The sequence below is a fragment of the Scardinius erythrophthalmus genome (genome assembly GCF_964197995.2).
Source record: "Scardinius erythrophthalmus genome assembly, chromosome: 14".
Lineage (NCBI taxonomy): Eukaryota > Metazoa > Chordata > Actinopteri > Cypriniformes > Leuciscidae > Scardinius > Scardinius erythrophthalmus.
In genome coordinates this window covers 37,058,210-37,346,567 of record NC_138234.1, presented here as the reverse complement: position 1 = coordinate 37,346,567, position 288,358 = coordinate 37,058,210, and the positions used below count along the sequence as shown (strand labels likewise).

Here is a 288,358-nt window from a genome sequence, read left to right as displayed (position 1 = left end):
AGGTGTTGTTATGCAGAAATAATTTAATGCTGAAGTCAGCTGGGCAGCCATATAGTACCATCTAAAATTCGGAAGTTGAAGCCCTCCCCTTTCATAGGGCAAGTGTAATAGTTTAAGGCGAAGTCTAGCTTTTCTATCATTCCAAATAAAAAGAGCAATTAGCTTGTTAAGTTTATTAAAAAACATGTTTGGTAATGGCAATGGGAGTGTTTGAAAAAAGTATAAGAATTTAGGTAAAATAGACATTTAAATTATGTTAATTCGTCCGATCATGGATATTGGTAAATTTGACCATTTTTTCAATGCTTCAGTGGTTCTTTCCACTAGGGGATCGTAATTTATTGAGAGGATTTCACTAAGGTCAGGAGTAATTTTGACACCTAAATACGTAAAGCCTTCTGTAGTTGTCATAAAGGGGGTATTTATTATGGGTCTATGTCTTTCTTCCTTATTAAGAAATAATAATACTGATTTAGAGTTGTTAATTTTATATCCAGAAAACGCTCCAAAGTTTTCGATTAATCTCATCAAACTGGAAATACTACTTTTCACATTAGTGAGAAAAAATATAATATCATCAGCAAATAAAGAGATACGATGATCCTTCTGCCCAATTATAATGCCTGATATTCCTGTATGTGCTCTCACTGCCATAGCTAGGGGTTCGATTGCCAACACGAACAACAGCGGGGACAAAGGGCACCCCTGACGTGTGGATCGCTGTAGATTGAAAGATCTTGAGATAGTGTTATTGGTTAATATCTCAACAGTTGGGTCCGTATATAACAGTCGAATCCACTTCAGAAAAGTTTCACCTAATCCAAATCTTGGAAGAACATCAAAGAGATAGTCCCATTCTATTCTGTCGAATGCTTGGCATGCATCTATTGATAACATTGCGGTGTCTTTTTCATTGTGTCTCTCATGTAGGACATTCAAGACTCTTCTGATATTATGATAACCTTGTCTTTTTTTTACAAAGCCTTGTTGATCGTCACTAATTAATTGGGGAAGGTGTTTGTCTAATTTTCTAGCAAGTGCTTTACAAAGTATTTTTGTATCACATCCCATTAAACTAATCGGTCTGTATGATGAGCATTCAGTTGGGGGTTTATTTGGTTTTAGTATTATAGTTATTATAGCCAGTCTTAATGAATCTGGGAGCCTTCCACTAATAAATGATTCCTCAAACATGTCAAGTAATGGTCTTAAAAGCTGTCTTTTAAATATTTTATAGAATTCTATTGGAATCCCATCTGGCCCTGGTGCTTTACCACTGTTAATATCTCCTATAGCTTCACTAAGATCTTCTATTGTTAATGGGCTGTCTAATGCTGTTTTCTCATCTTCCGATATAGTCTCAAATTGCAGCTGATCTAAAAACAATGTCTGAACTGTTTTATTGTTTGCTTTATATTCTGATTTGTATAACTGCTGATAAAAGTCTCTAAAATGATTATTTATCTCTATTGGGTCCATAGTTAGATTACCGGATTTCAGCTTTATAGAGTTAATTGCTCTTTCAGATTGCATTTTCTTTATCTTCCAGGCCAACAGCTTACCTGCTTTTTCCCCCTGATCATAGTATGTTTGCCTAGTCCACATTAAGCTTTTAGCCACTTTGTCAGTTGTCAATTTATCATAATTAGCTCTCATAACAGACAGGTCATGTAATTTTTCAGGATTATTATCAATACTTATTTCAATTTCAACTTTTTTTATTTGATCCTCTAGTTTTTGTAATTCCTGATTATTTCGTTTAGCTTTAGCACTTGTATAACTGATAATTTCTCCTCTTATTTAAGCCTTAAACGCTTCCCATCTAATACTTGCCGTAGTTTCATTCGTATTTAGTTGAAAATATTTATCAATACTATTCTCCACAAATGTAATAAACGCTGGGTCTTGTAACAAATAAGTTTGTAACCTCCATCTAGAACAATGCTGAAATCTACCCAAATGTATATCCATAGATACCGCAGCATGATCACTAATTACTATACTATTATACCAGCATTTTTTCACATTAGACAATAATTCCCTTGAGATTATAAAATAGTCTATGCGCGAGTGAGTTTTATAGGAACTTGAGTAACAGGAATATTCTCTTCTATTTGAGTTTAGCATTCTCCAAACTTCGATTAATTTTAGATCCTTCATATAATCAATGATCATTTTTCTAGTTTGTGTATGAGTTGTATCAATTTGGGTGGATCTGTCCAAAACAGGGTCGAGGGTACAGTTAAAATCTCCACCGATTATATGAAATCCCTCCAAAGCAGATAAAGTTAAAAATAATTTCTCAAAAAATAATGCGTTGTCATCGTTTGGACCGTAAATATTAATAAGATTTAGCTTTTGTGTCAAAATACTCCCCTGAACAATAACATATCTTCCTGAATGATCCTGTATAGTTTTTGTAACTTGAAATGGCAATGATCTATGTATGAGGATAACTACGCCCCTTGCATGACTATTAAAAGTTGCATGAAATACTTGGCCAGGCCACCTTTTATTTAAGTTGTGTATATCTGTTGCAACCAAGTGTGATTCTTGTAGAAAGACTATTTTAGATTTGAGATATTTTACCCTGTTCAATATTTGCTTCAGTTTGGCCAATTTTCTCATTCCACGGACATTCCAACTTGTAATTTTAATGTCCAGACTGTTTTTTAGTTTTGTTTTCTCCATTAATTATCAAGGCATATTTTGAAATATAAATGGAAGTAGATGAAAGAGAGGGAGAAAAAAAAAAAAAAAAAAAAAAAGGATGCAAGTGTACAAGAACCTCCCCCACCCTACAGGCACACACCCACACTCAGAACATCGAACTGTTCGAGTTTTAACCCCGGTACTTCCAACTGAAGTGCCAACCCCCCCTCCCCTTAAATAAGAATCTGAGGGACGCTGATCCGCAATATTTGAGGAGCAACTAGTCAGCGTAACTCAGCCCAAGATCCCAACAAAACAGTCAGTGCCCGATTGTCAACCATGCACATTCAATTCAGAATAATCTCCCCCTTTTAACTATAAGAATAGCCCATGTAACTTGACCATTTCAAAACAATACTCCTTTATCTAATACACATAACATACGAACTATAGAACAAAGTTAACATAGTTGTACCCAACGCGTCGCGCTGAAAGTGATTGCAATATGCATACTTAAAACTTCGCACACTACAACTGAAGCATACTTTGAGTTATTTAAACTCACTACCGCTATACATCTCGATTGTCCGTCTTATCAACAGCTGCTTAAACATTTTACCTCTTGGTTTAATACCATAGATCACCTAACTGTAGATTCTACGTTGACTGTGAGATGCTTTTATAGAATTTTTCAGCTTCTTGCGGCGTTGAGAAGAGATGGATCTTGCCATTGTGTAACACTCGAAGCTTGCAAGGGTTATGCTGAAATCCACGGAAGGCGTTGATGTCCACAAACAATTTCGTGACAGGATTAAATCCCCGTCGAATCCGTACCGTCTCCGCTGAGAGATCCTGTGCAAAGGATATTTTGACTCCGTCATACGTGATGTCTCGTCGCCTTGATTCGCGGTAGACAAACTCTTTCTCCTGAAACTTTAAGAAGCGGATGAGTATTGCTCTGTTTTGGTTGGGCTTCCCAGATGCGAGTGTACGATGAACTCGCTCTAGGGTGAATGATTTGTCTGGTCCCAGCCATTGTGTCAACCTCTCGCTTATAAATTCGAGGAGAGTTTTCTGACCCTCGGCGCCCTCTCGAATACCATAGAGCCGGAGGTTCTTCCTTCTGCCCCGGTTCTCCAAGTCATCAGTCTTTGATTCGAGGTAAACAACTCGTTTGATGACTGAGTCGAGTGCCGCTTCTGTTTTCTCAAGTGTCTTTTCTGCATCGTGTATGCGGCCTTCGGCCTCCTCAATGCGGGTTGCGTTAGAAGAAACATCTCGTTTTACTTCGGACACTTTGCTTTCCAGCGAGGTCATTGAGTTCGCCATATCAGTCAGACGGGTATCTATGTTATCCAACTTCGTTCCGATCTCTGATCGAAGTAATTTCAGTTCGTTTAAAACTTCGGCTACGCTATCCATGTTAGCTTCCACTTTACCTGGTGGGCTCGACGAAGTTGTTTTAACGCTGCCCTTGCGTGCTCGAGTAAAAATTTCACACTGTTTAGTTACTAAAGGCTTTGACATATCAACGCTGATACTTTACTCGAATGTTTGCCGTGTTTATAAGGGGTTTTATTTTAAATTGTGCACAGTTTCTCGGAGCCTCTCCGCTAGGCTGCCATCCAGGTCCTGGTCACGTGACCCCCCCCCCCATCAGCAACTTTTATTTAAAAAAAAGTTTTGTTAGCTTTGCGATTCTCTTTGTACACATATACACCCTTTAATAGACGTTTAAACACAACTTAAACAACGCATTATTCAGTGCTACTTATATATAGATTTATATAGGCTTTTAAGTTGCTCAAGCAAGTGGCAAAATATTTAACCATGTAGCCTACTCATATTAAAATCACAAACATTTTAAATTAAAACTTAAAATTGACAAAAACAGCCGACTAGTGCCTTTTCTTTTGCTTTTAAATTTTAATACAATAAATCTTCACAAAGAACTTGTTTTTCCACCTCCATGAATGAGACGAGTGTTGTTCATTATGTCGCCTTGTTGAGGTAAATTGTAGTTCCCTTTCGTGGTCACTCCGAGTTACGTCGGATGACGACGATTGGGGTTTCGCTTAGAAAGCCTCTCACCTTCGAGTATATAAAACGAGCCAATGGCAATGAAATGCCATGGGTCTGCGGAATTTGCATAGCGTATCTCCGCCCACCGCAGGGGGTATATAAGGAAGTACGCTGCAATATGCAGATATGTTTTCGCTTCGGAGCCAAGTTCAGTACTTCACTCCACAAGCCTTTTGAGTGTCATCTCAAATCTCTTCGAGACGAGCGGCTCTTCAGTGTGTTTGTGTGACGGCGCTTTCCAGCGAGATCGCATTTCCTGCTGCTGATTTGTGCAGTAATCTGCCGACAGTGAGTGTGTTTCTCCCTGGGCGCTTCAGCACTCTGCTGAGCTTTTCCACTCTCTAAAAGAGCTGCACGCGGCACGTCTTTTTCAAGACGGTTCGCCCGTGTATTTTCTGGATGTGTGTGCGCACTGTGCGGTCATCTGCCTAACGGTCGCGAGCGCTGTTTTGCGTGTTGGGCTTAATCACGCTTGGCAGCGCTCGTTGATGAGTCATGTTTTCATTACAAAAAAAAGAAACTAAAAAAAAAAAAAAGAAAAAGAAGGGAACATGACCATCGCGATGTTTATAGATCAAGACTCAATGATCTCCATGTGAGTAGAGTCCCCTCTGCCACACCCCAATTTATCTCTTCCTCGAGAAGAGATACTTTGGCTGGTGGCCAGGGTGATCTGAGGGTTTGGTGTGGCACAACAACCGACGAGTCAATTCCTCGGGCCACACCCCCCTCCACATCGCAGACCATGCACTCACAGCATCACAAGGTGGGCTTGATTCCTCTGGAAATGAAGTTTCGACTGCGTTGCCTCCCACGGGAGTGCCATCGTTGCCGGGACCGATCCAGAGCTGTCAGCCATGCTTTCCCGGGCAGCTGAAAGCATCGGCTGGAGTGGCCCCGCCCTCCCCCCGAGCGCTGTAAGCTTCTCCCGGACGTGCATCAGGACGCCTGCGTTGCGCGAGACTCCACGTGACTTTCGCGGCTCGCGGGTGTCCTCCGCCTTCGCTGCTTTCGATCGCATGGTGATCATGGTCTGTATGTTCCCCGTCACTATCGTGGCACGGTCATGCAGTACTGTGTGTCGCCTGCACCTTCGATGCAGTGCTGTCCCGGGAGTTCTGTCGAACCGGCCGCAGTGGAACCCTAGTCCTTCCCTGGCCAACCCTGGCAGAACGCGGAAAATTTTAACCACGCCCCTATGCTGGGACGCTATGCCTCCCATGCCCGGCCTGGTTGTTCCGCCACGCACACTACTGACCTCGCTCTCGGGCGACATAGGTACCTGCGTGATCCCGGGTCAGGTGATGTCCACTATGTGGTCCAGACATGGGCTTAGCCAGGTTGATGTGGTAGGGTCTGAGAAATTAATTTTCTCAGCTCCCCCATGTCCCAGGCTGAGCTCTTTGGCGGTGTGGCTTCGGCCACCTGAAGCAGACTCAGGTTCTGTACCGATGGTCATCCATCCGTGCGGTCTCCTTAGTCTTCTTCCCGCCAAGGCCCCCTCCATGCGGCTGCTCCCCTCGGGCCTTCACCAGCTCTGAGTAGGAGGAAGTCGCAGGAGGGTGGCGCTGCCCGTCTCCGCCCCTTAGACTGCCACGTCAGTCTAAGCAGCACCCTTGAGGCGGGCAGCCTGGTCGGCGGTGTGGTTGAGGACTGCGCCCAACAGTCTTCGATCACTCCAGAAGCGGACTGAGGCTATGCACTGACGGTCATCCGTTGGTGTGGTCTGCTTAGTCCGCTTCCCGCCGACGCCACCTCCATGCGGCTCCTTCCCTCGAGCCTTCACCGGTCCGAGCACGAGGAGGTCGCTGGAGGCTGGCACCGCCTGTCTCTGCCCCTTAGCCGGCTAACACCTGGCTAAGCAGCACTCCTGAGATGGGCAGCTTTGGAGTTAGGGCTCAGTTCTTCGGGGAGTTGGGAGCAGGACCACTCCTTCCCCCAGTGGAGGGCTGGGGGAGAATCTTGTTCTAAAGAACTGATGCTCTTTCTCTGAGCTTTAAGAGGCAGTGGATGACAGCACGCGCCGCCCACGGGCCACGCTCCTCTCATCCCCCCTCTGTCGCCAGACCCCTGCCAGAGCACGCCCCCGTGGGACGCGCGCCCTCCCCTGGCCTCCTCTGGCAGGATGCGGTTTATGACCGTGCCCCCGCACAGGGCCGCTATGCCACCCTCGCCGGTGCCGGTCATTCCGCCTCGCTCCCCCACCGACGGTACGTCTGTGGTTCGTATGACCCCGCTGGTGCACTTTCTGGAGGCCTGGTTATAGCTTCCCAGACTGTCCCGCTGGGTCGCGAGAACCATTAGATTCGGCTACGCGATTCAGTTCGCGATATCTCCTCCCCGCTTCAGGGGAGTCCGCTTCACTATGGTCGGGGGCAATGCCCCTGTCATGAGAGCGGAGGTCGCCACCCTACTGGCGAAGGGTGCGATCGAGATTGTCCCTCCAGCCGAGATGAAGTCCGGCTTCTACAGCCCCTACTTCATTGTACCCAAGAAGTCCGGTGGGTTACGGCCAATCCTCGACCTGCGCGTCTTGAACCGCTCCCTTCACAGGCTGCCGTTCAAGATGTTAACGGCCAAACACATCCTCCAGTGTGTACGGCCGCAGGATTGGTTTGCAGCGATCGACCTGAAGGACGCCTACTTCCATGTCTCCATTTTACCTCGACACAGACCGTTTCTACGGTTTGCTTTCGAGGGGCAGGCATACCAGTACGCGGTTCTCCCTTTCGGGCTAGCCCTGTCTCCTCGCGTCTTTACGAAGGTCGTCGAGGCAGCCCTTGTTCCCCTCCGGGAACACGGGGTTCGCATCCTGAACTATCTCGACGACTGGCTAATCCTAGCTCACTCTCGAGGCCAGGTTTGCGAACACAGGGACCTAGTGCTCCGGCACTTAGCTCGTCTGGGCCTTTGGGTCAACTGGGAGAAGAGCAAACTCTGCCCCGTGCAGAGGATCTCTTTTCTCGGTATGGAGATCGACTCGGTCGCCATGTGCGCGCAGCTTACGAGCGAGCGCGCGCAGTCACTGCTGACTTGTCTTCGCCAATTCGAGGGCAAGAGTGCGGTTCCACTGAAACTATTTCAGAGGCTCCTGGGGCATATGGCATCCGCAGCCGCAGTAACGCCGCTGGGATTGCTTCATATGAGACCGCTTCAGCTTTGGCTTCGCGATCGAGTCCTGAGGTGGGCATGGCAACACGGCACGCTCCAAGTCCCAGTGACTCCAGCCTGCCGTCAGACCTTCACCCCGTGGACGAACCTCAATTTTCTACGGGCCGGAGTGCCCTTAGAGCGAGTTTCCCGGCATGTTGTTGTATCAACAGATGCGTCCACCACGGGCTGGGGCGCCATGTGCAATGGTCATGCTGCCGCGGGCTCCTGGACAGGACCCCAGCGCCTTTGGCATGTCAATTGTCTCGAGTTGCTGGCTGTACGTCTCGCCCTGCACCGCTTCCATGCGCTGCTCAGGGGTCAGCACGTACTAGTCCGATCAGACAATACCGCAACAGTAGCGTACATCAACCAACAAGGTGGTCTACGCTCCCGCCGTATGTCGCAACTCGCTCGCCACCTCCTCATATGGAGTCAGAAGCATCTGAGGTCGTTTCGAGCCATTTATATCCCGGGACACCTGAACCAGGCGGCCGACGAGCTGTCTCGAGTTCGGCCTCTCGCTGGAGAATGGCGGCTCCATCCCCAGACGGTCCAGCTGATTTGGGATCAGTTCGGCGACGCACAGGTAGACCTGTTTGCCTCCCACGACTCGTCCCATTGCGACCTGTTTTATTCCCTGACCGAGGGCACGCTCGGCACGGATGCACTGGCGCACAGCTGACCGCGGGGCCTACGCAAGTATGCGTTTCCCCCAGTGAGCCTCCTTGCGCAGACCTTGCGCAAGATCAGGGAGGACGAGGAGCAGGTCATTTTGGTTGCCCCGTATTGGCACAACCGGACCTGGTTCTCCGAACTAGTACTCCTCGCGACAGCACCTCCCTGGCCAATTCCTCTGAGGAAGGACCTCCTTTCTCAGGGACGGGGCACCTTATGGCACCCTCGTCCCGATCTTTGGAACCTCCACGTGTGGCTCCTGGACGGGACGAGGCAGGTTTGAGTACCCTACCACCTGCGGTGGTGGCTACCATCACTTCCGCTAGAGCATCGTCCACGAGACATGCCTATGCGTTGAAGTGGAACCTCTTCGTCAACTGGTGTTCTTCTAAACATCAAGAACCCACGAAATGCCCGATCAGTGTCGTGCTTTCCTTCCTGCAAGAAGGGTTGGAGCGAAGGCTGTCTCCCTCCACCCTGAAAGTGTATGTTGCCGCCATTGCCGCACATCACGAAGCAGTCGATGGTAAGTCTTTGGGGAAGCACGATCTGATCGTCAGGTTCCTGAGGGGAGCGAGGAGACTAAATCCTCCTCGTCCTCCCCTCGTACCCTCTTGGGACCTCTCAGTGGTTCTAACTGCCCTGCAGAGTGCTCCATTTGAGCCTTTGCAATCAGTGGAGCTTAAGTCCCTGTCTATGTAGACAGCGCTCCTGGTTGCATTGGCCTCCAGCAAGAGGGTAGGGGACCTGCAGGCATTTTCGGTTGACGAAGCGTGCCTGGAATTCGGGCCGGCTAACTCTCACGTGATCCTGAGACCCCGGCTTGGATACGTGCCCAAGGTTCCTACCACACCCTTTCGAGAACAGGTAGTGAACCTGCAAGCGCTGCCCTTGGAGGAGGCAGACCCAGCCTTGGCACTGCTCTGTCCAGTACGCGCCCTTCGTGCTTACGTAGACAGAACGCGGTGTTTCAGGACCTCAGACCAGCTCTTTGTCTGTTATGGTGGGAAGCTGAAGGGAAAGGCTCTCTCAAAGCAAAGGTTATCTCACTGGATAGTGGATACCATTGCTTTGGCATACCAGCAGCAAGGTCGTCAATGCCCCCTTGGTGTGAAAGCCCACTCCACTCGTAGTGTGGCTTCTTCTTGGGCTCTAGCGCATGGCACCTCGCTAACAGACATTTGTAGAGCTGCAGGCTGGGCGACACCCAACACATTCGAGAGATTCTATAATCTCCGAGTAGAGCCAGTTTCTTCTCATGTACTCGCTTCAACCAGCCGGTACTAGATTCTGCTCAGGTGTCTTCGCTTGCTCGCCATTCCTCTCCACGGACGGGATACGTGCGATCATCTTCTCAGGTGAGTCTAATAAGCTCTGAGTTCCTCCAGCACTGGTTACGTCAACGCCTGAGTTATGCCAATCTGCCATAACACAGCTCTTGCGCTTGACTAGGTGCCTCCATGTGCATGGTACCCCCTTTGGGCGACCCCCACATGTGTATTCCACTGTAAGTCTCTTTTGAGCGTGTGTCTTTCCCTTGGCAAGCCACCTTGCCACCCCTGGGGTTTAAATATTCCACCTGCGGCTGGACACCTCAGTGATACCCCATATGCATCCCTCTGGGTCATATGTGTCTCTCAAGTCCCCCCCCTTAATGGTTGGGCATAATTGCATATTTCTCCTGAGATATGCTTCCCAGTGTACCTTGGTATTCCTGTGTTAAGTAGGACTCTTTCGTTCGTGCTATTCTCACAACAGGGAGCTCAGACTTACGCAGGGCACTGGATGACAGCCGAGGTGGCGTGATTAGACTGGAACCCCAATCGTCGTCATCCGACGTAACTCGGAGTGACCACGAAAGGGAACGTCTCGGTTACGGATGTAACCCTCGTTCCCTGAGTAGGGAACGGAGACGTTACGTCTTCCTGCCACTTCCGCTGTATCGCTGAAAAACGCCTGAGTTCAGTCTCGGCTCCTCAGCGAAGACATATCTGCATATTGCAGCGTACTTCCTTATATACCCCCTGCGGTGGGCGGAGATACGCTATGCAAATTCCGCAGACCCATGGCATTTCATTGCCATTGGCTCGTTTTATATACTCGAAGGTGAGAGGCTTTCTAAGCGAAACCCCAATCGTCGTCATCCGACGTAACGTCTCCGTTCCCTACTCAGGGAACGAGGGTTACATCCGTAACCGAGACGTTTTCCTTGCTTTACCCTGGTCTTAAAGTAAAAAAGATGACTGTGAAAAAGTAGAATTAAATTAAATACATTTATGGTAAGATTACTACATTTTATTTAATTAAACGCATTTATGGTAAAATTACTACATTTTCAGGTCAATCTGTGTTCATTCTGACCACGAACCATGCGCTGTCACTTTAATTCAACGCGTGCTGCACAGCAAAAATAGACGTGGTGTGGAAACGATCACTGCACCGCTCCTGGAACGGATCGACGGACTGCAACCGCGTGCAGTGTGAAAGCTCTAACCTGTTAACATGGGTACGGAAAGAAATACGCACCGCATACGCACTGCAAATGGAGTATGTGTGAAACGGGCATTAGTTTTGGAGAAGTGCATGTCAGGCTACTGCTGAGCGTTACTTCAGTTACCATGGACACAATTATAATGCAGGAAGGCTCCGATGTATCGGAGATCGATAAAAGTGTAAAAAATAAATGGAGATGGGCTTGGCTTAGCGAAATGGGGGAGAATGGCAAGCCTTTTAGTTCGTGGGTCCCTCCTCCTTGTAAATGAATAAAAAACTATACTGTATAGAACTCAGTTAGACTGTTGGACGAACTGCAGCAACGCACAGAGAGTTTTCAATAAAAGAATAACTTCTGTTTGAACGCGATCCCAACGTCTCCTGGTCTCTGCTTTGACGAAGGAAAAGTTTCCAACAGTTACACCAGGGGATACACGTGCATTTGTTGTCAAGCCGATACCCCCGAACTCTGCAGGAGGAGTTCTCACGTCTTGGGCAGACTGCCTGCGTTGCGTGTGAAATGTCTTCATCTCAGGTACAGTGGCATATATTTCAGCATGTCATATGAATATAATTTCATGGGTTTTATTTTTTTTTCAAATGCCAAAAGATCGCGTAGCTCATGTTTACAAGCCAGCGTTATAGTAGCCTATTGGCTACTGTTTGAATGGATATGCTAATTCAATTCAATGTTTGTGTGGTAGGTAATAGTCATATATCGTCAATATTATAATATCAAGCTACCATAGATGAATCTGCAAAGTTGAAAAATAGATTTGCATTATAGCCTGAGGCAAGACACTTTCACCAGAAAAAATAAATAAACAAACATGACTATCAGCCTGCAGTCATTAGGCTAGTTAGCCTAAAAGATGATTTTGGGAGAGATACACTGCTGCGTTGTAGGAATACCACTTCCCTGCATACATGAGTATGTGATTTTGGAAGTTTTCCAGATCTGATCTAGTCCTGCATTGTGGGAGAACAAACAAACACTTCAGTGTTATTTTGCTTTGATAGTAACTAACATGCTACTAAACATACTGATCTGCAAAGAACAGTTTTTTTTTTAATCTAGTTATTGAAATAGGCTATAGTAGCACCACTCAGGATAACTTGTAAGACACTGGTATTAGTGTACACTAAAGGTAATGTACATACCTGAAGTTGATGAACTTCTTAACATTCTTCAAACAACACTTGTCCAGGATGATGGCTACTAATGCTTGGTGAGCTGCTGAACCTGTAATCACACATCCTCATATTGTGAGAAGGACAAAAGTCCATTCAAAGCAACACGCACTCCTCATGAAAATAAATTAGAATTACTTTGTTCTATCCACGTTTTTTCCTGGGTACCATCGCCCAGTGGTTCATGCTCACACGATCCAGTAGCCCAGGTGTGCTGGTTGCGAACGTGGTGTATAACAGCATGCCACTTCAGCTGCAGAAATAGAAACCAGAAATAGAAACGTGATCTCTCTCGCCTTCTGTACACACAGCAAAACAACGGTTTTGTTTACAGCATCGATTCACTTCCCAAAAACATACCTTAAATTCCTCTACCGAAGATGCTTGCTTGGCACAATACCAGAAATGGCTTACAATGTCCCTGATCCATGGCAAAATTTCAGATTGGTCCTTCATCACACCAGCCTGAAAACAGGATGTGCCAGTGTGAGACAGCCACCATAAATATGCTGCTGCTTTTCAGCAAGATATGTAAAAGGATGAAATCCAGATACTAACAACTCACTAATTCTCTCTGGGAGTTTTCCAAACTCCCTGAAAACTGCAGTTGTCAAGCCCCTCCTGAAAAAGAGCAATCTGGATAAGAACATATTAAGCAACTGTTATTAACAAAATTATCTTGTTATGGTTTTGAGCAGTCAGCAATCACATGGATGTACAGTTATCTGTCAAACAGAACACAGACAGTGTTTTTTAATGGCAGTCTTTCAGGTATCAGAAATATCACATGTGGAGTACCCCAAGGCAGTTGTCTGGGTCCATTATTATTTAATATTTTTACTAATGATTTACCATACATTTTACATAAGGCAAATATTGTCATGTACGCTGACGATTCAACTATATATACATCAGCAAGTACACAAATGGAACTAGAAACTGTTTTAAATATAGAATTACAATATGTAGTAGATTGGATCAAATTAAATAAACTGGCACTAAACACAGTAAAAACTAACTGCATGATTCTAGGTTCAAATTATAACATTAATCAAAATCCTGTAATTAATATTAAAATTAATAATGTAACTATTAAACAGGTGCACGAGACCAAGCTGCTGGGTGTAATAGTTGACTCTAGATTATCATGGAAAAAACATATTAATAATATTATTGCAAAAATGGGAAGAGGTATATCTATTATGAGAAGACATGCAAATTTTTTAACTTCAAATATTATGAATTATGCGATGAAAGCACTAATATTGACATACCTCGACTATTGCCCAGCAGTTTGGTCAAATGCCACTGATGAATATATGAATAAATTACAACTTATACAGAATAGAGCTGCTCGTGTAGCACTTAGATGCAGCTATAGGAGAAATATTATATTAATGCACAAAGATCTTAACTGGTTGTTGGTCGAAGATAGGCTGTTGTATTCACTGTTAATTCTCATAAGAAACATTTCCATCTCAAAATTGCCTTCTGTTTTGTTCAAGCATCTTTCTTTTAGTGTAGACAATCATCAGTACAGTACCAGACATGCAACTAAAGGCAACTTCACCTTACCCATAGCAAGAACAAATGCCATAAAAAACACTGTTATGTTCAGAGGTATGAAGGAATGGAATAAATTGCCAAAGCATATCATACTTACTAACAATGTTAATCAATTTAAATTATATGTAAAACTGCATCTATCAAAATAATACATCTGACTGTTTATATTTATTTATATATGTGTGTGAATATGTGTGTACATGCACATGTGTAGGTATATTTATAGGTGTATGTGTATGAATGTGTTTTTATATGTGTGTATATTTCATGCCCGTATGAGGGTACATATGTATGTTGATATGTGTATATACATGTGTATATGTATGTGTATATGTGTATGTGTATTTACTTTTTCCATTTATTTGTTGTATTTTTAATGACTTTTTTTCTTTTTGTTTATGTACATATTTTTCAGGACCCCAGGAAGAATAGCTGCAGCATGGCTGTAGCTAATGGGGATCCTTTCAATAAAAAAAAAAAAAAAAAAACTACAGACCGATCTCAAATCTTCCTTTCATAGGCAATATCATTAAAAAAGTTGTCTTCAATCAGCTGAACAAATTCTTGAGCTTGAATGGATCCTTTGACAGTTTTCAATCTGAAAAAAAAAAAATGCGGTTTCCGACACCATCACAGCACAGAGACAGCACTCATAAAGATAATAAACGATATTCGCTTAAATACTGATACAGGCAAATTATCGGTGCTGGTACTACTCGACCTCAGTGCTGCATTTGACACTGTCGATCATAACATACTTCTTGACAGGCTGGAAAACTGGGTGGGGCTTTCTGGGATAGTCCTAAAATGGTTCAGGTCATACTTAGATGGGAGAGGTTATTATGTGAGTATAGGAGACCATAAGTCTGAGTGGACATCCATGACATGCGGAGTACCTCAAGGCTCAATTCTTGTGCCACTCCTGTTCAACCTGTATATGCTCCCAATGAGCCAAATAATGAGAAAGAACCAAATTGCTTACCACAGCTATGCAGACGACACACAGATTTACTTAGCCCTATCGCCTAACGATTACAGCCCCATTGACTCCCTGTGCCAATGCATTGATGAAGTCAACAGTTGGATGTGCCCAGGGACGGACTGGGGCTAAAAAACAGCCCTTGACTTTCTCCCAAATAGGCCCATCATCCGGCCATTCGCCTCGCCGTGCGCGACAGACACTATAGTCAGGATGTCCTGATACTATGCCACATACTGTAGCCTATCAGACAAGCAAGTAACATCTCAAAACCAATGATGATAATTGGGGTTGTGTTTATTAATGAAGCCTCAGCCTTCAAATAAAAACAAAAAAATTGTACAATGCCATTACATCTGCATTGAAAATAAAATACAAACAATGAAATATCACTGGCCACAGAAACCCCAAATTACACAAACTTGTAATTATAAAACATATAGTTACTGCAGGGGTCTCCAACCTTTTGTACCTCAAGGGATAAAATAATCTAGAAGGGCTACTTTGTTATAGGCTACTCAAAAATATTTATTATACATATAACATGGTGGTGCTTTTTTACTTTACCTTTACTTTTAACTTTAACTTTTTTTACTTTTCACCATCATATGGGAAATAATAAAATATCTTGATATTCTGGTTCAGACTTTATTTTAAAAAAGTCAACAATTCCTGAAAAATTAAAAAAATAAATATTGATTGTTTTTTTTTTATTCTCTATAAACCTATTGTAAGTGTTATCAAAAACAGTAGCACAAATATTTAGTATTAATATAAATGCAAAATAAATAAACTTCTAAACAAAAACATTGTAGCCTATTACATTTAATAGCTTAATTTATGACTAGGCCTATATATAAAAGCATTTTAATATGAATATATACCAGCACATTTCTGCCAAAATAAAGTTTGTTTTACCACATTTAATTTATAAGTTGTGGAGTGAAATGTTTTCTAACTGGTTTGTTCTTGGAACAATGTTTCGCCTGTTTTTTGGTCAATATGTTATCAGCGCTGTTTTATCCTGCTTTTAACTAACTTAAATCGCATAGTCATCTGTGGGTTTATAATAGAGATAGAGAATTCTGCGCTGAATTGAAATGCTTCTCAGTGGATCGCGCATCTCTATGTAATAATGTTTGCGTGATCGAGATCAGCCCGCACAGCTGCTTGCTTTGGCCGCGCACAGATTATACAAGTTTCGTTCTGCTTTTTGAGCGTTTGCCATTTGATGTTTCTCATACGCAACGCAAATGACAGTATATAATCAAAGAGAGTTGGGTAATTAAGTGGCAACAGTGCAAATGTTTAGTTGCACCGGCACGAAGGTCGCAAAATGATACTAGTCGAAGTCTGGAGCCCCGATTTACAGTGGATCGCTATTGGCAAGTTGGGTCTATTTATAGAATGTGTTTCGCGGGCAACTCAAAGGCTCCACGCCGGATACCAGGTGCCCGTGGCCACCACGACACATTGGAGACCACTGCTATAGCCTACTATAACTTATAACTATTCAAATATAATGTAAGCAAATTTAAAAGTTCAGTAGGTAAGCCTTATAAAACTGACCTTAGTTTCAGTAGTCATGTCAAAGCAATAACTAAATCAGCATACTATCATGTGAAAAATATTGCAAGAATTAGATGCTTTGTTTCCAGACAAGACTTAGAGAAACTTGTGCATGCTTTCATCACCAGCAGGGTGGATTATTGTAATGGACTCCTCACTGGCCTTCCCAAAAAGACCATAAGACATGTAGCGTTTATACGCCCGTATAAATATAATTAATTATTATTCATAACGGATTATGATCAATAATCAATAATTTAATTATTTTCAGAATTTACTGTTGCAGAATCAATGGTATGATCATTTTATCAGTTCATCCAATGAACAGAAAGCATAAACAATTATTAACTCTAGGAAATATAATATCTTCCTGACCAAGAAAGAATAATCCCCAGCTAACAGTAAATTAAGAAATAAATCAAGAGTAAAAGCATAGGTAACTTAGATCGCAGTTCAAGACAATAAATTCGTAAGCACATAACACAAGTAATACTTCTCTTTTCAAATACAAACAATACTTTATTGATTATATGCTATAACACACGTATATAATGTATATAACACACATGAAAGTACCTAACACAAACACACGCACACGCACATTCATACAAGTTACAGAAAGAAATAAATAAAGAAAGAAAGAGTTTGGAAAGAATGAGTTTAAGGGTAAGAGGAAGAAATCCCGAATTTCTATATGCACTCAAGACATGACCTGAACGAACCATCAATCATTAATTTAACCCTGGTCGTTCCTTATGCAGGTTATAAAAAGTTATAATGCACCAGTTCAGTTAAGAGTCTAGAGTTTACTTGCGTTTCTGCGTTCCGTTTGAGGATTCCCTTTTGTCGGGTACAAGGGTGTTTTTCGGGGTCCATTGGTTGATCTCCTCGTGCTTGGATAGAGTTCAGGGAGAACCAGTCACGTGGTGTGCTGGCGGATGGTTGAAGCGTCTTTGAAGTTGAAAGCATGCGTTGCAGCCGTGAATCGTGGACCGAAACTTTGCAGCAAAACTTAACTTAAAACCGAGACTTTCAATCGGAAAAGATGAAAGAAAGAAAATGAGATACGGAAAGTAGTTAGATGACTGAAAATGAATCTAACCCATCTGATCTTAATTTGGGTTGGTCTGCTCGTCTGTTACATAGTTACTATAACCATCGTCTGCTGTCTCCACTCGACTCGTTGTTCTGCGCACTTTACTTACGCCTTACTGCTGCTTTGTTTGCCAAGTCGTAAATCATGTCTTCCCTGGGGGGGTGTCAGTTCTCTAGCTTTAAGCGGAGACCAGATGCAACAGTTTAGACATGATTTCTAATTATCAGAATACGAAACATTTTACACAGATTTAATTCCAGCCATCTTGCTAGTTGTGTTTGTAAGATAGCATTGATATGAAACAGTACACACTTTCATTCACACATCTAATATCTAACGATATCATGACTTGTATGGGATCTAAACAAGTAAAGACACATATATGTTGTAGACAACAAAGAATTATGTAGTTGAACGATGTTTGATTATAAGTCCATCGAAAATTGTTCTGGAATGATTTTATTTATTGTTATGGGTAAAATCTCAGTTCTCGTGGTTTGAAGAGATTTTACTCTGTGTCATTCAGATGTCCTTAGGAAAGATGGGGTCTGTTTTGTCGCAGGGGTCAGGTGACCTCTTGGTAGGGCCCTGAGCAGTACCATCTCTGAACCGATCCGTCTTGCAAAACTATCAAACGTTGAAACGTTCTTCCTTTAGTTAACCAATAAAAAGTCTTTGGTTAGCAGACTCTCTGGAGCCTGTGGGTGATTTATGGCTCTGGGTGTGGTGATTTGAGTCTGGAATGTGAAGACTCTGTGTGGGATTATGTTTGAACAAAATCATCTAGAAGCTTTAATTGTGTTTGATTATAGGTCAGTCAAGAATTGTTCTGGGATGAGTTTTATGGATTTTGATATGTAAAGTCTCTTGGTGAGTAAAGTTTATGGGGTTTAAGACACTCCAATCTGAGGTCCTGGATAGTTCCTGCTGAAATCTGTTTTGTTCATCTCTCGTGGGACCTTGGTCTCTGTTATTCTCTTAACCAATCAGTGTACGGCAACAAATCTAGCATTGACCAGTTATTTCGTTAGTGGGGCTCATCCCTTTGAAGTTTGCATAGTGCTGGGGGGCTCTTTTAAATAGCCAGACTGGTGGCGCCTGGACCCCATGACAAGATTAATGAGGATGCGAAGTCCTGACCAAATCTGCCCCCTTTGTTCGGCGAGAAGCGGAAAGTTTGAATTAATCTTCTGGAAGAAGATTAGTTTGTGTTCGGTTCATCCTCGCAGTCGCTATACAGACAGTTGCAGCTCATACAGAACGCTGCCGCCAGGATTCTGAGCAGAACCAGAAAATATGAACATATCACACCAGTCCTCAGGTCTTTACACTGGCTCCCAGTTAGATTTAGGATTGATTTTAAAGTATTATTACTGGTATATAAATCATTCAATGGCCTAGGACCTCAATATATTGCAAATATGCTCACTGAATATAAACCCAACGGATCACTCAGATCATTAGGATCATATCAGCTAGAAATACCAAGGGTTCACTCTAAGCATGGCGAGTCAGCTTTTAGCTATTATGCCAGCCGCAGCTGGAACCAGCCTCTAGAGGAGATCAGACGTGCTCCTACTGTAGTCACATTCAAATCCAGACTCAAAACACTTCTGTTTAGCTATGCATTACTGAATGAGCACTGTGCCACTGTTCGTCCAACTGTTTGTACTGTACTATATTTTATTTTATTTTTCTAAACTGTTTTAATTATTCTTATTTCTTTTTATTATTTTAATTTCTTCTATGTAAAGCACGTTGAATTGCCATTGTGTATGAAATGTGCTATATAAATAAACTTGCCTTGCCTAATCACTCATAAAAACATTGCTTACCCGTCGCAGCTTCTTCCCCAAATACTTTGCTGCGTGCCAAATATCTAGGGAATGGTGTAGACCCCATTGCTTGTATTTGCCATCTGGTTCTGTGGAAAAAGAAGCCTTTAGAAAAAAAAAATGATTTGATAATCCACTATTCAAACATTACGGCCATTTTCCTTACTCAGTAAAGCAGAAATTTGAGGGTGGCCATCGGTCACCACTTCCGATATATGGATCTCCGGTAAGAGTGCGTCCATTGTTCGGACGAAACACTCCTTCTCCATAATCATCGAGTTTCTGTTTGTTTCCCGCTTATCCAGAGAGACAATGTGCACGATGTCTCTAGATTCCTGCTCTATGGTTGTGTAGGTGCACAGTGGCCTACAGAATGTAGAGCATAGTGGTCAATATGTCAACTGTGTAAATCATAATCTTTCTCTCTCTCTTCCTCACACACACACACACACACACACACACACACACACACACACACCAGGGATGCAAACAGGCGAGGGGTGGAATAAGTGAGTACAGACATTCCTGCAAACCCCACAAAGTGAGGTCTCAGTTAAAAACCTCCAAACTGAGGACATGCCTTTCCCAGTGTTTCAAGAAGAAAACAATACACTTTTTAGACACTAGTTGGAGCTGCAGAGCTATACACTCCATTAAAATATCTTTAGAAGCAAGATTTAAGAAAAAGTTTTTAATCATCATACTGAGGACCCATCACACTATGAACTATAAATAGAATGTGTAGAACAGTGGTTCATGAAGAGCAGTCCAGGGCCTTCTGGGGGGCCTCAGAGGCACTGCATGGGTCCCCCAAAGATTGCCTACATGACAAGTACATAGAATTATATGGATGGAGTTGAGTGTAAGTGAGTTACAAATGCTTTGTTTGAATGAGTATTTATCTTAGAATAATTGTTTCATGATTTTAATGTAAATTTATGAAAAAGTTCATTCTTATCAATATTGTTCATTTGCATTTTTGGGAGGTCTGTGGTGGAATAGGCTCCTTGCACGTAACTACTTCCTTACCGGAAATGCGGCCTCGTCTTTTCCGGTCTAAACATGGAGCTATTCTACACTAGATGTTTAAAAGAGTTGCCGAAACTTACAATAACGGACGTACATCGCCTTTGTAAGTCCTCCTCCAAATCACCTACCAGCAAATTAGAGAAGGGCTATAAAATGTATGCTTCTTCATATATCCACGGATATGAAGGTAAGTCTATATATCTCAAACTTTATGGCTTACGTTAGCTTGCTAGCTTACATTAGGCTAGGCTAATAAACAATCCCGGTCTGACAGAATATGCGTGTTATAATGTTGTACTGTTTTCTAGTATTAGGCGGAAAATGTCTACGTTGTGTCTGTACGCCTTCATGCATGTTCCTAACTTCTTATTGTGTTAATATGTGATTGGCATTAGTGTCAAACAAAGACAGGGCCACAAGTGAAGTCGCTGTAAAGGCTTTCTGCTTCAGATCCATGAAGAAGCACGAAAAAACTCATTGTGTAAATGTAGGGCTGCACTTGTAATTTGTGTCAGAGTTCCGAGTTCTGTAGTTCCAAAAGGTTCGAGTTCAAGTTGTGTGTTGTGCTTAACATGGTCATGTTACATTTTGACCTTCGTTATCACTTTGTATGTGCTTCCAAAAACTGCTCAAGCTGTTCACTGTTGCTGCCTTGCATGTGCTTAACTTTTCCAAAAGCTACTCAAGTTGTTAAAGTCTCTGTTACTGCTTTCTGTGCGTTTTATTATGATGTGTTTGAATGGGATTGTGTTTACAGTGTGCAGCTTTGGATGCCAAAATATCATTATTTATGACATAATATAATGCCATATTGCTGCACACCACTTCTCATAATTCCATTTAAAGACATCTATTTCTGTGTTAAAGGTTGTATCAAAATCCCTTTTTTCTGGCCCAAAAGAAGAGATTTTCTAAAAAAAATATTATATTATATAAATATATAATATAATATTATATATTATTATTTTATATATATATATATATATATATATATATAAAACATAAATTATCACATTCATCTAATCTTTTCTAATGATCCGCTAGCAGCCTAGGCTCCGAGATCTGTACACAAAAACACTTGTTATCAACAAGTGTTCACCACCCACTCAAAAGCAAAACAAAGTGTTCCAACCAATAACCAACGAGATGCACATTTAGGAGAGTTTCAATTGCACGGAAGGGAGGGGGAGGGAGTAGCGAGCTAGCTCTCTGTTTTATTTGAACATCAACAGAGTGACGTAGCAATTGATGAATGTGATGATTTATTTTTGGGCCAGAAATCGGTGATACAACCTCTTAAGAAGGATACATTCATGCCAACAGTACACAAGTCCAACATGGCCATATAGAGTAATTACGACTGATCTATCGACAGATGGTCCTCAGGGACACAGATCCTGTAATTATGGTGCGGTGCAGATGCTCATGTGTGGCGGGGACAGCTCTATGCAACCACACAGTTGCCCTATTATTCCAGACAGCTCACTTCTCCCAGCTGGGTGTGCCAGTGGTTCCTCCTGTACACAGCTGTACAGAATCCGAGCAACAATGGCACAAAACCCGAACAGCAGTAAGTTTCATAGCAAAGCATGGTTCATATGGAATAGTTTGCATAGATGTATGTCATGCAATAGTATGTACCGGTAGCTGCAAAATAGAACCTCTGTTTAATAAATTCTCAAAATTATGAGTGTATTTTAACATGTATTTTATCACAATTTCACAGGGTGTAAAACCAGGTCCAGTTGGGAAGATGGTGGTTGTTAAAGGGTTACTTCAGGATTTAGCATTAAGCTTTGTATTAGTAGAAAACCTGTAGTATTTTCGAATTACCATGCTTTCCCCCCTCATATCCCCCTGAGAGGAGAGATTTATGTATTTTTTGTCTGGAAAAAATCCTCCGATGACGCAAAAATCGTCATTTTGCGTCATCGGAGGATTTTCTGTCCAGAGGCTAAAGACTACAGCCAGTAGATGGCGTAGTTCCGCATGTTTACAACCCGCCCATAGAGGGTGGGATCTCATCTCACTCACAGAATGTACACAGTATCAGCCGTCTTTCTTTGGAAGCTAAGCTAGCATGCTCTTGTTCTGTGGAGAAAGCTGAATAATAAAACGTGGGTTCGTGGAAAAAAGCCCATGTTAATAAGCTGCCATTGGACGCATAATGGGTCGGAGGGATCGTAGTGTGAATTGGGATGACAAATGCCCACAGGCTTGGTGGGAAGTGGGCCTTTTGTGCTAACCCCCCAATTCACGGATCACTACCTACTTGCCACGGGATAGTGGTTATTCGGACACATCTAGTGGGCGATAGAGAGCATATTGCCCCCAGGACCACCCCCCCAACCCCCCCCCCATCCCACGAACCTACTATTTGTCCAATAACCCACTATATTGGGCAAATGCCCCCCCCCCCCCCCAAACACCCCCACCACCCTCCCGTCCCACGAACCCACTATTTGTCCAATAACCCACTATTTGGCGCAAACGTCCCATTGATCCCCCCCCACTCCCAGGCCACGCCCCCGTCCCACGAACTCACTATTTGTCCAATAACCCACTATTTGGCGCAAACGTCCCGTTGACCCCCCCCCCACTCCCAGGCCACGCCCCCGTCCCACGGACCCACTATTTGTCCAATAACCCACTATTTTTTTTTTCACGAATTACCCACAATTCACACGTATGCGACCCTTTGACCTACCACGGCGCCCCCTGTGGCCAGTTTTTGACGTCCGACGGAAAAATCGCCAGATCACCCTGCGCCGTCGATATGTCGCTGAGGGCGGGCCCAGGGGTCACCGTGCCGAATTTGGGGCCCCTGGGACATTTCCATCAAAATCCCACTCGCCCATTAAATGAATGCATTCGCTGTAGTGGTTTTGCGGACGCCGCTTCGGAAGGGCCGATCGACTAGGGGGCGCCGTTTTCCGACTCGCCACGGCCCCCTGGTGCGGGCGGGAAAGCTTGGGGCCCCTGGGACCTCGTTCAGGGGTCGCGAGGTCGGAAAAGGGACGCTCGTCCGCGAAGCCGCTATGCCTTTTAAATGGGCCGTGGGACGGCCCCCGTACGCAGACGGAGGGTCGTGGTACCCCGATACTTCAGATTCCGACTCTCCAGGGGCCCCCGACGCGGGGCCCCGAAGTGTGGGGCCCTAGGGCCTTTGCAAAAAATCGCCCCTCCCCCACCATCATATGCTTTTGATATGTCGCTCGGGACGGGCCCTGGGGCCACCGTGCCGAATTTGGGGCCCCTGGGACCATTCTGTAAAAATCCCACTCGGACATTAAATGAATGGGTTTTCCACCGTGGTTTCGTGGACGCCGCTTCCGAAGGGCCGATCGACTAGGGGGCGCCGTTTTCCGACTCGCCACGGCCCCCTGGTGCGGGCGGGAAAGTTTGGGGCCCCTGGGACCTCGTTCAGGGGTCGCGAGGTCGAAAAAGGGCCCCACGTCCGCGAACCCGCTACGCCGTCAAATGGCCCGTGGGACGGCCCCCGTGCGGAAACGCAGGGTCGTATCACGTTGAGATTTGATATTTTGACTCTCCAGGGGCCCCCGACTCACGGCCCCGAAGCGTGGGGCCCTAGGACCTTCCTGAAAAAAGTGTGCCACTTATAACCAACTTTCACTCAAAAGGCTCTTAGGTTACATGAGTGGAGGAGGCACAAGGCCGAGATTAGGGTTAAAAGGGCGGGAAAGTGTTGCCTTCGCTCTAGAGCCTAGCGCCTTTGGTATGTCGCTCGGGACGGGCCCAGGGGCCACCGTGCCGAGTTTGGGGCCCCTGGGACATTTCTGTCAAAATCCCACTCGCCCATTAAATGAATGTATTCGCCGTAGTGGTTTCGCGGACGCCGCTTCGGAAGGGCCGATCGACTAGGGGGCGCCGTTTTCCGACTCGCCACGGCCCCTTGGTGCGGGCGGGAAAGTTTGGGGCCCCTGGGACCTCGTTCAGGGGTCGCGAGGTCGAAAAAGGGCCCCTCGTCCGCGAACCCGCTACGCCGTCAAATGGCCCGTGGGACGGCCCCCGTGCGGAAATGCAGGGTCGTATCACGTCGAGATTTGATATTTTGACTCTCCACGGGCCCCCGACTCACGGCCCCGAAGCGTGGGGCCCTAGGACCTTCCTGAAAAAAGTGTGCCACTTATAACCAACTTTCACTCAAAAGGCTCTTAGGTTACATGAGTGGAGGAGGCACAAGGCCGAGATTAGGGTTAAAAGGGCGGGAAAGTGTTGCCTTCGCTCTAGAGCCTAGCGCCTTTGGTATGTCGTTCGGGACGGGCCCAGGGGCCACCGTGCAGAGTTTGGGGCCCCTGGGACATTTCTGTCAAAATCCCACTCGCCCATTAAATGAATGTATTCGCCGTAGTGGTTTCGCGGACGCCGCTTCGGAAGCGCCGATCGACTAGGGGGCGCCGTTTTCCGACTCGCCACGGCCCCCTGGTGCGGGCGGGAAAGTTTGGGGCCCCTGGGACCTCGTTCAGGGGTCGCGAGGTCGGAAAAGGGACGCTCGTCCGCGAAACCGCTATGCCTTTTAAATGGGCCGTGGGACGGCCCCCGTAAGGAGACGGAGAGTCGTGGTACCCCGATACTTCAGATTCCGACTCTCCAGGGGCCCCTGACGCGGGGCCCCGAAGCTTGGGGCCCTGGGGCCTTTGCGAAAAATCGCCCCTCCCCTGCCACCAAATCATTCAAAGGCCGGAAAGCCTGTTTCAGTGTGAGAGTCAGGCCAGGGAGAGATTTTGCATAGAGGCTAAAAAATATTTGCCTCCGCTCTAGGGCCCGGTGCTTTCGGTACGTCACTCGGGGCGGGCCCTGGGGCCACCGTGCCGAATTTGGGGCCCCTGGGACATTTCCATCAAAATCCCACTCGCCCATTAAATGAATGGGTTTTCCACCGTGGTTTCGTGGACGCCGCTTCGGAAGGGCCGATCGACTAGGGGGCGCCGTTTCCCGACTCGCCACGGCCCCCTGGTGCGGGCGGGAAAGTTTGGGGCCCCTGGGACCTCGTTCTGGGGTCGCGAGGTCGGAAAAGGGACGCTCGTCCGCGAAAACGCTATGCCTTTTAAATGGGCCGTGGGACGGCCCCCGTAAGGAGACGGAAGGTCGCAGGAGCCCGAAACTCGGCGAGTTCCGTCGTCTAGTGCTCCTGAGTCGGGCCCCCGAGTTTGGGGCCCCTGGGACCTCGTTCAGGGGTCGCGAGGTCGGAAAAGGGACGCTCGTCCGCGAAACCGCTATGCCTTTTAAATGGCCCGTGGGACGGCCCCCGTAAGGAGACGGAAAGTCGCAGGAGCCCGAAACTCGGCGAGTTCCGTCGTCTCGTGCCCCTGAGTCGGGCCCCCGAGTTTGAGGACCCTAGCCCCTTCCTAAGCGTTTCCTAACCCCCGTTTGTGATGAGTCCAGTGATTGTGGATGGTGACTGAAAAATGAAAGATTATTTTTATTTTTCACGATGGCCCACTGGGTCCTATGGACACCTAACGTTTTATCGTGTTTAGAACGGGACGAGACCTTTACTTTGAGACCACCCACGGCCTCGTGGGCCCCTGGGGCCCCGAGATACAGACAAAAAGAACGCAATTATCAAGGCCAAAACTCGACGGATCCGGCGTGCACCGAGCTCTATGGAACCGTCTAATCGTGCTGAAAAGAATGGTAAAAATTTCGTGATTTTTGGTGGTGTTTTGGCCGAGATATTAGCCGAAAACCACGGCGCGCAAATCAAAATGGCGTCCGCCGGTGACCTCTTGACCCCTGGGACAAAACAGCTCATATCTTGGCAGCGCGAAGACGCAGAGAGCTCAAACTCGGGTGAGGATGTCCCGCGGGGACCCTCTCCTGAACGCAAGAGTCACGGGCCCCGGGGACGCCCCCCCCCCCGGTCTGTCCCCGACAGGGATACCCCTTATGGTTTTTTTGGGACAAAAAAAAAAGTTTCTCTGATCTTCTTGAAACTTGAAACTTGGTGAAACTGTCCACGAACCCATTATTTTTTTCCATTGAATAAATGCTACGTGGGATCTCCATATCTCGGCTCTGGAATGATCTAGAACCTCCATTTTTGCACTCATGCCTAAGTCTCAACACCCTCTAACAGAATCCAGAGTTTCAAGAAGATCAGAGAAACTTTTTTTCCAGACCCAAAAAAACCTTTACGGGACTTTTTCCCAAAATAGTGGGTTATTGGACAAATAGTGGGTTCGTGGGACGGGGGGGTGGGGGGGGGGTGTTGGGGGGGCAACGGGACGTTTCCGGCAAATAGTGGGTTATTGGACAAATAGTGGGTTCGTGGGACGGGGGCGTGGCCTGGGAGTGGGGGGGGTGGTCAACGGGACGTTTGCGCCAAATAGTGGGTTATTGGACAAATAGTGGGTTCGTGGGACGGGGGCGTGGCCTGGAAGTGGGGGGGGTCAACGGGACGTTTGCGCCAAATAGTGGGTTATTGGACAAATAGTGGGTTCGTGGGACGGGGGCGTGGCCTGGGAGTGGGGGGGGGGGTCAACGGGACGTTTGCGCCATATAGTGGGTTATTGGACAAATAGTGGTTTCGTGGGACGGGGGGGGGGTCCGCCCAGAACAGTGGTCAAACGGACAAATAGTGGGTTAGTGGGACCGGTCACGCGCGGCGCCCCACCCAGGACGAAGGCCGAACTGCTTCCGGGGGTCTGGGACAACGGGGGCCTCCCGTCGGGCCCCCGAGGGAGCCGGGGCCCCTCGCGCCCGCCCGCGTGGGTCGGGCGCCCGGGCGCGCTCGGGGTGCGGCGTCGGCCGGCCCCCCAAAAATTTCGGGGGGCCGGCGCGCTCGTCCGCGGACCACCGTCCGCGAACCCCCTCTCCAATGGTGGAATGGACGTTTTCTTCGGTCTTGGACTAGCTAGAGAAAGCTGAGTAAGTAGGGGTTACCATCTTCCTTTTCCCGGACTTGTCCGGCGGGCGAGACTGTTAAAAATGTCCGGGATTCGGCTTTTGCGTTCTGCGGTCGCCATTCATTGTTTACATGCACACCTTTCGTTTCAATCTAATTGAATTAATTCCGATCGGTGAATCTGAATGTAGTGTTTACATGAACGCTAAAAAAGTAATCGGTTGATGTGCGTTTTAACATTGCTAAGAAAATTCCCGCTCCTCCGTGAGAGATGCGAGACCCGGCGCGTCTCAGTAATGACGCCACCGGCCTCGCGCCGTTCTCCCGCGGCCGTCAGCCTCGTCCTGCTCGCCACAGTAAACATGATGAATGGCGACTGTAAAACGCAAAAGCCGAATCCCGGACATTTTGGGTCTCTAAATCCCTGGCAAACTCATCACTTACTTAGGCTAGCCTTGTTGTTTTCAACTGTGCTCTCTAACCGGTAGGCGTGGCCTCCTAAGGCAGCGAAGCAAGTGCATTCTGGGAGTTGTTGTCTTTCATCCACATAAGCCAAAAATACATTTTCTGGCTTTTCTCAGTCTAGAAAGCTCCAAATTCAAAAATGTCTCCACATTTCTTCTACTTAAATTACCTATTTTAAATACACATTCATCTTCCCAGAGGTGAAGTATCCCTTTAAGCCTGTGCAGGGTCGGGTGGGTAAAGGAGGATTACGGTAAATAAATATTAACTTAACAATTGTTTTCATGAGTTGTTTCCCCCATTGTTATGTCAAATTAAGTACCTCTTTATGATATTTTTTATTAAAAGGAGCACCCTCTACAGAGGAATGACTGGCCCTCTTCCTGACCTGTCGGTACTTCGTGTGGGCGAGGTGTACAGCAGCCTAGATCCACTGGATATGCCCCTGGTGACAACAATGGGGATGAGCATTGACAAGCCCCTTGTGGATTCTGAATTTGGACTGGTACAGAGGGGTAGTGTGATCTCCTATCAGCAGCCAAAACTTCTAACACAGTGCACAGAGCTGCATAAGAATGCCCCGGGTCCTCCATGTCTTCCCCTTATTACTCATCAGCTGTCACCAACAGAATGTGTGTGGGTATGCACAGAGGAAGAACATTTGCATATACAAAGTTTGCAGCTATCTATTGAGATGGCTCACAAAATTGAATTGTCGACACGGGGTCAGAGCAAAGATCCAGAGTGGCACGTGCTGCGGCGAATGAGGATAACCTCCTCAAGGTTTAGGGAAGTTTCCCATGTTAGAGGTTACAGTAGTGCTGAGCATCTTGCAGAGCGAATTATCAGGGGCACCAGACAAACTGCGGAAATGAGGAGAGGTTCAGAAATGGAGTTTCAGGCAGCAAAAGAATGTGCCCAGTACAACTATGTCAATTACTCCCCTTGTGGACTCGTGGTTCACCCACAGGCTCCATGGCTAGGGGCCTCACCAGATGGCCTTGTTTATGCTCCCAATGCAACACCCGCTTACGGTTTGGTTGAAATTAAATGTCCAAATGCTAAAAGTTACATTGACTGCAAGTACTTGCACATGTCAAATGGTGCTTTTAAACTAAAGAAAAGCCATGCCTATTTTTGGCAAATACAAGGCCAGCTTTTAATTACTGGACTTCAGTGGTGTGACCATTTTGTCTGGGCAGAGGAAGATGTCTTTGTGCAGCGACTGCACTCAGACAAAGAAGTTCAAGAAACAATCAGGCAGAAGTGTGATCATTTCTACTTTAGCATTTACATGCCAAAGTATCTCTCAATGAGATGATCACAACTGATTGGCAGGTAAAGAAATCATAATCTGATTCATTATGTATTTTATTAGGACTATGAATTTGACTTCTCATTTACGTTACATTTCCCACTCGTACCTACAGTGTATATATATTTCACCTGGATCTGATTGATAAATGATGTGATCTGGGATAAAATGTGTCTTCAAGCTTGTTGCTTTAAAAAAAAAAAAAAAACAGTTGAATAAGTAATGTCAGATTTATTCATGGACTTTATACAATATGGCATCATTTTACAATAAAAAACATTGTTAATATGATCTCACACAATAATGTTGTGATCTCACACAATAATGTTGTGTGAGATCACATCTGTTGTCACTGTATGAGAATTTATTCAGAGATAAATAATGATTAATACTTACATTTAAAAGTTGTAGGTTTCTGTAATGTAAACTTGTCAGCACTACTTGGCCCATGCTGTGACAAGATGTTTATTTTGATAATTGCTAAGCAGGCAAGCAACGGCAAAAAATTTCATTAATGCTTCCAGCAATTGACAAAAGAATAACAAGATCAAAAAGTTTATTCTCCTTTACCCTTCGGATGACTCGCTCAACGTGCACTCTTACACAAGCAATTTTCTGTGTTTGGAGGACACTGGGTGCTGGCATCTGGCTTTTTTTGTTGAGAAAAGGTGGACAGTACACTTTACATTTCACACAGTCAGTGATCAGGAAACCTTTATCAACCATCACGGCCATGTCATCAGTTAAAAGGTCAGCCAACCCTGATCGCCTAAAGAGTTCTTTATCACTTATTGACCCCTCATAGAGTGAAGAGATGAAGGTCACTGGACCATGAGGGGCGATACCGATAAGTCCTTTCATTGTACAGTGAGATTTGTACTTAGAAAACATCTCACTTTGGAGGAGAGGCGAGGATGGCGTCTGGCACTTGAGCTCTGTACAGTCAACTATTATCTGAGTATCGGAGAAGTCTTTGAAATCATCAGGAAGGCGAGCTTTAACGTCTTCAGGCTCAATCCAGATAGCCACCGAGCCCAAGAGTGTGTACAGGTAGTTAGTCCACGAACAGATAATGCGGCTTACAGTAGAGATGTGAATGTTGAAACGGTTTGCCAAGTCCTGCTCCTTTAAACCAACGGACAAGTACATTAGGAAAAGGACTAGCTCATCGATGGGTTGCAATGATTGTCTCTGGGGAGAAAACACACACACACAAACATCATTAAACCTAATGTAACCTCTCTAGTCTAATAGATAAAAGGATGTGCAATTATCATTACTGCTGTTGGTCTATAATTAAAAATACAACAGTAAACAAATCCCCCCAACTTAAATCTATAAATTAATATGGATCCAAGTTAGAAAATACTCAGTCTAATATCAGAATGTTGAGGTAAATGCAGTCAGATGTCATTTTCATCTCTCACATTAATTTGAAGGTTTGCTTTGAAAAACCACCATAATAAATCAAATAAACTAAAGAATATTTATTTATATTTGCAGAAAAATATTATTAATTATTATCATTAATGACAACTGCAACAACATTAATGACAACATTATTATTAATGACAACTGCAAAAACCAACCGTGTGTGTGGGACGGACAGATGTTACTGCTTCATTCAATTTTTCAGCAGCTTTGGCCCTCGACGCACGAACCATTTTATGCACCGATGGTTCAACCAATCTCCAAAACAGCATAAGGTTATGATAACTGGGAAATCTATGGGAACGGAACAGAAAGAGTACACAAAGTTACAATATGGTCACGTATGGTCGAAGTTTCTAAGGTCAGGGGTATCTTGTTCGCATCTTACCGTGTATAGAATCGAATGTCGTCGTTAGAGTGGGCGAATCTGTGTAATCCAAATTTACAGCTAATTTTCAGCTCCTGTATCTCTTTCTTTAATGAGTCATTTTCTTCTTTTAATTTCGTGTTTTCGTCGATTGCCGAGTCCATGAAAGCGGGTTCTGGGACAGATGAATAGTCATGATCAGCAGCAGGAGTGCAGTCCATGTTGCCCATCTCAGGCTGAAGTTTGCTTACTCTGTCCCAAACGCTCAGTCTTGGTGATGGGATGGAGTAATCATTCCACTGGAACAATACCGGGACAGCTCCTTTCTTTAGTTGCCTTTTCCCCTCCGGTGTTTTCGGCTGAATGATCTGCTCCGGTGTGAAATGCAAACTACAGACTTTGCTGTGTCCTGTGACAATGAACTCATCACGACGAATATTCACCAGCCACCGCTTTCTAAGTTCAACATCGCTGGGAAATCCGTGGTAACTTAAAACGCCGTTGAATTTAGATGATGACGTGCATATGGGAACACAACAATGTTCATGATATTTTCTCTGTTGCCTCTGGAAAAAAACTCTATATTTTTTAAGGCTCATTTTCCGCTGTTTACGCCGCCGCCATATTGCGCCGCGATATGACGTCAGGTTGCTATGTGCAAGGAGCCCATTAGGTGAATTAAACACCACAAACTAGACCAAAATGTTTTAAGCATATTTGCCTTTATATTTTTTGCAGAACAAACCCAAATTATTTGAGGGCTTACAATAAAACAGTTATAGCAGCTTTGATCATCAATAAAATAAAAAGATTAATATCTGGCAGTTTGCAAATAAAAAATAAATAAAATATTGGTCTTTAACCAAGACAACAGTACATTGTGTCTCATCTTATAAGAGCAACATGTTTGGCTCACAGAATGTAAATCTATTTTATCCACAACTGAAGATTGCTTAACAGGCATAAAACCTGACCAAGAAGGCTTTGTCCCAACACAGGGAAATTCAAGGAAAGTATATATGTCCTTTACAGTGCACAGTGTGCATGGGTGAATGAACAACTTCTAAATGCTACAACTAACTGGTGCTGAACACTGACAGAAGCACAGCAGAAAATCAAACTTCTCCTCCTCTCTGCAGCCGCGACAAACTTTAGCAGCATCCTTAAACATTTTGAAACAGCCTTCTCTTGACTTTAATTATCTCATTGTAAACATAATACTTGACATCCTTCCAGGTGCGGTTCTTCAGTGCTGGGGACTCATGTGTGATGCACAACATGCAGGCTTCTTTCCCAGGCACTCATCTCACAGCTATGAATTTGCCCATCCTTCTCTCCACTGCACTCTTTTCCTCCCCACTCCATGGTCTCTTGGTCTGTTTTTGAGCATCTGAAAAAGGAGTGTTTAATTGAAGTTAAACGTTATATTTGCACAAATCTCTTACATTTAAGTCTCTCAATGTCAAATATTGGACTAAACTTATTTGTATAGACCCCTGTAGAAACATTATGATGTCCAGGGTCTAAATTATTTGTTACTGAAATCAGGCTAACTTTGATGATAACAGTATCAAAGAAATCTGTCATGAGGTATTCTTTCATTGATTATACATGTTCCATATATAAAATACTAAGGCTAATATGAATAGGTATTTTTAGTTTACTAACCAAAATGTGTTAAATTGTGCGTAAACTGTGCTGTTATAGCTGACGCATCCAAAGCCCTAGCCATCATCTCTAATTAATAATAAGAAAATAGGCATATTTTGCAGTCTTAAATGTGCAATAGAAGAAAATAATACCAGTTACTCCACTTTACCTCCATATTTAACCTCTTAACCCCCGCCTTAACCGAGCGCATTTTCTCCAGTTCAATATTACCCAAATCTAAAAGCTTCTCGACTAGAGCTTACAGCCTATATGGGACAGGGTTAACGCCTCATTTGAAAGCTAAGGCCTACAAAACTAACCGCAACATTTTTGTTGCCACGTTTTTATCACATTTTTATGTCGTGTGTTTCGTAGTTTGTGAGTCATATCTTTGTCACCTTTTTGTCGCTCTTTTTTGGCTTTTTCATCACTCTTTAGTTGTGATTTTGTTGCTTTTTTATAGTGTTATTGTTGCTTTTGCGGCGTGTTTTTAACGCTACATTGCCACTTTTGTGTGTGTGTTTTCATCCTCTTTTTTGTTGCTTTTAGACTTGGGTAAAGCCAAACTGGTGAAAATGTGCTCGGTTCAGGTGGGGGTTAAGAGGTTAAGAAACAAACAGGGAAATGTTTAGCTGTTTCAATCCCTTGGAGCCAGAACTAAGCAAAGGTAAAGAAAAAAATAGACAACAGCAGCCCTAGTTTCTAGATCTTACCATCAGTGCCTTTGTTCATGGGTCTCTTTCTGTGTGGTTTAATCTTGGACGGCTGGTCTAGCGTGCTTTCCTCTCCGTCTCCATCAGCTCCATCAAACTCTGAAGACAAAGACACATAATAAACTTCATTAAAGGGGTCATATAATGGTAGATGCACTTTTACAAGTTGATTGTACTGAAATGTGTGTTGGCAGTGCCTGTACACAACCATCATAAAATGATAAAAATCCATCTAGTGTTTTTTTTTTATCTCCTTATATGTTTTCCCCCATCTCAAATCAAGCCGTTCAACCGTGTGACGTCACACGGTCGGACGCCCCTCCCACAATTGTTGATTGACAGCAACGTTTCAACACAGACCCGCCCTCGCTCGTGAGCGAGCTGTCAATCATAGTCCGCGCGGACCGATACGCTGATACGCTGGAGCACTGTCTATGAGCAGAATGGCATCTAAGCGATTGTGGTGTTCTTTTCTTGGGTGCAATAAGGAACACAGCAGTCATTTTGATGTTCCTAAATACGAACCGCTGAAGACGCAGTGGCTGAGTTTTGTTTTCGAAGGGAATATTCCCCACGATCAACGTCAATGCTTTCATGTTTGCGCAAATCATTTCACACACCAGACTGCTTTATAAATGAGGGTCAGTATAAAGCTGGTTTTGCTAAGAAGCTGCTCCTGAAAAAAGGATCGGTACCAACTATTCGTGTTCCTGCTGCACCTCCAGAAGAAGAAGTGAGTGTAACGTTTTATTAACCTTTATATTAACCTGTTAAGCTGCAACCCCACTTTTGAAAAATCCCCAGAAATGACATACCCAAACTGAAACCGATACAGTTCATGAACCCTTTGTACTAAAAGCACAAGTATGATCTCATTTGAAAGCTGACACCTGGCAGTTTATTGTAAATGTAGAATTAATTATTGTCATAATGACAAAAATTGTTATAAATAGCTTCAAAGTTTTGTAAAGTTATTAGAAATTATTTTTTTATGAAATATCTTCATGAAAATAAAATTGAAGTTGGCACTGGAGCAATCTAGAAATGCACTACAGCTAATGCCACATGTCTAAACATTTTATGTTTAAAATCTTAAGATAATAAGTCCAAAACTCTGTATTTAGTGAAATGTTTTTCAAGACCATGTCATGTGACTTTATTTTGATTTGACGCTAAGATGCTTCTGATGTTTATTGCCATCTTCTAACCATCTATCCAGTATATTGTCTTTATTGTTTTGTGGTGCAAACGAGCCCCATTCAGTCTCAGTCTCCCCCTGCACACATTCACACCTCTCCAGCCTGGCTATGGCTCTAAATATGCATTTCTTTTGTCTGCATTATAGTTACTAACGAGTAACGACTGGCTATTCACAGGCTATTCATATGGTTTCAGTCACTAATTTCTTTTCTAAAAGTTCACCCTTACATTTTAAACTGTATCTAATGCATTTCTTGAATAAAGAAACATTTCAGTAAGCATTCAAAAAATAATAAAAATATAACTTCTAGGTGGCAGGTGCACCTAGGGCTAGCTAGCATGTTAGCTTAGCACACCATCAATACACGACAATTTATGAGATTAAAACCATGTTTGTGCTTATAAACTTACTTTATAAAGCAAATCGAGTATTTTAAATAATCTTCTTTGATCTAATTTGGCGTCAGATAAAAAAATCAGACAGAAAATATACTATTGGATAGTGTTCTGCACAACGATTCTATATAGATTAGCATTACATTATAAATATAATCTATTATTATGGAAATACCTGGCATGGATTGAAAAACACAGGTAACTCAAATATCATAGCAAACATGTTTATTGTCTTCAAAATGTCTGTATCTGCATGTTACAGCCATAGTTACAGCTAGGGTGACCAGATGAGATTGGCTGAAATTCGGGACCGGGGGGGGGGTGGGGGGGAGAGCTGGGTGATGGGGGGGGGGCAGTGTTGTTTGGGGAGGTTTTGGGGTAGTCCTACTATGATATTAGACTACATAGCCTATAAAAAAAAGTATTTTTAAACCTGAACCAAACATATTTTTATTCAAAGATCAACAGTCTGTCATTAATATTTAGTCTGCCACAAAAAACAATATTAAAATCATGAACTCAAATGTCATTGTGACCAAAAAAAAAAAAAAAAAGACTGTTGTAACAGTGCGTAAATCAGACATTTCAGGCTATAGTAAAGTCTAACGCTAATAAGCCTTATGCCAAAATTATTATTATGACGAAATTGTCGGTCATTAAATAAGAAAACTAAATAACTGTGTAGATGATTTGCTTTGTGTAACCCAACATCAGACATTAGGCCGAAGTTTTTTTTTGAAAACAGTGCCGCGACCAATCAATCACTCCTTTACTGGCTGCCTGCTCATTCACTGTCCTCGCGGCTGCGACAACTCGTGCTCGCTTATCAATGCATTTTAATTCGCGCCTACGGTATCTTTGTTGAACTTCAAAAAAAGAAAAAGATGCTGCAGCCAATAAGCAGCCGGCGGGGGCTGGCTGCAGGACGACTCAACCTCCACGGACAGTTTTTAATGTTTTATCAGACAATAACTACTCAAGAATTTGCTTTAGTATAATTTTCGGGACAATTAGGGCCGGATTCGGGATTCGGGACAACAGCTTAGATTTCGGGACTGTCCCAAATTTTTCGGGACGTCTGGTCACCCTAGTTACAGCGCGATCTCTTGTTAGATGTGTGTGTGTTCGAGGCTTCCTGGATTGTCACATGATTATGGCACATCTTCATGTTCTAATACTGTGCACAGGGCGGCGAGGGCGCCCTCAGGCTATTGGTATGAATTGAAAACACATTAACAGAGTATGCAAACGCTCATAATGATTACATCGACGCATTTGGGTATAAATTCAATAAATATTATTCCTGTCTATAGGGCTTGGCACCCGATGTCACTGCGCAGTGCATTCTGGGACGTAAACAATAGGGCGCCGCCATTTTGTGAGGCCACATCGGGCGAGACGTTTATATACTGTCTATGCTTAAAACAACCCCTTACTACACGAAAACAATGTTAAAAAAAGTCGATTAAAAGAACGAAATGTACTATACAGAGACAAACTTCTACCTGACGCAAGAAAACGGTACATGGAAAAGATGCCATTGATCGGAAATATGGATCCGTATGAGGTGCCTGCAAGAGAATATAATGTTACTCGAGACCCCGACGATTTACCTCCTCTGACATTTCCAGATATTTTTGTATATTTAGTCTGGTGTGAGTGCATATTTTGAGGCTCAGTTTTGTAATTATAAATCTATGGAAGCCCATGTTGTTCACAAATGGCTGGGTTCATGACTTGGAAGCCTACAAACCGCTGAGTTGTGAAAACCCTCGTTCGTACAAAGGTGCGTATCCCTGTGTGATGAAAGCATAGATGCCAGTGACCTGTCTGCTGTCCTGCGACAAGCACATGAATGCTGTAAGTGTGTCTGACGAGCAGGCAGCAGCTGTAGAAGAGTACACCAGGCAACAACATCTGTCATCTGCGTGGTATGATTACAGAAGCGGAAGAATTACAGCGTCAAAATCCCAAAATGCATGCTGTATATAAAATTTGTTACATGAAATTCAATGTTTTAAAGTAGTTCAACACAAGATGCACAAGAAACTTGCATTTTTTTATTAAAAAAGTTTTTAATTATCAAATTGTCATCTATTTTCATTTGAAGTATTTAATATACAAATAGTATACCATGTTCATTCTAAGGAAGGTACCACATTTCACACACACCAAATAAAAACCAAAAATGTATTTTTACCATTCAACATGCACACTTTTGTTTCATCTGGCCTTACAACACTTGTATACGTGTTAACTAGAAAACAGCTAACACTGACTATCTTATCAAGAAGGGTAAATTCTTCATCTTTACAGGGAAGCAACAAACTAAATGGTATTGTGTTATGTAATAGTGTGTACTTATTGTGCAAGCTAGCTATTACCCTTTCAACATGTATCCTAAGGTGTGCTATAACGTGTCTTCCACATTTAACACTAAATCGCCAGGCAACAGTTTGTTAAAGGGGTCATATAATGCCATTTTTGTACAAGCTAATATGATTCTTTAGGGTCTAAATTAAAAGTTTGTAATATACTTTAATTAAAAATTCTCATTAGTATTGTAAGAAAACACAAATTTTACCTGGTCAAAAACAGCTCTGTTTTCAGCACGCCGTTTCAGTGCATGTGTCTTTAAATGATGATGAGCTTTGCTGACCCCGCCCCTCTGTTCTGTGCGTACACCGTTTGTAACACAATAACCACGCGTTGTTCATTATAAACGTGGGATTATGAATTATATTGAGAACGTCGTACATAGAAAACATGCTGTAATGTACCCTGAGTGTAAACCTTAGATGCATTCATCGTGAAGCCTGCAGCAAGGTTTGCAAATTTCGCAAACATTAATATAAATACTAATATAAAGGTTAATAAAACATTACACTCACATCTTCTGGAGGTTCAGCAGTAACACGTTGGTACCGATCCGTTTTTTCTCGTTTGTAAAGCTGTCTGGTGTGAAATGATTCGCGTAAACATGAAAGCATGGACGATCGTGGGGAATCCCCGTGAGGGAATCCCCGCGTCAATCCTTTGGGCATATCGCTTCAAAAACAAAACTCAGCCACTGCATCTATAACGGCTCAGATTTAGGAACATCCAAATGACTGCTGTGTTCCTTATTACATCTAAGAAGAGAACACCACAATCGCGTAGACGCCATTCTACTCCAGCATATCAACAATGGCGGACTACTATGACGGCTGTCACAGCTCACTCAGGGCGGGTCTTGTGTTGCAACACAGCTGTCAATCACAATCGCGGGAGGGGCGTACGATCTTATGACGTCACAATATCGAACGGCTTGATTTCAGAGATGGTCAAACATATAAGGAGATTAAAACAAAACCACTGGATGGATTTTAATCATGATAGGATGGTTGTGTACAGGCACTGCCAACAGACATTTCAGTGCAATCAACTTGTAAAAGTGCATGTACCATTATATGACCCCTTTAAGAAGCATAACAGTAGTAATCATTGACAACAAAATTGCAAAACATGGAAGTCCTGTTTAATATCGAATCTTCTCTGTATTTTCTTTGAAAAACTCTTCATCCATATTCAACTTGTTTAACTCAGACTTAAACTACATATTTTCCTGCAAAAGACGGGTTAGTTCTGCACTGCTTTGCTCACAGAACTGAGCAAAGAAACAGTTTGTCTGTTTCTGTCTGTTCTCTATATCCCTCTTCCACAGCTCCTGCATCTGCTTGATCCCCGTGCTCTTCTTCTTCTGCTTGGACTCCATCTCTCTCATCTTCGTTCATGTTGTCTTGTTCATTTTGGCCTCCTCCCTCAGATTCACTTAAATTATGTCTACATTGTCTGCGGCCATGCCGATCTGACACTGTGGCTGTTGACTTCAAAGTGACCGATGTGCAGGGTTGGAGCCCAGTCTGGATGAGACTCATCCATCTCATATGCTGGTTTACCTTTGGGGAGACAAAAGTATCCATATTAAAACAAATTATTGCAAGCAACAATGGGAATACTATACACTCATATACTATAATACTAGGGAACACTATACAATAACACGTACACACACACACACACACACACACACACACACACACACACAACACACACACACACACACACACACACACACACACATAAAAGAGGTCATTTTCATTGCCATTTAAGTGAAATTAGTGAACTTAAATATACAAGCTTGATAAAAAATTATCATTTTAGAAGAAAATTTCAGATGGCACTTAGAGGCTTTTGCATCTGAACTCTTCATATATATATATACATATACATATATATATATATATATATATATATATATATATATGTATGTATATATATGTATATGTGTGTGTTTGTTATTGTATAGTATTATAGTATATGAGTGTATAGTACACGTGTGTGTGCATATATATATATATATATATATATAGTATATGAGTGTATAATGCACGTGTGTGTGTGTGTGTGTGTGTGTGTGTGTGTGTGTGTATATATATATATATATATATATACACACACTTTACACTTCAGTTCCAGTTGAACTCATGTGGCAAACATACTTACAAGTGTTATAAAGAGAATTTCTCGTGCTTCAGTCACAGTGATAAAAAATAACTCTCTAGTTCAGGCTGGGTTACACCTCGGAATATCTGAGTGGCTCAGCGGAGTGCTTTGTTTTGATCACATTCATTCAGCGCACTTTATTAGCCTAAATTAGCTTGCTCACTGCCACAAAGTCGACAGAATAGTGCTAAGTTAGAAAATGCAGATGAACCTGTCTACTACTCTCGGGAAAAAAACAATCATTTGCTAAGTGAAATTTATACACTTACCCGAATGAAAATGCCTGGAACACACTTTCAATGATCTTGGGATGTTTGCGAATGTATGTCCGTGCGTCTTATGGCGGATATCCAGGCCATCCATCTCCGCTTGGTCACATCGGACACATGACTCATTCATTCTGTTTCCAGGCCGGGAAACAATAAAAATGTCCGCTGTCTAATTTTATGCCCCGTCGATCGTGTGACTGTGAACGAACATTACATCCAAAAACAACTAAAACTTCCTCGGCGCCTCGGCGTGCGAGTGGCCTCACAAAATGGCGATTTTTCCCATCAGCCACCGCGGCGCTAGAGCCGTGACGTCACGTCGCCAAGCCCTATAGAAATCTGATGTAAACCTATGAGAATATATCAATATTTCTCCAAATCTGCACATTTTTGAGCTAAAGCCTAGAAGGACGTTGTTTTGTGTATCGCTGTCATGACGACGGCACGGGAGTTTTTTTATGAATGACAGCGGCTGACGCGCATAATTCATATCAAAGGTATCGACTCATTTTTTCATTTCATAACTCCTGACACAAATTAAGAAATAACTGTCGCTATAAGTTTCTCAGAATATAATAGTGGTCAAATACTGAAACTTGAGTCTTATATCTTTTTAATGATGTATAGTTTGTCAAGGTATAACATTAAATCTGATAGTAACTTTGAACTATATATAAATAAAACCGCTTCAGTGCGCCCGCGCTCTGGCAACGGTTAACAGGTTAATATTTATATTAATCTTTGCAAATGCTTGCTGCACGCTTCACGATGAATGCGGCTGTTTACACTCAGGGTACATTACGGCATGTTTTCTATGTAGGCTACGACGTTCTCAATATAATTCATAATCCCACGTTTATAATGAACAACACGTTATTGTTATTGTGTAACAAACGGTGTATGCACAGAACAGAGGGGCGGGGTGAGCAAAGCTCATTATCATTTAAAGGCACATGCACTGAAACGGCGTGCTGAAAACAGAGCTGTTTTTGACCAGGTAAAATAAGTGTTTTCTTACAATACTAATGAGAATTTTTAATTAAATTATATTACAAACTTTAAATTTAGACCTTAAAGAGTCATATTAGCTTGTACAAAAATGGCATTATATGACCCCTTTAAAATGTTGAGTTCCAACTGAAAAGTCCGGACAGGGGCAGAGTAATAAAAAAAAAAAACATTTATAATAACATCTGAAATTTTTATTCACAAAGAGCAGTGAGCAGGACCAAGTCTAAACCTGGACTAAACCCAGTATTGTTTAAGTACTGGTACTAATTAAAATTAATAAAGTTAACTAAAGTAATCATACCATCAGTGCCTTTGTTCATGGGTCTCTTTCTGTGTGGTTTAAACTTGGACGGCTGGTCTAGCATGCTTTCCTCTTCGTGGTCCTCTCTGTCAGAGTGTTCAGACACTGAAGACAAATACATATTCATGTTACTTATGTGGAGTGCCCACTTTAAAGGACAAGTTCGGTGTTTTACACTTAAAGCCCTGTTTTCAGATCGTTTCTGATGAAATACAATGGTTAACCCTCTGGGGTCTAAGGTGTTTTTGGGGTCCTTGAGATGTTCTGACATGCCCTGACATTTTTGCTTTTTTCAGTTGCTTATAAACATGTTAATAGAAAAAAAAATTACACACTATTTAGCACAAACAGGGCTACCATGAAATGTGAGCAACAAGAATGTACATGTCTGCATTTTTGAGAGAATAATGTTTATGCATGGTTATTGAAAAAACTAAAAACTAAAGTTTCTGAAATAAGGCCATAAAACACATTCTAAATATGTGCCAATAAGACTTTTGTCTAAAAGATGTCATCGCCTAGTGTTTTTTCTTCAAAATAAAGTGAAAATCACCCTGCCTTATCATTCACATAACACAATACATTGATTTGAATTTTGCAAAGCACTTTCTGTTTGGAAAGGCCATATGCGGAGTGGGCGTCAACGATCATGCACATTTAGTGGTTCACACCCGAGGAGACAATGGGGCCGCATACTTAATTAGCCATTCATTCAGGTGAGTCACTGAGCCACAAGAATGCAAGAGCAACAGTTGGAAGCATCTCAATTCTTTTTTATTTTTCCACATATTGTGCTTGCAATTTGGCCTATAATATCCAAGGAAAACATGTCTAGTAATTGTGCAGTTAATTCTCATTCTGTATTTTCAGTTTTGGAATATTTATCCTCTCCCCAAATTTGTCAATAATAAAACACAATAAAAGTTATTTAAAGAAAAGGCTTATATTTACCTTTTAATAGTTTGTTTACATCTACCTAAAAAGGTTACAATTACAACAACAATTCAAGTGTAATCTTTCTTTGTAAAAACTAAAGTATACATTTTATCATACATATTTCAAAGTTAAGGATTTGATTGATTATTTGATAACTTTATTTTTGACAAAACATATTATATTTAACACAAGCAAATATTGGCAAACAAAAGCTTATTTGAGGTGGCAGATATTTTACAGTAAAAATGTATAATCTATCCAAAACTAATCAACGAAATGTTATCTTTCATATGTCTGTAACATAGGTCTTTCATTTTTATTATAAGAAATATAAATGTTAATTTGCAGTTTAATACGTTGCTTATACAAATACATTTTATTTCAACATATTTTAGTCGATATTTACTGAGTGTAGCAATACAGTTTGCTAAAACCGAAACATTCATACACAAACAGAAACGCCTGACTGTAACGTTGTTTTTATGAAATATTAGGGCATATAAATGTTAATTTTCAGTTTAAAAAGTTGCTTATACAAATAGCCTACATTTTATTTCAACATATTTCTGTCGATTTTTACTCAACTCAGTATAGCAATACAGTTTGCTAAAACATCATCATTCATTCACACAGAGACGCAATTTAAATTTAAACTGTCTTTTTGCGAGCTGTGATAAACAGAGCGCATCTCTGCGGCTGCCGTTCATTCATTCACAGAAACGCGATTAACTTGAGAAGGAAAAAAAACTTACTACATATTCGGATCCTCTCTCCTGCAATACCCGCACTCTGAGGTAGATTTTCCATTATTAATATTTCTCACAGCGCTGCCAGATGGTGTAAACACGTAGGCTACAATGATCTGAATAAACTTGTTTTCTCGAGCTGAGATGGGGGCGTTCACAGGTTTGCTTGGATTGCCTCAGTAGTTTGCGTTTGAATAGCACGCGCTCTCCGTGGGCGGAGTCACATTACCTTTGAATTAGCTCTAATGAGCTCGACTGGGATCGCTCTCTTTTAATACAGATTTCACAAGATGAGAATATTTGTTTTTTATATAAATTACCTCATTTAAAAGCATAGAATTCAAGCTTCATGTCTGTGTATCTGTATGTCTGTTTGACTGAGTATTCGCTGAGTTACAGTTAAGGTATGGAATGGACTACACTGACAGACAGAAGGCAGAACTCGCATCACGTTTATTTTTCTTTATTTGGCAAAAAGCACAACACTTTGTTTTTATTTTGAGTATACACAAAAATAATACACATTTAACAGAATCGATTGATGTATGAAACTTGTTTTGTAAAATCAAAGTCAAAAGAGTATTTTGGGTCTCAATTCAACTCATAAGGAAAAAAGCGAGCAGATCACGCCGGCGTGATCTCCGACCTCTGAGGGTTAAGATTGAAATTTGGACAAATGCTGCTGGCCCGAGAATTTTCGGTTTCTGTGGTAGCACCCCCCCCACCTACACAATGGTTGCATAGGTGCACTGGAAACCTTCCTAAAACGCATTAAACTTTCGTTTACAAAGACGTGAAACTCACCGAGTGGTCACTGATACAAAAATCGCTGCAAAAGATGCTTTCCAACAGGTGTTTTACCATTCGTTGTAAAACTGTGGACCTATTTTTCCAAACGCCTCACACCCATACATTCTTCCGTTGAGAGCTTGAATAATAGACACTCCAGTCCAGTTGAGCCCAACCGGTGGAGTAATAGCGTACCTCACAGCACATCCAATACAAGTCAATGGAGTTGGACAAAAACTACGATAAAACCTGTTGGAAAGCATCTTTTGCAGCGATTTCTGTGTGAGCATATCAGTGAACACCCCTGACCACTCGTTGAGTTTCACCTCCTGTAAACGAAAGTTTAATGCGTTTTAGGAAGGATTGTTCCAGTGCACCTATGCAACCATTGTGTAGGTGGGGGGGTGCTACCACAGAAACCGAAAATTCTCGGGCCAGCAGCATTTGTCCAAATTTCAATCTTAACCATCGTATTTCATCAGAAACGATCTGAAAACAGGGCTTTAAGTGTAAAATACCGAACTTGTCCTTTAAACATTATCTTACAGTTGTTGCACTTAATGGAAGAAGTATATTAATCCACTTATAGTTTATACAGTGCCTATGTTGTGTTATGTGTTACAGTTAACTAGTATTGCAGACAGTATTGTACAACATAGACGCTGTTACATACTGGAGTGGTGCTCCTCTTCGCTCCTTGATTGAATCTCTGTTTGGGCTGTAAAAAAAAAGAAAAAGAGGTAGTTAGAAGTCATATGATGCTTATAGAGACATGATTTTTTTTTTTTTTAACAGTGCAGACCATAGACTGCTGAATCCAGGGTCTGAAGATTGTTTCCTTTAAGTGCTTCGGCTCCACCTTCCATTGCAAATAGAAGCTTTCCAACTTTAGCTACTTGGAAGGTTTTATCAGTCTGCCTGTAGTAGTTACAGTGTACTCTGATGTCATGTCACATAAACTTCGTTACCTGCTCAAGCTCTTGGTTGGAGAGGTCCAGCAGCTGGCACAATGTTGCCACATGCTTTCGCAAGTTGGTGGATCTGAGCAGTTGTGGATTATCCACTTTACATTCAATTAAAAATTTTCTCAAACAGTCACAGCCACGAATATTTGTTTTGGTGCCAATGTTTGCAAACAAAAATGGATTGTCCTTAAGAACCCCAACTTTGTCCCTGAGCTCAATCATGAAATCGATGGAAGCTTTAGTGCGTTCAAGAAACAGAACAGGTACTTTCCGACCTCTTTTTCCTCTTGTCACCATCCTAGTTAGCCTGTGACTCAACATTTTCTCCACAGGAGACAGCGTTTCATAAATGTCCTTGTTGACTTGGCCAGAGTCAGCTTTCAGGAACATCTCTAGTGTTATCCTTGATGCTTCTCCCTCACGTTTCTTGTTGAACACTATGACTTGAGCCAGAAGACTTTCACTGAGTCTTTTGTATGCAGCCACTGTTACAGTCTGTTTAAGATCAGCCTTTGCTTTATCTTCTATAGCCCTCAGATGATTCTGCAGCGCAAGAATGTCTTTAGTTAAAGGAACACTTTCAATTTTGTTCCATTTGTTTTGTTCCATGGAACTGTGGGCATTTGTTGCAACATAGTTTGACCACATTTTGTCGAGAAGCTCCTTAAACTTCTTAGTCTTTTTTTCAGCAACAACATCTGACACCATCATACAATGACCAATCCAGGTCTCAGTTGCTGCTTTGAGTGAAAAGCCTATTTTCACTGCGGTTGAAGGTTTTCCATACTCTGTCTTGTCTGAGTTGAAGTGTGACACTTTTCTAGCTGCTGCTATTGCCAGGTTAAATTTGGTTGGATAACATAAGTCTTTGAGTCCTCCAATTTTTTGGTTAATTTTCTTAGCTGCCAAGACAAAGCGACCCAGTTCCCTCAATTTCTGTGCAATATAGCGATGTTGAGATTGTTCACGTCCTTTTCGGGCAAACAGTGAATCTCCATATTTACATATCATCTCATCCCCTCGAACGTGGGTAGTGATATTGTCTTGTAACATGTTATGGATTACATTTTGGACTCCCTCTGATGATGTCTGTATTGGAAGAAGTTTGGAAGAAACAGTTTGGATGCGCTTTCTTTTTGTTCCTACGTCGGAGTTTTCCTTTTTATCCCTACAAGTTTTGTCATGTCTCCATAGGTCTACTTTTTTAAACATAGCAAAGCAGTGCTGGCAGGGCAAATAGTCACTAACTGATGAATTTTTAGAGGGCTGTTTCCATGTAACGATCTCCCCTTTACCCACCTTTAGGACTTCCTGATGTAGCGACTGCAAGGATGAACCAAACACAAACTAATCTTCTTCCAGAAGATTAATTCAAACTTTCAGCTTCTCGCCGAACAAAGGGGGCAGATTTGGTCAGGACTTCGCATCCTCATCAATCTTGTCATGGGGTCCAGGCGCCACCAGTCTGGCTATTTAAAAGAGCCCCCCAGCACTATGCAAACTTCAAAGGGATGAGCCCCACTAACGAAATAACTGGTCAATGCTAGATTTGTTGCCGAACACTGATTGGTTAAGAGAATGACAGAGACCAAGGTCCCACGAGAGATGAACAAAACAGATTTCAGCAGGAACTATCCATGACCTCAGATTGGAGTGTCTCAAACCCCATAAACTTTACACACCAAGAGACTTTACATATCAAAATCCATAAAACTCATCCCAGAACAATTCTTGACTGACCTATAATCAAACACAATTGAAGCTTCTAGGTGATTTTGTTCAAACATAATCCCACACAGAGTCTTCACATTCCAGACTCAAATCACCAAACCCAGAGCCATAAATCACCCACAGGCTCCAGAGAGTCTGCTAACCAAAGACTTTTTATTGGTTAACTAAAGGAAGAACGTTGTCAACGTTTGATAGTTTTGCAAGACGGATCGGTTCAGAGATGGTACTGCTCAGGGCCCTACCAAGAGGTCACCTGACCCCTGCGACAAAACAGACCCCATCTTTCTTAAGGACCTCTGAATGACACAGAGTAAATTCTCTTCAAACCACAAGAACTGAGATTTTACCCATAACAATAAATAAAATCATTCCAGAACAATTTTCGATGGACTTATAATCAAACATCGTTCAACTACATAATTCTTTGTTGTCTACAACCTATATGTGTCTATACTTGTTTATGTCATGATATCGTCATGATATTGTTAGATATTAGATGTGTGAATGAAAGTCCCAGCAAACACAGAATGTTGGCGCAATGTACCCAACCTTCTAACAACGTTTTAACAACATGGCCAAAAGGTTGCTATAACTACATTGTGTAGTGAAGGTTGTTACAGCGTTGTCACAATGTTGACATTAAACCACCGTTCAGGGCCATTGCTTAAGGTTGTGCCTAGGGTGTCTGGACAACCACTGGACTACATATGTACTCGTCACTGCCCTGAAGCGGGAAAATCAGCCTTTTAAATTCCAACCACCTGTTGTTGGGCTCATTGTGTTCTCATTCATCATCGAGCAAGGATACGTGAGTATTGCGTTTAGCCTACCTCAGCTATCAAACACAACCTACAACTTTAATTTCTAATGTGATTAATGTAGCATCGCTCGCATTGTTTAGTTTTTCGTTAGATTTTTCCGCTATTTAGTCTCATTTCTTTCTTTGCTCCTCTGGATTTGTGGATGTTTCCCCGGTGACACCTGCTTTCGGTTACTGTCTGCCATACAGACCCGGTTTTGTTCATTAAATGTTCTGATCTGCCTTTGCTTTTTATTTTTTATTTATTATACTTAAAATAAATTTGTATATTCGTTTATTTCTTATTTTTCTTTTTTCATAAATGTATGACTTTTGGAAGTGCAATTTGATTATATGCAGTTTTAATAAAGTTGAATTAACGAAACCTGTCATTCTTACTCTTCAAAGTGTAGGCTACACTTGCAGGTGTTGATAGCCCCATTAATTAATAATATAGATAAACAATAAACGATAAAAAGTATATAATTATCTATCAAAATGCACCATATAAAAATATTGTCAGAACGTCGTCTCTCAGTTGCTGAATTTCGCGCAACAACGTTGCTACAGCCCTGTCACGTCTTACAATTCTACGTTGTTACAATGTTGCGAGCACGTAGACAGCGACGTTGCCATAACAGAAATGCAACGTGCCAGAGACGTTGCCACAACGTAAATGTGTTTGCTGGGGTGTGTACTGTTTCATATCAATGCTATTTCACGAACACAACTAGCAAGATGGCTGGAATTAAATCTGTGTAAAATGTTTCGTATTCTGATAATTAGAAATCATGTCTAAACTGTTGCATCTGGTCTCCGCTTAAAGCTAGAGAACTGACACCCCCCCCAGGGAAGACATGATTTACGACTTTGCAAACAAAGCAGCAGTCAGACCTCCAAATCCTTTTCAGATTAAAAAAAAACTTTAAAACCCAGCGCAGGGTGTCAGTAAAGTGCGCAGAACAACGAGTCGAGTGGAGACAGCAGACGATGGTTATAGTAACTATGTAACAGACGAGCAGACCAACCCAAATTAAGATCAGATGGGTTAGATTCATTTCCAGTCATCTAACTACTTTCCGTATCTCATTTTCTTTCTTTCTTGGTGTTATTCTTCTTTTCCGATTGAAAGTCTCGGTTTTAAGTTAAGTTTTGCTGCAAAGTTTCGGTCCACGATTCACGGCTGCAACGCATGCTTTCAACTTCAAAGACGCTTCAACCATCCGCCAGCACACCACGTGACTGGTTCTCCCTGAACTCTATCCAAGCACGAGGAGATCAACCAATGGACCCCGAAAAACACCCTTGTACCCGACAAAAGGGAATCCTCAAACGGAACGCAGAAACGCAAGTAAACTCTAGACTCTTAACTGAACTGGTGCATTATAACTTTTTATAACCTGCATAAGGAACGACCAGGGTTAAATTAATGATTGATGGTTCGTTCAGGTCATGTCTTGAGTGCATATAGAAATTCGGGATTTCTTCCTCTTACCCTTAAACTCATTCTTTCCAAACTCTTTCTTTCTTTATTTATTTCTTTCTGTAACTTGTATGAATGTGTGTGTATATGCGTGTGCGTGTGTTTGTGTTAGGTACTTTCATGTGTGTTAGCATATAATCAATAAAGTATTGTTTGTATTTGAAAAGAGAAGTATTACTTGTGTTATGTGCTTACGAATTTATTGTCTTGAACTGCGATCTAAGTTACCTATGCTTTTACTCTTGATTTATTTCTTAATTTACTGTTAGCTGGGGATTATTCTTTCTTGGTCAGGAAGATATTATATTTCCTAGAGTTAATAATTGTTTATGCTTTTTGTTCATTGGATGAACTGATAAAATGATCATACTATTGATTCTGCTACAGTAAATTCTGAAAATAATTAAATTATTAATTATTGATCATAATCCGTTATGAATAATAATTAATTATATTTATACGGGCGTATAAACGCTACACTGATTATGTCGCCAATCACCCTTATTTCTTAAAGACTCAAGACGTCTTCTTTCTCTCTTTGGAGCCAAGTGGAAAGCTGAAAGCGTGGGCAACATCAGCTTCATCCATGTGCATCAACTGTAAATGGCGGGCCATTTTTTTATTAATTTTTTCGCAGTAAACACAGTAATGTGCTTTGTCCCACACTCTTTTACCATTATTTTTTTTGGCAAGTTTTAACTCTCAGTTCAACGGTCTCTGTGTTGTTCTTGCGACGATCCTTTTTTGAATATGTTTTTGAATATGAATATGTTGTTCTCTCGAGGCTAAAATCTGGTGTAATTGGAACCCCCCTCAGAGGGTGCGAGCCTGACGCAGCGTCGAGGTGACACTGCGCCAGAGACCCGCTGGAGAACGCTGCGACGGCTCACTGTGCAGATCGGGAAAGAAAGGCAAGCTCCGTGATGGTGGTGAAATATTAGAAGGCAGGAAACGCTCGTCTAATTTACTTTTGGGACGAGCGCCCTGTTTCTCTGTTGGCCATGATATGTGTAACTTTTCAACAGCTCTAGATAAAACATCCACCAACTCCTCATGTGCTGGGGAAAGAGATGGCGATTCCTCTTCCCCCCTGATTGTGTCACCTTCAATACTGAGCACATCCACCTCCTCGGAGGAAGAGCACTGCAGCATTGGGCTCTCTCCCCGGGCGAAAGAAGCCGCAGGGCGGGCTTCCGGCACCTGGGATTGAGCGATGGATCTCCCAGTTAAGGAAGGAGAAAGGGTCCTCGAACTGTCTCCAACCCCGCTGAGAGATCCATTTGCGATCCCCAGGAATGCCTTCTCCATTCTGCCTCAGCAGAAGCGGGTCCAGCTCCCCGAGGATCGCAAGCCTCGCCACTTTCAGTGTCGAAAAGTGACAGGCGGGAGCGGAGCGTGCGAAGCGGCAGCTTCTCGCAATGCTGGCAATCAGCCCCCTCGAAGGCTGATACTGCATGCTCCACTCCCAAACAAATCACACAAAGCTTATGTGTATCCCCACCCGTTAAATAACGCGGGCATGGAGGAACACAGGACATGAAGACTTTTTTCGCCATAATATAAACTTTGTACGACAGACAACAGTAAATATGACAGACAGGTTTGACACAGATCGCTTGCTGAGGCAACAGAAGCTAATGCCGGTTGCACCGGATGTGCTTTTATCCTTTCCTGGTCATGACGTCACCCGCCTGTGACGCTCACTCCCGCCATTGAACTAGTTGACATAGATGCTTCAGACGCAATCACGCAGGAGGCGTTCCCAAAGCGTCATCGACGCATCGCGAGTTCCTCGAAGGGGAACTGAAGAAGGAGACGGATAATCAGGAGCTCTATAATTTTATTCTAAATAACAAACTTTTACAGCTAAAGGATGAAGGAAAAATAACAATAACTTCAATTGAGTAATTTTTTGACAATTGTTTTTTCAGATTTCAGATTGCGTGTGTGTATGTTATAATATTAAAACTATTAGTACTACTACTACTACTACATCTTATTAAGATTACTACTATTACTACAACTATATTATCAATTAAAGCTGCAAGCAGCGATGAAAGGGCCCTCGCACCCGTGCCATCAACACTCGGTGGCTTTAGGAAGACAGAGCATGGTTGGGAAATGTACATTTAAGGAGGTATATATAGTAAGAGTATGTCAAAGTCAGTTACAAAATGTTTTGTATAATGGTGATAATAGCATGCTTCATGACTCAGCTAAGTGTTGCTAGCATGTTTAGTCTGTTTCTAGCATGCTTAGTACACAATAATTATGTGGTTAGTACTGCATTACTGTGTTAACCATGTCAGTTTCTGTTGCCAGTAGGTGGCGTTATGACTATAACTGAATATGAGCATGGATGTGTGTTCAGGACAGAACTCTTATCAAACGTGTGAAGTTTGGTGCAAATTGGACATTGCCTTCTTGAGTAACAACAAAGTCATGTTTCATTGAATTAGCATTCTTTAGCACTTAGCTAAGCATTGTTAGTATGTTTTAACATGTTTCTAGCATGTTTAGAACTCAATGGCATTTTTAACATGTTGCTAGAACGGCATCAACGTGTTAAACATGTCACTTCCTGTTGCCAGTAGGTGGCGCTATTACTATAACTGAACATTCTCATGTAGATGTGTTCAGGCCATGACTCTTATCAAAAGTGTGAAGTTTGGGGTAGATTGGACATTCCATGCCTGAGTTACAGCAAATTCCTATTTAATTGCAATAATAGCATGCTTTAGCACTTAGCTAAGAGTTTGCTAGCATGTTTTAACATGTTTCTAGTATGTTGTTAGCATGTTTAGCACTTGCTGGCACTTTTTTATATGTTATTAGGAGTCCATAACAGTGTTAAACATGTCACTTCCTGTTGCCAGCAGGTGGCGCTATGACTGTAACTGAATATAAGCATGGTCATGTGTTCAGGACAGAACTCTTATCAAAAGTGTGAAGTTTGGGGCAGATTGGACATTCCATGCCTGAGTTACAGCAAATTCATATTTAATTACAGTAATATCATTCTTTAGCACTTAGCTAAGTGTTTGCTAGTATGTTTTAGCATGTCTCTAGTATGTTGGTAGGATGTTTAGCACCTACTGGCATTTTTTTATATGTTATTAGGAGTCAAGAGCAATGTTAAACGTCACTTCCTGTTGCCAGCAGGTGGCGCTATGACTATAACTAAATATGAGCATGGACATGTGTTCAAGAGATAACTCTTATCAAACGTGTGAAGTTTGGGGTAGATTGTACATTGCCTTCTTGAGTAACAACAAAGTCCTGTTTCATTGAATTAGCATGCTTTAGCACTTAGCTAAGTATTGCTAGCATGTTTAAACATGTTTCTAGCATGTTTAGAACTCAATGGCATTTTTAACATGTTGCTAGAACGGCATCAACGTGTTAAACATGTCACTTCCTGTTGCCAGTAGGTGGCGCTATAACTATAACTGAATTTGAGCATAGACATGTGTTCAGGCCATGATTCTTATCAAACGTGTGAAGTTTGGGGCAGATTGGACATTCCATGCCTGAGTTACAGCAAATTCCTATTTAATTGCAGTAATAGCATGCTTTAGCACTTAGCTAAGTGTTTGCTAGCATGTTTCTAGTATGTTGCTAACCTGTTTAGCACTTGCTGGCTCTTTTTTATATGTTATTAGGAGACCACAACAGTGTTAAACATGTCATTTCCTGTTGACAGCAGGTGGCGCTATTACTATAACTGAATATTCTCATGTAGATGTGTTCAGGCCATGACTCTTATCAAACGTGTGAAGTTTGGGGCAGATTGGACATTCCATGCCTGTGTTACAGCAAATTCCTATTTAATTGCAGCAATAGCCTGCTTTAGCACTTAGCTAAGAGTTTGCTAGCATGTTTTAGCATGTTTCTAGTATGTTGTTAGCATGTTTAGCACTTGCTGGCACTTTTTTTTATATGTTTTTATATGTCCACAACAGTGTTTAACATGTCACTTCCTGTTGCCAGCAGGTGGCACTATGACTGTAACTGAATATGAGCATGGTCATGTGTTCAGGACAGAACGTTTATTAAAAATGTGAAGTTTGGCGCAGATTGGACATTGCCTTCTTGAGTAACAACAACATCCTGTTTCATTGAATTAGCATGCTTTACCACTTAGCTAAGTATTGCTAGCATGTTTTAACATTAGCTAGCATGTTTTAACATGTTTCTAGCATGTTTAGACCTCAATGGCATTTTTAACATGTTGCTAGAATGGCATCAACGTGTTAAACATGACACTTCCTGTTGCCAGTAGGTGGCGCTATTACTATAACTGAATATTCTCATGTAGATGTGTTCAGGACAGAACGCTTATCAAAAGTGTGAAGTTTGGGGCAGATTGGATATTCCATGCCTGAGTTACAGCAAATTCCTATTTAATTGCAATAATATGCATGCTTTAGCACTTAGCTAAGAGTTTGCTAGCATGTTTTAGCATGCTTCTAGTATGTTGTTAGCATGTTTAGCACTTGCTGGCACTTTTTTATATGTTATTAGGAGTCCATAACAGTGTTAAACATGTCACTTCCTGTTGCCAGCAGGTGGCGCTATGACTATAACTGAATATGAGCATGGCCATGTGTTCAGGGCAGAACTCTTATCAAACGTGTGAAGTTTGGGGCAGATTGGACATTCCATGCCTGAGTTACAGCAACTTCCTGTTTCATGGCGAAACATCGAAATTTGTAAGGCCGCCGAGGACCCGCCCTTCGACGAAAACTCAAGATCTTCGCAATTTAACGTCGCAAAGGCCTTAAGATTACACTCACCAAATTTGAAGATGATCAGATTAAAACTGTAGGAGGAGTTCGTTAAAGTACGAGGCCTGAAAATGGCAAAAACTGCACAAAAATCTGAGAGGAAGTTCAAAATGGCTGACTTCCTGTTGTGTTTAGGGCTATGCTCCAAGAGACTTTTTTGTAGGTATTAGGTCATTACATGTATGTACCGAATTTCGTGCACGTACGTGGAATGTTGCGGGAGGCGCACTTCGTTGAACTTTTATAGGTGGCGCTATCGAGCCATTTTGCCCCGTCCAATTCTGAAACCTATGTCAGATGTAAATTTTCGCCAGTTCTGACGCGTGTGCAAAGTTTCGTGAGTTTTCGAGCATGTTTAGGCCCTCAAAAATGCAATTCAATGCGGAGAAGAATAATAATAATAATAATAATAATAATTAAAGCTGCAAGCAGCGATGAAAGGGCCCTCGCACCCGTGCCATCAACACTCGGTGGCTTTAGGAAGACAGAGCATGGTTGGGAAATGTACATTTAAGGAGGTATATATAGTAAGAGTATGTCAAAGTCAGTTACAAAATGTTTTGTATAATGGTGATAATAGCATGCTTCATGACTCAGCTAAGTGTTGCTAGCATGTTTAGTGTGTTTCTAGCATGCTTAGTACACAATAATTATGTGGTTAGTACTGCATTACTGTGTTAACCATGTCAGTTTCTGTTGCCAGTAGGTGGCGTTATGACTATAACTGAATATGAGCTTGGATGTGTGTTCAGGACAGAACTCTTATCAAACGTGTGAAGTTTGGTGCAAATTGGACATTGCCTTCTTGAGTAACAACAAAGTCATGTTTCATTGAATTAGCATGCTTTAGCACTTAGCTAAGCATTGTTAGCATGTTTTAACATGTTTCTAGCATGTTTAGAACTCAATGGCATTTTTAACATGTTGCTAGAACGGCATCAACGTGTTAAACATGTCACTTCCTGTTGCCAGTTGGTGGCGCTATTACTATAATTGAACATTCTCATGTAGATGTGTTCAGGCCATGACTCTTATCAAAAGTGTGAAGTTTGGGGCAGATTGGACATTCCATGCCTGAGTTACAGCAAATTCCTATTTAATTGCAATAATAGCATGCTTTAGCACTTGGCTAAGAGTTTGCTAGCATGTTTTAGCATGTTTCTAGTATGTTGTTAGCATGTTTAACACTTGCTGGCACTTTTTTATATGTTATTAGGAGTCCATAACAGTGTTAAACATGTCACTTCCTGTTGCCAGCAGGTGGCGCTATGACTGTAACTGAATATAAGCATGGTCATGTGTTCAGGACAGAACGCTTATCAAAAGTGTGAAGTTTGGGGCAGATTGGACATTCCATGCCTGAGTTACAGCAAATTCATATTTAATTGCAGTAATATCATTCTTTAGCACTTAGCTAAGTGTTTGCTAGTATGTTTTAGCATGTCTATAGTATGTTGGTAGGATGTTTAGCACCTACTGGCATTTTTTTATATGTTATTAGGAGTCAAGAACAGTGTTAAACGTCACTTCCTGTTGCCAGCAGGTGGCGCTATGACTATAACTAAATATGAGCATGGACATGTGTTCAAGAGATAACTCTTATCAAACGTGTGACGTTTGGGGTAGATTGTACATTGCCTTCTTGAGTAACAACAAAGTCCTGTTTCATTGAATTAGCATGCTTTAGCACTTAGCTAAGTATTGCTAGTATGTTTTAACATGTTTCTAGCATGTTTAGAAGTCAATGGCATTTTTAACATGTTGCTAGAATGGCATCAACGTGTTAAACATGACACTTCCTGTTACCAGTAGGTGGCGCTATTACTATAACTGAATATTCTCATGTAGATATGTTCAGGACAGAACGCTTATCAAAAGTGTGAAGTTTGGGGCAGATTGGACATTCCATGCCTGAGTTACAGCAAATTCCTATTTAATTGCAATAATAGCATGCTTTAGCACTTAGCTAAGAGTTTGCTAGCATGTTTTAGCATGCTTCTAGTATGTTGTTAGCATGTTTAGCACTTGCTGGCACTTTTTTATATGTTATTAGGAGTCCATAACAGTGTTAAACATGTCACTTCCTGTTGCCAGCAGGTGGCGCTATGACTATAACTGAATATGAGCATGGTCATGTGTTCAGGACAGAACGTTTATTAAAAGTGTGAAGTTTGGCGCAGATTGGACATTGCCTTCTTGAGTAACAACAACATCCTGTTTCATTGAATTAGCATGCTTTAGCACTTAGCTAAGTATTGCTAGTATGTTTTAACATGTTTCTAGCATGTTTAGAAGTCAATGGCATTTTTAACATGTTGCTAGAATGGCATCAACGTGTTAAACATGACACTTCCTGTTACCAGTAGGTGGCGCTATTACTATAACTGAATATTCTCATGTAGATATGTTCAGGACAGAACGCTTATCAAAAGTGTGAAGTTTGGGGCAGATTGGACATTCCATGCCTGAGTTACAGCAAATTCCTATTTAATTGCAATAATAGCATGCTTTAGAACTTAGCTAAGAGTTTGCTAGCATGTTTTAGCATGCTTCTAGTATGTTGTTAGCATGTTTAGCACTTGCTGGCACTTTTTTATATGTTATTAGGAGTCCATAACAGTGTTAAACATGTCACTTCCTGTTGCCAGCAGGTGGCGCTATGACTATAACTGAATATGAGCATGGTCATGTGTTCAGGACAGAACTCTTATCAAACGTGTGAAGTTTGGGGCAGATTGGACATTCCATGCCTGAGTTACAGCAACTTCCTGTTTCATGGCGAAACATCAAAATTTGTCAGGCCGCCGAGGACCCGCCCTTCGACGAAAACTCAAGATCTTCGCAATTTAACGTCGCAAAGGCCTTAAGATTACACTCACCAAATTTGAAGATGATCAGATTAAAACTGTAGGAGGAGTTCGTTAAAGTATGAGGCCTGAAAATGTCAAAAACTGCACAAAAATCTGGGAGGAAGTTCAAAATGGCTGACTTCCTGTTGGGTTTAGGGCTATGCTCCAAGAGACTTTTTTGTAGGTATTAGGTCATTACATGTATGTACCGAATTTCGTGCACGTACGTGGAACGTTGCGGGAGGCGCACTCCGTTGAACTTTTATAGGTGGCGCTATCGAGCCGTTTTGCCCCGTCCAATTCTGAAACCTATATCAGATGTAAATTTTCGCCAGTTCTGACGCGTGTGCAAAGTTTCGTGAGTTTTCGCGCATGTTTAGGCCCTCAAAAATGCAATTCAATGCGGAGAAGAATAATAATAATAATAATAATAATAATAATAATAAACAGAGCAATTCCAAGAGGGTCCTCACACCATCGGTGCTCGGGCCCTAATAATAATAAACAGAGCAATTCCAAGAGGGTCCTCACACCATCGGTGCTCGGGCCCTAATTAAAGCTGCAAGCAGCGATGAAAGGGCCCTCGCACCCGTGCCATCAACACTCGGTGGCTTTAGGAAGACAGAGCATGGTTGGGAAATGTACATTTAAGGAGGTATATATAGTAAGAGTATGTCAAAGTCAGTTACAAAATGTTTTGTATAATGGTGATAATAGCATGCTTCATGACTCAGCTAAGTGTTGCTAGCATGTTTAGTGTGTTTCTAGCATGCTTAGTACACAATAATTATGTGGTTAGTACTGCATTACTGTGTTAACCATGTCAGTTTCTGTTGCCAGTAGGTGGCGTTATGACTATAACTGAATATGAGCTTGGATGTGTGTTCAGGACAGAACTCTTATCAAACGTGTGAAGTTTGGTGCAAATTGGACATTGCCTTCTTGAGTAACAACAAAGTCATGTTTCATTGAATTAGCATGCTTTAGCACTTAGCTAAGCATTGTTAGCATGTTTTAACATGTTTCTAGCATGTTTAGAACTCAATGGCATTTTTAACATGTTGCTAGAACGGCATCAACGTGTTAAACATGACACTTCCTGTTGCCAGTTGGTGGCGCTTTTACTATAATTGAACATTCTCATGTAGATGTGTTCAGGCCATGACTCTTATCAAAAGTGTGAAGTTTGGGGCAGATTGGACATTCCATGCCTGAGTTACAGCAAATTCCTATTTAATTGCAATAATAGCATGCTTTAGCACTTGGCTAAGAGTTTGCTAGCATGTTTTAGCATGTTTCTAGTATGTTGTTAGCATGTTTAACACTTGCTGGCACTTTTTTATATGTTATTAGGAGTCCATAACAGTGTTAAACATGTCACTTCCTGTTGCCAGCAGGTGGCGCTATGACTGTAACTGAATATAAGCATGGTCATGTGTTCAGGACAGAACGCTTATCAAAAGTGTGAAGTTTGGGGCAGATTGGACATTCCATGCCTGAGTTACAGCAAATTCATATTTAATTGCAGTAATATCATTCTTTAGCACTTAGCTAAGTGTTTGCTAGTATGTTTTAGCATGTCTATAGTATGTTGGTAGGATGTTTAGCACCTACTGGCATTTTTTTATATGTTATTAGGAGTCAAGAACAGTGTTAAACGTCACTTCCTGTTGCCAGCAGGTGGCGCTATGACTATAACTAAATATGAGCATGGACATGTGTTCAAGAGATAACTCTTATCAAACGTGTGACGTTTGGGGTAGATTGTACATTGCCTTCTTGAGTAACAACAAAGTCCTGTTTCATTGAATTAGCATGCTTTAGCACTTAGCTAAGTATTGCTAGTATGTTTTAACATGTTTCTAGCATGTTTAGAAGTCAATGGCATTTTTAACATGTTGCTAGAATGGCATCAACGTGTTAAACATGACACTTCCTGTTACCAGTAGGTGGCGCTATTACTATAACTGAATATTCTCATGTAGATATGTTCAGGACAGAACGCTTATCAAAAGTGTGAAGTTTGGGGCAGATTGGACATTCCATGCCTGAGTTACAGCAAATTCCTATTTAATTGCAATAATAGCATGCTTTAGCACTTAGCTAAGAGTTTGCTAGCATGTTTTAGCATGCTTCTAGTATGTTGTTAGCATGTTTAGCACTTGCTGGCACTTTTTTATATGTTATTAGGAGTCCATAACAGTGTTAAACATGTCACTTCCTGTTGCCAGCAGGTGGCGCTATGACTATAACTGAATATGAGCATGGTCATGTGTTCAGGACAGAACTCTTATCAAACGTATGAAGTTTGGGGCAGATTGGACATTCCATGCCTGAGTTACAGCAACTTCCTGTTTCATGGCTAAACATCAAAATTTGTCAGGCCGCCGAGGACCCGCCCTTCGACGAAAACTCAAGATCTTCGCAATTTAACGTCGCAAAGGCCTTAAGATTACACTCACCAAATTTGAAGATGATCAGATTAAAACTGTAGGAGGAGTTCGTTAAAGTATGAGGCCTGAAAATGTCAAAAACTGCACAAAAATCTGGGAGGAAGTTCAAAATGGCTGACTTCCTGTTGGGTTTAGGGCTATGCTCCAAGAGACTTTTTTGTAGGTATTAGGTCATTACATGTATGTACCGAATTTCGTGCACGTACGTGGAACGTTGCGGGAGGCGCACTCCGTTGAACTTTTATAGGTGGCGCTATCGAGCCGTTTTGCCCCGTCCAATTCTGAAACCTATATCAGATGTAAATTTTCGCCAGTTCTGACGCGTGTGCAAAGTTTCGTGAGTTTTCGCGCATGTTTAGGCCCTCAAAAATGCAATTCAATGCGGAGAAGAATAATAATAATAATAATTAAAGCTGCAAGCAGCGATGAAAGGGCCCTCGCACCCGTGCCATCAACACTCGGTGGCTTTAGGAAGACAGAGCATGGTTGGGAAATGTACATTTAAGGAGGTATATATAGTAAGAGTATGACAAAGTTAGTAACAAAATGTTTTGTATAATGGTGATAATAGCATGCTTCATGACTCAGCTAAGTGTTGCTAGCATGTTTAGTCTGTTTCTAGCATGCTTAGTACACAATAATTATGTGGTTAGTACTGCATTACTGTGTTAACCATGTCAGTTTCTGTTGCCAATAGGTGGCGTTATGACTATTGCTGAATATGAGCATGGATGTGTGTTCAGGACAGAACTCTTATCAAACGTGTGAAGTTTGGTGCAAATTGGAAATTGCCTTCTTGAGTAACAAAAAAGTCATGTTTCATTGAATTAGCATTCTTTAGCACTTAGCTAAGCATTGTTAGCATGTTTTAACATGTTTCTAGCATGTTTAGAACTCAATGGCATTTTTAACATGTTGCCAGAACGGCATCAACGTGTTAAACATGTCACTTCCTGTTGCCAGTAGGTGGCGCTATTACTATAAATGAACATTCTCATGTAGATGTATTCAGGCCATGACTCTTATCAAAAGTGTGAAGTTTGGGGCAGATTGGACATTCCATGCCTGAGTTACAGCAAATGCCTATTTAATTGCAATAATAGCATGCTTTAGCACTTAGCTAAGAGTTTGCTAGCATGTTTTAGCATGTTTATAATATGTTGTTAGCATGTTTAAAACTTGCTGGCACTTTTTTATATGTTATTAGGAGTCCATAACAGTGTTAAACATGTCACTTCCTGTTGCCAGCAGGTGGCGCTATGTCTGTAACTGAATATAAGCATGGTCATGTGTTCAGGACAGAACGCTTATCAAAAGTGTGAAGTTTGGGGCAGATTGGACATTCCATGCCTGAGTTACAGCAAATTCATATTTAATTGCAGTAATATCATTCTTTAGCACTTAGCTAAGTGTTTGCTAGTATGTTTTATCATGTCTCTAGTATGTTGGTAGGATGTTTAGCACCTACTGGCATTTTTTTATATGTTATTAGGAGTCAAGAACAGTGTTAAACATCCCTTCCTTTTGCCAGCAGGTGGCGCTATGACTATAACTAAATATGAGCATGGACATGTGTTCAAAAGATAACTCTTATCAAACGTGTGAAGTTTGGGGTAGATTGTACATTGCCTTCTTGAGTAACAACAAAGTCCTGTTTCATTGAATTAGCATGCTTTAGCACTTAGCTAAGTATTGCTAGCATGTTTTAATATGTTTCTAACATGTTTAGAACTCAATGGCATTTTTAACATGTTGCTAGAATGGCATCAACGTGTTAAACATGACACTTCCTGTTACCAGTAGGTGGCGCTATTACTATAACTGAATTTGAGCATAGACATGTGTTCAGGCCATGATTCTTATCAAACGTGTGAAGTTTGGGGCAGATTGGACATTCCATGCCTGGGTTACAGCAAATTCCTATTTAATTGCAATAATAGCATGCTTTAGCACTTAGCTAAGAGTTTGCTAGCATGTTTTAGCATGCTTCTAGTATGTTGTTAGCATGTTTAGCACTTGCTGGCACTTTTTTATATGTTATTAGGAGTCCATAACAGTGTTAAACATGTCACTTCCTGTTGCCAGCAGGTGGCGCTATGACTGTAACTGAATATGAGCATGGTCATGTGTTCAGGACAGAATGCTTATCAAAAGTGTGAAGTTTGGGGCAGATTGGACATTCCATGCCTGAGTTACAGCAACTTCCTGTTTCATGGCGAAACATCGAAATTTGTCAGGCCGCCGAGGACCCGCCCTTTGACGAAAACTCAAGATCTTCGCAATTTAACGTCGCAAAGGCCTTAAGATTACACTCACCAAATTTGAAGATGATCAGATTAAAACTGTAGGAGGAGTTCGTTAAAGTACGAGGCCTGAAAATGGCAAAAACTGCACAAAAATCTGAGAGGAAGTTCAAAATGGCTGACTTCCTGTTGTGTTTAGGGCTATGCTTCAAGAGACTTTTTTGTAGGTATTAGGTCATTACACGTATGTACCGAATTTCGTGCACGTACGTGGAACGTTGCGGGAGGCGCACTCCGTTGAACTTTTATAGGTGGCGCTATCGAGCCATTTTGCCCCGTCCAATTCTTAAACCTATATCAGATGTAAATTTTCGCCAGTTCTGACGCGTGTGCAAAGTTTCGTGAGTTTTCGAGCATGTTTAGGCCCTCAAAAATGCAATTCAATGCGGAGAAGAAGAAGAAGAAGAATAATAATAATTAAAGCTGCAAGCAGCGATGAAAGGGCCCTCGCACCCGTGCCATCAACACTCGGTGGCTTTAGGAAGACAGAGCATGGTTGGGAAATGTACATTTAAGGAGGTATATATAGTAAGAGTATGACAAAGTTAGTAACAAAATGTTTTGTATAATGGTGATAATAGCATGCTTCATGACTCAGCTAAGTGTTGCTAGCATGTTTAGTCTGTTTCTAGCATGCTTAGTACACAATAATTATGTGGTTAGTACTGCATTACTGTGTTAACCATGTCAGTTTCTGTTGCCAATAGGTGGCGTTATGACTATTGCTGAATATGAGCATGGATGTGTGTTCAGAACAGAACTCTTATCAAACGTGTGAAGTTTGGTGCAAATTGGAAATTGCCTTCTTGAGTAACAAAAAAGTCATGTTTCATTGAATTAGCATTCTTTAGCACTTAGCTAAGCATTGTTAGCATGTTTTAACATGTTTCTAGCATGTTTAGAACTCAATGGCATTTTTAACATGTTGCTAGAACGGCATCAACGTGTTAAACATGTCACTTCCTGTTGCCAGTAGGTGGCGCTATTACTATAAATGAACATTCTCATGTAGATGTATTCAGGCCATGACTCTTATCAAAAGTGTGAAGTTTGGGGCAGATTGGACATTCCATGCCTGAGTTACAGCAAATGCCTATTTAATTGCAATAATAGCATGCTTTAGCACTTAGCTAAGAGTTTGCTAGCATGTTTTAGCATGTTTATAATATGTTGTTAGCATGTTTAAAACTTGCTGGCACTTTTTTATATGTTATTAGGAGTCCATAACAGTGTTAAACATGTCACTTCCTGTTGCCAGCAGGTGGCGCTATGTCTGTAACTGAATATAAGCATGGTCATGTGTTCAGGACAGAACGCTTATCAAAAGTGTGAAGTTTGGGGCAGATTGGACATTCCATGCCTGAGTTACAGCAAATTCATATTTAATTGCAGTAATATCATTCTTTAGCACTTAGCTAAGTGTTTGCTAGTATGTTTTATCATGTCTCTAGTATGTTGGTAGGATGTTTAGCACCTACTGGCATTTTTTTATATGTTATTAGGAGTCAAGAACAGTGTTAAACATCCCTTCCTTTTGCCAGCAGGTGGCGCTATGACTATAACTAAATATGAGCATGGACATGTGTTCAAAAGATAACTCTTATCAAACGTGTGAAGTTTGGGGTAGATTGTACATTGCCTTCTTGAGTAACAACAAAGTCCTGTTTCATTGAATTAGCATGCTTTAGCACTTAGCTAAGTATTGCTAGCATGTTTTAATATGTTTCTAACATGTTTAGAACTCAATGGCATTTTTAACATGTTGCTAGAATGGCATCAACGTGTTAAACATGACACTTCCTGTTACCAGTAGGTGGCGCTATTACTATAACTGAATTTGAGCATAGACATGTGTTCAGGCCATGATTCTTATCAAACGTGTGAAGTTTGGGGCAGATTGGACATTCCATGCCTGGGTTACAGCAAATTCCTATTTAATTGCAATAATAGCATGCTTTAGCACTTAGCTAAGAGTTTGCTAGCATGTTTTAGCATGCTTCTAGTATGTTGTTAGCATGTTTAGCACTTGCTGGCACTTTTTTATATGTTATTAGGAGTCCATAACAGTGTTAAACATGTCACTTCCTGTTGCCAGCAGGTGGCGCTATGACTGTAACTGAATATGAGCATGGTCATGTGTTCAGGACAGAATGCTTATCAAAAGTGTGAAGTTTGGGGCAGATTGGACATTCCATGCCTGAGTTACAGCAACTTCCTGTTTCATGGCGAAACATCGAAATTTGTCAGGCCGCCGAGGACCCGCCCTTTGACGAAAACTCAAGATCTTCGCAATTTAACGTCGCAAAGGCCTTAAGATTACACTCACCAAATTTGAAGATGATCAGATTAAAACTGTAGGAGGAGTTCGTTAAAGTACGAGGCCTGAAAATGGCAAAAACTGCACAAAAATCTGAGAGGAAGTTCAAAATGGCTGACTTCCTGTTGTGTTTAGGGCTATGCTTCAAGAGACTTTTTTGTAGGTATTAGGTCATTACACGTATGTACCGAATTTCGTGCACGTACGTGGAACGTTGCGGGAGGCGCACTCCGTTGAACTTTTATAGGTGGCGCTATCGAGCCATTTTGCCCCGTCCAATTCTTAAACCTATATCAGATGTAAATTTTCGCCAGTTCTGACGCGTGTGCAAAGTTTCGTGAGTTTTCGAGCATGTTTAGGCCCTCAAAAATGCAATTCAATGCGGAGAAGAAGAAGAAGAAGAATAATAATAATTAAAGCTGCAAGCAGCGATGAAAGGGCCCTCGCACCCGTGCCATCAACACTCGGTGGCTTTAGAAAGACAGAGCATGGTTGGGAAATGTACATTTAAGGAGGTATGTATAGTAAGAGTATGTCAAAGTCAGTTACAAAATGTTTTGTATAATGGTGATAATAGCATGCTTCATGACTCAGCTAAGTGTTGCTAGCATGTTTAGTCTGTTCCTAGCATGCTTAGTACACAATAATTATGTGGTTAGTACTGCATTACTGTGTTAACCATGTCAGTTTCTGTTGCCAGTAGTGGACTATAACTGAATACGAGCATGGATGTGTGTTCAGGACAGAACTCTTATCAAAAGTGTGAAGTTTGGTGCAAATTGGACATTGCCTTCTTGAGTAACAACAAAGTCATGTTTCATTGAATTAGCATTCTTTAGCACTTAGCTAAGCATTGTTAGCATGTTTTAACATGTTTCTAGCATGTTTAGAACTCAATGGCATTTTTAACATGTTGCTAGAACGGCATCAACCTGTTAAACATGTCACTTCCTGTTGCCAGTAGGTGGCGCTATTACTATAACTGAACATTCTCATGTAGATGTGTTCAGGCCATGACTCTTATCAAAAGTGTGAAGTTTGGGGCAGATTGGACATTCCATGCCTGAGTTACAGCAAATTCCTATTTAATTGCAATAATAACATGCTTTAGCACTTAGCTAAGAGTTTGCTAGCATGTTTTAGCATGTTTCTAGTATGTTGTTAGCATGTTTAACACTTGCTGGCACTTTTTTATATGTTATTAGGAGTCCATAACAGTGTTAAACATGTCACTTCCTGTTGCCAGCAGGTGGCGCTATGACTGTAACTGAATATAAGCATGGTCATGTGTTCAGGACAGAACGCTTATCAAAAGTGTGAAGTTTGGGGCAGATTGGACATTCCATGCCTGAGTTACAGCAAATTCATATTTAATTGCAGTAATATCATTCTTTAGCACTTAGCTAAGTGTATGCTAGTATGTTTTAGCATGTCTCTAGTATGTTGGTAGGATGTTTAGCACCTACTGGCATTTTTTTATATGTTATTAGGAGTCAAGAACAGTGTTAAACGTCACTTCCTGTTGCCAGCAGGTGGCGCTATGACTATAACTAAATATGAGCATGGGCATGTGTTCAAGAGATAACTCTTATCAAACGTGTGAAGATTGGGGTAGATTGTACATTGCCTTCTTGAGCAACAACAAAGTCCTGTTTCATTGAATTAGCATGCTTTAGCACTTAGCTAAGTATTGCTAGCATGTTTTAATATGTTTCTAGCATGTTTAGAACTCAATGGCATTTTTAACATGTTGCTAGAACGGCATCAACGTGTTAAACATGTCACTTCCTGTTGCCAGTAGGTGGCGCTATTACTATAACTGAATTTGAGCATAGACATGTGTTCAGGCCATGATTCTTATCAAACGTGTGAAGTTTGGGGCAGATTGGACATTCCATGCCTGAGTTACAGCAAATTCCTATTTAATTGCAGTAATAGCATGCTTTAGCACTTAGCTAAGTGTTTGCTAGCATGTTTCTAGTATGTTGCTAACCTGTTTAGCACTTGCTGGCTCTTTTTTATATGTTATTAGGAGACCACAACAGTGTTAAACATGTCACTTCCTGTTGACAGCAGGTGGCGCTATTACTATAACTGAATATTCTCATGTAGATGTGTTCAGGCCATGACTCTTATCAAACGTGTGAAGTTTGGGGCAGATTGGACATTCCATGCCTGTGTTACAGCAAATTCCTATTTAATTGCAACAATAGCATGCTTTAGCACTTAGCTAAGTGTTTGCTAGCATGTTTTAGCATGTTTCTAGTATGTTGTTAGCATGTTTAGCACTTGCTGGCACTTTTTTATATGTTTTTATATGTCCACAACAGTGTTTAACATGTCACTTCCTGTTGCCAGCAGGTGGCACTATGACTGTAACTGAATATGAGCATGGTCATGTGTTCAGGACAGAACGTTTATTAAAAGTGTGAAGTTTGGCGCAGATTGGACATTGCCTTCTTGAGTAACAACAACATCCTGTTTCATTGAATTAGCATGCTTTAGCACTTAGCTAAGTATTGCTAGCATGTTTTAACATGTTTCTAGCATGTTTAGAAGTCAATGGCATTTTTAACATGTTGCTAGAATGGCATCAACGTGTTAAACATGACACTTCCTGTTACCAGTAGGTGGCGCTATTACTATAACTGAATATTCTCATGTAGATGTGTTCAGGACAGAACGCTTATCAAAAGTGTGAAGTTTGGGGCAGATTGGACATTCCATGCCTGAGTTACAGCAAATTCCTATTTAATTGCAATAATAGCATGCTTTAGCACTTAGCTAAGAGTTTGCTAGCATGTTTTAGCATGCTTCTAGTATGTTGTTAGCATGTTTAGCTCTTGCTGGCACTTTTTTATATGTTATTAGGAGTCCATAACAGTGTTAAACATGTCACTTCCTGTTGCCAGCAGGTGGCGCTATGACTATAACTGAATATGAGCATGGTCATGTGTTCAGGACAGAACTCTTATCAAACGTATGAAGTTTGGGGCAGATTGGACATTCCATGCCTGAGTTACAGCAACTTCCTGTTTCATGGCGAAACATCGAAATTTGTCAGGCCGCCGATGACCCGCCCTTCGACGAAAACTCAAGATCTTCGCAATTTAACGTCGCAAAGGCCTTAAGATTACACTCACCAAATTTGAAGATGATCAGATTAAAACTGTAGGAGGAGTTCGTTAAAGTACGAGGCCTGAAAATGTCAAAAACTGCACAAAAATCTGGGAGGAAGTTCAAAATGGCTGACTTCCTGTTGGGTTTAGGGCTATGCTCCAAGAGACTTTTTTGTAGGTATTAGGTCATTACATGTATGTACCGAATTTCGTGCACGTACGTGGAACGTTGCGGGAGGCGCACTCCGTTGAACTTTTATAGGTGGCGCTATCGAGCCGTTTTGCCCCGTCCAATTCTGAAACCTATATCAGATGTAAATTTTCGCCAGTTCTGACGCGTGTGCAAAGTTTCGTGAGTTTTCGCGCATGTTTAGGCCCTCAAAAATGCAATTCAATGCGGAGAAGAAGAAGAAGAAGAATAATAATAATAATAATAATAATAAACAGAGCAATTCCAAGAGGGTCCTCACACCATCGGTGCTCGGGCCCTAATTAAAGCTGCAAGCAGCGATGAAAGGGCCCTCGCACCCGTGCCATCAACACTCGGTGGCTTTAGGAAGACAGAGCATGGTTGGGAAATGTACATTTAAGGAGGTATATATAGTAAGAGTATGTCAAAGTCAGTTACAAAATGTTTTGTATAATGTTGATAATAGCATGCTTCATGACTCAGCTAAGTGTTGCTAGCATGTTTAGTGTGTTTCTAGCATGCTTAGTACACAATAATTATGTGGTTAGTACTGCATTACTGTGTTAACCATGTCAGTTTCTGTTGCCAGTAGGTGGCGTTATGACTATAACTGAATATGAGCTTGGATGTGTGTTCAGGACAGAACTCTTATCAAACGTGTGAAGTTTGGTGCAAATTGGACATTGCCTTCTTGAGTAACAACAAAGTCATGTTTCATTGAATTAGCATGCTTTAGCACTTAGCTAAGCATTGTTAGCATGTTTTAACATGTTTCTAGCATGTTTAGAACTCAATGGCATTTTTAACATGTTGCTAGAACGGCATCAACGTGTTAAACATGTCACTTCCTGTTGCCAGTTGGTGGCGCTATTACTATAATTGAACATTCTCATGTAGATGTGTTCAGGCCATGACTCTTATCAAAAGTGTGAAGTTTGGGGCAGATTGGACATTCCATGCCTGAGTTACAGCAAATTCCTATTTAATTGCAATAATAGCATGCTTTAGCACTTGGCTAAGAGTTTGCTAGCATGTTTTAGCATGTTTCTAGTATGTTGTTAGCATGTTTAACACTTGCTGGCACTTTTTTATATGTTATTAGGAGTCCATAACAGTGTTAAACATGTCACTTCCTGTTGCCAGCAGGTGGCGCTATGACTGTAACTGAATATAAGCATGGTCATGTGTTCAGGACAGAACGCTTATCAAAAGTGTGAAGTTTGGGGCAGATTGGACATTCCATGCCTGAGTTACAGCAAATTCATATTTAATTGCAGTAATATCATTCTTTAGCACTTAGCTAAGTGTTTGCTAGTATGTTTTAGCATGTCTATAGTATGTTGGTAGGATGTTTAGCACCTACTGGCATTTTTTTATATGTTATTAGGAGTCAAGAACAGTGTTAAACGTCACTTCCTGTTGCCAGCAGGTGGCGCTATGACTATAACTAAATATGAGCATGGACATGTGTTCAAGAGATAACTCTTATCAAACGTGTGACGTTTGGGGTAGATTGTACATTGCCTTCTTGAGTAACAACAAAGTCCTGTTTCATTGAATTAGCATGCTTTAGCACTTAGCTAAGTATTGCTAGTATGTTTTAACATGTTTCTAGCATGTTTAGAAGTCAATGGCATTTTTAACATGTTGCTAGAATGGCATCAACGTGTTAAACATGACACTTCCTGTTACCAGTAGGTGGCGCTATTACTATAACTGAATATTCTCATGTAGATATGTTCAGGACAGAACGCTTATCAAAAGTGTGAAGTTTGGGGCAGATTGGACATTCCATGCCTGAGTTACAGCAAATTCCTATTTAATTGCAATAATAGCATGCTTTAGCACTTAGCTAAGAGTTTGCTAGCATGTTTTAGCATGCTTCTAGTATGTTGTTAGCATGTTTAGCACTTGCTGGCACTTTTTTATATGTTATTAGGAGTCAAGAACAGTGTTAAACATGTCACTTCCTGTTGCCAGCAGGTGGCGCTATGACTATAACTGAATATGAGCATGGTCATGTGTTCAGGACAGAACGTTTATTAAAAGTGTGAAGTTTGGCGCAGATTGGACATTGCCTTCTTGAGTAACAACAACATCCTGTTTCATTGAATTAGCATGCTTTAGCACTTAGCTAAGTATTGCTAGTATGTTTTAACATGTTTCTAGCATGTTTAGAAGTCAATGGCATTTTTAACATGTTGCTAGAATGGCATCAACGTGTTAAACATGACACTTCCTGTTACCAGTAGGTGGCGCTATTACTATAACTGAATATTCTCATGTAGATATGTTCAGGACAGAACGCTTATCAAAAGTGTGAAGTTTGGGGCAGATTGGACATTCCATGCCTGAGTTACAGCAAATTCCTATTTAATTGCAATAATAGCATGCTTTAGCACTTAGCTAAGAGTTTGCTAGCATGTTTTAGCATGCTTCTAGTATGTTGTTAGCATGTTTAGCACTTGCTGGCACTTTTTTATATGTTATTAGGAGTCCATAACAGTGTTAAACATGTCACTTCCTGTTGCCAGCAGGTGGCGCTATGACTATAACTGAATATGAGCATGGTCATGTGTTCAGGACAGAACTCTTATCAAACGTATGAAGTTTGGGGCAGATTGGACATTCCATGCCTGAGTTACAGCAACTTCCTGTTTCATGGCGAAACATCAAAATTTGTCAGGCCGCCGAGGACCCGCCCTTCGACGAAAACTCAAGATCTTCGCAATTTAACGTCGCAAAGGCCTTAAGATTACACTCACCAAATTTGAAGATGATCAGATTAAAACTGTAGGAGGAGTTCGTTAAAGTATGAGGCCTGAAAATGTCAAAAACTGCACAAAAATCTGGGAGGAAGTTCAAAATGGCTGACTTCCTGTTGGGTTTAGGGCTATGCTCCAAGAGACTTTTTTGTAGGTATTAGGTCATTACATGTATGTACCGAATTTCGTGCACGTACGTGGAACGTTGCGGGAGGCGCACTCCGTTGAACTTTTATAGGTGGCGCTATCGAGCCGTTTTGCCCCGTCCAATTCTGAAACCTATATCAGATGTAAATTTTCGCCAGTTCTGACGCGTGTGCAAAGTTTCGTGAGTTTTCGCGCATGTTTAGGCCCTCAAAAATGCAATTCAATGCGGAGAAGAATAATAATAATAATAATAATTAAAGCTGCAAGCAGCGATGAAAGGGCCCTCGCACCCGTGCCATCAACACTCGGTGGCTTTAGGAAGGCAGAGCATGGTTGGGAAATGTACATTTAAGGAGGTATATATAGTAAGAGTATGTCAAAGTCAGTTACAAAATGTTTTGTATAATGGTGATAATAGCATGCTTCATGACTCAGCTAAGTGTTGCTAGCATGTTCAGTCTGTTTCTAGCATGCTTAGTACACAATAATTATGTGGTTAGTACTGCACGGTGTTAACCATGTCAGTTTCTGTTGCCAGTAGGTGGCGTTATGACTATAACTGAATATGAGCATGGATGTGTGTTCAGGACAGAACTCTTATCAAACATGTGAAGTTTGGTGCAAATTGGACATTGCCTTCTTGAGTAACAACAAAGTCATGTTTCATTGAATTAGCATTCTTTAGAACTTAGCTAAGCATTGTTAGCATGTTTTAACATGTTGCTAGAACGGCATCAACGTGTTAAACATGTCACTTCCTGTTGCCAGTTGGTGGCGCTATTACTATAACTGAACATTCTCATGTAGATGTGTTCAGGCCATGACTCTTATCAAAAGTGTGAAATTTGGGGCAGATTGGACATTCCATGCCTGAGTTACAGCAAATTCCTATTTAATTGCAATAATAGCATGCTTTAGCACTTGGCTAAGAGTTTGCTAGCATGTTTTAGCATGTTTCTAGTATGTTGTTAGCATGTTTAACATTTGCTGGCACTTTTTTATATGTTATTAGGAGTCCACAACAGTGTTAAACATGTCACTTCCTGTTGCCAGCAGGTGGCGCTATGACTATAACTGAATATAAGCATGGTCATGTGTTCAGGACAGAACGCTTATCAAAAGTGTGAAGTTTGGGGCAGATTGGACATTCCATGCCTGAGTTACAGCAAATTCATATTTAATTGCAGTAATATCATTCTTTAGCACTTAGCTAAGTGTTTGCTATTATGTTTTAGCATGTCTCTAGTATGTTGGTAGGATGTTTAGCACCTACTGGCATTTTTTTATATGTTATTAGGAGTCAAGAACAGTGTTAAACGTCACTTCCTGTTGCCAGCAGGTGGCGCTATGACTATAACTAAATATGAGCATGGACATGTGTTCAAGAGATAACTCTTATCAAACGTGTGACGTTTGGGGTAGATTGTACATTGCCTTCTTGAGTAACAACAAAGTCCTGTTTCATTGAATTAGCATGCTTTAGCACTTAGCTAAGTATTGCTAGCATGTTTTAATATGTTTCTAGCATGTTTAGAACTCAATGGCATTTTTAACATGTTGCTAGAACGGCATCAACGTGTTAAACATGTCACTTCCTGTTGCCAGTAGGTGGCGCTATTACTATAACTGAATTTGAGCATAGGCATGCGTTCAGGCCATGATTCTTATCAAACATGTGAAGTTTGGGGCAGATTGGACGTTCCATGCCTGAGTTACAGCAAATTCCTATTTAATTGCAGTAATAGCATGCTTTATCACTTAGCTAAGTGTTTGCTAGCATGTTTCTAGTATGTTGCTAACCTGTTTAGCACTTGCTGGCTCTTTTATATATGTTATTAGGAGACCACAACAGTGTTAAACATGTCACTTCCTGTTGACAGCAGGTGGCGCTATTACTATAACTGAATATTCTCATGTAGATGTGTTCAGGCCATGACTCTTATCAAACGTGTGAAGTTTGAGGCAGATTGGACATTCCATGCCTGTGTTACAGCAAATTCCTATTTAATTGCAGCAATAGCATGCTTTAGCACTTAGCTAAGTGTTTGCTAGCATGTTTTAGCATGTTTCTACTATGTTGTTAGCATGTTTAGCACTTGCTGGCACTTTTTTATATGTTTTTATATGTCCACAACAGTGTTTAACATGTCACTTCCTGTTGCCAGCAGGTGGCACTATGACTGTAACTGAATATGAGCATGGTCATGTGTTCAGGACAGAACGTTTATTAAAAGTGTGAAGTTTGGCGCATATTGGACATTGCCTTCTTGCGTAACAACAACATCCTGTTTCATTGAATTAGCATGCTTTACCACTTAGCTAAGTATTGCTAGCATGTTTTAACATTAGCTAGCATGTTTTAACATGTTTCTAGCATGTTTAGACCTCAATGGCATTTTTAACATGTTGCTAGAATGGCATCAACGTGTTAAACATGACACTTCCTGTTGCCAGTAGGTGGCGCTATTACTATAACTGAATATTCTCATGTAGATGTGTTCAGGACAGAACGCTTATCAAAAGTGTGAAGTTTGGGGCAGATTGGACATTCCATGCCTGAGTTACAGCAAATTCCTATTTAATTGCAATAATAGCATGCTTTAGCACTTGGCTAAGAGTTTGCTAGCATGTTTTAGCATGTTTCTAGTATGTTGTTAGCATGTTTAACACTTGCTGGCACTTTTTCATATGTTATTAGGAGTCCATAACAGTGTTAAACATGTCACTTCCTGTTGCCAGCAGGTGGCGCTATGACTGTAACTGAATATAAGCATGGTCATGTGTTCAGGACAGAACGCTTATCAAAAGTGTGAAGTTTGGGGCAGATTGGACATTCCATGCCTGAGTTACAGCAAATTCATATTTAATTGCAGTAATATCATTCTTTAGCACTTAGCTAAGTGTTTGCTAGTATGTTTTAGCATGTCTATAGTATGTTGGTAGGATGTTTAGCACCTACTGGCATTTTTTTTATATGTTATTAGGAGTCAAGAACAGTGTTAAACGTCACTTCCTGTTGCCAGCAGGTGGCGCTATGACTATAACTAAATATGAGCATGGACATGTGTTCAAGAGATAACTCTTATCAAACGTGTGACGTTTGGGGTAGATTGTACATTGCCTTCTTGAGTAACAACAAAGTCCTGTTTCATTGAATTAGCATGCTTTAGCACTTAGCTAAGTATTGCTAGTATGTTTTAACATGTTTCTAGCATGTTTAGAAGTCAATGGCATTTTTAACATGTTGCTAGAATGGCATCAACGTGTTAAACATGACACTTCCTGTTACCAGTAGGTGGCACTATTACTATAACTGAATATTCTCATGTAGATATGTTCAGGACAGAACGCTTATCAAAAGTGTGAAGTTTGGGGCAGATTGGACATTCCATGCCTGAGTTACAGCAAATTCCTATTTAATTGCAATAATAGCATGCTTTAGCACTTAGCTAAGAGTTTGCTAGCATGTTTTAGCATGCTTCTAGTATGTTGTTAGCATGTTTAGCACTTGCTGGCACTTTTTTATATGTTATTAGGAGTCCATAACAGTGTTAAACATGTCACTTCCTGTTGCCAGCAGGTGGCGCTATGACTATAACTGAATATGAGCATGGTCATGTGTTCAGGACAGAACGTTTATTAAAAGTGTGAAGTTTGGCGCAGATTGGACATTGCCTTCTTGAGTAACAACAACATCCTGTTTCATTGAATTAGCATGCTTTAGCACTTAGCTAAGTATTGCTAGTATGTTTTAACATGTTTCTAGCATGTTTAGAAGTCAATGGCATTTTTAACATGTTGCTAGAATGGCATCAACGTGTTAAACATGACACTTCCTGTTACCAGTAGGTGGCGCTATTACTATAACTGAATATTCTCATGTAGATATGTTCAGGACAGAACGCTTATCAAAAGTGTGAAGTTTGGGGCAGATTGGACATTCCATGCCTGAGTTACAGCAAATTCCTATTTAATTGCAATAATAGCATGCTTTAGCACTTAGCTAAGAGTTTGCTAGCATGTTTTAGCATGCTTCTAGTATGTTGTTAGCATGTTTAGCACTTGCTGGCACTTTTTTATATGTTATTAGGAGTCCATAACAGTGTTAAACATGTCACTTCCTGTTGCCAGCAGGTGGCGCTATGACTATAACTGAATATGAGCATGGTCATGTGTTCAGGACAGAACTCTTATCAAACGTATGAAGTTTGGGGCAGATTGGACATTCCATGCCTGAGTTACAGCAACTTCCTGTTTCATGGCGAAACATCAAAATTTGTCAGGCCGCCGAGGACCCGCCCTTCGACGAAAACTCAAGATCTTCGCAATTTAACGTCGCAAAGGCCTTAAGATTACACTCACCAAATTTGAAGATGATCAGATTAAAACTGTAGGAGGAGTTCGTTAAAGTATGAGGCCTGAAAATGTCAAAAACTGCACAAAAATCTGGGAGGAAGTTCAAAATGGCTGACTTCCTGTTGGGTTTAGGGCTATGCTCCAAGAGACTTTTTTGTAGGTATTAGGTCATTACATGTATGTACCGAATTTCGTGCACGTACGTGGAACGTTGCGGGAGGCGCACTCCGTTGAACTTTTATAGGTGGCGCTATCGAGCCGTTTTGCCCCGTCCAATTCTGAAACCTATATCAGATGTAAATTTTCGCCAGTTCTGACGCGTGTGCAAAGTTTCGTGAGTTTTCGCGCATGTTTAGGCCCTCAAAAATGCAATTCAATGCGGAGAAGAAGAATAATAATAATAATTAAAGCTGCAAGCAGCGATGAAAGGGCCCTCGCACCCGTGCCATCAACACTCGGTGGCTTTAGGAAGACAGAGCATGGTTGGGAAATGTACATTTAAGGAGGTATATATAGTAAGAGTATGTCAAAGTCAGTTACAAAATGTTTTGTATAATGGTGATAATAGCATGCTTCATGACTCAGCTAAGTGTTGCTAGCATGTTTAGTGTGTTTCTAGCATGCTTAGTACACAATAATTATGTGGTTAGTACTGCATTACTGTGTTAACCATGTCAGTTTCTGTTGCCAGTAGGTGGCGTTATGACTATAACTGAATATGAGCTTGGATGTGTGTTCAGGACAGAACTCTTATCAAACGTGTGAAGTTTGGTGCAAATTGGACATTGCCTTCTTGAGTAACAACAAAGTCATGTTTCATTGAATTAGCATGCTTTAGCACCTAGCTAAGCATTGTTAGCATGTTTTAACATGTTTCTAGCATGTTTAGAACTCAATGGCATTTTTAACATGTTGCTAGAACGGCATCAACGTGTTAAACATGTCACTTCCTGTTGCCAGTTGGTGGCGCTATTACTATAATTGAACATTCTCATGTAGATGTGTTCAGGCCATGACTCTTATCAAAAGTGTGAAGTTTGGGGCAGATTGGACATTCCATGCCTGAGTTACAGCAAATTCCTATTTAATTGCAATAATAGCATGCTTTAGCACTTGGCTAAGAGTTTGCTAGCATGTTTTAGCATGTTTCTAGTATGTTGTTAGCATGTTTAACACTTGCTGGCACTTTTTTATATGTTATTAGGAGTCCATAACAGTGTTAAACATGTCACTTCCTGTTGCCAGCAGGTGGCACTATGACTGTAACTGAATATAAGCATGGTCATGTGTTCAGGACAGAACGCTTATCAAAAGTGTGAAGTTTGGGGCAGATTGGACATTCCATGCCTGAGTTACAGCAAATTCATATTTAATTGCAGTAATATCATTCTTTAGCACTTAGCTAAGTGTTTGCTAGTATGTTTTAGCATGTCTATAGTATGCTGGTAGGATGTTTAGCACCTACTGGCATTTTTTTATATGTTATTAGGAGTCAAGAACAGTGTTAAACGTCACTTCCTGTTGCCAGCAGGTGGCGCTATGACTATAACTAAATATGAGCATGGACATGTGTTCAAGAGATAACTCTTATCAAACGTGTGACGTTTGGGGTAGATTGTACATTGCCTTCTTGAGTAACAACAAAGTCCTGTTTCATTGAATTAGCATGCTTTAGCACTTAGCTAAGTATTGCTAGTATGTTTTAACATGTTTCTAGCATGTTTAGAAGTCAATGGCATTTTTAACATGTTGCTAGAATGGCATCAACGTGTTAAACATGACACTTCCTGTTACCAGTAGGTGGCGCTATTACTATAACTGAATATTCTCATGTAGATATGTTCAGGACAGAACGCTTATCAAAAGTGTGAAGTTTGGGGCAGATTGGACATTCCATGCCTGAGTTACAGCAAATTCCTATTTAATTGCAATAATAGCATGCTTTAGCACTTAGCTAAGAGTTTGCTAGCATGTTTTAGCATGCTTCTAGTATGTTGTTAGCATGTTTAGCACTTGCTGGCACTTTTTTATATGTTATTAGGAGTCCATAACAGTGTTAAACATGTCACTTCCTGTTGCCAGCAGGTGGCGCTATGACTATAACTGAATATGAGCATGGTCATGTGTTCAGGACAGAACGTTTATTAAAAGTGTGAAGTTTGGCGCAGATTGGACATTGCCTTCTTGAGTAACAACAACATCCTGTTTCATTGAATTAGCATGCTTTAGCACTTAGCTAAGTATTGCTAGTATGTTTTAACATGTTTCTAGCATGTTTAGAAGTCAATGGCATTTTTAACATGTTGCTAGAATGGCATCAACGTGTTAAACATGACACTTCCTGTTACCAGTAGGTGGCGCTATTACTATAACTGAATATTCTCATGTAGATATGTTCAGGACAGAACGCTTATCAAAAGTGTGAAGTTTGGGGCAGATTGGACATTCCATGCCTGAGTTACAGCAAATTCCTATTTAATTGCAATAATAGCATGCTTTAGCACTTAGCTAAGAGTTTGCTAGCATGTTTTAGCATGCTTCTAGTATGTTGTTAGCATGTTTAGCACTTGCTGGCACTTTTTTATATGTTATTAGGAGTCCATAACAGTGTTAAACATGTCACTTCCTGTTGCCAGCAGGTGGCGCTATGACTATAACTGAATATGAGCATGGTCATGTGTTCAGGACAGAACTCTTATCAAACGTATGAAGTTTGGGGCAGATTGGACATTCCATGCCTGAGTTACAGCAACTTCCTGTTTCATGGCGAAACATCAAAATTTGTCAGGCCGCCGAGGACCCGCCCTTCGACGAAAACTCAAGATCTTCGCAATTTAACGTCGCAAAGGCCTTAAGATTACACTCACCAAATTTGAAGATGATCAGATTAAAACTGTAGGAGGAGTTCGTTAAAGTATGAGGCCTGAAAATGTCAAAAACTGCACAAAAATCTGGGAGGAAGTTCAAAATGGCTGACTTCCTGTTGGGTTTAGGGCTATGCTCCAAGAGACTTTTTTGTAGGTATTAGGTCATTACATGTATGTACCGAATTTCGTGCACGTACGTGGAACGTTGCGGGAGGCGCACTCCGTTGAACTTTTATAGGTGGCGCTATCGAGCCGTTTTGCCCCGTCCAATTCTGAAACCTATATCAGATGTAAATTTTCGCCAGTTCTGACGCGTGTGCAAAGTTTCGTGAGTTTTCGCGCATGTTTAGGCCCTCAAAAATGCAATTCAATGCGGAGAAGAAGAAGAAGAAGAATAATAATAATAATAATAATTAAAGCTGCAAGCAGCGATGAAAGGGCCCTCGCACCCGTGCCATCAACACTCGGTGGCTTTAGGAAGACAGAGCATGGTTGGGAAATGTACATTTAAGGAGGTATGTATAGTAAGAGTATGTCAAAGTCAGTTACAAAATGTTTTGTATAATGGTGATAATAGCATGCTTCATGACTCAGCTAAGTGTTGCTAGCATGTTTAGTCTGTTTCTAGCATGCTTAGTACACAATAATTATGTGGTTAGTACTGCATTACTGTGTTAACCATGTCAGTTTCTGTTGCCAGTAGGTGGCGTTATGACTATAGCTGAATATGAGCATGGATGTGTGTTCATGACAGAACTCTTATCAAACGTGTGAAGTTTGGTGCAAATTGGACATTGCCTTCTTGAGTAACAACAAAGTCATGTTTCACTGAATTAGCATGCTTTAGCACTTAGCTAAGTATTGCTAGCATGTTTTAACATGTTTCTAGCATGTTTAGAAGTCAATGGCATTTTTAACATGTTGCTAGAACGGCATCAACGTGTTAAACATGTCACTTCCTGTTGCCAGTAGGTGGCGCTATTATTATAACTGAACATTCTCATGTAGATGTGTTCAGGCCATGACTCTTATCAAAAGTGTGAAGTTTGGGGCAGATTGGACATTCCATGCCTGAGTTACAGCAAATTCCTTTTTAATTGCAATAATAGCATGCTTTAGCACTAGCTAAGAGTTTGCTAGCATGTTTTAGAATGTTTCTAGTATGTTGTTAGCAATGTTTAGCACTTGCTGGCACTTTTTTATATGTTATTAGGAGTCCATAACAGTGTTAAACATGTCACTTCCTGTTGCCAGCAGGTGGCGCTATGACTGTAACTGAATATGAACATGGTCATGTGTTCAGGACAGAACGCTTATCAAAAGTGTGAAGTTTGGGGCTGATTGGACATTCCATGCCTGAGTTACAGCAAATTCATATTTAATTGCAGCAATAGCATGCTTTAGCACTTAGCTAAGTGTTTGCTAGCATGTTTTAGCATGTTTCTAGTATGTTGTTAGCATGTTTAACACTTGCTGGCACTTTTTTATATGTTATTAGGAGTCCATAACAGTGTTAAACGTCACTTCCTGTTGCCAGCAGGTGGCGCTATGACTATAACTAAATATGAGCATGGACATGTGTTCAAGAGATAACTCTTATCAAACGTGTGAAGTTTGGCGCAGATTGGACATTGCCTTCTTGAGTAACAACAACATCCTGTTTCATTGAATTAGCATGCTTTAGCACTTAGCTAAGTATTGATAGCATGTTTTAACATGTTTCTAGCATGTTTAGAAGTCAATGGCATTTTTAACATGTTGCTAGAATGGCATCAACGTGTTAAACATGACACTTCCTGTTACCAGTAGGTGGCGCTATTACTATAACTGAATTTTCTCATGTAGATGTGTTCAGGACAGAACGCTTATCAAAAGTGTGAAGTTTGGGGCAGATTGGACATTCCATGCCTGAGTTACAGCAAATTCCTATTTAATTGCAATGATAGCATGCTTTAGCACTTAGCTAAGAGTTTGCTAGCATGTTTTAGCATGCTTCTATTATGTTGTTAGCATGTTTCGCACTTGCTGGCACTTTTTTATATGTTATTAGGAGTCCATAACAGTGTTAAACATGTCACTTCCTGTTGCCAGCAGGTGGCGCTATGACTGTAACTGAATATGAGCATGGTCATGTGTTCAGGACAGAACGCTTATCAAAAGTGTGAAGTTTGGGGCAGATTGGACATTCCATGCCTGAGTTACAGCAACTTCCTGTTTCATGGCGAAACATCGAAATTTGTCAGGCCGCCGAGGACCCGCCCTTTGACGAAAACTCAAGATCTTCGCAATTTAACGTCGCAAAGGCCTTAAGATTACACTCACCAAATTTGAAGATGATCAGATTAAAACTGTAGGAGGAGTTCGTTAAAGTACGAGGCCTGAAAATGGCAAAAACTGCACAAAAATCTGAGAGGAAGTTCAAAATGGCTGACTTCCTGTTGTGTTTAGGGCTATGCTCCAAGAGACTTTTTTGTAGGTATTAGATCATTACACGTATGTACCGAATTTCGTGCACGTACGTGGAACGTTGCGGGAGGCGCACTCCGTTGAACTTTTATAGGTGGCGCTATCGAGCCATTTTGCCCCGTCCAATTCTGAAACCTATATCAGATGTAAATTTTCGCCAGTTCTGACGCGTGTGCAAAGTTTCGTGAGTTTTCGAGCATGTTTAGGCCCTCAAAAATGCAATTAAATGCGGAGAAGAAGAAGAAGAAGAATAATAATAATAATAATAATAAACAGAGCAATTCCAAGAGGGTCCTCACACCATCGGTGCTCGGGCCCTAATAAACAGAGCAATTCCAAGAGGGTCCTCACACCATCGGTGCTCGGGCCCTAATTAAAGCTGCAAGCAGCGATGAAAGGGCCCTCGCACCCGTGCCATCAACACTCGGTGGCTTTAGGAAGACAGAGCATGGTTGGGAAATGTACATTTAAGGAAGTATATATAGTAAGAGTATATCAAAGTCAGTTACAAAATGTTTTGTATAATGGTGATAATAGCATGCTTCATGACTCAGCTAAGTGTTGCTAGCATGTTTAGTCTGTTTCTAGCATGCTTAGTACACAATAATTATGTGGTTAGTACTGCATTACGGTGTTAACCATGTCAGTTTCTGTTGCCAGTAGGTGGCGTTATGACTATAACTGAATATGAGCATGGATGTGTGTTCAGGACAGAACTCTTATCAAACGTGTGAAGTTTGTTGCAAATTGGACATTGCCTTCTTGAGTAACAACAAAGTCATGTTTCATTGAATTAGCATTCTTTAGCACTTAGCTAAGCATTGTTAGCATGTTGTAACATGTTTCTAGCATGTTTAGAACTCAATGGCATTTTTAACATGTTGCTAGAACGGCATCAAAGTGTTAAACATGTCACTTCCTGTTGCCAGTAGGTGGCGCTATTACTATAACTGAATTTGAGCATAGACATGTGTTCAGGCCATGATTCTTTTTAAATGTGTGAAGTTTGGGGCAGATTGGACATTCCATGCCTGAGTTACAGCAAATTCCTATTTAATTGCAATAATAGCACGCTTTAGCACTTAGCTAAGAGTTTGCTAGCATGTTTTAGCATGTTTCTAGTATGTTGTTAGCATGTTTAGCACTTGCTGGCACTTTTTTATATGTTATTAGGAGTCCATAACAGTGTTAAACATGTCACTTCCTGTTGCCAGCAGGTGGCGCTATGACTGTAACTGAATATAAGCATGATCATGTGTTCAGGACAGAACTCTTATCAAAAGTGTGAAGTTTGGGGCAGATTGGACATTCCATGCCTGAGTTACAGCAAATTCATATTTAATTGCAGTAATATCATTCTTTAGCACTTAGCTAAGTGTTTGCTAGTATGTTTTAACATGTCTCTAGTATGTTGGTAGGATGTTAAGCACCTACTGGCATTTTTTTATATGTTATTAGGAGTCAAGAACAGTGTTAAACGTCACTTCTTGTTGCCAGCAGGTGGCGCTATGACTATAACTAAATATGAGCATGGACATGTGTTCAAGAGATAACTTTTATCAAACGTGTGAAGTTTGGGGTAGATTGTACATTGCCTTCTTGAGTAACAACAAAGTCCTGTTTCATTGAATTAGCATGCTTTAGCACTTAGCTTTTGCTACTATTGCTAACGTGTTTTAATATGTTTCTAGCATGTTTAGAACTCAATGGCATATTTAACATGTTGCTAGAACGGCATCAACGTGTTAAACATGTCACTTCCTGTTGCCAGTAGGTGGCGCTATTACTATAACTGAATTTGAGCATAGACACGTGTTCAGGCCATGACTCTTATCAAACGTGTGAAGTTTGGGGCAGATTGGACATTCCATGCCTGTGTTACAGCAAATTCCTATTTAATTGCAGCAATAGCATGCTTTAACACTTAGCTAAGTGTTTGCTAGCATGTTTTAGCATGTTTCTAGTATGTTGTTAGCATGTTAAGCACTTGCTGGCACTTTTTTTATATGTTTTTATATGTCCACAACAGTGTTTAACATGTCACTTCCTGTTGCCAGCAGGTGGCACTATGACTGTAACTGAATATGAGCATGGTCATGTGTTCAGGACAGAATGTTTATTAAAAGTGTGAAGTTTGGCGCAGATTGGACATTGCCTTCTTGAGTAACAACAACATCCTGTTTCATTGAATTAGCATGCTTTAGCACTTAGCTAAGTATTGCTAGCATGTTTTAACATGTTTCTAGCATGTTTAGAAGTCAATGGCATTTTTAACATGATGCTAGAATGGCATCAACGTGTTAAACATGACACTTCCTGTTACCAGTAGGTGGCGCTATTACTATAACTGAATGTTCTCATGTAGATGTGTTCAGGACAGAACGCTTATCAAAAGTGTGAAGTTTGGGGCAGATTGGACATTCCATGCCTGAGTTACAGCAAATTCCTATTTAATTGCAATAATAGCATGCTTTAGCACTTAGCTAAGAGTTTGCTAGCATGTTTTAGCATGCTTCTAGTATGTTGTTAGCATGTTTAGCACTTGCTGGCACTTTTTTATATGTTATTAGGAGTCCATAACAGTGTTAAACATGTCACTTCCTGTTGCCAGCAGGTGGCGCTATGACTGTAACTGAATATGAGCATGGTCATGTGTTCAGGACAGAACACTTATCAAAAGTGTGAAGTTTGGGGCAGATTGGACATTCCATGCCTGAGTTACAGCAACTTCCTGTTTCATGGCGAAACATCGAAATTTGTCAGGTCGCCGAGGACCCGCCCTTTGACGAAAACTCAAGATCTTCGCAATTTAACGTCGCAAAGGCTTTAAGATTACACTCACCAAATTTGAAGATGATCAGATTAAAACTGTAGGAGGAGTTCGTTAAAGTACGAGGCCTGAAAATAGCAAAAACTGCACAAAAATCTGAGAGGAAGTTCAAAATGGCTAACTTCCTGTTGTGTTTAGGGCTATGCTCCAAGAGACTTTTTTGTAGGTATTAGGTCATTACATGTATGTACCGAATTTCGTGCACGTACGTGGAACGTTGCGGGAGGCGCACTCCGTTGAACTTTTATAGGTGGCGCTATCGAGCCGTTTTGCACCGTCCAATTCTGAAACCTATATCAGATGTAAATTTTCGCCAGTTCTGACGCGTGTGCAAAGTTTCGTGAGTTTTCGAGCATGTTTAGGCCCTCAAAAATGCAATTCAATGCGGAGAAGAAGAAGAAGAAGAATAATAATAATAATAATAATTAAAGCTGCAAGCAGCGATGAAAGGGCCCTCGCACCCGTGCCATCAACACTCGGTGGCTTTAGGAAGACAGAGCATGGTTGGGAAATGTACATTTAAGGAGGTATATATAGTAAGAGTATGTCAAAGTCAGTTACAAAATGTTTTGTATAATGGTGATAATAGCATGCTTCATGACTCAGCTAAGTGTTGCTAGCATGTTTAGTGTGTTTCTAGCATGCTTAGTACACAATAATTATGTGGTTAGTACTGCATTACTGTGTTAACCATGTCAGTTTCTGTTGCCAGTAGGTGGCGTTATGACTATAACTGAATATGAGCTTGGATGTGTGTTCAGGACAGAACTCTTATCAAACGTGTGAAGTTTGGTGCAAATTGGACATTGCCTTCTTGAGTAACAACAAAGTCATGTTTCATTGAATTAGCATGCTTTAGCACTTAGCTAAGCATTGTTAGCATGTTTTAACATGTTTCTAGCATGTTTAGAACTCAATGGCATTTTTAACATGTTGCTAGAACGGCATCAACGTGTTAAACATGTCACTTCCTGTTGCCAGTTGGTGGCGCTATTACTATAATTGAACATTCTCATGTAGATGTGTTCAGGCCATGACTCTTATCAAAAGTGTGAAGTTTGGGGCAGATTGGACATTCCATGCCTGAGTTACAGCAAATTCCTATTTAATTGCAATAATAGCATGCTTTAGCACTTGGCTAAGAGTTTGCTAGCATGTTTTAGCATGTTTCTAGTATGTTGTTAGCATGTTTAACACTTGCTGGCACTTTTTTATATGTTATTAGGAGTCCATAACAGTGTTAAACATGTCACTTCCTGTTGCCAGCAGGTGGCGCTATGACTGTAACTGAATATAAGCATGGTCATGTGTTCAGGACAGAACGCTTATCAAAAGTGTGAAGTTTGGGGCAGATTGGACATTCCATGCCTGAGTTACAGCAAATTCATATTTAATTGCAGTAATATCATTCTTTAGCACTTAGCTAAGTGTTTGCTAGTATGTTTCAGCATGTCTCTAGTATGTTGGTAGGATGTTTAGCACCTACTGGCATTTTTTTATATGTTATTAGGAGTCAAGAACAGTGTTAAACGTCACTTCCTGTTGCCAGCAGGTGGCGCTATGACTATAACTAAATATGAGCATGGACATGTGTTCAAGAGATAACTCTTATCAAACGTGTGAAGTTTGGGGTAGATTGTACATTGCCTTCTTGAGTAACAACAAAGTCCTGTTTCATTGAATTAGCATGCTTTAGCATTTAGCTAAGTATTGCTAGCATGTTTTAACATGTTTCTAGCATGTTTAGAACTCAATGGCATTTTTAACATGTTGCTAGAACGGCATCAACGTGTTAAACATGTCACTTCCTGGTGCCAGTAGGTGGCGCTATTACTATAACTAAATTTGAGCATAGACATGTGTTCAGGCCATGATTCTTATCAAACGTGTGAAGTTTGGGGCAGATTGGACATTCCATGCCTGAGTTACAGCAAATTCCTATTTAATTGCAATAATAGCATGCTTTAGCACTTAGCTAAGAGTTTGCTAGCATGTTTTAGCATGTTTGTAGTATGTTGTTAGCATGTTTAACACTTGCTGGCACTTTTTTATATGTTATTAGGAGTCCATAACAGTGTTAAACATGTCACTTCCTGTTGCCAGCAGGTGGCGCTATGACTGTAACTGAATATAAGCATGGTCATGTGTTCAGGACAGAACGCTTATCAAAAGTGTGAAGTTTGGTGCAGATTGGACATTGCCTTCTTGAGTAACAACAACATCCTGTTTCATTGAATTAGCATGCTTTAGCACTTAGCTAAGTATTGCTAGCATGTTTTAACATGTTTCTAGCATGTTTAGAAGTCAATGGCATTTTTAACATGTTGCTAGAATGGCATCAACGTGTTAAACATGACACTTCCTGTTACCAGTAGGTGGCGCTATTACTATAACTGAATATTCTCATGTAGATGTGTTCAGGACAGAACGCTTATCAAAAGTGTGAAGTTTGGGGCAGATTGGACATTCCATGCCTGAGTTACAGCAAATTCCTATTTAATTGCAATAATAGCATGCTTTAGCACTTAGCTAAGAGTTTGCTAGCATGTTTTAGCATGCTTCTAGTATGTTGTTAGCATGTTTAGCACTTGCTGGCACTTTTTTATATGTTATTAGGAGTCCATAACAGTGTTAAACATGTCACTTCCTGTTGCCAGCAGGTGGCGCTATGACTATAACTGAATATGAGCATGGTCATGTGTTCAGGACAGAACTCTTATCAAAAGTGTGAAGTTTGGGGCAGATTGGACATTCCATGCCTGAGTTACAGCAACTTCCTGTTTCATGGCGAAACATCGAAATTTGTCAGGCCGCCGAGGACCCGCACTTCGACGAAAACTCAAGATCTTCGCAATTTAACGTCGCAAAGGCCTGAAGATTACACTCACCAAATTTGAAGATGATCAGATTAAAACTGTAGGAGGAGTTCGTTAAAGTACGAGGCCTGAAAATGGCAAAAACTGCACAAAAATCTGAGAGGAAGTTCAAAATGGCTGACTTCCTGTTGTGTTTAGGGCTACGCTCCAAGAGACTTTTTTGTAGGTATTAGGTAATTACATGTATGTACCGAATTTCGTGCACGTACGTGGAACGATGCGGGAGGCGCACTCCGTTGAACTTTTATAGGTGGCGCTATCGAGCCATTTTGCCCCGTCCAATTCTGAAACCTATATCAGATGTAAATTTTCGCCAGTTCTGACGCGTGTGCAAAGTTTCGTGAGTTTTCGAGCATGTTTAGGCCCTCAAAAATGCAATTCAATGCGGAGAAGAATAATAATAATAATAATAATAATAATAATAAACAGAGCAATTCCAAGAGGGTCCTCACACCATCGGTGCTCGGGCCCTAATAAACAGAGCAATTCCAAGAGGGTCCTCACACCATCGGTGCTCGGGCCCTAATAATAATAATAATTAAAGCTGCAAGCAGCGATGAAAGGGCCCTCGCACCCGTGCCATCAACACTCGGTGGCTTTAGGAAGACAGAGCATGGTTGGGAAATGTACATTTAAGGAGGTATATATAGTAAGAGTATGTCAAAGTCAGTTACAAAATGTTTTGTATAATGGTGATAATAGCATGCTTCATGACTCAGCTAAGTGTTGCTAGCATGTTTAATCTGTTTCTAGCATGCTTAGTACACAATAATTATGTGGTTAGTACTGCATTACTGTGTTAACCATGTCAGTTTCTGTTGCCAGTAGGTTGCGTTATGACTATAACTGAATATGAGCATGGATGTGTGTTCAGGACAGAACTCTTATCAAACGTGTGAAGTTTGGTGCAAATTGGACATTGCCTTCATGAGTAACAACAAAGTCATGTTTCATTGAATTAGCATTCTTTAGCACTTAGCTAAGCATTGTTAGCATGTTTTAACATGTTTCTAGCATGTTTAGAACTCAATGGCATTTTTAACATGTTGCTAGAACGGCATCAACGTGTTAAACATGTCACTTCCTGTTGCCAGTAGGTGGCGCTATTACTATAACTGAACATTCTCATGTAGATGTGTTCAGGCCATGACTCTTATCAAAAGTGTGAAGTTTGGGGCAGATTGGACATTCCATGCCTGAGTTACAGCAAATTCCTATTTAATTGCAATAATAGCATGCTAATAATAATAGCACTTAGCTAAGAGTTTGCTAGCATGTTTTAGCATGTTTCTAGTATGTTGTTAGCATGTTTAGCACTTGCTGGCACTTTTTTATATGTTATTAGGAGTCCATAACAGTGTTAAACATGTCACTTCCTGTTGCCAGCAGGTGGCGCTATGACTGTAACTGAATATAAGCATGGTCATGTGTTCAGGACAGAACGCTTATCAAAAGTGTGAAGTTTGGGGCAGATTGGACATTCCATGCCTGAGTTACAGCAAATTCATATTTAATTGCAGTAATATCATTCTTTAGCACTTAGCTAAGTGTTTGCTAGTATGTTTTAGCATGTCTCTAGTATGTTGGTAGGATGTTTAGCACCTACTGGCATTTTTTAATATGTTATTAGGAGTCAAGAACAGTGTTAAACGTCACTTCCTGTTGCCAGCAGGTGGCGCTATGACTATAACTAAATATGAGCATGGACATGTGTTCAAGAGATAACTCTTATCAAACGTGTGAAGTTTGGGGTAGATTGTACATTGCCTTCTTGAGTAACAACAAAGTCCTGTTTCATTGAATTAGCATGCTTTAGCACTTAGCTAAGTATTGCTAGCATGTTTTAATATGTTTCTAGCATGTTTAGAACTCAATGGCATTTTTAACATGTTGCTAGAACAGCATCAACGTGTTAAACATGTCACTTCCTGTTGCCAGTAGGTGGCGCTATTACTATAACTGAATTTGAGCATAGACATGTGTTCAGGCCATGATTCTTATCAAACGTGTGACGTTTGGGGCAGATTGGACATTCCATGCCTGGGTTACAGCAAATTCCTATTTAATTGCAGTGATAGCATGCTTTAGCACTTAGCTAAGTGTTTGCTAGCATGTTTCTAGTATGTTACTAACCTGTTTAGCACTTGCTGGCTCTTTTTTATATGTTATTAGGAGACCACAACAGTGTTAAACATGTCACTTCCTGTTGACAGCAGGTGGCGCTATTACTATAACTGAATATTCTCATGTAGATGTGTTCAGGCCATGACTCTTATCAAACGTGTGAAGTTTGAGGCAGATTGGACATTCCATGCCTGTGTTACAGCAAATTCCTATTTAATTGCAGCAATAGCATGCTTTAGCACTTAGCTAAGTGTTTGCTAGCATGTTTTAGCATTTTTCTAGTATGTTGTTAGCATGTTTAGCACTTGCTGGCACTTTTTTTATATGTTTTTATGTCCACAACAGTGTTTAACATGTCACTTCCTGTTGCCAGCAGGTGGCACTATGACTGTAACTGAATATGAGCATGGTCATGTGTTCAGGACAGAACGTTTATTAAAAGTGTGAAGTTTGGCGCAGATTGGACATTGCCTTCTTGAGTAACAACAACATCCTGTTTCATTGAATTAGCATGCTTTAGCACTTAGCTAAGTATTGCTAGCATGTTTTAACATGTTTCTAGCATGTTTAGAAGTCAATGGCATTTTTAACATGTTGCTAGAATGGCATCAACGTGTTAAACATGACACTTCCTGTTACCAGTAGGTGGCGCTATTACTATAACTGAATTTTCTCATGTAGATGTGTTCAGGACAGAACGCTTATCAAAAGTGTGAAGTTTGGGGCAGATTGGACATTCCATGCCTGAGTTACAGCAAATTCCTATTTAATTGCAATAATAGCATGCTTTAGCACTTAGCTAAGAGTTTGCTAGCATGTTTTAGCATGCTTCTAGTATGTTGTTAGCATGTTTAGCACTTGCTGGCACTTTTTTATATGTTATTAGGAGTCCATAACAGTGTTAAACATGTCACTTCCTGTTGCCAGCAGGTGGCGCTATGACTGTAACTGAATATGAGCATGGTCATGTGTTCAGGACAGAACGCTTATCAAAAGTGTGAAGTTTGGGGCAGATTGGACATTCCATGCCTGAGTTACAGCAACTTCCTGTTTCATGGCGAAACATCGAAATTTGTCAGGCCGCCGAGGACCCGCCCTTTGACGAAAACTCAAGATCTTCGCAATTTAACGTCGCAAAGGCCTTAAGATTACACTCACCAAATTTGAAGATGATCAGATTAAAACTGTAGGAGGAGTTCGTTAAAGTACGAGGCCTGAAAATGGCAAAAAGTGCACAAAAATCTGAGAGGAAGTTCAAAATGGCTGACTTCCTGTTGTGTTTAGGGCTATGCTCCAAGAGACTTTTTTGTAGGTATTAGGTCATTACATGTATGTACCGAATTTCGTGCACGTACGTGGAACGTTGCGGGAGGCGCACTCCGTTGAACTTTTATAGGTGGCGCTATCGAGCCATTTTGCCCCGTCCAATTCTGAAACCTATATCAGATGTAAATTTTCGCCAGTTCTGACGCGTGTGCAAAGTTTCGTGAGTTTTCGAGCATGTTTAGGCCCTCAAAAATGCAATTCAATGCGGAGAAGAAGAAGAAGAAGAATAATAATAATAATAATAATAAACAGAGCAATTCCAAGAGGGTCCTCACACCATCGGTGCTCGGGCCCTAATTAAAGCTGCAAGCAGCGATGAAAGGGCCCTCGCACCCGTGCCATCAACACTCGGTGGCTTTAGGAAGACAGAGCATGGTTGGGAAATGTACATTTAAGGAGGTATATATAGTAAGAGTATGTCAAAGTCAGTTACAAAATGTTTTGTATAATGGTGATAATAGCATGCTTCATGACTCAGCTAAGTGTTGCTAGCATGTTTAGTCTGTTTCTAGCATGCTTGGTACACAATAATTATGTGGTTAGTACTGCATTACTGTGTTAACCATGTCAGTTTCTGTTGCCAGTAGGTGGCGTTATGACTATAGCTGAATATGAGCATGGATGTGTGTTCAGGACAGAACTCTTATCAAACGTGTGAAGTTTGGTGCAAATTGGAAATTGCCTTCTTGAGTAACAAAAAAGTCATGTTTCATTGAATTAGCATTCTTTAGCACTTAGCTAAGCATTGTTAGCATGTTTTAACATGTTTCTAGCATGTTTAGAACTCAATGGTATTTTTAACATGTTGCTAGAACGGCATCAACGTGTTAAACATGTCACTTCCTGTTGCCAGTAGGTGGCGCTATTACTATAACTGAATTTGAGCATAGACATGTGTTCAGGCCATGATTCTTATCAAATGTGTGAAGTTTGGGGCAGATTGGACATTCCATGCCTGAATTACAGCAAATTCCTATTTAATTGCAATAATAGCATGCTTTAGCACTTAGCTAAGAGTTTGCTAGCATGTTTTAGCATGTTTCTAGTATGTTGTTAGCATGTTTAGCACTTGCTGGCACTTTTTTATATGTTATTAGGAGTCCATAACAGTGTTAAACATGTCACTTCCTGCTGCCAGCAGGTGGCGCTATGACTGTAAGCATGATCATGTGTTCAGGACAGAACGCTTATCAAAAGTGTGAAGTTTGGGGCAGATTGGACATTCCTTGCCTGAGTTACAGCAAATTCATATTTAATTGCAGTAATATCATTCTTTAGCACTTAGCTAAGTGTTTGCTAGTATGTTTTAGCAAGTCTCTAGTATGTTGGTAGGATGTTTAGCACCTACTGGCATTTTTTTATATGTTATTAGGAGTCAAGAACAGTGTTAAACGTCACTTCCTGTTGCCAGCAGGTGGCGCTATGACTATAACTAAATATGAGCATGGACATGTGTTCAAGAGATAACTCTTATCAAACGTGTGAAGTTTGGGGTAGATTGTACATTGCCTTCTTGAGTAACAACAAAGTCATGTTTCATTGAATTAGCATGGTTTAGCACTTAGCTAAGTACTGCTAGCATGTTTTAACATGTTTCTAGCATGTATAGAACTCAATGGCATTTTTAACATGTTGCTAGAACGGCATCAAAGTGTTAAACATGTCACTTCCTGTTGCCAGTAGGTGGCGCTATTACTATAACTGAATTTGAGCATAGACATGTGTTCAGGCCATGATTCTTATCAAATGTGTGAAGTTTGGGGCAGATTGGACATTACATGCCTGAGTTACAGCAAATTCCTATTTAATTGCAGTAATAGCATGCTTTAGCACTTAGCTAAGTGTTTGCTAGCATGTTTCTAGTATGTTGCTAACCTGTTTAGCACTTGCTGGCTCTTTTTTATATGTTATTAGGAGACCACAAGAGTGTTAAACATGTCACTTCCTGTTACCAGTAGGTGGCGCTATTACTATAACTGAATTTTCTCATGTAGATGTGTTCAGGACAGAACGCTTATCAAAAGTGTGAAGTTTGGGGCAGATTGGACATTCCATGCCTGAGTTACAGCAAATTCCTATTTAATTGCAATAATAGCATGCTTTAGCACTTAGCTAAGAGTTTGCTAGCATGTTTTAGCATGCTTCTATTATGTTGTTAGCATGTTTAGCACTTGCTGGCACTTTTTTATATGTTATTAGGAGTCCATATCAGTGTTAAACATGTCACTTCCTGTTGCCAGCAGGTGGCGCTATGACTGTAACTGAATATGAGCATGGTCATGTGTTCAGGACAGAACGCTTATCAAAAGTGTGAAGTTTGGGGCAGATTGGACATTCCATGCCTGAGTTACAGCAACTTCCTGTTTCATGGCGAAACATCGAAATTTGTCAGGCCGCCGAGGACCCGCCCTTTGACGAAAACTCAAGATCTTCGCAATTTAACGTCGCAAAGGCCTTAAGATTACACTCACCAAATTTGAAGATGATCAGATTAAAACTGTAGGAGGAGTTCGTTAAAGTACGAGGCCTGAAAATGGCAAAAACTGCACAAAAATCTGAGAGGAAGTTCAAAATGGCTGACTTCCTGTTGTGTTTAGGGCTATGCTCCAAGAGACTTTTTTGTAGGTATTAGGTCATTACATGTATGTACCGAATTTCGTGCACGTACGTGGAACGTTGCGGGAGGCGCACTCCGTTGAACTTTTATAGGTGGCGCTATCGAGCCGTTTTGCCCCGTCCAATTCTGAAACCTATATCAGATGTAAATTTTCGCCAGTTCTGACGCGTGTGCAAAGTTTCGTGAGTTTTCGAGCATGTTTAGGCCCTCAAAAATGCAATTCAATGCGGAGAAGAAGAAGAAGAAGAATAATAATAATAATTAAAGCTGCAAGCAGCGATGAAAGGGCCCTCGCACCCGTGCCATCAACACTCGGTGGCTTTAGGAAGACAGAGCATGGTTGGGAAATGTACATTTAAGGAGGTATATATAGTAAGAGTATGTCAAAGTCAGTTACAAAATGTTTTGTATAATGGTGATAATAGCATGCTTCATGACTCAGCTAAGTGTTGCTAGCATGTTTAGTGTGTTTCTAGCATGCTTAGTACACAATAATTATGTGGTTAGTACTGCATTACTGTGTTAACCATGTCAGTTTCTGTTGCCAGTAGGTGGCGTTATGACTATAACTGAATATGAGCTTGGATGTGTGTTCAGGACAGAACTCTTATCAAACGTGTGAAGTTTGGTGCAAATTGGACATTGCCTTCTTGAGTAACAACAAAGTCATGTTTCATTGAATTAGCATGCTTTAGCACTTAGCTAAGCATTGTTAGCATGTTTTAACATGTTTCTAGCATGTTTAGAACTCAATGGCATTTTTAACATGTTGCTAGAACGGCATCAACGTGTTAAACATGTCACTTCCTGTTGCCAGTTGGTGGCGCTATTACTATAATTGAACATTCTCATGTAGATGTGTTCAGGCCATGACTCTTATCAAAAGTGTGAAGTTTGGGGCAGATTGGACATTCCATGCCTGAGTTACAGCAAATTCCTATTTAATTGCAATAATAGCATGCTTTAGCACTTGGCTAAGAGTTTGCTAGCATGTTTTAGCATGTTTCTAGTATGTTGTTAGCATGTTTAACACTTGCTGGCACTTTTTTATATGTTATTAGGAGTCCACAACAGTGTTAAACATGTCACTTCCTGTTGCCAGCAGGTGGCGCTATGACTGTAACTGAATATAAGCATGGTCATGTGTTCAGGACAGAACGCTTATCAAAAGTGTGAAGTTTGGGGCAGATTGGACATTCCATGCCTGAGTTACAGCAAATTCATATTTAATTGCAGTAATATCATTCTTTAGCACTTAGCTAAGTGTTTGCTAGTATGTTTTAGCATGTCTATAGTATGTTGGTAGGATGTTTAGCACCTACTGGCATTTTTTTATATGTTATTAGGAGTCAAGAACAGTGTTAAACGTCACTTCCTGTTGCCAGCAGGTGGCGCTATGACTATAACTAAATATGAGCATGGACATGTGTTCAAGAGATAACTCTTATCAAACGTGTGACGTTTGGGGTAGATTGTACATTGCCTTCTTGAGTAACAACAAAGTCCTGTTTCATTGAATTAGCATGCTTTAGCACTTAGCTAAGTATTGCTAGTATGTTTTAACATGTTTCTAGCATGTTTAGAAGTCAATGGCATTTTTAACATGTTGCTAGAATGGCATCAACGTGTTAAACATGACACTTCCTGTTACCAGTAGGTGGCGCTATTACTATAACTGAATATTCTCATGTAGATATGTTCAGGACAGAACGCTTATCAAAAGTGTGAAGTTTGGGGCAGATTGGACATTCCATGCCTGAGTTACAGCAAATTCCTATTTAATTGCAATAATAGCATGCTTTAGCACTTAGCTAAGAGTTTGCTAGCATGTTTTAGCATGCTTCTAGTATGTTGTTAGCATGTTTAGCACTTGCTGGCACTTTTTTATATGTTATTAGGAGTCCATAACAGTGTTAAACATGTCACTTCCTGTTGCCAGCAGGTGGCGCTATGATTATAACTGAATATGAGCATGGTCATGTGTTCAGGACAGAACGTTTATTAAAAGTGTGAAGTTTGGCGCAGATTGGACATTGCCTTCTTGAGTAACAACAACATCCTGTTTCATTGAATTAGCATGCTTTAGCACTTAGCTAAGTATTGCTAGTATGTTTTAACATGTTTCTAGCATGTTTAGAAGTCAATGGCATTTTTAACATGTTGCTAGAATGGCATCAACGTGTTAAACATGACACTTCCTGTTACCAGTAGGTGGCGCTATTACTATAACTGAATATTCTCATGTAGATATGTTCAGGACAGAACGCTTATCAAAAGTGTGAAGTTTGGGGCAGATTGGACATTCCATGCCTGAGTTACAGCAAATTCCTATTTAATTGCAATAATAGCATGCTTTAGCACTTAGCTAAGAGTTTGCTAGCATGTTTTAGCATGCTTCTAGTATGTTGTTAGCATGTTTAGCACTTGCTGGCACTTTTTTATATGTTATTAGGAGTCCATAACAGTGTTAAACATGTCACTTCCTGTTGCCAGCAGGTGGCGCTATGACTATAACTGAATATGAGCATGGTCATGTGTTCAGGACAGAACTCTTATCAAACGTATGAAGTTTGGGGCAGATTGGACATTCCATGCCTGAGTTACAGCAACTTCCTGTTTCATGGCGAAACATCAAAATTTGTCAGGCCGCCGAGGACCCGCCCTTCGACGAAAACTCAAGATCTTCGCAATTTAACGTCGCAAAGGCCTTAAGATTACACTCACCAAATTTGAAGATGATCAGATTAAAACTGTAGGAGGAGTTCGTTAAAGTATGAGGCCTGAAAATGTCAAAAACTGCACAAAAATCTGGGAGGAAGTTCAAAATGGCTGACTTCCTGTTGGGTTTAGGGCTATGCTCCAAGAGACTTTTTTGTAGGTATTAGGTCATTACATGTATGTACCGAATTTCGTGCACGTACGTGGAACGTTGCAGGAGGCGCACTCCGTTGAACTTTTATAGGTGGCGCTATCGAGCCGTTTTGCCCCGTCCAATTCTGAAACCTATATCAGATGTAAATTTTCGCCAGTTCTGACGCGTGTGCAAAGTTTCGTGAGTTTTCGTGCATGTTTAGGCCCTCAAAAATGCAATTCAATGCGGAGAAGAAGAAGAATAATAATAATTAAAGCTGCAAGCAGCGATGAAAGGGCCCTCGCACCCGTGCCATCAACACTCGGTGGCTTTAGGAAGACAGAGCATGGTTGGGAAATGTACATTTAAGGAGGTATATATAGTAAGAGTATGTCAAAGTCAGTTACAAAATGTTTTGTATAATGGTGATAATAGCATGCTTCATGACTCAGCTAAGTGTTGCTAGCATGTTTAGTGTGTTTCTAGCATGCTTAGTACACAATAATTATGTGGTTAGTACTGCATTACTGTGTTAACCATGTCAGTTTCTGTTGCCAGTAGGTGGCGTTATGACTATAACTGAATATGAGCTTGGATGTGTGTTCAGGACAGAACTCTTATCAAACGTGTGAAGTTTGGTGCAAATTGGACATTGCCTTCTTGAGTAACAACAAAGTCATGTTTCATTGAATTAGCATGCTTTAGCACTTAGCTAAGCATTGTTAGCATGTTTTAACATGTTTCTAGCATGTTTAGAACTCAATGGCATTTTTAACATGTTGCTAGAACGGCATCAACGTGTTAAACATGTCACTTCCTGTTGCCAGTTGGTGGCGCTATTACTATTATTGAACATTCTCATGTAGATGTGTTCAGGCCATGACTCTTATCAAAAGTGTGAAGTTTGGGGCAGATTGGACATTCCATGCCTGAGTTACAGCAAATTCCTATTTAATTGCAATAATAGCATGCTTTAGCACTTGGCTAAGAGTTTGCTAGCATGTTTTAGCATGTTTCTAGTATGTTGTTAGCATGTTTAACACTTGCTGGCACTTTTTTATATGTTATTAGGAGTCCATAACAGTGTTAAACATGTCACTTCCTGTTGCCAGCAGGTGGCGCTATGACTGTAACTGAATATAAGCATGGTCATGTGTTCAGGACAGAACGCTTATCAAAAGTGTGAAGTTTGGGGCAGATTGGACATTCCATGCCTGAGTTACAGCAAATTCATATTTAATTGCAGTAATATCATTCTTTAGCACTTAGCTAAGTGTTTGCTAGTATGTTTTAGCATGTCTATAGTATGTTGGTAGGATGTTTAGCACCTACTGGCATTTTTTTATATGTTATTAGGAGTCAAGAACAGTGTTAAACGTCACTTCCTGTTGCCAGCAGGTGGCGCTATGACTATAACTAAATATGAGCATGGACATGTGTTCAAGAGATAACTCTTATCAAACGTGTGACGTTTGGGGTAGATTGTACATTGCCTTCTTGAGTAACAACAAAGTCCTGTTTCATTGAATTAGCATGCTTTAGCACTTAGCTAAGTATTGCTAGTATGTTTTAACATGTTTCTAGCATGTTTAGAAGTCAATGGCATTTTTAACATGTTGCTAGAATGGCATCAACGTGTTAAACATGACACTTCCTGTTACCAGTAGGTGGCGCTATTACTATAACTGAATATTCTCATGTAGATATGTTCAGGACAGAACGCTTATCAAAAGTGTGAAGTTTGGGGCAGATTGGACATTCCATGCCTGAGTTACAGCAAATTCCTATTTAATTGCAATAATAGCATGCTTTAGCACTTAGCTAAGAGTTTGCTAGCATGTTTTAGCATGCTTCTAGTATGTTGTTAGCATGTTTAGCACTTGCTGGCACTTTTTTATATGTTATTAGGAGTCCATAACAGTGTTAAACATGTCACTTCCTGTTGCCAGCAGGTGGCGCTATGACTATAACTGAATATGAGCATGGTCATGTGTTCAGGACAGAACGTTTATTAAAAGTGTGAAGTTTGGCGCAGATTGGACATTGCCTTCTTGAGTAACAACAACATCCTGTTTCATTGAATTAGCATGCTTTAGCACTTAGCTAAGTATTGCTAGTATGTTTTAACATGTTTCTAGCATGTTTAGAAGTCAATGGCATTTTTAACATGTTGCTAGAATGGCATCAACGTGTTAAACATGACACTTCCTGTTACCAGTAGGTGGCGCTATTACTATAACTGAATATTCTCATGTAGATATGTTCAGGACAGAACGCTTATCAAAAGTGTGAAGTTTGGGGCAGATTGGACATTCCATGCCTGAGTTACAGCAAATTCCTATTTAATTGCAATAATAGCATGCTTTAGCACTTAGCTAAGAGTTTGCTAGCATGTTTTAGCATGCTTCTAGTATGTTGTTAGCATGTTTAGCACTTGCTGGCACTTTTTTATATGTTATTAGGAGTCCATAACAGTGTTAAACATGTCACTTCCTGTTGCCAGCAGGTGGCGCTATGACTATAACTGAATATGAGCATGGTCATGTGTTCAGGACAGAACTCTTATCAAACGTATGAAGTTTGGGGCAGATTGGACATTCCATGCCTGAGTTACAGCAACTTCCTGTTTCATGGCGAAACATCAAAATTTGTCAGGCCGCCGAGGACCCGCCCTTCGACGAAAACTCAAGATCTTCGCAATTTAACGTCGCAAAGGCCTTAAGATTACACTCACCAAATTTGAAGATGATCAGATTAAAACTGTAGGAGGAGTTCGTTAAAGTATGAGGCCTGAAAATGTCAAAAACTGCACAAAAATCTGGGAGGAAGTTCAAAATGGCTGACTTCCTGTTGGGTTTAGGGCTATGCTCCAAGAGACTTTTTTGTAGGTATTAGGTCATTACATGTATGTACCGAATTTCGTGCACGTACGTGGAACGTTGCGGGAGGCGCACTCCGTTGAACTTTTATAGGTGGCGCTATCGAGCCGTTTTGCCCCGTCCAATTCTGAAACCTATATCAGATGTAAATTTTCGCCAGTTCTGACGCGTGTGCAAAGTTTCGTGAGTTTTCGCGCATGTTTAGGCCCTCAAAAATGCAATTCAATGCGGAGAAGAAGAATAATAATAATAATAATAATAATAATAATAAACAGAGCAATTCCAAGAGGGTCCTCACACCATCGGTGCTCGGGCCCTAAATATAGCTGCAAGCAGCCATTACCGGGGCCAAGCAGAATAAGACGACAAGACATGCCGACATGTCTGAAAGTGTCAGACCAACTGCAACAATGAGCAATTAAAGACATTTAAAGAGGATTTTAGGCAAAATGCCTGAAAAATCATAGAAACAATAATTAAAAATATGATTTGATGGATTATCACTTTCGACCAATAGGTGGCGCAGTTACAAAACTGATGTGATGTGGTCAGAGTGAAGTTACAATGACACATACAAAGTTTGGTGTCAATATGTCAAGGCATTGCAGAGATAAAGCCTTAATTAATGCTATTAGCATCATGCCTCAACTTTGCTGCTGCGCTATACGAAAACGGTTTCGTCTATCGACACGAAATCCATAACTTTTAGTCGGCACGGTCTGGAGATGATACGATTCGATTTTGGTGAAAATCGGACAAACGGTCTTGGAGGAGTTCGAAAAAGTAGGTTTTGAATGAAAATCAAGATGGCGGACAAGAAGTTTGACCAAATAAGGAAAATTTGGTATCTATGTTCTCGGCTTGACCCAAGGAATCTATTAAGACCAGTGGCATTTACATAGGCCGATGTATTCAAAAGTTATTAGCAGTTTTGGAAATGTTGTTATAACTTTTGACCACTAGGTGGCGCTGTCTCTAAATATTTTGGGTACCTTCAGGGGATGGTGCTGATGGCATATTCTGAGTTTCGTAATATTACACCAATGCATTTGTTTAGTATAGCATTTTATTTCACAAAACTGCATTGAAGTCAATGGGAATTTCATGTTTTGTTCTATTATAGCGCCACCAAGAGGCTCAGTCCCACCATTTTTTTTATGTGTCCTCAGAGTGAGCCCATACATATATGAGTCGATTTTGGTGCAAAAATCTCAATTTGCTTCGGAGTTATAGACATTTATATGAAAAAACACGAAAAAAATGACTGACACATGACTTTGATTGAATATTACTACCCCTAAACATCAATATTTTCGCATTTGGGCATTGGCGTATAGCTATCGACCTATGTTTCCAAACTTCTGACGGTGGTTTCGTCTCGATCGGACAAGCGGTTTCGAAGATATAGCCAAATGTTTTTTAAGCGCTAAATCACAACGCTACACAAACCGTTAGGCGAAACCTAACATGTTTGGTATCGTTGGACTCGGCAACGATTCAGGAGTCCAATGAGATGAGTTTCGTGAAAATAAGTCGATCACACCCAAAGTTATAAGCTTTTGAAAAAAAAAATTCACCACTAGGTGGCACTGTTACGAAACTTCTCACACTCCTTCAGGACATCGTGTTGATGACCCATACCAAGTTTCGTAACAATCCGTTCATGCGTTGTTAAAATAGAGCATTTTAGCACAAAATTCAAAATGGCCGACAGCCAAAATGACCGATATGGTCAAATTGGATATCAGTCGACTCGGCATGTTGCCCTGAATCTAACGAGACCAATTTTATGATTTTTGGACAAACTGTTCAGAAGTTATAAGAAAAAATAGCCATTTTTCATATCTCCGGACCAGTAGGTGGCGCTGCGCTGAAACACAGCATGTAGCCTCAGGTCATGCTTGTGAGTACAAGTACCAAGTTTGGTCTGAATACGATAAACCGTTGCGGAGATACGGCCTTACGACTGTTTTTGCTAGCGCTACGTAAAATGTATTCGTGCGTTTATCGAAAACGGTTTGACGAATCAATTTGAATTCCATAACTTTTTGTCAGCACTACCTGAAGATGATCTGGTTCAATTTTCGTGCAAATCGGACAAACCGTCTAGGACGAGTTCGAAAAAGTAGCTTTTTTTGAAAATTCAAGATGGCGACCATATTTTTATGACGGAAAATGACGTCATAGGGTGCAATCGAATCGCCATGAGCTCAGGAATCAGAGGAAAAAATAATTTTGTTGATTGGCCTTACGGTTCAAAAGTTATTAGCAAAGTAAAAGTGAAACTTTGGACAGGTGGTGGCGCTAGAGGGAATGACTTAGAATCACCAAAATTGGTGTATTTAATGTTGGGACTGTCCTCTATCAGAATGTCAAACCAAAACAACTTTCCCGCAATCGGTTCTATGGGCTGCCATAGACTCCCAGAGCGGAAGAATAATAATAATAAATATAGCTGCAAGCAGCAATTATCGGGGCCAAGCGCAAGCAGATGACAGGATATGCCAACATGGCTGAAGGTGTCAGACCAACTGCAACAATGAGAAATTAAAGACATTTAGAGAGGATTTTAGGCGAAATGGCTGAAAAATCATATATAAAGTCATTCAAAATATGATTTAATGGATTATCACTTTCAACCAATAGGTGGCGCAGTTAGAAAACTGATGTGATGTGGTCAGAGTGAAGTGACAATGACACATACAAAGTTTGGTGTCAATATGTCAAGGCATTGCAGAGATAAAGCCTGAATAGTGCTTTTAGCATCATGCCTCATCTTTGCTGCTACGCTATACGAAAACAGTTTTGTCTATAGACACGAAATCAATAACTTTTAGTCAGCACAGTCTGGAGATGATACGATTCGATTTTGGTGAAAATCGGACAAACGGTCTAGGAGGAGTTCGAAAAAGTAGGTTTTGACTGAAAATCAAGATGGCGGACAGGAATCTAGGCCAAATAAGGAAAACTTGGTATCTATGTTCTCGGCTTGACCCAATGAATCTATTAAGACCAGTTGCATTACAATAGGCCAACTTATTCAAAAGTTATTAGCAGTTTTGTAAATTTTGTTATAACTTTTGACCACTAGGTGGCACTGTCTCGAAATATTTTGGATACCTTCAGGGGATGGTGCTGATGGCACATTATGAGTTTCCTAATATTACACCAATGCATTTGTTTAGTATAGCATTTTATTTCACAAAACTGTATTGAAGTCAATGGGAATTTCATGTTTTGTTCTATTATAGCGCCACCAAGAGGCTGAGTCCCACCATTTTTTTTACATGTCCTCAGAGTGAGCTCATACATATGTGTGTCGATTTTGGTGAAAATATCTCAATTCGCTTCGGAGTTATAGACATTTAAATGAAAAAACACATAAAAAATGACTGACACATGACTTTGATTGGAATTTACTACCCCTAAACATCAATATTTTCGCATTTGGGCATTGGCGTATAGCTATCGACCTATGTTTCCAAACTTCTGGCGGTGGTTTCGTCTCGATCGGACTAGCGGTTTCGAAGATATAGCCAAATGTTTTTTAAGCACTAAATCACAACGCTACACAAACCGTAAGGCAAAACCTAGCATGTTTGGTATCGTGGGACTCGGCAACGATTCAGGACTCTAATGAGATGAGTCTCGTGAAAATAAGTCGACCACACCCAAAGTTATAAGCATTTGAAAGCATTTGGTGAAAAAAATTCACCACTAGGTGGCACTGTTTCGAAACTTCTCAGGCTCCTTCAGGGCATCGTGCTGATGATCCATTCCAAGTTTTGTAACGATACGTTCACGCGCTCATAAAATACAGCATTTTAGCACATAATTCAAAATGGCCGACAGTCAAAATGGCTGATCGGGGAAAATTGGATATCAGTCGACTCAGCATGACGCCCTGAATCTAACGAGACCACTTTTATGATTTTTGGACAAACCATTCAGAAGTTATAAGCAAAAATAGCCATTTTTCATATCTCCGGACCAGTAGGTGGCACTGCGCCGAAACGCAGCATGCTGCCTCAGGTCATGCTTGTGATGAGATGTACCAAGTTTGGTCTGAATACGATAAACCGTTGCGGAGATACAGCCCTACGACTGTTTTCACAAGCGCTACGTAAAATTTGTTTGCGCGGTATTCGAGAACGGTTTGATGAATCAACACGAATTCCATAACTTTTTTTCGGCATGGTCTGAAGATGATCTGATTCAATTTTCGTGGAAATTGGACCAACGGCATAGGAGGAGTTCGAAAAAGTAGGTTTTTCGGAAAATTCAAAATGGCGGAAAATTATTATGACGAAAAATTACGTCATAGGATGCAATCGAATCGCCATGAGCTCACGAATCAGAGGGAAAAGGAATTTTGTTTCTAGCCCTTGTGGTTCAAAAGTTATTAGCAGAAACATGAGTGAAAGTTTGGACAGTTGGTGGCGCTAGAGGGAATGACTTAGACACACCAAAATTGGTGTATTTAATGTTGGGACTGTCCTCTATCAGAATGTCAAACCATTACAACTTTCCCGCAATCGGTTCTATGGGCTGCCATAGACTCCCAGTCGGAACAATGAAGAATAATAATAATAAATATAGCTGCAAGCAGCAATTATCGGGGCCAAGCGCAAGCAGATGACAGGATATGCCAACATGGCTGAAGGTGTCAGACCAACTGCAACAATGAGAAATTAAAGACATTTAGAGAGGATTTTAGGCGAAATGGCTGAAAAATCATATATAAAGTCATTCAAAATATGATTTAATGGATTATCACTTTCAACCAATAGGTGGCGCAGTTAGAAAACTGATGTGATGTGGTCAGAGTGAAGTGACAATGACACATACAAAGTTTGGTGTCAATATGTCAAGGCATTGCAGAGATAAAGCCTGAATAGTGCTTTTAGCATCATGCCTCATCTTTGCTGCTACGCTATACGAAAACAGTTTTGTCTATAGACACGAAATCAATAACTTTTAGTCAGCACAGTCTGGAGATGATACGATTCGATTTTGGTGAAAATCGGACAAACGGTCTAGGAGGAGTTCGAAAAAGTAGGTTTTGACTGAAAATCAAGATGGCGGACAGGAATCTAGGCCAAATAAGGAAAACTTGGTATCTATGTTCTCGGCTTGACCCAATGAATCTATTAAGACCAGTTGCATTACAATAGGCCAACTTATTCAAAAGTTATTAGCAGTTTTGTAAATTTTGTTATAACTTTTGACCACTAGGTGGCACTGTCTCGAAATATTTTGGATACCTTCAGGGGATGGTGCTGATGGCACATTATGAGTTTCCTAATATTACACCAATGCATTTGTTTAGTATAGCATTTTATTTCACAAAACTGTATTGAAGTCAATGGGAATTTCATGTTTTGTTCTATTATAGCGCCACCAAGAGGCTGAGTCCCACCATTTTTTTTACATGTCCTCAGAGTGAGCTCATACATATGTGTGTCGATTTTGGTGAAAATATCTCAATTCGCTTCGGAGTTATAGACATTTAAATGAAAAAACACATAAAAAATGACTGACACATGACTTTGATTGGAATTTACTACCCCTAAACATCAATATTTTCGCATTTGGGCATTGGCGTATAGCTATCGACCTATGTTTCCAAACTTCTGGCGGTGGTTTCGTCTCGATCGGACTAGCGGTTTCGAAGATATAGCCAAATGTTTTTTAAGCACTAAATCACAACGCTACACAAACCGTAAGGCAAAACCTAGCATGTTTGGTATCGTGGGACTCGGCAACGATTCAGGACTCTAATGAGATGAGTCTCGTGAAAATAAGTCGACCACACCCAAAGTTATAAGCATTTGAAAGCATTTGGTGAAAAAAATTCACCACTAGGTGGCACTGTTTCGAAACTTCTCAGGCTCCTTCAGGGCATCGTGCTGATGATCCATTCCAAGTTTTGTAACGATACGTTCACGCGCTCATAAAATACAGCATTTTAGCACATAATTCAAAATGGCCGACAGTCAAAATGGCTGATCGGGGAAAATTGGATATCAGTCGACTCAGCATGACGCCCTGAATCTAACGAGACCACTTTTATGATTTTTGGACAAACCATTCAGAAGTTATAAGCAAAAATAGCCATTTTTCATATCTCCGGACCAGTAGGTGGCACTGCGCCGAAACGCAGCATGCTGCCTCAGGTCATGCTTGTGATGAGATGTACCAAGTTTGGTCTGAATACGATAAACCGTTGCGGAGATACAGCCCTACGACTGTTTTCACAAGCGCTACGTAAAATTTGTTTGCGCGGTATTCGAGAACGGTTTGATGAATCAACACGAATTCCATAACTTTTTTTCGGCATGGTCTGAAGATGATCTGATTCAATTTTCGTGGAAATTGGACCAACGGCCTAGGAGGAGTTCGAAAAAGTAGGTTTTTCGGAAAATTCAAAATGGCGGAAAATTATTATGACGAAAAATTACGTCATAGGATGCAATCGAATCGCCATGAGCTCACGAATCAGAGGGAAAAGGAATTTTGTTTCTAGCCCTTGTGGTTCAAAAGTTATTAGCAGAAACATGAGTGAAAGTTTGGACAGTTGGTGGCGCTAGAGGGAATGACTTAGACACACCAAAATTGGTGTATTTAATGTTGGGACTGTCCTCTATCAGAATGTCAAACCATTACAACTTTCCCGCAATCGGTTCTATGGGCTGCCATAGACTCCCAGTCGGAACAATGAAGAATAATAATAATAATAAATATAGCTGCAAGCAGCAATTACCGGGGCCAAGCAGAATAAGACGACAAGACATGCCAACATGTCTGAAAGTGTCAGACCAACTGCAACAATGAGCAATTAAAGACATTTAAAGAGGATTTTAGGCGAAATGGCTGAAAAATCATGTAAAAAGTGATTCAAAATATGATTTAATGGATTGTCACTTTTGACCAAAAGGTGGCGCTGTTACGAAATTGATGTGGTGTGGTCAGAGTAAGGAGACAGTGACACATACAAAGTTTTGTGTCAATATGTCGAGGCATTGCAGATATAAAGCCTGAATAGTCATTTTGGCATCATGCCTCAACTTTTCTGCTGTGCTATACGAAAACGGTTTCATCAATCGACACGAAATCCATAACTTTTTGTCGGCACAGTCTGGAGATGATACGATTCGATTTTGGTGAAAATCGGACAAACGGTCTAGGAGGAGTTCGAAAAAGTAGGTTTTGAATGAAAATCAAGATGGCGGACAGGAAGTTTGGCCAAATAAGGAAAACTTGGTATCTATGTTCTCGGCTTGACCCAAGGAATCTATTAAGACCCGTGGCATTTCAATAGCCAGATTTATTCAAAAGTTATTAGCCTTTTTGGAAATTTTGTTATAACTTTTGACCACTAGGTGGCGCTGTCTTGAAATATTTTGGTTGCCTTCAGGGGATGGTGCTGATGACACAATCTGAGTTTCGTAATATTACACCAATGCATTTGTTTAGTATAGCATTTTATTTCACAAAACTGTATTGAAGTCAATGGGAATTTCATATTTTGTTCAATTATAGCGCCACCAAGAGGCTCAGTCCCACAATTTTTTTTACGTGTCCTCAGAGTGAGCCCATACATATGTGTGTCAATTTTGGTGAAAATATCTCAATTCGCTTCGGAGTTATAGACATTTATATGAAAAAACACGAAAAAAATGACTGACACATGACTTTGATTGGAAATTAGTACCCCTAAACATCAATATTTTCGCATTTGGGCATTGGCGTATAGCTATCGACCTATGTTTCCAAACTTCTGACGGTGGTTTCGTCTCGATCGGACTAGCGGTTTCAAAGATATAGCCAAATGTTTTTTAAGCGCTAAATCACAACGCTACACAAACCGTAAGGCGAAACCTAGCATGTTTGGTATCGTAGGACTCGGCAACGATTCAGGAGTCTAAAAAGATGAGTTTCGTGAAAATAAGTCGACCACACCCAAAGTTATAAGCATTTGAAAAAAAAAATTCACCACTAGGTGGCGCTGTTTCGAAACTTCTCAGGCTCATTCAGGGCATTGTGCTGATGACCCATACCACATTTCTTAACAATCCGTTCATGCGTTCATAAAATACAGAATTTTAGCACAAAATTCAAAATGGCCGACAGCCAAAATGACCGATATGGTCAAATTGGATATCAGTCGACTCGGCATGTTGCCCTGAATCTAACGAGACCAATTGTATGATTTTTGGACAAACTGTTCAGAAGTTATAAGCAAAAATAGCCATTTTTCATATCTCCGGACCAGTAGGTGGCGCTGCGCCGAAACACAGCATGTAGCCTCAGGTCATGCTTGTGAGTACAAGTACCAAGTTTGGTCTGAATACGATAAACCGTTGCGGAGATACGGCCTTACGACTGTTTTTGCTAGCGCTACGTAAAATGTATTTGTGCGTTTATCGAAAACGGTTTGACGAATCCATTTGAATTCCATAACTTTTTGTCAGCACTACCTGAAGATGATCTGGTTCAATTTTCGTGCAAATCGGACAAACCGTCTAGGACGAGTTCGAAAAAGTAGCTTTTTTTGAAAATTCAAGATGGCGGCCATATTTTTATGACGGCAAATGACGTCATAGGGTGCAATCGAATCGCCATGAGCTCAGGAATCAGAGGAAAAAAGAATTTCGCTGATTGGCCTTACGGTTCAAAAGTTATTAGCAAAATAAAAGTGAAACTTTGGACAGGTGGTGGCGCTAGAGGGAATGACTTAGAAACACCAAAATTGGTGTATTTAATGTTGAGACGGTCCTCTATCAGAATGTCAAACCAAAACAACTTTCCCGCAATCGGTTCTATGGGCTGCCATAGACTCCCATGGCGGAAGAATAATAATAATAATAATAATAATAATAATAATAAGAAACGGAACAGATACAATAGGTGCCTCCGCACCTTCGGTGCTTGGCCCCTAATAATAATAATAATAAGAACGCGAACGAAAACAATAGGTGCCTCCGCACCTTCGGTGCTTGGCCCCTAATAATAAATATAGCTGCAAGCAGCAATTACCGGGGCCAAGCAGAATAAGACGACAAGACATTTCGACATGTCTGAAAGTGTCAGACCAACTGCAACAATGAGCAATTAAAGACATTTAAAGAGGATTTTAGACAAAATGGCTGAAAAATCATAGAAACAGTAATTAAAAATATGATTTAATGGATTATCACTTTCGACAAATAGGTGGCACAGTTACAAAACTGATGTGATGTGGTCAGAGTGAGGAGACAATGACACATACAAAGTTTGGTGTCAATATGTCAAGGCATTGCAGAGATAAAGCCTGAATAGTGCTATTAGCATCATGCCTCAAATTTGCTGCTGCGCTATACGAAAACGGTTTCGTGAATTGACACGAAATCCATAACTTTTAGTCGGCACAGTCTGGGGATGATACGATTCGATTTTGGTGAAAATCGGACAAACGGTGTGGGAGGAGTTCGAAAAAGTAGATTTTGAATGAAAATAGCATTTTATCTCACAAAACTGTATTGAAGTCAATGGGAATTTCATGTTTTGTTCTATTATAGCGCCACCAAGAGGCTCAGTCCCACAATTTTTTTTTACGTGTCCTCAGAGTGAGCCCATACATATGTGTGTCAGTTTTGGTGAAAATATCTCAATTTGCTTTAGAGTTATAAACATTTATATGAAAAAACACGTAAAAAATGACTGACACATGACTTTGTTTGAATTTTACTACCCCTAAACATCAATATTTTCGCATTTGGGCATTGGCGTTTAGCTATCGACCTATGTTTCCAAACTTCTGACGGTGGTTTCGTCTCGATCGGACAAGCGGTTTCGAAGATATAGCCTAATGTTTTTTAAGCGCTAAATCACAACGCTACACAAACCGTAAGGCGAAACCTAGCATGTTTGGTATCGTAGGACTCGGCAAGGTTTCAGGAGTCTAATTAGATGAGTCTTGTGAAAATAAGTCGACCAAACCCAAAGTTATAAGCGTTTGAAAAAAAAATTTCACCACTAGGTGGCGCTGTTTCGAAACTTCTCACGCTCCTTCAGGACATCGTGCTGATGACCCATGCCAAGTTTTGTAACAATCCGTTAATGCGTTCCTAAAATACAGCATTTTAGCACATAATTCAAAATGGCCGACAGTCAAAATGGCCGATATGGTAAAATTGGATATCAGTCGACTCAGCATGTTGCCCTGAATCTAACGAGACCAATTTTATGATTTTTGGACAAACAGTTCAGAAGTTATAAGCAAAAATAGCCATTTTTCATATCTCCGGACCAGTAGGTGGCGCTGCGCCGAAACGCAGCATGTAGCCTCAGGTCATGCTTGTGATGACATGTACCAAGTTTGGTCTGAATACGATAAACCGTTGCGGAGATACAGCCTTACGACTGTTTTTGCAGGTGCTACGTAAAATTTGTTCGAGCGTTTATCGAAAACGGTTTGACGAATCAATTTGAATTCCATAACTTTTTGTCAGCACTCCCTGAAGATGATCTGGTTCAATTTTCGTGCAAATCGGACAAACCGTCTAGGACGAGTTCGAAAAAGTAGGTTTTTCGAATGATTCAAAATGGCGGCCATATTTTTATTACGGAAAATTAAGTAATAGGATGCAATCGAATCGGCATGAGCTCAGGAATCAGATGAAAAAAGAATTTTGTTGATTGGCCTTACGGTTCAAAAGTTATTAGCAAGATAAAAGTGAAACTTTGGACAGGTGGTGGCGCTAGAGGGAATGACTTAGAAACACAAAAATTGGTGTATTTAATGTTGGGACTGTCCTCTATCAGAATGTCAAACCAAAACAACTTTCCCGCAATCGGTTCTATGGGCTGCCATAGACTCCAAGAGCGGAAGAAGAAGAAGAAGAAGAAGAATAATAATAATAAGAACGCGAACGGATACAATAGGTGCCTCCGCACCTTCGGTGCTTGGCCCCTAATAAATATAGCTGCAAGCAGCAATTACCGGGGCCAAGCAGAATAAGACGACAAGACATGCCAACATGTCTGAAAGTGTCAGACCAACTGCAACAATGAGCAATTAAAGACATTTAAAGAGGATTTTAGGCGAAATGGCTGAAAAATCACATAAATTGTCATTCAAAATATGATTTAATGGATTGTTACTTTTGACCAAAAGGTGGCGCTGTTACGAAATTGATGTGGTGTGGTCAGAGTAAGGAGACAGTGACACATACAAAGTTTTGTGTCAATATGTCGAGGCATTGCAGATATAAAGCCTGAATAGTCATTTTGGCATCATGCCTCAACTTTGCTGCTGTGCTATACGAAAACGGTTTCATCAATCGACACGAAATCCATAACTTTTTGTCGGCACAGTCTGGAGATGATACGATTCGATTTTGGTGAAAATCGGACAAACGGTCTAGGAGGAGTTCGAAAAAGTAGGTTTTGAATGAAAATCAAGATGGCGGACAGGAAGTTTGGCCAAATAAGGAAAACTTGGTATCTATGTTCTCGGCTTGACCCAAGGAATCTATTAAGAACCGTGGAATTTCAATAGCCAGATTTATTCAAAAGTTATTAGCCTTTTTGGAAATTTTGTTATAACTTTTGACCACTAGGTGGCGCTGTCTTGAAATATTTTGGTTGCCTTCAGGGGATGGTGCTGATGACACAATCTGAGTTTCGTAATATTACACCAATGCATTTGTTTAGTATAGCATTGTATTTCACAAAACTGTATTGAAGTCAATGGGAATTTCATATTTTGTTCAATTATAGCGCCACCAAGAGGCTCAGTCCCACAATTTTTTTTACGTGTCCTCAGAGTGAGCCCATACATATGTGTGTCAATTTTGGTGAAAATATCTCAATTCGCTTCGGAGTTATAGACATTTATATGAAAAAACACGAAAAAAATGACTGACACATGACTTTGATTGGAAATTAGTACCCCTAAACATCAATATTTTCGCATTTGGGCATTGGCGTATAGCTATCGACCTATGTTTCCAAACTTCTGACGGTGGTTTCGTCTCGATTGGACTAGCGGTTTCAAAGATATAGCCAAATGTTTTTTAAGCGCTAAATCACAACGCTACACAAACCGTAAGGCGAAACCTAGCATGTTTGGTATCGTAGGACTCGGCAACGATTCAGGAGTCTAAAAAGATGAGTTTCGTGAAAATAAGTCGACCACACCCAAAGTTATAAGCATTTGAAAAAAAAAATTCACCACTAGGTGGCGCTGTTTCGAAACTTCTCAGGCTCATTCAGGGCATTGTGCTGATGACCCATACCACGTTTCGTAACAATCCGTTCATGCGTTCATAAAATACAGAATTTTAGCACAAAATTCAAAATGGCCGACAGCCAAAATGACCGATATGGTCAAATTGGATATCAGTCGACTCAGCATGTTGCCCTGAATCTAACGAGACCAATTGTATGATTTTTGGACAAACTGTTCAGAAGTTATAAGCAAAAATAGCCATTTTTCATATCTCCGGACCAGTAGGTGGCGCTGCGCCGAAACACAGCATGTAGCCTCAGGTCATGATTGTGAGTACAAGTACCAAGTTTGGTCTGAATACGATAAACCGATGCGGAGATACGGCCTTACGACTGTTTTTGCTAGCGCTACGTAAAATGTATTTGTGCGTTTATCGAAAACGGTTTGACGAATCCATTTGAATTCCATAACTTTTTGTCAGCACTACCTGAAGATGATCTGGTTCAATTTTCGTGCAAATCGGACAAACCGTCTAGGACGAGTTCGAAAAAGTAGCTTTTTTTGAAAATTCAAGATGGCGGCCATATTTTTATGACGGCAAATGACGTCATAGGATGCAATCGAATCGCCATGAGCTCAGGAATCAGAGGAAAAAAGAATTTCGCTGATTGGCCTTATGGTTCAAAAGTTATTAGCAAAATAAAAGTGAAACTTTGGACAGGTGGTGGCGCTAGAGGGAATGACTTAGAAACACCAAAATTGGTGTATTTAATGTTGAGACGGTCCTCTATCAGAATGTCAAACCAAAACAACTTTCCCGCAATCGGTTCTATGGGCTGCCATAGACTCCCATGGCGGAAGAATAATAATAATAATAATAAATATAGCTGCAAGCAGCCATTACCGGGGCCAAGCTGAATAAGACGACAAGACATGCCGACATGTCTGAAAGTGTCAGACCAACTGCAACAATGAGCAATTAAAGACATTTAAAGAGGATTTTAGGCAAAATGCCTGAAAAATCATAGAAACAATAAATAAAAATATGATTTGATGGATTATCACTTTCGACCAATAGGTGGCGCAGTTACAAAACTGATGTGATGTGGTCAGAGTGAAGTTACAATGACACATACAAAGTTTGGTGTCAATATGTCAAGGCATTGCAGAGATAAAGCCTTAATTAATGCTATTAGCATCATGCCTCAACTTTGCTGCTGCGCTATACGAAAACGGTTTCGTCTATCGACACGAAATCCATAACTTTTAGTCGGCACGGTCTGGAGATGATACGATTCGATTTTGGTGAAAATCGGACAAACGGTCTAGGAGGAGTTCGAAAAAGTAGGTTTTGAATGAAAATCAAGATGGCGGACAAGAAGTTTGACCAAATAAGGAAAATTTGGTATCTATGTTCTCAGCTTGACCCAAGGAATCTATTAAGACCAGTGGCATTTACATAGGCCGATGTATTCAAAAGTTATTAGCAGTTTTGGAAATGTTGTTATAACTTTTGACCACTAGGTGGCGCTGTCTCTAAATATTTTGGGTACCTTCAGGGGATGGTGCTGATGGCACATTCTGAGTTTCGTAATATTACACCAATGCATTTGTTTAGTATAGCATTTTATTTCACAAAACTGCATTGAAGTCAATGGGAATTTCATGTTTTGTTCTATTATAGCGCCACCAAGAGGCTCAGTCCCACCATTTTTTTTATGTGTCCTCAGAGTGAGCCCATACATATATGTGTCGATTTTGGTGCAAAAATCTCAATTTGCTTCGGAGTTATAGACATTTATATGAAAAAACACGAAAAAAATGACTGACACATGACTTTGATTGGAAATTAGTACCCCTAAACATCAATATTTTCGCATTTGGGCATTGGCGTATAGCTATCGACCTATGTTTCCAAACTTCTGACGGTGGTTTCGTCTCGATCGGACTAGCGGTTTCAAAGATATAGCCAAATGTTTTTTAAGCGCTAAATCACAACGCTACACAAACCGTAAGGCAAAACCTAGCATGTTTGGTATCGTAGGACTCGGCAATGATTCAGGAGTCTAAAAAGATGAGTTTCGTGAAAATAAGTCGACCACACCCAAAGTTATAAGCATTTGAAAAAAAAAATTCACCACTAGGTGGCGCTGTTTCGAAACTTCTCAGGCTCATTCAGGGCATTGTGCTGATGACCCATACCACGTTTCGTAACAATCCGTTCATGCGTTCATAAAATACAGAATTTTAGCACAAAATTCAAAATGGCCGACAGCCAAAATGACCGATATGGTCAAATTGGATATCAGTCGACTCGGCATGTTGCCCTGAATCTAACGAGACCAATTGTATGATTTTTGGACAAACTGTTCAGAAGTTATAAGCAAAAATAGCCATTTTTCATATCTCCGGACCAGTAGGTGGCGCTGCGCCGAAACACAGCATGTAGCCTCAGGTCATGCTTGTGAGTACAAGTACCAAGTTTGGTCTGAATACGATAAACCGTTGCGGAGATACGGCCTTACGACTGTTTTTGCTAGCGCTACGTAAAATGTATTCGTGCGTTTATCGAAAACGGTTTGACGAATCCATTTGAATTCCATAACTTTTTGTCAGCACTACCTGAAGATGATCTGGTTCAATTTTCGTGCAAATCGGACAAACCGTCTAGGACGAGTTCGAAAAAGTAGCTTTTTTTGAAAATTCAAGATGGTGGCCATATTTTTATGACGGCAAATGACGTCATAGGGTGCAATCGAATCGCCATGAGCTCAGGAATCAGTGGAAAAAAGAATTTCGCTGATTGGCCTTACGGTTCAAAAGTTATTAGCAAAATAAAAGTGAAATTTTGGACAGGTGGTGGCGCTAGAGGGAATGACTTAGAAACACCAAAATTGGTGTATTTAATGTTGAGACGGTCCTCTATCAGAATGTCAAACCAAAACAACTTTCCCGCAATCGGTTCTATGGGCTGCCATAGACTCCCAGTCGGAAGAAGGAAGAATAATAATAATAAATATAGCTGCAAGCAGCAATTATCGGGGCCAAGCGCAAGCAGATGACAGGATATGCCAACATGGCTGAAGGTGTCAGACCATCTGCAACAATGAGCAATTAAATACATTTAAAGAGGATTTTAGGCGAAATGGCTGAAAAATCATATAAAAAGTCATTCAAAATATGATTTAATGGATTATCACTTTCGACCAATAGGTGGCGCAGTTACAAATGTGATGTGATGTGGTCAGAGTGAAGTGACAATGACACATACAAAGTTTGGTGTCAATATGTCAAGGCATTGCAGAGATAAAGCCTGAATAGTGCTTTTAGCATCATGCCTCAAGTTTGCTGCTACGCTATACGAAAACGGTTTCGTCTATAGACACGAAATCCATAACTTTTAGTCAGCACAGTCTGGAGATGATACGATTCGATTTTGGTGAAAATTGGACAAACGGTCTAGGAGGAGTTCGAAAAAGTAGGTTTTGAATGAAAATCAAGATGGCGGACAAGAAGTTTGACCAAATAAGGAAAATTTGGTATCTATGTTCTCGGCTTGACCCAAGGAATCTATTAAGACCAGTGGCATTTACATAGGCCGATGTATTCAAAAGTTATTAGCAGTTTTGGAAATGTTGTTATAACTTTTGACCACTAGGTGGCGCTGTCTCTAAATATTTTGGGTACCTTCAGGGGATGGTGCTGATGGCACATTCTGAGTTTCGTAATATTACACCAATGCATTTGTTTAGTATAGCATTTTATTTCACAAAACTGCATTGAAGTCAATGGGAATTTCATGTTTTGTTCTATTATAGCGCCACCAAGAGGCTCAGTCCCACCATTTTTTTTATGTGTCCTCAGAGTGAGCCCATACATATATGTGTCGATTTTGGTGCAAAAATCTCAATTTGCTTCGGAGTTATAGACATTTATATGAAAAAACACGAAAAAAATGACTGACACATGACTTTGATTGGAAATTAGTACCCCTAAACATCAATATTTTCGCATTTGGGCATTGGCGTATAGCTATCGACCTATGTTTCCAAACTTCTGACGGTGGTTTCGTCTCGATCGGACTAGCGGTTTCAAAGATATAGCCAAATGTTTTTTAAGCGCTAAATCACAACGCTACACAAACCGTAAGGCAAAACCTAGCATGTTTGGTATCGTAGGACTCGGCAATGATTCAGGAGTCTAAAAAGATGAGTTTCGTGAAAATAAGTCGACCACACCCAAAGTTATAAGCATTTGAAAAAAAAAATTCACCACTAGGTGGCGCTGTTTCGAAACTTCTCAGGCTCATTCAGGGCATTGTGCTGATGACCCATACCACGTTTCGTAACAATCCGTTCATGCGTTCATAAAATACAGAATTTTAGCACAAAATTCAAAATGGCCGACAGCCAAAATGACCGGTATGGTCAAATTGGATATCAGTCGACTCGGCATGTTGCCCTGAATCTAACGAGACCAATTGTATGATTTTTGGACAAACTGTTCAGAAGTTATAAGCAAAAATAGCCATTTTTCATATCTCCGGACCAGTAGGTGGCGCTGCGCCGAAACACAGCATGTAGCCTCAGGTCATGCTTGTGAGTACAAGTACCAAGTTTGGTCTGAATACGATAAACCGTTGCGGAGATACGGCCTTACGACTGTTTTTGCTAGCGCTACGTAAAATGTATTCGTGCGTTTATCGAAAACGGTTTGACGAATCCATTTGAATTCCATAACTTTTTGTCAGCACTACCTGAAGATGATCTGGTTCAATTTTCGTGCAAATCGGACAAACCGTCTAGGACGAGTTCGAAAAAGTAGCTTTTTTTGAAAATTCAAGATGGCGGCCATATTTTTATGACGGCAAATGACGTCATAGGGTGCAATCGAATCGCCATGAGCTCAGGAATCAGTGGAAAAAAGAATTTCGCTGATTGGCCTTACGGTTCAAAAGTTATTAGCAAAATAAAAGTGAAATTTTGGACAGGTGGTGGCGCTAGAGGGAATGACTTAGAAACACCAAAATTGGTGTATTTAATGTTGAGACGGTCCTCTATCAGAATGTCAAACCAAAACAACTTTCCCGCAATCGGTTCTATGGGCTGCCATAGACTCCCAGTCGGAAGAAGGAAGAATAATAATAATAATAAATATAGCTGCAAGCAGCCATTACCGGGGCCAAGCTGAATAAGACGACAAGACATGCCGACATGTCTGAAAGTGTCAGACCAACTGCAACAATGAGCAATTAAAGACATTTAAAGAGGATTTTAGGCAAAATGCCTGAAAAATCATAGAAACAATAAATAAAAATATGATTTGATGGATTATCACTTTCGACCAATAGGTGGCGCAGTTACAAAACTGATGTGATGTGGTCAGAGTGAAGTTACAATGACACATACAAAGTTTGGTGTCAATATGTCAAGGCATTGCAGAGATAAAGCCTTAATTAATGCTATTAGCATCATGCCTCAACTTTGCTGCTGCGCTATACGAAAACGGTTTCGTCTATCGACACGAAATCCATAACTTTTAGTCGGCACGGTCTGGAGATGATACGATTCGATTTTGGTGAAAATCGGACAAACGGTCTAGGAGGAGTTCGAAAAAGTAGGTTTTGAATGAAAATCAAGATGGCGGACAAGAAGTTTACCAAATAAGGAAAATTTGGTATCTATGTTCTCGGCTTGACCCAAGGAATCTATTAAGACCAGTGGCATTTACATAGGCCGATGTATTCAAAAGTTATTAGCAGTTTTGGAAATGTTGTTATAACTTTTGACCACTAGGTGGCGCTGTCTCTAAATATTTTGGGTACCTTCAGGGGATGGTGCTGATGGCACATTCTGAGTTTCGTAATATTACACCAATGCATTTGTTTAGTATAGCATTTTATTTCACAAAACTGCATTGAAGTCAATGGGAATTTCATGTTTTGTTCTATTATAGCGCCACCAAGAGGCTCAGTCCCACCATTTTTTTTATGTGTCCTCAGAGTGAGCCCATACATATATGTGTCGATTTTGGTGCAAAAATCTCAATTTGCTTCGGAGTTATAGACATTTATATGAAAAAACACGAAAAAAATGACTGACACATGACTTTGATTGGAAATTAGTACCCCTAAACATCAATATTTTCGCATTTGGGCATTGGCGTGTAGCTATCGACCTATGTTTCCAAACTTCTGACGGTGGTTTCGTCTCGATCGGACAAGCGGTTTCGAAGATATAGCCTAATGTTTTTTAAGCGCTAAATCACAACGCTACACAAACCGTAAGGCAAAACCTAGCATGTTTGGTATCGTAGGACTCGGCAATGATTCAGGAGTCTAAAAAGATGAGTTTCGTGAAAATAAGTCGACCACACCCAAAGTTATAAGCATTTGAAAAAAAAAATTCACCACTAGGTGGCGCTGTTTCGAAACTTCTCAGGCTCATTCAGGGCATTGTGCTGATGACCCATACCACGTTTCGTAACAATCCGTTCATGCGTTCATAAAATACAGAATTTTAGCACAAAATTCAAAATGGCCGACAGCCAAAATGACCGATATGGTCAAATTGGATATCAGTCGACTCGGCATGTTGCCCTGAATCTAACGAGACCAATTGTATGATTTTTGGACAAACTGTTCAGAAGTTATAAGCAAAAATAGCCATTTTTCATATCTCCGGACCAGTAGGTGGCGCTGCGCCGAAACACAGCATGTAGCCTCAGGTCATGCTTGTGAGTACAAGTACCAAGTTTGGTCTGAATACGATAAACCGTTGCGGAGATACGGCCTTACGACTGTTTTTGCTAGCGCTACGTAAAATGTATTCGTGCGTTTATCGAAAACGGTTTGACGAATCCATTTGAATTCCATAACTTTTTGTCAGCACTACCTGAAGATGATCTGGTTCAATTTTCGTGCAAATCGGACAAACCGTCTAGGACGAGTTCGAAAAAGTAGCTTTTTTTGAAAATTCAAGATGGCGGCCATATTTTTATGACGGCAAATGACGTCATAGGGTGCAATCGAATCGCCATGAGCTCAGGAATCAGTGGAAAAAAGAATTTCGCTGATTGGCCTTACGGTTCAAAAGTTATTAGCAAAATAAAAGTGAAATTTTGGACAGGTGGTGGCGCTAGAGGGAATGACTTAGAAACACCAAAATTGGTGTATTTAATGTTGAGACGGTCCTCTATCAGAATGTCAAACCAAAACAACTTTCCCGCAATCGGTTCTATGGGCTGCCATAGACTCCCAGTCGGAAGAAGGAAGAATAATAATAATAATAATAATAATAATAATAAGAACGGGAACGAAAACAATAGGTGCCTCCGCACCTTCGGTGCTTGGCCCCTAATAATAATAAGAACGGGAACGAAAACAATAGGTGCCTCCGCACCTTCGGTGCTTGGCCCCTAATAATAATAAATATAGCTGCAAGCAGCAATTACCGGGGCCAAGCAGAATAAGACGACAAGACATGCCGACATGTCTGAAAGTGTCAGACCAACTGCAACAATGAGCAATTAAAGACATTTAAAGAGGATTTTAGACGAAATGGCTGAAAAATCATAGAAACAGTAATTAAAAATATGATTTAATGGATTATCACTTTCGACAAATAGGTGGCGCAGTTACAAAACTGATGTGATGTGGTCAGAGTGAGGAGACAATGACACATACAAAGTTTGGTGTCAATATGTCAAGGCATTGCAGAGATAAAGCCTGAATAGTGCTATTAGCATCATGCCTCAAATTTGCTGCTGCGCTATACGAAAACGGTTTCGTCAATTGACACGAAATCCATAACTTTTAGTCGGCACAGTCTGGGGATGATACGATTCGATTTTGGTGAAAATCGGACAAACGGTGTGGGAGGAGTTCGAAAAAGTAGGTTTTGAATGAAAATAGCATTTTATCTCACAAAACTGTATTGAAGTCAATGGGAATTTCATGTTTTGTTCTATTATAGCGCCACCAAGAGGCTCAGTCCCACAATTTTTTTTTACGTGTCCTCAGAGTGAGCCCATACATATGTGTGTCAGTTTTGGTGAAAATATCTCAATTTGCTTTAGAGTTATAAACATTTATATGAAAAAACACGTAAAAAATGACTGACACATGACTTTGTTTGAATTTTACTACCCCTAAACATCAATATTTTCGCATTTGGGCATTGGTGTATAGCTATCGACCTATGTTTCCAAACTTCTGACGGTGGTTTCGTCTCGATCGGACAAGCGGTTTCGAAGATATAGCCTAATGTTTTTTAAGCGCTAAATCACAACGCTACACAAACCGTAAGGCGAAACCTAGCATGTTTGGTATCGTAGGACTCGGCAAGGTTTCAGGAGTCTAATTAGATGAGTCTCGTGAAAATAAGTCGACCGCACCCAAAGTTATAAGCATTTGAAAAAAAAAATTCCCCACTAGGTGGCGCTGTTTCGAAACTTCTCACACTCCTTCAGGACATCGTGCTGATGACCCATGCCAAGTTTCGTAACAATCCGTTCATGCGTTCATAAAATACAGCATTTTAGCACATAATTCAAAATGGCCGACAGTCAAAATGGCCGATATGGTAAAATTGGATATCAGTCGACTCGGCATGTTGCCCTGAATCTAACGAGACCAATTTTATGATTTTTGGACAAACTGTTCAGAAGTTATAAGCAAAAATAGCCATTTTTCATATCTCCGGACCAGTAGGTGGCGCTGCGCCGAAACGCAGCATGTAGCCTCAGGTCATGCTTGTGATGACATGTACCAAGTTTGGTCTGAATACGATAAACCGTTGCAGAGATACAGCCTTACGACTGTTTTTGCAGGCGCTACGTAAAATTTGTTCGTGCGTTTATTGAAAACGGTTTGACGAATCAATTTGAATTCCATAACTTTTGGTCAGCACTGCCTGAAGATGATCTGGTTCAATTTTCGTGCAAATCGGACAAACCGTCTAGGACGAGTTCGAAAAAGTAGCTTTTTCAGAAAATTCAAAATGGCGGCCATATTTATATGACGGAAAATGACGTCATAGGGTGCAATCGAATCGGCATGAGCTCAGGAATCAGAGGAAAAAAGAATTTTGTTGATTGGCCTTACAGTTCAAAAGTTATTAGCAAAATAAAAGTGAAACTTTGGACAGGTGGTGGCGCTAGAGGGAATGACTTAGAAACACCAAAATTGGTGTATTTAATGTTGGGACTGTCCTCTATCAGAATGTCAAACCAAAACAACTTTCCCGCAATCGGTTCTATAGGGTACCATAGACTCCCAGTCGGAAAAATGAAGAATAAATATAGCTGCAAGCAGCCATTACCGGGGCCAAGCTGAATAAGACGACAAGACATGCCGACATGTCTGAAAGTGTCAGACCAACTGCAACAATGAGCAATTAAAGACATTTAAAGAGGATTTTAGGCAAAATGCCTGAAAAATCATAGAAACAATAAATAAAAATATGATTTGATGGATTATCACTTTCGACCAATAGGTGGCGCAGTTACAAAACTGATGTGATGTGGTCAGAGTGAAGTTACAATGACACATACAAAGTTTGGTGTCAATATGTCAAGGCATTGCAGAGATAAAGCCTTAATTAATGCTATTAGCATCATGCCTCAACTTTGCTGCTGCGCTATACGAAAACGGTTTCGTCTATCGACACGAAATCCATAACTTTTAGTCGGCACGGTCTGGAGATGATACGATTCGATTTTGGTGAAAATCGGACAAACGGTCTAGGAGGAGTTCGAAAAAGTAGGTTTTGAATGAAAATCAAGATGGCGGACAAGAAGTTTGACCAAATAAGGAAAATTTGGTATCTATGTTCTCGGCTTGACCCAAGGAATCTATTAAGACCAGTGGCATTTACATAGGCCGATGTATTCAAAAGTTATTAGCAGTTTTGGAAATGTTGTTATAACTTTTGACCACTAGGTGGCGCTGTCTCTAAATATTTTGGGTACCTTCAGGGGATGGTGCTGATGGCACATTCTGAGTTTCGTAATATTACACCAATGCATTTGTTTAGTATAGCATTTTATTTCACAAAACTGCATTGAAGTCAATGGGAATTTCATGTTTTGTTCTATTATAGCGCCACCAAGAGGCTCAGTCCCACCATTTTTTTTATGTGTCCTCAGAGTGAGCCCATACATATATGTGTCGATTTTGGTGCAAAAATCTCAATTTGCTTCGGAGTTATAGACATTTATATGAAAAAACACGAAAAAAATGACTGACACATGACTTTGATTGGAAATTAGTACCCCTAAACATCAATATTTTCGCATTTGGGCATTGGCGTATAGCTATCGACCTATGTTTCCAAACTTCTGACGGTGGTTTCGTCTCGATCGGACTAGCGGTTTCAAAGATATAGCCAAATGTTTTTTAAGCGCTAAATCACAACGCTACACAAACCGTAAGGCAAAACCTAGCATGTTTGGTATCGTAGGACTCGGCAATGATTCAGGAGTCTAAAAAGATGAGTTTCGTGAAAATAAGTCGACCACACCCAAAGTTATAAGCATTTGAAAAAAAAAATTCACCACTAGGTGGCGCTGTTTCGAAACTTCTCAGGCTCATTCAGGGCATTGTGCTGATGACCCATACCACGTTTCGTAACAATCCGTTCATGCGTTCATAAAATACAGAATTTTAGCAAAAAATTCAAAATGGCCGACAGCCAAAATGACCGATATGGTCAAATTGGATATCAGTCGACTCGGCATGTTGCCCTGAATCTAACGAGACCAATTGTATGATTTTTGGACAAACTGTTCAGAAGTTATAAGCAAAAATAGCCATTTTTCATATCTCCGGACCAGTAGGTGGCGCTGCGCCGAAACACAGCATGTAGCCTCAGGTCATGCTTGTGAGTACAAGTACCAAGTTTGGTCTGAATACGATAAACCGTTGCGGAGATACGGCCTTACGACTGTTTTTGCTAGCGCTACGTAAAATGTATTCGTGCGTTTATCGAAAACGGTTTGACGAATCCATTTGAATTCCATAACTTTTTGTCAGCACTACCTGAAGATGATCTGGTTCAATTTTCGTGCAAATCGGACAAACCGTCTAGGACGAGTTCGAAAAAGTAGCTTTTTTTGAAAATTCAAGATGGCGGCCATATTTTTATGACGGCAAATGACGTCATAGGGTGCAATCGAATCGCCATGAGCTCAGGAATCAGTGGAAAAAAGAATTTCGCTGATTGGCCTTACGGTTCAAAAGTTATTAGCAAAATAAAAGTGAAATTTTGGACAGGTGGTGGCGCTAGAGGGAATGACTTAGAAACACCAAAATTGGTGTATTTAATGTTGAGACGGTCCTCTATCAGAATGTCAAACCAAAACAACTTTCCCGCAATCGGTTCTATGGGCTGCCATAGACTCCCAGTCGGAAGAAGGAAGAATAATAATAATAATAAATATAGCTGCAAGCAGCAATTATCGGGGCCAAGCGCAAGCAGATGACAGGATATGCCAACATGGCTGAAGGTGTCAGACCAACTGCAACAATGAGAAATTAAAGACATTTAGAGAGGATTTTAGGCGAAATGGCTGAAAAATCATATATAAAGTCATTCAAAATATGATTTAATGGATTATCACTTTCAACCAATAGGTGGCGCAGTTAGAAAACTGATGTGATGTGGTCAGAGTGAAGTGACAATGACACATACAAAGTTTGGTGTCAATATGTCAAGGCATTGCAGAGATAAAGCCTGAATAGTGCTTTTAGCATCATGCCTCATCTTTGCTGCTACGCTATACGAAAACAGTTTTGTCTATAGACACGAAATCAATAACTTTTAGTCAGCACAGTCTGGAGATGATACGATTCGATTTTGGTGAAAATCGGACAAACGGTCTAGGAGGAGTTCGAAAAAGTAGGTTTTGACTGAAAATCAAGATGGCGGACAGGAATCTAGGCCAAATAAGGAAAACTTGGTATCTATGTTCTCGGCTTGACCCAATGAATCTATTAAGACCAGTTGCATTACAATAGGCCAACTTATTCAAAAGTTATTAGCAGTTTTGTAAATTTTGTTATAACTTTTGACCACTAGGTGGCACTGTCTCGAAATATTTTGGATACCTTCAGGGGATGGTGCTGATGGCACATTATGAGTTTCCTAATATTACACCAATGCATTTGTTTAGTATAGCATTTTATTTCACAAAACTGTATTGAAGTCAATGGGAATTTCATGTTTTGTTCTATTATAGCGCCACCAAGAGGCTGAGTCCCACCATTTTTTTTACATGTCCTCAGAGTGAGCTCATACATATGTGTGTCGATTTTGGTGAAAATATCTCAATTCGCTTCGGAGTTATAGACATTTAAATGAAAAAACACATAAAAAATGACTGACACATGACTTTGATTGGAATTTACTACCCCTAAACATCAATATTTTCGCATTTGGGCATTGGCGTATAGCTATCGACCTATGTTTCCAAACTTCTGGCGGTGGTTTCGTCTCGATCGGACTAGCGGTTTCGAAGATATAGCCAAATGTTTTTTAAGCACTAAATCACAACGCTACACAAACCGTAAGGCAAAACCTAGCATGTTTGGTATCGTGGGACTCGGCAACGATTCAGGACTCTAATGAGATGAGTCTCGTGAAAATAAGTCGACCACACCCAAAGTTATAAGCATTTGAAAGCATTTGGTGAAAAAAATTCACCACTAGGTGGCACTGTTTCGAAACTTCTCAGGCTCCTTCAGGGCATCGTGCTGATGATCCATTCCAAGTTTTGTAACGATACGTTCACGCGCTCATAAAATACAGCATTTTAGCACATAATTCAAAATGGCCGACAGTCAAAATGGCTGATCGGGGAAAATTGGATATCAGTCGACTCAGCATGACGCCCTGAATCTAACGAGACCACTTTTATGATTTTTGGACAAACCATTCAGAAGTTATAAGCAAAAATAGCCATTTTTCATATCTCCGGACCAGTAGGTGGCACTGCGCCGAAACGCAGCATGCTGCCTCAGGTCATGCTTGTGATGAGATGTACCAAGTTTGGTCTGAATACGATAAACCGTTGCGGAGATACAGCCCTACGACTGTTTTCACAAGCGCTACGTAAAATTTGTTTGCGCGGTATTCGAGAACGGTTTGATGAATCAACACGAATTCCATAACTTTTTTTCGGCATGGTCTGAAGATGATCTGATTCAATTTTCGTGGAAATTGGACCAACGGCCTAGGAGGAGTTCGAAAAAGTAGGTTTTTCGGAAAATTCAAAATGGCGGAAAATTATTATGACGAAAAATTACGTCATAGGATGCAATCGAATCGCCATGAGCTCACGAATCAGAGGGAAAAGGAATTTTGTTTCTAGCCCTTGTGGTTCAAAAGTTATTAGCAGAAACATGAGTGAAAGTTTGGACAGTTGGTGGCGCTAGAGGGAATGACTTAGACACACCAAAATTGGTGTATTTAATGTTGGGACTGTCCTCTATCAGAATGTCAAACCATTACAACTTTCCCGCAATCGGTTCTATGGGCTGCCATAGACTCCCAGTCGGAACAATGAAGAATAATAATAATAATAATAATAAATATAGCTGCAAGCAGCAATTATCGGGGCCAAGCGCAAGCAGATGACAGGATATGCCAACTTGGCTGAAGGTGTCAGACCAACTGGAACAATGAGCAATTAAATACATTTAAAGAGGATTTTAGATGAAATGGCTGAAAAATCATATGAAAAGTAATTTAGAATATGATTTAATGGATTATCACTTTTGACCAATAGGTGGAGCAGTTACAAAACTGATGTGATGTGGTCAGTGTGAAGTGACAATGACACATAACTAGTTTGGTGTTAATATGTCAAGGCATTGCAGAGATAAAGCCTGAATAGTGCTTTTAGCATCATGCCTCAACTTTGCTGCTGCGCTATATGAAAACAGTTTCGTCAATCGACACGAAATACATAACTTTTAGTCGGCACGGTCTGGAGATGATACGATTCGATTTTGGTGAAATTCGGACAAACGGTCTAGGAGGAGTACGAAAAAGTATGATTTTAGGCGAAATGGCTGAAAAATCATATAAAAAGTAATTAAAAATATGATTTAATGGATTATCACTTTTGACCAGTAGGTGGCGCAGTCACAAAACTGATGTGATGTGGTCAGAGTGAAGTGACAATGAGACATGCAAAGTTTGGTGTCAAAAACAAAGTCCTGCCGTTTGGCCTGTTCTGGCTAAAGCGCGAGTACTGCGTCGAGCGTGGACCTCCGGTCTCTTATGCCTCAAGGTAGATCAAAAATGCATCTCAGCTCTGAAACCTTGGAAAGCGACCGACTGGTACAGGTCAGGTGTAAGCCTGGGGACTTCCTCGAGTGTGAAGGTAGTGTCCAAGGACGCCTCCACCTCGGGATGGGGAGCGCTGCTCGAGGGCAGACCGTTCTTTGGCCAGTGGTCAGAACGGGAAAAGCTTCTACACATAAACTGCCTGGAAATTATGGCAGTTGACAATGCGCTGAGGCGTTTTCTGTCCCAAAATAAAAGGATACCGCGTCTTGGTCCGATCGGACAACATGTCGGTGGTGGCCTATATAAATTCCCAAGGAGGTATCAGATCCCGAAGCCTTTACAGGCTGACGGAACGCCTCCTGATCTGGGCTCAGCATAATCTGCGCTTGCTGAGAGCAGCGCACGTGCCAGGTCACCTGAATGTAGGACCAGGCAGACTGTTCAGGAACAATGTTCTGGCAGGGGAATGGTCTTTACATCCGCAGACAGTCCAACTGCTGTGGAAGATATTCGGCAGAGCGAAGGTAGACCCATTTGTGTCTCAGGAAAATGCTCACTGTTCGGACTTTTTCTCCAAGAGCAGGGATGCGCTGGCTCACATCTGGCCCCGCTGCCTGCTCTATGCTTTTCCCCCCGTCACGCTCTTACCGCAGGTATTAGGGCGAATCAGGGAAAACGGATGCGCAGTGCTACTTGTGGCTCCGCTCTGGACGAACCAAGCCTGGTTCCCAGTTCTGATGCAGCTGACGAGCACTGCTCCATGGTTGATACCAGTGAGGAGGGACCTCCTCTTTCAGGCCAAGGGGTTGATCTGGCATCCCTGCATGCTAGCGTAACCTCGGTTCCCTGAGATGATACAGATGCACCAGCAATACCAACTCTAAATGATATAGGCATTAGCTCAATAAAACACCCAGGATGACCTTTAAAAATGTTAGCAATTTACACCGATAAACTTTAAAAACAGTGTGGCTAAGGTGACACCTAATCTATGTCATCCCTGTTACCCCACATGTCAAAACCTGTTACTATACAAAAGTAACAGGCCTGACAGTAACAGGTTTGACAAATTCAAGCTAATTTGCTAATTGCTAGCTATTAGGGCAAGGCCACAAAAGCACATGTTGTACACTTTGAAAGGATATTACTTGTAGATATTGATTACATTAATTTAAATTTATACTTTAACAATCAGTAACAGTTTTGACATTGCATGATGTCCGCACCTCAGTTAAACCTAATAAATCATCAAAATAGAGTATTATAGAAGAGAGAGAGAAACTTGCTTGTGTTCTAACTGTTGGAATAATGAATGAGAGATGATGTAACTTTCTGGAAGTGATGTCACAGGAATGTACCATTATTTTACAAGGGGTGTTTGGTGAGGGTAACAGGCATGACATGAAATCAGGGGATACCGATAAAATTATTTATATTTTATTAAAAATAATGTATATTTATGCCAAAACATTGCTTAACAGTGACACTATACTTAGAAAAATATGAAAATGTGATTGTTGTATAATTTTGTGTTCAATTTGCAAATTAAAAGTCCTGCTGAAAAAGAACAATCACAGGGAGGGACAGGCCAAAAACTTTACCATTATCAGCATAAATGCAATTTTTATTATTTAAAATAATATATAAATGACTTTAATTTAATGTAATCTTGAGGAAATAATACATAGTACTATTATGTTTTTAAATCACAAATTTATTTGTTGTTATAGTAATTCTACGTCTGATTATTTCTCAGGGACACAAAAGGCACCAATTTTGTGGAATGACCACGAACAGCTTACAACGCCTATTTTACTATGCAGATCCTCATCTGCATATCATTTGCATATGATTATTCATACACGTGATAACGTTTAACGGTACAAGACACATTACATTAATAAAAATCAAGTTGTTGCCTATCCTTGCCTTGTTTTTGAATACATACATCAAATAGTGTTAAATACATTTCAGAGAAAGTTTTTCTCAATCTTTTCCACTGGCCGTATTGTATTTTTAATTGATATTTTTAATGGAAACAGATAGGCCTTGGGCATTATTTGCACGAAACTATTTTCTCAGACAATCTGGTATTATCATGATAAGCAGTTTTCTCTGTGGTTAAAACATTAAAACACAGCATGCCAGAGGAAAAGTGTTCAAAAACATTGCATCCACAACAAATATTTCTATTGACTGAATTTGAATATAAAAATGTTGTAACTTCTGAGTAATGATTTCATGTTTAAGTGCAACTCCATTAATATGAATGGCATATTTAATCTAAATGTATATATTAGAAGTAAAACATAGTTTAAATCATTATTTTATTTATTTAAACTGTTATTTGCGTCAGTTTCAAACGGCCCAATGCGCTCGCTGGCGCGGACATTTAAGAAGGGATGGATATTTGCTTCAAGTGACAAGCTTGGTGAGTGAAATTATATTTGTATTATTTTTCTGTATGTTAAATTTTCTTTTGATTTTCTGTCTAAAAGTGACCAAAAAGACAATTAACTCCAGCTCACCATCGGTGTCGCCAATTCCCTTTGTCTCCAGAATGTGCGTACGCACGGCTCAATGTTTGCTTAAAGGTGCGCATATTCTCCCGTCAAGTTTGTTTTTTATAGATCACAACCTTTGCGTGGGAACTGGCGTACGTACGTTTCCAGCCCCGTTTTGTGCGTACGCACGCTTTATAAATGAGACCCCTGGTGAATAAATGGTCAGTTATGTTAATGTAATAAAGTAAAAGTTATGCTATGTATGCAAGGAGGGTAAATGTTTATTCATTCCCAGATCCCAGCCACTGGGGGAGCTGCGACTGTTGGCAGAGAGAACATTTCCGGTTGGTAGGAAGTTATTGTGTTCCCATTTCTCTAACGGTAAGAACGTGCTCTCATGTGTTGTCTATATAATCTTATTAATCAGTATTTATTATTGCTTATTCATAATATATCTAACATAATTTGAAGTATGTGTATATTAGTTGACGTGTATGTTTATTTGTGAGAAATAGGCGTTAGTTGGTGTTTTAATTTAATGAGGTTTGCTCATTGTGGTGTTGTAAAGCTAACGTTAATCTTAACAAAATAGCATGCAAAAGTATTTTAAAATAATCCTATATGTAGTGTGTTGTATAGATGAGGTGTTTTGAAGGTATGATTCGTTTGAAAATATGTTATTCTCGAATCCTGTGGTCGTTGAAGAGAGCATTAACTTTAGTTCAGTACGTGTAGGAATGTGCGTATTTGTACCATTTTGAGAGAGCCTATCATGATTCATAAGAAAACAACACGAAATGCGACAGACTAAAGTGCGTATTGTTCTGTGAGGTAAATATTCCGGTTGTCATTTGTAGTGCGAATGCTTTTTGATCACGTTTAGTGTCCATGTAAACAATATTCAGATTCATTCATCGGAATGAATTCAGATTGTACGAGTTTTGTTCGTAGATGATTAAAATACGTTCACGATCTACTTTTGAAGAAATATATTATCATGCAATAGTAGCACACATTTTATCAGTTTTCTGGCGTTTCCGCCACTGTACAACGCGACGTGCATTGACATCACATGTTAATGCAGAGGTAGAGTTACACTCACGGGACACTGCAATTCACTAAAGGGCATTATTTGCATTTGCATGGTTAAATATTTCATTCGTGTGCTGATGCGCTGTTCATGCGTGTTTCTGAGCGCATTAAACCCGAAGTGTATGTTAGACACTTAAAGCCTGTTAAACAGCGCCTTGGTTAATGGACTAAGTTGTCTTTGTGTCTTATTAAGCCAATACTTGTCAATAAAAGATTTACGTAAACACATTTGGTTTATGACTAAAGTGAAAGCAAGAAAACATTTGAGAGAAAACTGGGTGCGAGTCATGCGTGTATTAGACGCGTCGCGTGCAGGTCTTAAAGTGACAGAGTAGCCTTATAATAAACATGTTTCGGCTTATCATTAAAAGAAAAGTTCACTCAAAAATGATAATTGTGTCATTTTTTACTCATTCTAAATTTGCTCCAAACCTGTATTAATTTCTTTCTTGTGCTGAACACAAAATAAGATATTTTGAATAATGTATCTATCCATAAAGTTGCTGACCTCCATTGAATTGCATAGTAGGGAAAACTATACTAAGGAAGTCAATGGGGACTAGGAGAAAATAACTATTTGCTGTTGACTGAGAACTTTACTAGTAGCTTTAATACGAATCAATCTATAAATACAGTAAAGTCAATTTAGTGTTTTATTTTTGTATTTTAATGTTACTGTTTAACACCTACTGTAGGTGAAAAGTAATAATAATATATAAAGCATTGTTTATTTGAATATTTTGGTGTGTATATGCAATGTGTATCTTTGTTTGTAATTTTTAATAACAAAGAAAATATTGACAACGATTTTTATGTTTGCCACTTTGGCCTAAATGCTTGCAATTATTTTTTTTTGTTACTTTTTGTTACCTTGTAATGTTTTGTTTAAAAAATAGGGAGATTAGTTACTTGCAAAATGGTAAAACCAACATAAAAAGAACTGTGATAAATTTGTTAATTGTGATTTTTTATTTTATTTAAATAATCGTTATATGATATTTTTGCCACATTGGCCACGCTTACGTGCATGTATGTATTATATACTGGTTTGTTATGTTTTAATTTAAGTGTTCATTGGGATCCTGACATTTGTATTGATGTGTTTTGTTTCATTACTGCAACGAAACAGCTGGTTTACAAAATATTATTTGTTATTATTTCTCTACTTCATTCTACTATTAATTCTATACAGACACTATATAGTGTAACAGATACATATGTGTTAGCTTAGCGATGAACAATTAATTGCATTTGTGATATGATGAAATGCATTTTTTTTTAAGTGCAAAGCTGCGATTACAGTCTGGTCCCGTGATGTGCGAGAGTAAACCAGTTTGTATTGCAGATGAAGCATCAACTTGGCACGCTACGCATAACAGTTTGTTTAATTTATGTGATATTGTGTTATAGATTCTCTCCAGCGATTCTATATTGATTAAGATAATTTCAGATTTATGTCTTAGCTTAGTTTTAAAACAGATACATGATGATGCGTGTGCTTTACAAACAACCACATTCTGCTTGTTTCTAATTCCTCTCTGTCACACACACACACACACACGACACCACTCGAACCTTACGAGAAATAATATTTAATGAAGTTTGACGATCTGCGTGATGGCATGCGTAGAAACACGTCTGTGCAAATAAAAGTGTATAGTGTTGCCTCTGTGCTACTTTACGTATTCTAATTATGTAGGCCAGCACTCTTAAATATTATAAATATATGCATTGAGTTGCATTCTGCTCCTATCCTCAATTAAATATTTAAAATTTACTCCATTGGTTTCACATTCAAGGCTTAAGCTAGTCCAAGGGTAAAATGCATGTTTGAGTGATTTTAGACATATCTTAAAATATATATTATATTATCAAAATATATATTATTTAATATCATTGTTTTGTCTCAATATGCACACTAGTAATGTTTTTTCTAGGGCATGTTTATAAAACCTACTTAAATATCATAATTGAACTAAGGCCTAATCCTGGTTTAGGTTAAGCCCTGTCTTTGAAATGATGCCACTGAGATTAATTTGCTTCTAATGTGGAGAATAACTGTGAAATGATTACAATATAAAATCATTAAAAGCTCAAATATTTTTAATAGTGATTATTTGGTGAATGTGTAATGTAGTACATTTTTAATAGATTGAAAAGACTAATTATATATATATTTTTAATGAATTTTATGAGTTTGTCTTTTTAATGAAACAAATACTGATACTCATTGAAATTGATTATTATAATTGATTATCATAATTGGTGACTAATTGTCTATTAATGTTGTGTGAACTGAATTTGAGATTTTTCCTTGTGTTTCAGAAGACTTTCAGAAGTAATCTAAGGTAAGGCCTGGTAAACTATTTTTTATCTATGTGAAAATATAGGTAATACAAGGCATTGTGTAGAAGTTAAATACATGCTTTATTTTACAGTTTACAAGTTAATTGAATCAATTGGTCATTGGTAATTTAGTTATAATGAAAAATTATTTTTGTACCCGTGTATTTTTGTGAATGTAAACACATTTGTAATGTGTTCAGGAGAACGTTTTTGTCAAAAAGGATGTACAAATTAAGGGCACAAATAAATATATATATATATATATATATATATATATATGTCTGTATATGTCTGTGTGTTTTCATATAATTGCAGATGCCACGTGGAAAGGGTTTCCGTCGGTCCCGGGCGGCAAAGAGGAGGAATGCTGAGCGCGTTCTGCTCACTTCCTCCATGGAGTTGGCTGAGGTTATGCCTCCTCTTGAAAAAAAGGCATCGTTCTCTGGTTCTACTGTCGAGAGCCTGGATTTCCAAAACTTTCCGGCAATTGCCAAAAACTTCCAAATACCTTCCAAAAACCTTCCAATGACTTCCAATAACCTTCCAATGACTTCCAATAACCTTCCAATGACTTCCAATAACCTTTCAATGGGTTCCAATAATTTTTCAATGGTTTACAATAATCCCTCAATGGTTTACAATAACCCCTCAATGGCTTGCAATAATGTTTCAATGGATTCCAATAACCTTCCGATGTGTTCATCTCTTGATGTCGATAACTCTGATTATTTTCCACAGAGAGTCTTACAGGGTTCCTTTCATCAAGCTGATTCCAGATTTGGTTTCAACCGTGGCAGACAGTGTGCAGCAAACAGCATCACAGCAGTCATGATGAGTGTGCTGAAGGATGTGCTGACGTGGACAAGAGATGACCTGGATGCTGTTCTGTTGCATGGAGATGACCTGTACACATCCATGGACTTACAGGGGAAGATCAATGATTCAGCATGGCGTGGTTATGTTGCTGTTCCAGAATTGCCAACTGTGCACACACTCTTCAACACAACATTCTCAATAAAGATGTCAGATTCTCTGAGTGGTGTTTTTGGTAATGATGTGTATGATGGTGCATTGAGAGGTGTGTGCATGTCTATAGAGGATGCACTTCAGAGGGCCCTGTTTCAGTCTGATGCATGTTTGTTGAACGTTTATGGCTACATTTGTGCAGTTATAAAGGCAGGGTCAATGTTTGCTGTGGTTGATTCCCATTCACGTGATGATAAAGGTATGGTTAAGTCTAATGCAGGCACAAGCGTAGTAGTTTATTGTGACGACATTTACATGTTGTTTTATCATGTTGATAACCTTGCCACATCACTGAAAGGTCAGGGAGAATCATTTGAAGTGACGGGTGTGACAGCAACAGTAATCGATAAGGCAACGAGTGCTGAGATGCGTTCATGTAGGTCTGGTCAACAAGGCAACGTCGCACAAGTTTCACCTACGAGTGCAGCAGAGCAGAGTAAGTGTGTTGGAGACTCTGGTGAACGAACATGTGCACAGAAACCAGCAACTATGTGCAAATCTGTTAAGACATGTCTGGATTCAAGTAAGAAAGATAAACGGGTGCAGACCACGTCGAAAGTTTCACATGTGAGCAAGTTGCATGACAATGTATTAATGGATGATGTCATTGTTGGACCTACAGTTAATGCCGAGTTAAGTTCCAAACCTTTAACTGTTGAGACAAGGTCATGTAAGTCTGTTAAAAAAAGCGTCACACAAGTTTCACGTACGAGAGCAACAAAGCAGAGTAAGTGTGTCGCAGACACTGGTAAACAAACACGTGTAGACAAACCAGCAACTATGTGCAAATCGGTTGACACCTGTGTGAATTCAAGTAAGAAAAATAGACGTGTACAGACAAAGTCCAAAATTTCACATATAAGCAAGTTACATGATAATTTATTAATGGATGATGATGATATCATTATTGGCCCTACAGTAAATACTGAGTTTAGTTTCAAACCGTTAACATATGCAGATGAGGATGCTCTGTGTGCATGCTTACAGCTGACTAATGAAAGCGTTGTTGTTCAAGCCACAAATGTGTGTTCTTTAGGAGTACCGTGTAAAACAAAGGGCATTAAAGGAGACGGTAATTGCTTGTTTAGATCAATAGCACATGCAGTATGCGGCAATCAAGAGAAACACCTGAAAATCAGGCGTGCAGTTGTTAAACATCTGGAAGATAACAGTTCTAAATTTGTGAAATATTTAAGAGAAGAGGACAGATCAATGAAAGATTATTTGACACAGTCTAAAATGTATTTTTCAGGAACGTGGGGAAGTCATGTGGAATTATTTGGTCTAGCTGATTTTTTAAAAATAAATATAATGACCTTTAATGATGACAGATGGAATGCACACGCCCCTACCGAACAGTCATTTACAGATAATGCAATCTATTTGAAGCACTGCAATGGAAATCACTATGAAGTTGTTACATGTGTTAAACATAGAAATCAAGCTAATGTTTGTGCACAAGCTTGTAACATTGAAGTGCATGATCAGAGGACAAATCGCTGTTTGCGAAAAAGGAAATTAAATGACACAGATGAGAACTCTAAATCCAAAAGAGCACGTGAGCGATACCACAGCAATGCCGATTTTAGGCAGAAAAAAATAGAGAGTTCTAAAAAGAAATACCGTCAAAACCGAGAATATAGGCAGAATATGATTGAAACTTGTCAAACCAAATACTGTGAAGACACTGATTATAAGGAGAAGAAACTTGATCAGCTTCGAAAGAAATATAAGAACAATATTCATGTACAGGAGTCAAAACGTGAAAATTCAAAGATTAAGTATTCCAAAAATGCTAGTTTTCAAAGACTTGTTCGGTACTATTCTCAGACCAAGTATAAGAGCAATAAAGCCTTTAGAGCAAGTGTGTCTGAATATTCAAAGAATAAATATCGCACAAACCTCGCATTTAAAGCAAGTGTATGTGAATACTCGAAGAGAAAATATCGCAGAAATCTTGCATTTAAAACAAGTGTTTGTGAATACTCAAAGAGAAAATATCGCAGAAACCTTGCATTTAAAACAAGTGTTTGTGAATACTCAAAGAAAAAATATCGCAGAAACCTTGCATTTAAAACAAGTGTTTGTGAATACTCAAAGAGAAAATATCACAGAAACCTTGCATTTAAAACAAGTGTTTGTGAATACTCAAAGAGAAAATATCGCAGAAACCTTGCATTTAAAACAAGTGTTTGTGAATACTCAAAGAGAAAATATCACAGAAACCTTGCATTTAAAACAAGTGTTTGTGAATACTCAAAGAGAAAATATCGCAGAAACCTTGCATTTAAAACAAGTGTTTGTGAATACTCAAAGAGAAAATATCGCAGAAACCTCGCATTTAAAACAAGTGTTTGTGAATACTCAAAGAGAAAATATCGCAGAAACCTCGCATTTAAAACAAGTGTTTGTGAATACTCTAAAAAGAAATACCATGACGATGAAAATTTTCGTATGAGTAAAAAACAAAAAAGATCTGAAATTTCTGCAGAACAGAGGGAGAGACAGAAAGACATTGATTTCACTATTAATCAGTTTCATCAAGAAGTCAATACAGGTCCAGAATTTGTTTGCTGTGTTTGTCATCGTTTATTGTTCAGAAAACAGGTCGTTGAATGTAGAAGAGATTGCTATAAAACCAGAGGTCAACAAATTACTGATTTGGCTGAAAGATGCATCACATTGAAGTATTTACATGAATGCAGCAATGAATGTGAGAATAGATGCCATTTATCAGCTAATCCGGCTTGTAAATTGTGGATTTGCTATACATGTCATCGTAAAATCCTTGGTGGGAAACTGCCTGAAGAGAGTGTTGCCAACAACATGCATTTGGTGGACGTTCCAAAAGAACTAAAAGGTCTGAACTCGTTGGAAGAACATCTTATTGCACGCAATATTCCTTTTATGAAGTTGCTTTGTCTTCCCCGTGGAAAACAGAATGGCTGTCATGGACCTGTAGTGTGTGTTCCTGTTAATACCACAGATGTCTCAAATATTCTCCCACGTAATGAATGTGATGACCACATGATAAGAATAAAACTGAAACGGAAATTAACATATAAAGGCCATTATGAATATAAATATGTCAGCACTGATCGTGTCAGACATGCACTGTCTTATTTGATGAGACATAATAAATGGTATAATGATGTTGAGTTTAATGAGCAGTGGGTAAACTCTTTGAATGCAACTGATGAATCAGACAAGGATGCTGATGATTTTGAAGTGGAGGAACAAGATGTAACTGATAAAAATGATGATCATAATGGAGCTGGAGATGATCCAGAGGAAGATATAACATATATTAAAGAACAAAATGGTCTTCTGTCAGACACATCACTACAACCTGTTGATCTGGGTTCAGAAATAATTGATCAACATTTTCATGATGTACTAAATGTTGCTCCAGGAGAAGGTAACAGTCCTGTTAGGCTACTAACTGAAAAAGACAATGAGGCAAAGTGTTTCCCTGTTCTCTATCCTACTGGTGGTCCAACATTTCATGACGAAAGACAGGAAAAAATCACATTGTCACGATATCTAAATGCAAGAATTCTAAATGCAGATGGACGTTTTGCACACAGCACAGACTTCATTTTTTATGCACAATATATATCAGAAGTTGATCAAATTGTGTCTAATGTATCAATTGCACTGAGAAAAGGCTCTGAAAAAAATTGCTTAAAGGTAACACAAGATATGCTGACGGACTCTGATTCTTTGCAAAGAATACTACATTATGATGAAGGATATAAGTTCTTAAGACCAGTAAGAGGAACTCCTCCCTATTGGATGTCTACGCAAAAAGATCTGTTTGCCCTGATAAGACAACTAGGCATACCAACATTCTTTGCATCTTTTAGTTCTGCTGATCTGAGATGGCCTGAAATGATGAACACTATTATTAAGCAAGAGGGGAAACAAATAAATGCTGATGAGCTTGACTGGTCTGAAAAGTGTGGACTCATAAGACGAAATCCTGTCACTGCAGCAAGAATGTTTGATCACAGATGGCATTGTTTTCTAAAAAATGTCATAATGTCACCAGCAAAACCTATTGGCCAGATAAAAGACTACTTTTATCGTGTTGAATTTCAACAGCGTGGTTCTCCTCATGTTCACTGTCTGTTTTGGGTGGAAGATGCTCCGAAGCTCAATGATAATGACGCAGACAATGATCCTGCGGTTGCTGAGTTCATTGACACTTACATCACTTGTGAGATACCACCAGAAAATGATACTGTACTTTACGAAACAGTGAACAGTGTTCAGAAGCACAGTACAAGACATTCAAAAACATGTCGCAAGAAAAATACAGTTTGTAGATTTAATTTCCCACGACCACCATCCAGTCGTACGTTTATTACAAGACCAAGTCATGCAGATGAGTTGAAAGGGAAAGATGGAGATGACACAGCAAGTGCAATTACAAAGAAAGTCAAAACTGCTTTATATTCTGATGTCAATTTTGATTCAGTTGATGCCTTTTTTTCATCTATTGGGATTAATCAAACTATGTTTGAAAAAGCATACAACAGGTGTACCAAAAAGAAAAGTATTGTCTTGAAAAGAAATCCAAAAGATGTTTGGGTAAACCAGTATAACAGAGATTTACTGCGTGCTTGGCAAGGGAATATGGATATTCAGTATGTCACAGATGCTTTTTCTGTAGTGGTCTATATAATCAGTTACATCACAAAAGCAGAACAAGAGATGGGTCTGTTACTCCAGCGTACTCAGAGCGAGGCTATGAATGGAAATCTTGATGCTAAAGCGTCATTAAAACAGTTGGGAAGTGTCTATCTGCACAATAGAGAAATCTCTGCTCAAGAGGCTGTGTACAGACTAACAGGAATGCATTTGAAGGAATGTTCTCGTAAAGTACAATTTATTCCGGTAGGACAAAATCCTGTAAAGATGAGTTTGCCTTTGAACATGCTGCGAAACAAAGTGGAAAATGACCAGTCTGATGATGAAAGCAGTTTTTGGATGACAAGTCTCATTGACAGGTACAAAAACAGACCAGAGAAAGAACCACTAGAAAACATATGTCTTGCCAGGTTTTGTTCTGAGTACAGAGTTCTGACAAAATCAGAGGTTTCTTCACATAACAAAACAAATGAAAATGAAATAATTCAACTGAATAATAACAATGGCCATGTCAAACGAAGGACACGAACTGAACCTGCAGTAGTGAGGTACCCAAGGTTTTCACCCACTAAAGATCCAGAAAAATATTATCATTCATTGCTGCAGCTTTTCTTACCATATTACGATGACTGTGATCTGAAGCCGAGCAACTATACCACATATGAGGAGTTTTACAAAAGTGGTGTCATAAAAAGTGGTTGTGACGTGAAACTAGTGAAATCCATTGTTGATGGCAACAGAGAATTGTTTGAAAAGGAAAGTGACAAAATAGACAGAGCTAAACAGCTTTTAGAGCAAGATGTGTATTTAGAAGATGCTTGGGCCCAGATATGTCCTGAAACAGAAAAACAGCGTGATGAATGCATAGAACTGATGAAGGATAAACTATTGCCTGATGAAAATGACACTCAAGAACTTATTCCAGATCTTACAGGAAATCCTCAAACTGTGTGTACAATTGAGACAAACCACACTACAATGCCAAGAGATGATGCACTGCATTTACTGAGGTCACTAAATGAGGAACAATCTGCTGTGTTCTACAAAGTGCAAAAGTGGTGTCTACAGAAAATACTTGGACAAAACCCTGAACCATTTCGATTATTTCTTACTGGTGGAGCAGGCACAGGAAAAAGTCATCTTATTAAGGCAATACAGTATGAGTCTTCCAGACTGTTATCTCAGCTGTCTGAGAATCCTGATGACATTACTGTACTTTTAAGCGCATCTACAGGAGTTGCCGCATATAGCATCGGAGCTTCCACTTTACATCATACATTTGCAATTGGTGCAAACGTCAAACTGCCATATCAGCCTCTTGGTGATGACAAAATAAACTCTTTACGGACAAAATTGGGTAGTTTGCAAATTTTGATTATTGATGAAGTGTCTATGGTTGACCATCGTCTGCTGTCATATATTCACGGAAGGTTGCGACAAATAAAACAAACTGGTGACTACTCTCTCTTTGGAAAAGTGAGCATTCTTGCAGTGGGAGATTATTTTCAGCTTCCGCCTGTTAAAGGCACTGCTCTCTATGCTGATGCAAAAGGAGTAAACCTATGGGAGAATAACTTTGAACTTGCTGAATTAACTAAAGTTGTTCGACAACAAGATTCAAGTTTTGCTGAAATGTTAAATCGGCTCAGAGTACGAAAGAAAAACGAATGTCTTGCCACAGCTGATATTGCTATGTTGAAAAACTGTGAAACAGGAGAGACTTGTAATGATCTTCACATATTCTCTACGAATGCTGAAGTTGATAAATACAACATTGAAAGACTACATGAATGTTGTCCAGAGGCAATCAGTATACATGCTCAAGATTATGTGAAAAATTCAAAAACTGGACGAATGGAACGTAAAGTTGGATTTCATACAAAAGTTTTCAATTCATGTTTGTCTGCATGCGTTTCCCTGGGTATTGGAGCAAAGGTCATGTTAAAAAAAAATATTGATGTTGCAGATGGTCTCGTCAATGGAGCTTTTGGTACAGTGGTCCACATCAGTGAAAGTCGAAACAATGATGATGATTTCCCGTCAGCTATTCATGTGGAGTTTGATAATCCAAATGTTGGTAAAATTCAGAGATCTAAAACGCGCCAGAGATTTTCACAAAATTCAACAGTAATTGAAGTACAAGAAGACCAAGTCACAAATGATGGTGGTATAAGGCGTCAGTTTCCTCTCAGATTAGCATGGGCATGTACAGTTCACAAAGTTCAAGGACTCACAGTAGATAAAGCTGTTGTATCACTAAAGAAAATCTTTACAGCAGGGCAAGCATATGTTGCATTGAGCCGTGTAAGATCTCTCAGTGGGCTAATAATTGAGGACTTTAAAGAGTCGGCTATATTTTGTAATGACAAAATTGAGTTGGCCTTGAAAGATATGCCAAAATTCCCTTTGGAAGAGTACAGTTTTACTAAATCACTTGGTACATTCAGAATAGCACTGGTTAATATACAAAGTCTGAAAGCTCACATTCAGGATGTTGTTGCGCATAAAGCTCTAATGAACGCTGATTGTATTTGTTTGACAGAAACGTGGCTAAATGCTGAGGACAAAGCACAAGAACCACAAATTCCAGAATTTGTGTTCAAGCACAACCCAAGAGCTAAGTGTTATGACAACAGTACTGCTGTTTTTACTGATCTAAAACATCAGAGAGGAGGTGGAGTTGGAATATATTGTTCTGACAAAATTGAGTGTGACATCTTTACTCCTGAGAACTGGAACTTAGAATGTTTATACTTTACAGTTCCACATGTCAATTTGACTGCTGTGCTGTTGTACAGGCCCAATTCATATAAAACTGACATGTTTCGACAGCAGCTATTACAGGTTATTGAAGAGGTGGAAAACCATCCAGGACAGAAAATAATCATGGGAGACTTTAATGAAGACATCTTTACTTCATCTACAATTGTGAAATTAATGGAAACTCATGGATACAGTCAACATGTACAGAATCCAACCACAGAAAAAGGTACATTATTAGATCACGTTTATACTAAAGATATGGAAGGTATAAGTGTTGACATTGTGCAAACTTACTATAGTTTTCATCAGGCAATACTCATTTCACTGCTGTGATCAAATTTGTGGTAAAGATTCCGCCTGCTATTGGGGGACGGGGTGGGTAGGGAGGCAATAGACAAGGCGGCTCCCTAGGGGAGGGAAAAATGGAGACCGGGTTGGCTGGCACAGGGGTTGATTGGCATAGGGTTTATTTTTAAATGTTTTTAAATTTGCATCAAACTACTGAATCTCTTTTTAATTATGAGTAAACAAAACTTGTTTTTTTATCACTTTCTCTTGCAGCCAGGAATGGATCATTTGTGCACCTTCTATGTTCCTTAGATATATAATAGCCATTTCTCACGCCCCCTCTCCAGAATAGAAATCCTGATTCACCCTTACCATGGTCACCATGGTGTGTAAATTACCACTAAAAGTTTATAAGGCAGACATTTGATAAAGTCATTGCTACTGTTGAGGATGTGATCGACTTGAGGTTATCTAAATTCACCAATGCATTTGGACCAAGGAGTCAGGTCCGAGATCACTCCAAAATTGTTTAACTTATATTGTTTTTTATATATTTGTTTTATAGTTTAAAATTGTGCCAATCAACTCCATAATCCATAGTGGATTTTAAGTAGGCCATGCTGCAGGAATTGGGAGATAAAATTATGGTAGTAACTACAAAATATGTTTATTTATAAAAAGATTTATATGACATAGATATAGCCTCTAAAATTACAACAATTGCCAATGATTTATTGTCCATGTAACAGTTTTTGTTTTGTTTAGAAATTTGTTGCAAAATCAGTACAATGGGTAATTTGTATATATATATATATATATATATATATTCAAAAAAATATATCCAGCCAACCCAGGTTTCCTCTTTTTTTTTTTTCACTACATTTTTATTAAGCTTGAATCAGCAACTTTGGGCTATTATGCAAAACCACACCCATTAGAGTTATCACTTTATAACATGGTTTTAGCTTGACATTTGGACTATGGGGCCAGACCATCATATTAGGTATTCAGGTTTCTAGGATTCAAATTACATACTTGAATTTTTTAAATAACAGGCATCAAAAGATTTTTTGCATCAGTTCTGAACAGAGATTCAGAATGGCTTCCACACAAGCTATGTCCATGCTGTAAAGTAGTTGCATTTGGTGAACATTTTGTCAGTTTCTAAGTAGAACAAGCAATTTTCTGTTTAGCATGTGGTAATTTTTTATTTTCTAAAATGTTTTAAAATAAACTAGCATGTCAGATATATTTACATCAAAAGCAAATACATTGTAAATCAGGGACGTATAATGTGATTTTCCTGAACTAGCTAAGGTGTTTTTCTTCAATATCATCATTCTACAGCAAATTTTATGCTGAGTTGAAGATATGTAGTTCTACTTACAGCACTGTTTTCATGGCCTATGATGTAATAATCGTATACATTTTGTATACAGGGAATTTTATTTATTCATTTAAGTAAATTATGATTTTTTTTTTTTTTTTATTGTAAAATGCCAAAAATTGTAGTGTTACTTTCACATTCCCTAGCAGAAACCTTTCTCAAGCAATAGACAATCTGGAGCTTATGGACAACTGAACTTTTCAATCTCTGCTCAAAGATTTGACCATCTCATCCTTCATCTGAACAAAAACAAGTGACCATCGCCTGTTAAAAGAACATTTCATCTCTTACCATCTACAATCATCTCTTACCATCTACAACAACATAGGAAAGAAAAAAAGAAAAAATAAGCAGGCTTTCTTGTTGAACAAAACATGATCTTCACAGAGATGTGAGTATATTTATTATTTATTCAATACTGTTTTGAATGTGCTTTTCATAATCATATTATTCATACATTTTCTTATGTTGCATAAAACTACATTAAACAACAACATTTTGTTTTACTATTTTGTAGGACTATGAGGACACTACAAGTCATCCGTCACATTCTAGTTCAAAACAACTGACCATCTGATCAACCTATTTGAGAAAATTCCCCACTTCATTTGATGCACAGCACACAACCAAAAGACTGCACTTTGCTAAAACTATGCTTCTAAATACAGACCTGATGTGAGTATTAATATTTTTTTTTTATTAATGCTATTTTGCATAAATGTTTAACTTTCATATTTAGTATTTTGTTAAGTTAAAACATCATTGAAAAGTATGTTTTTTTTTTTTTTTTATGTTTGTAGGTATACTATGAGGGCATTTCAACATTATACAAGATGATACACAGATGTGGCATAGTAATGACAACATGCATACTTCCTTAAGCAGAATTTGTTCACAACAGGACAGTAGTACAAAAAATAACTAATTTACACTTTGTATTTCAATGTGGATACAATGTATATTCAATGGATTTTTTAAAATGCATTGTTTGGATGTATACTTGTAAATGCAATGTAAACAAAATTATATTGCATTTACAAGTGTAGATACTTATAACTACATTACAAATGTACCCACCATGTAGTGACAAGTCCCATACAGTACGTGTGGCTTTGCATAATAGCCAATGCTCAAGAGTAGGACTGAAAACTTGCTGGTTCAAGGTAGTCATTAGGCATCAATATTATTTATGTTTTGTTTTGTTTTAGAACTACTATTGTAATGTTCATTTTGTTCAAATTTTCCTGTGTTTACTACCTGTTTTCTGAGTTGCTTATATTTGTAGTGTGTTCTTATTCGTTTCCTTGGTTAGCCATTATGCTTATTTGTGTCTATTTTAGTTCATTATTATCTCTTATGTATTCAAAGTGCTCTGTTTCTTCAGCTGATTGCTAGCGATTTTCTCAGTTTGCTAACCTGTTTGATTTTGATCTCTGTTGCCTTGGCTCCACCTTGGCTTCTCACTCCATTGGCTCTACTATATGGCCTATTGTCCCTCGGCTTCAACGGGTTCCTCATCATTCAGACTCTGCCCTGGTCTGTGATCCACCTGATTCCACAACAGACTTCCAGGCCTACCGCTATGTCTACCTTCTCCAATAATTCAGCTTTACCAGGGACTTTCAATCCGTCCAGCTGCACCATCATCCTCATTCCCACCAGCTTCACCTTGAACTGTGCATCTTCCATCTCCACTTGGTCATCTGGTCCACTGGTATGAAAGTGATCCTCCAACTCTCTGGCGCCATCAATGCATCCCACTCTGTCATTCTTACTGAACAAAAACATCTTTAAAATGAATTTAATGTGAGTATATTTAATATTTACAATTGGTGTTTTGCATATATTTGTCACTTGCATACTCTGCTTAACATCCTATAAAACTGCAATAAACAACAACATTTTATTGTATTATGTTGTAGGACTATGTGGACACTGCACAGCATCTGTCACCTCCTAGTTAAAACAACTGACTCTGTCTGCACCCTCCAAAACACTGTAATCCATCCCTCCAGGTCTATCACATTTGTTACTTCCACCAGCTGTTCCTCAATCTGCAGATCTTCTACCTCCACCTTGGCCCTCCAGTGCAGTGGTTTCACTCTGGTTCTCCAGCCTTCCTCACTTTGCCTTGGTCTTCCATCTGATCTGCACTGGTCTGCACCATCTCCACAATGAGCCTCCATTCCTTCGGGCTCCATCAAGGCATCCCACTATGCCATTTTTGCCGTGGTAAGCTCCATTGATTTTGCATTGGTCTCTTCGTCCACTGCACGCCCATGGGCTCTTCCTCCACTGGGTGTCTTCCTCGCTCTAGACCACCTTAGTCTTTTTGCCTACCAACACAGTGGCTGTTGTGATGTAGTATTTAGGCGTGAAGAGCTGCCTTTTGGAACTGCAGGAAATGTCATGCTTCATTTCTGTTCTAGGACTGGTGTTTTGATTAAAAATATTCAATAGTTTCAGACTTTATACTTATGTTTATTTCGTGTTTTCTGAGGTGCCTATGTTTCTAGTGTGTTCTCATTTCTTCAGACTCATCATTCTGACTCTGCCCTGGTTTGTGATCCACCTGGTTCCACAACAGACTTCCAGGCTTACCGCTATGTCTGCACCCTCCAATAATTCAGCTTCACCAGGGACCTTCATCCCTCCAGCTGCATCATCATCCTCATTCCCACCAGCTTCACCTTGACCTGCATATCTTCAATCTCCACTTGGTCATCTGATCCACTGGTATCAAAGTGATTCTCCAACTCTCTGGCGTCATCAACACATCCCACTCTGTCATTCTTACTGAACAAAAACATCTTTAAAATGAATTTAATGTGAGTATATGTAATATTTAGAATTGGTGTTTTGCATATATTTGTCACTTGCCTACTACTTGTTAATCTGCTTAACATCCTATACAACTGCAATAAACAACAACATTTTATTTTACTGTGTTGTAGGACTATGTGGACACTGCACATCATCTGTCATCTCCTAGTTAAAACAACTGACTCTGTCTGCACCCTCCAAAACACCGTAGTCCATCCCTACAGCTCCACCACCTTTGTTACTTCCAGCAGCTGTACCTCAATCTGCAGACCTTCTACCTCCACCTTGGCCCTTCAGTACAGTGGTATCACCTTGGTTCTCCAGCCTTCCTCACTTTGCCTTGGTCTTCCAAGGCATCCCACTATGCCATTTCTGCCATGGTAACCTCCATTGATTTTGTATTGGTCTCTTTGTCCACTGCACACCCATGGGCTCTTCCTGCACTTGTGTGGTGTCTTCCTCGCTCTGCTCCACCTTAGTCTTTCTGCCCAACACCACAGTGGCTTTTGTGATGTACTATTTAGGCATGAAGAGCTGCATTTCGGAACTGTCATGCTTCGTTTCTGTTCTAGGACTGGTGTTTTGATTAAAAATAATTCAATAGTGTCTGAGTTTATACTTATGTTTATTTCCTGTTTTCTGAGGTGCCAATGTTTCAAGTGTGTTGTAATTTTTTTTCATCATTTGCCCATTATTCTCACCTGTGTCTGGATACAAGAGTTTTGTATTTTAAATAGTTTATTATTAACTTATTTTACTTTAAAACTATTGTTTTACATTTTTAAATATGCACATTGTAACTAGACTGCCAGTTTATGTTTTAAAGTTTTTAGAGATACATTGTACTTAAAAATTATATGCCTCTACAGATTGATGATACAAATGTATGTATTTTTATTATTATATTGATTTAATTAATTAAATACAAAAATGCTACTTATTGTTAATACATACTAAGAATTCTGTCATTATTTTTAGTATAATTTCTAAAAGGTTTGTTTTACCTTTGAACTTTTTTGTGATCTTGAATGTTTCGTACGCAGACGTGAATCCAGTGACTATCTAAAAATGTGTGTTTACCTGTGTTTTTATGAAGGCAGCACTTTAAATTAGAACATCAATTAAACTGAGGGTAGCTACATTAAACTGTTTAAAGCATGCATTGCTATTTGCATCAAATCATTATTGTGTCCACATAGAATCTAGACTATGTTCTTGCCATTAATTTATTTCTACTACACCTTATAACATTAAAACCAACTATGTATTTCTAACAGGCAAAATGGCATAATATATGACAAATATATAATATATATCAAATTTAGTTTGCTGTCAAAAGTGACTGAATCCACAAGCACACACGCAAGCAGTAAAGTATTGAACAATTTTGTAACAAAAAAAGATTCAATGAAAGCCACAGCAGGACTGCAGCACACATCAGTGTTTCCTGAACGTATGTACAGCTTTGATCGAATACTGGAGTTAATGATTTAATAAACAATTCATAAATACAGGCATTTGCTTCGTAACCGTACTAAATTAATGACTGACTCAATCATAAACACAGTGATTTACCGCCCCCTACTGTTTTAAGTTTAATACTTAAATCATACATTGCATATTTCTCTATTGAACATTTAAAAATATATATATGATTGCCTAACCCTGCTAAAAAAATAATCTGTTCGGGGTACAACACTCTAAAAACTATTGGAACCACTGGACTATGGTATAAAAGTAAAAAAAAATCTGTACAAACTATAATTCTGAGAATTATAACAATCAACTCCTCTTATACTCATGTCCTTCACCGCCATGACTTTTGCCTTCTTTTTGATAATATTTTAATTGTAACATAGTCATAAAAGTCTTTATATGAACAATCAATAGGCTAAACTGCAGGGATGCATAGCCTACTGGGTGATATGGGAACTGCCATCCATAAAATATTTATCCTGTATAAAATACAAATGCAAGCAGTGTTTTCTGTTGATAGAATTTCTGTCTTGGTGCCATAAGTATTACAAGTGATGATCAATAAGGGTCAATGACGTATAAGGATTTTCGACAGGTCAATTTAAAAAAAAAAAAAAAAATAAATAATCTGTTGCAATTGTTCAATGATGCTTCCAAGCACCAATTATATTGAATCCCTAATGTATATCAGCTATTTCTACTGAAATATAAAGGCTGTGATATTAATTTGTAGAGCTATGGTGTACTGGAAACATTGTTTTACATATAATCTGTCAAATGCTGAAAAATCATTAAATGTTAAACCTTTATAAATAAAATAAAACATATTTTTCAATATTCATATTTTTCAAGTTGACATGATTACAAAACTGATGTGATAAGGTCAGAGTGAAGTGACAACGACACATACAAAGTTTGGTGTCTATGTCAAAGCATTGCAGAGATAAAGCCTGAAAAGTGCTATTGGCATCATGCCTCAAATTTGCTGCTGCACTATACGAAAACGGTTTCGTCTATCGACACGAAATCCATAACTTTTAGTCAGCACAGTCTGGAGATGATACAATTCAATTTTGGTGAAAATCGGACAAACGGTCTAAGAGGAGTTCGAAAAAGTAGTTTTTTCGGAAAATTCAAAATGGCGGAAAACTTTCCATGACGGAAAATGACGTCATAGGGTGCAATCGAATCGTATTGAGCTACGGAATCAGATGAAAACGGAATTTTGTTTCTAGCCCTTGTGGTTCAAAAGTTATTAGCATAAACATGAGTACAACTTTGGACAGTTGGTGGCGCTAGAGGAAATGAGTTGGAGACTCCAAATTTGCTAGGCTGATAGTTCAGACTCTCCTCTGTCAGTGTGCCAAATTTCATAACTTTCCCACAAGCGTAAACATACGTAGTCAAAAGTTATTAGCATTTTTGGGAATTTAATTATAACTTTTGACCAAAAGGTGGCGCTGTCTCGTAATCTTTTGAGTACCTTCAGGGCCTTGTACTGATGACCTATACCGAGTTTCGTAACGATACGTTCATGCATTCCTAAAATACAGCATTTTAGCACATAATTCAAAATGGCCGACAGCCAAAATGGCTGATCTGGGAAAATTGGATATCAGTCGACTCAGCATGTTGCCCTGAATCTAACAAGACCACTTTTATGATTTTTGGACAAACCATTCAGAAGTTATAAGCAAAAACAGCCATTTTTCATATCTCCGGACCAGTAGGTGGCACTGCGCCGAAACGCAGCATGTAGGCTCAGGTCATGCTTGTGATGATATGTGCTTAGTTTGGTCTGAATACGATAAAGCGTTGCGGAGATACAGGCTTGTGTCTGTTTTCGCAAGCGCTACATAAAATTTGTTTGCGCGGTATTCGAGAACGGTTTGACGAATCAACACGAATTGCATAACTATTTGTCGGCATGGTCTGAAGATGATCTGATTCAATTTTCGTGGAAATTGGAGCAACAACCTAGGAGGAGTTCGAAAAAGTAGGTTTTTTGAAAAATTCAAAATGGCGGAAAAATTATAATGACGAAAAATGACGTCATATGGTGCAATCGAATCGTCATGAGCTCAGGAATCAGAGCAAAAAAGAATTTTGTTTCTAGCCATTGTGGTTCAAAAGTTATTAGCATAAACATGAGTGCAACTTTGGACAGTTGGTGGCGCTAGAGGGAATGACTTAGACACACCAAAATTGGTGTATTTAATGTTGGGACTGTCCTCTATCAGAATGTCAAACCATTAAAACTTTCCCGCAATCGGTTCTATGGGCTGTCATAGACTCCCAGTCGGAAAAATGAAGAATAATAATAATAATAATAATAATAATAATAATAATAAGAACGCGAACGAAAACAATAGGTGCCTCCGCACCTTCGGTGCTTGGCCCCTAATAAGAACGGGAACAGATACAATAGGTGCCTCCGCACCTTCGGTGCTTGGCCCCTAATAATAAATATAGCTGCAAGCAGCCATTACCGGGGCCAAGCTGAATAAGACGACAAGACATGCCGACATGTCTGAAAGTGTCAGACCAACTGCAACAATGAGCAATTAAAGACATTTAAAGAGGATTTTAGGCAAAATGCCTGAAAAATCATAGAAACAATAAATAAAAATATGATTTGATGGATTATCACTTTCGACCAATAGGTGGCGCAGTTACAAAACTGATGTGATGTGGTCAGAGTGAAGTTACAATGACACATACAAAGTTTGGTGTCAATATGTCAAGGCATTGCAGAGATAAAGCCTTAATTAATGCTATTAGCATCATGCCTCAACTTTGCTGCTGCGCTATACGAAAACGGTTTCGTCTATCGACACGAAATCCATAACTTTTAGTCGGCACGGTCTGGAGATGATACGATTCGATTTTGGTGAAAATCGGACAAACGGTCTAGGAGGAGTTCGAAAAAGTAGGTTTTGAATGAAAATCAAGATGGCGGACAAGAAGTTTGACCAAATAAGGAAAATTTGGTATCTATGTTCTCGGCTTGACCCAAGGAATCTATTAAGACCAGTGGCATTTACATAGGCCGATGTATTCAAAAGTTATTAGCAGTTTTGGAAATGTTGTTATAACTTTTGACCACTAGGTGGCGCTGTCTCTAAATATTTTGGGTACCTTCAGGGGATGGTGCTGATGGCACATTCTGAGTTTCGTAATATTACACCAATGCATTTGTTTAGTATAGCATTTTATTTCACAAAACTGCATTGAAGTCAATGGGAATTTCATGTTTTGTTCTATTATAGCGCCACCAAGAGGCTCAGTCCCACCATTTTTTTTATGTGTCCTCAGAGTGAGCCCATACATATATGTGTCGATTTTGGTGCAAAAATCTCAATTTGCTTCGGAGTTATAGACATTTATATGAAAAAACACGAAAAAAATGACTGACACATGACTTTGATTGGAAATTAGTACCCCTAAACATCAATATTTTCGCATTTGGGCATTGGCGTATAGCTATCGACCTATGTTTCCAAACTTCTGACGGTGGTTTCGTCTCGATCGGACTAGCGGTTTCAAAGATATAGCCAAATGTTTTTTAAGCGCTAAATCACAACGCTACACAAATTGTAAGGCAAAACCTAGCATGTTTGGTATCGTAGGACTCGGCAATGATTCAGGAGTCTAAAAAGATGAGTTTCGTGAAAATAAGTCGACCACACCCAAAGTTATAAGCATTTGAAAAAAAAATTTCACCACTAGGTGGCGCTGTTTCGAAACTTCTCAGGCTCATTCAGGGCATTGTGCTGATGACCCATACCACGTTTCGTAACAATCCGTTCATGCGTTCATAAAATACAGAATTTTAGCACAAAATTCAAAATGGCCGACAGCCAAAATGACCGATATGGTCAAATTGGATATCAGTCGACTCGGCATGTTGCCCTGAATCTAACGAGACCAATCGTATGATTTTTGGACAAACTGTTCAGAAGTTATAAGCAAAAATAGCCATTTTTCATATCTCCGGACCAGTAGGTGGCGCTGCGCCGAAACACAGCATGTAGCCTCAGGTCATGCTTGTGAGTACAAGTACCAAGTTTGGTCTGAATACGATAAACCGTTGCGGAGATACGGCCTTACGACTGTTTTTGCTAGCGCTACGTAAAATGTATTCGTGCGTTTATCGAAAACGGTTTGACGAATCCATTTGAATTCCATAACTTTTTGTCAGCACTACCTGAAGATGATCTGGTTCAATTTTCGTGCAAATCGGACAAACCGTCTAGGACGAGTTCGAAAAAGTAGCTTTTTTTGAAAATTCAAGATGGCGGCCATATTTTTATGACGGCAAATGACGTCATAGGGTGCAATCGAATCGCCATGAGCTCAGGAATCAGTGGAAAAAAGAATTTCGCTGATTGGCCTTACGGTTCAAAAGTTATTAGCAAAATAAAAGTGAAATTTTGGACAGGTGGTGGCGCTAGAGGGAATGACTTAGAAACACCAAAATTGGTGTATTTAATGTTGAGACGGTCCTCTATCAGAATGTCAAACCAAAACAACTTTCCCGCAATCGGTTCTATGGGCTGGTGGCGCAGTTACAAAAGTGATGTGATGTGGTCAGAGTGAAGTGACAATGACGCATACAAAGTTTGGTGTCAATATGTCAAGGCATTGCAGAGATAAAGCCTGAATAGTGCTTTTAGCATCATGCCTCAACTTTGCTGCTACGCTATACGAAAACGGTTTCGTCTATTGACACGAAATCCATAACTTTTATTCAGCATAGTCTGGAGATGATACGATTCGATTTTGGTGAAAATTGGACAAACGGTCTAGGAGGAGTTCGAAAAAGTAGGTTTTGACTGAAAATCAAGATGGCGGACAGGAAGTTTGGCCAAATAAGGAAAACTTGGTATCTATGTTCTCGGCTTGACCGAAGGAATCTATTAAGACCAGTGGCATTTCAAAAGCCAGATTTATTCAAAATTTATTAGCCTTTTTGGAAATTTTGTCATAACATTTGATCACTAGGTGGCGCTCTCTCGAAATATTTTGGGTACCTTCAGGGGATGGTGCTGATGGCACATTCTGAGTTTCGTAATATTACACCAATGCATTTGTTTAGTATAGCATTTTAATTCACAAAACTGTATTGAAGTCAATGGGAATTTCATGTTTTGTTCTTTTATATCGCCACCAAGAGGCTCAGTCCCACCATTTTTTTAATGTGTCCTCAGAGTGAGCCCATGCATATTTGTGTCAATTTTGGTGAAAATATCTCAATTCGCTTTGGAGTTATAGACATTTATATGAAAAAACACGTAAAAAATGACTGACACATGACTTTGATTGGATTTTACTACCCCTTACTATCAATATTTTCGTATTTGGGCATTGGCGTATAGCTATCGACCTATGTTTCCAAACTTCTGAAGGTGGTTTCGTCTCGATCGGACAAGCGGTTTCAAAGATATAGCCAAATGTTTTTTAAGCGCTAAATCACAACGCTACACAAACCATAAGGCAAAACCTAACATGTTTGGTATCGTTGGACTCGGCAACGATTCAGGAGTCTAAAGAGATGAGTCCTGTGAAAATAAGTTGACCACACCCAAAGTTAGAAGCATTTGGAAGTATTTGGGGAAAAAAATTCACCACTAGATGGCACTGTTTCGAAACTTCTCAGGCTCCTTCAGGACATCATGCTGATGACCCATACCGAGTTTCGTAACGATACGTTCATGCATTCCTAAAATACAGCATTTTAGCACATAATTCAAAATGGCCGACAGCCAAAATGGCTGATCGGGGAAAATTGGATATCAGTCGACTCAGCATGACGCCCTGAATCTAACGAGACCACTTTTATGATTTTTGGACAAACTGTTCAGAAGTTATAAGCAAAAATAGCCATTTTTCATATCTCCGGACCAGTAGGTGGCGCTGCGCCGAAACGCAGCATGTAGCCTCAGGTCATGCTTGTGATGACATGTACCAAGTTTGGTCTGAATATGATAAAGTGTTGAGGAGATACTGGCTTGTGTCTATTTCCGCAAGCGCTACATAAAATTTGTTTGCGCGGTATTCGAGAACGGTTCGACGAATCAACACGAATTCCATAACTTTTTGTCGGCATGGTCTGAAGATGATCTGATTCAATTTTCGTGGAAATTGGAGCGACGGCCTAGGAGGAGTTCGAAAAAGTAGCTTTTTCGGAAAATTCAAAATGGCGGAAAAATTATAATGACGGAAAATGATGCCATAGGGTGCAATCGAATCGCCATGAGCTCACGAATCAGAGGAAAAAAGAATTTTGTTTCTAGCCATTGTGGTTCAAAAGTTATTAGCAGAAACATGAGTGAAACTTTGGACAGTTGGTGGCGCTAGAGGGAATGACTTAGACACACCAAAATTGGTATATTTAATGTTGGGACTGTCCTCTATCAGAATGTCAAACCATTACAACTTTCCCACAATCGGTTCTATGGGCTGCCATAGACTCCCAGTCGGAACAATGAAGAATAATAATAATAATAATAATAATAATAAGAACGCGAACGAAAACAATAGGTGCCTCCGCACCTTCGGTGCTTGGCCCCTAATAATAAGAACCGGAACAAACACAATAGGTGCCTCCGCACCTTCGGTGCTTGGCCCCTAAATATAGCTGCAAGCAGCAATTATCGGGGCCAAGCGCAAGCAGATGACAGGATATGCCAACATGGCTGAAGGTGTCAGACCAACTGGAACAATGAGCAATTAAATACATTTAAAGAGGATTTTAGGCGAAATGGCTGAAAAATCATATAAAAAGTCATTTAAAATATGATTTAATGGATTATCACTTTCGACCAATAGGTGGAGCAGTTACAAAACTGATGTGATGTGGTCAGAGTGAAGTGACAATGACATATACAAAGTTTGGTGTCAATATTTCAAGGGATTTCAGAGATAAAGCCTGAATAGTGCTTTTGGCATCATGCCTCAACTTTGCTGCTGCGCTATACGAAAACAGTTTCGTCTATCGACACGAAATCCATAACGTTTAGTCGGCACAGTCTGGAGATGATACGATTCGATTTTGGTGAAAATCGGACAAACGGTCTAGGAGGAGTTCGAAAAAGTAGGTTTTGAATGAAAATCAAGATGGCGGACAGGAAGTTTGGCCAAATAAGGAAAACTTGGTATCTATGTTCTCGGCTTGACCCAGGGAATCTATTAAGACCAGTGGCATTTCAATAGCCAGATTTATTCAAAAGTTATTAGCCTTTTTGGAAATTTTGTTATAACTTTTGACCACTAGGTGGCGCTGTCTCGAAATCTTTTGGGTACCTTCAAGGGATGGAGCTGATGGCACATTCTGAGTTTCGTAATATTACACCAATGCATTTGTTTAGTATAGCATTTTATTTCACAAAACTGTATTGAAGTCAATGGGAATTTCATGTTTTGTTCTGTTATAGCGCCACCAAGAGGCTCAGTCACACCATTTTTTTTTTATGTGTCCTCAGAGTGAGCCCATACATATGTGTGTCAATTTTGGTGAAGATATCTCAATTCGCTTCGGAGTTATAGACATTTATATGAAAAAACACGTAAAAAATGACTGACACATGACTTTGGAATTTACTACCCCTAAACATCAATATTTTTGCATTTGGGCATTGGCGTATAGCTATCGACCTATGTTTCCAAACTTCTGACGGTGGTTTCGTCTTGATCGGACTATCGGTTTCGAAGATATAGCCAAATGTTTTTTAAGCGCTAAATCACAACGCTACACAAACCGTAAGGCGAAACCTAGCATGTTTGGTATCGTGGGACTCGGCAACGATTCAGGACTGTAATGAGATGAGTCTCGTGAAAATAAGTCGACCACACCCAAAGTTATAAGCATTTGGGAAAAAAAATTCACCACTAGGTGGCGCTGTTTCGAAAGTTCTCAGGTTCCTTCAGGACATCGTGATGATGACCAATACCAAGTTTCGTAACAATTCGTTCATGCGTTCATAAAATACAGCATTTTAGCACAAAATTCAAAATGGCTGACAGTCAAAATGGCCGATATGGTCAAATTGGATATCAGTCGAATCGGCATGTTGCCCTGAATCTAACGAGACCAATTTTATGATTTTTGGACAAACTGTTCAAAACCTATAAGCAAAAATAGCCATTTTCCATATCTCCGGACCAGTAGGTGGCGCTGCGCCGAAACACAGCATGTAGCCTCAGGTCATACCTGTGATGACATGTACCAAGTTTGGTCTGAATACGATAAACCGTTGCGGAGATAGAGCCCTACGACTGTTTTTGCAGGCGCTACGTAAAATTAGTTCGAGCGTTTTTTGAAAACGGTTTAACGAATCAATTTGAATTCCATAACTTTTGGTCAGCACTGCCTGAAGATGATCTGGTTCAATTTTCGTGCGAATCGGACAAACCGTCTAGGACGAGTTCGAAAAAGTAGGTTTTACGAAAAATTAAAAATGGCGGCCATATTGTTATGACGGAAAATGAAGTCATAGGGTGCAATCGAATCGGCATGAGCTCAGGAATCAGAGGAAAAAAGAATTTTGTTGATTGACCTCACGGTTCAAAAGTTATTAGCAAAATAAAAGTGAAACTTTGGACAGGTGGTGGCGCTAGAGGGAATGACTTAGAAACAACAAAATTGGTGTATTTAATGTTGGGAGAGTCCTCTATCAGAATGTCAATCCAAAACAACTTTCCCGCAATCGGTTCTATGGGCTGCCATAGACACCCAGTCGGAAGAAACGGAAGAATAATAATAATAAGAACGGGAACAGATACAATAGGTGCCTACGCACCTTCGGTGCTTGGCCCCTAATAATAAGAACGCGAACAGAAACAATAGGTGCCTCCGCACCTTCGGTGCTTGGCCCCTAATAATAAGAACGCGAACGGATACAATAGGTGCCTCCGCACCTTCGGTGCTTGGCCCCTAAAAATATGATTTAATGGATTATCACTTTCGACAAATAGGTGGCGCAGTTACAAAACTGATGTGATGTGGTCAGAGTGAGGAGACAATGACACATACAAAGTTTGGTGTCAATATGTCAAGGCATTGCAGAGATAAAGCCTGAATAGTGCTATTAGCATCATGCCTCAAATTTGCTGCTGCGCTATACGAAAACGGTTTCGTCAATTGACACGAAATCCATAACTTTTAGTCGGCACAGTCTGGGGATGATACGATTTGATTTTGGTGAAAATCGGACAAACGGTGTGGGAGGAGTTCGAAAAAGTAGGTTTTGAATGAAAATAGCATTTTATCTCACAAAACTGTATTGAAGTCAATGGGAATTTCATGTTTTGTTCTATTATAGCGCCACCAAGAGGCTCAGTCCCACAATTTTTTTTACGTGTCCTCAGAGTGAGCCCATACATATGTGTGTCAGTTTTGGTGAAAATATCTCAATTTGCTTTAGAGTTATAAACATTTATATGAAAAAACACGTAAAAAATGACTGACACATGACTTTGTTTGAATTTTACTACCCCTAAACATCAATATTTTCGCATTTGGGCATTGGCGTATAGCTATCGACCTATGTTTCCAAACTTCTGACGGTGGTTTCGTCTCGATCGGACAAGCGGTTTCGAAGATATAGCCTAATGTTTTTTAAGCGCTAAATCACAACGCTACACAAACCGTAAGGCGAAACCTAGCATGTTTGGTATCGTAGGACTCGGCAAGGTTTCAGGAGTCTAATTAGATGAGTCTCGTGAAAATAAGTCGACCGCACCCAAAGTTATAAGCATTTGAAAAAAAAATTCCCCACTAGGTGGCGCTGTTTCGAAACTTCTCACACTCCTTCAGGACATCGTGCTGATGACCCATGCCAAGTTTCGTAACAATCCGTTCAGGCGTTCATAAAATACAGCATTTTAGCACATAATTCAAAATGGCCGACAGTCAAAATGGCCGATATGGTAAAATTGGATATCAGTCGACTCGGCATGTCGCCCTGAATCTAACGAGACTGATTTTATGATTTTTGGACAAACCATTCAGAAGTTATAAGCAAAAACATCCATTTGTCATATCTCCGGACCAGTAGGTGGCGCTGCGCCGAAACGCAGCATGTAGCCTCAGGTCATGCTTGTGATGACATGTACCAAGATTGGTCTGAATCTGATAAAGCGTTGCGGAGATACAGCCTTATGTCTGTTTTCGCAAGCGCTACGTAAAATTTCTTCGTGGGTTTATCGAAAACGGTTAAGAGAATCAACTTGAATTCCATAACTTTTTGTCGGCATGGTCTGGAGATGATCTGGTTCAAATTTCGTGAAAATCGGAGTAACGGCCTAGGAGGAGTTCGAAAAAGTAGGTTTTTCGGAAAATTCAAAATGGCGGAAAAATTTTCATGACGGAAAATGACGTCATAGGGTGCAATCGGCTTGAGCTAAGGAATCAGAGAAAAAAATAATTTTGTTTCTAGCCCATGTGGTTCAAAAGTTATTAGCATAAACATGAGTGCAACTTTGGACAGTTGGTGGCGCTAGAGGTAATGACTTGGAGACTCCAAATTTGCTATGCTGATAGGTCAGACCCTCCTCTATCAGTGTGCCAAATTTCATAACTTTCCCGCAAGCGGTTCTATGGGCTGCCATAGACTCCCAGTCGGAAAAATGAAGAATAATAATAATAAGAACGGGAACAGATACAATAGGTGCCTACGCACCTTCGGTGCTTGGCCCCTAATAAAATCCTTCATGGGAGGGTAACGGTGGGGAGTCCGGTGGAGAGAAATCCTCCACAACTGAACGTAAACTGGCATTCAAATCTGCCTCCATTTTGTTTGCAACGCCCAATCTCCAACGATCCAATCAATTTCCTGAAGGACGAAATCAAGCCCCGCCCTACATTTTTTTTCTAATTTCAGAAGCCGTTTCAATCGGATATACGTCACAACAAGGAAAAAATGATAATCTCAACTTCCGTTTCATGCCGACTTTAATAAAAAGCTTTCCTGTAGCTTTAACAAAGCATGGCACTAGTAGCATTGCCAAGGTCATGTGTTCGATTCACAGGGAAGGCGAGAACTGATCAAATGTAAACCTTGAATCCAATGTATGTCGCCCTGGATTAAAGCGTCTGTCAAATGCAGAATGTAAAAGTATTAAAAGCAATCAGGCTTGAGGCCAAGTAATATTATTAATATAATGTGCTTAACGATTGCCTTAGTCCTCTGGTCCTGTTCGCTCACATTTGAAAAATTAAGCATTAATTTCCTCTAGTGAAGACATGTGGTACTGCACCAACACAATCTCACCGATCAACCCTCAAATATGGAACATCTTTAGATTTACGGCTTTAATATATAATATATATAATATATAAAACTTAAAAATAGTATTTTAGTACATTTTTCATAATAAAGCTAAACTTCTATGTCTTGTTTTAGTTTCACAATAATCTGCTGTGTCTCTTCTGTAAAAAGAGACCAAACTTTAATCCAAAGCATTCGAGATTTATAACAGTTTGGGCTGGAAATTTAATTTTATGTTCAAAAAGTGCATATAAAAAGACTTTGTGAAGTTCTCATGATAAAGGACTATAAAACAAGAAAGCAGATATTGAGGATATTCACAGTATAGCATGGCTTCTCTCACTTTATTGCGTAACTAAAGGTCAGATTAGTTATGTCATTAGGAATCCACCAATCAGGAATGGCTGAATGATGTCCACACACAGATTTGGCCTCTCCTTGATTTGACAGTGGCATTGCTGCTCTATTGATGCACAGATAATCATTTCTAACTGGGTTTACGTGTTGAGTGACTGATCTCGCCACATTAAAGAGGACCAAAACCACACGGACTCTTTGAATTTCATTATAAAGTTCACAGAATTTGAAAGCACAGACATTATATCATCAAATGTAACTAAACAAAAAATATGACTGGATTGTAGGTCATCGACTGAAAGCAGCATAGACTAAAAGATCTCCTTTCATCAAAATGAAGATGAATTAATGGAAATATCGGTATGGTCTAGTATCCACAGCTGACATTGGGTGTCGCGCATCTACAGTACGACAGTCAAAACGTGCCATAAGAGAAACGCTGATGAAACATCACCGCTCCGGTCAATGCTCTCGGCCCTTCAAAACAGATTCAGCCACATGTTTTCGGCTGGTGAACAGCATCCGAACAGTGTTTTACCAGTTAGTAGGTCTCACCTGTTGTAAACGGGGACTTCCAAACCCAGCTCCTGCATGAGAAGAGCCATCACTGCATCACACTTCCCATGGATCTTCAGAGTGGCCAAGTTATCCTTCGGTGTCCACTGAAATAAAGGAGGAGAGCACCCCGCGCTGTTAAAGCATGTGTCGACTGAGGTTAAGAGCAGCTGTGTGGAGGAAGGTGTACCTGGAGATTCACGATGTACAGCTTGGGTCTTCTGCTGGCCGGCCTGTTCATGCACCACAAGCAGGAGTACTTCTTCAGCACCTGACGGACACACACACACCACATGTTGCGTTAACATCTGTTACTACAGTGGACATAAAACAGCTGGTTATGGTGTAAACACTGAAGGATAATCAGACTTCATCACAGCTCTCAGTCTGTGTGGACAGGAGTGTTTCTTCACTCTTCTTTGCTCAGAGGCTCTTCCAAATGTGGGTTTAGATCAGATATAGAGTCGATATCTGGACCAATGACTGAACACGTATATCCGAGTCCTCTTGAGATTCCAAGCCACCACAAGGCGAGGGCGACACGTTTGCCCACAAAGATTGCCATTTAATGTCGTATTATGAACATTAACAAATGTTTTAAAATGATTTATCTTTGTTTCATTTTTTACATCACAAAAGAAAAACCTGTTTTAACAGATGATTAATATCCAGTGTAGGCTAAAATAACACAAGGAAACAATATCAAGCAATGCCTCTAAACTGTCATGTTTAATCCGTGTGCAGCCTAACACCGTGTGCTAACCAGACGACACACGATAACAGGAGTCTGTCCATGTTCATCAGAGTTCTGTCCTAACCAGACGCGCTGAACCAAGTGTGATAACCTCAGGTACTGTTTATGTGCTTTATTTAATGTTAAAAGCGTCTGAGTGAGTTTGAATATCATTGTGTGTGTCTTTTATAGCCGTATGCAACAATGGACAATCCCTCATATCTTCAATAGAAATAAAAGTAAACGAGAATGTTCAAACTGTCGACTCACTGTTAACAGACAAGTGTATTCTATGACCAGATTGTTTCAGTAGCTCAGTATGTATTTTTAATAACATTAAAATGGTGTAATATTCATGAATTGGATTATGAACTTATCCGAGAGAGCCCGCTCACTCACGCTCTTCTGATGGGCTGTGTGTTTAACCGCAGACTCTATCGCGTCCCATACGCTGATTTCACGCAGCCGCCATTTTGAAATCGCAAGCGAGGCTCCGGTGGGAAAAACCCCGGAAGTAAAGATAAACAACAATGCCTTTGGACTACCAACCTGAAGCTGCTGCCACGATTTACACTTTTGGATGTTAATATCCAATATAGGATATGTATATAGTTCATTCCTGCTTCTTTTTTTACTTTCTGAATTATATAAAAAAATATTTTATTTATAAATGAATTTCACTATAAATAGTCTAAAGTATGAAAGAAATGTATGTACAGTTTTAGAATTGACACAACATCATTAAACACAACAATACGCCATCGCATTCACGACTCTCCTGTGATTAAAGGCGACACTTCCGGTTTTCTTCCCACCGGAGCCTCGCTTTCGATTTCAAAATAACGGCTGCGTGAAATCAGCGTATAGTCGCGTCGCATCTGGTGTGGACAGATAAATGATTGGTCGCTGGAATGCTATGGCGTCTGGTTAGGGCCCGGTGTGAGGTCAGACACTGGTTAGGGCCCGGTGTGAGGTCAGACACTGGTTAGGGCCCGGTGTGAGGTCAGACACTGGTTAGGGCCCGGTGTGAGGTCAGACACTGGTTAGGGCCCGGTGTGAGGTCAGACACTGTTTAGGGCCCGGTGTGAGGTCAGACACTGGTTAGGGCCCGGTGTGAGGTCAGACACTGGTTAGGGCCCGGTGTGAGGTCAGACACTGGTTAGGGCCCGGTGTGAGGTCAGACACTGGTTAGGGCCCGGTGTGAGGTCAGACACTGGTTAGGGCCCGTTGTGAGGTCAGACACTGGTTAGGGCCCGTTGTGAGGTCAGACACTGGTTAGGGCCCGTTGTGAGGTCAGACACTGGTTAGGGCCCGGTGTGAGGTCAGACACTGGTTAGGGCCCGGTGTGAGGTCAGACACTGGTTAGGGCCCGGTGTGAGGTCAGACACTGGTTAGGGCCCGGTGTGAGGTCAGACACTGGTTAGGGCCCGGTGTGAGGTCAGACACTGGTTAGGGCCCGGTGTGAGGTCAGACACTGGTTAGGGCCCGGTGTGAGGTCAGACACTGGTTAGGGCCCGGTGTGAGGTCAGACACTGGTTAGGGCCCGTTGTGAGGTCAGACACTGGTTAGGGCCCGTTGTGAGGTCAGACACTGGTTAGGGCCCGGTGTGAGGTCAGACACTGGTTAGGGCCCGGTGTGAGGTCAGACACTGGTTAGGGCCCGGTGTGAGGTCAGACACTGGTTAGGGCCCGGTGTGAGGTCAGACACTGGTTAGGGCCCGGTGTGAGGTCAGACACTGGTTAGGGCCCGTTGTGAGGTCAGACACTGGTTAGGGCCCGTTGTGAGGTCAGACACTGGTTAGGGCCCGGTGTGTGGTCAGACACTGGTTAGGGCCCGGTGTGAGGTCAGACACTGGTTAGGGCCCGGTGTGAGGTCAGACACTGGTTAGGGCCCGGTGTGAGGTCAGACACTGGTTAGGGCCCGGTGTGAGGTCAGACACTGGTTAGGGCCCGTTGTGAGGTCAGACACTGGTTAGGGCCCGGTGTGTGGTCAGACACTGGTTAGGGCCCGGTGTGAGGTCAGACACTGGTTAGGGCCCGGTGTGAGGTCAGACACTGGTTAGGGCCCGTTGTGAGGTCAGACACTGGTTAGGGCCCGGTGTGTGGTCAGACACTGGTTAGGGCCCGGTGTGTGGTCAGACACTGGTTAGGGCCCGGTGTGAGGTCAGACACTGGTTAGGGCCCGGTGTGAGGTCAGACACTGGTTAGGGCCCGGTGTGAGGTCAGACACTGGTTAGGGCCCGGTGTGAGGTCAGACACTGGTTAGGGCCCGTTGTGAGGTCAGACACTGGTTAGGGCCCGGTGTGAGGTCAGACACTGGTTAGGGCCCGTTGTGAGGTCAGACACTGGTTAGGGCCCGTTGTGAGGTCAGACACTGGTTAGGGCCCGGTGTGTGGTCAGACACTGGTTAGGGCCCGTTGTGAGGTCAGACACTGGTTAGGGCCCGGTGTGAGGTCAGACACTGGTTAGGGCCCGGTGTGAGGTCAGACACTGGTTAGGGCCCGGTGTGAGGTCAGACACTGGTTAGGGCCCGGTGTGAGGTCAGACACTGGTTAGGGCCCGGTGTGAGGTCAGACACTGGTTAGGGCCCGGTGTGAGGTCAGACACTGGTTAGGGCCCGGTGTGAGGTCAGACACTGTATAGGGCCCGGTGTGAGGTCAGACACTGGATAGGGCCCGGTGTGAGGTCAGACACTGGATAGGGCCCGGTGTGAGGTCAGACACTGGTTAGGGCCCGGTGTGAGGTCAGACACTGGTTAGGGCCCGGTGTGAGGTCAGACACTGGTTAGGGCCCGGTGTGAGGTCAGACACTGGTTAGGGCCCGGTGTGAGGTCAGACACTGGTTAGGGCCCGGTGTGTGGTCAGACACTGGTTAGGGCCCGGTGTGAGGTCAGACACTGGTTAGGTGGTTAGGGCCCGGTGTGAGGTCAGACACTGGTTAGGGCCCGGTGTGAGGTCAGACACTGGTTAGGTGGTTAGGGCCCGGTGTGAGGTCAGACACTGGTTAGGGCCCGGTGTGAGGTCAGACACTGGTTAGGTGGTTAGGGCCCGGTGTGAGGTCAGACACTGGTTAGGGCCCGGTGTGAGGTCAGACACTGGTTAGGTGGTTAGGGCCCGGTGTGAGGTCAGACACTGGTTAGGTGGTTAGGGCCCGGTGTGAGGTCAGACACTGGTTAGGGCCCGGTGTGAGGTCAGACACTGGTTAGGTGGTTAGGGCCCGGTGTGAGGTTCGATTGCACCGTTTGAGCCGCACCTTGAGACTGGAGCCAAGGCAGAGGATGAGGTCGGCCCGCTCCGCCGCCTGCGCCGCCCCGCTCCAGTTCAGCGGCTGCTCCAGGGTCCCGCGCTCCCCGAAGTGAACGATGGTGTCCCTCAGCTCCCCCCCGCAGTGCGGACAGCGGCGGCCCGTGCCGTGCCTGTGCAGAGCCGTGCGCTCCGTCACGTCAAACACACGGATCAGCTCTCGCGCCGGAGAGCAGGAGGAGCACACCTGCGGGACACAGGGAGGAGAAGAGGCTCAGAAGACGGGGGAAATACACAAACAAGTCTGATATTACAGGAACGGATTGTAAATTACATTTTTCTAAACTCTAAAACAGTTGGAAAACTCAGATTTTGAGATCTTTATTCTATCCTTTAAAACGAGTGAATCCAGACATATGTGACCCTGGACCACAAAACCAGTCACAAGGGTCCATTTTCGGAAATTTATATCTATACATCTGAAAGCTGAATAAATAATCTTTCCATTGATGTGTGGTTTGTTAGGATAGAATATTTGTCCAAGATACAACTATTATAAATCTGGAATCTGAGGGTGCAAAAAAGTCGAAACATTGAGAAAATCTCCTTTGAAGTTGTGCATTTATGTTGGCGATTGTGCTGCATTCACTCACTAATTATTCTTTTATATATATTTGCGGCAATAAACTTACAAAATATCTTCATGGAACATAATTTTTACTACAAATTTTTGAATACGGAAAAAATATATATATTTTGTATTACAAGTTTTTAGAATATTTATGTTTAAATACGCAAATGAGGTATTCTCATTAAATATGCGCTAATTTGCATATATTTCCAGAAGAGAAATCTGAACATTGGATAAAGCCAGATTCAGGAGTCATTAGAGTCAAAGGTTTTTACCGAGGGGATTTTGGATCTCTTTTTCTCACTGCGTTATTCCGAAAAAATCCATTTTCGCCCCGTTTTTAGGTATAAAATGTTGTATAAATCAGAATCTGCATGATATATGAACAAACCCCTCTGTGAAAAACTTGAGAATATAGATAGGACTACACCTGTAAAGTTTGGTGTGTGTAAGAGCTGCTGAAGTGGAGGTTTCTGGCTCAGAGTATGAGGAAAACCCATTTTGAGAAAACGGCCTTTAAAGATTTGTATTGTAAAAATTCATACTTTTTTTAGTCGAAACCACTATTTACAAACACAATATCTTATCAAATCATTAGCAATCAACAATACAAACCACATCAAAACTTATAACACAGCACTTATGGCCTTCAACTGAACAGAATTGTCTGTCACGTTGTCAGAAATTGACATCAGCCAATGAGATTTCGCTGTTAAGAGTGAAACGCCCCATTGTACTTTCTCGATTGGTTGCTGATAAAAAAGGAAATTACCATTTTTTTCTTTTTTCCCACCACAAGTCTGAAAGAAGACATGATATTGAAGACAAACAGCCCAAAATCACAAAATTGACCAAAAAATAAAAATCTATAATTTTGACCCATACAGTGTATTGTTGGCTATTGCCACAGATATACCCGTGCGACATGCGACTGGTTTTGCGATCCAGGGTCACGACTCACACATGATCTCAGTTTATGACTGATGCAGCGTTGGAGACGTCACTGACCTCAATGAACATGTTCCCGTGGAGCTCAGAGAGAGCGTGTCTGGGTAAGCCGCTGCGCAGGTGAAGCCCGTCACAGTTCTGCGACACCACGTGCTGAACCTGCACACACACACACACACACACACACACTCTCAATCTATCTGTACAGCGCTTGGCAGAACACACACGCTTTCCAAGCAGCATCAAAAGAAAATCATGATGTTAATGTTTATATCATCTTCATGTCGCATTTAGAGCTGGGCAATAATATGCTTATATTTATTAATATAGTAATAAATATATTAATAAATAAATATACTTAATATAGTATATGTTAAGTAGTTGAGATTTGCTATATAAGCCAACATGAGTGTATCAGGGTATTCTGCTCATTCACAGACTTGTGACGCACCATCTTCTCTTTGTGTAGCAGCCAGATGCACATGTGTGTGAGGGTGGGCTCAGCTCGACTCAGATCTGATGTTCTGCGGACACACACACACACACACACAGAGATGTTAGCATGCGCCATGGTTTAGCAGTGGAGGGCAGTGAGGGTGTGTGTTCACCTGACGGAGCGGCCCTTCTGCAGCTGAGTCCACACCCCGTTCGGCCCGCGGTAGTCTGGGATGGAGGCGGCCTGGGGAACACGCCACAAGACTCACACTTACTCATAACCAGGACACATAACCAGGATATTTATAAATACAACTTATCCCAAAAAATCCCTCCAAAATGAAAGGAATATTTTAGGTTTGTTTAGGCATATGAAAACCTGTCAAAATCATGTTTCCGCATATACGGGATCACAAAGTCCTAATAATAACCATTTCAAGGAATGTGGCTGACTTCAGCACTTTTAAACGACTGTACTGTCCCCGCTACACTTGTGTTCGCACGAGGCGCTCTTCTAATACTCTCATTTACGCTAGAGAACAAGGATCCTCAGGTTTCTTCTTCAGTCTTCACAGCAATCGTGGGACACGCCGAACACAAAGACGTTCTCATGCAAACTCAGTCATGCTAACGCTAGTAGTGAGAGGAGACGGGCGTACAGTGCTGATTCCTGCGCCGGTGTACACCACCACATGTGTGGCCTGCCGGAGCGCCTCCGCCAGCTGCTTCACCTTCCTCTGCAGGCTCTCCGCCTCGTCAAACACCTGCAGCACACACACACACACACACACACACATGAGGAGACACATCCTAATCAGGCTGAGGTGCTGTAGAGTGTGTGTGTGTAAGAGTGGATGAGGAGTGTTTGGAGACTGAGGTGAGCTGTATAGTGTGTGTGTGTGTGAGTGGATGAACTGTATAGTGTGTGTGTGTGAGCTGTACCTCCTCTAGTTTGCTCTGGAGGAGGCGTCTCCGGCTCTGTCTCCGGCTCAGCTCCTGGACCGTCTCCTGATGATCCTGTAGAAGCCTTCGCTCCTCCTGCGTCTGCTCTCCAGCACTCTTCTGCAGGATCCGAGAGATCTGCGCACACACACACACACACACACACCTCTTATCTGATGCTTTACATGGATTCAACTGTTCTGTTGAGACCGACTCAAAGGCCAGGTCCACAAAAAGGGGTTTGTTTTCCTGCAACTGGTCCCAGTCCTTTCACAGCCACATCTACAGTAACTGTTACTATGGTAACGTCATGAATAACATGAGATCTCCTGAAACACTTCAAAATCTTGTTTTCATTTTGATTCTTTTTCGTGGCACCAAACCATCAGTTTGGTCGAAACTACGATGTTCGTGGGGGTTTTAACTGAACATTAGCTAGTTTTACAGGTGTTCTGCTGAATAACGCTACATATTTTAGATTGTACTATCACATACATTTGCATTATTTTAAGGGTAGGGGAGTTATGGGCGTTAATAAAGCCTCAAACAACATGAATGTGACGCTGGTAGCGGTTTCGCCGGCTGTATTAGTGTTTCGAGGCGCTGCCGCTAGCGCTCATGTGAATGAGATGGAGAAGATGATGTCTGGAGTTCATACCGTCTTGACCGTGTGCCGCTGCTTCTCTCGCTGGATGATCTTCTCCCTCTCTCGCTCTTTCCTCTCCGCTCGCGCTGAGCCAGCACTGTTTGTTTGCGCGTCCATGCTGGACATCGCCATTCGTCACCGGTGACGTCACCGCTCGCGTCGCTATCGCGAGGTAAAACGGGACTTCCGTGTAGTGGAAAAAGTAAATTTAATAATTTTAATTAATATATGTTAATTACTTTATTTATTTTAATCAATTAATGTATTTATTTACTTTCAACCCTGGCCAAACTAGCATTTTCAAGTCATTTTAAAGGCCGAAAAAGTAATCTAAAAGGTGACACACACACACACACACACACACACACACACACACACACACACACACACACACACACACACACACACACACACACACACACACACACACACACACACATATATACATACATACAACAATATATTTGATATATGTGATGTGCGGTTCGCAGTCTGGCTCATGCACGGTTACGGTAGTAACGGCAGGTGGCGGTGATGCGCTATTCCTCCACTGCGATCCACTGGCAACATAAAGAAGCAGAAGAAGAGAGAACGGGTTTCCGGTTCGTCCATGCTGATTCGAAAAACAAAAAAAAAATTCAGCTTCTCTGATTCTGGATTTATTTTATTAATTTCACCATGTCCATTAAACTAAACGCTCTTTACAGCGACTCATATGTGGATATAAGCCAGTACAGAGACCAGCATTTTAAGGTGAGTGTAATGTTTTTTTTTAAGGATTATTCTTTCCTGTTGATAAGGAGACATAAAACAGTGTAGAATCGCAGGAGTTGTGCAGCGGGATTCACTGACTGTACTTTTCTGTGACTAAAAAATAGTAATTTATAGAAGTCTCTAATTCAATATTTATCATATTTTTATTCAAATATATTAAATATCTGATTATGCATGAAAACATACGGTTCCCTGTTAAAAAAGCATGTTAGAGACAAGTTTTTTAAATTATTATTATTATTATTATTATTAGGCTAATATTTTTAATATATATAATATATTGTATTATAATATAATATAATATATTATTAGGAAATATTTATTATTCTCACCAAAGCTTTATTTGATCAAAAATAGACCAAATAATAATAATAATAATAATAATGAAATATTGTTACAATTTAAGTGAACTGTTTTCAATGTGAATAATCCTGTGATCAAAGCTGAATTTTCATCATCATTACTCCAGTCTTTTCTGATTATTGTCAGTGTTGAGAACAGTTGTGCTGCGTAATCATTTTGTAAATTACTATTGTGTCTTTTTCTGGGATTCTTTGAATATAAACAACATTTATCAGAATATAAATATTTTGTAGAACCAAGTATTTACTGTCCTTTTTGACCAATTTAGAGTGTCCTCGCTGTATAATAGTATTAATTTCCTCAATTAAAGAGCATTAAGGTGATGATACACAGGGCAACTTTTTGAGCAATTATTGCTTGGGCACTTTCCAATTGAAAATGGGCAACACATTTCTATCTGGATAATTTAGATGGGTTGTGGGCCCTGTGTCTCATTTGGTTGCCCAACAACAATTAGAGCAGATCTCTCTCCTCTCCAAAGGGTAACCGCTACGAGCAGGAGAAGCTGCTGAAGCAGAGCTCCACGCTGTACGTGGGGAACCTGTCCTTCTACACCACAGAGGAGCAGGTGTACGAGCTCTTCGCCAAGAGCGGAGACGTCAAGAGGATCGTCATCGGCCTGGACAAAGTCAAGAAGACCGCCTGTGGCTTCTGTTTCGTCGAGTATCCTTCTCATTCACGACCAGTGCTATGACATCTCAACATGTGAGCCTTAAAGGGATAGTTCACCCAAAAATGAGAATTACCCCATGATTAACTCTTCCTCAAGTCATGCTACGTGTTTATGACTTTCTTCTTTCAGACGAATACAATCGAAGTTATATTAAAAAATGTCCTGGCTCTTCCAAGCTTTATAATGCCAGTGAATGGGCACTATTTTTTGAAGCTCATAAAAGTGCATCTATGCATGATAAAAGTGCATCTATCCATGATAAAAGTGCATCTATCCTTGATAAAAGTGCATCTATTCATCATAAAAGTGCATCTGTCCATGATAAAAGTGCATCTATCCATCATAAAAGTGCATCTATTCATCATAAAAGTGCATCTGTCCATGATAAAAGTGCATCTATCCATCATAAAAGTGCATCTATTCATCATAAAAGTGCATCTATCCATCATAAAAGTGCATCTATCATCATAAAAGTGCATCTATGGATGATAAAAGTGCATCTATCCATGATAAAAGTGCATCTATCATCATAAAAGTGCATCTATGGATGATAAAAGTGCATCTATCCATCATAAAAGTGCATCTATCCATCATAAAAGTGCATCTATGGATGATAAAAGTGCATCTATCATCATAAAAGTGCATCTATGGATGATAAAAGTGCATCTATCCATCATAAAAGTGCATCTATCCATCATAAAAGTGCATCTATCCATCATAAAAGTGCATCTATCCATGATAAAAGTACATCTGTCCATCATAAAAGTGCATCTATCCATCATAAAAGTGCATCTATCCATCATAAAAGTGCATCTATGGATGATAAAAGTGCATCTATCCATGATAAAAGTGCATCTATCTATCATAAAAGTGCATCTATCCATCATAAAAGTGCATCTATCCATCATAAAAGTGCATCTATCCATCATAAAAGTGCATCTATGGATGATAAAAGTGCATCTATCCATGATAAAAGTGCATCTATCCATCATAAAAGTGCATCTATCCATCATAAAAGTGCATCTATGGATGATAAAAGTGCATCTATCCATGATAAAAGTGCATCTATGGATGATTAATGTGCTCCACAGGCTCAGGGGGGTTAATAAAGGCCTTCTGAAGTGAAGTGAAGCGATGCGTTTGTGTAAGAAAAATATCCATATTTAAAACTTTATCGACTAAAAAATTAGCTTCCGGAAAAAAAACAATAGTGCCCATTCACTGGCATTATAAAGCTTGGAAGAGCCAGGACATTTTTCAATATAACTCGGATTGTATTCGTCTGAAGAAGAAAGTCATAAACACCTAGGATGGCTTCAGGGTGAGTCAATCATGGGGTGATTTTCATTATTTGTGTGTGAACTATCCCTTTAAGGCCTGTCCACACTGAGAACAATAACTAAAGAGAACTATAATAATAGGTGTTCTCAGCTCTGACACTTGCAGGATGTTTAATGGCTCAAAGTCCTCTTATATGTCAAAAGTCATGACCCCTTTTAATATTTGGGTGCACTCTCATATCAGTGTTGGAGATTAGTAATCTAATTCCGTAGGATATCAAAACCACGTTTCATTTTGATCTGAGACCGTATGAATAGTGTTGTTCTTTAACGCTGATGTGAAGGTACTACACTCGAGCCGATGCCGAGAACGCCATGAGGTTTGTGAACGGCACGAGGCTGGACGACCGCATCATCCGCACGGACTGGGACGCGGGCTTTAAAGAGGGCCGGCAGTACGGCCGGGGCAAGTCCGGCGGCCAGGTGAGCGCAGCATCACATTAGTGCAGTATATTTCAGGAATATTGTGTCCTATGGAGCCCCTAGAGGGACATGTGATGGGGAAATATGAAACGGGAGGAAAAAATGCATTTCTATGCAATTAAAATAGTTCTGTGTGAGCGAATGCAAAGCCCTCAGCATGTCCCTTCAGGGCCTCCGTATGCTTCTGTACAGGAACATGCTTTTAGATTTGTGTTTCTACCAAAGTGACGTCGTCCTGACTCCATTTTCATGCTTCCATTCGGGATTCTTTTCTTTTTTCAAGCCTTAATTTGTCTATTCAATGTAACACAAATTAACAGCATGTATTGGTTATGTCCCCGTTTGGCATCATCATGTGATCCTGTGTTTAATGTGTGCACCTGTTACCAGCCCAAGTGTTTTCCTCAGCCCAGTGTGTGTGTGTGTGTGTGTGTGTGTGCAGGTGCGAGATGAATACCGGCAGGACTACGACCCCGCCAGAGGGGGTTATGGGAAGCTGGTGCAGAAAGCTTGAGCATTGGCACGGACAGGATCGTGACGAGACCAGAGGCCGTCAGAAGTGTTAGATTTGGGATGTGCAGTAACGGATCGAGGATTTGTGTGTGTGATGTACATATTAGAGTTTAGTGCTGTATGAATGTCCATGCCTGAAATTCTTCTAGTCTGGCATTTGTAGTTCTTCTAATTTTTTTTCTTTCTTTTTTTTAAAAAAAAAATAAATGCCTTTTTATAAACTTTGCCTTGTGTTTGTCGTTAGATGAAGCCAGTGTCCACCTCATGCCAACTCTTGTGATTCCCAGTGAATCTAGTCTGGTCTGGTGACATGATGCTCATCATAAACTTCCAGATCAGCTTTGATGTGAATATTCATCACATTTTGGACCGTAATAACTGCACAACTCTTCGCATCAATCTCAATCATTAACATGTGTAATAGAGCTGCATGATTACCTGATAAAAGATGCCTATCTCGATTCAAACACACAGGCGATCTTATTCTTATTCCTAAATGACATGATTCATCTGTGTTTCAAACAGATTCACAAACACACAGTCTCATTATTTCTGTCTTACAGTCGTTTATATGATCACAGAAGTGCTGGGATTAAAGTTTATAGTTCAGATATAAACACTGATGTCTATGATAGCGATCAAATCGGCTTTTGAAAGTAACACGACGCTTCAAATGAAGATTGTGTCAATGGCATCGTAACACCAGTAGGTGGCGACAAGAGACTGACCGAATCATTCAGGAGGTTCTTCAAAAACACTGATTTATCCAGTAATGAAACGAGTGAAGACAAGGTGTTTGTCAGAACCTCTAGTAAATTACTAGTTATTTTTTGTTTGGTTGTCAGAATCATAGGAGAATTGTGATCTTTATTTTAAACAAATTTAGCGTTAAGTTTCATGGTAAAGCTGTACGATTCAGGATAAATTGAAAATTGCCATTTTGTAAGCAAAATCTTTATGTAGCCCCGCCCCTTTTCAGGGCTGCGCTGTATTTGCACAGCGATTTTGCGTGTTTATGAATGAACGGCTCGTTTTAAAATCTTCCCGGTCGACTGACATTTGTTAAGTCATCTAACATTACAGTCCTCATGATAACTTTCGTTAACTTTACATTAAGTAAATCTACTTCAAAAGCCAATTACTCCTGGACAGCAGCGCCATAGAATATACAGAGCGACCGCAAAAACGGAAGTTAAAAGACATTCTAAAGATGGCGGCGCCCTCGTTTCTCTGGCCTATTAGCCGTTCTGATGTACTTAAAGGGACACTTCACCCATTTGCATTAAGCTTTGCATTGTTAGAAACCCAGTCATTCTATTGAATGGTCGTGCAACACTCTCTCATTTTCCCCTGAGACGGGAGAAATCTGTTATTTACCTCTTACACTTCCTCCTACAATGACGCAAAAATCGTCATTTTGCGTCATTGTAGGAGGAAGTGTTAGAGGGGGGGATTTCTGTTAAGACTACAGACATAGTTTCTCATCTTTCCCAGGGTGGGGCGCGCTCACGCTACAGACCTATTACAGATCAGTGGGTGGGACTTTACTCTCTGAAACTGAAAGCAATATCCTCCATCTTGTTTGAAGCTAAGCTAACAGGCGCTGTGGAGACAGATGTAAAGTTATGACAAAAGCGGAGGAGAGTGCTCCATATGATATAGACTAGAGGAAGAGGATTTCGGAAGTCTGATGCTTGAATCAGGTGTTTGTGGCTACCTTTACAAGCCGCATTATAGCAAAGAGCAGCCGAGGCAGAAGACCTGCCTGCCGCGGACGAGGAGCCCGGACTGGCTCGAGTTAGGGCGGACTGGTGGCGCCGGTGATCTCACTATGCAGCAACGAACCGCTACGAACACAGAGATAGAGTCCGTCTGCGGCAAAGAATTTCAACGATGACAATTTCTCCTGGACGAAATCTCTGAATCAGACGAGGACACGGACGTTTGTGTTGTGAACTATCCTAGTTTCGCACCGCATATGTTCTGACTGAACATCCAGGTACCATGCAATAATTCACCTTTTCGAAAGAAATACAAACGAGGAGTAATGCACTAATGAGTTCGCCAACTAACTAGACATTTTGTGTGAATGTGAAATGAATTTCAAGCTCTGGTGGTAGCTAGCCTTGTAGACGGAAGAGTGATTTCTCTTATAGGCAGATATGCGCTTTCTGGATTAGTGGGATTGGCTTGCGGAGCTGTGCAATGTGGTGCATTGTGGGAGTTGTTGTCTTTCATACAAATGCGTTCTGAAGTTATTTTTTGTCTTTTCTCGGTCACGAAGGCACCAAATTCAAAAATTATTTTACATTTCGACTACACATATGACCCACTTTAAATAAAAAACAATGTTCAAATGGGTGAAATGACCCTTTAAAACTATTCAATTACTAAAAAGGAGGATTCTAAACCATTTAAATTTTAGTAACAGGGTTGCAATAATTTAAAGCACATTTACACAGACCTCCAGAGGTAGACATTTCCAAAAGGTTGCGTGCTTCCTTTTATATGCATATTTACACACAATAACAGACACAGAACTGGTTATTAAACATGTATTTTTAAATAATGATGAAACTAGTAGTCAGAAACTCCGTCTGAGGTTATGATGTGTTGGTAAATTTCAAGTAACTAAAATGACAGTATCGCTCTTGAACGATGGGATCACTGACCAAAGTATAAAGCTACTATTCAGACATTGCTGTACCAAACTGCATCACAAGGTAGAAAACGCTCCTCACACAGAACTAAAGATGATGAAGATGATGATGAGACTCGCAACCGCAACAATCAACAGTCTGAACGTCAGCGTTTGTTTAACCGGTGATTTCTTCAGATCAGTCTTCACGATTAAGAAAAAGAAAAGAGTATAAATAAAAGGCAGAAACCTGCAGCTTTCACTGCAACAAACTCTGTGCTCATTTTACAAATGACCTTTAACTGACTTCAATTAATGACAAATCTACATGCTACAAAAACCATTTTAACCGCTGACACGGTTTAGAAAAACAACGGAGAGTGCTCATAAGTGAGAGAACAGCAGTTCAACAACGAAACGCTCAAATAATGCCTGGGTTTACAGCAAGCAGCCTGATGATATTAAGCGTCGATCCTGAGGCTTTTTCATTTAAAAACCCACAGTACATCTTGGGAACGTAATTTGAAGTTGATCAAATGTTAACAAAGCAAAATCTGGTCCAGGACAAACTAAATTCGGCTTTCAAGTTACAAGCTTGACTGTACAAGTATAATTCTCATGTTTAACAGTACATTCATTAAGAGCCTTTATAAAAGCTTCTTGTACCTCAACAACGGCGTGACATTTATACTCTATAAAAGCAGAAACTAAAAGAAACCTGATGGAAACACGTAGTCTGTGTCATGGCTGTGTTATAAGATGCAAGGATGAATGGCAATACATGAGATTTTAAACCAAGTAAAAAAAAAATAATAATAATAATAATATCCGCACGCTTGTGAGGTCTTGAATCTTTGTGGTTGCCAGTAAACGATTTCTCCACCGCGGAGGATTTCCTCGTTTGTCAACATCACATGTTCTCTGAGAAGCCGTCACAGCCTTCGTTGAACTCCAGGTCCAGAACGCTGGGAAAAAGGCGTATCTGAACTGCCGATGTCAAGCGGAGAGGTAAACGCACCCTGAAAGAAAATCCAGCAAGCCTTCCCGCTGTTTTGACAGGCTCATGTATTGGGAATTTCCAGCTTTGCCTGATCAAAACGTTGGATTTGTGTGTCTCGCTGTGAAGCCCGTTCCTGCGTGTTGTGTTCCTCATCCGGACGCGAGTCCGAGTCTTCAGGTCTGTGTGGGTTTGTCTGTGTTCGAACAGTCAGACAGTGTGCAGTCGCAGAGCTCCCGGTAGATCCTCTTGCGGACTCGAGGCATGTCCTCTTGAGTGAACAGCAGCGGCTTCATGAACGCCAGGCACTTGCAGTACTGAAAAAACAAAACCAAAATCTCATATTATGTTGAGTAATTTCATAATAGATCAAAATAAATACTTTAACAAAACCCCTCTTAAGCCTAAAGTATTCTCCTGTTGATGTGCATGCACTCAGTCGACAACTTGCACTACCCCTCCTGGTCTACAGGAGGCAGTACCACCAGTTATAACCCATATCTTTATAGTCTTTTAGGTTACAGTACAGATGCAGATATTTCTAACCTCCTCGCACAATCTCTCATCCACATCGCAATCCACTGTTGTTGTAGCTTGCATGCGCGTGGTTAGTGGACTCTATACGCTTAGAAAGTGCAGTATACTTTGGGTGGCCTTGTTCACACCAGCTGTTGTTTGGTCAAAAACTACAGACAGGTTTTAAGTGTCCCTGTGTATGTTTTTTTGAATATTTACCAGTGTGCATGTGTAATAGAGTGGTTTGTGGATGTAAACGGTCTGCAAAGTTTTAAAGATCACAGTGCAGATTCTCCAAAAGGAAGCGATTCTGAACTGAAACGAGTCATCAGTAATTCCAGTCTCACTTCCTGATGAACCTGTGTAACAGAGTAACACATCTGCATAATGTCTGTGGTCTTGATTGGCTGCCCGTGAACAACGCCTCCTTTCACCCTCAAAACCTGTAGTTGTGGCTGAGACTGGAAAATGCAAATCCACTTTGCATGAACTTCAAAAGGATGAGAGTGATACATTAAAAATGTTGTTATTGTTTATGTTCGTATCACTGTGTATCAAGTGCTAAGGAAAATCATGGTAATGGTCGTTTAGTTTCCGACACACACTGTAAGCGATCGTCCAATCACAACAGACTGGATCATCTGACCAATCAGAGCAGAGTAGACCAATCTCAACAGACTGGATCATCTGACCAATCAGAGCAGAGTAGACCAATCACAACAGACTGGATCATCTGACCAATCAGAGCAGAGTAGACCAATCACAGCAGACTGGATCATCTGACCAATCAGAGCAGAGTAGACCAATCACAGCAGACTGGGTCATCTGACCAATCAGAGCAGAGTAGACCAATCACAACAGACTGGGCCATCTGACCAATCAGAGCAGAGTAGACCAATCACAGCAGACTGGATCATCTGACCAATCAGAGCAGAGTAGACCAATCTCAACAGACTGGATCATCTGACCAATCAGAGCAGAGTAGACCAATCACAACAGACTGGGTCATCTGACCAATCAGAGCAGAGTAGACCAATCACAGCAGACTGGATCATCTGACCAATCAGAGCAGAGTAGACCAATCACAACTGACTGGGTCATCTGACCAATCAGAGAAGAGTAGACCAATCACAGCAGACTGGGTCATTTGACCAATCAGAGCAGAGTAGACCAATCACAACAGACTGGGTCATCTGACCAATCAGAGCAGAGTAGACCAATCACAACAGACTGGATCATCTGACCAATCAGAGCAGAGTAGACCAATCACAACAGACTGGAGCATCTGACCAATCAGAGCAGAGTAGACCAATCACAGCAGACTGGATCATCTGACCAATCAGAGCAGAGTAGACCAATCACAACAGACTGGGTCATCTGACCAATCAGAGCAGAGTAGACCAATCACAACAGACTGGATCATCTGACCAATCAGAGCAGAGTAGACCAATCACAACAGACTGGGTCATCTGACCAATCAGAGCAGACTAGACCAATCACAGCAGACTGGATCATCTGACCAATCAGAGCAGAGTAGACCAATCACAACTGACTGGGTCATCTGACCAATCAGAGCAGAGTAGACCAATCACAGCAGACTGGGCCATCTGACCAATCAGAGAAGAGTAGACCAATCACAACAGACTGGGTCATCTGACCAATCAGAGCAGAGTAGACCAATCACAACAGACTGGATCATCTGACCAATCAGATCAGAGTAGACCAATCTTAACAGACTGGGCCATCTGACCAATCAGAGCAGAGTAGACCAATCACAACAGACTGGATCATCTGACCAATCAGATCAGAGTAGACCAATCTTAACAGACTGGGCCATCTGACCAATCAGAGCAGAGTAGACCAATCACAGCAGACTGGATCATCTGACCAATCAGAGCAGAGTAGACCAATCACAACAGACTGGATCATCTGACCAATCAGAGCAGAGTAGACCAATCTCAACAAACTGGATCATCTGACCAATCAGAGCAGAGTAGACCAATCACAGCAGACTGGATCATCTGACCAATCAGAGCAGAGTAGACCAATCACAACAGACTGGGCCATCTGACCAATCAGAGCAGAGTAGACCAATCACAACAGACTGGGCCATCTGACCAATCAGAGCAGAGTAGACCAATCACAACAAACTGGATCATCTGACCAATCAGAGAGGAGTAGACCAATCACAGCAGACTGGATCATCTGACCAATCAGAGCAGAGTAGACCAATCACAACAGACTGGGTCATCTGACCAATCAGAGCAGAGTAGACCAATCACAGCAGACTGGATCATCTGACCAATCAGAGCAGAGTAGACCAATCACAGCAGACTGGATCATCTGACCAATCAGAGCAGAGTAGACCAATCACAACAGACTGGGTCATCTGACCAATCAGAGAAGAGTAGACCAATCACAACAGACTGGGTCATCTGACCAATCAGATCAGAGTAGACCAATCTTAACAGACTGGATCATCTGACCAATCAGATCAGAGTAGACCAATCTTAACAGACTGGGCCATCTGACCAATCAGAGCAGAGTAGACCAATCACAGCAGACTGGATCATCTGACCAATCAGAGCAGAGTAGACCAATCACAACAGACTGGATCATCTGACCAATCAGAGCAGAGTAGACCAATCTCAACAAACTGGATCATCTGACCAATCAGAGCAGAGTAGACCAATAACAGCAGACTGGATCATCTGACCAATCAGAGCAGAGTAGACCAATCACAACAGACTGGGCCATCTGACCAATCAGAGCAGAGTAGACCAATCACAACAGACTGGGCCATCTGACCAATCAGAGCAGAGTAGACCAATCACAACAAACTGGATCATCTGACCAATCAGAGAGGAGTAGACCAATCACAGCAGACTGGATCATCTGACCAATCAGAGCAGAGTAGACCAATCACAACAGACTGGGTCATCTGACCAATCAGAGCAGAGTAGACCAATCACAACAGACTGGGTCATCTGACCAATCAGAGCAGAGTAGACCAATCACAACAGACTGGGTCATCTGACCAATCAGAGCAGAATAGGCTCATGGAAAGAGTTCTTTGAATCTTCGAATGAACCGGTTTCAGACTCTGAGAAATGAGGTGATGTGCAGTGTATATTATGAGAAAATTAATGTGTTTTTTATTTTATACTTTTGACACTACTGTATGAGATTCCAAAACAAAATCAGGAACCTTGAAAATATCATAATAGGGGCACTTTTATGAAAACACAACCAAGCTGTAGTTGTATGTAACAGCATAGGTCCTGGACATGTGACCAAAAGCGGGAATCATATCGGTTGGCCAGAGATTACAACACCTCTGGTGAACTGATGGCATGTTGATGTTTGTGTCATTTTTTTTAATCACAATCAACATGTGTTTAGATGTGAACAGGCCTTGACCTTCAGCTTTTTTTTCATTATTTCTGTCTTTGTCGCCCGTAAAGCAGTCCTGCCCACTGATAGCCATGCACACACATCTACTTAATTACAGCAAAATCACACGCATGCTATGTGTGTATAATAACATTATCCGTATATTATAATCATTAGAAGCACAAGGTGTACTTGCTGCCTAACACACTCCTCATGTCTGCCTAACCTAACCACATCACTTGAGTTATATTATAGCTGTAATAGGTGACCCTGGACCACAAAACCAGTCACATGGGTCACACATTTGAAATTGAGATCTATAGGCTATCATATGAAAGCTCTATTGATGTGTGGTTTGTTAGGAGGGTGCAAAAAAATCGAAACATTGAGAAAATCTCCTTTAAAGTTGTTCATTTATGTTGGCGATTGTGCTGCATTCACTCACAAAAATAAATGTTTTATAAATTTACGATAGAAAATTTACAAAATATATTCATGGAACATGATCTTTACTTAATATCCTAATGATTTTTGTCATAAAAGAAAAATCTATAATTTTGACCCATACAGTGTATTGTTGGCTATTGCCCCAAATATCCCCGTGCGACATCCCCGTGATCCAGGGTCACATACGGACATTAGTTTGCCACACTCATCTCTAGCTGATAACTGAACACTTCCTGACTGTATCATTGAAACAAGCTGACATGCTTTGAAACAATATGTATTGTGAAAAGCGCTATAGAAATAAACTTAAATTAAATATATCATGATCCACCCAGCCCTACTGTACGCACACATTTACCTCCAAGACGAAAACCCCACAGTCATTGTCGTTCTTCTGCTGAGGAATGGTCTGTGGAGAGAACAAAGCACACATGAAGCTCTCACTGTGTGTTCACTCAGAACATCAGAACACGGCGTAGTCGAGCTCACGTCACAGACCTTGTTGACCACCATCTTCCAGCCCTTCTGGAAGACCAGCTGCTTCTTCTCTTTTGCTTCTGCCAGGATGTATTTGAGGACGTTCTGTGGGAAGAGTCACACGTCAGCTCGATGTGAGGATCTCTATCTAAACCACACTGCAAACACACTCACGTCCACAGCGAACTTGAAGAGGATGCCCTGCGAGTCGTAGAAGTTGATGTTCTGCTTGGAGACGTCCACGGTTATGAGCGACCAGTGGATCTCCAGGTGAAGAGGAATCAGAATCAGAGTCTTAGAAAACAGATCAACCTGAGGACGGCGAGACAGAACACGTCAGACACTCTCCGGCATCATTCGGAGACACGATTCAGGGTATTTTGTCCATGCAATGGAAGTCAAAGTTGTTTCATTTCCAATGTTCCTCAACAGAAAGAAAGCCTTGCGGGTTTGGAACGACATGAGAGTGAGTAAATGATGACAGCTTTTCATTTCTGGGTGATCTATCCCTTTAAGCACGTCCGTTTACTGAGCATTTGATGGAAAAATAACAAAAATGTGACTTGTAGGAAATGTACCGATATCAAGTACTAAACAAAATCCAATGAGATGCCTTCTTTTTTTTCAGATTCTATCAAAATGTGATGTTTTTGCAAGCTGAGACATTTACCTTTTTGGTCCACCGTCTCACGCCTTCATAACCTTTTGCTACAAACTGTCGGTAAAAAAAACTGTTGAAGAAATGAACCTAGAAAAGGACAGATAAACAACAGCTGTTCATTTTGAGGAGAAATGATATGCAATGCTGATTCATCTGCAACATAAGAGCCTCACCAGGACAATTTCAAAAGGTTTTGTTTTTAAACCCCAGAACCAGACGCCACGCGTTTACTGTATCGCCTCTAGAAAACGCACCTGTATTAATCTGGCCGTGTGAATTCGCTGACATCCCTCATTCTCACATCCCTACACTACAGACATTTGTTGCCAGCGAATTTGCCAAAATATTGCTAATTTGATGATATTTAAGCAATGTCACACTCTCAGTCGCGCTGCTGTTAATGTTGAGTAATTTACATTTTGGACACCATATTGTCAGCTAATTTAGCTACTTTTGCTCCACCAATGGGAAAAAACATTGCATGTCTCAGAGCAACACACTAAAGGTGTTTTATTCCTGAATAAATATGTGCTTTTGAATGAATCGGATGAGTGAATGATTCAACGACTCAATCATAATACACAAAAGGTCTAGAAGGATGAAGAGTGCTCAGCACAATCTGTGTGAGATGTGTGAACAGATAATCGCCTTAATACTGCGATATTATGATTATATTGTCAAACCGACGACACATCAGTAAACACACACACACCTCGTTCAGTTTGCCCTTTGACTATTATTAAAATAGTTGAAAGCTTGATTTACTTTTATTACTTTCTGCTTAAACTAACAGAAAATATTAGTTGTCCTGCTGGTGTTGCTATTAACTTCCAATCTTTCAGTGAAACGTTTTATTTACTGTATGAAATGAAATGTATTGTGCGAAGTAGGACAACCCAAGACATAAACTGCATTAGTACTGTAGAGAAATGCATTAATGCTTTACCTTATGGTTCGTAGCTTCCATGATCAATTCTCCATACATGTTAATCACCTGCAAACACACACACGTAGATCAACTCCTAGTCCAGGAGACGTGCAAATGCATTTTTCTTGTAAATCCAGATTGAAAAGCCTACCTGATCATTGACCCAGTTTTGGTCATCAAGTGTTGAAAGGTCATCTAAGGTCAAAGTGTGCTTGTTGTAGGTCACTTGGAAGAAATGCATAGGAGCACAAGCCAGCCCAGCCCTGTACTTGGACACTTCTGCTGTTATCAGCTTCATCCTGAACATAAAGAGAAGCCTAACGCTCATCAGAAGGCCTCAGGCGGGAACAACCTGGAGTTCAGTTACACTTGAAAGATCAACGGAGCCACAGATCAGAGCGATATATCTAACATGCCTAATATAATCTAACAGGAAATTAACATTGCATGAGAGGCAGCTGGATTGACCCAGCATTCGTCGAGCTCAAACATATAAACATAATAATAAACCAAACCAATTTTTTCTTACATTCATTGGAAATATATACTAGCATTTAATAGTTTGACGTCCGTAAGAATTTTGACAGAATTTTTCTCTTTCTTTTTAAATTAAGCTTTTCAGGACTGCATTTATTTGATCAAAAATGTGAATATATAGTAAAGTGTAATTTATATTGTAATTTACAATCATTAATCAGTGTCACATGATCCTTCAGAAATCAGGCTAATATGATGATTTGATGCTCAAGAAACATTTATGATTATTATCAGTGTTGAAAACAACGTTTTTGTGGAATCCGTGACACATTTTTATTTCAAGATCCTTTAATGAGTTAGAAAGTCTTTACAGTCACTTTTGATTGGTTGATCAGTTAAATGCATTCTTGCTGAAAAGAGATGTTTTTAACCTGCTGACCCCAAACTTTAAGTAGTGTAGGTATTATAGCAAAATAAAGTCCTTAAATTTTGGTAACAGGTTTTTGGAAAGAAGTCAGACCAAATACATGTGCGTTATAACATTTAGCTTGACCTCCTGAGGTCTTCCTGAAGGTTATATCTCATAAATCAGACTTGAGCCATAGAGTGCCAGAGATGTCCACGAGGAGCTTGAACTTGCCTGTCGCTGAGATCCGACTGAAAGATCTTGTTTAGGTGATCGAGGACATCAGTATCGCTTAACGGGGCGAAGCTGGCGTATTTCCCATAGAACTGCTCAAGGAATTCTGGGAGGGAAAAAAAGCACGTTCAGTAAGAGAAAACGGCACCAGATCAGCAGGAGCGGTGTGAACACTACCGTGAATGCACTCGACGATGCCCTCGGGGGTGAACTCAGGCGGCGGAGCGGACGCCTGGCCCGTCCCGTCCGTGCACTCGCTCCGGCTCTCCCCGCCGGGGGGTCTGCAGTAGTGGTGGTCCCAGGACGCCTGCTTCACGTGAGCGCACCAGCTCGACGGCTCGGTGTCCATCGCGTCGTTATGAGCGGGAGCGTCCGGCTCTGCGCCGGTCAGGGAAGAATTCTTCATCAGGTCGTCCAGTGTTTGAGAACCGCTCAGCTCTTTGGTGTCACCGGGACGCGTATGATCACTGTTCTCCGAGCCATTCACCGCGAGCGCGCTCTCACTCGCTCTCTCCGTTTGGGAGAAGTCCGGCTTTCCTCGGGGAGACGGAGCCTCCTCCATCTCAGACACAGTCCCGGCATCCACCGGGTCTAAGGTCACGACCCCTGATGTGCTCACCACCTCCTCCGCCGCCACCTCTTCTTGGCTCACCATGTCCTTCTTCTTGCGTCCGCGTTTCTTAGAGATCTGCTCGTGTCCGGGCGCGTGAGGCTTCCCGTTGGGACCGCAGCAGTCGCACGTCTTCGGCACACGCTTCCTCCTGGAGCGGCCATTCTCAGGCATCTCCCCGGAGCCGGATTCTTCCCGATCGGAGCGGTTCGGTGCCGGGACCCTCATGGCAAACTCTACCCCATTCCTCCCGGGATCCTCTCCACGCTTCTCAGCACGATTCCACCATCGGGAGTCTGGATCCTGGAACTGGGAATCTGGGCAGTCTGGATGTACTTCTCTAATTTGTACGTTTGGAAGGAAGAAAGAGTAAAACAATCTTAGTGATTTGAGATCGATCTTATGAAAAGTGTACAACAGCAGTATTTTTCAACAAATATTGTGTGTCTTACAGTCCCATTAAATGAACAGGCCATTCACACAATATCACAATAACAAACCAAGTGTAACTCGGCTGAACAGGACTTTAATGTGCATTTTAAATGTTTCTTATTGTCTATTTGTCATGGAAAACTCATTTTGATTGCTTCTTTCTGCAAGGAGTCTGTTTACATGCGTATGTTTGTTTTATCATTTGGAAAAAGTAGATTTTTAATCGCATTTGGCACTTTGACTGTCAATTTTGCTGCTCAGTGCAACTGCCTGCATCTTTCTGATGAATAAATATCATATATATATACATTTATTGAGTTAATGGTAATCGCATGGAGGCTATATGTCATACAGAATGATCACCAACATTGTATTTATATGGTATTACCATGGTACATGTTCAAACCACACGGTTTAGTGATACTTTCATATGGTAATACTTCGTGAGTTTGGTATACACAATGATATATGCTATGAATGATTATTATAATCGTGTACCATGGTGTTTACATGATGATCCAAGGTACTTGACAGAATACCGATGCACTTGTCAGTCAAATCACCGGCAATGTGGATATACATAAATATGAGGAAAATATGAGCTGAATTTTCTGATCGAAACTGAATTGAAATACGAACGCGTTCAAATCATGAGGAATAACGCCATCATCGAGGTTAAAGGCATAAATAATCTGAGATCATGATAATCAATGATTCAGAGCAGATCATTTATTCATCAGTCCCACAAAACCTGCAGTTTATCTTGTGGGAGCCTCGCACACAGAAGAGCGCAGACATCTGTGCTTTACAGCCTCACCGTGTGTCCGTCTCGAGGATGAAGTGCGCAGGACCTTTAAGGCAGTGAGAATTAATTCCGATCAATATTCCTCTATCACTGATATCGATAAAAGTGAGGGTTATCAGGCGTTGTTATGGTCGCAGACCGATCGCGGCGCACGTCGATGACGTCACACGGCGTGTTTCAGCGACATCTAGCGGGAAGGAGACAATGAATGCTTTTCTTTTTCTCGCTCTGTAATAGGCCTGCATTAAAGTGCTATTCTCGAATATTTTGAATCTAATTCTTCAAAAGTAAATGTCATAAATGTATGTTTTTAAACAAATTCATAAATGTAGCCTACATTTTCCTCATATCAGTGTGATGATAAGAGCCCAAATTATATTTGTGCTGCCCTTAACCTCACCATTAGATAAAAAATGACAATAATTATTTATTTACGGAAGTTTTCAGCTTTATTATAAGTGATTTATCGGTGCAAATCAGTATTGTTTTAAATTCATGTTCTGGTAATCTTGAATCAGAATAAGTTCCCCTCCCTCTATCAGCTCATCTCTTCTCTTCTCTGATGGCGAGGGCGGCCTACATTTGTTCTTGTTCCTGAAAGCGTCTCACACTGATATATACGGCACAGGGAAGATGTTTCAATTACTGTATACATTCCTGTTGATGTTCGGCTCACATTCTCATGATGGACGGACACACATATTTATAAATGAAAGGTGTGGAGCTTCATTTAGCCCAATTTATTAGTGACAACAACAAACCATAGATAATACAAAAAAAATCTATATTTACAAAAACAGTATGCTATATTGTACAAAGATACAACTTTCAAATGCATTTTATGTCTGAAAACATGATTTACGCAGCAGTGTCCACAGCTGTTTCTCTATGCCGATGGACGTATGCTGTGAATCAATCTGATCTAGCCTGATATAACTGATACAGTATAAGGCACTGACATTTCTCACTCTTTGCCATAGAAAGTTTAGTATATTACACTGTTCTGCTTGAGATTAATGAATTACATTCACAATAAATAAAATCAGACGTGCTGTTGTTCATAAATGGCCCTGTTCTAATGTTTAAATCTGAGATGAATCCCACGCTGATGTTGTGTTGAAATTTAATATATTACATGTACAAATATTGATGGTAGGCATTATTCATGAAACATGCACAGAATTTCATTTCTGTGTAAACTTCGTAAAATGAACTTTGCTGGTCATAGGGTTTGATTCTCAGGAAAGAAAACATGGTTATGTATAAATTGTCTTCTAAATTAATAAAAAGGTAACAATGCCAGACAGAAAATCAAACTGCTTGAGTTTCATGAATGAGGCCCGTTGGGTATAAGCACAATAAACTTCTGTATGAAACACATATTTGTCAATAAAATAATATGACACACAACTATATGCAACTACATACTAACTACATCAGTGCTACACATTTGTCCATAACAGAAGCATGATTTGGTTCCTCAACATTCATATGTTACAGTGCACTGATCTGAACGCTTCGGTGAACAGGCTGGTCTGCTGGTCTGGTGTCACGCTGGGAGCTTCTGGAGGCTCATCACATTGTCTCTGTGTGCCTTTACATTGAGTCATTGAGCAGATGCATGTGTCCAAATGAGGAACATCACAAGCACTTCATTTACGAGTAGCTTGATTCCTCACGTATTTTTCTCCATCTGTAAAAAGAAACAAACAAACAAAAAAAGTTAATATTATTAGCCATTGCAGTAGTGAGCTGCTTCAGAGCACAGCGCGTGTTTCAGTGAATACTGACTGGAAATTGTTTCTGTTTCTCAATCAAAGCTTTTGTATGATCTATATTGAAAGATATACAGACTAATTCATTTGATGCTTTTTGCCCTTTTTAGAGCTTGAAAGTATGGGAGCCCATTTTAAGACATTTTTATGATATAAAAAGTCCAAATCATGATATAATACGTCATAATTATGAGAAAGGTGGAAATTATGACAGAAAGTCAAAATCGTAAGGTAAAAGCAAAAATGAACATGATGAGAGATATTATGAGATACAGTCAAAATTCATAGTAATTTTAATTGTTTTTGAAAACATTTTATCTCATTTAAAAATAGTAATAACATATTTTTCTTGCACCTTGAATGCATGTATAATATTCCCAAATATATACAATATATTGCCAAAAGTTTTGGGACGCCTGCCTTTACGTGCACATGCACTTAAATGACATCCCATTCTTAATCCGTAGGGTTTAATATGGATTTGGCAGCTATAACAGCTTCAACTCTTCTGGGAAGGCTTTCCAGAAGTGTGTTTATGGGAATTTTTGACCATTCTTCCAGAAGTGCATTAGTGAGGTCAGGCACTGGTGTTGGACGAGAAGGCCTGGCTCACAGTCTCCGCTCTAATTCATCCCAAAGCTGTTCTATCGGGTTGAGGTCAGGACTCTGTGCAGTCCAGTCCAGTTCCTCCACGTCAAACTCCTCATCCATGTCTTTATGGACCTTGCTTTGTGCACTGGTGCGCAATCATGTTGGAACAGGAACATCCTCAAACTGTTCCCACAAAGTTGGGAGCATGAAATTGTTCAAAATATCTTGGTATGCTGAAGCACTAAGAGTTCCTTCACGCTTTACACCACTGCCTCCCACGCTTTACACCAATGCATCCCACGCTTTACACCACTGCATCCCACGCTTTACACCACTGCATCCCACGCTTTACACCAATGCATCCCCCGCTTTACATCACTGCATCCCACGTTTTACACCACTGCATCTGACACTTTACACCACTGCATCCCACGCTTTACACCACTGCATCTGACACTTTACACCACTGCATCTGACACTTTACACCACTGCATCCCACGCTTTACACCACTGCATCCCACGCTTTACACCACTGCATCCCACGCTTTACACCACTGCCTCTCACGCTTTACACCACTGCATCTCATGCTTTACACCACTGCATCTCATGCTTTACACCACTGCATCTGACACTTTACACCACTGCATCCCACGCTTTACACCACTGCCTCTCACGCTTTACTCCACTGCACCCCACGCTTTACACCACTGCATCCCACGCTTTACACCACTGCATCTGACACTTTACACCACTGCATCTGACACTTTACACCACTGCATCCCACGCTTTACACCACTGCATCTGACACTTTACACCACTGCATCTGACACTTTACACCACTGCATCCCACGCTTTACACCACTGCATCCCACGCTTTACACCACTGCCTCTCACGCTTTACTCCACTGCACCCCACGCTTTACACCACTGCATCCCACGCTTTACACCACTGCATCTGACACTTTACACCACTGCATCTGACACTTTACACCACTGCATCCCACGCTTTACACCACTGCATCTGACACTTTACACCACTGCATCTGACACTTTACACCACTGCATCCCACGCTTTACACCACTGCATCCCACGCTTTACACCACTGCCTCTCACGCTTTACACCACTGCATCCCACGCTTTACACCACTGCATCCCACGCTTTACACCACTGCATCTGACACTTTACACCACTGCATCTGACACTTTACACCACTGCATCCCACGCTTTACACCACTGCATCTGACACTTTACACCACTGCATCTGACACTTTACACCACTGCATCCCACGCTTTACACCACTGCATCCCACGCTTTACACCACTGCATCCCACGCTTTACACCACTGCCTCTCACGCTTTACACCACTGTATCTGACACTTTACACCACTGCATCCCACGCTTTACACCACTGCATCCCACGCTTTACACCAATGCATCCCACGCTTTACATCACTGCATCCCACGCTTTACACCACTGCATCCCACGCTTTACACCACTGCCTCCCACGCTTTACACCAATGCATCCCACGCTTTACACCACTGCATCCCATGCTTTACACCACTGCATCCCACGCTTTACACCACTGCATCCCACGCTTTACACCAATGCATCCCACGCTTTACATCACTGCATCCCACGTTTTACACCACTGCATCTGACACTTTACACCACTGCATCCCACGCTTTACACCACTGCATCCCACGCTTTACACCACTGCATCTGACACTTTACACCACTGCATCTGACACTTTACACCACTGCATCCCACGCTTTACACCACTGCATCTGACACTTTACACCACTGCATCCCACGCTTTACACCACTGCATCCCACGCTTTACACCACTGCATCCCACGCTTTACACCACTGCCTCTCACGCTTTACACCACTGTATCTGACACTTTACACCACTGCATCCCACGCTTTACACCACTGCATCCCACGCTTTACACCAATGCATCCCACGCTTTACATCACTGCATCCCACGCTTTACACCACTGCCTCCCACGCTTTACACCACTGCATCCCACGCTTCACACCACTGCATAGATCCATAACAGAACAAACTGGCCAGCTCAGGACTCAGCAGAATGAGCATCAGAATCCCGCCACCTGCTAACACCCGGGAGAGACTGGCCCGTCATCGTGGTCTCAATTAGTTTGGTCATCGCAATGGGGAATGCCAAGTTGAACAGAATCTGCTTGCAGCAATCACCCTGCCCTTCCTCTCCTGTCACGTTAATGATCCTCTTCTGACTTCTACCAAGAAACTAAGATCCAGATGGAAGAGGGCAGTCCAGTCCACCACAGCTACCCCAGAGTCAGTCAAACCAACCGCCATCTTCTCCCAGGCATCCAGGTCAGTCCCAGTCACTTCAAAATCTGAGTCAATTTCTGTTATTCAAGAACCAGTCAAGTCAACCGCTATCCTCTCTTAGACATTAAGTCAGTTCCAGCCACCTCTGAGTCTGCTGACTTAACCTCTGTCTTCCCAGTAACTGCCAAGAGTATTCCTGTTACTTCAGAGTCTGCCAGGTCTGTTTCAGTCACTGCTATTCTGCCTGGGTTGTCTGAGTTAGCTGTAGATACTACAGAGGCAGCCCAACACACAGTATCAACCCATCGAAAGGGTTGTTTCGATTGCCACAGAGGCCTTCTCTGAATGTCTTGCAAATCTTGTCAAGTCCCTAGAAATAATTCCTGCCAAACCTGTCGTGACCACAGAATGTGGCTCCCGAGTCTGTCCCTGAGAGTTGGGGGCGTGGCTACTGTAGCAGGCTGAGAGTTGGGGGTGTGGCCACTGTAGCAAACTGAGAGTTTGGGGCGTGGCTACTGTAGCAGGCTGAGAGTTGGGGGTGTGGCTTGTAACAGTTACCCTGTTACAAGGATGAAAGTGTTCATCCTGGCCTCAAGAGGGCAACAAAAGGAGGAAATGGTTTAAAGTTTGGGAGAGATAGAGGGAGAAATGAGGGAAGCATGGTGATGGTTTGGGGTTTGTTGGGGGAAAAAAGAGGTGGAAACCCATTGGGTTAAGGATGTTTGCAGAGAAGCTCACAGAGGACTCTGTAATTGAGCTTTAGAAGAGAAACAAGAGTTGTGATGAGATGTACTTTTCCTGTGTTGGATTATGCTACCTGTGTTGGATTACACCAGTGGAATTATTTGAACTGATTGCCTATCTTCATTGCCTGCTGGGACATTGCAAAGACTGGGACTTTCTACCAACATTCAGATAAGAAGATTTGCATTACAGACTGTATTTCTCTTCTCATACTGCAGTTACACCTTCCATACCTCATGTCGCCTGTTTTGTTTATTTGTGTTTTGGGTTTGAGTTTGATATGTTTATTTGTTTGTTTACAGTATTGAGCTTGGTTATATGAAATGTTGTTTTGGGTTTCATCAGTATGTCTATTGTTATTAGTAGCATTCATTTTTAATACATACTATTCATTTTCACTCCCTTATTGAGACTCGTATTTAATTTGAACACAACTATAAGCAAAAGTGAATCCCCCTTTTATGTAATGTATAGTCTATGAAATAAAAAGGCGATATAGTTACAGGCTACTGTAGCAGGCTGAGAGTTTGGGGTGTGGCTACTGTAGCAGGCTGAGAGTTTGGGGTGTGGCTACTGTAGCAGGCTGAGAGTTTGGGGCGTGGCTACTGTAGCAGACTGAGAGTTTGGGGCGTGGCTACTGTAGCAGGCTGAGAGTTTGGGGCGTGGCTACTGTAGCAGGCTGAGAGTTTGGGGTGTGGCTACTGTAGCAGGCTGAGAGTTTGGGGCGTGGCTACTGTAGCAGGCTGAGAGTTTGGGGCGTGGCTACTGTAGCAGGCTGAGAGTTTGGGGTGTGGCTACTGTAGCAGGCTGAGAGTTTGGGGCGTGGCTACTGTAGCAGACTGAGAGTTTGGGGCGTGGCTACTGTAGCAGGCTGAGAGTTTGGGGCGTGGCTACTGTAGCAGGCTGAGAGTTTGGGGCGTGGCTACTGTAGCAGGCTGAGAGTTTGGGGCGTGGCTACTGTAGCAGGCTGAGAGTTTGGGGCGTGGCTACTGTAGCAGGCTGAGAGTTTGGGGTGTGGCTACTGTAGCAGGCTGAGAGTTTGGGGCGTGGCTACTGTAGCAGGCTGAGAGTTTGGGGCGTGGCTACTGTAGCAGGCTGAGAGTTTGGGGCGTGGCTACTGTAGCAGGCTGAGAGTTTGGGGTGTGGCCACTGTAGCAAACTGAGAGTTTGGGGCGTGGCTACTGTAGCAGGGTGAGAGTTTGGGGTGTGGCCACTGTAGCAGGCTGAGAGTTTGGGGCGTGGCTACTGTAGCAGGCTGAGAGTTTGGGGTGTGGCTACTGTAGCAAACTGAGAGTTTGGGGCGTGGCTACTGTAGCAGGCTGAGAGTTGGGGGTGTGGCTTGTAACAGTTACCCTGTTACAAGGATGAAAGTGTTCATCCTGGCCTCAAGAGGGCAACAAAAGGAGGAAATGGTTTAAAGTTTGGGAGAGATAGAGGGAGGAATGAGGGAAGCATGGTGATGGTTTGGGGTTTGTTGGGGGAAAAAAGAGGTGGAAACCCATTGGGTTAAGGATATTTGCAGAGAAGCTCACAGAGGACTCTGTAATTGAGCTTTAGAAGAGAAACAAGAGTTGTGATGAGATGTACTTTTCCTGTGTTGGATTATGCTACCTGTGTTGGATTACACCAGTGGAATTATTTGAACTGATTGCCTATCTTCATTGCCTGCTGGGACATTGCAAAGACTGGGACTTTCTACCAACATTCAGATAAGAAGATTTGCATTACAGACTGTATTTCTCTTCTCATACTGCAGTTACACCTTCCATACCTCATGTCGCCTGTTTTGTTTATTTGTGTTTTGGGTTTGAGTTTGATATGTTTATTTGTTTGTTTACAGTATTGAGCTTGGTTATATGAAATGTTGTTTTGGGTTTCATCAGTATGTCTATTGTTATTAGTAGCATTCATTTTTAATACATACTATTCATTTTCACTCCCTTATTGAGACTCGTATTTAATTTGAACACAACTATAAGCAAAAGTGAATCCCCCTTTTATGTAACTTATAGTCTATGAAATAAAAAGGCGAGATAGTTACAGGCTACTGTAGCAGGCTGAGAGTTTGGGGTGTGGCTACTGTAGCAGGCTGAGAGTTTGGGGTGTGGCTACTGTAGCAGGCTGAGAGTTTGGGGCGTGGCTACTGTAGCAGACTGAGAGTTTGGGGCGTGGCTACTGTAGCAGGCTGAGAGTTTGGGGCGTGGCTACTGTAGCAGGCTGAGAGTTTGGGGCGTGGCTACTGTAGCAGGCTGAGAGTTTGGGGCGTGGCTACTGTAGCAGGCTGAGAGTTTGGGGCGTGGCTACTGTAGCAGGCTGAGAGTTTGGGGTGTGGCTACTGTAGCAGGCTGAGAGTTTGGGGCGTGGCTACTGTAGCAGGCTGAGAGTTTGGGGCGTGGCTACTGTAGCAGGCTGAGAGTTTGGGGCGTGGCTACTGTAGCAGGCTGAGAGTTTGGGGTGTGGCTACTGTAGCAGGCTGAGAGTTTGGGGTGTGGCCACTGTAGCAAACAGAGTTTGGGGCGTGGCTACTGTAGCAGGGTGAGAGTTTGGGGCGTGGCCACTGTAGCAGGCTGAGAGTTTGGGGCGTGGCTACTGTAGCAGGCTGAGAGTTTGGGGTGTGGCTACTGTAGCAGGCTGAGAGTTTGGGGCGTGGCTACTGTAGCAGGCTGAGAGTTTGGGGCGTGGCTACTGTAGCAGGCTGAGAGTTTGGGGTGTGGCTACTGTAGCAGGCTGAGAGTTTGGGGTGTGGCTACTGTAGCAGGCTGAGAGTTTGGGGCGTGGCTACTGTAGCAGACTGAGTTTGGGGCGTGGCTACTGTAGCAGGCTGAGAGTTTGGGGCGTGGCTACTGTAGCAGGCTGAGAGTTTGGGGCGTGGCTACTGTAGCAGTCTGAGAGTTTGGGGCGTGGCTACTGTAGCAGGCTGAGAGTTTGGGGTGTGGCTACTGTAGCAGGCTGAGAGTTTGGGGCGTGGCTACTGTAGCAGGCTGAGAGTTTGGGGCGTGGCTACTGTAGCAGGCTGAGAGTTTGGGGCGTGGCTACTGTAGCAGGCTGAGAGTTTGGGGTGTGGCCACTGTAGCAAACAGAGTTTGGGGCGTGGCTACTGTAGCAGGGTGAGAGTTTGGGGTGTGGCCACTGTAGCAGGCTGAGAGTTTGGGGCGTGGCTACTGTAGCAGGCTGAGAGTTTGGGGTGTGGCTACTGTAGCAGGCTGAGAGTTTGGGGCGTGGCTACTGTAGCAGGCTGAGAGTTTGGGGCGTGGCTACTGTAGCAGGCTGAGAGTTTGGGGTGTGGCTACTGTAGCAGGCTGAGAGTTTGGGGTGTGGCTACTGTAGCAGGCTGAGAGTTTGGGGTGTGGCTACTGTAGCAGGCTGAGAGTTTGGGGTGTGGCTGAGGGTATTTCGCTGCTTTGGAACCATGACTTATTCGTTAAATGGGAAAAGAAATTCAGCTTTGGTTACAGGGATGAAACGCAAATTTCACTGCATTTAGACCTTCAAAGATTGAACAGGTCATGAACACATCAAAGCAAACAGAGCGCTACATCTGGATACCATTATATATGAGCGAGATGCATGCATTTGCTCTAGGCAGAGTGTTGGCTACTTATTTACTTATGACACACAGCAACGAAGCTAAAAGTATTCCTAAAATGTTGGACTTTTAATTGAAAGCAGCCTACGTCTCCCTGTTGAGACATACCTTTACAAGCTCCTGTAAGAGCTGTATGTGTGATGTCTGAGTTGGGGGAGGCATGCGAAAGATGCATTTGCAAGGTGGTTTGAAAATTCTGTAATTCCACTAGGTGCCACTAGTGTTGCAGGGCGGTTACAGCAACTTGACATTTATGGTCATCAGAATAAATGAATAATACATTAACTGAAAACATGTTTATTTTAGAAAAGGTATATTCATGTCATTGTCTGTATGAAAAGCATTTGTAATGCATTTTTAGTACATTCATAGCATGTACCTCAGAGGAGTGTGCCGTTCACGTGAGGAGTGTGGAGGGTTTTGGCCACTGACGGTCCACGTCCTGCTTCAGACTGAACCTGCACCTCAACCCTGTACACACTCTCTGGCTGGAGCGCGTCTACAGTGAGCGACAGCTGATCCTGAAGGACAAAACATTCACAGAGCAATGTGCAGTAAAGCGTAAGATCTATTTACAGCATTTTCCATTTCAACTTGACTATCAGCATTTAAATTGCCATTACAGTAATGAGAAAGTATTATAACATTTTTTTTAAATCCAACCAAATGGCAGATAAAGCAGTCAGAATTTATTTTGTGCTCTGCTTAGAATCATACATCTTGTTGTATTTTGTTTTAATTAGTTCTTACCAATCAGCAAAGTGACTCACCGGAGGAAGGATGTGTGTTTGGGAGATCAGTGTGCCATTAGTGCTGCTGCTGGACACTTTGACCCAGGAGAAGTGGAATCCGGTGATGGGCGTCTGGCCTGCGCTCTCTGGCGACACCTGCCAGCTGAAAACTGCCTGCACAGAGCCATTCACCGGCTGGAACAAAGCTGAGAGCTTCTCAGGACGCTGCAGGGCTTTTTTAAACTGAGGATGGCGCTCTAGGACAAGAGATTGCACTGGAATGAATGATAGAGGATATCAATTCTGTCATAACATTTGCAAAATCCTGGGTGAACCTCAGAAAGGATTGCCTCACTTACATTTCACTACAAAATCAAAGACAAAAACAAATACTTTACATAAATACATTTTTAAGCCTGATATTAATTGTATACTATTTTATTATATAGATATTAGATAATATTGTATGCTATGGTATCCGTTAGTGTTGCTCTAAATCTTCTTCCGCTCATGAAGTCATGGCTTCCCATTGAACAGCTAGCATTTGACACACAGATGGAAGCTAGTCTCAACATTTTCTAGAGCAAATTTGGAGTCTCTAACTCAAATCCTCTAGCGCCTGTCAGAATGTTCACGCATGGTTATGCTACTAACTTTTGAACCATATGGGCTAGAAACAAAAATTTCCTCTGATTCCTTGTCATCGGACGGTTTGATGGCGGTTCGAAATTTTTCTTCCATTTAGAATTTTCCAGAAAACGACTTTTTATATCTCCTCCTAGACCATTGCTTCGATTTATACACACAAAAAAACAGATCATCTTCAAACCATGCAGACAAAATTTATGGAATTTTATGTTGATTTTGTCAAACCGTTCTCAAATAATGCACGAACGAATTTGACAAAGAGCACGCCAAAATAGACGTGAGGCTAAATCTCTGCAATGCTTTAGCGTATTCAGACCAAAGTTGGTGTGTGTTATGACAACCATGACCAGAGGTTACCTGCACACTTTTGGCACAGTGCCACCTAGTGGTCAGGAGATATGATTTTTTTTTTTGCTTATATAGTTTGACCAAAAATCCTGAAATTTTCAATTCAGGCCTGCTATATTTTATGAACACATTGGCGTATCATTACAAAACTTGTTATGTGTCTTTGGCATGATGCCTTGAAGGTATTAAAAGTTTGAGGTTTATAAAAATTATAATGAAAATTCAAATAATGCTAAAAGCTTTAGATTTATTTTGCCTATTTTATTGTCATAGTAGTCATACAGAGAACAATGATACAAATTTTTCCGTAGTCAATCAAACTCACTGTCCACCATTTTGAATTTCCTTGAAATCCTACTTTTTTCTCACTCCTCCTAGTTGGTCTGATTTTCACCAAATATTATAAAAAATGGATTTCGTGTTGATATACCAAACCGGTATCGTTTAACTCATCATCAAATTTGATGGCTAAAACAGATCTACAGCAGCATCTCTGCAAAGCTTTAACATATTGACACCAAACTGACCACACCCCACCTATTGGTTGAAAGTGACAAGCAATTAAATTATATTACTAGTGATTATATTTAAGATTTTTCCAGCCATCTGACTAAAATCATCTAAAATGTCCAATTAGTCATTGTTGCAGTTGGTCTGATGCTCCCAGCCATGCTTGCATAACTCATCATGCCTTTTTTTGTGCTTGGCCCCTTAATTGATGCTTGCAGCTATATTTTTAAATTATTACTGTTGTTGTACAATAAAATCACAATTGAGATTAGAATTACAAACAAATTCAAAAGAACAAAAATCCAGAAACGTTACAGTAATGAGAGTGAGACATATTTATTTAATCATTTTGCACTGCATTAATGAAAACTAGGCTTAACAATTGTGAAAATAACGCCACAATGTAAACCAACCCTAACGGTCTTAAAAGCAGGCTTCGTTTCTCTACGCAGGTTTTTTTCTTCTTTTGATTTTAGGGTGAAATGTGAGAGTGACTAATTTGGTGTTGTCTCTGATACAGATAACAATAAATCTCTGTGAATGCTCTCGCACTCGATATCATCTTACCATCTCTGGCACAGGCAGTCAGTTTCTTCCGTCTGCCCATCAGCGATAAGCAAAGTGGGGTGGTAACAGAGGTCATGACCTCTGACCTCTGCTCTTGTTCAGTAATGGGCTTCACTGCCACACGGTACTTACAGGCAAAAAACAGGCCAGTAATCACAAAATGTGTTCCCTGAAGAGCAGAAAATAGCACAGTTATTACTCAATATAACAGTATATTGTCTGTGGAAATGACCTCAGAATGAAAATGAAAAAGTAAATGAAAAACACATTTAAGTAACTGCATCCTGCTCTGCTAAAATGAATCAGATAACCGGTTCACCCATCCGTATAATAATGATATCCCACTAAGACACAGTCACACATTTCTATTGTGTCCAGTGCCAGTGATGACAGATCGTGTGTGGAAACACAGCGCTCTCGGGCAGTCGTGCCATTATCTGTTACACTATTCAGCTGCATTAACTTCAGGGAACAAAGAAATCAGATGTACGAATAAAGCGCAGTAATAATAAATTCAAGGGTCACGCCAAGGTTTGATAGTGACATCATCTTTTAGCATTAGTATCGGAAATGTAAGACGATATAACGGTTCTGGGGCATTAGAGGGATTGTTCACCAAAAAATCAACATTATTTCATCTTTTATTCACCTTCAAAAACCTTTTTATCTGTGGAACACAAAAGGCACAATTTGACATTTTTGGAGTATCAAGCCACTTGCCATAAAAAGTATTTAAAGAGGCAGACCAGTGTGCTGGTGTGGACGTTAATATAGTTATCATAATAATTATTGTTCTTGTTGTGAAGTGGCCTTTACTCAAGTACTTGATTTGTGTACTTCATCCACCACTGGATGCTCACATCTACAGAGGTTAGCCAATCATTGAGACAGTTACACTGTCACACCATGGGGAAATATCCACATTTTACTTGAACTTAAAAAATAAAATGACTTCTTGGAAAAGAAAGTATGTGACACTCGATGAGACACACCTGAACTGTGGCTGTCTTCTCGCCTTTCGTCACGTTATTGGCGCAAACCTCAGGATACCATCTCACAACATATGAACTGGAATCCTTCTGGCTTTCTGCAAAAGTAAACAAGACCGAATGTTGTAGATTGCGTTTTTTCCATTTCTGAGGTTCTGCCTCCTCCACATATTTTCAGGGATCATCTACATTTTGCTCCCGGCTTCCTGTTTCCGTACGCAAGCAACATGACATCTTTCTCCAAACCCGCGTCAGGTCGCCATCCCCCTTCATCTGTTTTTGATTTCACACTCGTACCAGCATTATTAAATCACTCTTCATGCCTCTCTTTCCAGGAGATAACAGTAAATCAGCACCCTGTATTTATGGGCGCTTGTGGTCTGACTGGAATCTTGCCTTTGAAGGCCGTCGTCGCCAAATGTGTATTTTTGGAGCACAGTTACTAAGCAGATTGTGAATAATCTGTTGGAAAGAGTCTAGAGAGGACATCCCTGCGAGATTGTCTTTTTATGCAGGATAGATAATATTTTTCTTTGGTAACATTCTTCCATAAATCATCAGTCATGCTGTTGCTTTGGCAGTGACTTGTTTAAGGACACACATGGATTGTCAACAAACAGATAGGCTTTGTGTGACCGGTGTGAAGTCATGTGAGAGGGTTTTTTGTTGGGAGACAATTTTTGCATAGAGGTAAACTTTGAATGACCTCAGTCACATTACCTTGGTCTATAGAAAGAAGCTCACTTGCCTTGGATCCGGCTCTTCCAGAAGACCTTGACCTGCAGCTGGTGTTCGTGATAATGAGGGGCGGCCGCTTCTAGCCTCAGGATACTGGGAGAGGAATGGGATACTGGAAGCTCATTGGAGAACTCTCCTGAAAGACGGCCATTCCCATAGGAGGATGCTAGAATGAGACCAGAGATTCAGTTACATCTGACAATAGTCTTTATTGTTTGAATGAACAAATCTTCAAATGTAATCTTCAGGGACAGCATCTGTGGCATGGAAGCGACCAACAACAACTTAGTAGGAATCGTCTCACCTGCCTAATGGTTGGATAATTTATAAAATCTATTTTTAGGACCAAACATTTACAACAAATTTTGTAGCACTGCCTTTCATTTATGCTGATTTACCTAAATAAAACCATTGTATTACAATAATTGTTTACATTTTAAACACCATTCAAATCTTAAAGAGGAGCTTTTATGCCCTTTTACAAAGTCGGCTCTACTAGAACAGGTTTTCCTGCTTGAATGTTCATTATTTGTTGCATATTCTCCATTGTTGCAGCTCCTCGCTTCCTAATCTGTCTCTCTGGAGTGTGTTTCCCAAAAGCATCGTTAACCAACTATGGTTGCAAGTTCTGTCGTTATCAGCATAGTTCAATGAGTCGCTGTTTCCTGAAGCCATAGTTCCAACGAACATTGGGAAACAGCATCGCAGAGTTGTGTGGTCTGAACGACAGCTCTCGACCTGTGGTTAAAATCATGGTTTCTTGTTTTCATGACATGTGGACTCAATAAATCCTCATCTTGAGCAAAATAAGCAAGCTGACATTCAGTACAATCTATATCTTTTATTTTGAATTGATACAAATATAATTTACGTCTTTTAGTTTGTCAAGATATTTAAAGCACAGTTTTTGTATAGTGCGCATGTGCTGATAGTACGTAAGAACAAGCCTATGATTTAATCTGGAAATAAAGCAAAATGAGAATTAGTCCTCAGATGCCATGTCCGTAATTTATAGCAAAAAATCTAGCGTAAATTCAATCTCAAAAGAATTAGTTAAAAGTAGTTATTACTGACATCAATAACCAACGTGGTTGAACGACAAATTTGAGATAATATGGTTTTGAGAAACAATCGTATCTAGCTAGTTGATTTCTTCAACGATGTACAATGGTAGTTGAGCAGTGAGTTACGACGTTGTACGGGAAACGCACCCCTGTTTAGTTCCTGTCTCTATGAAGCCCCTCCTTCTGAAAAGCACACTGTGCTCTGATTGGTCGGCTGGAGCAGTGTGTTGTGATTGGTCAAGCACTTACAGTGTGTTTGGGAAACTACCTTAACTACCAGTTTCAACACACTGGCTGCGTCCGAAACCGCGTACTCAATTAGTAGGTACTTAATTTCAATAAGTACTTACTTAACGAGCGCAAAAAGAGTAGGTACTTTATAGCCAAATCTCGTTGAGTATGAATGCGAACCGGACATCTGCCATGTTGACGTTATCATGTGACCTACGACGCATTATCACACGCGCAACAACTTAAAAGATTTGAACGACACGTTTAATTCATCTATCTGTAAATATTGATATTGATTAAACTTGCTCATTTTGAAGAAACTGCTGCCCATTTATTTTGTGAATACATTTAGGGTTGATTAAAGTTAAAGTAACCCTACTAATGTGACCCATCGTTTTATCCTTACAATATTATTTATTTTTATTACGAAATCCCAAAATGGTCATCTCTTGAATGTTGTTAATTTCTTTATTTTATATCCAAACATTTTTATCCACAAGCAAAATTGGCTAACTGCTTTATGTTTTCCTCTTTTTCTTGTTGAATTTAACTCTCGTTTCATCCCTCAGGCCTAGGCCTATAAATATATATTTAAATGCATTTTTAAATGTATTATAATGAATTATTTAAGAAAAAATATATTAAAATATTCAACCTTATACTAGGTAAAAAATATGTAAAAAAATCTCATATTATGTATGCAAACCCATGATATATATATATATATATATATATATATATATATATATATATATATATATATATATATATATATATATATATATATATATATATACACACACACACACACACACCTCATAACATCAGTAACTCAACAGCCCTACCTAGAACGGGTTTCCTCAGCGTTTTTAATGTCTGCACAAAGGGCAGCTGTGCAAAGATTTGCCTTTGGAGAAAACTGGTGATTTTATACTAAAAAAAATTTAAGTATCATTAATATTAAAAATTAATATTACCCCAGAATGAATTGCATTGCTATCCCACCCCAAAACATACAATAATAACAACGATAAATGCTGACCAATATTTAATTATATTACTTTTTACTGAAAATAGTAGTAAAAAGTAGTGAACATATCTACATTTGCATTCAAACAATTAAATAAAGCATTAATTAAATAATTATATTGTATTTACTGACAACAATGAGAAATATTAATAAATTAGTAAAAGAATGAATGAAAGTCACCATCACACAATAAACAAATGCATATACAAGTCAACACATGAAACAAAGCTTTATTCAAACTACAATCATGTATGTAGGCTGAAGGCGCTGAGGTTGTTGCGTGTTGTGTTGTGCTTCACAATCTGAGGCAATAAGGGCAGGTGGAGTGATGGAGGGTCTCATAAGGGCAGGTGGAGTGATGCAGGGTCTCGTAAGGGCTGGTGGAGTGATGGTGGGTCTCGTAAGGGCAGGTGGAGTGATGGAGGGTCTCGTAAGGGCAGGTGGAGTGATGGAGGGTCTCGTAAGGGCAGGTGGAGTGATGGAGGGACTCGTAAGGGCTGGTGGAGTGATGGAGGGTCTCATAAGGACAGGTGGAGTGATGGAGGGTCCCGTAAGGGCAGGTGGAGTGATGGAGGGTCTCGTAAGGGCAGGTGGAGTGATGGAGGGACTCGTAAGGGCAGGTGGATTGATGGAGGGTCTCGTAAGGGCAGGTGGAGTGATGGAGGGTCTCGTAAGGGCAGGTGGAGTGATGGAGGGTCTCATAAAGACAGGTGGAGAGATGGAGGGACTCGTAAGGGCTGGTGGAGTGATGGAGGGTCTCGTAAAGACAGGTGGAGAGATGGAGGGACTCGTAAGGGCTGGTGGAGTGATGGAGGGTCTCATAAGGGCAGGTGGAGTGATGGAGGGTCTCATAAGGGCAGGTGGAGTGATGGAGGGTCTCGTAAGGACAGCTGGAGTGATGGAGGGTCTCGTAAGGGCAGGTGGAGTGATGGAGGGACTCCTGAGAGCAGGTGGAGTGATGGAGGGTCTCGTAAGGGCAGGTGGAGTGATGGAGGGTCTCGTAAGGACAGCTGGAGTGATGGAGGGTCTCGTAAGGGCAGGTGGAGTGATGGAGGGTCTCGTAAGGGCAGGTGGAGTGATGGAGGGTCTCGTAAGGGCAGGTGGAGTGATGGAGGGTCTCATAAGGGCAGGTGGAGTGATGGAGGGTCTCGTAAGGGCTGGTGGAGTGATGGAGGGTCTCGTAAGGGCAGGTGGAGTGATGGAGGGTCTCGTAAGGGCAGGTGGAGTGATGGAGGGTCTCGTAAGGGCAGGTGGAGTGATGGAGGGTCTCGTAAGGGCAGGTGGAGTGATGGAGGGACTCGTAAGGACAGGTGGAGTGATGGAGGGTCTCGTAAGGGCAGGTGGAGTGATGGAGGGTCTCATAAAGACAGGTGGAGAGATGGAGGGACTCGTAAGGGCTGGTGGAGTGATGGAGGGTCTCGTAAAGACAGGTGGAGAGATGGAGGGACTCGTAAGGGCTGGTGGAGTGATGGAGGGTCTCATAAGGGCAGGTGGAGTGATGGAGGGTCTCATAAGGGCAGGTGGAGTGATGGAGGGTCTCGTAAGGACAGCTGGAGTGATGGAGGGTCTCGTAAGGGCAGGTGGAGTGATGGAGGGACTCCTGAGAGCAGGTGGAGTGATGGAGGGTCTCGTAAGGGCAGGTGGAGTGATGGAGGGTCTCGTAAGGACAGCTGGAGTGATGGAGGGTCTCGTAAGGGCAGGTGGAGTGATGGAGGGTCTCGTAAGGGCAGGTGGAGTGATGGAGGGTCTCATAAGGGCAGGTGGAGTGATGGAGGGTCTCGTAAGGGCTGGTGGAGTGATGGAGGGTCTCGTAAGGGCAGGTGGAGTGATGGAGGGTCTCGTAAGGGCAGGTGGAGTGATGGAGGGTCTCGTAAGGGCAGGTGGAGTGATGGAGGGTCTCGTAAGGGCAGGTGGAGTGATGGAGGGACTCGTAAGGGCAGGTGGAGTGATGGAGGGTCTCGTAAGGGCAGGTGGAGTGATGGAGGGTCTCGTAAGGGCAGGTGGAGTGATGGAGGGACTCGTAAGGGCAGGTGGAGTGATGGAGGGTCTCGTAAGGGCAGGTGGAGTGATGGAGGGTCTCGTAAGGGCAGGTGGAGTGATGGAGGGTCTCGTAAGGGCAGGTGGAGTGATGGAGGGTCTCGTAAGGGCAGGTGGAGTGATGGAGGGACTCGTAAGGGCAGGTGGATTGATGGAGGGTCTCGTAAGGGCAGGTGGATTGATGGAGGGTCTCGTAAGGGCTGGTGGAGTTATGGAGGGTCTCATAAGAGCAGGAGGAGTGATGGAGGGTCTCATAAGGGCAGGTGGAGTGATGGAGGGTCTCGTAAGGGCTGGTGGAGTGATGGAGGGTCTCGTAAGGGCAGGTGGAGTGATGGAGGGTCTCGTAAGGACAGGTGGAGTGATGGAGGGTCCCGTAAGGGCAGGTGGAGTGATGGAGGGTCTCGTAAGGGCAGGTGGAGTGATGGAGGGTCTCGTAAAGACAGGTGGAGTGATGGAGGGTCTCATAAGGGCTGGTGGAGTGATGGAGGGTCTCATAAGGGCAGGTGGAGTGATGGAGGGTCTCGTAAGGGCAGGTGGAGTGATGGAGGGTCTCGTAAGGGCAGGTGGAGTGATGGAGGGTCTCATAAGGGCAGGTGGAGTGATGGAGGGACTCGTAAGGGCTGGTGGAGTGATGGAGGGGTCTCATAAAGACAGGTGGAGTGATGGAGGGACTCATAAGGGCTGGTGGAGTGATGGAGGGGTCTCATAAAGACAGGTGGAGTGATGGAGGGTCCCGTAAGGGCAGGTGGAGTGATGGAGGGTCTCGTAAGGACAGGTGGAGTGATGGAGGGTCTCGTAAGGGCAGGTGGAGTGATGGAGGGTCTCGTAAGGACAGGTGGAGTGATGGAGGGTCCCGTAAGGGCAGGTGGAGTGATGGAGGGTCTCGTAAGGACAGGTGGAGTGATGGAGGGTCTCATAAGGGCAGGTGGAGGGTCTCGTAAGGGCAGGTGGAGTGATGGAGGGTCTCGTAAGGGCAGGTGGAGTGATGGAGGGTCTCGTAAGGGCAGGTGGAGTGATGGAGGGTCTCGTAAGGGCAGGTGGAGTGATGGAGGGACTCGTAAGGGCAGGTGGATTGATGGAGGGTCTCGTAAGGGCAGGTGGAGTGATGGAGGGTCTCGTAAGGGCAGGTGGAGTGATGGAGGGTCTCGTAAGGGCAGGTGGATTGATGGAGGGTCTCGTAAGGGCAGGTGGAGTGATGGAGGGACTCGTAAGGGCAGGTGGAGTGATGGAGGGACTCATGGCACCATCTCCAGGATTCAGCTCTGTGCTCCTCATCCTCAGTGCTCACACCAGCCTGCTGACATTTCAGATCCTACAAAATGCCCAAACATAACACAAAAGCAGTCATTTTAACCACACAATGTCATATGATTCCAGTATTATTTAGAAGACAAAACCACTTTTTTCACAAACGCCGCCATCATCTTCCCTTGCAGGTCCTGCTCCACCACAAAAGCTGTGCAGCTAATGCACAGAAATCAAGAATCAGAAAAGTGCTGTAATAGCTCTGTTTGAAATTACAATAATTAGTTATTGTTATTAATTTCTGTGGTATACTCACTCAAAGCCTTTGATGGCAGCATTCAGCTTCATGAGCCACTCTCCACCGGATAAACACACTTCTGTTCATCTGACCCTGTAACATCCAGACAAGATTCACATCACCTCTGTGATTTATGAGCTTATTTTAACTTTTTATCCAACATAAATGTTCCTCAATTTATCAAATAAAATAGATAACTTATGTTTAGTTACTTTATAGATTTGTTCTACATAATAGCACACATTCATCACTCAGATGTCTATTTCATGTTGTGATGTGCTCTTCTGAAATACTTACTGAAGATTTTCCTGTCAGAAGTAAATAGACATTTAAAATAAGCGTCTTTAGGATGTATATGGTTTATGTAAATCCACTTTAGAGACGTAACTTACGTGTCCTTACTGGAGCTCGCCTGTTAGCTAACGTTATACATACTAAAACGTGTTTTTACAGCAAAATCACAACTATACTACACTGTGTAACGTTTTTACACCTTCAACAATTCAACAGTTTACTCTACAGTAGTTCAACACATGCAATTTTAACACAAGGACCCGTGTTTACTCACATTTGAAAGCACCCGCGTCGCCGATCTCTGCGATGTTTGATTATGACGTATCCTCTCGCGTGGCCTCCTGGGATAGAAAAGTATTCATCTTCGAGCTCTTCAAAATCTGGGTTGAAGCAGTAACCCATCCGGGAACTTCTCGCCTACTCTTTTATGAGTACTGAGGTTTCGGACATACTACTCCGTTCACGTACTGTTTTCCCCTACTATATAGTAGGAAAGTAGGCATATTCGGACGCACTATAAGTATATGTACGCCCGAATCTCGCGATAATTAGTACGTCACTCTGGTAATTCTCGCCTACTCTTTTATGGATACTAAGGATTCGGACATACTTATTCACTCGCCTACTGCTTTTTCCATACTATATAGTAGGGAAGTATGCGGTTTCGGACGCAGCCACTACTAACTAACTCAACCAGGCCCCGCCCCCTTATTTTGGGCGGGAATTATTTAAATAAGGAATATTGTGACGTGTTCGTTCCTGGAAAAACCTCAAGACTACAATGGAGGCGTTTCAGGGAGTTCAGAAACACTGACACTGATATAGAGAAGAACTCCCACTGGAGGGACTTTGTAACTTTGCAGAGCTTTTTCATGATCATAGCAATATTACACACTAAAGAAAGATAAACATCCTCTTTAACAATCCAAAAATAAGGTTAATTTTCATAATGTAAAATATAATTCCTTATAATTTTGGGTTGAAATGTGACCGGGGCATGTTTTATAAGATTTACCATTATAGATTAAACAATACAGTTCTTTACTGTATATAGTAAGTCATGTCCTTTAACAAAATATCTGGTTACACTTTATTTTAAGGTGACAGAGTGTTCTAATATTAATTAACTGCATGTACTAACTTTAAAGTAACGGTTACGTTTAGGGTTTGGTTTAGGGTTAGATACTTGTAATTTAGCCTTATTTACTGTTATTACTATGTACATGTAGCAACGCGTAACATCACCTTAAAATAAAGTGTTACCAAAAATCAAGCGTAGCGTCAGTTCTGGCCGGTCACGTTAGTCAAGCTCGCATCAGTGACTCTCAGCTGAGAGACCTTTAGGAATACAACACCTATCCCTGTATTCATATATAAGCTCCTTCAGGATTATCAGGAACTATCGCGTTTCTCAGGAGCGAATTACCCTCCTCCCTCCCCAGCTCCTCCTGTCGTCAGTCAGGATTTGGCCTTCTGAGTGCCCTTGAATCAGAATAAATTCTCGAATCATGTTGTACTTTAAAATCTTGAATTAATGATATCTGCAACACATTCATGTTGGTTTTGTTAACCGTGAGGGGGGTTATTGCTCTTATCCATGCTAGGCTTCATGGATGCGCAGGGAGTTCTCGCCCAGAACAGAACCATACCGCCAATCCAAACTGAATGCTAATTGTCAATCGTATTTGACGATAGTGGTCATGACACTATCGTCTATCGTCCTTTTCGTCCTGTCGGCCTTTTAACTTGCCCTATAGACTTCCTACTATAAATGTGTAAATTCAATAATTGGCTTTGGTAATCAACAGCATAACATCAAATCTATGCTGAAAACAACACAGAATGATCCTTCAAATACATCTTAAAGCAAATGTTAAATGAAACAGCATTGTTGCATTTCATCCCACTTGAGAAAGATAGACTGGAATAGACTGGAACTTGAAGTGTGACTTCCAACTTGACAACTCAAAGGCAAACATTTTCAACCACAATTCGCTGAGGTGTATGATGTCATGTGAACATGGGCATAAACATTCACTTTTAAGCCAATAAAATGTAGAAATTAATCAAAGTTTCTACATTTAGCCAATGTTGATCAAATATGATCTTCACTTCAGAGATTGCTTTCAAAGCTCAGGAGATGTAATGAAGGTCTCATAATTAAGTTTCATTCAAGTATCAGCTTTGTCACAGATGTTTTTCATAAAATAAACAGACAAATGAAAACAATTGTTGTACATGAGAAATGAGCTGAAATGAAATGAGAAATTTTTGAGTTCATATTGAAATCTAAAACTTCTGATCTTGGCAAATACGAGCAGTTTGAGACGGTGAAATATTTTCTGAAACTCTAGAGGACATTATTAGGATCTTTTTCTCAGGAGAAACATCTGAGAAGTTGGAGAAGCAAAGGTCTCCATTAAATCTCATTGCTGTCTATAAGAAACATCTGAAACATTAACGAGACTGCAATTGTGAGTTTTCATAATTGTGTGGGTTCAAGGGTCATCTTACGATATCAAGTAGGAATATCCCACATCTTTGGGACTTTCTAATAAAATGCAACATATGATTGCACTGAATAAGGAGATACGATTTCCTATAATAAAATGACAAAAATCAGGCACTGACGTTTTAAATTAGATTCGTTTCTTTTTCAATGACAATTCTTCCTTGTTCGTAAACTGTGACTAATGAAATCTTGGGTTCAGCATTAGGCAGTCTGCAATACATTACTGTAAGGCAATATGGAGCTATTTTATAACTGATGTGGTGTTTCAGAGACCTCAAGAGAAATAACTGAGGGCTGATAAAACCAGAAGGGAAAATATTAAAGACATAAGAAAGTGGAAAAATGACTGGAAAGCAAAGAAAAAGATATTTCATTTTTTAGAAAAATGGATTATGTCTTTGAATATTGCAGCATGTCAGTTTGTGCTCTAGTAAAACAACTTAACAGAGCCAAACTAAAACTATCATATCTCTTCACTTTGTGTCTGTAATTAGCAGAATTACTGAAAGATTTATTAAACACAGCAGTGGGGGTGGGGAACTTGTGTCGGGTTAACTGCAGTCCTGTTGAGCTTTAGTGCTCTAAACCCTCTCCTGCTGAGCCACGGTCCTGCTGGACTCAGATAAGCTCTGGATGCTGATACAGGGCTGAAATGTGCTGCCTTTGGGAAAGGTTAACCTCATGTACTCACGTGCCAAAATCTAAGTCACCGTAAGAGGACAACATTTCTGACAAAACACTCTCCTCGCCAAAGAAGGTTTTCTGTGTTTTGAATGGCTCTGCTGTGCTGCAATTATCTCCGGCACCACTGATTCATGGTAAAAGGAGGGGGCCAGAATCAAGCCTTTTAAATAGAGCAAATATTTTATTTCTGACACCCCTTCATTTACACCCTTTTCAATTCATACTTGGTAAAACTGATTGAATCTCAAAATTGGCTCTCAATCTGAAAACTGTTAATTATGACGTTTGATAATTGGAACTTTCCAAACGTTCATATAAATCTTTCTAAGGAGGCAGAAGTCAAAGCAGATCTTACTGGTGGATGAGGCGGTGATGAAGGAGAGGTGAGCTCGGCTGCTCTTCAGTCGGTTCTGACCCCAGTAAGAGACGGCCTGAATCTGTGCTGTGTAGTGTGTGCTGGGCTGTAGACCATGAAGCTCCATCTCCGTTACATCCTACAGGCCAAAAAAATCAAGACATTAGCATTTATTTAGGGTTAGCACTAAAGACGCGGTCACATTTAGAGTTTTTGGGTGAATTTTCACAGGGCGAAATCAAGGCATTTCAATAGGAATCCCTGCAAGTGTGAAAGATTTCCCAATGCAGATTTTGCAACAGGCTGAAGTTAGTTGCACGGATATCTCCACGCTGACCAACAGAAAGCTACTTGGTTTAAAATAAGGATGCACGATATATCGGCCACTACATCTGATAAATAATGTATTATTTCCTTCAGCTGAGACACTTCAGATGCGCACTGTTCAACATGATGGTTTTGAATTGCTTGAAATATGATTGGAATCACTTCAAAAAAGGAAAATATGATTAAGTGCAACATGTACAGCGCAAGTCTGTCATATAGACAGATAGATTATAATTGTGTGCTTAAGACATGGATTTTAATGGTGAGACTTTTGCTTTTGTAATCAGGCTCTCAAAAATTATATAAAAAATTGGGTTTAGATTTATCGGCTAATGTATCTGTTATCGGCTTTCAAATATAAAGATTTATCGGTTATCGGCCATAATTTTCATACCGGTGCATCCCTAGTGTAAAAGTAATTTTTGTGTAAGCTGTGCTTTGTACATTAGACAATGGACCTTCTCTTGCCCATGAAATTTATATGTAAATGTAACCACACCTTAAAGGTCCCATTGCATGGATTATTTTATTATTTTACAATGTTTCCTGGGGTGCCCTTATAATGTTAGTATGTTTTTCAGATCAAAAGTTGTTATAATTTAGAAATAAAAGGCATTTTTCCTAGCCTGATTTTAGCCTCTGATTTGAACGCTCTGTTTGAAGGGGCGTGTCTGCTGTGAGACTTCAGTGTAAACGGCCACTGCTGTGATTGGCTGCTGTGAGACTTCAGTGTAAACGGCCACTGCTGTGATTGGCTGCTGTGAGACTTCAGTGTAAACGCCCACTGCTGTGATTGGCTGCTGTGAGACTTCAGTGTAAACGCCCACTGCTGTGATTGGCTGACATGCTTGCATATGAAATATCTAGCATTACATGTGGAACTCTCTCGAAAACTTTTACTATTACAGCTATTATACATTTTTACTATTACAGCTATCGGGATTAACGAATCGTGAGAAGTTTTTTAAGTATTTAGATCTATTCCCATCACATAAAAGGTTGCAGTGATGAGCATTGAGCAGATGACAGCCTGTTGATCGCGTGAATGAAGATCTTATCATTGCAACGCAGTTTCTGCACTCTCACGAATGCTTTCACCAATGCAAACATGAGGTAAGTACAGTAAGAACTTCGTTGTGCAGCGTAAGGCCCTGATCACACCTGACGCGTTTTTCAGGTTCGAAAACGCGAGGTGCACTGCACTTACCATCACACAGAACGAGCAGTGTGCTGCGTTTTTTTATGTTGCTAGGCAACCACTGAAACAGCTGTCCTGTCAGTCAAGTAAACGTCAAATCTGCCTTTTATTACTTTTATTTACTTTCTGTTAACATTGTGATAGTTACGGTTCGTGGAGTCGTTAAGCTCCAGGTAACCCGCGAGAGCACCACAAGTTTATCCTCCATCATCGCACTCTCCGGGCGTTCAATCAACTGTAGCTTTCATCACTAAAACGGAAGGCCCGCCTTTCCATTCACTCGATTGGACAGTGGAAAAAAACGCGATGACGTCGGGCGCTTTTTCCGCTCGGAGTTGCTTTTTTTTCAACTTCAAAAACGCGAGGCGCAGCAGGCGGTAAAACGCGAGGCGCAGAAGGCGCATAAACAGCGCGCAGAACGCTCGCTGCCATAGGAAACCAATTGAAAACAGGCGCCTCTCACTGCAAAAAACGCGTCAGGTGTGATCGGGGCCTAACAGCGTCATTGAATTTTTGGCAAGTGAACGAGTTTTGGCAAGTGTCCAGATAAACTTGCGCTGTGTAATTGACAGCTTGGGCGAATGGAAAGGGATTGTTCTTTGATCACTTTCTGTATATATTAATCACAATTTAAGTAAGATTATTTTCATCCTACTAAGAGAAACGACGTGAGGTTGATCGTTTAGTCACTGGATTGATTTACTCATGCATAAACAGTATTGAACGACTTTGAGAGAAAGATTATCTGTCTGAACTTGAACAATTACACATCAGAAATTCACATAACCCACTGGTTCTTCAGTGGCTCGGATGAAGGAACCAAAAAAATACTTTAGTGTTAATTTGAAAATCCAAACACTGAGCAACTGCCATGCTTCGCTCGTTTGCAAGCCATGATATCTCTCGAGGAAAAAACAATATCGCGCTCGCTCAGCTCATTTTCTCATGGGCGGGCCAGCAGAGAAAGGGGAGGTAACCTTTCCTCTTATGACGACATAAGGGGAAGATTTCTAGATTCGCCCGTCTGAGCTTTCATTTTCTCAAAAATACCCAGGGCTTGGTTTACACCCATCAAAACATCTAGCCACTGGGGGACCATAGGCAGGCTAGGGGAACTCATATTAAGGTTAAAAAACCTCATAAAGTGACATTTTCATGCAATGGGACCTTTAAGGAATGCAAAATGATTTGCTCTTATCATCCGATCGTGGTTGTATCTCTCTATTAGTGTTACTCGATCTTAGCGCTGCATTTGACACCATCGACCACAACGTTCTTTTAAATAGATTAGAACATTATGTTGGCATTACGGGAAATGCACTAGCATGGTTTAAATCATACTTATCTGACCGTTATCAATTTGTAGCAGTAAATGATGAGATGTCTCATCGATCACAAGTTCAGTATGGCGTACCACAAGGCTCAGTACTAGGACTGCTGCTGTTCACTCTGTACATGCTACCCTTAGGAGATATCATTAGGAAACATGGCATTAGCTTTCACTGTTATGCCGATGATACTCAGCTCTATATTTCTTTAAAACCTAACGAAACTTATCAATTCACAAAATTAACGGAATGCATAGCGGATATAAAAAATTGGATGACTAGTAATTTCCTACTTCTAAATTCTGAAAAAACAGAGATTCTAATTATTGGACAAAAAACTTCCTCACGTAATAACCTAGAATACTGTCTAACACTCGATGGCTGCTCTGTTAAGTCTTCGTCGTCGGTTAGGAACCTGGGTGTGCTCTTTGATACCAATCTTTCATTTGAAAGTCACGTGTCTAGTATCTGTAAAACTGCATTTTTCCATCTTAAAAATATATCTAAATTACGCCATATGCTCTCATTGACAAATGCGGAACAATTAGTTCATGCGTTCATGACCTCAAGGCTAGATTATTGTAATGCTCTACTAGGTGGTTGCCCTGCACGCTTAATAAACAAACTACAGCTGGTTCAAAACGCAGCAGCTATTACCAGAACTAGGAAGTATGACCATATTAGCCCGGTTCTGTCAAAACTGCATTGGCTCCCTATTAAACATCGCATAAATTTTAAAATATTGCTGATCACTTACAAAGCACTGAATGGTTTAGCTCCGCAGTACTTGAGCGAGCTCTTAACACATTATAGTCCGTCACGTCTATTGCGATCTCAAAATTCCGGCCAGTTGATAATACCTAGAATATCAAAATCCACTGCTGGCGGTAGATCCTTTTCCTATTTAGCACCAAAACTCTGGAACAGTCTTCCTAACATTGTCCGAGACACACTCTGTCAGTTCAAAGCTAGATTAAAGACACATCTCTTTGACCTAGCTTTCACATAATACATTATAGACTTCTATAATTTAATGTTATGCTGCATAGATTAGGTCAGCCGGAACCGGGAACACTTCCCAAAAATCCTGATGTACTCGTTACATCATGAGAAGAATGGCATCTACGCTAATTTTAGTGTCTGTGTTTATCCCGAGGTTTTCCCGCAGCCTGCCGGATCCAGGCCGTATCCAGGTCTGACGAAGGACCTTCACCTGGACCAATGACAACGCAGTGCTGAAGTGCCAACTAGTCTCTCCCTATGGAGGATCCCACTACCACTCTACAGATAAGGCGTTGTCGGGAAAATTCGTCTCACGGTCCTACCCCAAAGCAACAAATAAAATAAAATTCCTTATCAAAATTTATAAGGAAAGACAAGTATTTTGTTTAGACTTGGCTTGTAGGGAATTCCAAACCTGCGTATATTGTAACGCACATAACTATAGAACCCGTTCTAAATGCGCATGTGAACGCCATCAGCGTTTCTCACAGGTTCGCGTTTAAAGTCTGTGTAGAGAGAATGGTGTCGTCTTAGCGGCCCCTAGTTTAATAACAAATGATCATTGCGACGGAACCAAATCAATTAAAACTAACTTTAGATGGAAATAACTTAACTCTGCTGTAAAGCCGAAACAATCTCTGTTACCTTAAATTATACGCTTATCTCTGTAAAGCTGCTTTGAGACAATTTACATTGTTAAAAGCGCTATATAAATGAAGATGACTTGACTTGACTTGACAAAATTGATTTTGAATTTTTAATGACATATATCCCTCTCTAATTATAGTTTGTCCAGTTGAAATAAGAATTTTAATGGTAATAGCGTGCAATGTATGCATGTTAGACCCTATACCAGTGCTCTTCAACTCCAGTCCTGGAGGGCTAGTGTCCGGTAGACTTTAGTACCAATGTTGCCTGGCCCAAACCTGAGTTCAATTACCCCCCCATCCCCAACGCTCCCGCTGGATTTTGTACAAATTATATTATTTGGGTCCTAGCTGTGATGTATTTGCATCGTAAAAAAGCCGCAGCTGTTTACCCCAGTTGTCTGGAAATGACGATGCAGGAGAACGCTGCAAAATAAATCTCACTTTTATATTTTACACTTTCGTCTATCTGCCACCAGTGTACTGCAAATGTTCTAAAGAATGCGGAAGTCCATTTCTGCTGAAGGCAACATTCTCTCTGCTTGCAGTTTGTCAGAAAAGTGAGTGTGAACACACACAAACACACACTGTTATCGAATCACACATAACAAATTATTAATTAATCGCTATCTTTAAGTCATGTCACAAAAACTTTTAAGCTGGAGGTTATCAAACCTCTTAATCAAGAAACTATAGCTTAATCCAGGAGAATTAGTTAATTACAGACTTATCTGAAAATCTCCAACTCATGTTTCAGAACATTCCAGAATAAACATTCCAGAATAAATAATAATTAGTAAGTGTGCTTTTTGTTTTTAAATTTCAGGATTTAGGCCCTACACAGGTACAGAGACTGCACCTATAACAGTTACAAATTAAATGCTTTATCTTCCCGCACATGCATCTTAATTATAGTACCATTGGATCTTAGTGCTGCCTTTGACACCATAGATCAAGGCATTCTCTTGGATAGGCTTTAGAATTTGGTTTGCATTAGCAAACTGGAATTGGCATGATTTAAGTCATGTTTATTTGACTGTTACCACTTTGTTTAAGTTAATGAAGAAATGTTATATCAATCACAAGTTAAATATGGAGTGCCACAGGGCTCAGTGTAAGGTCCTCTGCTTTTCTCCTTCTATATGCTCCCTTTTGGAGACATTATCAGTAAACATGGAATTAGTTTTCAATGTTATGTCAGTGAGATTCCAAAGTTCGAATTAGTGAACTCTGACATGCAAATTCATATCACATGAAGACATGTGAGGAACAGAATATTGATACGTCACAGCGTGACGTAACATCTTAATTGAATTAAAAGAACACAAACTAACATTAAAGTGGAGTATCACTCTATTGTTTAGTCACATTTCCATAACAGCAGAACAGTTGTAGAACAGCATTCTTCCACCTTATAAATATTTATAAGTTATGGCATATGCTTTTGAATTCTAAAGCTGAAAAGCTATTTCATGCATTCATGACCTCAAGACTAGATTACTGTAATGCACTCTGGGTGGATTTCCAGCAGGGTTATTAAATACACTTCAGGTAGTTACGCTCGCAGCAGCTAGAGTGCTTACTAAAACAAAGAAATATAATATCAGTCAATTTTATTGTCACAACATTTATACACATTTTAAAATTCTGCTAGTTACTTATAAAGTTTTGAATGGTCCGGCTCCTTAGTAACTGAGCTCAAATCACACTATAGTCCATCATGTTCATTCTGGTCATTTAATAACACAAAGAATATCAAAAGTCTCTGCAGGAGGTAGTTCTATTTCATATTTGGCTCTGAATCTCTATAATAGCCTTCCCAGCATTGTTCAGGATTCAGAGACACTCTGTCAGTTTAAGTCTAGACAACAGGCCCATCTCTTTACCCAAGTGTACACCTAATTTATCACCTAAACACATGATTATGCTGCATTAGTTAGGTCAACCAGATTTGAAGAAGTCTATGCCATCAACATCCTAGGAGGGACTTTACCAACAACACAGGACACTCCATCTACCTGAACCTCAGCAGACAATATGGGACAGACCTTATTACTTATTATGTATTTTTTTTGCTCATTCATTTCAGCTCTCTACTTTCTTTATTCTTATTAGGCTGCATAGATTAGGTCAGCCAGAACCGTTACATCATAAGAAGAATGGCATCTAAGCTAATGTTAATCTTTCTGTACTGTATATTCCGAGGTTTACTGAAGTCCGCCGGATCCGGGCCGTATCCAAATCAGATGGAGGACCTGCGCCTGCACACGTCCACAACGCATCCCTGAAGTGCCAGCCTCAGCACTGATCCTCAACAAACCCGTCTCCATACCGGCGGGATGACTCCGACTTCCACCCAGATGATCTGGATAAATATTCTGAATGTTCTGATCCAATCTGACTTCTGACCTGTAATGCTGCCTGGATCATAATCATACACTGTTCACTCGTTGGCCAGAGGAGAACTGAGCGACTGAGTCTGGGTTCTCCCAAGGTTTTTTTCTCCATTCTGTCAACTTGATGGAGTTTAGGTTCCTTGGCTTTTGGCTTGCTTAGTTGGGGCCATTTAATATTCAAGAATATTATTGATCTGCCTTACTTAAGGTGGACGAGGACTCAATTTTCTTCTAGAAACAACCTTTGTTGTATTATTTTCATGTTATCACTGTGAAGCTGCTTTGATACAATCTGTATGGTAAAAAGCGCTATATAAATAAAGGTGACTTGACTTGACTTCCACAGAACAACCTGCTGAATGACAACCAATTTGGCTTCAAAAGCTGACATTCAGGGACTGTCCTGCTGTCCGTCTGTGGAACTGTGACTGAGAGTTGCCTCCAGATCATCTGTCCTGCAGTCTTTGACAGTGTAAATCACTAAATCCTACTGTCCATCCTCTCTAAATCCTGGTCATTACAAACACTGCACTTTGCTGGCTTACGTCCTTCAAGATTTTAAGGGATCGCCAGCTAACCACACCAACTAACCATTGGAGTGCCTCAAGGTTCAGTCCTTGGCCCCCTACACTTCTCCATTTGCGGCATATCTCGTGTATCTCTTGCTGCTATTTCAGACATCTTGGGCTATATAAATCTATGTTGACATAATTCAATCATGAGGAGATTCGTTGCCAGCCCAACAACAAATTCACGGTACAGATGGAGTCAATATCACTAAAATCAGCCAGGTCAGCCAAGAACCCAGGGTTAGCGTTTGATGACCCACTAAACTTGACAACTTGAATACTCCTTTCACTTAGTGCAAAAAAACATCTGAAAATAATCCAGAACACTGCAATGTGCAACATTACACCTCTTTCACTCCACTATTTTAGCCCTCTGGCTACCTGTAGCCGCTTGCATCAAATACAAGTCTCCGACAGTGACGTTCCGCCCATCCTCTGCCATCAGTGAGTGGTGCCTGGTGGTAGCATTACTGTGAGGTACTCGAACCATCATACTGTATGTTCTTCTGTGCTGGAACACGTTTCCAGCCTCCATCCAACCTGCTCACTCGTGACCATCACAGCGAGACCTCTATGTTTATTTGAAAACATGTGTGGCCCAGCTGGCCTCCTCAGTGCAGGATTCATGTTTAAGAACTGGCCACCATACCTCAGTTTCATTTGGGGTTTTTGACTGGCATCTCCATCACAGAGAACATGTACAATAATGTGAGATATTTTTTGCTATAAAGAGCAACCTTGCTAAGCCATTAAAAATGTACAATGATTTTGTGCAGGAAGTCACATTGAATAAGTCATCATGCTATCTTCATCTATAACTGTAATCTGTCAAATAAAGAGTACAAATGGAGTAGTTTCTGTGCATATGAGAGACAAATAGTGCTATTAAACGAGCCATACTTTTGTCATTCATACATTCTAAAATAACAGACATATAGGGCCACTGTGCATTTAGTTTCAACTAAGTTGTGTTTTTTGGACTTAACAGATTCTTAATTCCAGGCAGTTTGAAAATGATCTGATATTTGCTATTACTCTCAATAACTCTTAAACGCTTGCAGAAATACATTCTGAGAGCAAAAATCTGTCAGCTGAAATAGGTCTTTATAGGCTACTGTTCAATAAAATAGATTGCTTTCTCAGACATAGAGGTTATTGCATTGTAAAAACAAATTACCTAATCAAAACCATTTGAGAGCTGTGGCTTTCAGGAGAGCGCTTGGACTACAATAAAATATGCTGATCACTAGGCCAGCTGCGTCTTTGTTTTGCGGTCGTTGTGGGGAACCGACTTCACTGGCTCTAGCACTTTACTACATCACAGGTGGGGCACATGAGTCCAACACCTGCGAGGCTGACCAGTGAAAACACACGCTTAAATCCTCAAACTCCGTTGCAGATTTAGCACTTCCTGGGTCTGACATTCCAAGACTGAAACCAAGAAAAACAACTTGGGGAAATCTCTCCCATCTCTGAGGGTTCAGGTTCAACTTTATGAGGGAAAGGTAAGAATTGTGCTCTAACCTCGACAGCCTCAACAAGATTTGGCCTCTATCCACAGCCTTGGTCTGGCTTAATTTTCTTATTCATTCTTCTGAAATGAACTTTCCACATATTTAAACACTGAACGCAACCCCCTACAGGTTCACAATTTAGCAGAGATATAAAAGTATGCACAGTATTTGAGCGAATTTGCCAGCAGAGGGGTGAAACAAAGGGCTGAGCTCAGGAGGGCTTACCCCATCTGTGACCCGTCCGGCCCGGCTCTGGCTGTGTGGGGGTGTTCCTCGAGGGATCCAGGTCACCTTGTAATGGTGGACCCCCAGGTCGCTCTCGCTGGGGGCCTCCCACAGGACCAGGACACTCACCGTGCCGTCGGGTCGAACCGTCTGGTTCCCTGCTCTGGCATTCTGTGGGGTCTCTGGGGGAAACGGATCTGAAACAGAGAAGGGAAGGTGCTTCTGTCAGACCACTGCTTTTCATCACACTCGCGTCAGTTTGTTTGTGTTCACCCAACATGACCTGGAGAGAACCACATTGAACCACAAGAAACATCAGACAGGAGAATAACTTCAGCAGGACAAACTATTGATGGGCAACTTTATTGCTCATGTAACATTTTCAGGGATGTGATTTTTCCATGGATTTTTTTACACACTAACAGCTTATGATCCAGTAAATGCAGCTCCACACACACTTATTAAGAGAGCTGGCATTCTTTTTTTTTTTTTTATGGATAGTATCACATACAAAGGTTTCTTCACAGTAAACCCAGGTCCAGGCCACTGATCCTTGTAATAAAATTGCAATCAAAACAAATTACCTAAAAAAATTAATAAATAAATAAATAAATGAAAACAGACACAGACAGAAATATGAGAAACTTAGGATAAATATAATAACACACAGATCAGAAGTTTTACAAGTCCAAATTGTACCCCAAAGTAAACTCTTCTATCGTGAAGCTTTCCAGTCAGTTCGTCTGCAGCGGAGAGCTGGCATTCTTGAAATAAGAAAAGATCAAACAATTGTTGTCTAGTGTTTCTTGGCTCCATGTGGAGTGTTTTCATAAGCCACCATAGTGTTCAGCAGGGATAAAGGAGTGTGTGTGTGTGTGTGTGTGTGTGTGTGTGTGTTCTTGTTTAACCTACATTGTGAGATCCAAATATCAACACAAAGATAGTAAAACCTGACATTTTTTAAATTGAGAGGACATTTGTTTCGGGCCCCACTAGGAAAACAGCTTATAAAACATATGATTTTTTTTGTGTGTGGAAAATGTAAAAAGGCAGAACGTTTTCTGTAAGGGTTGTGATTAGAGGTAGGGTTAGCCATAGATTATAACATTAGCTCAGTAAAAAAACCCATTACGCCTGTGAACCGCCTCTTGGTTCCTATAGAGGTGAGATGTCTCTGTTGATGTGGCATTTCCAGACACGAGTCGAGAAGTGAGTGTGTGTAAGTGTGCTAATGAGGGATGTCCACTGCTACTGCTGGAGGACACACACATGACCGCCGCCAGTGATGCGCAAATAATCCAGACAGAACAAGAGTGTAGACATAACATTAAGTCTACGCCTCATTTTACTGTAAGCACACCCACCATAACCTTAAACACAATTATGACTATAGACGCAGAAACATTCACTCATGATCGTGTAGGCTTGTTGATCATTTAAATCTGTATGCCTCGGCCTCGCTACAATCTCTTGTGAATAAGAAGTACTCTTTAACATACTTTTAAATATAATTACACATTTGTAATGATGAAGTTGCAATTTAGTACATCTAAAATATAATACATCGAAAAACACACTACAGTTAAAATTGTTTAAAAAAGTTAAAAAAGTACTTGACATGTATGATTAAATACTTACTCTCAAGTCGTTCCAAACCTGTTTGAGTTTCGTTCATCTTCTGAACACAAATGAAGATCTTTTTAATGTAATCTGAGAGCTTTCTGACCCTCCATTGACAGTCTACGCAACTACCACTTTCGAGCTCCAGAAAGGCAGTAAAGACATCATTAAAGTAATCCATGTGTTGGTTTAACCTCAATTTTATGAAGGGCAGGGTGCTTCGTTTGTGCAAAAGGCAAAAGGCAAAAAAAAAAAAAAAAACATAATTTACCACTTTATTTACAAAACAATCTCCAAAGTGCGTTCACGAGAGCATCACGTGTGTTGACTCGAGAGCAGGCGTTGTTGTGTGAACACATGTTAAAGATTAATATTGTGTAAATACAATGGTAAATTATGTTTTATGTCAATGGAGGGACAGAAAGCTCTCAGATTTCATTCAAAATATCTTCATCTGAGTTTCGAAGATGAATGAAGTTCTTACAGGTAATAAATAATGACAAAAAAATACATTTTTGGTGAACTAACCCTTTAATATTATATTATCTGCAATTTACAATTTTCTAAAATATATACTTTTAAGATTCTAAGTACACAACAAGTGCACAATTGTTCTTACTTACATTTTATCATTGGCCAAAAACCATATATCCAGTCAACTTCTTTCGACAAGCCACTCTATTTGAGGTATTATTCATAGCCTGCAGAATTAGTCACTAACATTAGGCATGAGCAATATTAATAGTGATGCTTGACTTATTGAACAAAAATAATGCTTTCCATTGGGTTTCAAAGACACACAGCACACACTCTGTTTCCCATTAAAGTAAAAGGCCAGCTGCTGTACCTCGGAGGCCAATCAATGTGCTTTCATTTGCATTAGCCATGACAGAGGAAAGCTGCTTTGATATGTCAGGTTAGCGCACATGCTAATGTTGTGCCTGTGGGGCGCGTCAGAACACACCGTGTTTGGTCTGCCGATCCCATTGATGTCGGATTGATTTCAGACTGGGGGGCAGCAACACTTTGTATTTGTTCTCCTCACAGAGTCATTAAGTCACGCAGGATCCTTCATCTGCAGGTTTCCCTCCAGCAACGGCAGCCACGCGCACGACCTCTGACCTCAAGCATTCGCGATCCGACCCCTCCCAACCCTCGGACTTCACGTCCTCCAGGCTTAAAGTAGGATGAACCAAATCCATGTGGTAGAAAGTTCTTTCCAAGCTCTCTCCAGCATGTTCTGTGCAAATCTCGTGTTTATGTGTCAATGGGTTGTGGAGATAATATACGAGATATTGCTTCAGTGTTGGAGCACGCTAACGTCCGTTCCACTTTGAGCTAGCGCATGCTGACTGTCTTGACGTGAGGCAGAACGGGCATTGAGAAACAGCTTGGATGACACTCGCAGGGCATCAGTGGAAGATGTCAGACATTTCTCACACTGGTTTTACTCTTGCTCAGTTTAGCACACGCTCTCCAAGAGTTTGTAATCTTTCAAAATAGCAGAAGGTTTGATTCCAGTCGCTGTTGGCAGCGGGTCGAGTGTTGCCTCAGTCTGTGTGTAATTATATCTTGGCCGTGGTGTTGCGCTCGAAACATGCCAACGCAAGCACCGGTGAGGTCTCCAATGATATGGCCCGTATCACTCAGATCAGAGAGTATTACAGATATGAAATTAAACAAACTGGTACCAAAAAAACGTCTCTGTTCAAACCCGAAAGCCCAGGTTTGAATCTGTTGCCGAGTTTGATCTCAGCTTGTCCAGAAGGATGTTTTCAGCATCCATGGAAAAGCTTATTTCATACTATTAGAAACATGTTTCACATCTGACATGCTGAGCACTGGCCAGATCCCGGGCGAGGAGGTGTTGTATCTGTGCGTGGGTGCGCGTGCGTCTGCGAACGCTCACTGGGAGGATTCTGGGGTTTATGGCAGAGTGGTTTACCAGAGGTGATGCAGGACTGCTGCGGTCTCGGCTTCGTCCTCCGGGGATTTGCGCATTCTCTGCACTGTGTCACAGACACAAAGCCTTTAGTGGAGTGTAAACTCAATTCTGAATGGCTACCCTAGTGAGAAAATAGTACAACTAAATGTATTTGTGGCACACTATAAATTGGTATACTTAAAGTCTGTTAAATTGGAACAACTAATTTTGTACTAAATGTATTTTAGTTGTCCAAAAGCAGTTCACCTAAAGTTGTATTTAATATACTTGTTTGTGGTAAAGTGGAACTATTCCAAGTATACTTAAATGTACTCTTGTATTTAAGTTTTGAAATGCAGAATTCACTCCGATGTATTTTGGTGACATTACAATTGCAATTCAATTACACTGTAAGAGTGTAAACATACATTAATATTACACTGATAATAAACTTTCAGTGATTTTAAAACACATTGCAATGGTATTCCAAGTAAACTTAAAGTGTGCGAATGCATGGCATCATTATAGTGTGCTTCAAATAGGCTACAATAAAGTAATCTTTATAAATAATGGCACTGTTTAAGAATTTGTCTTTTACAGACAGTATAACACTAACTTATTATCCAGAGACAATGGGAACAGATATTTGTTCATTGAATGTAGGAGCCACTATGGACTGGAATCGAACACGGGTCGCTGCCACACAAGCGCACTCGTTTTACCAGCCAGATTTGTGTCTCACAAAACTGGGGTTACTTTTGTCTACCTATAGGAATATGACGCCTATCCCTGTATACATATATAAGCTCCTTCAGGATTATCAGGAACTATCGCGTTTCTCAGGAGCGAACTACCCTCCTCCCTCCCCAGCTCCTCCTGTCGTCAGTCAGGATTTGGCCTTCTGAGTGCCCTTGAATCAGAATAAATTCTCGAATCATGTTGTACTTTAAAATCTTGAATTAATGATATCTGCAACACATTCATGTTGGTTTTGTTAACCGTGAGGGGGGTTATTGCTCTTATCCATGCTAGGCTTCATGGATGCGCAGGGAGTTCTCGCCCAGAACAGAACCATACCGCCAATCCTAACTGAATGCTAATTGTCAATCGTATTTGACGGTAGTGGTCCTGACAGAAATGGATTTAAAGTCCAGAAAAGTCTTAATATAAGCGAAGTAAGTGGAGCGTGAAAATAAATCTGAAACTGTATAGAACATAAAAGTGTGTTAAACTTCAAGCTGATTAATCAGTAAAAAATAAATTCTATATGTATGTAAAGCTGCTTTGCAACCATGCAAAATTGTGAAAAATGCTATAGAAATAAATTTGAATTGAACTAAACAATATCTGATATTCAAAGTGTGGGTAAATTATTGAGAAATTAAAGCTCATAATTTTAAAACATACTTCATGATTGTGAATTAATATTATTTTGCAACTCAGAATACATTTCCTGTAAACTTTTATCTATGCTATTTTTAAACTCAACGAGTAGAACTCAAATACAGTTAATTGTTTTGTACATTGAATCATAAGAGGTCAACAGAGGATTCAACAAAAAAAATTATTATATTTTTTATATTATTATTAATTATTATATAATTATTTAACAAATTATATTGTTTTATTAGCAAATTGCTCGTTGTTACATTTGCGCTGTAGGCAGAAGTTGTGTTTGGAAATTCAGCCATTCAGCCAAACTAGATGTTTCACTTTATACCTCACATTTTCTTGGATTTGCACAAAAAGTCACATCTAAAAAAATGTACACAGCATCATCAATAAATAATTTGATCATTCTCAGATTTGAAATACATGGTGAGATTTGTGTCTTTAGCCGTTTCTAGACTCTAAAGGTTTCCTTCTGACACACGTGCCACATCTTCAACACAGATTCCCAATAGTGTGACTCTGGACAGTTCGGCTGTTCAAATGAATTTGTAGTGTACTAAGCTTGAGCTTGATGGAAGCATGAAATAACTACATTTACAGTGTATTTTCAGTTAGTACATAGACATGTCAATGTATTTTTAGTATGGTATCAGTGCATCCCTAGAAGAAACTATGCGATAAATTCACATGCAGATGCTGGACTCATCTGTATGGGTTCATACATGCATAAAAACGCTTGCCACATCAGATTGCTGCTCTGAGATAATATTGATCATATCTTCAATCTTGATCCAAGATGGATTTTCCAACCCAAATCCAAACTCAGGGTCCAAACCCAAAGCTGGAAACTGTCCACCAGCCCCTAAGCCATAGTTACCATCTGTCACATGTTTTATTCTGCACAAAATAAATATATCTTAAAATTACTTCAGAAACTATTTACTTTGAGGAGTAATAGATCCAAGCAGCCAAACATATGGGAGGGATGATAATAGTGCCAAACAGTTCAGATTAAAGGGATTAAATCAAAACCAAACAAGCCTCATATTATATGTCCACATAGTCCTCATAAAGTCCCTCTGTAGTCAATCATTTTATTCCTTAAAACTCATCTTTGATCACCCATATTTAAAAAAAAAAAATCCTTAAAATATCTTGAATGTAACTCGACACCCTTGCCTCATTTAGTATGTGCGGTTCTATGAATATGCAAATGAGCCCCGCCTCCACTCACTCACTCAGCTCAGAGATCCACTGGTTGACGATCACACGTTGATCTGATTGGTTACAAGGTAGTTTGTGACGTCAGAAACACCAGCGATTTCAAAGCGTGTGTTTGAGACTGTCTTTGGTTCACTGCAGTTTTAAGGAGGAAATACTCAGCAATGCTGTCGACTTATGAACTTACACATGCTTTGTCTTAAAGCAGATTAAAAACACCACATAGACACATAAACAACATTAAAAGCTGGATTTTCACCACTTCAAATAAAAGTATGCTTTCTCAGTACTCAAAAATGTTTTAGAAGTATTTTTCATTGCTAGTTCATGTTAATGTATATCATTAACTAATGTAAACAAATGGAAGCTTATAGTAAATGTGAATTAATTCGCCATTTCACGATGATCAAGTCTGTAATATATCCCTTTCAATAATTTACGGCTGTTATATTAAAGGAAATACTCAATGCAGTAACACAACGTGAGGCAAGTTGTGTGGAGCTTGAAAGATATTACAAGTGGATGTTTGTGTACTGTAGAATATCCACCTCTGAAACAGTGCATGTCTAACAGGAAGTCTATTTGAATTAATCATCCAAAACAAAGAAAGAGTTTTTTCCATCAGAAAACAACGCTTTGCTGAAAGAGCTTTTTACCTCGTACAGAAAAGAAGTGCTTGCTGGGAGTGGTGAAGCCTCTTGTGCCCTGACTGTTGACCGCACTGACTCGAAACTGGTACCACCTGTGGGGCCGGATGTCCTTCAGCACACAGCGGTCCTCCATGGTCTGAAAGAGGGGTCAGAGAGACTTTAATTAAGACGAATCCGCTCCTGAAGAGCTCCATCACTGCTGTGCGCTGATAAGAGTGGCAGTAATGACAGCTTGATCCAGCACAGGGAGATCTCTCTATAGAGCCTGTTGAAAAGCACAGCGCAAACGTCCCTATCCATTACATCACAGATCCCACCGGGAGCTCTGGACGTGCACAATGAGCCGCCTGTTTCTCCCACTGAGTCTCAATCTCCCGAGGAGACCTGCTTTTCTGAACTGCTTTAGTGCTTATGAAGAAGAAACTCATTTAAGTGTTTTTTTTTTTTTTAACACACACACACACACCAAGGTGTTTTCAATTCAATGCCAATGTACAGCATCTGACTTTCCCTCAGTTTAAAAAATGAAAAATTTGACCTTTGTGAAAAAGAAGTGCACTTTAGCATACTTTAAATCAAAAGAGAAATATTTTTCTTCCTAAATTTGCCTTTGTCTTTTGACATATGAGCGGTATATGAACCATTAAAACATCCTGCAAATTTCAGAGCTTAAAACCTCCTCATTAAAAACAAAACATTTCTTTAATTAAGCTCCAAAAACAGTATATGTTTACATTTTTTTTGTTAAATGTAATTAGCTGAACTTTAGATTGATTTTTAAACTAATTTAAGGAGTTATGCACATCTTTATTTGTCATTTTATAATTCTATTGTCTGACAAGCAATTATGAAAAACTAAAATATACTTTAATGTCATTGAAACTTGTATATGTATTTAAATATATTTGTGATTACACATTTGTATCATGAAGTCGAAATTTAGTACACTTAAAATATAAAAACTTAAAGGCCTGGTTTCACAGACAGGGTTTAGATTAGTTAGGACGTTTAAGTAGCTTTTATAAACGTGCCTTAGAATAAAACATTACTGGTGTGAATCTTGAGACAAAACAAATGGCACTGACATATTTTACGATATATCAGTGCAAGTTGCTTTCAGTTAAAGACAGCTCAAACATGCATTTCAGTCTGAGACTAGCTTTAGCCTGTGAAACTGGGGGTAAATGTAATACTGAATAACACTACTATTAAAATTATAATCAAGTACTTTACATGTGCTTTAGTCAACACATCAAAATAAGTGTACTTCTTCAAAGCATGACAAAAGATTATTAAAACAATGATTTAAAATGTATTTCAAAGTCAAACGTTTACCTTACTACAAAGTGCACTTGTTAAAAGTGCCTTAATAATCATAGTCATGAAAGTGTCTCTCATTAAGTGCACTTAAGTAGCCTTTAATTTCATTAATACTATATTATCTGCAAGTATAGTTTTAAAAATATATACTTTTAAGAGTTGAAGTAAACAACAAGAGCACATTCAATAAAGTTAAGCACACTTTTTCACAAGGGTAAAGTAATGAACTTACGATTAAACACTCATATTCATAGTAATGTGAGTGCACCGTCTTTGTACATCTAACGTCTTTGCTAATACTTGGTTATAGTAGTGTGTGAGAGGTACAGATGGATTGAATCTGTGGCTTCGATCAACCATACAGGCACTGTGTCTAACTCTACAGCACAGTATATTATAAACACTCTCTAAATGCTTTAAACATCACAGGCCCATTGCTAATGAAGCATATGATCACATAAAATAGTTCTACCTAAGTATACACACAACAGTGAGTATGAATGTTATGGCCATTCACTTTATTACACATCTGTTAAACCCAACAGAAAGGAGGATTTCTCTAAGAAGAGTCCCTGAAAGATGTTACTCAGAGGTTTGAAGAATTATGTGTAACAGTGGGTTTAAGATGTCCTCTACAAACCCCAAACCCACATGTCTTTACTCTAAATAAACTCGATGCTTAATCTTAATCACAGCCTTGTGTCTGTGAACGTTTACCATGAGAACAGTTTGCCAGGCCGACGCTTCGTCCTCGCTGGGGTGAATCCCATGATTCCACCTCCTCTGAAGAACATAGAGGACCGGCTCTACAGAGACGTTAAACTTGGACATCCACGTCACCTTCAGATGGCCCTGCTGGTCCTCGGAGAAGGAGATGTCTCTCCTTGGCTTCAAAGGGACTCCTACGCAAAAATAAGAGAGTAAACGCGTTCGTTTTTTCTGAATCAAGCGAAGACTGTTTGGCCAATAAGGGTGACAGTAAATCAGCTAATCAGGTCAAAATTACAATGGTATACTGAATAAAAAGCCTCACTGAGAATTAAATTCTTGCCTTTTACAAACAACAGTAGACACAGCTGTGAATTGAATTTGGGTCAGAGAAAAATAAGGATGTCTGCGATGAAGGAAATGATTTAAAAATCTAGTTTAAATGCATGTGCCAGACCTTTGTAATCTAGTAGTAATTTTCTATTCATGTTGCTTTCATACTTTTTAACTGTATTTCTGTATTAAAATATTTTAAAATAAAAAAGCTTTAAAACAAATTTTAGTGAATGAATTTTTAGCCTTTTCTGACCAAAAATTGAAAATCATTTACCAACCCTCATGTCGTTCCAAACCTGTATGACTTTCTTTCTTCTGAGGAACACAAAAGAAGATATTTTGAACAATGATTTTCCCCAAACAATGGAAGTCAATGGGAACCGAAACTGTCACCAACATTCTTCAAAATATATTCATGTTCCACGCAAGAAACAAAGTCATACATGTTTGGAGGGTGAGGAGACATTTTTGGATGGATACTCCCTTTAATGAGGCCCTAGTCTTTATTCTAGATCAAATTCATTTCAATCCACAATTTTGACCTGAATGAGTCGTGTAATGTTAATGTGAATAACCCATTGCCATCGCAGCCTGGTGTGTTGTACCTCTGTAGAGGTTGGCGGGGGACTGGCAGGTGTGTCCGCACCCGTTGGAGCAGCACTTCTTGAAGCCGGAGCACTCTCGGTCGACCGCACAGCCCTCCACACAGGCAGCGGCGAACCCTGCCGCCCGCTGGGCCGGAGGACAGTCCCCCTGCTTCTGCACCCGCAGCGAGCGCACAAACTCAGCGCTGGTCACACACTCGTGATGCTTCTGGCCCACGGTACAGAGACAAGGATCAAAGGCTAGATTTTACAAGCAAATATTACAGTATACATTACATTTGGATTAAATTGGATACTTGGAGAGATCATTTGGAAATATTAAATATCCCCCTCTGAACTCTGAACAATTCTACAGTATATAAACCTGACGGTGTTCGGACGGGATTAGTTTAACATGGATACGTGGGGTAAAGTAATTGGTAACACTTTACAATAACAGGCCATGAATAATCATGTACTAATACCTGAATTAATAGTTACTTCAACATGAACTCATGATTAGTGAAGATATGAGCTAATCATGAACCAATGAAGAGCGATCCTTAACTAGTCATAATGATTCATGCATGAATAACAACAGCCTTGAACATGTTAGTACATGTTTGAAGGTTAATGCATTCATTAACGTTTAGGGGTAAACTAAATCAATCAGGCTCTGTAAGAATAAATAAGAAGTAATCTAAATTTGAATATGATTTAACACTCATTAGTGGTCACTATGGTAATACTGGCATTTTAATCGCATAAATGTTGACTGCTTTGGTAAACAGAATTAATAGTTAAAGACCTGTTTGCATGTATGTTGTATTTGGGAGTTTTCAGGTTTAGTTAATGATTTGCAAGTGCATCATTGTGTCATGACTTAACTTGAGGAGGCACATCATAATTAATCCATTATTAACTAACCATACACTAACATAAAGTAATGGCTTGTTAAAGCATGACTGTGTCATGACTTTACTTGAGGGGGCACATCATAATTAATTCACTGTTAACTACTTACCAATTTCAGCACATGATTTATCATAAACTTACAATCAAATACACATGTACTACAACTAGTATTCAGCCCAGTTAAGTGATGTTGTGTGGTCTGAGAAGGGAGGAACAGTATCATCAGGGCCTGTGGCTGGATGGAGAGTGAACTACTGATCCCAGCAAACGTTCCCTGACATTAGTTCATGTTTCCTGTTTGGTTAGATTTTTTTGGGAACCGATTGCTCAGGAACTGTTGTAAGTCACAGTAGGTTTAGTTTGATGGGAAAGAGAATATCAGAAAATAGATTAGGACCTTTTAAGATAAATTATTAGTGTATTTAGTATTTTCTATGTTTGATAAGAAGGATCAGCGAAATTAATGACAAACTAATCCTGTGCCTTTCAGTAATGTTTATGATGAAGCTGCTGATTTTAATAGTTTAAATAATGACTAATAAATTGTTTAAATGTGTTCAAAGTCAAAATATTTAACATTTATTCTTACAGAGCCTGATTGATTTAGTTTACCCCTAAACGTTAATGAATGCATCAACTATCAAACATCTACTAACATGTTTAAGGCTGCTGTTATTCATGCATGAATCATTATGACTCCTGTCGTAGTTACGGATCGCTCTTCCATGGTTCATGATTAGCTCATATCTTCACTAATCATGAGTTCATGTTGAAGTAACTATTAATTCAGGTATTATTACGATTATTCATGCCCTGTTATTGTAAAGTGTTACCAAGTAATTATTACCAGAGCTTCTCAGAGATTTTAGTCCTGTCTGAATGTGCATCTCAGTGATCATCACGGACAATGTCAGTAACGATTACGGCGACTTTTAGCGTGAGGTTAGTGCCTATTACCAACACAATCTAATCTGAATTTACTTAATACATGGGTCGACAAGATCTAACTGGTTTATAGTATATATATAAATTTAGGTTATATGTGTTTGGGGTCAATTATTTTATTTTTTTTCAGTGTTTGGGTAGTTTTTGTGTTACCCAGCTTCTGGGTCAGAAGTAACAATCCAGGGGTTGAGTTAGTTATCGTAGGCTTTTTTGTGACCACTTCAGGAGAGCGCCGTTACAGTGGAAATGGGACAACAGAGACTGGTCAATCTTGGTGTTGGTGTGGAGTATTTTTTAAAAAAAAGTTTAGAGGATTTAAATTAATCAGTAAACATTAATTCATGTATGAAGTTTAAAAAAAAGCTAGTACTATAGTAAAAAAATAAATCAACCCAGAATAATGGGTTAAATCAACCTATTATGCTGGGTTAAATAAACAACCCAATTTGCTCTGTATGAACCCAACATGTGTTCTGTTCGGTTGAACAGCCCAAATTGGGTTGTTTTTAACCCAGTGTTTTTTAGAGTGTGACGACAGGAGGGTGACGGCGGTGTGTTAATCGAGTTACCCCTCCCACTTCTGCTAGTATAACTGAGATTTCTTATCCCGTGCGAATTGCCCATTATTATTACAGACGTCCTGTGGTAAAATCACATTACTCCATCTCCCCCTGCAAAATAAATCCTGTCCGAATAGGGCTGACATCCCATCCCGGTGCTTCATATGTCAGTCAATCCCTGAATCTCTTTTGATTTTGAATAGCTAATATTGCTTCCTCCCACTCAGGTTAACATTTCATGCTGAAAAAAGACAAAAATGCAAACCGCTGCAAATAAGGCCGAGTTTGCTTGTTTTTGCGTTAAATTCTGGAGGCACTGTATAGGGTTTGTTCAATTCACTAACCTTAATGATGCTTGATTTAACACACACCACTAATGAGAGGCAGCTGGAAAATCAGGGAGTGACAAAAAGTGAAGGAAAGACAGACACCGAGTGGGACGCAGCGGTTAGACAAAGCCACCCACCCAAACATACCCGATGAGGTCTCTGTCCCATCGTGTGTTTGTACTGACTCACTGTAGTCAAACACACACACACACACACACATACACATACAGCACCTCTCTGAGTCTGAACACACATGTGGCACTCTGGAAACTTCATCTGCACAACATCTCCAAGATTACTCAACTCAACACTTCTGTCAGTCTCAATCAGGCACATATTTCTTCCATTGGGTGAATCACAGAATTGGGAAAACAACAAAGGGCTTCACTGCATGTTTCTAAGTGGCTGTGAAGCATTCTGGGTACTTATTATTACCCGACGAGTCTTACGCACAGCTGAACCACACAGCACGTCCATCTGACGGACCTCAAGCGTTGAAACACTTCACGCTGACGGCTTAAATTAAAGCTTTGCTGAGATAATGATCGCTGAATTTCAACAAGATGTTAACAGTTGTTGCGCTCGCTGTGAAGAACAAAGGTCTGGACGTAAATACAGCTCTTATCTGCTTCGCTTCAATAACGTGCTGATCTCCGCTGAGGGAAACGTAATCTCTGTGCTCAACTCTGGGGACACGGGATGAAAGGGCCATAAAATCACAGTGGAATTCAGAGAGTCATTCAGTTTCCGCTTCAATTTGGACTCGCTTGACGCACAGAAAACCTCACACATGCTTTGATTGCGGAGCGTGACTCCACGGCCGTGTGCTAATTCATCTCATGCAGGCGTACGCTCGTCTCAGAGGTATTGTGTTGATTTGCCTGGTTTTTAATCAGAGAAACATCCTACGCAAGTAGCCTTTCCGTCACAGCTGTAACAATCTACAGTCGGCGCTAACACAAGGCAGGATTTCTGTGGAGAGACTTACCTCGCAGGTCTTGGGAGACAGGGCTCGTCTTGTTTCCCATAATTCCTTGCATGGTTGTAGGCACTGCAGACAAACAAATAAACAGACCTGAGTATGGTCTATAGGTTTTAAATCCATGGAGAGACAGAACACACAAACATTTGCATGTGAGCACAAGCATTGCAGTGTCGCAGTACAGCGGCCGCTCGAACTGTGTTGCATTGTGTAGACCGCAGGACTTCAAACTAATGTGACAAGCTGCTGGAAATATTGACAGATCGATGAATATTTCATGGGTTGCAGTCTTGGGTCTTAAACTTGACCCTGTCTAAATGTTGCTAGATTCAAATACGTTCATACACTGTGTTTTTTTTTTTAAGTTCCTACCCTAACCCTACATTTTAAGCAGGAATTGAAACTGAATTGAATTATTTTCACTCACTCTTTCCCCATAAAGTGAACTATATTGCATTAAAGCGTTTGTTCAACAACAACAACACAAATATCCCATAATTTAGTCACCTTCAAGCCATCCTAGGTGCACATGACTTTCTTCTTTTAGCCAAACACATTCAGAGGTTCCGGGGGGTTAATAAAGGCCTTCTGAAGCAAAGTAATGCATTTTTGTAAGAAAAATATCCATATTTATAACTCTATGAACTATAATCACTGGCTTCCGGTAACAGCCGTACGTGAGTCGAGTTCCGGCGGAAAATTTAAGTGAGAGTTGACGCCTCTCACTGTTCAAACAACAAACTCAAGCTTCTCCCACATTTCTCTTTAAAAATTGTCATTTTAGACTTCTAATTCGTGACTGGTGTTTTGTTTTGCGCTATCCTCTCCTCTATTTTTGTTTTAAATATGGATATTACACTTCCCTTCAGAAGGCCTTTATTAACTGCCTGGAGTCATATGGTTTACTTTTATGATGGATGGATGCACTTTTTTGGACTTTGGACTAAGGTGCCATTCACTCCCATTTAACAGTTCTCACAGTCTTGCTTAGGTTCCACTCAACGCCCAAACCCTCAGTCTCCTATCCGGGTCACGGCACCAGCGGCGGTTAGATAAAAATGTAAATATGTGCTGCTCTCGCAATAACAAAATAAACACAACAAAACTGACAGCGGTGAGAAAACATCAGTTAAGAAAGCATCTGATCATAGCGATGTGGATGTTTGCATGAGCTCTGGAATTCGGCGCTCCAGTAAAGTCACGTCACGTTTATTTATACAGCACTTCATACAACAGATTGTTTAAAAGCATCAACTTACAGTATTAACAGTGTCAGTGCTGCTTTTAATTAGAATTACACTTCAATTTCTACTATAAAGAAACTCTCCAGTTGTGTTCATGTTTTTACAAGCGTCTGACCTCGATGGACTGAACAGAAGAAATGAACCGGAGAAGATTTACACCTCAAAAAGGGCGGAGCCCCAAAGCACACCTACATATTACATCATCACCACTGACCAATGAGAGTTCAAAGGTGTTTACCAGCCAGAGCAAACTTTCCCAGAAAGCTCGCTATGGCAAGCTGTTTCAAAGTCCCGAAACGAACTCCAAACAAACTACGTTTTGGCCTGATTTTTGTCACATCAGTTCGATTTCGCTTGAAGTACATCGGGGCCTTTACTGAGCAGTTCCAGTTTTCATATGAAAAAAAGTTCGTAAACCAAATCTGTGCAGATTTAGCGCAAATACTCAACTTGTGAGTCATCATGATATATTAAATACAGCATATTGTGCAGAATATCCACAAGACTTTGCTATTTTCCAACATCCTAATTTTTTTTAATGTTCTTTGTACTGTATTGATCAGTCCATCTAAAACACATTTTTGGTGAAAAGGATGAGGATGAAAGAGGAAGGGAAGAGATGCTGGATGACAGGATTTTGTTCGAATAAGAAATGAATGTATGAAATCCAAATTATATGTATATTATAGTTCTGAATGGCTGGTAACTTAAAAATGTAGTAGCCAAATTGGTCCATAAGTGAAAAAGAGTAATTATCTTGGCTTTGTTCTGATGTTTTAGTGATTACAATGGAAATGATGGAGATATATTGGATATTGACTGCACCATCTGCACAAACAAATTCAATTTTATTAATTAGGTACAAAATGTGGTCAATCCCAAAGATGGGATTTGTGTGAAGAACAATGCCTTAGGATTCTATGCTTAATTATACAAGGATTCAAACATTCAGTACAAAGGATGAGCACATTTGTTCCGTTTCAGGATCAAGTGTGTTTTCCCTCTCTAATGTAAGTTCTCCGTTCCCTGAGACGCTCCTGTCGAACCCCTGCTGGCCCGGCCTCCAGTCGCTCATGAGCTGGAACATTCACACACATCTGCTGTGTGTTACATGATGGATTATTCTGACATCTGCCCCCATCTATCCCCCACCTGAACAGACAGCTTTCATTTGGCTGAACTCAAAGTCAAGACCACGTTCAAGAAAGAAGAAAACAACCTGAAAATAGGAGAGAACAGAGACATGGAGTGAGGCTGGTTTCACCTTACTGCAAAGATAATCTTATTATCAAGATAATCAAAGTCTAAATCAGTCATTCATACAGACTTTGATTCAAATGGAAACAAGGATTCTGTTCAAAAGGATAAATAGGATCTGTTTTCCTTCTGGTGATTCTAATTGTCCAGCCAATGCCCGTATCACTACAGTCAGACAGTCTGCAGAAAGGAAAACAACCAAACTCATCCAGTACTAATACTCTCAAAAAGATAAAATATACCAAAATAAATTCTTCAACAAAAAACATCGGTCTGAATAACACTGTACAGTTCAAATTATAATCAGGTACTTTGCATGTGCTTTAGTATGTTAGTCCACACTTCATAATAAAAGTGTAAATCTTCACTTTTAAGAAACAGTCATGAAAGTGCACTTAAAGGGTTACCTCGAGTCTTTTTACGTAGTGTTTAAGTGTAGCGCGTCTGTGTTGCACGTCACCACGTAGGCTCACTATTGGGCGACTCTGGTCATGTGTGATACGTGGTGACGTGCAACACAGACGCGCTACGCTATTACACTACGTTAAAAAAACTCTGAGGTCCAGAGAGAAGGAAATGAAAAGTGGAATAAAGTCGTTATTTTTGTTTGTTTTTGCGCACAAAAAGTATTCTCGTTGCTTTATAAACTTAAGATTGAGCCACTGGAGTCACTTGGACTATATTAACAATGTCTTTAATACATTTTCTGGGCCAGCAAGTTAAGGTGTCCATAAGCCTGCAGGAGGAGTGATCCAGCTCTCAGATTTCATCAAAAATATCTTAATTTGTGTTCCGAAGATGAACGAAAGTCTTACGGGGTTGGAACAACATGAGGGTGAGTAATTACTGACAGAATTTTCATTTTTGGGTGAACTAACCCTTTAAAGAGTGGTCATTTATATTGTCTGCAAATACAGTATTTTAAATTATACTTTTAATATTTGAAGTACACTACAAATGCATATTCAATACAATTACTGTAAGTACACTTCTTTTTCAAACTGAGATTTTAGATGTGACTGTCAAAAAATCTTCTCCTCAAACCCCTCCACACTGTATGTGGACAACAAGCCATATTTGTTTACCTTTATCAATCAAAGATTATATGGGAATGTAAATTCATGAATTGTAAGTTATGACGTCCCGACAGAGTGTTTTCAAATTTCTGTCTATTCAGTTGAGGTCAGTATAGCTCCTGTGTGTCCGACCTCCATCTAATGACTGCATGCTGACGCCCTCAACACAACATAAACACACACACACACACACACACACACACACACACACACACACACACACACACACACACACACACACACACACACACACACACACACACACACACACACACACTCTCTCTGCCTGTGAGTCATCAATATGACAGCACACTACTGAGAGGAAGGGGCTGATGGGAGAGAGCCAGAGGTCTGGACTGTATTACGGGCCGGCATCTCCCTGCATTTGGTGAACTACACACACACACTGCGACAGGGGGTCAGCGCAGGGAGATCAGTAGCTGGGACACAGGTTATCACTGACTAATTTCCCTCTGGCATGATACACATGATTGTGGGATATGATGATGGATGAATGGGTCAAGCATCTGCTGCTTCTGTTTACAAAAGATCTCAGCGAGACAGTGAACTCCTCTGAATGCAGGTTCATCTCACATTTAGGCATTTACAAGGTCAACTTTTGAGAGTATCTTATGAGGGGTGCTTTAAAGGGGATGAATGGAGTGATGCTTGCTGGATTTTAGTGTACTGAGCTTTTCCTAACAGTCCTGTTACAGTGATAACTCTCACAGACATGGCAGAAAACCGCCAGACAGGTAAGAAAGTAAAATATGTTTATGTAAGCAGAGAGTGGATGATAGAGGGAAGGAAACAATGGAGTTCACTGCAGATGGATGATCAGATGGTGACTTAGCTGAAGGGTAATGATGAATGTTCTTGTAATGGCAGAAGGAGACCGGGAACTGGATCCAGGTGGAGGATGACCGAAGACGGAAGACAGATGTGGGGACAAGGCCATGCTCAGGTGAGTAACTTCAGGTGAGTAACACAGGAGGGTGGTTGGTGCGTCTTGTGGAAAGGACGAGACCAGACAATGAAGTGAAGGTGATGATGGTAGATATAGGGTGTGTTGATGACGAAGTGCAGGTGCAGTAAATCAGTGTACAGGTGATGATCTGTGGTAGGTGTGGTGATGGCTGACTGAGTGCAGGTGAGGGCCAGGAGGGATGCTGGGAAATGTAGTGCTGACGGGTTACTGAGCTGGTTACTGAGCTGGTTACTGTGACAGTCCTTCCCCCTCAGGCACGGTGGCGGCCATCTTGACCAAGGGCTCAGGCGTGGTGGCCATCTTGGGACAAGACTCTGAAAGGACGGCCTTGACTGGATGAGACTCTGGAAGGACGGCTATCTTGGGACAAGACTCTGAAAGGACGGCCTTGACTGGATGAGACTCTGGAAGGACGGCTATCTTGGGACGAGACTCTGGAAGGATGGCCTTGACTGGATGAGACTCTGGAAGGATGGCTATCTTGGGACGAGACTCTGGAAGGATGGCCTTGACTGGATGAGACTCTGGAAGGATGGCTATCTTGGGACAAGACTCTGGAAGGGCGGCTTTGAATGGACGAGACTCTCGAGCTGGCTGTTTTACATATTGGGGAACGAAGCTCTCTAGACATCTGAAGATGGCCTCTCTCCAGTCCAGTCCTGAGACATCTGGGAGCTTCCCTTGGATGTACAAAGTTCTCCCTAATCCGGTACAATGGCTTAATGATTTCATTTTTCAAAGGGCAGGTGACTGCAAGACGACAGAATCCTTCTGTGTATTCAAACAAATAGTGGCTATTTTGAGCCACCGTCGTGATCTATCCTGCAAGTTTGAAAATCAACTTTTTTTTTGGTCTGGTCTTTTGTCACACAACAGAAGGGAACAGACAGGTAAGTGGATTAATAGATGAGGGGACAAGGCGATGCTCAGGTGAGTAACTCCAGGTGAGTAACACAGGAGGGTGGTTGGTGCATCTTTTGGAAAGGACGAGACCAGACAATGAAGTGAAGGTGATGATGCAGGTGCAGGCAACAAAATAACGAAATATATTGCCAAAAGTATTGGAATACCCTTCCAAATCATTGAATTCAGGTGTTCAGATCACGTCCATGGCCACAGGTGTATAAGATCAAGCACCTAGGCATGCAGACGCTTCTACAGACATCTGTGAAGAATGGGTCGCTCTCAGGAGCTCAGTGAATTCAAGTGTGGTACCGTGATAGGTTGCCACCTGTGCAATAAGTCCATTCGTGAAATTTCCTCACTACTAAATATTCCACGGTCAACTGTTAGTGGATTTATAACAAACTGGAAGCAACTAGGAACAACAGAAACTCAGCCACATAAAATCCCAGAGCGGGGCAGCGCATGCTGAGGCTCACAGTGCGCAGAAGTCGCCAACTTTCTGCAGAGTCAACAGCTACAGACCTCCAAACTTCTGTGGCCTTCAGATTAGCTCAAGAACAGTGTGTAGAGCTTCATAGAATGGGTTTCCATGAACGAGCAGCTTCATATCCAAGCCTTACATCACCAAGTGCAATGCAAAGCGTCCGATGCAGTGGTGTAAAGCACACCGCCACTGGACTCAAGAGCAGTGGAGACGTGTTCTCTGGAGTGACGAATCACGCTTCTCTGTCTGGCAATCCGATGGACGAGTCTGGGTTTGGCGGTTGCCAGGAGAACGGTACTTTCCTGACTGCATTGTACCAAGTGTAAAGTTTGGTGGAGGGGGGGTTATGGTGTGGGGTTGTTTTTCAGGGGTTGGCCCCTTAGTTCCAGTGAAAGGAACTCTTAGTGCTTCAGCATACCAAGACATTTTGAACAATTTCATGCTCCCAACTTTGTGGGAACAGTTTGGGGATGTTCCTGTTCCAACATGATTGCTCACCAGTGCACAAAGCAAGGCCCATAAAGACATGGATGAGGAGTTTGACATGGAGGAACTGGACTGGCCTGCACAGAGTCCTGACCTCAAACCTAATAGAACAGCTTTGGGATGAATTAGAGCGGAGACTGAGAGCCAGGCGTCCAACATCAGTGCCTGACCTCACAAATGCGCTTTTAGAAGAATGGTCAAAAATTCACATAAACATACTCCTAAACTTTGTAGAAAGCCTTCCCAGAAGAGTTGAAGCTCTTATAGCTGTAAAGTATAGGCCAACTCCATATTATGGATTAAGAATGGGATGTCATTAAAGTTCATGTGCATGTAAAGGCAGGCGTCCCAAAACTTTTTTTCAAAAACGTTGCTCAACCTGTAAAACTTCTGGCAATTACAGCAACTGTTTTTTTTATCGTAAATTTCACAGATTGTTTTTACAGTGTGGAAGGAAGTGGAGGGCTTGTGAAAATGATCATTTACAATGCTGTCTCCATTGCCAGTATATGATCTTTCAAAAACTGTCAGTATGGTAAAACTTATCAGAGAAGCAAGTTCTTCTTCTTCACAGCACTGCTGCTACAGATATGAATTCAAATTGGCGACAAAACATTAAAGAGATTCAAATTCTACACCGCTATTGTGATATTGTACAGCATGAACTGCATTACAGCCATGGAGTCATACTGTTCCAGCCAGCTAGTGGACCAGCATAGGCAAGATGTTTACTTAACCGTAGTTAGGGAAGCTGGTTGATGTTACGAGATAAGAAACCTGCATTATTATGGCATATCAGTGGCGGAGCTGTACTATCCCAAAACAAAACAAAGCATGTATATATTACTAAGTGCAACACCAATGGATACATGATCAGAGGAAGGAATGTCCCTTTGGCTTCTTTGAGCTCTTCATGTTCTCACTGAACAACTAAGATGGCGTGAATGTGATGGCAAAAGGGAAAAATCAACGCAAAAAGTCACATGAGAGGATGTAATGCATGTTTTATTGTGATTGCTTTGTCAATGGAATAATACTCGCATATTATGAAAATCATGTTAGTGTCACGTTTGATCTGTTTGACCTTGTTTTGTGTCTATTCATATTTAATAATAGCACACATTTTCAGTTAGTCTTTGTCTGATCTCGTCTAATAATATAATACATGTGGTTGTTCTGTTCGCTGAGTGTATTATCGTTTGTTTTATTAAAGAAAACTGCTTGCGAGCAGAACCATCACTTTTATTTTCTGCCTTTATTCAACCTAACGCTGACAGTTAGCAACCGCAACTTTTTTAACAGAGCAGCTTGACAGTTTCTGAACTACTTAAAATGATGGTTCCAGTGTAGCTTGACAAAATACAGTTTAAAAGAAGCTTCTTGACTATAAATCAGCTTTATACAGGACTAGTCGACAGACTAGTTAATTATATTTTTATTCAGATAACTCAGAGACCAGTTGAATCTGAAAGCATCTTTTGCACACCTCTTTTTTGAGGAGCCATAACATTTATAAATCTCTGCATTTCACTGTATTTCTGCGCAGTTTAATTCTGATCAGTGTCACCAGGTGAGATTGTTATTGTTTATTATATTGAGGGTTGATGGATAAGTTGTTCTGAGAGAATTCCGATGACCAAAAGCATTGGTGTTGAAGATTAATGTTTAGTGAGCGCCGCCCCGCAGGGAAGAGGGCTCCTCATCCTCATCCTCCTCCTCGTCCAGAGAGAGGAACACGTTTTCTTCAAGCTCTCGCTGACTCTTTGCCCTTGTCAAGCGGCACTGACTTCTCCCAGACGGAAACGCTGTGCGAGACTTTTCCTTACACTTCATCTTATTTGACAGCGAAGAAAAGCTGACATTTCAACACGAGATGAGGGTTGTGATTAAAATTGTATCAGGGGATAAGTAAAAGAATTAGAAGGACCAGCAGATCAAATGTTCACTTAATAATGCTTCCTATAAAGTACAACATTGATATCCTATTTTTTTAGTAGACTTAAGTATTTTTGACATTCATTTTCTCTCATCATTTAAAAAAATCTTCTAAGCCATTAACCAAACCAATCAGCTCCAAGATTCTGATTTAAAGCAAAAAATTCAAAACTGAAAAAAAAGTGTCAGGGGTTGATGTGCATAATCCAAGGATACTTTTCCATCCACCACACAACTAGGATAACATTATCACAGGACAAGGAACTAAAAACCAAGGGCTTAAATTCACAAGAGAAGATATCACCAACAGGTGAGTAACTCAATTAGAAACCATGGAAACGAAAAAGGAACGAGAACTCAGGCAAAAGGGAAAACCAAACTAAGGGTCCGTTAGATTAGGTCCACAATTTTTTTTAATGTGTTTTGGTTGTTCATTTACACGACAACAGCGCTTTGGTGGCCTGAAAACACAAACTTTGTTTTTGAAAACGATACCGTTTACACAGTCTCCGTGTAAACTACAAAACCTGTGAATCTGTGAAAATGGTGACGTATTACGGTGACGTATTACGTGTTCAGTCTATAGGCGCATAGTGTTTCTTTACAAAGTGACCGCCATCTACTGACCTGACATGAATAATACAGCGTTTTAATGTTTTTCGCGGATCATTGTGAACCGGGATCGTTTTGACAACGCTGTCGTCGGTATGTGAAAAACATTTTTAGAACATCGTTGTCGTGTAAATGTACCCCTAATAATCCCATGATGCACTGCAAAGGACACAAATAAAATGGTATAATATAAAACTAGTCACTTTCATAGTAACTGTGATTATATTGAAGAAGAATTTTTTTTTACTGGAAAATAATAAGAACCAAATGATTTCTGAAGGATCCTGAGACCCTGAAGACTGGAGTAATGGCTGTTGAAAATGGAGCTTTGCCATCACAGGAATAAATTACACAATTTATTATCTGTTAAAGACATTCCATCACGCAGTTGTTAAAAACGTTTAATCCTACAAACTGACACTGTCCAAATAAATCAAGATCTGAATATTCAGTTAATAAAATCATTACCACAAGCTCACTGTATCTCTATCTTCCACTTTATTCTCCGTGAGATCTGTAAAAACAGGGCACAGTGTACTGTTAATATGAAGGAATTTTCCCGTTTCATTTTTCACATGTGTTTCACACATGTATTTTGAAATACGCATTGCATTGTGTTTCAGGGTTAAAGGAAATGTCCGTGAACTTAACGGACAACGTTAAGTGCAGAAAATTACCTGTACCTTTTTCAATTTGTCTACAGATTTTTCCTATCAGTAGTTAGGAGTAATACCAAGAGATTCGAGGGAAGGTTCAAGGAAGCCGCAGGAACAAAACATTCCAGAATATCATTTTGTCACTAATGTAATAGGAGCTGCGGTGGATGAGCAAGAAATGCAGCGGGAAGCGCAGAACGGAGAATCCCAAGGGTCAAATCATCCCTGCGCTTGCATTTCGCCACAGCTTGGGTGTGATGGCATGTGCTCTTCTGCCCGCAGCGGGCGACGCTCTTCACAGGCTCTGGAATCTGAGTCATGCGCCAGCCTATAAATCATGAAGATGCATCACGCACACTTCAACACTATAAGGTGAACTGGATGCCTTTTTCACACCAGCACACCTGAAACCAGACTCATAGAGAAGGCCTTCAGTCATTCTGGCCATCTCTACAAAGAAATCATACTGTACAAGAGCTCAATCACAGTGGATAGAAATATTGGTGAACTAATATTGGTGTTCTCTACATTCGCTTGAACAGAAAAACATTCTTTGCTAGGACATTCAATAAAAAGTAAAAAGCATCTAATGCAGAGAATTTATAAATATATACTTTCCGTCAAAGTTAATGCATGAGCTTTATATGTTTAGGGCCCTATCTTACTGCCGGTGCAATGCAGCGCCAGGCGCGACGCATGTGTTTTCTGCTAGTTTCAGCCCGACGCAGTTATCATTTTCAGGTCCTACGGCGCATTGTTTAAATAGCAAATGCATTTGCGCCCATCTGTGGCCCATGGGCTGCTGGTCTGAAAACCAGGTGTGTGTTAAGGCGCATTGTTGGAGCGTTGCTATTATGAGGAACTGATATAGACTGAGCCAATGACCAACTGAAACCTGCTCTAAAGTCAATGGCGCAATATTTTTTTTGTTATTTAATGAGCGCGTTAGTAATGTGCACCTATAGGCGGGTCCATTTTTTATTGTGACGTACATCCCAGTAAAACGGAAAATGGAGGGTGGGACTCCCAAGTTTTTGACTGGATGAAGGCCGATCTGAATGCCAGAGTAAGAAAGGGTGGGTTTATGCAGACACAATTACTGGAAAAGTCCGGCATTCATCAACAGAGAGAAGTCTGTCGAGGTTATAAAAATTAAGGTCACTCAGAAAATGAAACATGCATAGATGAATCGTTCCAGTAAAATCAATAACATGCATAAGAAATGTCCATTTCCTGCTGTTTTACATTCTGATCTGTATGATTTTTAAAAACTGATTTGAATATGAGCTGATTGAAACTGAAGATCAAAGTTTGCACATGATTTAGAAGTAGAAAGGCCCTCTTAACAGGTTCATTATTGCTAAATCAATGGGACATCTAAGAAATAGGGCGTTTAACAAAAGTTATTTGCAGTTTTTATACTGTGGAATTCATCATCAAATCTCAAAAAGTGCAATATGAAAAAGAGAAACACATTCTGCCTAACTTTTGTGTTTCTCAAATGTAAGAAGGTCTTACTGGTTTAGAATAACAGTAAAAAAATGACAGAATTTTCATTTTTGTGTGAACTATGCTGCATATTTCCACTCAACATTTCTGACAGCTTCAGAGTACGTTCACATGACAACAATGTCCTGATAACGGACACGTTTTTCCTTTGCGTTTTTCACTTACAGACGTCAACATTGTCAAAAGCTCCCTGTTCAAAAACGTGGTATTATTCATGCCAGGCCAGCGTTTTCACTAATTCTGACGGTACCGGTATTATTTTTAAAAACTTGCACTGTGAAACCAATTTCACTCTTACAATGTCTTGTAAACTACCCCTCAGCTCCATACTGAAATGAATGCAGATGGACTCGAGTTACACATACAGCTTAGCTCTGGTTCAAGAAATCTTGAGCTTTTCCACACATTTCTAAGTCTGATTTTTTGTTCTGCTCTGAAGCGTTTGCGTGGTTTGAAGGGAATCCTGGGCTGAACGTATGGGAGATGCTTGGACAGGCGTCCATTCTGAGATGTGCATATGGAGGCAGCCTCAGGACCTGTGAAGAGGTTCACTGTCCAGCTATCCTGCTGCTTTACTGGCTCTCCTCTTGAAATAAAAGACAGATGACATCCAGGCCTGGCAGAAAAAAAGTGTGAGACGTCGTGGCTGAAAGGCAGTATAAAAAAAGATGACATAGTCACCAGATGAATGAAGCAGTCAAGAGGGCTCCTGTCCAATCAAATCCATTCCTGCGACCTGACCTCATTTCCTGCATAGGCGCACATGTGCTCTTCAGTTAGTGATAGTAGTGATATAATACAGCTACCTTCACTCAGAAAAAAAATTATATATAAAACACTTAAGGTTTGAACCAATCCATAAATTTAATTAGAGAAAAACAAATACACGTCTCATTTCTTTGGAAGTGCATCAAGTGTATTCGCAGAACAGAAAACAGCGTCTTCTCGTCATGAACAACACGAACCAAACTCTTCCAGTCTCAGCCACAACTACAGGGTTTGAGGGTCAAAGGAGGCGTCATTCACCGGCAGCCAATCAAGGCCACAGACGGGCATTATGCAGATGTGTTACTCTGTTACACAGGTTCATCAGGAAGTGAGACTGGAATTACTGACGACTCGTTTCAGTTCAGAATCACTTCTTTCTTTTAGGAGACAGTCTCTTTATTTATCTGCACTTTGATCTTTAAAACTTTGCAGAGCTTCTAAATTCACAAATAGCTCTATTACACACTGCATGAAATGGAATATCTGAAAAAGCATAATAGGAGCACTTTAAGCTGGTCCAAAGTATAATTATTGGTATAATTATTGTCAGTGTTACAAGATCAAAAAGGACACAAAAAAACCACCATAAAAATTAGTCCATATGACTTAAAGCGTAACTCTCGCCAAAATGCAACCTAGGGTCTTTTCGTTAATCTACCCGAGGCAAACTTTCGTTTAAAAGCATAATTAGAATGGAAACGCCACTTTTAAGTTTGACCGTATTTTCGTTTTCGAGTGCTAGGGGCAAGACTATGATAGCATCAAAAATCGCTATATTTAAAACACTAAGAAGGCTCGACACAACATGAAACTTTGCTAGAAGTGTCACCAGGGGCTCTACACATGAACTCCAGCATTGAGAACACTGTTTGTGTACACAGAGTTTACTAAAGAGAAAGATTTTGAACAACTCACTGTTGCTGTTGTTGTTTCCGTCCGCCGGCATTTTGACAGTCAAAAATAGTCGATCTCCGAATGCAACGTAACAGGGAGGAGAGTAAAGATGGAAAGCTCCTAAAGCTTAGTTCAATATAAATTTACGGATAATTTGTTGTTTTGTCATTAGTGAAAAGCAATATTGACCTTGTATTTGAAAAAGGATCCTCATATAAGAAGCAATACTAAAATTCAGAGTCAGTTCATTCACATTCGGAGATCGACTATTTTTGACTGTCAAAATGCCGGCAGACACAGCAACAGTGAGTTGTTCAAAATCTTTCTTTTTAGTAATCTCTGTGTACACACACAATGTTCTCAATGCTGGAGTTCATGTGGAGAGCCCTTGGTGATACTTCCAGCACAGTTTCATGTTGTGTCGAGCCTTCTTAGTGTTTTAAAAATAGAGATTTTTGATGCTATCATAGTAGTCCCCCAAACACTCCCATTCAAAAGGCGTTTTGACCGAAAATGAAAATACGGTCAAACTTAAAAGTGGCGTTTCCATTCTAATTATGTTTTTACATGAAAGTTTGCCTTGGGTAGATTCACAAAAAGACCCAGGCTGCATTTAGGTTGCAGTTACCCTTTAAGTAGTTATACATCACCGTTTGAAACAAGGCATAATCACATTGAGACAAATAAAAACAGACTGATTTTACAGAAACATCAGATTGAGGTTGACACGAGTTCATAAACTCTTAAAACCCTTCAACTGCTTTTTCCCATGGTTGCAAACATCTGTGAGTGAGTGAGTGAGTTTCTCACATCTGTTGTGGAGGTGATATCGATATCGTGCTTGCTTATAAAACAGTTTCCTCTCAGTAGCTGGTGCGTTAAGCGCTTTCAAATGGATTTTTTGTAATGAACGATCCAATCAATCATGGATAAGACCGTGAACTGGCCATGAACCTCATCAGTACAGCGAGTTTATTTATCTGGCTTACACAGGGAACAAAAGAAAAAAACATCCTCAGTTTCATTTGCATCAGTTTGTGCATTTGGCTGATGAAAAGTGACACTCGTGATGCTCCAAAACGGCCATATTGTGGCACACAGAAGTATGATGTATGTAACAACCAGGTAAAATAATGCTTGGCTAGGTAAAGTCTTGAATAAATCTTAAACCACCTCCTGATATTTTAAAGAAATCTAGTCTAGTCCAAAAGCCTGTTCACACCAAGAACAATAACGTCATTAGATAGGTTTCTAAATCGTTTCAGTTTGGTCGTCTGCCGCTTTAAATGCTCGAGGTCTTGGGTTCTGATTGGCTGTCAATGTTTTTGTTCAAACGCTGCAATAAAATCATTCTGAAAATAATGTCTATAATTCTGTTTCTCTGAAATTCTGTTTATCATTGTGGTGTGAACTGAGCTATTCTTTTATATTTGGAACGATTTTAGATAGTTATCGTTATAGTTACCGCCCTTGATATGAACAGGCCTTTTTATTTATCTTTACTTACTATCTTTTTAAAGATGTTTGGATATTTTTACAGAAAAAAGCAAGACTAAAATGGTTAAAGGGGTCATGAACTGGCTTTTTAATTTTTATATGTTGTTGTCTGAGGTCAACATATGATGTTCGCTTGGTTTTTACATTCAAAAACATCAAAATGAATAAGTAATAGGCTATTTTCTACCCTGGTTTTGAGCCTAGATCCTGAAACGCTCGTTTTCTATGGCTGTGTCGCATTGAAGACTTGGAAGTAAACGCCCACTGCTATGATTGGATAACAGTTTTGCATTTTATAATGAGTTTCATGTAATGCTCGAATCGGTGGGCGGGGCTAAACAGGCAGTGTTGATCTTCTTCTGTGGAGGCGGGGTTTGATACCCTTTGACCTCATAGATCCCCACTTTGAAAAACCTGTTGTTCGCTGAGCCTGGTGTCAATAAAAGCTTTTATTGGACTAACAAAGAAGTTTTCAGTCCTGAAACTTACAGGATATTCTTATAGTATGATGACCTCTTATATATCAAAAACTAGAGTTCCAATCTGATTGGAAATGAAGTTGTGTTTACAAGATTCCTGGTGGATCCAATGAGGAAGAATTAGTCTCTGGATTCAGTTTAGTGGCATTAAATGTTTCAAAGATACCCATAGTTTTGTTTAGCAGGTACACTAGATATCCACAAGCAGAACTGTATATTCTGAGTTACATGAAACAATCTGTGATTATTACTTTGGACAAACGGAAATTCTGAAAACAGAGTCTGACCAAAGTTACTGAACACCAGAGAGGACTGATTTATTTAGACCCGCACTACAGCCAGAGGGTTATAAACGTTCTTGCAAAGGGAAATAAGAAATGAACGAGCATAAGCTACAACAAATAAAGCATTAGGTGTGAAGGAAACTAATGAGACCACATGAGGCCAAGAAACTGAAATAAGCCACTGAAGTCAATAAGAAACATGATGCTGAACGTTCAGAAATAACTGCATTAGACGACAGAAAACAGGCACCCTGAGGCACTTCTGAGCTCATTGTAAAATTACATTTGAGCTCAAATGTTGTGCATGAACAATAATTCAGTCAGATAATTGGATGATAAAGAGTGCCAAAACCAAAGTCAAGGAACCATTTTTTGCCAAGTACTCACTCTTGAGTATTACAGACATCTTACTTGACTGGTTTCATCCATGTGTGACTAACGCTCACGCGCTATACAAACTACCAAACAAATCACTCTTTATATTAAAGTCCCATCAACTTTCATTAAAGGTAGGGTAGGTAATTTTCAGAGAGGCTAGCAATAGCGAGCTAGCTTTGAAAGCATGAGATCCCCCCCTCCCTTCTAAAGCCACGCCTCCTCAAAACACATGAACACACACAGCAGAGTCTGCAAAGAGAAGCGGCGTTGAACTCTCTCATGTCACACAACATTACAATAATAATGAACATAAAATCTCAGATTAATTCTGGTGTTGATTGTGTTGACATTGACTGGTATTGCCATTTCGGTTTCGGGCTGAAATGTTTTTGGATGGTCGAGATTAGTGAGCGAAACAGACACGTTTTGACTGTTCAGCGTCTATTTCGTGACACAACATGGATAAACTACAACACTTGTAGTCAGCTGCTCTGGATTTAATTGGTAATGATATGGTTTCTTAAATCTAAAGTCTTTTAGTCTGTGCTGTCGTCTGTTCATTCACTAAACTAAACTAAAAACTTCACTAAACATTTGTTGCACCTGCCATCCAATAAATCGCAATAAGCTTTGTGTTGAGTTACTTTTAATAGGAAGCAAACTGTCCATAAACCCATTAGTTACCTGGAAAAAATAACAGTATTATATGTTCACTGTATTTCTACTTAACCTGTTAGTGATGTCTTCATTATTGAATAAATAATCAAGTTATTGCAGTAAAAAGTTTGATTTTTCACCAACAAACTAGAGTAGAAACAACTCTGTTATTAGAAAAGTTGATATAATGTGCAATTTAAATATACATACAACTCGGTTTAAGCTACTTGAGTGTTGATTATTAAATAATTAATTGATTATTGTATTATTTACTTTTGGTTTTTGGCCTAGTGCTTTCTTAATTTCCGGTTTCGGCCAAGAATTGTTTTATTTCGGTGCATCCATATAGTGTTAACGAATGAATGCTCTTCTGATCAGAAGATTATTTTGTGTGGATGTCGTTATAAACCAGAGGAGCTTTAAAGGGCTGTTTGACGGGGTGGAACAAATTGAGAAAATCTTTCTGAGAACGAGCGAGGAACCCTCAGAGACCTTTCGAAAGCCGTGCAGAACGAGATGGCAACAAATGTGAGAGAAAGCTGTGCTCGCTGCAAGAGGCCAGAGGAAGAAAGAGCGGTGGCCTGTGTTCCCCTTCTCACCTCCCATGAACCTCCAAACACCAGACGTGAAGAACTGAAACATTAGGAGTAGCAAGAGTCCATTCATTTCTCAGTGTCGTGAATAACTCAAATGGCTTATCCATATGGAAGCTGATGACAAACGTCCACACACCCCCCCCCCTAACGAAACACAAATCATCCTGGACTTGGTTTTGAAAGACGCTGTCCAGAGGTCCCGTCTTGACCTCCGCCTGAGCGTGATTCAAGAGCGAGCTCTGATTTAGTGTCCTGACATGTGCATTCTCAAGGGCTCCAGCCTCACGATGACAGAAACCATATGTGCAGAAACATCTTTTATTCAGACTCAGAGTGTTTCTGAACCCCGAGAGGGCTCTAGTACGAGTGATGAATACAGGACCGGCCGGTCATTAAGGTGTCACACGGGGCGGCAAACGAACTGGAAGACATCCGCTCGCTGCGGTTTAAATCAGTGCACAATCTGCACTGGTGCATTATGGGAACAACCTGGGTGTTCTGAACGTCTGCAATCCATTGACTTTTGCAATGCCACTGCAGTTCAGGTGTCTGCGGGCCACACGCAACACACTCCCAGAAACATGTTGCTCAGGGCGGAGGAACTACGACACGGGGCCACGGGGTTCAGGATCCACACACAGCGGCGCGCTCTCATATGGTTCACATGAATCCCTCATCATAAACTATTTTACGTGCCGTTAAAGGTAACAGAGCATATTTCAGATATGTAAATGCTAACCAACCATGGTTTACTTTAGGACCGGCAATGTTGGCTTTGAGACTCTCTGTGGTTTTGAAACCTTTAGTTGATTTCACGCTGTTGTGTTATTTTGGTGCTCTCATGTAAGAGTGTGTAGAGCACTTTAAGCGTGGAGCCGCTTGAACTGGGGTTTAATGTTACATAATTGATGCATTTAAGCTTCTGGAAAAAATCACAGACGGTGACACAATACGTTAATCACATCTTGCAGTATAACACCAGCTATATATCTGCAGTGCATTCACTGTGAAAACACAACTTCCATTTCGTCAGGAAAACTGGATTTTAAAGGTAACATATGTTGACTAGGACTGTGCACCAGTACTCTGAAGTCCTAGCGTTATTTCCGCTCATGTGCAGGGTTCGCTTCACACACGCACACACACACACACACACACACACACACACACACACACACACACACACACACACACACTTGATTTGGCACAGGTTTTACGTCGGATGCCCAATCCTCCTACGAGGATTTGGCATCTCCAGTCCTGACCTGCATGTCTTTGGACTGTGAGGGAAACCGGAGAACCCGGAGAACCCGGAGGAAATCCCCGCTGACACACGGAGAACATGCAAACTCCAAAGCCACGAGCCACGGTCACTTTAGTCCACACGCGTTCACACTCTCACACTCACACACATAACACATCTGCTCTATAGAGAGTAAAGGGATGACGTACAACTGAAATCAACAGGCCGCTCTATCTTAAGACAGGCTCTGAAAAAATAACTATTAAAACAATTAACAAAGAGTGCTGACATTTCTTAACTTCTTTCCTAAGATTTTTGTGAATCCAGCCCGAGGATCGTTGCTAGTAAATTAACTTATTAGGAACATTTTACAATGTTTATTTTAGCTTGTAAACTGTCATTTTTTAAGTAGTTTAAAAGTAAAGGATTTCCACCGCCACTGAAAGACTTTGTTCACCATTTGTTAATCCTAAGGTAAAGATCTTTTGATTTATGATAACAGACTGGTTTTATGATATTATGATGCTGTGATTACGCATAACAGTGTCAGTAAAATATGCATTTTAGGTTGGGCAATTTTAATTGGATGCTGGACTAGTTCCAGTTTTGATGGGCCGTTTTGTGGCTTGGGCATCGTGATAAGACTAGGCACTACTATAAAAACAAAGGACAATATTACTGTTTTCAGATCTCCAATATAATAGATTACTCCTTCAATATGTGTTCTTTCAAGCTGCTATAAAGAAAACGTTGAACACATATATTAAGATGTTTATTTTATTACATTTTGTTTACTTGCGGCCGTAACTCCTGAATTTCCAGGAAGTTAGCATTCCAACGCGACACGCCGAGCTGCGTCTGTTCACTGAAGTCTGTCATGACCAGTGTCGCTGTAAAGCTCTGAGTCTCCTGCACAACGCTATGTAACCCAAATATGGGCATTTCCTTTCTCTCAGTAACCAATCGTGAATGTCCAAAGGGAGATTTAAAGCTAATGACGAAATCTCATTTAGAGCTATTTAAATCTTTAACTGCCGTTTTCTCAAAATGAGTTTTTTGTCATTCTCCAGTACAAACATCTCAGCCTATGTAGCACCTATGTACACCAAACTTTTCAGTTATACACTTAGCAGTATTCTGAAGATATTTTCAGAGGGATTTGTTAATAAGTCATTCCTGACCTGATTTATTTGACATTTTAATAATAAAAAAAATATGGCGAAAATCTATTTTTAAAGGCTATGGACAGTATATTTTGATTTCCTAGGTAATGAAAGCATATATTTAAAAAAAATTTAATAATTTTTTTTTTATATCTTTGTGTAAGTAATCAACTGAGGAAGTTTCATGGTGATATCTATTATTTTAAAATGTTACCCTATTCACCTGTAGTGTCTCGCCTTAAAGGAACGGTTAAATGTAATGAGCTCTCCAGACAATACGACACTTGAACCTGCTGGGTCATCAGTGTCCGTCACTGGCCTCGTGGCTTCGGCTTGGCCACACACACACACACACACACACACACACACACAGCGCTGCTCGATGACCCTCAGGCGTCCGGTTCACCTGCTGATCCGGGTCCAGAGCCCGGGTCGGGTCGGGTCAAACTCAGCTTCTGCGGGGTTAATCCTGCTCCAGAAGCGCAGTAATGCCACAGTGAACATCTGCCCGGATCAAGATCCTAACACTGGCCTCCGCTCAGACGCTGGTCAGCACTGAGGGATATCCCTTACAAACACACACGTTTCCTTCAAGTTTGTAAACTTACAGTTCTTTATAACTGCTTACACCCAAAATCCTTACTTGTCACACAATTTCTGAAACCTGACACTCAAACACCAGAACCACACACCAAATCTGCAAAACCATACACTAATTCTCGGCCTTCGACTCTTCGACAATTTCATAAAACACTTTTTGCAAACCGCAACACAATTCTCTATGTAACACACAAAAATCTAACAGGCAGTATTTTGATTTCCTTTTTCAAACACAACCTATCAAAATGCCACAGTAATTCATCAGAGCCTCACACACACACTCCTCACATGTGCAAACACTCATTGCTTTACTGAACACCAACCAATCATGGCTTTAGAATAGGTCTATAAATAGGCCAAAGGTCGAGTTATAGGTTTTTCGGACTGTGTAATACTGTATTCACAAACACAAATGCTTACAGTAAAAAAATAAATAGCTTGGTTTCAGTCTTGCTTTCATGTTTACTGTGAATCTCTCTGCCGATTACTGTAAATCTTGTACAGAAATGTACACAGGAGCTCATGAAAGAAGAGCTTTAGGTTTTGAATGACTGTGTGATATATCAAAAAATATAATATTATGGCAAAGGTGCTTGCAACGTAAGACAAATGTTTGCTTCTGAGATGTGTTTGTGATATTTTGAATGCAGTGCTTCATTTTGCAAGAGTTGTGAGGCGTTTTGCATTTTGTGAGTGCAATTCTTGGATTTGTGTGTAAAGTTTTGAAAATGCATAAATGTAAATGTATATTAAGACATGACATTTAGTATTACAAGTTCTCTTACGAGAGGTTCTCTCGTATTGCGTAAGTAGCTTACGCTGCGGGAAGGTCTTCTTTCTCGAGATACTGAAGCCAAAAAATTATCCTTAATTTTTAATAATCTTGTCAACGCAGTGCGGCAGCATGCAGACCTAGGGCAGGCTAACTAGCGTGCCCATTGGCTGCCCTGCGGCAACTGCAGCAGCCTATCGCTGAGCCCTTGGCGTGACGTCACGTCCAATGAGCGCGCTTGGCGCGCTTCATGCGTCACAGCCCGCGAAAAGGGGTGTGGCTTAGCGTATATAAGCGAGGCTCAGAGGCTGCTTCACTGGTTTCTGTCTCTTCAGCGAAGCTCTCCGCATCGCTGGACTCTGAGGAAGCCGCCGTCGAATCAAGCGACCAGCACGCCGAGGATCTCAGCCTGAGGAAGCCGGCCGTCTTCGCCACCTTCAGCATTCCCTGCCTGCTTCGCTATCCGGCGATTATATCCTTTTACTGCTCTGTGTTGTGTGTTTGTGTGTTCGCCCCGCGACACACTCTGCATCTAAAAGAGCGCGAGGCGTTTGTTTCAAAATGCCTTGCTCATCCTGTGGCTCGTGCAGAGCCCCGCTCAGCGACAGAGACCGCCATGTGATCTGCGCTCTCTGCCTGGGCCTCGACCACGCAGCCCGTGCCCTTTCCTCGGGCGGCTGCGAACAGTGCGAGGAGATGTCGATGTCGACCCTGCGGGCTCGACTCACCATGTTTGACGATCCTCCCCCTTCTCCGGCTGCCTCTACCGGGCCGTGAAAGAAGAAAGCCGCTCTCAAAGGCCTCCCGAGCCGGATGTAACAGCTGAGCGCTCGCCGGAGCCCCTCCCGCGAGCCTCGCTCTCTCCTTCTCCCCCGCCCTTCCCCGACGCGCAGAGGCCGGCCATTGCCCGCACTGCCGTCGCCTCAGGGGACGAAGCAGATGACGCCGCTGTCGACGACAGCTGCTCTCTGCTTGCTTCAGACAGCGAGGAGTGGTCGGGTTCTCACTGCTCCGCCTCCTCTACTCAGGAGTCTAGCCGGTCCCGCGCCAGTGTCGACGCGGAACTCCTCCGCCTCCTCACCAAAGCGGTCGACCGACTGGGACTTGACTGGTCCCCACCGAAGGAGCTTGCACCTAACCGACTCGACAGGTGTTTTCTGCCTGGCCGCCGCCGAGCGCCAGCCTCTAGGTCAGCACCCTTTCTGCCTGAGCTCCACACGGAGCTATCAAAGTCGTGGAACGCTCCTTTCTCCGCTAGGCTCCGCTCTTCAGTCTCCTCGGCTCTCTCCCAGCCGTCACAGACCGCACCCCCCCCCCCACCACCCCCCCCCCCCCGCGGCCGAACCGCCATCAAAACGCCCAGCTCTGTCAATCCCTTAAATCAGGCTACTGCAGCAGCTTACAACGCAGCCAACGAGCCAGTAACACCACTCGCTCGCCTGCACACAAACGCCGTTTTTACGGCGGCCCAGATAAATCTCAGAAAGAGTATAAATTCGGGTTTTCCGGCTCTGGCCGAAGGTGTCATAAGTTTAGAAAATGTGCCCACTCCCATGTGCTCACCACTACACACAAACACGGTCCCCATGGTAACGCGCTCAGGGCGCACTCTCATAAAGCGGACACACGCCGCTCGAGTACTAAGTGTAGTACATGTGCCCACAACTCTGTGCTCACACCTACCCGCTGCTTGCTCTGCCACTCAGTTACCTCGGGTTACAGACCTTCTAAAGCTCCCAAACACTGGCCGTGTTATAAGTGTAAACTCTGCGCCCGCTCACGAGCACGCACACTCACTTTCAGACACGATAACCCCCACGCCGCTCTCGCGCCAGGGGTGTTCAGCAGCAAATCCATAGGTGAACACCCATAGGGATGGGTAGGGATCCATAGGGATCGAGCCATCATATGCTGTACAGCCAGTCAGCACTGTTTACCAGCCCCCGTATTCGAGCACCGGCGGCGCGCGCGCCGCTCCATCCTCTCTGATACAGGTTCCCCATCCCGCACAGCGCGGCGATCTGAACCCAGAGATCATTCGACCCCTAGCTATGTGCAAAAGCATGGGAAGCTATTCAGGGCGCGTCAGAATGGGTGCTGAATACTATAAAACACAGCTATTCGCTTCAATTCGCTCGTCGCCCCCCGCACTTTCTAGCGCAGATGGAGACGAAAGTGAGTTTAGAAGCAGCGCACCTGCTTCAAGCAGAAATAGCGAAGCTGCTGCGCAAAGGGGCTATAGAACAGGTTCATCCTTCTCTGAGCGAGTCGGGCTTTTACAGCCGCTACTTCCTCGTGCCCAAGAAGGACGGAGCGCTAAGACCTATTTTAGATCTGAGACATTTGAACAAAGCCCTCATGAGACGGCCGTTCAAAATGATCACAACCAGACAAATCCTCACGCAGATTCGCCCAGGAGACTGGTTTATCTATAATAATAATAATAAATTTTATTTGTAAAGCACTTTACATTTGACACCAATCTCTCTCGATCTGAAGGACGCGTACTTTCAGATCCAGATAACTCCCCGTCACAGGCCATTCTTGAGATCCGCCTTCGACGGTCGAGTATATCAATACACAGTATTGTCTTTAGCACCCCGTACATTTACGAAGTGCATGGACACGGCTCTCGCTCCCCTGAGAAGACAGGGAATGCGGATACTGAACTATCTGGACGATTGGCTTATTCTAGCGCAGTCAGAGACGGAACTTGTGTCTCACAGAACAGCGCTTCTCAGCCATCTGGAAGGTCTGGGTCTCTCAGTCAACTGGACCAAGAGCTCGTTATCGCCCCGTCAGTCAATTTCCTTTCTTGGAATAGAACTGGACTCGGTGGCTATGACGGCCAGATTGTCGGAGCAGCGCGCGCGCCGCATCCGCCTCCTCGCCGCATCCCTCCAAATAGGCAGCCGGGTTCCGCTGAGGACATTCCAGCGTATCCTGGGGCATATTGCCTCAGCTGCAGCGGTGCTCCAGCTGGGCTTATTGCGCATGCGCCCGCTTCAACGCTGGCTGAAAGCGCGCGTGCCCCACCGAGCCTGGGCGGCCGGAGGCTCGCGAGTCAGAGTGAATCAGGGCTGCATTTCAGCCCTGCAGCCCTGGCTGGCAGCCGAATGGTATCACACAGGAGTGACTATGGGAGTGATCTCACACCGGAAAATTGTCTCGACAGACGCTTCCAACCAAGGTTGGGGAGCGCACTTCGAAGGCAGACCGGTCTATGGCCGCTGGTCAGACCAGGAGAATCTCCTACACATAAACTGTCTAGAGATGCTCGCGGTCGAGAAAGCGCTCAAGCACTTCCTCCCATTCCTCCACGGTCACCATGTTCTAGTCCGCACGGACAATACATCGGTAGTGCCTATGTGAATCGCCAGGGCGGTGTCAGATCAAAGACGCTCTGCACCCTGGCGGAACGCCTCCTCTTGTGGGCTCAGCACTCTCTGCGCTCGCTGAGAGCCGTGCATGTGCCTGGCCACCTGAACGAGGGTCCCGACAGACTGTCCAGGGACAGCGTTCCCCCTGGGGAGTGGTCTCTACACCCCCAAACAGTCCGTTCACTGTGGCGCCGTTTCGGCAAAGCGTAAGTCGACCTTTTTGCGTCAAAAGACAAAGTTCTTTATGAAGAACGAGGACGCACTGGCCCAGACCTGGCCCAGCGGCCCGCTATATGGTTTTCCCCCGGTCTCTCTGTTGCCTCAGGTCATCAGGAGAGTCAGGGAAGCGTGCCACTCAGTGCTCCTCATAGCCCCGTACTGGGAGAACCAAGCTTGGTTCCCGGAACTAATACAGCTAGCAGACACAGTCCCCTGGCCGATACCGGCGAGGAGAGACCTTCTCTCTCAAGCCCGCGACGTTGACAAGGGAGTTCCCGCAGCGTAAGCTACTTACGCAATACGAGAGAACCTCTCGTAAGAGAACGTATCGGTTACCTAACATAACCTCTGTTCTCTCTAGAAAAGGGAACGAGTATTGCGTAACCCGTCGTGCTCGCGCCACGAGCTCACTTGCTTCAGCGACAGAAACCAGTGAAGCAGCCTCTGAGCCTCGCTTATATACGCTAAGCCACACCCCTTTTCGCGAGCTGTGACGCATGAAGCGCGCCAAGCGCGCTCATTGGACGTGACGTCACGCCAAGGGCTCAGCGAAAGGCTGCTGCAGTTGCCGCAGGGCAGCCAATGGGCACGCTAGTAAGCTTGCCCTAGGTCTGCAGGCTGCCGCACTGCGTTGACAAGATTATTAAAAATTAAGTATAATTTTTTGGCTTCAGTATCTCGAGAAAGAAGACTTTCCCGCAGCGTAAGCTACTTACGCAATACTCGTTCCCTCTTCTAGAGAGAACAGAGGTTACGTTAGGTAACCGATACGTTTTCTGTAATGCTATGTTTAAATATGCAAATGAGGCATTATCTATTTACAAATACACACATTTTTATGCATTTCCAGGACATAAATCTAAACACTAAGCCAGGTTAATTTTAGATTTAAAGGTTTTTAGAGAGAGGATTTTTGAATTTCTCTTTTTATTGCTCTATAAATCAGAAAATACTGTCCAGAAGAAAAACAATCACCATGTTTTAGGAATAAAATATTATATATGATATATGAACAAAGCCCTCAGTAAATGCCTTTAGAATATAGATAGGAGTAAAAGTGTAAGGTTTGCTGTATGTAAGAGAAAAAACTCATTTTGAGAAAACGGCCTTTATGTTTAGTAATTGAAATCTACAGATGCAAAATAGAACAACTAATAAAATAAACACTTGTGTATAATACTTTGGATATTTTCTTTCTCCTAGTCTGAAAGAAGGAATATTATAGGATTAAAATAGCCCAAAAGCCTGTAATGTCTCGCCTTGAGTAAAGTTTAAATATATCTTCCAAGTATACTGAATAGAATAGTAAAATGAATGTTAACTAAATTAAATTTCAATACTTCTTGGGACTAAATTGGTCATCTTTTTAGTTTATAAAAAGTGTATTTTAAGTGTAACAGTAATGTGTGTATATACATATTTACTACATTATACCGTTTTTATTAAGTACAAGTACACTGTAAGTGTTTAGTTGACTTAACTTAAAATAGTGATTATACCCGTTGCCTTAAAATTATTAATTAATAAACTTCATATACTAATTGAAAAAAATACATTTTGTGAACTTGACAATTCCACGTAACTTAATTTTTTCAATTACAAGGCGACGAGTTTCCTCACTTTTTTTAAGTTATCAACTGATCACTTTTAACAGTGGCCCAAATATTCTTAGACTTGTATAATACTATTATATAATATACTATTATACAATTGTCAGTTAGTTAAGTATACTTTTGTGAAGTATATCTAAGCACTATAAATGAAAATTAGACTGAATGTATAGATTTTTTTGTTTAAAAGAAGTAAACTAACAGCTCCACACTTGAGTAGACGTATTGTTTGTAAGGAATAGGAGGGGAGATTCGGTTTAACAGATCAACTGATCATGCACTCAAAAAATATACAAACAAAAAATTAAGACGTAGAAAGTCCTTCACAACCAAACAAAACATAACAAGGAAAAGAAAAAAGCAGCGTCTTCCTGGCCTGGGCTTTAAACGAATAAACAGCAGCTAATTTCAGACACACAGCTCAGCCGGGGAGGATGTGAAACAGCTTATTTTCATAAGAAACACAACATTTACTTTACCTGTTATTGGAAAGGCTGACGGTGGATTACTTCCATCTGAAAGCAATTAGGACGGCTTGAACGCTTGGTGTGAGAAATACGGCTTTCACGAGGAATGATTTTGCTCTTTCTCATTGAGGGATTTTAAAGCTCAGGGCCTCGGGGTGAGCGGCTCTTGATGACTGGCGGACGGCAGCCAGAGATGTCTGGGTTTAGGCAATTACCATTAATGAGCTAACCATGTTTACGGGCTTATCGGAGGGCAATTACAGTCACGTATCACCATTCTGAACACTCTGGCAGTCTTCATGGTCCGCTTGAGTCTCAGTTCCTCTGCGTTTGAGAGCTATAAGGAAGCACAACTGGCACTGTTTGAGTGAAACTGTGCCATTTAAAGCCCATTTAAAACCTCGGGATGCAAAATCATTTTAAAATGTTAAAAAGGTAGGCAATGTCTGAGTCTATGTTAACATTGCTACTATTTCCAACTCAGGCTCATTGGAAAAACACGTCTGTGACAACAATTTTGCAACATTATATCACATTTTCAGTGAGTGTTTTATCTGAAGTAGATGAACATAAATCTGGCAACGGTTTATTACATTGGTGGTTGTACATATCGTGGCAGTTCCTAAATTAAATCCAAAATGAAAATCAAATAGTGTGAAAGGAAATTAAATTGAAAAAATGAGTTGTATGTATGTATGTTTTTGGAGTTTTGCAAAAGTGTTGGTAGAGGCACGATTTTCCAATAAGCCGAGTCTGAATATTTCCGAATCCAAGGAACTCTTTTGATAAATGCATCCTTGCAAATGGACTCTTGTGCTGTAAATGATTATTACCCCATCATATCCTTATAATAATAATAATAATTTCCTTGGGGGCAAACCAATAATAAAAAAAGAAAAACATGTTCACAACCCATTTTACTTCTGTAATGTGACTGATTTTATCCTGGAACTGGTCATCAGTGATCACTATATGACACATGGTCGTAGGGGGAGGAAATAATTCAAAATTAAGTTGACTAATTAAAATTTTCTGAAAAGATATTTCAGAGTTATTACATTTTGATGAAAGATTCTGATTTTTTTTCCCCCCTTTGGAACAATATGCACACATGACCTAGGCTCAATACAATATTACATTTTATGTTCAGAAAATGGAAGTATAAGGAACACCAAATATTAAAATCTAAATATTTATCTAATAATGTACTGCATCCCAAAATGACACTAATCTGGTGGAGGGAAAGAGCTGTAACAGGGTAATAACTGTAAACTGGCTCAGTATATAACAGCGGCTCTCAGTGCTGTTTACGCTGGTTTCCAGAAGCCATTAGACATGAGTGAGGTTTAGTGAACGTACAGGGCATGTGGTTTGTATAAAGGCATTAACCTTTGGCCATTTCCTATACTAAAGGAAATTAGATTTGAGCAGAGTTTTATTTAGCAGCGCTGAGGCAGTTTGAGAAGCTGTACGCTTAATGAATAATGTCAAGCTCATCTGAAAACATCTTACCTGTGAACATCTTCTGTGGTTCTCGCACCAACCCAACACAAGCTCATTCTGAAAGAGACCAAGAAACACACACACATGATGCAATGACAACACAACTGCTTCATCAAGTATGAATAGTATAAAATAGGAGTGCGAATTATATTTTCATCTGCCACACTAGAGAAAGCTCTGGCAGACAGGGTTTATAAGATGTGTTTTGAGGTTATGTTTGGAAGTGGTCAGTCTGACATCAAGCAGGAATTCAGCAAATAGGTTTTCTGAAAGCACAAGTGTGTCAAGAGTTGAGGATCTAATCGCAGCATAACGTATTAAAATAAAAAAATAAGACAATGTACAAGACCTTCTTCAGAAGAAGGTAGAGACGGGTGCTTTCGAAAGCTTTGAAATCTCTGCAAATCATTTGTTTCGAAGCAGCGGTTCGAAGTGCGTATCGAACTTCTAAAGGGTCGCAACTAGTGAGATGTTTCGCAACAGTTGAGATGTAACGAAAACTCATTTACTGAAATCTGTTGAAACTATGAACTAGTGTCTATATGGTTTTTACCTAATCTCAGATCAGTTTTTACTGACACATTTGTATGATGAAGAGTTGTAAAATAGTCTCTTATTGCCCAATTTATATTTACTGTGGGCCTTCGGTGGCATTTGAAGCCTGAGGTCAGGACTCCTTCCAGCGTGGGACGACACGGGCAAGAGTGAATCACACCGAACACACCATAACCACAGCCTCAAGCGGACGTCAACACCTAACCAACCCTTGCTTTGGAAAAGTGCGGGTGAGGAGTTAACCATAGCTAATGAATGACGGTCCAGAAGTGTCTGTGTTTAGACTGTGTTTTGTCACAGAGTCTTCGTGAATGATGGGACAGCCGACACCACAAACATAAAGACCCCTCTGTAACCTCATGTAAAATGCGATCTGAATGCTGCTCTGAAATGATGGCAAATGCAAACACACACACGAGTGATCAGCGCGCAGGCAAACGCCACAGCAATCCTCCAGACACTCCCTCTGGGTAACCAATATTTATCCTCACAAACGTGAGTCACGCCTCCTCTGAGGTCCCACAAGGCCTTTGTGAGGTTTTAATTAGGACTTTAGGGACAGAGAGAGCCCATTGTGTGTCATGAAGTCTCCAGAAGTGATCTCCAAAGGAATGCTGGAGCGTAACATCATCTCAGGAGATCACATCAAGGCTAAATCCTTCTTGATGAGCTTCCCAGACTAAAGCTCTCACTCCACACCTTCAAACTAAACCAACAAAACACTTACAGGTTTGTTTCACAAACTCTCATGAAGAGAAAACCAATAAATCCTCTTAGGTTTGTTTTATAATGGTTTCTTTCTTTAAACACTGAAAACAAGAAGATAAAATTGAAGTTAAATCCTTCGTCTTTGGGGCTTGAGGACAAGTCCTGCCCACTTACCAGAGAACAGAGATTTAGTCCCGTAATGAGAGATTTAGATTGAATCTCAACCATTTATCCAAAAACGTTATGTAGGCTGTTATATATCACTGTGGGAAAACACTTAATGTATATCAAATGAACACAAGTGGGGGTCATGAACTGGTGTGTTTGCTTGGACGGTTGAGGATAAATATATGACTGAGCTAAAGCTCAGCTCAAAGGTCTCTCGGTGTCTTCTGAAGTCTAGCCAAAACTAACACACACTTACCATCTAACCGATTTATACTTGAAGTGCACTCGAGTTAACCCATCAACTGAAATCTGAAATGCATTGTTAAATAGGTCAGTAATAAATTAAGTCATTATTTATGTCTTGTACAGCTGATCTTCATGTCTCATATGACTTTCTTCTGTCAGAACACCAAATAAATTTGAAGAATGCTTGCTTAGTTGGGGACATTCAATTTAAAGGTGGTATCAGTGATTTCAGGCCCAAAAATATTTTTTATCACATTCATCTAATCTTTCCTAACGATCCGCTAGCTGCCCGCCCCATAAGCATGCCGTCAAAAACCCGTGTCTCTGTAGGCAGCCTAGGCTCTGAGATCTGCGCACAAAAACAAATGGTTTAGCCAAACACTCAAAACCAAAACAAATAGTGTTCCAACCAATCACCGACAGGGGGAGGGTGTTGTGAGGTTTTGTGCTCGTGCACGGCTGCACGCGAAGTCAGAGCTAAAGAAAAAGCTGGCTCAAAACCTCACAACACCCTCCCCCTGTCAGTGATTGGTTGGAACACTATTTGTTTTGGTTTTGAGTGGTTGGTGAAACCATTTGTTTTTGTGTGCAGATCTCAGAGCCTAGGCTGCCTACAGAGACGCGTTTTTTTGACGGCATGCTTATGGGGCGGGCAGCTAGCGGATCGTTAGGAAAGATTAGATGAATGTGATAAAAATATTTTTGGGCCTGAAATCACTGATACCACCTTTAATATTCAACAATATTATTGATCTGCTGCATTGACACCATTATATGAGAACTGAACTGAGCTGGACGATGACATCACTGTTTACTCAAGAGCGGCTATAAATCTATATAAATGAACTAAATAAATAACTTTTTTACAACAGAAATGAACCATCACTGAACTTACTTAAGCTGGACTGTGACGCTATTTTCTTCTGGAAACAAACTTTATTGCACTATTTTCCTGTTATCTCTGTAAAGCTGCTTTGAAACAATCTGTATTGTATAAAGCACTATAGAAATAAATGTGACTTAACAACAAACTGAAAGTCCATGAAATCAAAACTAAACTGAACATAATGGTGACAGCCAGGACATTTTTTAATATAACTCTGATTGTGTTTTTCTGAAAGAAGAAAGTCATATGCACCAAGGATGGCTTTAAGGTGAGTAATTCATGGGTTAATTTAAATTTTTGGGTGAGCTATCCCTTTAATAATGGGAAATTTTTTTAATTATCCATCAACATTTTGACAAAACTGACAACATTTTTGTAAGGCAATCAATCCCTTCATTGCAAATAAAAAATATCATCAAGACAACATCAGTGTTTTATACAGTGGTGTAACAAGACATGTTAAGCATAGTCTAATAATCCATTCTGCTATGGTATCTAAAGGCTACTTTTCATTCAATGTTACTCTAATGTTAGATGATAGTTTAATAAATAACAATTTGTACATATTTCTGAAACAAGATACTTGAGACAAAATACAAACCATATTAAAATCAACCACAACATAAAAGTATTTCAACTTTTTTTTTTTTTAATCAGTCATTGGCATTGTAACTTCCTCTCATTCATTCCTGTCATTCTTGGACAGTTTAAATTGTCGTTCAGCTCATATGAGTTTTCATACCTTTCTTTCATGATCCCACCACAGACCACCATCAAAGCCACCAGAGAATTATGCCACATTGCTTTCATTTTAGTGCTGCAGAAAATAACTATATGTTCCATGCCATAAACCCATTTCTTATTTCTACAAAGCTTGACATTGTTCAGTGTCTCGTAATCACGTGATGTTTGCTCGGACCTCAGTCTTCACCACATGCCCTATTGTGAGAGAGTGTGTCTACCAACCTGACGACATTTCCCTGAACCGCATTTATAGCCTCACCAATGCTTGCCCGTTTTTTAAAAGCCTCCCTTTTCAGTATTGTTTCAAATGAAGAGCTAAAGAGAAACAGATTAGCACAGCTCTCTGTGGTGTGGTCTCTTCCTGTAAACAGCATTTCAATAAAGTTGTTCTGCTGGATTTTTATAGTGTCTGTGACTAACCAGCCTTTATATTTTAACACAAATTACCAGAAGCTCCTGTGGTTTTGACCGTAACACATCACTATACACATAATAACTGAAATTAGTTATTTTAGTAAAGCCATACAACAACACAAATGAGAAACACAATGTACACACTTAAAGAGTATCAGGCTGGAGACATTTGTTTAGTGCAACCTGAAAATGTACACAAGAGAGTTATCCGAGTAATTGATAAATAGGTTTGTAGAGGATGAATAAGGTTGTCACCTTCTGCCTGCGAGGCAGAGACAAAGTGCCCACCACAAGTTTCTGTGATGTTCTAATGCAGAGATATCACCTCACTAACTCCTTCTCCATGTTAAGTCTATGGGATATTTCACCCAGTTTTCACATGCCTTAAAAAAACGTCCTCAATAAGCTGGACGATTACCTAATTCATGGGTGTATGACAAGTTAGATGCCAAAATTAGTATGAAAGAGGAAGAATAATAATAAACGTGAGATAATAATAGTGATGCATTGCTTGGTAAGCATCACTATTAATAATATCACTATTATCTATAATGCCAAAAACGGAGTGTCTATTTAACCCAAGTGCAAATAGCATGCCTTGTTGGTAGAAGCTATTTACTCTGACTCCGCCCACCAATGTCTCGTTGGGCTAGACAAAACTACAACAAACGTCTCTAATTCGTAAGGCAGATACTTTTGACGCGAGTTCGAATCCGCCTTTTGCCGAACTCCCTTTTCCCATCACATATCACATTGGAAAGGCATGAATGTAACTACACCCTTGCTTCATTTAGTATACGCGGTTCTATGAATATGCAAATGAGCCCCGCCTCCACTCACTCACAGCAGCTCAGAGATTCACTCAATCAACTTTCTGAGGTAAATGCTGCACAATGGTATCGCTCTTTACAACGTCGGACACATAGCGTCTCAGTCTGCCTTCTAACAATAATCAGAAACGCTTAGAACAGCATATAAGAAAGGCATATAGTTCATCATAACATCGTAATATACTTCACACACCTGCTATATTGCTAAATCTACCTGATTTTTCATATCAACGGAAAAATATACCGGGATAACCTGGCATCTCTCGAGACTCCCCTGCTAGTTCGCTGTTAATGATATGCTAAAGCCCAATGGCACATTGATCTGATTGGTTACAAGGTAGTTTGTGACGTCAGAAACACCAGCGATTTCAAAGCGTGTTTTTGAGACTGTCTTTGGTTCACTGCAGTTTTAAGAAGGAAATACTCAGCAATGCTGTCGACTTATGAATTTACACATGCTTTGTCTTGAAGCATATTAAATACACCACATAGACATATAAACAACATTAAAAGCTGGATTTTACTTTAGAGATCTAGATGGACTCATCAAAATTTTGAAGCAATTCACTTGAAGCAGCAGAGTTTTGAACTACAGCGATTTACAGTAATCTGAGTCAGAAGTTATGAAACATTAATTACTGGTTCAACAACTCTAGACTGTATTGAAGAACATAAATGGGTAATATTACAGAGGTGGGAAAAAACAAGATTTAGCAAGCTTGGATGATATAGGCTGGTGGTGTAGGTCTAACCAGTACACCAACGATGCCAACGGCAAGGACCAAATATTTTGGACAAAATTTCAGTCAGTATTCAGTTTTAAAGAGTACACTGCCATCCACATTTTAAGATCTCGGAGGCAAGCAGTAATGGCAGCAGGAGTTTAAAACTTTAGACTGTGAAGTATGTAGATTTTTCTGGCATCAGCATAACTGTGAAAACGAAAGACCTGTTCACACCAAGATGAATGTTCGGTATCAAAATGTGGTCCGAATTTCTGTTCAGACCCATGCGTAAAAAATGGATGACAGGCACATGTAAATTCACTCTCTGACAGAAGATGGCGCTTATGGAAAAGCAGAAAAAACTATTTTGCCACTGTTGCCTTGGCTTTTGGCTTGCTTAGTTGGGGAGATTTAATATTCAACAATATTATTGATCTGCCTTACTTAGGGTGGACGATGACACGATTTTCTTCTAGAAACAAACTTTGTTGTATATTTTCATGTTATCACTGTAAAGCTGCTTTGAAACAATCTGTAACTGTAAAAAGCGCTGTATAAATAAAGGTGACTTGACTATGGTACACAAAGCAATGCCCAACTTTCTGTTTCTGTTTCGCGGAGAAGAAAGCATGTATTCTTTACTGTGTTTATCACAAAACAACAAGTACAAGAGTAGAGAGACAGCCGGTTCTGGATTCTTCTTCTGTTATTCTCTGTAGCTTAGCAAAAAACATCTGACTGTGAACGCCACCGAGTCGTAGTTGTACTGTACAGTGTGTAACCGCAGCAGCTCTAAGCATGTGACCAAATGTGTGAACCTTACTGGCTGGCCAGCTTTATTGGCAGTGCAATGGAAAAGAGATTAGCACACCTCTCTGTAAGAATGTTAGTGTTGGTCTGAATAAACGCATCAAAATTAAATATAATCTAAATTAAAATATTTATCTCACCACATTTTCTCACTGAATATTGGTCTTGGTGTGAAAAGGCCTCATGACATCGAATGATCTAACCACACAGAAGCATATCGATTAGAAAAAGAAGAGGTCCAAGAACCGACCCTTGAGGTACACCTTGTGAAACATTAACAGATAGAGATAGAGAATTAAGGCACTCTTCTTCAGAATTATTTAAAAAGCCTCTTGGAAGAAGGCTGTTTGCGGCACTACCCATGTGTTGCTTCTCCCGATGTCTTTTCATTTTTCTGTTATGAAATAGCCAGTAAAATAAAGGCTTTTTAAATAATTTTGAAGAAGAGCGCCTTGGATTTTCCCTTTTCCACATTTATTTGAATTCCCGACTCCAAAGAGCACCTTCTAACATCTGACTGAACTCCCTGAGCACCCTGGACACTTTTTCGTTTTCATAGATAGAGACTTGTGTTTGTTGAGAGATGTGTTAGCCACTGACGGTCAGCACCGGTAACTCATCAGCGAGTGAGGAGGACAGAAGACCGGTCTGGTCTGAGAGTATGAAGAGACTGAGGCATCAGAGTCAGATGAAAGGAGGAGGTTGCTAACTACCTGGAAGAGGACCTGTATTACCGAGGGGTGGAAACCTGATGGAAAAGGTTCAAGCTGGAAGAAGGAGGGCTTTGGTTTTTCAATCAGTCTTTCAACAAAAGATGTGTAGGTATGTGTAAAGGCCAAGGTGGGGTGGACTGAGCATTAAAATTCTTATCATTATTCATTAATTTTTTTTTTTACACAAATGTCAGTGTGTGTGTGTGTGTGTGTGTGTGGGGGGGGGGGGTATACCATGTAAGATGTAACTTAAGCTAACCTTGTGTGTCATAAAAAGCATAATTTTATGTTTTTAATTTTATATTGCTTTTACCACATACTGGGCTTTGTTGGACAAATGTGTTTTTATTATTAATGTTTTAAAATATTATTTCTTAAAATATTGTTTTAAAAAAACACTTTAAGAAATAATAATAATATTAATATGCCATTAACTACTGTAAAAATACCTGTTTTAATGAGATATGAAGATCTCAGAACAGTCGCCTTGACATTTATGACCCACATTTTTTTTAAATAATTATTTTGAATTATTTTTTAAAATAAATGAAAAGATTCAGACAAATAAAGTTTCAAATGTAAATGTAAGCACATTCACAGAGATTGAGTCCTACATTCACTGTGGTAGGCTGAGAAGATCTACAGATAGCACATCAGGTACATTCCTCGTGACATATCAGACAGATAGTCGAGCAAGCACATAGTGATGTATTTTTAATGAGCGTTTGAGGCCTGCATGATGCCATCTTAGCTCATGGCAACTCAGTTATAAAAAGCCAATCACCTGAGCCATAAATGCCATGCATCTAATTACTTTGGAGCCACAGGAAAACAATGTCCTGACAGGAATGCGAAGTCCCAAGCCCTTCACTAAAACTATTCTGCCACATCACAAAGTGCATTTCATGTGTTTAAGAGCCTCCTCAAATAAATCGGTCACTGATGAAGCATCTGCTATACTGAAATATTTACTATTATATTTAGTTTAAAATAATAATAATCAGAATACAAAGCTACATGACCGTCAATGCTAAAACACACATTAAAAACAATATTTAGGCCTAAATTTAAGATTGATTTGAGTTGCATATCACATTTTCATAAATAAATAAACTAATAAATTGTAAAATTAAAAAAAGAAATGTGATACATATTTGTCAGTCAAGCATAAATCAAATTTATACACTCAAAATCATGGAATGCTTTATTTACTCTTGCATATTTGATTTTATTTAAATAATCGTTTTTTAAAAATGTATTAAAATTGATTAGAATCAGCATAAATCTGAAAACAATTATTTATTTAGTGAAAAAAAACTATACCAAACATACATTTTAGTATACTACAATCCCATTAACATATTTACTGACATGTTGTTTGAGACTTACTGATATAAATATAATAATTAAACTGTATGTGGAGTACTTCTTTATTGCACAATGCACATTTCTTAAAATTAAGCCTAAAATGTGTTTTAATATCACTATTAGTAAGGATAGCATGATCTCTGTATACTATCATTCTTTAAATGCAATATATTTAAAGTGTGCCTAAAGAATACTTGCATTTCCACTTTAGCACAATCAAATATACTGAAGTAGCCTATATCTTTAGTCGAACTTCAGCACTATTTAGTGCATTAAGGGGGGGAGGGGGGGGGGGGGGGGAGTGAATTACTGTTTCATGCATACTGAGTTCCCTTTCAAGGGAACTCGCGTTGCGTCGAGTTTGACGCTGTGGGAACGCTTTGCGTGATGATGTCTTGAAGCACATGTAAAATCAGTCCAATGGCGTGGCGGAGCGTCAGATGCGGGTGACGTCACGTACCAGGAAACTATAAAGCCTGCTTGAAAACAGAGAGCGACAGCTTCTGTGTCTTCAGTAGCGCTTTATGTGAAATCTTGTCTCTGTCTATTTATTGTTGTCTGTCACATTATGCAATCCAGCGATCAGTTCAGAATGTGTGTGCATCCCTGCCCGCGTTTTTATTACGGGTAGGGACACTCACGTTCTGTGTATTGTTTGTTTGGGAGAGGAGCATGCCCAGTCAGCACTCGAGGGTGCTGGCTTGTGTGCATTGTGAGGCGCTGTCCATGCGCTCGCTCCGATCCCGGCTGAGTTTCTTCCGGGAAGCTCGCGCTCCCCAGGGCTCGGGTCCCGCTGCTGCCGAGGCACAGCGGCGATCTCAGTCCTGGGGTTCGCAAATGGATCTATCAGCGGGGTCTGAGACGGGCTCTGCCTTATCTCAGCCCTTGCCTGATAGACCCGGTGTTTCTCATCAGGGTGCGGAAGCACGCGCGGCGGTTTCTTCCCCCCTGATGGTTACACAAACACTGCAATTGTCCAGTTCTGAGGAACTGGATGTTGTTAATGTTGAAGAATTGCTGGATGTAGTGACAATAGCAGTCGATAGACTATGTATGTGTGGCAATCTTATAAACAGGACGTTCGTTCAAATAAATAAATAAATAATAAACTTGACGAACGCTTCCTGCCCTCACGTGCACAATCACAACGCCGAAATCTGCCGTTTTTTCCCGATCTCCATACTGAGGTGTCGAGATCGTGGGAGAAACCAGTGTCATATAGAGTGTTTAATTCCACATATATCTGATTATTCCTCTATTTTCTGGTTAAAGAGACATGGTTATGAGGAGATGCCAAAGGTGGGAGAGACGCTCGCGAGCTATCTCTCTCTAGCAACAGCATCGTCCCTAAGTGTTTCGGCATTGCCTAAATAAGCCCCTCAGAGTGACATAAAAAAAAAAAAAAAAAAATATATCTCTGGTGGGCAAGGCTTATTCCGCGTGTGTTTATACACGATGTCTTTGCCATTTATGCTAACCCTGCCACTTTGTGTGTTTCAGGGCGCAGTGGTCTCCGGCGAGCACATATCTCAGGGTCCACCCGGAAACGTAGTGGTCCTGGGATGCTTGCCCCCTCCGAGGAGGGTCCTAGAGCAGTCAGTTCAGTCGTTCCCTGCCGGTTCGCCATACAGGGCACTGAATTGGTCGCTCGAGTAACATCTACACCAGTCTTGAGAGGCTGGTTCTCTTAGTAAATTTTTTGTCCTGATGCTCGAGGGCTCAGGACAATGAGGGTAGTCCCCCCCCCCCCGAAGTGCAGCGGTCAACACCTCTTTTCACGGTGCCCGTCTCTCTTCGGTACCCTTAGGGGACCGTTCTGCCAACCCTGCCACCTCTGGTGTTTCAGGGCGCAGCGGTCTCCGGCGAGCACATATCTCAAGGTCCACCCGGAAACGTAGTGGCCTCGGGATGCCCGCCCCCTCTGAGGAGGGTGCTAGAGCAGTCTGTTTGGTCGTTCCCTGCCGGTGCGCCGTTACAGGGCGACGAACCGACTGCTCAACAGCAGGAGAAAAATACGGTGCCGTCTCTCTTCGGTGCCCTCAGGGGACCGTTCTGCCAACCCTGCCACCTCCGGTGTTACAGGGCGCAGCGGTCTCCGGCGAGCACATATCTCAAGGTCCACCTGGAAACGTAGTGGCCTCGGGATGCCCGCCCCCTCTGAGGAGGGTGCTAGAGCAGTCTGTTTGGTCGTTCCCTGCCGGTGCGCCGTTACAGGGCGACGAACCGACTACTCAACAGCAACAAAATCCAGAAACCAGTCTCGAGAGACTGGTACCTCTAGTAGAATCTTTGACAGCATGGAAGCTACTGTCAAATGTTTCTCGTTGGGTCCTGCAGACCGTGGAAAAAGGGTATTAGATACAATTCTGGTAACGCCCACCGCGGTTTATGGGGATCCTGCCCACAGTGGTGGGCCCCGAGCAGGTTCTGGTTATGGAACAGGAAGTGAACACTCTGTTAGAGAAAGGGGCCATAGAATATGTACCTCCCTCCAACAGGGAAACCGGGTTTTACAGCCGGTATTTCATAGTTCCGAAAAAGGACGGGGGATTGCGTCCCATTTTAGATCTTCGAGTTCTGAACGAGTCAGTCATGCAGCTCAAGTTCAAAATGTTAACATTGAGACAGATCGTGCCACAGATCAGGTCCGAGGACTGGTTTGTCACGATAGACCTCAAGGACGCATATTTCCATATTTCCATCCGTCCGTGTCATTGGAAGTTCCTGAGGTTTGCTTTCGGGGGCAAAGCATACCAATATCGAGTTCTTCCATTCGGCCTGGCTTTATCACCCCGCACTTTCACCAAATGCGTGGATGCAGCTCTGGCTCCCCTGTGCCTTCAGGGTATTCGCATCATGAACTACATCGACGATTGGTTGATTTTAGCTCAGTCGCATCAGTTGGCGGTTCAACATCGAGATGTTGTTCTCGCCCATATGAAAGAGTTGGGGTTACGGCTGAACGGCAAGAAGAGTGTGCTTCTCTATTTTTGAGGACCACTTTTTTAGGCGTGGTTTGGGATTCAGTGTCGATGCAGGCGCGCCTGTCATCGCCACGCTTCGATCCTGGCAGCTGTGAGAAGTGTAAAGCTAGGCCAGCTACTCACTGTCAAACAGTTCCAGAGACTGTTGGGTCTCATGGCAGCAGCTTCCAACGGGATACCTTTTGGACTGCTGTACATGAGGCCCCTGCAGTGGTGGCTCAGGACCAGAGGGTTTTTCCCCGAGGGGCAACCCATTTCGCACAATCAAGGTCACGCGGTGATGCCTACGTGCCTTGGTTATGTGGAAGAAACCTTGGTTCCTGTCCCAGGGCCCAGTGCTGGGAGCTCCTTGTCGTCGCAAACTGCTAACGACGGATGCTTCCCTCACGGGTTGGGGAGCGATCCTGAGGGTCGCTCATCTCAAGGTCTGTGGGAAGACCATCATCGTTCCTGGCATTCTATAGCCTAGAGATATTAGCTGTCTTCCGGGCTCTGAGGAGCTTTATCACAGGTCTCAGGGGACACCATGTGTAGTACATACGGACAACACGTCGGTAGTCGCCTATATCAACCACCAGGGGGGTTTGCGCTCGCGCCCGTTATGCAACTTGGCACGCCATATCCTCTTGTGGTCCCAGGGAAAGCTGCTGTCTCTCAGGGCAGCGTACATCCCCGGGGTCCAGAATATAGGAGCAGAAACTCTGTCGAGACAGGGGCTGAGGCCCGGGGAATGGAGGCTCCACCCCGAGGTGGTGGAGCTGATATGGAGGGAGTTTGGCAAGCACAAGTGGATCTGTTTGCGTCTCGAGAGACGTCTCACTGTCCACTTTGGTTCTCCCTCACGCATCCAGCTCCTCTGGGACTGGATGCTATGGTGCAGACGTGGCCGAGGCTACGTCTGTACGCTTTTCCCCCAGTTGCTCTGCTCCCGGGAGTTCTGGAAAGAGTTCGCAGGGACCGGGTTTGCCTGCTTCTGATAGCCCCGCACTGGCCGGGCAGAGTATGGTTTCCCGACCTCGTGTCTCTCCTCGACGGGCCTCCCCTGGAGCTACCCGTCAGGAGGGATCTTCTGTCCCAAGCGGAGGGCTCGATATTTCACCCCCGACCAGAACTGTGGAACCTGTGGGCTTGGCCTCTGAGGGGGCCCAACGCATAGTGTCAGGTCTCTCAACTGAGGTTGTTGAGACCATTCTACAGTCCAGAGCTCCCTCCACGAGGAAACTTTATGCCCTGAAGTGGAGACTATTCACTTCTTGGTGTAGTGACTGTCGGTTGGACCCAGTTAACTGCCCACTTGGTACAGTGCTGGAGTTCCTGCAAGAACGGTTCACTGCAGGTCTAACCCCGTCCACTTTAAAGGTTTATGTGGCGGCCATAGGTGCTTACCACATGCTTTTGGGTGGAATCTCTGTGGGGAAAGACCCCTTGGTATCTCGTTTCCTTCGTGGCACTTGAGGCTGAGGCCTGCAGTTTGCTCTAGGGTCCCTTCATGGGGTTTGTCCTTTGCGCTGCAAGGCCTTTCCCTGGCCCCTTTTGAGCCTATTGAGGAGGCTCCAGAGAAGTTCTTGACACTGAAAGCTCTGTTCCTTCTAACTATTTTCTGCAGGCCTTCTGTCCTCTTCCTTTTCACGGACCAGGAAAGAACTATTTGCTTTGCCCAGTTCGGGCGTTAGACGCTATGTCCACAGAGCTGCCCTGTGGCTTAAAACTACCAATTATTTGGGTGTTTCGGGTCCCCTAACAAGGGATATCCAGTGTCTAAGCAAAGGATGAGCAAGTGGGTGGTTAGGCCATTTCGCTTGCTTATGAAGCAGCCGGACAGCCTTCTCCTATGGCTGTCCGGTCGCACTCTACTAGGAGTATGGCGGCCTCCAAGGCCCTTATATCAGGAGTTTCCTTACAGGACGTTTGTGATGCGGCAGGCTGGTCCTCACCGCACACATTCGTCAGGTTCTACTCTCTGGATTTGGACTCTACTCCAGGGTCTCATGTTCTGTCTTCCTAGTGCTGCTCACTTGATTTCACACAGGACAGACATTCGTAGCTATGGTGGCGTTGGTATAGACGTTCCCACAGCGTCAAACTCGACGCAACGCGAGTTCCCTTGAAAGGGAACGCCTCGGTTACGACTGTAACCTCGGTTCCCTGAAGAGGGAACGAGCGTTGCGTCACCTTGCCATATCTCCTTCATGCCTGTCAGCGGCTACTTCAGACTTTTTACGAAGCTGTCGCTCTCTGTTTTCAAGCAGGCTTTATAGTTTCCTGGTACGTGACGTCACCCGCATCTGACGCTCCGCCACGCCATTGGACTGATTTTACATGTGCTTCAAGACATCATCACGCAAAGCGTTCCCACAGCGTCAAACTCGACGCAACGCTCGTTCCCTCTTCAGGGAACCGAGGTTACAGTCGTAACCGAGGCGTTTTTTACACTGTTAAAGAGTTGGATTCCCATGCTAAACATGGTCAAAGTTTCAAAAGTTAAGTTGTACGTTTGAAGGAGTATTTTTGTTCCAAAAATTGTCCTTCCAGTTTGTCACAAGTTTCAGAAATTTTTTTTCGAGTATGGGCATGTGTGACGTCAGCTGGGGCGGAATTTCCTTATACGGGTCCTAAGGGCACTTCTATCGGAAGAGCGCGGGCGCGTTCGCACTCGTAAACCAGAGCAAGAGAGTGAAAGCAGTTCGCCATCAAAGCGCCCTGCCCGGCTTTTGGGAAGTCAATGTCACCAAAGAAGTGTGTTTTTGGTTGCCAGGGCAAGACAACCCTGCACAGATTCCCAAAGAACCCAGCGCTAAGGCACCCGTGGATGGAGTTTGTTTTTCCTGAGCATAAACGGAGTTGTGTAGACTGTTTGTTCCCTGCATTTCGACGATGATTGTTTTATAAACAAAGCCCAGATCGTCTAATGCTTAAGGATCGAGCAGTCACAATGATAAAGGTTCGCGGTCGTGCGTTGGAACGGTGAGTAAAACTGTTGAACAAATGTCTCTGTGTGTTGTTAGCTCGGCGCGTTAGCACAGCTTTAGCTTCGCCCACACGGCCCGCCCCCAGCCGCTCGTTTTTTTCCGGAAAGACTCGGTACAGCCAATCTTTCAATTAAAAATATAATAAAACAAAAGACTTTTTGGAGACATGAAGGATGCCATATTACTCTATAGGTACTCAAGATTAACAGGAGATTGAGTGAAAATGAGCATTTCACCCCCCCCTTTAAGCACAAAATTACTTCTTCCAATTTAGCTGACTTTAAGAATGTCAATTTAGTATACTAACAGTACATTAAGTACATAAATATGTAAATGTGTTTGTAGTATTCTAATAAATGCATTTTAAATACATTTTAGTACATCTGATTTTCACTAAGGCATGGTTAAAATAGAAATAGCTTTAGAATAAGCAATATTCATTAGATAAAATGTATGAGATTGAAACAAACTGGATTTTTGGATTATACATGATATAAACTTGGTTATTGTGTTTTTAAAACACATTTAGTTTATAAGTACTATTACAAAAATGTCTATGAATAATATAAATGAAGGAGACTTGACTACTGAAGTTCTACATGCAGTTTCTCCAGAACGGTGTAGTAATGACCCATGCTAATCAGCCAAACCCTCCGCCCTTGGACTGGGCAACCGTGTGAACACCTCTTTAAGGTAAGAAGAACAAAGGAGGAGTGTAATTCTACCTCAATGAAAACTCTGCCTGCATTTGTTTGATCTCCGTCACTCTACACCTGTCATGTGCGATAACTTACATTTTTACCACAGTACAACAATTTGTGCTGACACTGGATATGCGCACCATTAACACAACAAACACCATTGTCTCGAGACGTCGTAAATTGTCCACCTGCAGCCACAAAGATGAGGGAGAGAGAGAGAGAGAGAGATGATGATGACTTATCAAGCATTCCTTTTCTGGTGCGTGTAAAGACGCTGAGCTGGATTTGTTTTTTTGTGAGGAAACCTTCTTCAAAAACCCCAGCTGTGCTCTGAGAGGTAACATGAAACCTGCACAATGTCCCGTCTCACAAACAGAAATTATGGCTGGAATTCTGTGTAAGCATGAAGAAACTCTGAGAAGAATTGTAGTCTGCAGTGAGTAATCTCATCCTTATTTAATTACAGCAAGAGTAATTTATGAAGCTTTTTCAGAAGCTTTCCAACCAAAATTCTCAGAAGAATGTGTTAGCGAGTCCTTTACAAGGCAGGTCCTCGTGTTATCTCCCAGAATTCCCACAGTAAACAGGCAACTGTGATCCAACACGCCATCATATATGAGTGTCAGTGGTCTCGTTCTAAAACATGTTGCATTATGGGTAATGAGTAGACCACTAAAATAAAGGTCCTTTATTGGCATCTATGGTTCCCTGAAGAATTTTTAACATCCATGGAGCCTTTCCATTCCACTCTTTATACACTCTTAAAAATTAAGGTTCTTCATTGGCATCGATGGTTAAAGTCCCCCTGTGGTGGAAATCAAGTTTTTAATGTTGTTTATGTGTCTATGTGGTGTTTTTAATATGCTTTAAGACAAAGCATGTGTAAATTCATAAGTCGACAGCATTGCTGAGTATTTCCTCCTTAAAACTGCAGTGAACCAAAGACAGTCTCAAAAACACGCTTTGAAATCGCTGGTGTTTCTGACGTCACAAACTACCTTGTAACCAATCAGATCAACGTGTGATCCTCAACCAGTGGATCTCTGAGCTGAGTGAGTGAGTGGAGGCGGGGCTCATTTGCATATTCATAGAACCGCGCATACTAAATGAAGCAAGGGTGTCGAGTTACATTCAAGATATTTTAAGGCATGGGGATTTTTTTTCCCCACAGGAAAACATTTAAATATGTCATATTGGTGATCAAAGATGAGTTTTAAGGGATACATTATTGACTACAGGGGGACTTTAAGACTGTACATCATGGCATCTGCACCACAGAACTCACACATGTTCTACAAACCTCCCTCCCCGGTTCATTTATGAAATATTATGCTCCAACTATCAATAAGACTGTGCACTCTCTGCCCTTTTAACAGCATGTTTAAATCCGCAACTAGAAAAAGTCTCAACTGATCCTAAAAATAAAGTAATTAGTAATTCATTCCAAAGTAATATATTTAGCTGTTTACACCCAACATGCAAATGCTAAAAGTATGCGACAAAAGGGGTCTCTGGTATCCAGATGCAATTTTATGATGAAATCATAGATTTACAAGTCAAATCAAGATTTACAGAAAGGAACTGGAGGAGAAAATTACATTAGAAGTAGATCAGAGACAAAGTTTAATGTCTGGAACTACTAAAGTGGATAGTTTTTCATAAAATGCCTCTAATTATGATTTAATTATGGTTGGGTTGAGACAATGGGTTCACTGAGTTGCCACAAACATAAGCTGATTTCAGTTAAAGAGATGCACAGCAAACAGAAGAGAAAGACGGAGAGGAGAGTCATGCTGCATGGTGGCCTGTCAGACCATATGCTTTCAGGATTCTCGCTCGAAATACCACATAATTAACTACAACTGCACTAAAGCTGATCTCCAGTCAGTTAGGGAATAACCTCATGAAGAAAACAGGTGAAAACAGCCATTAAACACTTCACACACACACACACACACGAAGAAATGTGTTTCCCATCCACTAAACCAAATGCATGTGCTCAGAAAAGATCCCAACTCGGCATTTGAAAGCAGACTGGGGCTAGTTGTCACATGCTTGGGGACGTTTTGGAATCAAAATATCTATACATTTATATTTATGGAGAAGTTATGTTGGTTTCAAGCACCTAGTTATTCAAACACTTCGTTTAAAACAGTATTAATGTGACCTAATATCATCATTCCAATATCTTCATTTATTTTTGCAACAGCATTTGTAAACAAGCGTACACAAAAAATTAAAATTAAAATTACACTGGCATACAATTTCTGTTGACCAAACCAATTATTTGATATTTTGCATGTTACCTTTAACGTGTTCGCACTTTCATGTATGTTTGAGGGAAGATGGACATTTTAACATTTAATAGTATTTGTGTATTTCTTTATGGTCAAGAAACAGCAAGTTCCTATTGTGACAATATAAGTGTCAACAAAGATTTTTTTTTTAAGGTTATACAAAGATGTACTTTCAAACTATAGAGAAATATTGCCAGTCGTCCTCGCTTACCTGCAGGTGTTTGAATGACGCGGTGATCTGCGTGATGTGAAGCGTGAGGCAGCGCGAGACGCAACGCGCGCTCTCGATCTTCTCCAGAGTGTCCGCTTCTTCAGCCCTGCGCGCAACGCTCGCCTCAAAGACACAACAGAGCAGAAAGCAGCAGACCTTCCTCATAAACAGCATATTCACAGAGGACATTCGCGCAAATGTGTGTGGATCGTTGAGTGTAGGCTACTGGATGCGCGTGAGGCTCGTGTTGACTGCTATGTGTGTGTGTGTATGTTGGAGAGGTGCGCGCGCTCTGACACTCCCTCTCGCGCAAAATCTGTCATCCGAACTCAACGCATCTGTAGTCTGTCATTTTGTATTTAGGTCTATAAACGAATTGAAACCGTTAAGGGTGAAAACATAAAGTGTCTGAAAAATTCCGTCGCTTTATGGTTAGTGAAAGACGTTCAATCTCTTTTGCACAAAACAGCGACAGATACGACAAATAAAATAGTCGAAGAAAACAACATGTAAGAATAAATTACCTTTAATTTGATCACGTGATTGCTTCCTTGGTTACAAGGTTGTTTGTGACGTCAGAAACACCAGCGATTTCAAAGCGTGTTTTTGAGACTGTCTTTGGTTCACTGCAGTTTTAAGGAGAAAATACTCAGCAATGCTGTCGACTTATGAATTTACACATGGTTTGTCTTAAAGCGTATTAAAAACACCACATAGACATAAAAACAACATTAAAAGCTTGGTTTTCACCACAGGGGGACTTTAAGTGTTTCCCACAGTTGTTTATGGGAGCTTCATGAATCAGTTAAATTGAGATTATTTTATTGACAATTAATAAAAGACAACACATTGTTTTATTTTAATCTCTGAAGTTTCCTCAGTCTCCCTTTTATGTTAAACTAAAATGAAACGTATATGCTATGCTAACTGCTGCATGAATATGATAATCATAATAAATATCACAGTACAAGGTATTACCATGTGTGATGCCATACCATAGTACTTTTGTGTTGACATCTTGGTGATGACATTTAACCACAGCCTGCTTTCTTTTATGAGGTAGATAATGATGCGCAATACTGGATCCAGTTTGCTTTCTTCCCTATATGTGTATCTGGGCATCTACAGTTTCTACAGCATCTGTTGATAAACTTTTGCTGGCGTCATTGCGATTCCAGCGCCATCGTGTGGTAGAATGACGACTACATGAGAAAATAGAGACAAAAAAGTTATATCCATCTCTAAACAAACACACCTGAACCAACCAGTCAAGCTCTTTATTTTCACATGAAAATGTGCGTTTTTGTGCTGCTTGCAGGGCTGGAACTAAACTAAACTCAACTCTGCTGTAGACGGGAGAACTGAGCATTCCTGAGGTAAAGCGTTTATTTGTATTTTAGTTATTAACTGATTATTCTGCTTGTATTTTCATTAACATTCTGTGATACATTATTAACACTTCATAAGTGTATATTATGAATCAATTTTAATAGGTTTGGGGTATATTTTGAGCCTAGCGTTGATTATGGCACACATGCTGTTTACATCACAGTCAGGGCACACACATTGATCATCTTGTTAATGTTTATCAAACCTGATTCCAAAGTCACATTCATCTCATGGTATAAACCGACTGCATTTGAAATAAAACTGCTTATCTTCTGCAGGACATTTTCTGTAAAACGAATTAAAGATGTTGACTCTGATTTGGATTTTTTTGGCCGCAAATATTTTGTGTGTCTTGGGGACAAATTTAGTTCACGTTCCCTGTGATGACAAGATTGTGGAGAAGTTGTCCCGACTGGCCGTCACGTACATAAATGAGGACAGACAAACAGGTTACAAATTTGCCCTTAACAGAATCACAAACGTCCAGGAGCATCAACAGGTTGGTAAAAAGTGCTGTTATTTTTACCAGTGAAAAGGCAACCACAGCAGTAGTAGATCTACTCATATTATTTTCATATAATATTAATAACAAATTGTTTTGCAGATTCAAAGTCATAATATATATATATGTATTTGTCATTTTTGCAAGAGACTGTTTATTTCACAGGTCCACTTTCCCTTGCTGTAGGGTCCTGCTGGAAAGGTCTATTATCTTGATTTAGATGTCCTTGAGACCAAGTGCCATGTCCTCAGTCCCAAATCGTGGAAAAAATGTGCTATAAGACCGTTCATGGAAACAGTAAGGCTTCAGCTCCTTGATTATTTACTGCTACTGTACATATATACAGTATGGTTGATGGTGTGGAAGTGTTGTTTACCTCTGTTCAAAATTCTGTCTTGTAAATCCTCAAATATTGATCATGGGATTAGGATTAACCATCAGATTTAACTGCATGCAAAACTGTAATTTGACAATTTGATGGATGCATATTTGGATTTCAATCTGTGGCGTTGCTTAATTTATTATTGCACTGTAAAAACCTGTACTTTGCATCTTAAAAAAGATACAAGTGACGGTGGCAAGTTGCAGTGATATCAACAGGTTTTTTTTTTTACTGAAACGCTCTCAGGGATAGTGATAAATAATGACTTAAAGGGGTCATATGATGCTATTTTAAAAGGTCATTATTATTTTTTTTGTGTTGGTGAATACGAATAGGTTAACATTCTTTAATCTTCAAAAAAAAAAAAAAAAATTGGAGCACATCTATTCCTAGTTCGAGGGAATTTATTGGAGCCACACTCACACTCCTAAGGCTAGCATGTTAACCAAGCTGGAGCTCGACATTGATGTTTGATCAGGTTTTGCAACCAGCCAAACTAAAACAAAAAGAGTGGACATGGAGAGGATGCATCATCCAGAGAAGAGGGTGGGGATGCAGAATAAGAACTCAAAAATGAGTTCTCATTATATAAAAATATGTCTGAAATCAGTGCACTTTACCTCACCTTGCCCAGTTTGCTAAGAAGTATTTGTGCATCACTTCTTCAAGCTCAGCTTCAGAGTGTGTATGCAGTACATCAGGGCTCATTTACATTTTTTAACTTGAACTTTATTGCCTTTTGAATGTGAGGCCATCTCAGAGGCTTTGAACAAGAAGTTTTTATCGTATAGTATCGACGTTAGAAATTCCAGTTTTGTCACAACACTAACACAATGGTTGAATAGCAGAAAACTGGTGCAAATTTATTTTCTCTGATGAAGCCCCCTTCCGATGGTTTGTGACATCTGGAAAACTGATTGTCTGGAGAAGAAACGCTGAGTCCTGTGTCATGCCATCAGTGAAGCATCCTGAGCCCATCCATGCTTTTCATCACAGTTCTGCCAAAAAACACTGCAATGGATAAAGAACGTTATCAAATCATTATTTCCTGCAAGAGCAACTTCTCCTAACATCCCAGGAGCAATTTGGTGATGAACAATCTTAAATCTAGATCTTAATCCCATAGAGAACCCGTGGTCAATCCTCAAAAGATGAGTGGACAAGCAGAAGCTCACAAATTGTTATCAACTCCGAGCACTAATAAGGCAAGAATGGATTGCCTGAGTATGCCTGAGTGAAGGTTATGAAGAAGAAGGGTCAACACTGGAAATATTGATATATCATTGATAAATATATTTGCATGTATTGAATTTCTTTGCCAATAAATGCCTTTAAAACATGAAATGCTGATTTTTTTTTTACCAGTTTACCACTGATACAGATACATTAAGGAAAAGGAAAACATTAAAAAGCATCATATGACGACCCCTTTAATCCAACTTCTACATTGAAGTAATTTATCAAGTAACTCAGTGCAAATGGTTTGCAGAATCTCTGATATTACTATGTTTTGAAAAGACAATGTGTCTGATTGTTTTAGATTGGTTCATGTACAATTAATGTATGTTCCTTGTGTTGTAGCAAATCTCTGGAAACTGCAACACCACAGTGCTCCACACACCAGAGGGCTTCTCGTACCTCTACAGCTATGACTGCACGCTCGTTCCAGGTCAAATATTTGTTTACATTTCTGACTGCACACATTTACAGGAGTTCCCTGCATACTGGAACTCACAACCTTAAAGGTATAGCGGAGGATTTTTTACTTCCGGGTGGATCACCTATACTATTGGTCCTCCTAATTGTCAATCATTCTGGTGAATCAATCAAACTTTTCAAAAAGTGGAGAGGGCGGGTCTTATCTAAAATTCGGAAAGATCCTCCGCTATACCTTTAATAAGTAGAAACATTTTCATCTTGTGTGAAACTGAAGAAGGTTATTTTGATAATTGATTCATTTGTTGATTATATCTTATCAATAAATCGAACTCATTTTTTTTTTTATTAATTTTAATCCATTATTTACAAAACGTTATTTCTTTACCAATGTTGTCCTCCAAATAATGTGCAATTTGAAGGCAATGAATATATATATATATTTCTATGCAGAAATATTCTTATTTTGATCCATCATTCTGGCCTTTTGTATAAAATGATCAGTATTTATGGGGCGGCTACTTAAGGAGTGTCAGTAAACAGCCAGTGATTGCCAAAATATTTCATAGGAATGCTTTATCCATATTATTATCCATATAAAACCATCATTTACAGACAAAGCATTATGAAATTGTTAACTTGCGGTTAGCAATGTAGCTTATGTCAGATCCAATACAGTCGGCTGCTCCATCAAGAAAAGTTTCTTTGCAAACTCTCCATTACACTGTGCCTCTATTACAAAACAATCTACTGTACAATCAAATGCTCCGAACAATGTACAGTATGAATCCATCAACACGATCCAGGATGCCATTAAAAAAATGCTTTTATTGATACTGCTTAGTAACAAGTGCAAATTCTGTTTAATAACAAGTGCAAATTCTGTGTAATAGCAAGGGCCATGATTGAAAATTATTTTATTTTTCGATTCTTGATGAAAAAGTTTATATTTCTTGCTTTTGTGAAATTAACTAAACTACTGCAATGCAATTACAATTCCAGATTTTTCTTTTATCCTACTCACTCTCTGTCTTTTTCTTCCCCAAGTCCCTCCAGAGAAGTTGCGTCTGACGTGTCCAGACTGTCCTGTGCTGCTGCCGGTCGACAGTAATGAAGCCATCGCCACAGCTAGGACGTCCCTCCATAAATACAACATACAAAGCACTCTTCCTGTCAGCCTGACTGTGAACACCATCACCAGAGCCGCCCATCAGGTTACAATGGATGACAGATCAGCAATTTGTAGATTTTGCAGTTCATTAAATTGAGGTTTCATTTACAGTAGGTTTGCCACAATGGTTATACGCTGTGAAATTGTATACCGGTTTAAAGCATTTTTATTTTATTTTTCAGACTTTTTGAAGTCGTCTTTTAGGTGCTTGAAGTCAAGTTAACTTTGACTAATCAGGGAATGCCTTGCAACTAAATGCTAAAGTTTGTGGACAAACTTAATGTTGGAGTAACCTGAACCTCGAGCCAATTAAACTTGTGTCGCCTTGTGCACAGCTGCGGCACATGTGTGCTAACACGCTATTGCTCTGACATAACAGCTTATTTTTCAGTTATTTTGTCTATGGGTCGTTGTATTTTTCACCGATTTCTGTTCGTTCTCAATCAGATACTGATAAAGTAGCACAGTAAGATTTGAATGCACTGGTGAGAAAGCGATTGCCTGCGTGAATGAATCCTGTGCAGCTTGTCTCTGCTAATATCGAACCTGTGGGTTTTAGTTTAAAAAAAATCTATATATGCAACACCTTTTCAGTTTCTAAGCTATTTTATTTTATTGATAAATCACACATAACTAGTGGAGCACTCTCGGAGTGTGCATTTATTTGTCATATTTAACTGAAGGAAATGGAGCTTCAAATGGGTTTTTTAAAAGATTTTCTTATCTGTGGCCCTTCTCTATTCAATGTTAAGCTATGGTAAATAAATGGAGTTTTGATCATAATTTATACAAAAATCTTAACTAGATATATAATATAATATAAAGATATAGCACACTAAGACAGAACAGGTTAGAGTTAGGTTGGAGGTCTTCAGCAAGGCGGTGGTTAGTTTCAAAATCACATGATCAGCGACTAGTCGACATCAGGCTAAAAGCGTCATGGCAGAGCATCCCTATATCACTATCTATCTTAATAAATAGCCTTAAAGGGATAGTTCACCGAAAAAAAAAAAAAAAAAATTCTGTCATCATTTACTCACTCTCAAAATATTCCAAACCTGTATGGATGGATGTCTTCTGCTGGAAGAAAGGAATCTGGAAGAATGTTTGTAACCAAGCAGATCTTGGGCACCATTGACTACCATAGTATTTTTGTCCCTGCTGTGTGTCACAATGCAGGTTGAATCAGGGAAGGATGCAGGATCTAACAAACACATGATGGTATGGTAGTCACTGGTGCCTGAGATCTGCTTGGTTACCGACATTCTTCAAAATCTTAATTTGTTCAGCAAGAAAGGAAATCATACAGGTTTGGAACAATTTGAGTATAAGTAAACAATGACAGAATTTTTATTTTTGGGTGAACTGTCCCTTTAAAAGATTAGCTTGCCCAAAATATTTTTATTCTGTCATCAATTACTATCATATCGTTTCAAACCCATAAGACTTTCATTCAAAAATTTCATAAGATGATAATAAAATACATTCAGATGAATCAAGTGTTTAATCCAAAATTTCTGAAGAAACAAGATAGCCTAACTTCCCACATAGCAACATTGTGTCGGCCCAGATCCGGCCCACATCTGGCACACGTGGAAAGATGATCTGGCCCATATGCGGTGTGGAATGACGGCCCTTGGGCGGCTCACTCCTGTGTGCCAGATCTGGGCCACAAGCAGGCCATAGCAATGCCACATGTCAGCCAAAAGCAAAGAAATACACCAGAACTGGTCCTTTTCTGAGCCACAAAATCTGTGTATATTAAATATGGAGTCATCTCAGCCTTAATAAGCCTGTTAACAAGCAGAATCACTGGAGGAAAGAAGAGAACAGAAAAAGAGACGAGCAGAAACACAAGAACTACAACTGACTTCAGACACAGCCTCAGATGAAATCAACTGAAGAGAAAAGAAGACATTAAATCTGTGAAGATCTCAGCAGAGGAGGATTAAACAACTCCACAAACAGCATTACCAGCTCCACTATTACTAACCAGACTGACTTTATCTCTGTCAGACGTCTACACAAGTTTTTATTGAGAATTAACAGGGGTTTAACTCTAATGTGTTTCATTTGAAGTCTCCATAACAGTGATCAGTGTTTCCATTAGTTGGGCTCTTAACTCTTATTATATCTTTCATCTTTTTTGGTTGCTGTGTCAGTGCGTTTGTTAAACACATTTGCTGCAGCAAAGAAAGCTAAAGTGAAATAAGATCAGGTGATGATGGTTACATGATGACGGTTTTGTAATCATCATGAGTTAGACTGATTCACTGATGATCTATAAATCTAACAATTATTTTGTTCTATTAATACATCCACATTACACACCCAGTGTTACTGCAGCATGAGATCCAGCAATATAATAATAATAAGTTAAAATCTTTTAACAAACATGAGCTCAAAAACTTAACCTATGCTGACACACACAGACATCATCAATCAGCACATGAATCTCAACAATTTTGACAATCAACTAAATATTCAGATAGTCAGATAAATTCAGAACATCACTGAAAAGCTACTAAATGGCATAACAAAAACAACAGCGAAAAACAAAAGCAAATATTTAGAATTAAACAAAATAATAGGACAATTCAGTAAATATATTAATGACACATTAAAACTGTTAGATTTGATTAGATTAAAATTACGTCATCAGGCGAGTTCATGATGATTTTAAAACAATCAACAGGTAACCAACATCACCTGATATCAGTTTGTTTTAGTTTCCTTTACTACTGCAAATGTGTTTGACACACAGACTGTCACAGCTGCCAAAGACCAAAGCTATCATAAGAGTTAAGAGCTCAACTAATGGAAACACTGATCACTGTTATGGTGACTTCAAATGAAACACATTAGAGTTAAACCTCTGTTAATTCTCAATAAAAACTTGTGTAGACGTCTGCCAGAGATAAAGTCAGTCTGGTTAGTAATAGTGAAGCTGGTAATGCTGTTTGTGGAGTTGTTTAATCCTCCTCTGCTGAGATCTTCACAGATTTAATGTCTTCTTTTCTCTTCAGCTGATTTCATCTGAGGCTGTGGCTGAAGTCAGTTGTAGTTCTTGTGTTTCTGCTCGTCTCTTTTTCTGTTCTCTTCTTTCCTTCAGTGATTCTGCTTGTTAACAGGCTTATTAAGGCTGAGATGACTCCATATTTAATATACACAGGTTTTGTGGCTCAGATAAGGTCCAGTTCTGGTGTATTTCTTTGCTCTTGGCTGACATGTGGCATTGCTATGGCCTGCTTGTGGCCCAGATCTGGCACACAGGAGTGAGCCGCCCAAGGGCCGTCATTCCACGCCACATATGGGCCAGATCATCTTTCCATGTGTGCCAGATGTGGGCCGGATCTGGGCCGACACAATGTTGCTATGTGCTATATGATGAACAAATTTAAATTAGGCTTTTATTCACATATAAACATTCATCAGAGTTCGTGAAAATTATGGTATCATTGCAAGTCTAGTGTCATTGTATATTTTAGGATGGACTATGAGGCCATAAAATATTTGTTTTATACAGTATGATGTTTTATTAACAAAGTTCGGGAGGAACATGTTCAAATGATCTATCCAATCATCGCGTCATTCCGACCAGCTGTCAACAATCAGTAATCAACATGTCTACCCAATCAGCATGAGTGGAGGCCTATATATGAAGAGTTCAGATGCAAAAGCCTCTAAGTGCCATCTGAAATTTTCTTCTAGAATGATAATTTTTATCAAGCTCGTATATTTAAGTTCAGTAATTTCACGTAAATGACAATTAATAGGTAATCTTACCTTCATTGTCATTTAAGTGAAATTACTGAACTTAAATATACGAGCTTGATAAAAATTATCATTCTAGAAGAAAATTTCAGATGGCACTTAGAGGCTTTTGCATCTGAACTCTTCATATATATGCAGTCGACTCACCTAAGTTCCTTAAACAGTTTTCAGAATCCCTCCACCACCCCGTCTCCTCACACTCTCCTGCTTACTTTCCTAACCAGAAATATGGGGGGAGTTCTCTGAGTTCAGGCCAAAATACCGAGCTCTGAGCCCTCTCCTCGGACAGCACACCAAACACGCAAACTAATTTATCTGATCATTTGTAAGTGTGAACTCTTGAATCCACATTTCTATCCTTAAAGGCTTAGTTCATCCAGGAAATGCAATAATTGTGAATGGGTACGGACAGTCAAGCTCTAAAAAGGACAGAAAAGCAGCATAAAATTGCTTTAGACCACTTGTGTGTTGCATTGCAGTCTTCTGAAGCCACCTGAAATCCAAGTTATTTAATAAAAATGCAGTCCGTATGTGATGACAGAATTTCTTTAATACAGTGACTCTGTTCCCTGGCCAGACTGAATTAATCTTTTTATTCCGTGTCTCTCAGAGCTCCCCTGTTTCCGCTAGTTTTGTGGAGTACACCGTTCAGGAGTGCTCTCTCGCTCCGGGCCCAGAGGGCCAGTGTGAGCCGGGACATCAAGGCAAAAAGGTGAGTTCCTGCCAGCGTCCTTTAAAGTCCATGTTCTCGAGCTGGATCCCGTCTGATGGACCTAACATCCAGCACTATTAACATTTTCTGTTGTTTTTCTCACACCATAAAAAGTTTTATTTGATGAAGTGTTCCAAACAGTCTGCTTTCTCTCTGCCATTATAGCGTGGGGATTGTGTTTGTGTGTTTTTCATTTCAGCCTGTTGGGTTCTGTGTCGGGGTCGTTCTTGGCCCTGGCCACGGCCAGCAAGATGTGAAGGTGTCCTGTGAAATATTTCACCCACAGGTACCCTAAATATCCATTTTTGTTTGTCAGGCTTTTTACTTTCCAGCTCTAAAAGCCAGATGACTGAGGTAAATCAACACCTCAACGTAGAAGGAAACAGAGCCAAACCCAGTAGAGTTGATCTGAATCTCCCATTGCACTTATTGCCTTCTTGCTTTATTTTGTCTAGAAAAGTGGAAAGACAAAAATAGACTGTTTAATTCCTTAATTAAGTCCATCTTTCTCCTTCTTGCCTTATCTTGTTGGAAAAATTTCAACCACCACAATGTTGTAATCTTCAGTAAGAAACTTGGAAATAATGGCGTTGTAAAAGTGCTGATCAAAAAATAACTTTGTAGTGGCTGCACAGGAACAACAAATGCTGATAAAGCATCAGTTACACACCGAATGCTCATCCTTTGCTCTTAATTAACACCAACCCTAAAGACTTGTCCTGTCTTTGCCTAAAAACCCTGAAGGAAATATTAAATTACCCACATTTTCCAAGTTTATTTGACATGAACATTGTGGGAACTTTGCAGGAGGACTCGAAGGCAATATAATTTCTTATTTTCCAGTTGTTTAATCTTATAGATAGGAAGAAATACTTAAAAAGCACGACTTTTAAAGCAGGAAGTGTGACATTTCTGCACCACTAGCAGCAACCAAACTGAATTTCTGGAAGTAATGTTTCCAATGTTTGCCTGAGACATGTGGTTTAGATAACTGTTGAAATCATTTGACAAATAAGATGTTGAAAAACAGACAGAAATACAGTATAATAATAATATCAAGTTGAGCCACACTCTTGACTATATCAGTGTAAGATTCATTAGACTAATTCAAGTGTGATTTGATGATAAGAGTCAGACTACACTGCTTGTGCTGCATGTAGGCTATCATTTTCTTGCCATTATTTTGTGGTACAGTACATGACAATTTAATCTCACTGCATTAAATTCTGAAAGAAACTGCAGAATGATAAGTGTAATATGTTAAGTATTTCATGTGTTGTTGCCACTGACCCGCAGGTGCATGTTGTCACTCCCACACAGCAAGAGGAAAAGTCTACCACACTTTCCAAAACCCCAACCCACAACATCCCTCATATCTCTGAGCCCTCATTCCAAGATGTTGGAGCAGAAAGGCCTCAGCTAGCCGAGCCGGTGTTTCAGGCCATCCCTGCAGGACCAGCACCAGACGCCGCGCTCCCCGCCTCTTCCAGCGAATCCAGCGAGTCTGCCTCTTCCGAGTCCTCTGAGGAACTCAGCGGTTCTGTTCGTGCCGTCAAACCTCCACTGAACTTCCGTTACGTGGCTCGCCGTCGGAGGAGGCAGATCCCCACGAGCACCACTCCTCCTCCTCATTCCCCCGTGTTCCTGAGCGTCTTTCCCAGCGTCCCGTCTCCGTTCCGCTCCTGTCCGGGTGTCTCCCGCTACACCACCGTGTGAGAGGCTTCGTTCTTCATAGGGCTGCACGATTAATCGCAATTAACATGAAATGTTGCTGAAACCGATTTGGCTTATCATGATTTTGAAATCGCAAAGGCTGCAATTATTTTTATGTGCAGCTTGTCAGTGACGTACGGCTCTGTAAACGCTGCTCCATCTGAAAGCACTGCGAGTTTGAGTCACTTATAACGTGCATTTGAAAAAGCAACACGCGTCAAACATCTTTCCAAACATGAGAAGCATTTTTGAACCACTTGTCCAATAAAAGACAACATTTAATAATATGCTTTTAATCTCCTGTTTATTCAGCTACAGCGATAGGAATTTCCTGGAATGATGTGCGTTATCCTTCTTCAGCGGCGGGGCATATTTAGCGTGTGTGTGTGTGTGTGAGACGCCCTCTGGTGTTCAGATGGATATGTGGTGTGTGTGTGAGACGCCCTCTGGTGTTCAGATGGATATGTGGTGTGTGTGTGAGACGCCCTCTGGTGTTCAGATGGATATGTGGTGCGTGTGAGACGCCCTCTGGTGTTCAGATGGATATGTGGTGCGTGTGAGACGCCCTCTGGTGTTCAGATGGATATGTGGTGCGTGTGAGACGCCCTCTGGTGTTCAGATGGATATGTGGTGCGTGTGAGACGCCCTCTGGTGTTCAGATGGATATGTGGTGCGTGTGAGACGCCCTCTGGTGTTCAGATGGATATGTGGTGCGTGTGAGACGCCCTCTGGTGTTCAGATGGATATGTGGTGCGTGTGAGACGCCCTCTGGTGTTCAGATGGATATGTGGTGCGTGTGAGACGCCCTCTGGTGTTCAGATGGATATGTGGTGCGTGTGAGACGCCCTCTGGTGTTCAGATGGATATGTGGTGCGTGTGAGACGCCCTCTGGTGTTCAGATGGATATGTGGTGCGTGTGAGACGCCCTCTGGTGTTCAGATGGATATGTGGTGCGTGTGAGACGCCCTCTGGTGTTCAGATGGATATGTGGTGTGTGTGTGAGACGCCCTCTGGTGTTCAGATGGATATGTGGTGTGTGTGAGACGCCCTCTGGTGTTCAGATGGATATGTGGTGTGTGTGTGAGACGCCCTCTGGTGTTCAGATGGATATGTGGTGTGTGTGTGAGACGCCCTCTGGTGTTCAGATGGATATGTGGTGCGTGTGAGACGCCCTCTTGTGTTCAGATGGATATGTGGTGTGTGTGAGACGCCCTCTTGTGTTCAGATGGATATGTGGTGTGTGTGAGACGCCCTCTGGTGTTCAGATGGAGCAGCATTTACTACTGATCAGCCGCACTGCACTGACAAACTGCGCATAAAATAGTCATAGCCTTGCCAAATCACGTGCAGTTTCATTTTGATTATTCGTGCAGCCCTAATTCTTCATTTCCCTCACAAAGCCTTGTCAAAATCAGAAAAGTAGTATTTAATTATTCTATAAAACATATAAAAAATCTCCTTAAACCTCTAACAATGTCACTTTTTGCTAAATTAATTTATGCACAAAATTCAAGCATGGGCCATTTACAGGAAAAGATGCCATTAAAGTGCTGTGTTTTCCCATGAAACTGATCTTTGAGAACTTTTTCAAATAAACCATTCATTTTATCAATATCAATTTGCATGTCGATCACCATGACATTTTAATCTGTTAAATTGAATAACAAATCCAATTATATCTAAATGTAACTTTCATTCAAATTGAAATGTATTACATTAAAATATCTTACAAGTTTTTTTTAAATTCTTCTAATTTGCTGTGAAATGTTTCAAACTTATTCCGACTGTTTTGAAATAATGAATAATGTAGCTTTGAAGGGGAAGTGCATTTTTCCCCGCGCTAGTGAAACATGTGAGTTTCTTGTGCACAACAAAGCAAAACAATAAAAATGTTCCCTTTCGTAAAGGGAACTCCCGCTGCATCGATACTCGATACTTTGGGGAATGCCTTCGGCATGAAGCGTCTGAAGTCAACTATGGAACTATTCCAATCTTGATTGGTGCAACGTCACCCGTGACGTCGCATGTGACGGTGATCCGGAAGCTACAAAAGGGTCACAGGAACCAGGAAATGTTAGCTTCTGGTCTTCAGCAAGCGCTCTATGTCATCTTGTCTGTTCTATTTGGTGTTGTTTGTCCCGTGAAAAGAGTATTATTTATGGCGAGAAAAAAAAAAAAAAAAAGAGAAGCTATTCAGGCAGTGTGCGTCCCCTTGCCCACGTTATTTAAGCGAGGATGACACACACACGCTTTGTGTAGTTTGTCTGGGAGTGGAGCATGCACGGGCGGTGCTCGAGGGCGCTGTCTGTGCAAACTGTTTTCAATGAAAAAGCTCCGCTCCCGTTTGAGCCTGTTCGATCAGTTAGATCAGGCTCGCGTTTCCAGTGCATCAGGTCCCGCGTCTGTTGAGGCAGCGCGCCGCTTGTATGCATGTGATTCGCACGTGGGGCTGGCATATGATACTGAGACGGTTGCGACCCTTTCTCAGTGTTTATTAACCAGCTCCACTGGTCTCGCGCACGGTTCGGAAGCCCGCGCTGCGGCTTCTTCCGACCGTGTTAAAGACACAGCGTTTGATTTATGTGGCTCCGAGGAGTTAGATATTATCTATTAACACTGAATCACGTGGATAGGGGGATTCGCCACCCCATATTCCCGTTAGTGAGGAGTTTGCTGGAGGTTGTAATCAGGGCAGTGGTTAAATTAAATGTTAAATGGCCATATAATAAGCAGGAAGCGACTAAGAAAAATAAAATGAATGAGCGCTTCCTGCAGACCCAGTCACAATCTTCGTGTCAGAGCCTTCCCTTTTTCACTGATCTCCATACTGAGGTATCAAGATCGTGGAAAAATCCATTTTCATCTCAATTATTTCCCCCCATGTATATATTTACTCATCCATTAGGGAATCTAATGAAAATGGTTATTAGGTGATGGCTCGGGTTGAGGAATATTTTGCGAAATATTTTCTCCCCGACATTGCATCACCCCTGATAGCTCAGACACTTCCCTCCAAATCTCGTACATCGAATTTGTTAGGGAAAGCATATATGGCGGTGGTCGAGCTGGTGCATGCCCACACACGATGGGGTTATTACAGGCATACCTGGCTGACCTCCTCAAGTAGGTGGATGATAACTGGGAGGTCTCACTCTATATTACTGAATATCGTAGAGTATCTGACTTATCTCTCCGTATTATTAAAGAGACGGCCGTGCTATTGGCCGTTCTATGGCAGCACTAGTCGTCTCAGAGAGACATTTATGGCTTATTCGCTTGTGGATCGGGAAGAAAGACAGGGCTTTCCTTCTCGATGCTCCCCTTTCACCTTCTGGCCTCTTTGGCGACGCGGCAAGAACCGTTGTCGAGAGGCTTCAGGAGGCAGAGTGACAATCAGCTATCCCCAGTTGTCAGTCCAGGTCTCATGGGGTTGCTGCCAGGGGGCAGCCTCATGGGACAGCCGCCAGCTCCTCATATTTTGAGAAGGTTTCCTCTCGTGCCCCCCCGTATAAGGCTTGGGGCCAGAAGAAACATTCTCGCACGAAGCTCTCCATACCAAAGACAGGTCTGAGGACTGTCTCTCGGGCTATGAAGGCTTCAACTAAGAGGTCTTGTCGTAACACGCAGACCCTTATGGGTGTTCCCCCAGGAGAGCGAGTACAGGAGGATCGCCCCCTTATGCAGCCCTTAGGAAATCGATGTTTGCTTCCCGCCGCCGATGGCGCTTCGGGACACATCGGCTTCCAGCGAACACAAATCGCAGTATCTGCCCGAAGACGTTGCGGCACTGTCGAGTTCGCCGCCTCTCAGGAGGTCTGTAGAGAGCATATTTCGGTTAGTTCCTGCCAGTTAGCTGCTTCAGGTCACCAAAGCCATTTGGAAATTTATAGCCGAGGCCAGTCTCGAGGGACTGGTCCCCATAATGGCATATTTAGACACCCCGAGGGGTCTTCAAAATATAGCCTAGGGGGTCCTGCTTATGGTGGAGCTAATATACAAATATTATCTACTAAGGGTGGTTCACATGTCGGCCAGCCCGAGCAGGGTCGGTTTTTGGAACGGTAAGTCTAGTCCCTCTTAACACAGGAAACCTCAAAGTGGGCTCTTCCTTGGTTACGGGAGCCCGGGTTTTACAGCTGGCACTTCATAGTTCCTATGAGGGGGGGAGTTAGGCCTTATTTTGGATCTCAGGGTACTGGATCAACCTCCGAGGGGGTTCAGATTCAAGTTACCGACTGTCAGTCAGACCAGCTCCGAGGACTGGTCTGTCTTGATAGATCCACAAGCTCCTTAACTCCTCTTTCCCTTCTAACCCCATCACAGGAAGTTTCCGAGATCCGCTTTTGGGGGGAAAAGCGCATCAGTTCTGGACTCTTCCAGTCGGCCTAGCCTTATCCCCTCGCACCTTCACTAAATGTATGGACACGGCCCTTGCTCCATTGAGACTTCAGGGGGTCCGTATCTTATAGATGACTGGCTCATTTTGGCTCAGTCAAAAAGAACTAGCAATTCAACATCGAGATGTTGTTTTGCGCCATCTAAGGTGCGTGGGGTTGAGACTCAATGTCAAGAAAAGTTCCTTAACTCCTCTTCAGAGGACTACGTCCCTGGGAGTAGAGTGGGACTTAGTCACAATGCGGGCACAATTGTCTCCTGCTTGTATAAATACTATCTTAAACACAATGAAGAGTATTAGGTTAGGCCAGGCTATCACTGTCAAACACTTTCGAAGAGTTTTGGGTCTTATGGCTGCAGCTTCCACGGTAGTACCCTTTGGTCTGCTCCATATGAGGGCCTTGCAGTGGTGGCTCAGGAACAAGGGATTTTCTCCTCTGGGAAACCCTTTTCGTATGATCAGAGTTACGCGCAGATGCCTTCGTTCTCTTGTCGTATGGAAGAAACCATGGTTCCTGTCTCAGGGCCCGGTTTTGGGAGCACCATGTGAGAGAAAAACTCTGACCACGGATGCGTCCCTCACGGGCTGGGGTGCGGTTATGGAGGGCAGTTACACCCGAGGTACTTGGAAAGACCATCATCTCACATTGTATATTAATCGCTTGGAGATGTTGGCTGTATTTTTTGCCCTGAGGCACTTCCTTGTAGACCTCAGAGGCCATCATGTTCTTGTTAGGACAGACAATATGTCGGTGGTCTCTTATATCAACCGCCAAGGAGGTTTGAGATCTCGCCCTCTTTGTAGACTGGCGCATCAAATTCTTCTTTGGTCCCAGGACAAATTTCTCTCTGTCAGATCTATTTATATTCCTGGGGTTGAAAATATGGGAGCAGACATCCTGTCGAGGCAGGGGCCGAGGCCCGGGGAATGGTGGCTCCACCCTGAAGTGTTTGAGCTTATATGGAGAGAGTTTGGCCGGGCGGAGGTTGACCTGTTCGCTTCTCATGAGAACTCTCATTGCCCGCTCTGGTACTCTCTCTCACATCCAGCTCCTTTGGGCTTGGATGCCACGGTACAGATGTGGCTAAGGACACATCTGTACGCTTTTCCCCCGATCGCTCTGCTCCCTGGGGTTCTAGAAAGGGTCAGGAGGTACGGAGTGAGACTACTCCTTGTAGCTCCGTACTGGCCGGCCCAAATTTGGTTTTCGGACCTTATTAGTCTCTTGGAGAGTCCTCCATGGAAAATTCCTTTTAGGAGAGATCTTCTGTCTCAGGCTGATGGTATATTATTTCATCCCCGACCAGAGTTATGGAGACTATGGGTCTGGCCCCTGAGGGGGTCCCACCCATAATTAGGTTGCCCTTTCCACCGAGGTGGTCAGGACATCCATACTAGAACCCCACTCTACTAGGAACTAAACAATTAAGTTAGGGAGGGCATTGAACCCAGTTTATTACTGCCCACTGGCTTCAGTACTGGTGTTCCATCCCGCTCTCTAACGGGATCTCCTGTTCATGCTTAGG

General features: G+C 41.1%; 5 protein-coding genes across 13 annotated transcripts; 2 read left to right on the top strand and 3 right to left on the bottom strand.

The window, feature by feature from the left end:
- Positions 1-132,467: 132,467 nt before the first annotated feature.
- On the bottom strand, positions 132,468-163,217 carry sirt7 (sirtuin 7). 6 transcript variants are annotated; one of them, XM_081383872.1, is made up of 11 exons: positions 163,056-163,217; positions 162,398-162,535; positions 162,115-162,219; positions 161,629-161,699; positions 161,472-161,544; positions 161,081-161,179; positions 159,452-159,688; positions 155,658-155,738; positions 155,468-155,574; positions 140,655-140,760; positions 134,228-135,383 (listed from the first exon to the last, which is right to left on the bottom strand). In XM_081383872.1, exons 1-11 carry the CDS (start codon positions 163,173-163,175, stop codon positions 135,327-135,329), a joined length of 1,194 nt encoding a protein of 397 aa, XP_081239998.1. In that variant the 5' UTR covers positions 163,176-163,217; the 3' UTR covers positions 134,228-135,326. The 6 variants fall into 6 exon arrangements, with proteins under 6 accessions (XP_081240002.1, XP_081239998.1, XP_081239997.1 ...); XM_081383876.1 differs by lacking the exon at positions 140,655-140,760 and having other exon boundaries at positions 132,468-135,383; XM_081383871.1 differs by lacking the exon at positions 134,228-135,383 and having other exon boundaries at positions 139,091-140,760.
- A 392-nt stretch (positions 163,218-163,609) lies between these two features.
- ncbp2 (nuclear cap binding protein subunit 2) lies at positions 163,610-167,355 on the top strand. The gene is made up of 4 exons (XM_081383641.1): positions 163,610-163,796; positions 164,662-164,843; positions 166,478-166,616; positions 167,059-167,355. The coding sequence occupies exons 1-4, from the start codon at positions 163,722-163,724 to the stop codon at positions 167,128-167,130; spliced, it is 468 nt and encodes a 155-aa protein (XP_081239767.1). The 5' UTR covers positions 163,610-163,721; the 3' UTR covers positions 167,131-167,355.
- A 326-nt stretch (positions 167,356-167,681) lies between these two features.
- Positions 167,682-180,312, bottom strand: senp5 (SUMO specific peptidase 5). Its single transcript, XM_081384308.1, has 11 exons — positions 179,844-180,312; positions 178,481-179,253; positions 178,304-178,409; positions 177,338-177,485; positions 177,205-177,252; positions 176,268-176,345; positions 175,772-175,909; positions 175,619-175,702; positions 175,479-175,529; positions 169,500-171,081; positions 167,682-168,384 (listed from the first exon to the last, which is right to left on the bottom strand). The coding sequence occupies exons 2-10, from the start codon at positions 179,139-179,141 to the stop codon at positions 170,941-170,943; spliced, it is 1,455 nt and encodes a 484-aa protein (XP_081240434.1). The 5' UTR covers positions 179,142-179,253; positions 179,844-180,312; the 3' UTR covers positions 167,682-168,384; positions 169,500-170,940.
- Positions 180,313-180,855: 543 nt separating this feature from the next.
- anos1b (anosmin 1b) lies at positions 180,856-271,431 on the bottom strand. 3 transcript variants are annotated; one of them, XM_081384220.1, is made up of 14 exons: positions 271,138-271,431; positions 253,818-253,865; positions 226,152-226,214; positions 222,436-222,643; positions 221,504-221,688; positions 219,473-219,602; positions 212,660-212,856; positions 203,454-203,592; positions 193,714-193,869; positions 192,969-193,063; positions 191,977-192,145; positions 189,943-190,160; positions 189,552-189,693; positions 180,856-181,843 (listed from the first exon to the last, which is right to left on the bottom strand). In XM_081384220.1, the coding sequence occupies exons 1-13, from the start codon at positions 271,324-271,326 to the stop codon at positions 189,553-189,555; spliced, it is 1,938 nt and encodes a 645-aa protein (XP_081240346.1). In that variant the 5' UTR covers positions 271,327-271,431; the 3' UTR covers positions 180,856-181,843; position 189,552. The 3 variants fall into 3 exon arrangements, with proteins under 3 accessions (XP_081240346.1, XP_081240345.1, XP_081240347.1); XM_081384219.1 differs by having other exon boundaries at positions 192,969-193,059; positions 193,710-193,869; positions 271,138-271,388; XM_081384221.1 differs by having other exon boundaries at positions 192,969-193,059; positions 193,710-193,869; positions 222,436-222,640; positions 271,138-271,388.
- A 1,314-nt stretch (positions 271,432-272,745) lies between these two features.
- LOC308701787 (fetuin-B) lies at positions 272,746-284,186 on the top strand. 2 transcript variants are annotated; one of them, XM_081384223.1, is made up of 7 exons: positions 272,746-273,025; positions 273,215-273,325; positions 274,992-275,079; positions 276,114-276,280; positions 280,622-280,723; positions 280,923-281,009; positions 282,044-284,000. In XM_081384223.1, exons 1-7 carry the CDS (start codon positions 272,831-272,833, stop codon positions 282,437-282,439), a joined length of 1,146 nt encoding a protein of 381 aa, XP_081240349.1. In that variant the 5' UTR covers positions 272,746-272,830; the 3' UTR covers positions 282,440-284,000. The 2 variants fall into 2 exon arrangements, with proteins under 2 accessions (XP_081240349.1, XP_081240348.1); XM_081384222.1 differs by having other exon boundaries at positions 272,748-273,025; positions 282,020-284,186.
- The last annotated feature ends 4,172 nt before the right edge of the window (positions 284,187-288,358 follow it).

Bases quoted from the DNA above. Each gene is read 5' to 3' on its own strand.
- anos1b (XM_081384220.1), bottom strand. From the start codon at position 271,326: ATGTCCTCTGTGAATATGCTGTTTATGAGGAAGGTCTGCTGCTTTCTG. The intron at 212,857-219,472 runs GTAAAAAGCTCT...TCTCTGTTTCAG, and splicing joins GCACTTCTTTTCTGTACGAG to ATCCGTTTCCCCCAGAGACC. The intron at 190,161-191,976 runs GTAAGATGATAT...CTCTTGTCCTAG, and splicing joins GACTGCCTGTGCCAGAGATG to AGCGCCATCCTCAGTTTAAA.
- senp5 (XM_081384308.1), bottom strand. From the start codon at position 179,141: ATGAGGGTCCCGGCACCGAACCGCTCCGATCGGGAAGAATCCGGCTCC. The intron at 177,253-177,337 runs GTAGGCTTTTCA...GTGTGTTTGCAG, and splicing joins AAAACTGGGTCAATGATCAG to GTGATTAACATGTATGGAGA. The intron at 175,703-175,771 runs GTGAGTGTGTTT...CTCTTCCCACAG, and splicing joins TCTTCAAGTTCGCTGTGGAC to AACGTCCTCAAATACATCCT.
- sirt7 (XM_081383871.1), bottom strand. From the start codon at position 163,175: ATGGCGATGTCCAGCATGGACGCGCAAACAAACAGTGCTGGCTCAGCG. The intron at 162,536-163,055 runs GTATGAACTCCA...GTGTGTGCGCAG, and splicing joins AGCGGCACACGGTCAAGACG to ATCTCTCGGATCCTGCAGAA. The intron at 161,180-161,471 runs GTGCGTCACAAG...GTGTGTGTGCAG, and splicing joins TGCTACACAAAGAGAAGATG to GTTCAGCACGTGGTGTCGCA.
- ncbp2 (XM_081383641.1), top strand. From the start codon at position 163,722: ATGTCCATTAAACTAAACGCTCTTTACAGCGACTCATATGTGGATATA. The intron at 164,844-166,477 runs GTATCCTTCTCA...GCTGATGTGAAG, and splicing joins TGTGGCTTCTGTTTCGTCGA to GTACTACACTCGAGCCGATG. The intron at 166,617-167,058 runs GTGAGCGCAGCA...GTGTGTGTGCAG, and splicing joins GGGGCAAGTCCGGCGGCCAG to GTGCGAGATGAATACCGGCA.
- LOC308701787 (XM_081384222.1), top strand. From the start codon at position 272,831: ATGTTGACTCTGATTTGGATTTTTTTGGCCGCAAATATTTTGTGTGTC. The intron at 273,026-273,214 runs GTTGGTAAAAAG...CCCTTGCTGTAG, and splicing joins ACGTCCAGGAGCATCAACAG to GGTCCTGCTGGAAAGGTCTA. The intron at 280,724-280,922 runs GTGAGTTCCTGC...TTTTCATTTCAG, and splicing joins CGGGACATCAAGGCAAAAAG to CCTGTTGGGTTCTGTGTCGG.